The following is a 248,756-nucleotide window of genomic DNA, read 5'->3' as shown; positions in this document are numbered from 1 at the left end:
GGTATGTTTCCCTCTCTTCTCTTCCTCCCCCCCTTCCCATATGTTCATCTGTTTTGTTTCTTAAATTCCACATATGAGTGAAATCATATGGTATTTGTCTTTCTTTGACTTATTTAACGTAGCATAATAACTCCATCCATGTTATTTCAAATGGCAAGATTTCATTCTTTTTGATGTATACACACACACACACACACACACACACACACACACACACCACATCTTCTTTATTCATCAGCCAATGGACATTTGGGCTCTCTCCATAGTTTGGCCATTGTTGATAATGCGGTAAACATTGGTGTGCATGTACCCCTTCAAATCTGTATTTTTATATACATTGGGTAAATACCTAATAGTGCAATTGCTAGATCATAGGGTAGTTCTATTTCAGTTTTTTGAGGAATTTCCACACTGTTTTCCAGAGTGGCTGCACCAGTCTGCATTCCACCAATAGCATAAGAAGGTTCCATTTCTCTGCATCCTCACCAACACCTGTTATTTCTTGTGTTATTAATGTTAGCCATTCTGACAGGTGTGAGGTGGTGTCTCATCATGGTTTTGATTTGTATTTCCCTGATGATGAGTGATGTTGAGCATCTTTTCATGTGTCTGTTACCCATCTGGATGTCTTCTTCGGAAAAGTGTCTATTCATGTCTTCTGCCCATTTCTTAACTGGGTTATTTGTTTTTTGGGTGTTGAGTTTGATAAGCTCTTTATAGATTTTGGATATTAACTCTTTATCAGATATGTCATTTGCAAATATCTTCTCCTATTGTGTAGGCTGACTTTTAGTTTTGTTGATTACTTCCTTTGCCATGCAGAAACTTTTTATTTTGATAAAGTCCCAATAGTTTCTCATGTTTGCTTTTGTTTCCCTTGCCTTTGGCAACGCGTCTAGTAAGAAGTTGCTCTGGCTGAGATCAAAGAGGTTGCTGCCTGTGTTCTTCTCTAGGATTTTGATGGTTTCCTGTCTCACATTTAGGTCTTTCATCCATTTTGAATGTGTTTTTGGATACGGTGTAAGAAAGTGGTCCAGTTTCATTCTTCTGAATGTCACTGTCCAGTTTTCCCAGCACCATTTGTTGAAGAGACTGTCTTTTTTCCATTGGATATTCTTCCCTGCTTTGACCATATAGTTCTGGGCCTGAGGAAAAGCAAGTTTTAATGGAAGAATAAGAAAGTACATGGAACTAGTACAGACAATTCATAGAGACTCTGAAGATCTTTAAAGGACATTGATCCTGGCTCACTAAACATTAGGTCTATATTCACTGCCTTGGCTTTACCACCATCCACTTGTTTCCCAATTCTTTGCATTCTGGCATCCATTCCCATAACCTGGAGGAAACTGTTCCCTCAAAGGTCACTGGTGAATTTCCAGTTATCAAGGTCACAGCTTCCTGGTCCTCACCCTCCTGAATCTCTTGGATGCATTTTACAGTGTAGGGCACCTTGCCCTCTCTGCCACACTCTTTCTTCTTGACTTCCCTGTGATATGGTCTCATCCTTTTATTCCTCCTCCTCTCTCTCTGGCTGTTCTGAAGGTAGCCAGAGAAGTTGAGAGAGAGGGAAATAAGCAGGTAAAAAATGGAATGATTTTGTGTAGTGTAGTTGAGCTCCTAGTAGTGAAAGAAAGAAGAGAATTCAATCTTGTGCATAATGAAGTTGATGGAGAAAATGCTTGGCTTTAATGGTTCTCTCTGCTGACCACCAATAGATTGGTTTGCTATCTAGAAAAGCCTTGGAGTAAGGGGGAAAGGTGTGCAAGTAGTCATTGTATATTAATGATTAGTTGCTTCACATAGTGGCGGAGAGCATGAAGGCTAGAGGAATACATAACCACAGTCCCTTATCTGCAACTCCCAAATCCCAAGCCCCCTCAAAACCACTTGGCAGCAATACCTGACCTGAACAGATACAGTGCTCTTTATGACCTTTATTTATGGTATTTAATAATGTTGGATGTGGAAATATTCAAGTGTTTGGCGATTAGATGCTGCCTCAGATCCCAATGAGAGTAGTTTAGTGTTGGTGTATGCACAGTATTACCCGTACTGCCTGGGATCTAATCCTGACACCACCATTAACTAACTGCGTGGCCCTAGGTGTGCAGGGATTCGTAAGAGTGGAGAGAAGGCAATCCAGTGAAATAAGTTGTCTCCATTTAGTGTAAACAGACTAGTTTTAAAAAGGAACTAATACCTGCCCTATCTGTCCAAAAGGTTATTGGGAGAACAGAATGAGATAAATAATAAAACCCGGCAAAACGAATAAAGAAAATGTGCTCTGTGAATGAAGTTTTTATTTATTAAAATTGATATTGAGACTCCTCAGCTTGAGGCCAGAAAGAGGAATAAAAGGGTTTAAGGGAAATATTTTGCCCCATGAACATATATATTTACAATGGCTGAATATCAGAAATAGATAACCCACCCATCCAAAAAAACACACCACACGTACATCTGATAGGGAGACAGCTGGTTGGAATATAGATCAAGGATCTGTTTGAATTTTCAACACAAAAAAAATTAAAAAAAAACCTGCAGAAACTCTGCTAGTGTACAGTTGCCCCTGGAACAACACAGCTTTGAACTGCGTGGGTCCATTTATATGTGGATTTTTTACAGTACAATATTGTAAATGTATTTTCTCTTGGAAGAAAGAAAGAAAGAAAGAAAGAAAGAAAGAAAGAAAGAAAGAAAGAAAGAAAGAAAGAAAGAAAGAAAGAAAATTTGCACCCTTTCAAGAGAGGGTGCAAATGAACGAAGGGTAGAGGGAGAGAGAGGAAGAGAGAGAGAGAAAGAAGAGAGAGAGAAGCGGGGCTCACCCAGGGCTCATGTTTAACCCAAAGTGGGGCTTGAGCTCACCCGATGTGGGGCTTAAACTCACGAACTGTGAGATCACGACCTGAGCCGAAATCAGATGCTCAAGTACTGAGCCACCCACATGCCCTCTTATGATTTTCTTAATAACCTTTTCTTTTTTCTAGCTCGCTTTACTGTAAGAATATAGTATATAATACATATAACATGCAAAATATGTGTGAGTTGACTGTTTATCTTATTGGTAAGGCTTCCAATCAACAGCAGGCTATTAGTAAAGGTTTTGGAGAGTCAAAAGTTATACCTGGATTTTCTACTACACAGGAAGCTGGTGCCTTTAACTCCCAAATTGTTCAAAGGTCAACTGTAATTGCAAAGAAAATCCTTCCAAGTACACATTACTTCTAGCCCCAACCTATACCTTCATTTTCCCCCAGAGGATATAATTCCATACAATCCCTGAAGACAGAAAAAGACAGAAATGTAGGGAAACTTGTGTAACTCAGCTAATTGTCCCAATATTAAGTTCAACTCAGTTAGGTAATGATCCTGTTTTTAAATGATTACTCTATATTTTTATTCTTTTACTCTATGACTAGCATTGACCCAGTTGACACTTATTGAATCAACTGGATTTCCAATCAATTCAGTTAAAAAATTCCATCTCACTGGATGGATAGGCTGTTTTGTTGAAATAACTAGTCAGCCTGGTAGAACTTTGTGCACCTGGTCAAATTCTAATGATACTTAGACTCTTTTACATGGAGGATTGGTGCCTGTGATTTGTCTACCGGGTATGTAGATATGAGTCACTCATCCAATTTTTTCATTGCTCGGGGCTGTTATAAGCAAAGCAAAGGTCTTTGGGCCACAAGCCAGCCATGGAACAATTCATTCATATGATAAGCTTTTTGGGTCTTATTTAGCATAATTCCAGGTAATCTAATCTGCTCTTTGAAGAGCTAAAGAAAATTTAAATCAATGAACATAAGAACTAAAATCTGCTTGCTCAGAAGTGACACAGGTTTGCCAATGTTAGTATCTGCCGTCATTCCAAGAGTGACCGAGGCTCTTATTAGATTCCCATCACATATTATAGTATTCGCTTGCTAGATTATCATCTGCTTAGCTATAAAGGGTAAGACAAAGGTTCATTTCGGTAGTACAATGACTGCAGAGGCCTCAGGTCACAGTTTCAAATGTAGTGCTTTGACACAGCACATTCCAATAGAGCAGCAAATAAAATGCCATTTACAAAACCTCCCCAAGGATTATACTGGAGTCCTTTGAAGGAATGAGGGTGTTTTGGGGGCTAGAAACCAGTGTACTTGGAAGTTTTTCTCAGAGTTGCATAGTTCTTTCTTTGTGCAGAGAATCCAAATAGATGCCTTACATATCTCTATATTCCCTCTCACTACCTCCCTGCCAGATCTGTATTTCTCTCCAGAGACATAGGTTATCTTACTTCTAAGATTTGGTCATTGTGTATATGAATACTTATCCATATTGTAAAATATTTTCCCTAAGTAAATTTTTCTTTTCTTTTCTTTTCTTTTCTTTTCTTTTCTTTTCTTTTCTTTTCTTTTCTTTTCTTTGTGAATACAAGTTGAGTTTTTTCAATATCACTTCTTATAAGGAATGTAAAAGTTTTATTCACAGGATTCATTTTATTAACTAATTTTTACTACTTTTCATTACTCACTCAATAACAAGTGTTACTAATCCTACTTCACAAAGGAAGAAATGGAGGCTAAGTGAATTTAAATATATTGCCCCAAATCATACAGCAATTTAAAATGTTCTTATGTTATTAGAGGATTTCTAGCAACTGATTCTTTGAGTTTCCATATTTGTATTATTATTGTTCTACTTTTTGTTTATTTATAAGGCACTTTGTCATCAACTCCTCTTCCTGGAATAACTTGAATGGGTCATCTATGCCATGCTAGGTGTGTACTCGATGGAGGACAAGAACTGGGATTGGGGTGCCTGAAACCCCATGACTGAATAACATGCAGGGTGGTTGCCAGGATTATTTTTGGTCCAAACCGAATACTGTACCATGGGCAGTGGCATAGAGAGAAATCAAAATCTTAAATAGATTGGATGCATTTCATAACTAGAAAATTTTAAAGATGAGGTTAATTCTGCTTCAGCATTTATATAGTACTTTGGACAATGGTTGGCCATTCCTGTGTTATACTTGATTTAGGTCATTTGCTATTTATGCTTTGTTTGTGGGTAATGCAGGGCACATTTTAGAGGCTCTGGTAAAACTACAACCGGAATTTCAACTTTCTTTATTCTGTACGGAGTCGGATTTAAATGGAGGAAGGAAACCATGACATAGCCCATTAAAACAGAATCTCAGACCCCATCATTCCCTTACTCAAACCCCTCCGTGCCTACCCATCTCTTTCAGGGTAGAACCCCAAATCTCTAAGTGGTAATAGGGCCCAACATAATCTTCCCTCAACCTCTGCAAGCCCCCTACTACTTTTTTATTATAACAGTTGTCATACATAAAGAAAGTTGGAAGAATAGTACAATGAAAACCCATCTATCTACCACCTGGATCTAACCATTCAAAATGGAAATTATAAGGAGCCAGGAGAGATGGGGTCCTGAGAGGGTTGGAAATGAAAGGAGAGAACCAATCAAATCAGGTTGTTAGAGATGTAATGGGGGGAGGACTAGGCTGCCTATTAAACCCATTTCCTTATACAGTGAGTGGGAGTTGGGGTGGGGGCTGGGAAGAGGCCACAGTTGGGCTGTGGTTGGGATTCATTCCCAGAACAGCATTTGGTTTTGTTTGTTTTCCACATTTATGGAGATATGATTGACACATAACTTTGTGTAAGCGTAAGGTGTACAGTGTAATAATTTGGTTTATGCATACATTGCAAAGTGGTTACCATGCTAAGGTTAGTTAACACATCCATCACTTCACAGAGTTAGTTTTTCTTTTTGCAGTGAGAATTTATAAAGCCTACTCTCCTAGCCAATGTTCAAATATACAGTACAGTATGGGTAACTCTGGTCACCATACTGTACATTACATTCTCAGAACTAATACCACATCTTTTTTATCCATTCATCCAGTGACACTTAGGTTGTCTCCATATCCTGTCTATTGTGAATGATGCTGCAATGAACATGGGAGTGATGATATCTCTTTGAGATCCTATTCTCATTTTCTTTGGATATATACCCAGAAATGGAATTGCTGGATCATATGGTAGTTCTATTTTCTTTTTTTTTAATTTTAATTTTTTAATTTTAATTTTTAAATTTTAAGTTTAATTTATTTTGAGAGAGAGAGAGAACACAAGTGGGGGAGGGTCAGAGAGGAGAGACAAAATCCCAAGCAGGCTCTGCACCATCAGCACAGAGCCCGATGCAGGCCTCAGATCCACGAACCATGAGATCATGACCTGAGCCGAGATCAAGAGTCAGACACCTAACCAACTGTGCCACCCAGGTGCCCTGGTAGTTCTATTTTCAACTTTTTTGAGGGACCTCCATATTGATTTCCATGGTGGCTTTACCAGTTTTCATTCCCAGAAACAGTGAACAAGGGTTCTCTTTTCTCTACATCCTCACCAACATGTGTTATCTCTTGTCTTTTTTATCATAGCCATTCTGACAGGTATGAGGTGATATCTCATTGTGGTTTTGATTTGCATCTGATGATGAGTGATGTTGAGCAGTTTGCACGTATTGTACCTATTGGCCATTTGTATGTCTTCTTCTTTAGAAAATGTCTTTTAAAAGATATTGGTATGTTTTGTTTCCATTTTCATTTGTTTCAAGATATTTTTTGATTTCCCCATTTGATTTCTTCTTTGACTTATTGGTTCTTCAGTAGTATGTTGCTTAATTTCCACATCTTTGTCAATTTTCCAGCTTTTCTCCTGTTATTTATTTCTAGTTTCATACCATTGTGGTTGGAAAAGATATTCGGTATAATTTCAACCTTATAAAATTTGCAAAGGCTTATTTTTGGACCTGTCATATCATCTATTCCAGAGAATATTTAATGTGTGCTTGAGAAGAATGTGTATTCTGCTTCTGTTGGATGGGATGTTCTATATATGTCTATTATCCATTTGACCCAAAGTATGGTTCAATTCAATGTGTTTTTTGATTGATTTTCTGTCTAGAGGATCCATCTATTGTTGAAATTGGGGGGGGCATTAAACCCCCCTACTTTATTATATTGTTACCTATTTCTTCCTTCAGATCTGTATTTGCTTAAAATACTCAGGTGCTCCAATGTTGGATGCATATGTATTTATAATTGTCATGTCTTATTGATGAATTGATCTCTTTACCATTATATAATGACCTTCTTAGTCTCTCATTACCACTTTTTTGGCTTAAAGTCTATTTTGTTTCATATAAGTATAGCTACCCATGGTCTCTTGGTTTTCATTTGCAAGAATTATCTTGTCCATCCCTTTATTTTGAACCTATATGTGTCCTTAAAGCTGAAGTGAAGTGTGTGTAGCAGATAGTCGGATCTTGGTTTTTAGCCACTCTGTCTTTTGATTAGAGAATTTAATCTATTTACACTTAGAGTAATTATCGATAGGTTAAGGAATTTCTAATGCCATCTTATTTATTGTTTTCTGGCTGTTTTGTATTCCCTTTTTCCTTTCTTTCCCTTTTACTGCCTTCCTTTATGAATTGATGATTTTCCATAGTGGTATGCTTTGATTCCCTTCTTTTTACCTTTTGTGAATCTACTGTAGGTATTTGCTTTGTGGTTACCATGAGGATTACATAAAACATCTTACATGCTGATATCAACTTAACTTCAGATTTTTGAAAAAAATGTTTATTTATGAGGAACCTCCACACTGTTTTCCAGAGCGGCTGTACCAGTTTGCATTCCCACCAACAGTGCAAGAGGGTTCCCATTTCTCCACATCCTCGCCAGCATCTATAGTCTCCTGATTTGTTCATTTTAGCCCCTCTGACCAGCGTGAGGTGGTTTCTCAGTGTGGTTTTGATTTGTATTTCCCTGATGAGGAGTGACGTTGAGCATCTTTTCAAGTGTCTGTTGGCCATCTGGATGTCTTCTTTAGAAAAGTGTCCATTCATGTCTTCTGCCCATTTCTTCACTGGATTATTTGTTTTTTCGGGTGTGGAGTTTGGTGAGTTCTTTATAGATTTTGGATACTAGTCCTTTATCTGATATGTCATTTGCAAGTATCTTTTCCCATTCAGTCAGTTGCCTTTTAGTTTTGTTGATTGTTTCCTTTGCAGGGCAGAAGCTTTTTATCTTGATGAGGTCTCAATAGTTCATTTTTGCTTTTAATTCCCTTGCCTTTGAGGATGTGTCGAGTAAGAAATTGCTGCAGCTGAGGTCAGAGAGGTTTTTTCCTGCTTTGTCCTCTAGGGTTTTGATGGTTTCCTGTCTCACATTCAGGTCCTTCATCCATTTTGAGCTTATTTTTGTGAATGGTGTAAGAAAGTGGTCTAGTTTCATTCTTCTGCATGTTGCTGTCCAGTTCTTCCAGCACCATTTGTTAAAGAGACTGTCTTTTCTCCAGTGTGGAGGTTCCTCAAAAAATTAAAAACAGATTTACCCTATGACCCAGCAATAGCACTGCTAGGAATTTACCCAAGGGATACAGAAGTGCTGATGCATACAGGCACTTGTACCCCAATGTTTATGGCAGCACTTTCAACAACAGTCATATTATGGAAAGAGCCTAAATGTCCATCAACTGACGAATGGATAAAGAAGATGTGGTTTACATATACAATGGAATACTGCTTGGCAATGAGAAAGAATGAAATCTGGCCATTTGTAGCAACGTGGATGGAACTGGAGAGTATTATGCGAAGTGAAATAAGTCAGGCAGAGAAAGACAGATGCCATATGTTTTCACTCATATGTGGATCCTGAGAAACTTAACAGAAGACCATGGGGGCGGGGAAGGGGGTAAAAAGTTACAGAGAGGGAAGGAGGCAGACCATAAGAGACTCTTAAATACTGAGAACAAACTGAGGGTTGATGGGGGTGGGGGAGAGGGGAAAGTGGGTGATGAGCATTGAGGAGGGCACCTGTTGGGATGAGCACTGGGTGTTGTATGGAAACCAGTTTGACAATAAATTGTATTTAATATAAAAAATGTTATTTTTGAGAGAGAGAGAGAGAGAGAGAGAGAGAGCGAGCAGGGAAGAGTCAGAGAGAAATGGAGACAGACTCTGAAGCAGGCTCCAGGCTCTGAGCTGTCAGCACAGAGCCCAATGTGGGGCTTGAACTCACGAACCACAAGATCATGACCTGAGCCGAAGTCAGATGCTTAACTGACTGAGCCACCCAGGTGCCCCATTAGCTTCAACTGCATACAGAAACTCTACCCTTTTGCTCTCCCCATTCTATGTTTTTGATGTCTGAATTTGCATCTTGTTATATTATGTATCCATTAGTGAATTATTGTAACTGTAGCCATTTTTAATATTTTTGTCCTTTAACCTTTATACTAGCTAGGGTTAAGTGGTTAACACCCTACCATATTACAGTATTTGAGTATTCTACATCTGGCTATATACTTGCTTTTACCTGTATGCTGTATATTTTTGTATGTTTTTATGTGACTAATCAAATTCCTTACATTTTGGCTTGAAGAACTCTTCTCAACACTTTCTGTAAGGCAGGTCTAGAGCAGATGAGCTCCCTCAGCTTTGGTTTCTTAGGGAAGGTCTTTATCTCACCTTCATTACTTAAGGACAACCTTGTTGAGGAAACCATTTATGTTTCAGCACTTTGAATACATCATCTCATTCTCTCCTGACCTGCAAGGTTTCTGGTAAGAAATACGCTTATAGCCTTATGGGGATTCCCTTGTATGAGAGAATTGTTTTTTTTGTCTTGCTATTTTGAAAATTCCCCTTTGTCTTTGATTTTGGACAGTTTTATTATAATGTGTCTTGGAGAAGATCATTTTAGACTGAAATGTTGGGGTGACCTATTAGCTTCAGGAACTTGGATGTCTAATCTGTCTCCAGGTTTGGGAGTTTCTCAGCCATTATTTCTTTAAATAAGCTTTCTACCTCTTTCTCTCCCTCTTCTCCTTCTGGGACTCCAATGATGCATCATTTTTTCTCTCACTGGTATTCCATAAGTCCTGTAGGCTTTATTTATTCCTTTTCATTTTTTGTTCCCAGAACAGCATTTTACTGGAGCTCTGGCGAGCCATGTCCTCTCCCTCAGTCAAGGCCACGTTTAAACCTTCCTCAGCCTATGAAACCTTCCAGAGATGAAGATTACCCAACACTCTTCAGTAGTCTGTGTCAGTGTTTACAACTGTCAAATGATTCTCCCTTAGGACTAAACATGAGCTTTTGACATGTTCTTTCAGTCAATTTCTTCCCATTCTTTTAGGTAGAGAGGCAACTGTCTGGATAATATGTCCTACATGTTGACATCGACAAACTTCAAGGCAGAAGTATGACATCATTTTCATCTGTTTTTAAAAATCATAATTATTTTCTTCAACAGTCTTACTAGTTCTTTTGAGCTTTTACCACGTCCCATGGGAAGAGTCAGGGATCAAAATAAAAAACACACTGACAGGTTAAACCCCCCGTTCTCTTATGGGGTGACATGGAGCTAGTTACTAATCTTGCTGAGGATTTGAAAAGTAACAACTACCACAAGGGTGGTGGCAAACACTCAGCAATGTGATAGACATTGGTGCCCTGCACACACAGTAAATACCTTACGTGTTAGTTCTCGCCCCTGTGATGTTCAAATCAGAGCTAAGTATTTGGACTGATATTTTCTATCTTATTTATTCTTGCTTTCTCCTATTTACTATGGAGACCAGTGCATATATGCACGTATATATACATCTAAACAGGATCAGATACTTTGTGCTTTCATTGCTACTTACCATTCTGCTTGGCCCTGATTGAGATGTGGGGAGGTGCAACCATGTACACACGTTAGTTCTTGAGAGAATTACGTTCATGGCATTATCTAGATCAGGGTCCCTTGACCTTGGCGCTTGACATCTGGGGCCAAATAATTCTTGTTTGTGAGGAGATGTCTTGTGCACTGTGCAATGTTTAGCAGCATCCCTGACCTCTACCCACCCTCCCCAAGTGGTGACAATCAAAAATATCTCCAGACATTGCCAGTTGTCTCCTAGGAGGCAAAAATCACCCTGTTTGAGACCCACTGCTTTATATCACCGATAAAGATTCACTTTGAAAAGAACAAAATTACTGCCGCGCCATCTGAAGTTGTCATCTGTGAATCTATTGTCTCTAATTATTCTCTATCCCCGAATATACTCATCCTACTGAGAAAAACCCAGCTTTTTGCCAAGATAGCCTGAGCACCCATGGTCTCCTCTTAGTGAAAGTCATGAAGATCAATGCTGTATAAGAGTGCAGGGAGAAATGTTTGTAACTAATGCAAGTCTGATATCATCCTGGGGCCATTTTTTTGAGCAGTCCAGCCTGACCTTTTATGCTTCTTCATACCTTGACTGTCCCTCTTTTCCAAGCCTGTGATAAGAACTCTTTCAAAAGCCCTTTCTGACCACAGAGTTTGATCTTGAAACCAGACTGCTGAGGTTCGAATCCCAGTTCCCATTGCTTTTGAGCTTTGTGATCTTAATTCCATGCCTGTTTCCTCATCTAGGAAATGAGAATGCTGCAATTACTTACCTCATAGGGTTGTTGTGAGGATTAAATGAGGGAGCACATGTAAAGCAATTAAACTCTGAGTGGCACATAATAAGCACTCAGCAAAGTTTAGATATTAGTATTGTTACTATTATTAGTATCAATGATTACCTATGATTCAGAGTATCATCTCCTTCGGAAAGCATACCTGATGCCTCCTTGGGCCCACTCTGACCTCCTGTTTCTCTGAGATCATGAAAAGGTTTATAATCTTACAAATTAGAGTTTATTCACATCATCTTTTATCTGTGTCATCTGAGTAAAATTTCTCAACAATGCAGAGTGTACGAGACAGAAATTATATGCTCTACATGATTTTCATTCTCTCATTCATCTCTTTTATTGAAGAAATAGTTAACACTGTTGCGAGGGGGGGTGTCTATACCCCTGGAAAAGTTGGGGTAGTGGTTTGGATAGATATCTTTGCTCTCCCATCAGGACTTTCTCCTCTTATCCACTCTTATCTGGTTATATCATATATAGTCATATCACATATATATCATATCATATATAATTATCTCATGTATAGTCAATGGGTAGGGGAGAAATGTGATATTGATACTGAGGTGGAAACTCCTTCCAGACCAAGACATCATTCAGGAAGATTTTGCAAGCTCTGTCTTGTGTGCCTGAAATTCATAACAACCCAAATTCATGGTTGGAATGAAATATCTATGGAAAATGTCCCCAGAAATAGCCCCTTCTGCAGTGGATGGACAAAGCACTATGTATATTACCTATGTGAAAGACATTCCCTCCTACTTCCGTAAGGCAGAGCCAAGTTTAGTTGGATGTCTACCATTCTCCAACACAAAACAGATGCAAATGTTGACTAGCCTAAGCCAATTATCCTAGTCCCCTGGGGATGGAGTTGGTAAGGAGCCCTACTAATGGCCCAGATCAGACAAATCCCTTAGAAGATGAGGAGGGAAGGGAACATTGTCTCCAAGATGAGTCTGCTAGGCCTCAAGAAGACAACAACTATTGGACGTTTCTAGCTGGATTAGAAAACGTGACTTTTATACTCAATCTGGAGACTGAGGTAGAACCCAAAAGGGATGTGGGTCTATTCTAAGATATTTAGAGCCAATTAGGAAGTATTAGTCAAAGTGTAAAAGTCCTCAGTCACCCTCAGACTCTAGCTGAGAGGCAGGAGCTAACTCCAGAAGGAGTCTTCTATGGTTTGAATGCGCATCGCTCAGCCTTGACCTGGCCTGGGTCTAAACCACTTAATTTCGACCCTCTCTCGTGTCAGCTGCCTTCTCTGAACCTGTGCCTTGCTTCAACTCAACCACCCTGTGCTCCTGAGATGTGTCTCCTTTGCTAGGAACCAGTGAGAAAATGTGATGCCCTGGCCAAGTTCCTGAAATTGCCTTTTATCATTTCTTTGTTCAGTCCACAGATGGTTCCTTTGGGGTTGGGGGAGGTGTTGTTTCAAGTAACTTTTCCTCTTATTTATCCATCCTTTTTCCCTCCTGAGACCTGAAATAAGTAATGCTTTCCAGCACACTGGGTTTCTGAAGTAAAATCTTTTCTTTTGGTCTTAACTGAAAAGACACATTTGACTAACCATCTCTAGAGGATAACGTTCAAGTTTATATCTTCATCCCTGACCTCTCTGTCAAACTGAAGACTTGTATATCTAGTAGTCTTCTCAACATCTTCACTTGAATTTCTATTAGATATCACAAACTTGACTGGACTCCCAGGCTTCCTTCCAAACTGTTTTACCTGCAACCTTCCCCATGTCAGTTGATGTCACCCTTCTTCTCCCAGTTGTACAACCCCCAAACCCTGGAGTGATCCTTGACTATCTTTCTTTAACAGCCTTCACCCAATTCGTCAGCAAATCCTGTTCGCTTTACTTTCAAAATGTATTCAAATTCCAGCTGCCTTCTCATGAACTCTGTTACTGCCACCAACCCACCATCATATCTCACCTGGATCATTGCAATAACCTTCTCAGTGGTCTCTCTCTGTCTGTATCTCACCCCTGTGCATTCTCTTCTCCACACGGCAGCCAGGGCTGCTGCTTCTCAAATGAAGGTGAGATCATGTGACCTCTGTTCAAACTCTCCCGTGGATTCCCATCTCGCTGAGGATAAAGGCTCACGTTTGGAGCCTAAGGCCCTAGATGTAAGTTTACACCAGTAAACTCTAGCTCTAGTACTGCCTGCTGTTCTGTTCAGTCTGGGTGTAGAAATAAATTTGGGTGACAGGACAGGCACCATACAATTATAAATTCAGACCCGTAATAATTAGTACAACCCTCCTGGAATCCACAGCTTGTCCTCACAAATTTGAACTCTGTCTGTTGAAAATATTTGTCAATTTTGTTCATGGAGATTATCTTTGCTCTATCTGTAGGAAAAGGGACTGCTGTACAACCAGAAATGTAAACAGGAAAAAGCTTTAGCTTTTCCTTTGGGCTCAAAAGTCAACTTGTTATTTATTTTCTGTAAAGTACTTACAAATCCACTTCGATAAGTATGTGGTTGAAACCATTTGGGCTAAATGCAAGTCATTTTTGGCCATGTGGAGTTTTAAATGTCCCTATGCTTTATGTTCCTGATAGCCTTCCTTATTTCTGTTGGAAGCATTACTCTATCAATTTTAAGACAAGAAATTGCACAGAACATCTTTTTTTTCCCCCTCCGAAATTAACCAAATTTTCCTCTCAGCTTGGGGAACCGGAAGAAGCTTCTGCCATAGCTATTTGGCAACCCCACCATTTGTGACTCAGTTGGAAGTGTATAAAAGGTAGAGCAGTAAGGGAAATATGGATCTCAAAGTCTATGCACTTTGCTCCAGCAGGGTGAAGACACGCCCTCAGGTCTGAGCCTATGAAGAAGGGGCTTTCTGATTGAATTCCACGGTTATCTGGTTTCCATTTAGCTTTTAGCAGACAGCAGATCAGAAACAGGGAGGAGATTTGTAGTGGGCAGGGCTACTAGAAGTAGAGTCTTCAAGAAGTGACAGCTAATTCAGAACCTGCAGAGACAGCACAGTTAATAGCAATAAAGCTGTTCGGAGCCATTAATGTAAAGCCCTAAAGACAGTGTCACGTTATAGCCTAGTCAGTACACAATATTCAAGGTGATGACACTGAGTCATCTGGGAAAAAAAAAAGACACATAAAATAATGCTTAAGGCAACATCCTAACGAGGATGGAATATATGTTAGAAACAAATTCTATCTTCAGCGGTTTAAAAATGCACAACTGGTATAATCAACTCAGTACATTTTCATTTTGCTTATGTGGGCCTACTCATTCTTAGAATATGATGGGTTTCCTATAGATAAAACTTGGACTATGGACAATTCTCCCATTTCCCTTACTCCTCAAAGTGACCGAATTATCACACAACTCCTCTCATTTGGGGTGGCTTTTATTACTAGGTTCCCAGAATTCTTTTCTGTGTTCTCATGTATTAACTCATATAATACTTACGATTTCCTATGAGATGCATATAATATTGTCATTGGCTTTGAAATAAGGAAACGAGGTGTGGGGAGACTATGGCCTATTTAAAGTCACACAGCTAACAAGTGGCAAAGTGAATCCGTTATGCTACCTGTCTTCTCCTCTGTGTCTGAACTGTGCTTCAAATTATATTATTTTAGACCATCTACTCTTCTGTTTGTTTTTCTCCGGATCCTCTCCTGTGACTCTCTAGACTTGTGTTCCTCCGCAATGAGCTTGATTCTCTAAATTATTTTGCATCTAATACTTCTATTCACAAGGTCTTAAATAGTCTAAGATGAATTTCCCTTTTCTTGGGCAGTCAAATTGGATTTACAGCTCCTATTAGGTTTTTATTCAACCAGGTTGTCTGGGCTGCTGCGGTAGTCCCCTGGCTGGTCTCCCTGCTTCCAACCTTACCCCTTTGGTGTCTCTTCTCTACTCAGTAGTGAGAGTGAATCACTTCTCTGCCTGAAGCCCTCCAATGTCTTCCCACATTACTCAGAATAAAAGCCAAAGTTCTATAATCATGTGTCCAGCCCCCCTGGTGGGGCCCTGAGCTTCCTCTCCATCTTCACCTCCTGCCACTTTCCTGTATGCATTGGGCTCCAGACACAAAGGTCTCCGATGTTCTTGAGATCCGCCTACACCCTTTGCACCTGCTGCCCCTCCCCTTGGGACAGTCTTTCCCGAATATCCACATGGCTTTCATCCATTCCTTCAGGTCTTTGCTCAGAGATCACCCTCTCATCCCCACCCCAAGGGATTGGGCTCACCACCCTCCTTTCCTGCTTGTTGTAAAGTCATAGCATTTATCATCAGCTATTTGTTTCTTCGCTCTACCGCACATCATGTAAGATGATATTCACAGGAACTTTTCCTGTCGTATTCATTAGTATATATCCAGTAACTAATTGTTGAATCAAGATTCTTATCGTTTTGGACATGAACCGTCATTAATCAAGGACTGCTCAGCCGGAGTCACGTGGTTGTTTGGGGGACATTAAAATCTAGTTGTATAACCTTACATTTTGTTAAATCCCTTATCGCAGTAGAAGATACATTGTATGTTTGTATTTTCTTTTACTATTATATTGTTTTAGCAGAAAGGAAATGAGGCAGTTAGCATGTGGCTTGTTCCTCACGAATCCCTAGATATGTATTTAGGACCAGAGATCTATATATTTTCCAAGAGGAAACCGTAGCCTAAAAGTCACATTTTATAGTTTTGTCAGGTGCCAAGATCAAACTCTTCCCTCTACCACTTAGGAAATTCACACTCCAACCCTTTTGAAAAGTAGAACAGGTTTCCTACATGTCCAGTTTTCTTAATTTTTCTGGTTCTCTGTTCTGTCTCAAAGGCAATCCATTCCTTTGGGCCCATTGCCTTTCTGGGTCCTATCCCCTGGATCTTTAGTGGAGTCCTTCCATTCTCAGCGTGGGCTTGGGGAGAACACTGCTGGGTAGTCGGCAGAACAGCAGCAGCATCTCATTGGAGGGGAGCACAAATTCTCAGAACGCAGTCTCTGCCTGCAGCTGGCCGTGACGAGCTAGTTCTACAGAATTATTGTGGCAAGCCTTCTATTTCTGACTTTTCAAAGTTTCTTGGCTTCCAGGGTGTTCTTGCCTCGGTGTGATCTCAGTCTCCTTCTCCGTCTATTTTTAGCTCTCAGATTCCATATCCTGCTTTCTCCATTTCAGTTCGATCACGTTAATCTTATTTTCTGCCTCAGTGAATTGAAGTTGGACAGCTTCCATTTTTTTTTTTCTAAAGCTAACAGCTTCATTCAGGAAGTGACCTGAGTGGAGTTTTGTTTCAGCTTTTATTAAAGTAACATTCCAACTCTTTGTTCAAAGCCTCATGTGCTGCTCCCCTTTCTCGGAACTGGTTTTTCTCCTAATGCCTGTGTGAAGTGAGTGGATCTCAGCTTCCTCAAATGTGGGAAGTGCCGTGATGGAACTTCACTGATTTCTCCCCTACTTTCATTTAACATTTATCATAATTGCTTAAATTTGTCAACTAACTTATTTCTTAGAAGGATTACGTGTTTTGATTTACATTAAGGATAGGAAGAAGCTACCTCTTTTTTTTAATGTTTCTTTATTAATTTTGAAAGAGAGAGAGTGGGGAAGGACAGAGAGAGAGAGAGAGAGAGAGAGAGAGAGAATCTCAAGCAGGCTCTGCTTGGGGGCAAGCCCGCATGGGGCTTGATCTCATAAATTCTTCAGATCGTGACCTGAGCCAAAATCAAGATTCAGACACTTAACTGACTGAGCCACCCAGGCGCCTTGAATCCACCTCTTTTTGATGTGGCAAAACGAAATCTGTCATCTTCACGGAATGTGGAAAGGGGTCTGTACTCTAGAATCAAATGGCATTCCTGGCTGAATGAGGTGTGGTAATTTATTTAAGTTCTCTGAGCCTCAGTTTCATAATCTGTGCAACATCGATAAAAATTATTCACCTCTAGATTTGTTGTAATGCTTCAACGAACTATTATAATGCAAAGCACTTTGAGCAGTTACTTATCATTATTTTTCCCTGTCCTATAATAATACGTACAACTTTGGAATAAGGGAAAGTAGTCAAAACTTTTTTTAAAGGCTTGGTTACTGCCAGGTCACCTGGACCTGGAAGACTTGTTTTTCTGGGTGAAGAAATATTTTCCCTGCGTGAAGGTTTCATAATCACAGTCGAGCCAGCCCAGGAGCCCTGCCATTTACAGTGGCTCCTCTCTTTATCTCTGACATACCCGCTCTCTGGGAATGAGGACATTGATCCAGCTCTGGAGATTCTACAGGATAACCACTGGAGTCCCTCTGGATTCTCTGTTGCCATGATCCCATGGTTTTGGATGACCACGGACATGGACACTCTTTGAATTTCATACCATGCAGAGTCATTTTTATTTCCCTGGGTCCTTGACTGACTTTAGAACAGGTAAGTGAAAGGGGAGGAGGCATACAGTGAAGTCAGCCATACAATAGGTGGTTAACATGGTCATCTGAGAGATAGAAAGTGAGCCGGATCAGGCATGTTAACCTGCGGAGTGGAGGGTAGTCTTATACTTTTATTTTTATTTTTTAAAGGGTTATTTATCTTTGAGAGAGAGTGCGTGTGAGCGAGGAAGGGGCAGAGAGAGAGGGAGACAGCAGATCCAAAGCCGGCTCTGTGCTGACAGCAGCGAGCCCGATGCGGGGCTCGAACTCACGAGTTGGGAGATCATGACCTGAGCCAAAGTTGGGTGCTCAACCAACTGAGCCACCCAGATGCCCCTAGTCTCGTACTTTTAAAAATGGCCATGGACATTAAAATTAAAATCAGGAAAAAAAAAGAATTCCAAAAAGACAAGGGCAAAGTAGTTTATTTAGGAAGGGAAAATGTTACCCTAGTAGAGACTTTCTGTGAACAGAGCTTGACATGAAAAGAAAGGAGAGATAACTGACTTTTAATGGAATTGTCTGGAAAACATATAAGTACCAACATTACCCCCCGTGATCCCTAATTCTAGCCTTCTTTGGTCCCTGTAAAATTATAACACCTTCAGTGTATCTTTAACAGCTTTTTAGGAACATATTAACCAAATGTGCAAGTTCTGATCTGGCCATAAAATACGAGGAGGGATATGATTCTCTAGGATTAATGAATAACATTTGTTTATTTGATTTACTTTAAAAAATCATTCTAAAATCTGTTTACATATCTGTCCTCTCCAGGATGAACTTTATATTGGTTCAGCAGACTGTTTACTGTTTCTTCTTCTTCTTCTTCTTCTTCTTCTTCTTCTTCTTCTTCTTCTTTTCTTTTTTTTTTTTTTTTCATCTTCCCTGCTCAGTGCCCAACCCAAGTTCAAAGGCTGATGAGCAAGAAAAACTCATGAAGAGGTTTTACTCTAGGGAAAGTTGTTCAGTGGATGGGATCTTGGTGCATAGGGAAAGATGTCAGGCTCTTTCTGGCTCCTTCTCAGCTTTGCTGCTTTAACTGCTGCTCAATCCACCACTGAAGAACTGGCCAAGACATTTTTGGAGAAGTTTAACCATGAAGCCGAAGAGCTGTCTTATCAAAGTTCACTTGCTTCCTGGAATTATAACACCAATATCACAGACGAGAATGTCCAAAAAATGGTGAGTTCTCATGGTTACATAGGGGTGTTTGCTGCTTCTTAAAGATTAGATTACTGCCCATGCAACTGAAAAGGGAAATCAAAGAAATGCTCTGAGTTGTGAAGTTGGATGTTTGCCTCGATCTTTTGGATTCTGGAGTCCCAGATGCCTAAACTTAAATGACCTTGGGGCTCATTTGAAAATGATTACAAAATAATTCACTGGTCTCGGTCCAGATTCTTGGAAACCAGTGAACATGCTTTATGAAGCTGCTACCATAATTCTCATCATAATCAGGGTTTCAAAGCATTTCATGGAAATGCCATAAGTTATTGAGTTAATAATTTTCCCAAGCCTACAGTGTCAACAGGAGTATCTAAAGACTCTCTAAAATGATAGATTAACTGCAAAATGCAAGTGGAGGCTTAGTGAAAAAGCTAGCTAGTAATTAAACTAACCATGGGTCCAGAGGCTGGAATTGGGAATTCCTTCCTTCATTGTCGTGGAGCTCTGAGGGACTTCCAAAGGTCACAGAATCCATCCAGAGCCCTCCCAGAAAAACCATAACTAAACCAATTCTGACAAATCTCAGAATGCTCTGGGAAAGCAAGATGCTTTGACAAGTGCAAGGACTCAGGAATTTCTTCTCTCACAGGTCCCGAAGCAGTATCCTTACACGTCTTTCCTAGAAGTCGAGCGACATTATTTGAGAAAAGATTTTGTGACACTTAAAAAAGATTTTCTGACACTTGTATAGCAATACATTCCTTCAAAAATGTAGTTCAGAAGCTTTTTTTTTTTTTCAAATGGTTAGTAGGTCGCGTGTTTAAATTACTGCCATTCATGGGACAGATGAAAACCGAGACCTACTGCCTCATTTGAAATTCCCAAAGAGAAGCTTTTCCATTTTTCTAAAGCTCAAAGAAATCCTGGAGATTTTGACAGCCTGATGTGGTCATAGGAGATCATCTGTTTCTTGGCTCATATTTTGGTCTTACCTCTCTTCATCTCTTTATTGTTGCTCTGGCCTCACTTTTTATTTGATCTCTGTTGGAGGTGACTATTGTGTACTGTTCGTTTGTTTTCATGTTCCGCTGAATGGGCCCGTAGGTGCTGGTGAAGGTGTTACTTACCAGCATCGTGCCTAAGAGCTCCGGATCCGGACTGGCGAGGTTCAGATCCTGGCTCCACCACTTTCCAGCTGGGTGAGCTTAAGCTGCTGAATTAACCTCTCTGCGCCTTCATTATCTCACCTGTGAAAAAGAACGTCCCACTCATATCTGCCTTGTAGGGTCGTTGTGAAGCCTTAGTTCATACCCCAAACCACCAGAATAGGGCTCGATGCCCGTGAGCTTGGGAGAACGACACGATATCGTTGCTATGAGTGCGGGAGTTCTACTTGCCGAAGAGACATGTAACAGTCCTGCTGAGTGCCCTTTGCTGAGAAGCCATGTTCCAGAATGAGATGTAGCGATGTTTGTCGAAATCATGTCTGGATCACTGAGTGTTATTACTTTTGAATTGCAGCTGTTGATTAGAGCAAAGGCCAGAGAGGAGAGGGCATAAATCACCAAGTGTGGCCAACCGCAGAAAGCATGGACCTTTTAAAGGAAAGTGAAAATATTAAAATGCAGAGAGGAAGCAGGTGACCACCAGCTACATGCAGGGAGGGCAGTCTGGTGGTGAGGAATGGCTTCTGCTTCTGCGCGTGTGCCGGGTAACTGGCTAAAAGAGCAGTGAATAAATTTTGGCTAACTCCTTGGGTTTAGAGCAGTTTTGTGGGTGTTTCAGACTTAGTGATAGGACCTAGGGAATAAGGTACGGGTTTTGTCTTTTACTCTAGAGAGCTTTTAACGACAGCTTTATTGAAATACAATTTATGCACCATAAAATCCACCAATTGAAAGTATACGATTTGATGATTTTTAGTATATTTACAGAACTATACAACTTTCGCCAGCATCTAACTGCAGAACATTTTCGTCTCTCCAGCAAGAAACCACATGTCCGTTAGTCATCGCCCTTCCTCCCAGCCCCCAGCCCCAGGCAACCACTAATCTACTTTCTGTCTCTAAAAATTTGCCTCCTTTGAACATTTCATATCAATGGACTCATAGGAAATGTGGTCTCTCGTGTCTGGCTGCTTTCACTTCGCATGTTGTGGCACGTAGCGTTCCTTCCTTCCTTTCTGTTGCCAAATAGTATTCCATGGTATGGTTTTTCTTTACTTTTCATCATAAAAATGTTCAAACATGTATAAAAGAAGAGAGACTGGTCTATTGAATCTCCTCGTACCCATCACCTGATTTTACAAATTATTAACACTTTGGCCAATCTTGTTTTATTTTTCTACGCAACCCCTCATTTATTGGATTATTTTGAAAGAAATCCAAAACATGATCTGGTTGGATGCATAAATATTTCACCTTGTAGCTCTCAAAGTAAGAACTTTTAAAAGAACCTCAATAACACTACCAACCACTTGATGAGAACTCCTCAGTTTTGTCAAATATCTATCAGTATTCAAATGCACCCTACCGTCTCATTTTTTAAAAAATTTCAGCTCTTTTGTGTGAATCAAGATCTAACCGGGTCCTCTCCTTCCAATCATTTTGAAGGATGTTCTTTAGTTCTCTTTTAGTCTACAGAATTCCTCCCTCACTTTTTTAACAATTTATTTGCTGAAGAATTAAATTTCTGGTTCTATAGAAATTCCCACTATTCTGGATTTGCCGATCATGCCCCGTAAATGTTGCTTAACATGCTCTTTTGTCCCCTATATTTCCTGTAAATGTCTAGATCTAGGGCAGAGGTTAGAACACTTTTTCTGAAAAAGGCCAGATAGTAAATATTTCAGGCTTTGTGGGCCCCATGGCCTCTGTTCAACTCTGCCATTGTAGTGCAAAAGCAGCCATAGATGACACAAATGAGCGTGACTATGTTCCAATAAAACTTTATTTACAAAAACAGATGGTGGGCAGAGTCCTGATCTAGAGACTTGATCAGACTCAGGTTTCACCTGTGGGTTATTTAATAGGTGTGGAAATGGGATTTCCACTACTAGCATGGTACAGGAATATTGAGCCAAGAAATTAACAAAAAGCTAGTTTAGGTCCCTAGAGCTCTGGAAAAAAGACTAGCTTGGGAAGGAACAGTATGTCCTTAGTGGGCAAAATTCAAGACAACATCATGCATTTTTTTGTCTTGCGATTTAAAGTATGACACTTATAGTATGGTAGTGATAAATAGAACAGATATCTTCAAAGTTCCTATATCAGTATAATTTAAAAAATGTTCTGAGACTGAGCCCTTTTGGGGATCGTGAGTTGTTTCCAGAAGAAATTGAGAATAATATTATTCCTATAATTTGGTATCAAAGTTTTACCAGAAATTTTGCTTGACAGTAAATCATCCTGGATTGGGTGAAGAAGGGTAGAGGTTTCGAGGTAACTGGTGGGTTGCGTAGATGAGTCTGCAGCAGAGACCAAACTCTTCTTTCCATAGTCCACTCCTTCCCACTCATGCGTGTTACAGACAAGACTAGAATGTGTTGAATACAATCAATGGTCACTGGTTAAGAGCGTTAGCTTTGGAGGTAAACATCTGGGTTAACACTCTGGTTCTTTTAATTACTAGCTGCGTGTCCTAGGGAAAGCTACTTCCCAGCTCCGTGCCTCAGTTTCCTCATTTGTGAAGTAGAGATAATCACAACTACCTCAAAGGATTGTTTGTGAAGATTAATTGGGAAGTGGTTCCTGGGGGGTTGTGTGTACTCAATAAAGAGAGAAATCATTTCCCGTTTTTACTGCCACTATTCTACTCATCTCTTTCTTGTCTGAGCCGTTGTTGTCATGTCCACAGACCATTTCCATCACATCACAAGCCTGCTTGGTGCCCCTGAGTGATTCCCTAGTATTCAAAGAATAAAAGTAAAATTCCTTGCCTGGAAAACGCAATCATGCCTGAAGTCCCGCGTTGGGATTGTTACTAATTATCTATTGTGTTAAAAATTACCATAAGCTTAGCAATTTAAAACACTACGGATTTATTATCCCACAGCTTCTGTGGGTCAGGAATCCAGGCATTTTCTAGCTGCACCTTCCATTTCTGAGCCTTATGAAGTTGTAATCGAGGTCCTGGCTAGCACTATGGTCTCATCTGAGGCCTGACTGGGGATGAATCCACTTCGAAGCTAATGTGGTTAGTGGTAAGCATTCAGATCCTTGTGTGCTGCTGGACTGAGGACCTTAGTTTCTTGCATGATATCACCCAGAGGCCATCCTCCATTCCTCGACGTGTGGCCCTTTCCACAGGGTGGCTCACAACATGGCATCTCGCTGCATCAGAGTCAGCAAGGGAGACAGAGTTTTAGCAAGATAAAAATTATAATCTTATATAACATAAATATGTACATCCTGTCACCTTTGGTATATGCTGCTGGTTAGATGTGAATCATGGGTTCTGCTCACACTCAAGGTGGAGGCGATCACTCAAGTGGGTACCACCCAGACAGAGGGATCATGGGAGCTATCTTAGCATTTCTCTACCACAGGATCCAGGACCCATATGCTGTCAGTTGATTGCTATATCCACTATAAGGGGCTCTCTCTCAGCCCCTTTATGCACATATGGATAACGGAGACACAATGATTTTCTATCTCATGAGATTAAGAAGATCAAATGAGGTGAATTATTCTGCAAAGTACTCTACATCCATCCAACTCCTACCTACTTTAAGGTCTTCTCCATGAGAGCTTGGCCAAATCTAGTTGCCTGCATGAGTCTTTCTTTTCCTATAGCAGAAACTGCTTGGCCCACTCAAAGCTTATACTTTATCATACGCTCTTATATTTCATTAATGAAACATTCACGCTGCATACCTTATCTGTCTGATAACACTGTAAGCAACTTAAGGGCAAAGAATTTTTTTTCTACAAATTACAAAATAGCTAACTTTTTTGAATGTTTAGGATGTACCAGATACTGTGATAAACTTTTTGTTGTCAATTCTTCTCATCGTTACAACAACCCTTTGAGGTAAGTCCTATTATTACTCACGTTTTACAGATAAGGTGACTGGCTCAGAGAAGGTAAGTAATTTGCCTAAAGTTGCACAGCTAGTCACAGGTGTCTGACTCCAAGAATGGAGTTCTTACTTGTCTCATAGGCTACCTCTTTTATACAGTCTAGAGAAGTGCAATGTACAAAGTAATTGCTTATTTCAGTCTGTGATAGATGGAAATGAATTTGTACATTGAGAAAAGACTGTGCTAGAAGAGTCTGGAGAAGTCCACTTGCCTATACTGATGTTCAAGATGGGGGCCAAGTGAGTCCTGGCATCATCACCTGCTCATTGGTTTCTTTGACTGTTAGAAAATCGCCACGGCTACCAAAGGGCCATATTCTGGGCTACCTTCTTGGGGGAACATAATTTAAGATCAGAATCTCTGGTAAGTCATGGCACTGTGGGGCTTACTGCAAACTGATTCTCATTTCTTGCGGTTCCCAGTGTCATGAGGGGCTGTATTCCCATTAAGTTTGTTCTGAGCTTTACTGGACTCTCCCTTTAGAGCATTCATCCTCGAATCCTTGATCAGCTCACCCACGTCACAGTGCTAAGGCCATAAATTCCAGGGCCCCACGATGTGAATTATCTGTGAGAATGCACTTCCAGTTCTGGGGACAGGACCCTGGGGAAAACTAGGCACTGGGCCAGAAAGAGAGAGTGACCAAGAATGGCCTGGTAACTCATAACCTAAGCTTTGACCTTCAGCAAAGTAGAGAACTAAAACTACTCAGGAAATATTAGATGTTCCACCAGATGTTTTTTTGGACGGTATCTCCTGTTTTATCTGTTCAAGCGGTGCCATTCTGACTTCAACTTTATTTTCTTGTCATTTCAGAATGAGGCCGGGGCCAAATGGTCTGCCTTTTATGAAGAACAGTCCAAGCTTGCCAAAACTTACCCGCTAGCAGAAATTCACAATACCACCGTCAAACGTCAATTGCAGGCCCTTCAGCAGAGTGGGTCATCAGTGCTCTCAGCAGACAAGAGCCAACGAGTATGTGAACATTCTAGCGCTGACCTCAAGAGTTGAAATATTGGGGAAACATTAAACATTAATATCCCCATGGCTGCTTTCTTTATCTGCAGAGATAGTAATGCTGACATTAGAAAGAGCTCTGTGCCTAGGTAGGGTGACCACATAATTTGTCATCCAAACTGGAATCCTTTTGCAAGTGAAAGAAGACACTGGTAATAATTATGTTAGGACACAAAGTCAAACTGGTGTGTCTGGGCCCTGTGTTGTATATGGGCACCCTATACCAAAGTCACCTTCCTGAGGACCAGGTGGCCTGAAGAATATACTTAGTCTATGTCATTCCTTCTCAACTAGGGGTGCCCCCCAGTGACATTTGATGATGTCTGGAAACATTTTTGGTTGTCATAAGTGGGGAAGGGGCAGGGATGCCACTAAACATTCCACAATGCACGAGACAGGCCCCAATGACAAAGAATTATTTGGTCCACAACATTAATAGTGCCAAGCTTGAGAAGTCCTGTATGTGGTCCAATTATTTCCCCCTTTTCATTCTTGACTCTTCTCTATGTCTTTAACGAGTGGCTAAGAACCTCAGCTCAAACTGCTTTAGGGGTGGGTGAGCCATCTCTTTCCAAGACATCCATTCCATCTGTGGGCCCCTCTAATTGATAGAGATACTCCCTCCATTGAGCATTAAGTGCTTTACCACCATTTTGTTCTGCCTTCTGGATCCAAATTGCTCTTTCCTACAAAGGTTTTTAAATAAATGAAGGCAGCTATTTTTTTAAACTGGTTGACCCCTATTTTTAAAGTTTATTTATTTATTTTGAGAGAGAGTGAGAGAGAGCACGAGCATAGGAGGGGCAAAAAGAGAGAGGAGAGAGAGAATCCCAAGCAGGCTCTACGTTGTCAGGAGGGAGCCTGACATGGGGCCAGAACTTACTAACTGTGAGATGATGACCTGAGCTGAAACCAAGAGTTGGACACTTAGCTGACGGAGCTACCCAGGTGCCCCAAGTCCTTTTTGTTTTTTGAACCTAGGATATCATCTTTCACTCCGTCAGTTTTCCTCTCTACGATAGTTTCAAGTTTCCTAACCAGTCCTAATTGCTGTCTTCATTTTGTCGGTAACCTTGAACTAGACATGGCACTCTGCGTTGGTTCTGATGCATGAAGGTGATCAGGAATAGGACATTCTACACCCTTCGCCCTACATCTATGAAGACAGTCTAGGACTGTATTAGGTTTTTGTTTGTTTGGTTTGTTTGTTTTTTGACAACCAAATCCCATGTTGGCTCATATCAACATCACTGTCCAGGAAGTTTCCAAGTCTCTTCCACCAATGTTGCTCTAAAATGATAGCTTTCAAAATTCTATTCTTAAGTAGGTAGTTTGCTCAAAGTCAAGAAAGCCTGTATTCACCCTATTAAAATAACATCTCTCATCCCATCTCTCTAGCCTAGGAGTCAGTACACTTTATTCTGTAAAAGGAAAGATAGTAAATATTTTAGGTTTTGTGGGCCATCTAGTCTCTGTCACAATGAGTCAACTCTGCTGTTGTGTCAGAAAATCAGCCATAGCTAATAAATAAGCAAATGAGTGTGGCTGTGTTCTGCTAAAACTTTACAAAAACAGGCAGCAGACAGCATTTGGTCTGCAGATCATAGTTTACAGACCCCTGATCTAACCTACTGAAATATTTTTATCTAAAATATTTGGCTATTTAACATCAAAGTCTTCTTTCTCAGTTGCTTGTCCTCTGGAATTCTGTGTTGTAATCTACATCTATAAAAAGAAAAAATTCACGATAAGGACAAAGATAAAACCATGTGGCACATATCTTCCTACAAGTTGATATTTATTATTCCACATTCTTTGGATCCAATTATCCAACTAGCTATTAATCCACTTTATCTTATCCATTCCATGCTTCCCATCTTTTTCTCAAAGACACCATGTGAAACTTGGCCCATTGGTCTTTGAGAGTCTAGACAGCCTGATCTATCCTGGGTGGAACGTGGACACTGTATTTTTATAAGATTCTGAGTAGTTCTAATGTGCAGCCCAAACTGAAAAACACAGAAATGCATGTAAAAGATTGAACTGTTTGGGAAGAGAGGAGACTCAAGAATGCATGAATACAATGGAGAGGGAGGAGGGGAGATTGAAAAAGCAGGTACACAAAGAGACCATGAGGAGTTTTGTGCCATGGTAGGGAATTTGGATTGATGCCTTTGGACTATGGGATCTTATTGAAGTTTTAATCATGGGATCTATTTCATGTTTTAGGATAATGACTTTTGTGTCAGAGTGAAAGAATAATGGAAGGGGGAAATAGGAGAAGAGAAACAGAGCCTTTCATGTGGTGCTTCTTAAATCAAATGTAGGGGAGAACCAGTTCCTTCTTTCCTCTCCTATCTTTCCTTTCCTTTCCTTTCCTTTCCTTTCCTTTCCTTTCCTTTCCTTCCTGCTTTTCTTCCTCCCTCTCTCCCTCCTTTTCTCCCTCTCTTCTTCCCTTTCTTCTTTTATTACCAATCTATTACAGATCAATACTTGGCTAAATCCATTGACATGCTGAGATGTCATGGAAATATCAAATGGGTTTTTAAAGTTTATAAACATTCATTCTCTTTTTTAAAAAAAAAATATTCTCTTGATTCCTGTACTTGTCACAGAATAGAAACAAAGAATTTGCTGTTTTGTACTGGTCCATGGACCATACTTTGAGTAGCACTGCTTAACTCTATTACCTTTACTCTCCTTTACCTACAAGATAAAGTTAAAACTCTTTGGTGTGGCATAGATGGCTGACCCCTCGTGACAAAGCCCCTGCTTACCTCTCCAGTGTCACTGCTCCAGTTTCCTTCAACGTGTCATCACTTCTGGAAAATTGCTGCTCTTCCCCAACCTCCATCCATCTTTTAGGCTCTGCCTTCTATTCCCTTTTTCTACTTGACCAATTCCTACTTCTCTTCCAAGTCATGGCACTGATGTCCCTTCCTCTTTGAAGCCATTCCTGAATCTCCAAGTTCTTCATTTATCCACCTCCTGCCAGACTGCCACATCACTTTTTCATGACAGTTCTACCACTTGTCCCTCGATTATGTAATTATTGATTTCATGGCTGCCTCCTTGTCCCATGGCCGTGGGGGTCCTTGAGGATCCACGGCTTGTTCATGTCAGAGTTATCAGAGTGTCGGACAAAGTAGATGTTCAGTGAATGTGTTCTCGGTGAATGCTGAATGAACAGCAAATGCACTTCTCTGTGTACCTGGGAAACATCCTTGGGATTTTGGTGGATCCATTTATTTCAGTCATTCCACATATATTTATTATGTGTTTCTAAGGCTCTGTGCCAGTTGATAGTGGGGGAAATTTAACGGAGATATTCCTACCCTACATAAAGGAGGGTGCTTGGCAAAGATGGGAATTGCTGTATTTTGAGGCACAAAAAATCACATGGTTAAAAGGACATCCTTACCTTAGCGTTCTATATAGCACATCTCCCACATTGAACATTGTTTATTATGCTTAATTTGCAGTTGAACACAATCTTAAATGCAATGAGCACGATCTACAGTACTGGAAAAGCTTGTAACCCAAACAATCCACAGGAGTGCTTATTACTTGAACCAGGTAGGCTATTAATTTTGAGCAGTCATTATGAAATTTAAGTTTTTACTCTAAGTTTTAAAACTGAGATTGACACTGGATGATGAAACTGTGCCTTTCAAGTGGATAATCCAAAGATGATAAGATTCCAAATAGGTATTTCAGTACATAGGTGAACTGTTAACTTATCACAAAACTTCATTGTAAACTCTGTCACATTCTACGTAATTTAACTAAGTAGTTAAATGATTTCAACGGTTTATTTTTTCTGCAGAAATATTTTGGAACTATAACAAGGATGAAGAAATCGAGAAATCATGAGATTTCACTTAATAACTTTATGGCCTCGATGCCTGCCAGCCTTACTTTTAATTGTTTAAAGTTCATACAATTGTTTACAAATAAAAATTTTACAAATGCATGTTTTTTTTCCCTATTGGGTGCTTTGCAATGACAGGCTTGGATGACATAATGGAAAACAGCAAAGACTACAATGAGAGGCTCTGGGCTTGGGAAGGCTGGAGGGCTGAGGTCGGCAAGCAGCTGAGGCCATTATATGAAGAGTATGTGGCCCTGAAAAATGAGATGGCAAGAGCAAACAGTAAGTTCGCTGGTCTGTAGAGATCCTGATGCTCTCTGTGGGGGCTGTGGGCTATTTCTCATGAATTACCAAGCCTGCCCTTTGACAGAAGTGGTATCCATAAATTAGTGATCATCTCCTGAACAAATTCAGGTGATGTGTCTCAAAGAAGGAACTACTAGGGGATAAGGAAAGATGCGCTGACATTCTACCGTTTAAGGAGCTCAGCAATGAGGCTGAACAACAGGACGTCAAACAAATCAGTCATCTGGGAAGGTATCAGGAACCCAAGCCTTCCTGAGGTAGCCTGGGGATTGAGTAGGGATTCTATTGCTCTGACAGGATGGGAGACAGAGACACTGTCTCTCACCTAAACTCCTATCTGGCTACAGTTGATTTTTAAAGGTCATTTGTGTGTTTAACTCAGGGTGGTGTCCCAGAAAGAAAAAAAAAATCAGATTAATTTAGGCTGGAAACCCATTATGTTCTGCAGCTGTAATTATAACTCAAATCATGTGGTCATAAAAATCTTAATATGGGGCTTAAATTTCCATATATCCTAACTTATTCTCCTGCCTGAATAATGAGCTGAAGCTATGGCATTACGAGTAACTTTATGCTTTGGTGATTCACTGCCTCTTGGGGTTGAGTAAGGAAGAATTTTTTTCATCTGTTGTTTCTCAGTGCCTTTCACTGCCACTTAAACTTGTATTCTTAAGACACAGGCAAGCTGGGACAGCAGCTCATCACCATATCTTTCCATCCAAATATTTCTCTCTCTCCTCTTCCTGATCATCCATTGCCAATGTGCATGTGAAAATAAGAATTTTTGAAATACATTTGCAAACTGTATTGGCTAATATCCTAATGCAAGCCTGTGTTTCCAGATGACGAGATACTACACGATGCATGCAGAGATGTTCTGTGTATACAGATAATCTGCAAACAAACACAGGCCCGCTGTGGCGATGTCTAAGATGAGTTGGTTTACATTTGAAAATAGAAGGCCCTGAACAAGAAGAGAATTTAAAAACTCAAATCCAGTCACATGTTTTAAAGCCAAAGATAGAAACTGAAGTATGGAGACAGTAGAGACCAAGGGTTAGAAGACTCGGAGGGTGCTTTTGCCTCTTCCCAGTCGTGTGACGCTGGACAAACGATTCCACCGTCCAGGAACAGGGTGCTAATCTGCATGGTGGGGATTTTAATAATGTCAATCTTGCAGAGTTTCTGTGCTTCTTAGAGGAGATGATGCATTGAAGAGAGAGCAAAGAGAGAGCAGAGAGCACGCGCTTGACCGACACCAGCTAGTGTTAGTATTCATTTCATCCCTTTGAGTTGACATTTAGAAGGACAATAAAAATGTGACAGATCTTTGGATTTTTTAACCTCCCACCAAGGCTGATCTATGTATACCGTGCTTTATCTCCTTCTTTCCCTTATGTTCTCTTCCTTCTCCTTTTAAAAAACAGATTATGAGGACTATGGAGATTATTGGAGAGGAGATTATGAAGAGGAGTGGACAGATGGCTATAACTATAGCCGCAGCCAGTTGATTAAAGATGTGGAACATACCTTCACACAGGTAACCAAGGAAGCATACACAGAGACAGATGTAGGGCAGTGTGCGGGAAGAAGGGACAATGACCAAAGGCATTCTGGCTTGTTCCTAATGCAGTAGTTAGCCATTCCCAGGCCTCAGAGTTATGGAATATTAGAGCTTGAAAAGATTTGAAAGAATAATAGGACAGGCCCCATAGATGAGCAGAGTTACTCTGCTTTCCTCTCCTTTTCAGCCACTGAGTGGCCCAGCAATTACCAATAGCAAGGTTATAAGAAGGAGAGATTATCGGATGGAATGGTCTTTGTGAACTACCTGGGACCCACCCTGTCTTACTTTGTTAGCAGCTGTAGGCTTTGCTTCCTTCCTCAGGACAATTGATAGTATTGTTTCCTTGCCTTTGACTGAGGGAGCCTTTTTATGGAAGGCAGAGTATCTCATGGACACTTCTCAATGTCTCCCTCTTCCTTCCTTTTGCCCCCCACCCCTCCCCCTCACCCCTGTGCCTTCAAACTTCTTATGCAAACCTACTGTGTCATAGCCATCGTTCGGCAAAGCAATCAAAAGTGGAAGTTGGGGCAACAACTCCTCAGAAAAGAAATGGGCAAAAGATTTGAGCAAGGACATTATATAAATGACAGATAAGCAAGTAAAAAGTTATTAGGGAAATGCAAGTTAAAACCATGTTTAAAAACCACCACACACCCACCAGAATGGCTACGGTTAAAAAAGACAGGCATAGCAGGCACTGGTGTGGGTGTGGAGACACTGCTGATAGAAATGCAGAATGGTGCAGCGGCTGCAGAAAGTGGTTTGGCAGTTCTTAAGAAGTTGAACACACACTTATCATCCGACTAAGGTGTTCCACTCTTAGGTATCTATATGAGAGAAATGAAAATATAGATCCATACGAAGACTCATACATGAACGTTCATAGAAGCATCATTCACAGTAGCCCCAAACTGGAGACAACCTAGTTGTCCTTCAGCTGCCAAATTGTATCCAAGAGCTACTAAATGAAGCAAACTCTGACGTAATCATACAGTGACATGCTACTCAGTAATAAAAAGAATGAACTACTGATACATGCCGTAACATGGATGAACCTAAAAATCATGCTGAGTGAAAGAAGCCAGATGCAAAAGGTTACATATCACATGACTTCATCTATATGAAATTTCCAGAACAGACAAAACTATAGAGACAGAAATCAGTTCAGTGATTACCTGGGGCTGGGGATGGGAGTGGAATTGACTGCACACAGGCACAAGAAAATGTGTTGGGGTAATGGAAATATTCTAAAACTGGGTAACAGTGATGTTGTCCAACAGCATAAATGTACTAAAACTCATGAAACTGTACATTTAAAAGTAGGTGAACTTTGTGGGATGTAAATGATACTTCAACTTAAAAACAAAGGAAGTAGGTAACATATTAAAAATGAATATTTCTTTGCATCTGCTTTCATTTTGGGACCTGTATTCCTCCAGATGTGTTTGTTGCTTTATGCAGTGAAGTTAGTCATCATCCATATCTGGGAAGATATGTCTGAAGAGATTCCTGTTTTTAGTGGTAGGGATTGGAAATTGGAAAAGGCTACTCTTGGTCTTAAACTTTCTTCCTGGGCTTTTCAGATTAAGCCACTGTACCAACATCTTCATGCTTACGTGAGGGCAAAGTTGATGGATACCTACCCTTCCCGTATCAGCCCAACTGGATGCCTCCCTGCCCATTTGCTTGGTAAGAAACTCCAGGAACTCTTTGTGTACTTTGTTCTTTGTTATTTCCACCACTAAAGTTGTTTTTTGGAATGAGGCCCAACATAAAACTTTTGGGAAATGTTGCGAATGAAGTTAGTAACATTGTAGAAATCACATTTTGACGGCACTTTATTCAACATAATTATATAACATAAATTTTTCTTTATTGCATCACTTTATTTTACACATGAACGAATATTATGTTGGCCATGATTCAAAGGATAAAGGGATTATTTAACATAACTAGAGAGAGAATTCCAAGTTCAAATGAGAGTGGAAATGGGGAAAATAAGTTTTTCAATTTAAGTTGATTGGCTAAGCTCTTGAGGTGGAATTTGAGATTTTAGTATTATGTTGTCAGAGGAAAGAAGCTTGGTAGGCTGTGGTTGGCCAGGGGTGAAAGAAAGGCTTTTGGAAATTAAGGTATAGCTTGAGTGAAAGCTTCGTAAGTTTATTCTAAACTGCACCAATTACTTTTGCTGCAAAGTACGTGGTTTGGAATCATATGGGTTATGAATGAAGTCTTTGCCATGAAGAAAGATGCCTAACTTAGGAAGAGACTCAATCTTCCAAGAACTTTCTATCCTGCCACAGAGGTTTCATAGACCATGAAAGACCTTGGGCCTTTTATTGAACCTCCTAATTCCCTTCCATAGAGTAGCCATCCTTCCTTCCCCTCTACCACTCCCTAGAAGCCAAGGCCAAATAAAATATTTGTGCTTGAAAATATTTGAAAGTATTTGTATCATGTCATGGATACATAGCATTCCTACCAAGCTAAGTTTCTGCTAGCTAATTCTTCTCAACGGCCTTTAAAGCTCTCTCTTAGCAGGAGAGAATATGGACAAAGGACCCTTGGAGACTTTTTATTCTAAGGCAATATATAAATGCTCTCTACAATGTCTTTGGCAGGCATCCTTCAGTAATTCAGTTTCTGCCTAAACCTATCTAGTGTGATGTGACTCTTCTTTCCAAGGTAGACTAATCTAGTGATATGTGGCACCAATTATAAGCAAGTTCTGCCTTATGTGGGACTGAATCAACACCCCTCTAATGTTTTCCATTCATTACATCTAATTCCATGGTATGAGGTTATCCAGAATGTGTCCATTCTTCTTCTGCAAGATGGCCTTCTGGATATTTTAAACAACCATCATAAAAGGCACAGCATAGTACCTGGCACAAGAGTATGTAATCAATATATTTTAGTGATATTATTGTTACCATCATCTGCTTCTTTCCAGTTAAATATCCTATAGAGATTTTTAGCCATTCTTTAAAACTCAATTTTCTAATTGTTCTCTCTGGGATAAGCTGTCCTTTGTTGATATCTCTCTTTAAATATCATGCTCAGAACTGAACAATTACTCCAGATGAGGTTTGGCCAGTATTGAGTAAATATGGTATCATGACTTCCTTTGTTCTAGACACTATAATTCTGTTTATTTATCTTGAGATCACATTTGTGTTTTGGAAGCCATGTTATACTGTTTGTTGGGTCTCTTTTGGTCTTTTACATGTTGATTATGTCTCAGCCTGAAGTCACATATTACATATTTTTATAGTGGATACATTTTCCTTTAAGATTTAAGCATTGAACCTTGCATTTATTTCTACTGAATTTTATTGCTTAAAACTTGAGTTCATTGAAATATTCTTCATGTTGTTATATTGCCCCATTACTTTGTTGCCAGCATTCTGGTCTTGCTGTTAGATTGACTTTTTCTTTTTTTTTTTTTTAATGTTTATTTACTTTTGAGGGAGAGAGAGAGAGAGAGAGGCAAAGAGAGAGAGGGACAGAGGATCTGAAGCAGGCTTTGCACTACTACCCATGAACTGCAAGATTACGACCTGAGCCAAAGTCAGATGCTCAACTGACTGAGCCACCCAGGTGCCCTTAGATTGATTTTTTTCTAGATCCATCTTGCCTTTTAGGGTCTCTGGCCTTGGGATCCAATTTAACATTTGTTTGTGGTGTTTGAAAAATTACCCAATTAAATGTATTACTGTAGTATAGTGATAAAGGTTGTTATCTAACTTTGTTACTAGTTAGTTACTAGTTACTAGTTACTAGTTTGTTACTAGTTTGTTACTTGTTACTAGTTTGTAACTAGTTAGTAACTTTGTTACTAACTTTGTTACTAGTTAGTAGAGTTTCCTGAATGATGATCCTACATGACCTCTCTTGAGTCCAATATTAGGAATTACTAGTGGTTTAATTTGCAATATTTTGTCCCATAGATGGTGGATATTATCTTTTTCTAATCTATAGTAGCTTTGATGTTCCATACATTTAATACATTGTGCCCTTGAATTGTAATTTGAAATGGGAGAAATAGGGATAATTTCCTGTCATTTTATCCTTTTAGAGGAGATAGAAAAAAGAAGGGAGTGTTGAAAATTTTAAATGGGAGTACGGAAAAAGAGGTAAATGAAGAGAAACTAGATGAAATCTAGAATACTATATGGCCTGTTTGCCAATCCTAAGTTATGCACTGTGTAAAATCAGGTCTATATTTCTGCTGTCTTTGCTATGTATTAACGAAACTTTTTTTTAAAAAAATAGGCGATATGTGGGGTCGATTTTGGACAAATCTGTACCCTTTGACAGTCCCCTTTGGACAGAAACCAAACATAGATGTTACTGATGCAATGGTGAACCAGGTAGGAAGAAGAGGCCTTAAAAACCAAATCTAAATCCTCAACTTCATTTCTTTTTCTGCCATTTTTCTCTTCTTGTCTTTTGCATGTGAAATCATGTAAATAAAAAAATTTTAAGCTAACTTAAATGTATTTCTTATGTAGCTTCATGGAAAAGTAATTTACAGTGCCAGTGACGTCAAATACCTTGAATGATAAATACGGTATTGATCTTGCTGAGAGGTATTAAAAATGGAGATGACCTGGGTTTTCCATTAAGCAGTAAGATGTGGAATTATCAACTGGTTGGCATTACTCTTTCTAGAGTTAGTCACTGCTAAGTAATCAGTCCGTAATCTCCACGAATAGAAAAAAATGGTATCATGAGAAGATTTTTGCATATTTAAAAAATCATTATTGGGGCGCCTGGGTGGCGCAGTTGGTTAAGCGTCCGGCTTCAGCCAGGTCACGATCTCGCGGTCCGTGAGTTCGAGCCCCGCATCAGGCTCTGGGCTGATGGCTCGGAGCCTGGAGCCTGTTTCCGATTCTGTGTCTCCCTCTCTCTCTTCCCCTCCCCCGTTCATGCTCTGTCTCTCTCTGTCCCAAAAATAAATAAACGTTGAAAAAAAATTTAAAAAAAATCATTGTTAGAAATATTACAAGAGTCTTTAAAATAATTTTTAAATTACTTTTTTGTTACCATCTTGGCAGAATTGTTTAAGTTCTCTGTGTTTCCTGCCATTGGTGAAGTCATATTATAATGATATTTTTCTTTATTCAGCCAATAGTCTACCTTTTGGGGAAAGAATTTATGATCATACTCCCATTGGCTATCTAAAATTTCTTCAGAGAGTTGCACCATAATTTCCTTTACTATTTACACATTGCCGGATTTTCCTTTGTAAACAGTTTCAAATCTGTAAGCAACCGTGTGGCAAACATTTTCACATACACAACACGATCCTGCGAAAAAGCCACGACAAAGTAAGAATGCGAAGCGGCAAGGCCTCCAATCTCCTGCAGCTGTGCTAGGTCCGTTTTGCAGTTGAACAACAGCACAGGCTCATCTTTATGTAGCTCTTTAGCCCATCTACGGGGTTTGTACACCCACCATCTCTCCTAAGGTCATCTTTACAACAAACCTATGAGACTATCAGGACAGGTATTTTGATAGATCCATGTTGCAGGTGAGGAAACTGAGGCCTGGGGAAATGACTGGCTCAAAGTCACAAAGACAATCAGTGGCAACTAAGGCTTGAACTCAGAACTCCTAATATTTCCAGTTCCATTTTCCATTCTCTCATTGTTCATTTAACAGACGCTAACTGTGCTTACTAGTCTACACTGTTTTGGTATTCGTACATCCATTCTGCTTAAGAATGCCGTACCTGGTAATACCAATATTGCCTTTAAAGGTCAATAGTGAAAAACATCCGTAGTGTCACATCCTGTTTCAAATCCCCAAGGCTGATAGAAGAGAAAAACCAGACTTGACTGGTCTTTGAGATCAGAGGAAGTTTTCTGTGTCACCAAAAGCGATTCAGGAATTATCCGCCAGTTACACAAACTTTGTTTGCCTGATATGGGCCTTATCTCCAAAGAAGTCCTGGTCAGTTCCCAGAAGAGTTTACTGGATGGCAGACGCTTACTGTTGCCCCTCTCCATTTCCAGAACATTCTGAAAGTTCAGATTCCCATACAAGCTGTGCAGCAAGGCCCGGCTACTTATTGGCTACTTGGTCGCATGCAGGCCTTTTTGGTTCCAAAAGTCCATGACTCCGTGTGCACCTGTTTGTGTCCTCCACTGAGCCCAACACCAGGCCCTCACTCCTTGAAGGAGCTCAATGATTGTTGGCTTTAGTTGAATAGATTTCTTAGCAAAGAGAAGGTCATTGTTGTTTGTTTATGCTTGGAATATAAAGAATAAAGACAAAAAATATCACGCATAATATATAATATTTGTATTTAAATTTAATATTTGTATTTTCACATTAATATCACTTTAGATCAGTGGTTTATATATTCTACTTTTTCACCTAAGATTAACTTATAAAAAAATCAGTAAAAATTCTTTATAAATTGAATTTATTTAGGTTTTCCATCCCACGAAGACATCATTATTTATTCAACCATTCTGGTGGTGGTTTCCACCTTTTTCTTTATTAAAAATCATTTTCCATGTTGTATACCTTAAATTTATACAATGTTATGTGTCATACATATTTCAACCTTAAAAAACAATAAACAAAAAACCCATTTTAAATGTCATTCTTTGACCTAATTTCTGATAATTTCCTAGGTTAGTTTCCTAGAGACAGGATTACTGAGACAGGGTATAAACACTTTGAAAGCTTGACATGTCCATACATGTTGCCGAATTGCCTTCCAGAAAGGTTATGCCTGTGTACATAGCCAAAAGAAAGAATGCTGTTATTTTAATGCTAGAATTAAATGCTGTTCTTTTTTTCTTTTTTTTTCCTTTCCAGAGCTGGGATGCAAGGAGGATATTCAAGGAAGCTGAGAAATTCTTTGTGTCTGTTGGCCTTCCCAACATGACTCAAGGATTCTGGGAAAACTCCATGCTAACCGAGCCAGGCAACAGCCGGAAAGTGGTCTGCCACCCCACAGCTTGGGACCTAGGGAAGGGTGACTTCAGGTAGTGAGGACGATCTGTACACAGCTGATACTAAACTGGGAGACGGTGGAGGCAGGGATGACGACGATTCTGGATTTCTTCTCTGCTTGTCTGAGCACAGAAGAGATGTGTGAACTCTCCTTAAATGAGGGCTCAGAAGTCCATGAGAACACATCTGGACTTTTCCAAGGAAAAGGGGATTGTTAGCAGGCCCTAACTTGAGCTTTAGACAGTTTGCCTCACTTGAAATAATATGCACCTGTTAGAGTTGCATGGTCGTGAGTATGGTGGTGTCCCCGTTAGAAAGATTCAGTGCCAAGATTTACGGAAGATGGACGTGTGAATCAGGCATTATTCCTCCCCTCCACGTTTCCCTCTTGTGAGTGAGACAGGACAGATGAATCAATACGCCGGGATAAAAGAGAGAAAGTGGTACGTGTTATAGGAGAACCGCAGAGAACACTCTCTGGGGAATTGGATGAGCACTGACCACACCTGGAATGTGTGGTAGGCTCAGACAGGGCTTGGGGGGTGGGGGGACATGTGGATTAGGTTTGAAGATGAGAAGGCTTTGGACAGACAGAGCTGGGAGGACACTGGGCTGGGAGAAAAGCAGCATCAAAATGCAGAGACGCAGGGCCTGCCACTGTGTACTGGAGGCGGCAAGTTAGGCTAGAGTGAAGAAGGCCATGTGAAGAAGGCTCTGGGTGATGTGGCAGAATGTGCCATTGGAGCACGGGCACTCGAATCCGAGCTGTGTCACTTAGTGACGAGGCGGCCTTGGGCAAGGCATTCAACCTTCTTGGGTTTCAGTCTCCTTATCTATAAAGTGGAATGGTAACGCCCAGGTAGCAGGTTGGCGAGTGTCTTAGGCTGGGTTCCCCAGCTTGAGATGAAGGTTCTTGTCCGGGCACTTCACCAAAGGACAGCCATGAGGCAAAGGGGAGTGAGGGAAGCAGGGGGGAGGGGGAAAGAGTTAAGTAAGGATGTGGTCTCTGCTGGACCCTTGGCCTCAGCCTGATCCCACGGGGCTCTCCGCACCCTGATTTGTACCATGGTTGGTCACTCGTTGAGAAAAGAGGACTGGCCTTTTGTACCCCCACATTAGTCAGTCACTGGCTGAGGACTCCAGAGCGTGGGAAGACCTCGTCTCCTGGCTGAGGCACCTCTCGTTCAGCCAAAGGCAGCGCAGGAGGAAGCAGCTGCTGGCTTTTCACAGATATGACTCAGGCAAAATGGGAGATGGGTGGGTCTGCCTGGTTGAGCTGGTCCGGGAGGCCCCAGCAGCATCCCCCAGACTCAGGTTTGGCAAGGCTTTTCCATAAAGGGTCACACGGTAAATAGTGTAGGCTCTGCAGGTCTCTGTTGCGACTACTTGGTTCTGCCCTTGTGGCATCAAAGCAGCCACAGATAACACATAAACAAACGGCAGTGGCTGTGTTCCAGTAAAGCCTTATTTATCAAACCGGTTTACTGACTCCAGGACTAGAGTGAGGCTTAAAAATGCCCGAGTATATGCGCGTTTCCCAGCACACGCTCTTAGGTACTGAAGACGTTAGGTATATAGCAGCTATTCTCACCGTTGTTTCACAAGAGAATAGAGGAAAAACCGGGTTAGAAAAGCAGGTCACAGTGGGCTGTATTAAGGAGTTTGGGTTTATTCTTGACCAGTGGGGGGGACTTAAAGGGTATTTATCAGGAGGCTGACATGGTCAGAGTGGTAAGAAAATTAATTTGGGAACCTACGGAAGCATGCCCCCCTGCATCCCCCGAATGAGACTGCTCTTGCCGAGTTGGGCAGGACCACTACCTAATTGCCAGATGCAGTCCTGATTTCACTGGGCCGCTGCAGCCATAGGCAATGTCTACAGGTTGTGTTTGAAATGCTGTTCTACGTTGGCTTCTGCACTGTCATCCGGAAGGGGACTCCCCGCTCTGTCTTCTCTGAATCAGCTTCCTCTCTCTGCTCTGTACGCACAGGGACCTCCTAGGGCTTGATTTTTGGCCCTCTTTCCTTGCCGTTCTATACCTGCTTCATGGGCCATTCCATTATGCCCTGTCTTATGTGCTAATAACTCCCAGTTATCAGTTTCCAGCCCCTTCTCCTACTCTTTCTCTATCTTGGCTCTACCAAACTGCTTGCGGTGCCCTGAATGCTACGCTCTTTTCTCAAGGCTTTCTCACTGAGCACTTCCAGGAGTATCAACCTCTTGTCCCTCCCTGCCGTTTGTCTACCTGGCAAACTTCTGCATGTTAATCAAGGTCCAGGTTGCTCACTGCATCCTCAGTTATGACCTTCTTGGTGCTTCTAAGAGACCATTCTTGCATTCACTTATTGCTATGCCCAAGGCTATGCCTTGCTTAGAGTATTTGCCTGAGAGTTTTTGTACCAGAGGTCTCCGCTTATCTTTCTATTAGTCTGTGAGCAACAGGATTCAGGCCTGCTCATGACTTTATATTAAACACCTTGTTCAGTTTCTAGGACACCAGAGGTAGGTCCTCAAGACTCATTGGTGAACAAACCTTGGAAGGATGAACCATGCTACCCAAATCCTCTACTGCTCTACTGTGCTGATTAAATTAAATTAATTGAGATTCATTTTAATCTTGCCCATTTTTGTGCAGGATCAAGATGTGCACAAAGGTGACGATGGATGACTTCCTGACAGCCCATCACGAGATGGGACACATCCAGTATGACATGGCATATGCCGTGCAACCCTTCCTGCTAAGAAATGGAGCTAATGAGGGGTTCCATGAAGCTGTCGGGGAGATCATGTCACTTTCTGCGGCTACACCCAACCATCTGAAAACCATTGGTCTTCTGTCACCTGGTTTTTCTGAAGACAGTGGTATGGACAGTCTTTTCATGGCTTGTTTCGGGGATTCCTTTGTCTGATGTAGGCAAAGGTATTTATTATCGTATGTGACATATATTTAGTTTTTGCCACATGAAGTATATGACATATATGGGTAACTGGGAATTGCTACTGGTAAAAACATTTTTTAAAGTGTATGTCACAATAAGCCAACTTGTGGTTTTAGATCTTTGAGAATGGCATAAGGTAGGTAACTGAATAAATGGTCTTGGGACTCTGAGAAGCATCTAACAGGGGGAAAAAAGATGCTAAAACAGGCCCACAGAACTGAAATGGCTTAGCCAAGGTCACACAACTTATTAGTGTCAGAGTTCTGACTAGATCCCTCTGCTTCTAGGTAAATACTCAAAATGTGAGAGCTGGAACATTCTGAAAACCATTTCGCAGAGGCAGCAAACTGAAGACAAGAGAGGGAAAGTAACTAGCCCAAGGTCAAAAAGCAATATAGCAGAACCAGAACCAGAGCCCTAATCTAAAGCTTTTCCCATAATACTCTACAAAACAGAGTGTGACCTGAAATTTGAGAGCTCTTAGAGAACAGGTGGTGGCATATCGAGATTGGGGGGACTGAAAAGTTTTGTTTCTCTAGCTGAGCATGAATCTGTCCCTGTAACATCCTCTCAGATCCACGCTATCCTTTGACATCTTTGCCCAAGGCAGCCTGTTTCTCTATGGATGGGTGGGACTTGATGGCACATGACGAATGTTCGTGAGATCCAGATTCTCCAGTAAAGATGCCAGGGCTTTCGATCCTTCCTCGTAAAAGGAGGATACTTAGAGCCAAATACATTCTCTTCTGTAGATTTCTCTGCCCTCATGTTAGCTATTTGGTTCACAACATCAGCTCCACTGGCTGGAACGTTTGGTCAATGAGGTCAAGGTCCTGGGCTCCATCCTTGTGGGGGCAATTCGCTGTGCCTTGGTTTCTGGCTCCAGACTTTGGTGATCTCATGAGGGCTTGGGCGGTCAGTGTAAAGCCATCATCGTGTCTGAAAAAATTACTGTAAGCACCGACCCAGTGGGTAATAGACAAGTAGCAGCATCCTCCCATGAGGGGAGGAAGTTCACAGCAACCACACCTGTTGCCTAATTTTAAAATAGAATTAGTAAGTCAATTAACAGACAATTATTTGTTTTTATCATTTTTAAAATATTCTCTGACAGCAGGCGAAGACAACTGAATCACTAAGATTTGTACTAGATAGTTAAGCCACTGGCTTGAAAAACTCTTCCTTCCTTTGGCTCTGCCCCTGATCTGTGAATGATGTTAAATAAATTCCTTCATTACTTTTCTCCCTCCATCCTTCCCTTTTTCTCACCTCCTTTCTTCTTCCAAAAATATTTACTGAGTATACCATGTACAAGGCATTTTTCTCAACACTAGAGATACAGTGGTGTGCCAAGTAGATACTATCCCCCTGCTTGCATTTCACTGAGCTTCATTTGTACACTAGGGACGAGCTCTACTGCTTTTTTTATATCACTGAATAAAGGATAAATGAGATCACATAATTTGTTAAAGCATTTTGAACTGAGGTAAAGAAGATGTCAGTGCATTTAATGTGTACTGTACTTCTGATTATCGAGTGGATAGTTTCTTCTAGGGAGGTTCTTTTTTGTTTGCTTTTTTCTCCCCTGGTTTACTGGCTTTTGGCCACATCTGTTTAATATTTGTTTATTTAACAAAGACTCAGAGAGGGTATCATGTAGGAGACATTAGGCTAGGGATACAGTCTTGAATGAGACATTAACAGTCACTGCCTTCATGGAGCTTAGATGACAGTAGATGAAATAGCCCTACTTAGCTCTGATAAGAGGTATTTAAGGAAGGCAATTGACACTAATGGAAAAATGAGGATTACAGGTTGCTTGCGGATTCTTCTTACCTGTTCTGTCCAAGTCTTCACCCTCTTCCAAGTCCCTTAGCTGAGAAAATGAATGTAGGGGCCCCTGGGTGGCTCAGTCAGTTAAGCGTCTGACTTTGGCTCAGGTCATGATCTCACAGTTTATGGGTTTGAGCCTTGTATTGGGCTCTGTGCTGACAGCTCAGAGCCTACAGCCTGCTTCGTATTCTGTGTCTCCCTCTCTCTCTCTGCCTCTCCCCCACTTGCACTCTCTCTCTCTCTCTGTCAAAACTAAACATTAAAAAAAGAAAGTGAATATATACATATTATCATGTCCACTGTCAATATTTCTCACATCATCCTTACTGTAAGTATATCTTGAGGAATAATATCTTGAGACTGGGAAATTAACACAAAACACCACTGTCGTCCTCATGTTAATATTTATCCTTTTCCATTTTACTTTCAGAAACAGAAATAAACTTCCTACTCAAACAAGCACTTACAATTGTTGGAACGCTACCATTTACTTATATGTTAGAAAAGTGGAGGTGGATGGTCTTTAAGGGTGAAATTCCCAAGGAGCAGTGGATGCAAAAGTGGTGGGAGATGAAGTAAGTCAATGAATATGGAATCGTAAGATGGTTTCTCATGAGTTTGCCACTTATCTAAAAGCATTTGACTGGTCTGTATACACACACACACACACACACACACACACATACTGCCTCCTTTTTATTTTTTATTTTTAAATGTTTATTATTTTTGAGAGAGAGAGCGCAAGTGAGTGGGGAGGGGCAGAGAGAGGGGCAGGGGGACAGAGGATCCGAAGTGGGCTCTGCACTGACAGCAGCCAGCCCGAGGAGGGGCTCAAACTCACAAAATGTGAGATTAATACCTGAGCCAAAATTGGACGTTCAACCAACTGAGCCACCCAGGAGCCCCTCCTTTTTATTTTTTAAGTCCCCATTTGGGTGCTTTCTCCTCAGATAACATTTCCTTGGCTCTGCCCTCCCCCAAGCAGGATCAGGTGACACAACTTCTCATGCTGTATCTTCTTAAGTGCTGGGTCACCCATTAAATTGTGCTATTTTAGGCAAAGCACTGGAGATCCAATGCTGATCATTTCACATGTTCTCCTTGACTTCAAAGAAATTTTTTTTACTCTATAGAGGGATGTGGAAAATGAAACCATGGCAACATGGGTGTAGGGGGATCCATGAGCATCCAAGGCAAGATCCAGAGGCCAATCTGGTGGGTCAGATGGGGAGAGGCATCCAAGTTGAACTTTGAAAAGGAGGCAAGAGTTAACCAGGTGTATGTGGAAGGAACAGAGAGAATTCCAGGGCAGCAAGAGCCTGGCACTTTTGGGCAACAGATAGTGGTCCCTTTTCAATAGTTTTAGCACTACATTCTTCATCACTGTAGCCCAAGTCCCTTGCACAGTGCCTGGGACACACGGGTATGAGCTAATGGGTTTGGGATGAAAGAATTACAAAAGAGGACAGATGTCAAGGAGGGAAGGAAGGAAGGAAGCAAGCAAGGAAGAAGGAAGGAAGGGAAAGAGTCTTCTCCCCAGTCTCTATTAGTCAGACTCCTGTCCATCATTTTGCTTTGTTTTATTTGTCTTTAAAACAATATTTTAAAGCAATCTCTACTCCCAATGTGGGGCTCAAACTCATGACTCCAAGATCAAGAGTCAGATGCTCTACCAACTGAGCCATCCAGATGCCCGCTTATTTTTCCTTCTTGTGGTGAAGATCTACCTATATAACACTCAGTCCCATACCCGTAAGCTTCAGTCAGTGGCACTCTTCTGCCAAGATTCTCTGTGAACATAAATCCTACTTGGGAGGAAAGGAGGCAGCAGTGATAATAACTGTTTCTAGCATCTGGGTGTTACCGAAATTGTGTCTGTAATCATCCCACAATCAGAAAGGACAAATGTATTAAGATTAAATAATGCCAAACACATGGTTTCCCTACCTTTTTCCTGATTGAATTGCTTTTGATCCCTCTTAAAGGTTTATTTTGAAAGATAAATGGAACCAGAACCTTAAACTCCTTCATTATGCACTAATTACTCCACTAATTCAACAAATATACACGCACTTTTTCCTTAGCATTAGGCACCGTGTTTGACACTGGAGCCAGAATAGATAACTGAGACAGCCCCGCACTCTAGGAGCTCAAGTCTCTAGGGCAAGAAGGAGCTGTATGTGAATAATGATAAAACAGAGAGCGAAATGTCGAAGGAGCACAGCTAGAGAAGGCTAAGGGAGCTGGAGGGGGTTCACTGTGCTGGCAGGTGGGTGCGATCAGGAGCAGGCGTTCGAGCTAGAAGAAGAGGGGGCGTTCGAGCTAGCCTTGAAGAATAACTAAGATGTCAATTTTACAAAATTCTGTTTCCCAAGGACACATAAAATGTGGTGCCAAAGAGGGATTATTAAGACTTTCGCTGTACATTTTTGGCCATGCAATGCACTTTACTAAATTGGTGTTTTGAAGATGCAGATCTTTTCCAGTGGTATACCCTGGATGGATGGATTTAAAAAAAGGAAGAAATAACCACATAAGGGCTTTATTCTGTAATTTTTTAGACTGTTTCCGTTTCACCCGGCAACCAATTCCAGTATAAATACTACTGGCTGCTGAAATCACACTGACTGCATCCAACTGTACCTTCTCGTGATGAGTGACCCACAGCTAATCTATCTGTTTTTTACCCCAAAGGCGAGAGATAGTCGGGGTGGTGGAGCCTGTGCCTCATGATGAAACATACTGTGACCCTGCATCTCTGTTCCATGTTGCTAATGATTACTCATTCATCAGGTAAATGACAGTTTTCTTCTGACTGTTTAACTTCCAGGGTTTGTGGACAGCTGTGCTAATGGCAAAGAAACAGGGACCTCTGAAGTATGACTCTTTCTACCTACCTTCCCCCTAGAACCTCAAAACAGATCATCAATTTCAATTCAATTTAATGCAATATGATTTATTGGGTCCAATAAAACTTGTGTGAGATCTTTTCTCCACCATGAAGGAATTTATAGTATCCTTGGGGGAAATGAAATTATCTTTGTTTGTCTTCTTGTTGCTGGCAGTGTTCAGGGTGATTGCAATAGAGTATTTTTAATGTGAAGTCTAAAAACCTATGTTCTTCACCTATAAGCCCCAGATCTTGAATTTGCTGAACGTCAGTTTCTTCATTTGGAAGGTGAAATAATATTATTGACTTGCCATAAGGATTGCTTGGCATTATTTATATGAAAGGGCCATCAATATGTAAAACATGATACAAATGTGAGCTGACATTTAACAAAATAATACTGCCTTTTAAATCAGCTGATACCTAAATACAGGTAGGTTATGATGAGTCTGTAGGGTTCATATTTGAGTCTTTCTGGAGAAAGAGGTTGGACCAGTATCTCTTTGGTTAATAGAGCCTCAGAATTTCAATATATGCCCTGATCTATGAATCTAGCGAAGGGACTAAACACAGGACTGCTCTCTTGTGTCTTTGTCTACTTTACAGATACTACACAAGGACCATTTATCAATTCCAGTTTCAAGAAGCCCTTTGTCGAATAGCTAAACATGAAGGTCCCCTGCACAAATGTGATATCTCAAATTCCAGTGAAGCCGGGAAGAAGCTGCTGTAAGAAATACTGCAAAATGCTCCCCAATATTACTCACTTTCATGCCTATGTTTGAATTTGATTTCCTTGTTCTAAAAAGAAAATGTTTGGCCTCAAAATGTCATCATCCACAAATTAAATGTTTCTTTTATGGTCACACAGGAACCTAGGCCCTGTGATGGTTGGACAGTCTACCTCCTCTCTCCACATCATACCTCCAGAGCCCCCTTTGTATTAATTGGAAGGAAAGACATCGAAGGATGAATACATCCGTTAACCCACCTTATTTTCTTACCAGCCAGGAGCAAACTTGGCCAAGCCAAAGAGGAGAAATGATAGATCATAGTGTAAATATGTGTACATCTGAAATCTCTCTAAAATCCCTGAGCCCACCCTCTTCTTTTTTCATGTAGCCAAATGCTGACCCTTGGAAAATCAAAGCCCTGGACCTTAGCATTGGAACATGTTGTAGGAGAAAAGAATATGAATGTAACACCACTGCTCAAGTACTTTGAGCCCTTGTTTACCTGGCTGAAAGAGCAGAACAGGAATTCTTTTGTGGGATGGAACACTGACTGGCGTCCATGTGAGTACACCGAGTTGATGCATTGCAAATGACTCCCTTTCTGCTTCCCCTAGTCTCCTGTGGCCCATCTCATGGGGCTACAACACAGCTGAGTATGTCTTCCCTGTGTGTAGACCCTGCTTCTGACCGTGCTGTGGTGGCAGCTGCCATTTTATTGGGGAGGAAACACATTTGTTGAGCACCTACTATGTATGTGGCATGATGAAAACTACACACACACACACACACACATTTTCTCTCTTTGTCTTTTTTATACTATTCTTCCTTTCTGATCTTATATTCTAATAAATTTTGCCTCCTGCTCATTTTGTGTCCACTGTTCATTCTTCGAAGCGGCGAGACAATGATCCTGGGTATTGTAAAAAATCCTGCAGCAGCAAGATGGGCTAGGTCTTGGGAATAGTTTTTCCACTGGAAAGTTACTTCTCTCTCTTTCTCTTTCAAGTCTGCTTCATTAGCCCCATATTTAAAATAAAAGAGTATGACTGTCCCCAACCCACTGCAGTTGAATCCTGCTCTTAAAAGGCAAATATTTTTTAAATCAATTTTAATGTTATTATCTCTTCTTTCTGGCAGTTACTTTCATATTTCTGAACCTTTTGTTTATATTATTTCTTCACTGGTCAGTTTTAGATGTGCCCTTCTGCCTGCTCTTCACCCCCCCTTCCTCATTTTCCCAGTAAAAGTTTTAATAATGGTTTTACAAGAAACTCTCAGTATTTGTATCATAATGCCCGAAGAACCAAGTAATACTCTATTTTAAATCCTGTCTTAGGTGACTTTTTGTTTGTCCTGGAGGTTCTACCGCCTTATTTGCTTCATGTCTAATTTGCTATCAACGTTGCATTTCTCTTTTCCAGGGAGTCCAACATGCCTGTTCTGTTCAGTCCCATTGGTTCCCTCAAGACTCTCCTCTCAGAGTCCTACGTTCTTCTCTCTCAGTCGGGACCACGGTTTCACCCCAAGTCATCCGTCTTTTCGCTGCTTTCGTGGGTTGAATCCACTGCTTCCTGGATTCCATGTCTTCTTTCTTGGATCTCCTCTTGTTGGGCTGCAGCAAGAGCTTCCAAGTGACTTTCTAAGCAAGAGCACATGGGATGGGACGATCTGCTGTGCCCCAACGTGGCTTTAACCGTGCCTCCGCTTCCATTACCCTTGTTTTCAGTCTGATCTCTTGTTCCCACCCCTGAGCCTCTCCGGGATTCTCTGGGACTTTGTGGCTCTGTACTGCCTCTGCGTACACATTAGGCCCTGGCTTCCTGACCCTTGAGAAAGCACGTAACACTCCTCCATGACTTCTCATTTTCCAAAAGTGTATTTACACCTGTTAAAAAAATTCCCTTACTGTCACTTTAGTGGAATCTTAGGAGGGGAAGGAAATAAATGCACGTGGTCAGTCTGTCATCTGTAACCAACTGTCTATGATTTCGCTTTAATCAGATGCTGACCAAAGCATTAAAGTGAGGATAAGCCTAAAATCAGCTCTTGGAGACGAAGCAGTGAGTATTCTGGACAGTGTGTCCATTACTTCTTAACGCACTCCTTTAAATGGGGCCAATAAGCCCCTTCCCTGTGGTCTAAAAGAAGACAGGCCACATGTTTCTCTTAAAAACTATAAGCTCCAGTTTCTGGATTTCGGCTCTCGGTGTTGTTTTTTGTTTTTGTTGTTGTTTTAGTAACACAGTCCTTATTGGATTGATCATGTCTACTTTTTCCTGGTTATTTTCAAGGTGTTATGAAGATCAATGAGAAAACATCCAATCTTAAATATCAAATGTCCACCCTCTTAATTCACTCTTATCACCATTACTTGTATTTGAGGAAGAGGACAAGGTTATATTTTAAGAGATTGTTTTTAGAAGTAGTGTACATAGTTTTGCTTTGTTCTGTTTTAGTTAATCATCCATATTCTGGAAGCTTGTTAATAATGCAGAATCTGGGGCACCTGGGTGGCTCAGTTGGTTAAGCGTCCGACTCTTTTTTTTTTTTTTTTAATTTTTTTTTTTCAACTTTTATTTACTTTTGGGACAGAGAGAGAGAGAGCATGAATGGGGGAGGGGCAGAGAGAGAGGGAGACACAGAATCGGAAGCAGGCTCCAGGCTCTGAGCCATCAGCCCAGAGCCTGACGCGGGGCTCGAACTCCCGGACCGCGAGATCGTGACCTGGCTGAAGTCGGACGCTTAACCGACTGCGCCACCCAGGCGCCCCAAGCGTCTGACTCTTGATTTCAGTTCAGGTCATGATCTCACAGGTCAGGCCCTGTGCTGACAGTGTGGAGACTCCTTGGGGTTCTCTCTCTCTGCCCCTCCCTGCTCCCGCACTCTGTCTCTGTCTCCCTCTCCTCTCCCTCTGCCACTCCCCTGCTCATGCGTGCACTCTCTTTCTCTCTCAAAATAAGTAAATAAACATTTTTTAAAAATGCAGAATCTTAGGCTCAAACCTTGGACCTTCTTAATCCAAATCTGCATTTTCACAAGCCCCCACATGGTTTGTATACATAAGACTGGGACACTCTGATTTATAACACAGTTTCTCAAACCCGGCTGCACACTGGAGTCATACAGGATATTCAAAAAATATTAAAGCTCGAGTCCCACTCCCAGAGACTCTGACTTAATGGTTCTGGGGCGTAGCATCAAGGGGTGGACATCAAGCATCTTAAAAGCCCCCGACGTGATTCTAATTACAGCCAAAGTTGAGAACAAGTGATGTAGAGCTGCATTTGGGGACAAGCGAGATGTTTGACGGAAAGCCAAATTACTTATGCCTGCACGCAAATTCCTTTCAGCGGCTCTTGGTCGGCTGAGCACCTGTCTCAGAGCCAGTCTGAGGAAGCGGTGGCTTTGACTGGGAAAAAGGAGAGGAGAGGGTAGTCCCAGGCGGATGGGGAGCACGGGAGGCCGTGCAGGAGGAGGGGATGGCCGGGGACTGCTGGATGGAGCAGTCCAGGGCGCTGTAGAAAACTGTGACTTGCATTGGACATATCTCATAGAGATTGCATTTCTACCCCGCTTACTTTGCCTGACAAATTAAATACTGCGCAAGGCTCCCCAGTAGTTGCAGGGTAATTTTCATGGATAAATAAGACATCTAAATACAAATAACACAGGAGTAAAAAATCAATCTTTAAGAAAGAATCAAAATAGAGGTGCACCAGTTCCCAAACTTTAAATGTTCAAATTCCTATTCCTTAGCCATTGTTGACTATCAATGGGATTATTTCTCTGTCATCTTTTTAGTAGCTCTTCCTTGGCCTAATACATTTTAATTACTTATCTTTTTAATATGTTTGGTTTTTTAAAAAAATTTTTGAGAGAAAGAGGGTGTAATTGAGCAAGGGGCAGGGGGGGCAGAGGGAGAGAAGTGGGGCTCACCTGAAGCAGGGCTCCAGCTCACCCAAAGTGGGGCTCGAGCTCACAAACCACAAGATCATGACCTAAGCCGAAGTCAGATGCTTAACCGACTGAGACACCCAGGTGCCCTAATAACTTGAAAGGATCCAGGAAATCAGGATCCTTTTCAGTTACCGTATCTTCTTGGCGTTTGTCCCCATGTTCTCTTTCCATGCAGTGAGGGATTGGTAAATGGTCTTCAGAGGGGTTGATGGTGTGACGTTGTGAGGCCGGTTCACTGAGAACCAGGCTGCTTTGATGAACCCAGCCCCACACTTGAGCACACCTGCATATCAGAGCCGGAATATCAGCCCAGTTCAAGTGGTTGCAAGGACAAGTCCAACTGGATCCTTGGCATTGAGAACTCAGCCTTTGATTTTTTTTTTAATATGGCAATAGTAACCAGAATATTAATTATTCTGTACCGCTATAATAATGTTGATAACATCATCATTACTTTCTTTTAATGGCTATTTATGTTTGCGGGAGAGACACACACAGTGAGAGCAGGGGAGGAGCAGAGAGAGAGGGAGACACACAATCTGAGGCAGGCTCCAGGCCCTGAGCCGTCAGCACAGAGCCTGATGCGGGGCTCGAACTCACAGACCGTGAGATCATGACCTGAGCTGAAGTCAGACGTTTAACCGACCGAACCACCCAGGCGCCCCACATTATCATTACTATTAAAGCAGCTTTTCTACCTGAGTGGTATGAAGCTGAAGTTAATGTAACAGTTCTTTTGTGAAAGTTGTCATTGTTTTTTTCTAAAAGGGAAGGAAAAGAGGCAAAATTTGTGCCATTCATTGATCTCTACTGCCAGCTACTGGAGGAAAGAGTGAATGCTTTTTTTTTTTTTTTTCTTTTTCTCAGCAAATTTTCGCGGGCTATGTAAATACACCAGCTCTTTGTTTGGCAGTGAAAAACAAGAACAAATTACCTTGTGTGCAAGAGTAATTTTTTTCCTTTAAATTTCAAGTTTCTTTTTCTTTTATACTTGTGCATATCCGAGAACTTACTATAAAAATAGTAAAAGCTCTGCATATTTTTCGGCAATATGTGGGCATTTTTTCTTTTTCCTTTCTTAAAGTGTTTATTTATTTTGAGAGAGGGAGGGAAGAAGAGAGAGAGAGAGAGAGAGAGAGAGAGAGAGAGAGAGAGAGAGAGAGAGAATCCCAAGCAGACTCCATGCTTCACAGAGCCCAACACAGGGTTTGATCCCACGAACCCTGGGATCATGACCTGAGCCAAAATCAAGATTTGGACGCTTAACCGACTGAGCCACCCAGGTGCCCAATATTTTTTCTCTTTTAAATTTATTTTTTTATTTCTTTAAAAAAACTTTAAAAAAATTTTTAAGTTTATTTAGAGAGAGCACGAGGAGGGGAGGGGCAGAGAGAGAGGGAGGGAGAGAGAATCCCAAGCGGGCTCGGCAGCTGTTAGCGTAGAGCACGGGTTGGGGCTGGACCCACGAACCACGTGATCATGACCTGAGCTGAAGTTAAGAGTCAGACGCTTAACCGACTGTGTCATCCAGGCGCCCCAAATTTATTTTTTATTTCAGGTATAATTAACATACAGTGTTATATTAGTTTCAGGTGTACAATACATGGATATTTATCAAAGCCCACAACTCTCATGACTCCCATCTATAAACCTGCCCTCAGGATGTTTATTTCAGCTTCTATCAAACTGAAGTAAAAGGATCCATGAACGTAGTCCTTGAAGCACGCAGGCACCAGACCAGCAACATTAGCAGAACCTGGGAGCTTGTTAGAGATGCAAATTCGTGGGTCTCCTCCCGGACTTTCTGAAGTAGAAACCCAGAGGGCAGGGCCCACTATTCGGTGGTTTAAGTAGTTTTCAGTGGTTTCACAAGCCTTCCAGGTGGTGCCGGTGCACACACAAGTTCGAGGTCACTGGCTTAATGAATAGTAAGATTCTCTGGAGTGGTAGAAAATTTAAAAATAATGCTTTTGGGGGTGCCTGGGTGGCTTAGTCGGTTAAGCGTCCGACTTGGCTCGGTTCATGATCTCGCGGTTCGTGAGTTTGAGCCCCGCATCGGGCTCTGTGCTGACAGCTCAGAGCCTGGATGGAGCCTGCTTTGGATTCTGTGTCTCCCTCTCTCTCTTCTCCTCCCCCACTCACGTTCTGTCTCTCAAAAATAAATAAACATTAAAAAAATCTTAAAAATAATGCTTCTGGAATGTCAAGTTTTGAATGTATCCTATGATCCCTACTGAGCAGTGTTTTTCTTTTGAATTTGCAGTATGAATGGAATGACAATGAAATGTACTTGTTCCGGTCATCTGTTGCATACGCCATGAGAGAATATTTTTCCAAAGTCAAAAACCAGACGATTCCTTTTGTGTGAGTTGATTTGCTGTGCTCTCAAGTTACTCTAGTACTTGTCTTTCTCTTGGGTCTGAGATGATATTATGCTTAAACCTTCATTCAAGTAAAATTAATAACTAACAACTTTGCAACTTCTCCGATGTCCTGGAATTTGGGCCACTCTATTCAGGGATGATTGTGACTTACTTGACTTATAGATCGCAAGTGCACTGTTCTCTTTCCTCCTCCCCTCCCTTGCTCTCTCCACCTTTCCTTTCCCTTTCCGTTCACCAAACGGTCCTTCCACCCTCAGCACTGAAAGAAAGGTGGACATCTCTACTTTCATTGAACTTGGATTCTAACGCTTATGTTTTCTGTGTGTGTTAAACAATCAGCAAAACATGTAGGTGAAATATAGCACACTTAGACAGTGACAAGCTCCAGGGAGAAAACTACAACACACCAGGGGCTAGGGAGTGCTGGTGTGTGTGTGTCTAGAGTTCAGCTTTGCCTGCAATGGTCAGAAAAGGACTCATTAGTATTTGAGCGAACACCTACGGCAAAGAGAGCACCTGCGATGCAGACAATGGTGAAAATAGCGGGTGGAAAGATTCTGAGGAACGAATATCCTCATCTGTTGAAGGAATAGCAAGGAGGCCAGTGGTGCTGGGGCAGTGAGCTAATAGAAGACCAGTCGAAGGCGTGGCCAGGGCAGGAGCGGGCACAGGGAAAGGGAGAAGAAACTTAGCGTGGGCCTCATAGGCCATTCCAAGGACTTTGGCTTTTTTCTGAGTGAGAAGGGCTCAGAGCCACAAGATCTGCCTTAGGCTTTGCCGGGATCACCGTGGCAGCCGGTGGGGGGGGGGCACAGTCTTGTCATGCTGTACTATAAAGCCCAGTCGTTCCCCCCAGCGGTTCGTGTAGTGGGAGAGGTTTTGCTGCGTGGAGCAGGCCAGAGGACACGGACGCACCGCCTCCGTTCACGGTGCTGAGCCATCGCTGTTCACCACGGTGTCTATCACAGGCCCAGGTTGCCCGTCCGTCCGGACTGGCTCACCTGCCGCTTTTCAGCTTGAACGTTTTCTATCATTGAAAGAAAATTCAGCTCAGGGACAGTGTCAGAATAGTGCCTAGACTGTGTCGTCACAACTTATGTCATGGAGTTCATGTGCTTTGGGCAGTGTTCACCGGCAGGAGAAGCCCCCATTGTCTGTATTGTGTCCTCTGGGCCACAAGGGAAGATGTTTCTTTTGTTTCTCCGCAGGGAGGATAACGTGTGGGTGAGCAATTTGAAACCAAGGATCTCCTTCAACTTCTTTGTCACTGCATCGAAAAATGTGTCTGACGTCATTCCTAGAAGTGAAGTCGAAGAGGCCATCAGGTGACTTTACTTGCTGACAAACTACCTGAGGGCGAGGGGCTAACAAGTGTGAGCACAACGATGGCGAGTGGGTTAGTGTGCTCTTACTGTGTGCCAGGCGCTGCTCTGACTCATGTCGAGCTTCAAATCTTGGGGGTTAATTCCAGAAGGATCGCACAGCTAGGGACTTCTCTTGATGGGGGCCCTTCAGCAGCATTTGCGTGTAACTAGTTTATTTGGGAGGTGACCTCCAGAAGCTCTGAGAAAGAAGTGTGCACAGGTGACAGAGCATGGAAGGAAAAGAATAAATGACATGTTATTGAGCAAGTGGCCACTGTGGGCAGCTCGAGCTCCATTCTGCCGGGGAGTTCTGGGAGACCGAGCAGAGTGTACACCTGAATCGTCCCCCCAGCGCTGGGGTATTTATTTACCACCTTTCCCCGGTCATTGGTTGAGAGAACTGCTTACAGGTGACATGACTCCCCAGCATTTCTGGCCTGCAGGCCGGGCAGCACATTGTGGCCTGAGAATGCTCTCGGGCAAAGGCTGCAGGTAATGGCTGAAGAAAGTCCGGCCTGCATGCATGGAACATGGTGAAGTGCAGAAGGGACACGGACACATATTGCCATCACTTGCTATAGGGACTTGGATGAAGGAATCATTTAAGTAGGCCGAGTCTGAAAGAAGGTAGGCAAGAATAAGATTCCTTAGGCATCGGTTAGCCTCCACACTAGGAGATGGATTTGCTATGGGCGCTGAGCGTCTAGAAGGAACGATATGCCCCATGTGCCTCATCTGTGTCACTAAAAAAAAGGCTAAGGTACCTACTTCTGTGGGGGAGCTCGCTAGGTGGCCCCCTTGAGCTGCTGCTCATCTTTGGAAGCAACTCCAAGACCTGCTGGGCAGAGTGTGCCTGGAAAATCTGGCCTAGCTGGGGTGTACGGCCCAACCACACCCAGAGACTTCACGGCCTGCCTCCGAATGACTTGTTTCTGTCTTGGGGAAAAGTGCCAGCTGAGGTCATCCTGAGAGCCCAGACTTCCTTGTGAGCTGTAGGGGAGCTCAAATTTCCTATTTCCAGAATGACTTGAGACACTTTCAGGCTGAGGTTGCCTGGGGTTACATGGCTCATTCTGCTTTGACCGCTCTCCCTCTCACCTCCTGACCTGCACTGCACCCAAGGGTAGGAGGACGGGCTGCCAGACACTTTGGTTTTCAATCCAGAATATTCTCAAGTTCACTAGTTTTGGTTTTTAAAATAATTCTTCATCCTTTTTTGCTCTATAAAACTTAGCCATATCCCATCCCAGTGCTGGAGAAATTGGCGAAGGCCCCTTTCCTGTGTTCCTCCCCTGCCTCCAAAGGTCAACACCTTTAATTTGGAAAACACAACAGTCGAGACTTGGGTATAGGACCCGACTGATTTGTAGAAGAGATGCGCCCAATTGTCCTTTTCCATTATTTGATATAAAGTCGTCGTAGACATATTCTGACAGAAGGGAAATTCTCGCCAAATATGCTGACTTTGCTTTTACAACACAGCAGTCACAAATCAACAAATGCCAGCCAGTTGCACGTTTCCACACTCACAACCCAAGGAAGCTGTTGCCAGACCTAATCTAGGCTGCAAAATAGGAAAGGTGCATGATTGTCAGATCTCTTATCTGTCGTTGGAGCCGGTTATCTGCTTTGATTTCATCACTCTTCTAGGTGTACATTCTTAGGGTAAGCCTATCAAATCCTTTCAGGAAAAATGATATAAGAAGTAAACAATTACAATTTTGTTTTGCCTAAGTGTTTTGCTTTTGGGAATAGGATGTCCCGGAGCCGTATCAATGATGCTTTCCGCCTGGATGACAACAGCCTGGAGTTTCTGGGTATTCAGCCAACTCTGTCACCCCCTTACCAGCCACCTGTCACCATATGGCTGATTGTTTTTGGGGTCGTGATGGGTGTGGTAGTGGTTGGTATTGTCCTGCTCATCGTCTCCGGGATCAGAAATCGAAGGAAGTAAGTGACCTTTCCCAGACTTACCTATCTTAAAACAGAAAGGTTTAGGGAAAACTAATGGGAAAATGTGCAGTAAGTGGTAGGTTGTACAAGCCAATTGCTTATTTGGACCATTTTGTGCCTAAATATTCTGATGCATCCCCTAGAAATTTACCAGATTTCATCACCACTTGGCCTTCCTAGCAAGCACCGACACGCAGGTGATGTTCAGCCTGGGGTTTCCTAGCATGGCCTGGTAAACTCCATCCTGGTCACAGCCTCGTCTCCTTACTGACAAGAGGCCCTGCAGACCCAGCGGGGCTGGGCAGGCTCAGGGAATTATTCTCTCTCATAGTCTTCCTTGGTCTAGAAGTGACCTCAGAGACTGACTCAGTGATGGTTTCAATGGTGAAATCATTCAAGAATGAGCTGTGAGATGTGCTTCAAACTCCCACCCTTTAATCCCTTAGTCCATGGGCCATGCACCTTCTAATTTGTTCCTGAGTTGAAGATCCAAGTTCATTGAGGATTCAAACTGTTCAAGACCCAATTTATAGTCTTGTTCTGCCACTAGATGTTTTTTTTTCTGTTGTTGAGAAATCACTTCCGTTGGGCTTATGTAATTAAGGTTAATAATACTTTATAGTACCTAACAAAACTCTGTGCACACTTCAGGCTGCTGACACATGCTCATGACGGAATTTTTACATGCATTGGTCTGTTTTGCTCAATTCTTCTCTGTAGAGAATTTAGTTCCCTAAAATAGCTTCAGTTAAAAAAAATTAAGCATCAAATAGAATACATTCATATGGTTAGATTTTAAAAATACGGAAAGATACACAGAATCTCCCTGTTACCTTTTGCCTTCAAGTTCCCTTCCCAAAGCCAACGACAATTATCGGTTTCTAGGAGACCTGCTGTGGGAAGAATCTGCATTTTTAGTAAGACCTCCCCCCAGGTGATTTGTATGCACGTTATGGTTTGAGAAGCATTCTTTGCATGTGAGATGCTATTCCAAAGTTAATTCATTAAATCAATTATTTGGGGACCCTCCTTCATGCCATGTGCTGTGTTACTAGAAGGTATCCTGAAAAATAAGACTGGTTACCCTGCTCAGTACTCTTCATGCATTAATATTCTCAGCAAATGTAGGACGTAAATATGTAATTATCTAATTATCTTAATGTAATTATCTTCGTGTACATATCAAACTGGGATTCAGAGAGACCAGGTAGTTCAAATCTACACGGTTAGTCAGTAACACATTAGGATATACACCCAGTTTCCAAAGCTGTTTGTTGGGCCACAGAGCTGCCCTCCGATTTGGAAGTTGATAATTTAGTAGGGAAGCCATTTAAAATGGGGCAATTGGCTAAACAACCACTTTGTACAAATAATAATAATGGTTTCTATTTGTTGAGGACTGTATGCCTGGTACTGTGGGCGCTGTGCTAGCCCTACTTTGTTGACTTTGCCTGCTTGCCATCATTTTCTAAGTAGGCAAACTGAGATACGGAGGCTCATTCTCTGTGACTCCAGAGCACGAACCCTCAGTGGTCTCCCACACTCTGCCAGCCATCATGCCAACCGATCGTGGGGCAAAGAGAATGAATCTAATGCTCTCTAGGTGTTCACAGCCCGTCAGGAGGGGACTGATTCACCAACGAGCCATTCGATGTTGAAGTGTCAAAGATGCCTGGGCGCAGTGGGGTCCAAGGGAGGCGGTGTCATTCCAACATCACTATACTAAGGTGACTGACTACACTTTATTTAACAGGAACAATCAAGCAAGAAGTGAAGAAAATCCTTACGCCTCCGTGGACTTGAGTAAAGGAGAAAATAATCCAGGATTCCAACATGCTGATGATGTTCAGACTTCATTTTAGGAAAATCTATTTCCTCTTGAGGTGATTTCATTGTATGTAAATGTTGATTTTACGGCACTGACAATATGAGATTATAAAGATGTCATTAAATATCAAAACCATGGCTCTGTTCAGGAAAGGTTGTCCCAAGGAGACAGGCCTGAAGAGAGGGCATCTTCACTTGCTTTCAGTATTTATTTCTGCCTCAGGATTTGACTTCTGTTTATATTTGAGAGTAATAGAAAAAAGGGGTCTTTGGCCTCGGTGGCTGTTTGGGGGTAATGGATGTGGGAATGTCTGTTGCACGGCTGGAATTTCTGCACGGGAGGCTGTACGGGGGGGAGCAAGTGTTGGGGCCTTGTATGGAATCTGGATGGATCGCTTTTCAGGACAGTGTCCGAGAACTGGCGGAGCAGCAGGGATCCAGAACGGCACACACTGCTCACTTTATTTCAAGTATAAAGGCTGACACGCTCTTTTCACGTTAACTTAATCTAAGTACTGTAGTGATTTGCCCACAGTGATGATTGGACTGGACCACGTGTTCTTCGGGTTGCCATGTCTAAAGAAGAGAAGAATCCGGCTGTTTACACATGTTGCCTTCTCACTTCCAAGAGGCTTGCTCATCTCCCTGACAACAGAAAACTAGCCCCAGGGGCCACCAGGAGCCCCCCCCCCCCTGCCCAGAGCACACCTGATAGAAACTCACTTCTGTCATTCCCTGTGGAGTGACTAGACATCTCAGGTGAATGTCACCCTCTGAAGTAGGTACCCAACGTCTTCAATCTTACATTCACCCAGTGTCTGAGTGGTACTAAGCACAAAGCAGACAATCAATAAATACTAGATCCACACTCCTGTAGTCTGACGTGTCCATATGTGCTGGGGCTTCTGTGGATTTGGTCTGCTTTTCATTTCCATGGACAAAGTTGCTGTCTGACTCCCTGGGAAGCCTTGACCTCTCAAATGTCTTGGAATGTGTCCCAGTTTCTTAAATTGTTTTATTGTACAAACCAGCTATCAGATCTGTCTAGAAAGAGGCATGTTAAGATGGTTTATACCATCAGGTTAGGAACCAAGCCTACCACTCCTTTTCTTTATCTCAGAGCCCAGCCCCATTCTGAGCACACCATTCTCTACATACCTGAAGACTGATTCAAAAGAGATTAAAATATCCAAACTCTACCCATCACCTCACTGCCTGTGGTGGCTGGCATAATGTTAGAGTAACTTTTTATTTAACAAATTCTATGGAGATAACGGTTAGGGTGGGTCAGTGAGCCAAGTCAAGGGGGGATGACCTCTTCACTTCCAAGAGCATGTAGGCAGTCCCCTGGTTTAAAACACCAACAGCAAATGCTAGCTATCACCACTAAACACGGTTAAATAGCATTTTCAAGATGATGTATGTTTTCTGGGGTATGAGTATTCTTCCTCTACTTGGCCCCTTCTAGCATCACTGGGGTTATTTTCTTATAAACCTCTACTGATATCTCCATATCTTGCTTCCCTTGGTTTTTGGAGCCAGGCTTCTGAGCAAGGCTTTGGCTCTTTTCATGGTAGATGATTCTGTATTGTTTGAATTTTTGCAATAAGCATATATTACTTTTGTTATAAAAAGGATTGTTTTTAAAAACCCAAACACATAAACATAAGGAAAAGAAAGGAAAACAGCCTTCAAGAGGGCCCTTTGAGGAACATGGATGCTGTTACTTGTTCCTTCTTTTCCCTTGAGCAGGAAAGAATCTGTCACTCGGTACCTGCTAAAGAAATGTTCGCTGAATGTATAAATGCCCTAGTGGTTATTTTTAAAGTTCCATCTCATTATAAATTGAGATTTGTGCACCTCTGTGAAATAATAGAAAGCGGCTATCAAAAGTCGATTCTTCTGAAAATACAGGAAGCAGTATTTACATGCAAAGAGACAACCAAGAGGGATCATTGGAAGGAGCTGGGAGGTGATGGAGTCAGTGGGATGAGAAAGAATATGAGTGTCTCTTAAGGGAGATGGTTAATCTACATCTGGAGAATAGTAGCAGGGTTTAATTAGGATGTCTTTTCATCGTAATTGTGCCTCCACATAACCCTCCTTGACGTTACAGAAAAGACAGTGACATAGTTCAAGAGAGATGAAAACCTATGGGTTCAGCAGGAAGCCTTGAAGGAGGGGAGTCCCAGGAATAGTTTTATTTATTTATCTGTTTATTTATTTTGAGAGACAGAGAGAGAGCAAGTGGGAGAGGGGGCAGAGAAAGAGGTAGACAGAATCCCAAGCAGGCTCCATGCTGTCAGTGAAGAGCCCGATGCAGGGCTTGAACTCACGAACCATGAGATCATGACCTGAGCTGAAATCAAGAGTCGGACGCTTAACTGAGCCAACCAGGTGCCCCCCCCCTTCCCCCCATCCAGAATAGTTTTAAAGCAGAAGTACCTTTTGGCAATTGCCATGAGAAACTGAAATAGTGTTTCTGTTCCTTTGTGTCAAGATAGGAGACTGAAATAGACATTTCAGTTACCAAACTAGCCAGAAGCCCCAGAGCCCCAAATCCAAGGATTTAAAATTATTAGAAGGCAACATTTACTTCTAGAAATAAGACCATGGTTACAGGGAATCAAAATCGATAAGGATTAAGGTTAAGGAAAAAGGCATCATATTTACCTTAGCACCTTTTAAAATTTGCTCTTCGTGGAAATGCATTTAATGTATTCTTGAATATATTATTTTAGTTTTATATTTGCATGGCATATATACATGACACAAGGAATCAGTGATCTAATCTGGAAATCAGAGGAGGGTTGGGTCACTTGGGTTGAATTATGGACCACCTAATGATGCCCCACTGCACAGGAATGTTCGCAAGGTTGTTAACAATACAAATTCTTAGGCTGCCCTCAGAGTTGCTCTACCAGAATCCCTGCGGTAGTTCCTAAGGAATCTGTGTTTTAATAAACTGTTCATTTGATTCTCAGACATGCTAAAGTTTGACAGCATTGAAACATGAAGGCAAATGTCCACATTTTGGTACTCATTAGTAACATTTAATTATGACAGTGACAATATAAGGAAAAGAACAAATATCCAACAAAGAATTTGTCAATTCTGTTCCATCTTTACACATGGTCCGCACTGTCTATATCACGATCAGAAAATGTGCTTCGGCTATAGTCTGGGAAGTGTAATATTAAGATCAGCATACACAAAATTACTAATTTGACCTAAATTTCAAGGAAATCTTTTGTTTTTTTTTTTACCTTGTTCATTTCTACATAATATAACAAACAGCATGCAGAAGACTATTAAGAAGAACTAAATTACATTGTCTGTGCCTTGCTACTTTCCTTAAAAAGAATGAAGATGTTGGCCAGCGTTTACATTCATTCTCGTGAGATCTCCCAATTTCATCTTCAAGGCTTGTCTTTTTCCCGCAGTGGTTCAATGGAAGATAGGAGTTGCTGAAATGTGGGGCGCTTTTCTGGAAGCTAAATAAAAGAAAACCCCAATGGCTTAGTTTATAAAAGTTATGATTAAAAATAAAATATATAAGGGGTGCCTAAGTGGCTCAGTCAGTTAAGTGTCCGACTCTTGATATCAGCTCAGGTCATGATCTCACAGTTTGTGAGATCGAGCCCGGCATTGGCCCTGCACGGACAGCATGGGGTCTGCTGGGGATTCTGTCTGTCTCTCTGTCTCTCTCAAAATAAGTAAATAAACATTAATACATATAAGATATGAATATCTCAGTCCTAAAGCTAGTGACTTTTTTAAGTGTTTATTTTATTATTTTTGAGAGAGAGAAAGAGACAGAACGTGAGCGGGGGAGGGGCAGAGAGTGAGAGGGAGACACAGAATCTGAAACAGGCTCCAGACTGTGCTGACAGCTCAGAGCCCGATGCGGGGCTCCAACTCACAAATGTGAGATCATGACCTGAACCGAAGTCAGACACTTAATCGACTAAGCCACCCAGGCACCCTGTAAAGCTAGTGACTTTTTAATTGTGGAAACGCTATGGACATTTCTCCTAAAGACAAAATAACTAAAGCCCTAAGAATTGAAAAAGAAACAGTAAAAATATCTTCATTTGCATAAGATACAATTGTATGCCTGGAAAAGCCAAGAGAATCAATCATCGAACCAACTCAAATGAAAGGAATTCAGGAGAGCAGTATGTAAAATTAGCGTACAAAATCAATCGCCTTCATGTACAAAGACAGGAACCAGTCAGAAGACACAACGGAAGAAACACTCCACTTATAACAGCAACAACACCAAAATAAAATACAGACAAAAATGTACCCCCCCAAATGAGGAAAACTTTAAACACTGCTGAAAAACACAAATGTAGACCTGAACACATAGAAAAATGTTGCTTGCTCTTGAAGAGGACAAATCAGTATCACGGAGATGTCAAATTTCCCTAGTTAAAAATATAAACTGAATACCATCTCCTCCAAAATATGAACAAGCGTGTTTCAAGCTGGACAAATTCATTCTCTAGTTCATAGAGTTTCAAAGCGTGGAAAAAGAACACTTGAAACTAATGTAGCTAGTGTGCGGTAGCTAGACTGGAATTAAAGTTAAAAAAATTAAAAAATTAAACGAAATTTAAAAGCTATGCAAAAATAGCTAGGAAAGGTATTTAAAAAGATCAGCAACGACAGCGTGCTAGCCTACCTAGAAGTAAAACGTATTATAAAGTCTCTATAATTAAAACAATGCGGTGGTAGCACATGAATAGAGACCGGAGAACAGAAGAGAAAGTCCCCAAATAACCCCAAATACATACAGAGATTTCCTATGTTAGGGGATATTTGGACACGATTAGATGGTCTTATCCCTGGGATGACACGGTCCTGTAATAAATGGTGTGCAGCAAGCAGGTGGTCATTTTGAAAACAAGATCTTTGGAGCCATACTTTATACCATACACCGTAACAGACACCAACTAGATCAGGGATCCAAATGTAAAAAAATGAAACCACAAAATACTAGAGGAAAATCTGAGTGAATGCCATTATGACCAGGGTGTGGAGAAACCTATGTAACTTTAACTCAGTTTCCAGAAGCAAGAAAAGCAAATACTGACACAATTAACTGTGTTTAAAGAAAAAAAAGTTTGCATGACAAAACCACCATAAATTAAATCAAAAGGTAAGTGACAGAGTGGGAGAAAACATTTACAACTATCACAGATGAAGTACTCATCTCTTTCATTTATAAAGGGGTCTTTTTAAAATCAAGATGAGGGGCGCCTGGGTGGCTCAGTCGGTTGAGCGTCCGACTTCGGCTCAGGTCATGATCTCGCGGTCCGTGAGTTCGAGCCCCGCGTCGGGCTCTGTGCTGACAGCTCAGAGCCTGGAGCCTGCTTCGGATTCTGTGTCTCCCTCTCTCTCTGACCCTCCCCCATTCATGCTCTGTCTCTCTCTGTCTCAAAAATAAACATTAAAAATAATTAAAAAAAATAAATAAATAAAATCAAGATGAGGGAAACTAAAAGCTTAACAGAACAAAGGGAAAAGATAGGACATAATTCTCAGAAAGATATACCAATGCCCTTAAAAATGTACCTCCCTTGTAATGAAAGATGTAAATCTATAAGCTGCACTAAATGCCATTTCTCCTCTATCAGATTGGCAGATCCAGAATGGTCTGTGTTGGTGAGATGGTGGGGAAATAGACACATGGATAGAGGGGTAACACCTGCGGAGGGAATTTGCTCCTTTTTTTGTAAGAAAGAAAGGGAAACACACACACACACACACACACACGTACATGCTCATTTTTGTGCAAAGAAATATGGAGAAGATAAATTGGAATCTAATGAAAATTGTGAACCTTCTTCTAAAAATTGTGAAATAAAGCATATAAAAAGTTGGGGACCAAAATGCACAAAGCGGTCACCATATGTAGAACATTCAACTGGAAAGTGGGTGCAAACCCCTCTCCACGGACTCCGCCACAATTTATACTTTCACGGACCAACTGGAAGAAGAAGGCATTTCGGTCCTTCTCAGGGCTTCCTGTCCATCCGATGGTGTGGCCAATTCCCAGGAGCTAGAATGGGAAGGGCCAGACAGGTTCGGGGCTTCAATTCAAAAACCCCATCTGCTAACTCTATTCTGACCCCACCTGATCCTCTCGTGCTGCCCGAGGCTCTCAACACCAAAAACACCACCTTGGGGCTGAGGGGGTGGGAAAGCTTCATCCCAAGTGCCATAGGGTGGAAAATCAGGAAGCGCCCACATCCCAGGAGAGAATGTTAGGCTAAATGAGAAAATATTAGTACGTGATACTGACAGCAACTCTTCCCATGTGGGACTCTAGGCTCCAACACAAGAAATGAAGAAATCTGTGCAATTTATTCCTAGCACCAAGTATAGTGCTTGGTGCACAGGGGTTCTGTGAATACACAACAGAACAGACACTGTTCTAAGGACTTCACAATATTAACTCGTTCAATCCACACAATAATCCTAGGAGTGAAGTACTATTTTATAGTGAAGCACAGAGATGGTAGGAGGCTTATACAAGGTCACACAGCTATTCAACCAGACATTCCGACTCCAGAGTCCACATGCTTGACCATGACACCAATCTGCCTTTTACCAGTGAACAGATGAATAAATGAATGGATGAATACACGAATGCAGCATTTGCTCCCTCTGCCAATAGGCAGTTCCAGATAATGGCTACAAGCTATTTTTAGATTACCATTCTTAGAAGTCCCCTATTATTATGCACTCTCAAAAGTCTTCACTGGCTCTCCATTGCCTATAAAAAGCAAAACTCACACTCCTCTCCCTGTTGTTCAGTCTGCAGGATCTGACTCCGACCTATTCTTCCAACTAACTCCCAGCCCTTCCAACACGGTGTAGCCAAGCATGCCATGTCCTTCTGGCCGCCTCTCTCCGTGAGGAGAGACCCCATGGTGTTGTGGTTAAGAACAGGGACTCTGACGCTAACCGGCCTGCCTCTTACTAGCTATGTGACCTCGAGCAAGTCACTTAACCTCTCTGGGTCTCTGTTTCCACTTCCCTTAGTTTTGGACGTGGTAGTGCTTACTTCATAGCGTGTTGGCTGATGAATAAATGAGTTAATATATACGAACAGTGCTGGATAGAAGTTGTTGGCACCTGCATTGCTATGTTGCTCGTTTTAAATTACAAACACTTGTGGAAAGGGCCCCGGGGCCATTGCACCTGCTCTGCGGCAGGTGTTCTCCCTCAAAAATGCCTTGCCCGGTTGGCGTCCCAGGCCGCCGCTCCAGGTGCACCTGACGCACCTTCCTCCCCCCCCACGTGGTGCACTTGCCTCGTGCCAGCAGCTGTACATGATCTGGTAGATGGTGTCCGACGCCAGTTGGGGACGGTAGAGTCTGTGGCCCTGGGAGACCTTCACGACCACCTGGGAGTTGTCATACAAGTCGTAGGGCTGCTTCCCCAGGCTGAACACTTCCCACATCAGGATCCCTGCATCGCACGAAGGGCGACCAGCGGACAAAAAGGAAAGAGGGCCGATGTCAGAAGGTACAGTTTGCCAAACGGGCCTCACACACCGGGTCAGGAGGGCCACAGGTCAGAGCGAGGGATCCCTGGGAAACGGGACAGGGTATGGAGGGTGGGACTGTGCCATCACTTCTGGAGCCCAAGGTACCTTCTCCGGGTTCCCTGACACCCAGGCGCCTGTTCTTGCCGGTAAACGGGTCAATGGCAAGTGCAGCTGCAGGGGGAGTTACTCGGGCCAGGATTCTGGGACCGCTTCAGGGAGGCAGCTGGGGCCTCCTCGTCCCCTCCTCACCGTGACAACACCCCTCTCCCTGCCCGCTCCAACCCGAAGGAGCGATCGAAGTCCCCGCCCTCTCTCTCTGCCTTGGCAGTTGTGTGCGACGGTTTCATTGCGCAAATTACCTTCCCGTGGAAATTCGCAGGTAAACTCAGGGACAAAATTCCTCCTTTTTGCCTTGATGGTTCCTAAGATTTTGGGGGTCAGGTGTCCTTTTAAGAATCTGATAAAAACCATTGGTTCTCTCTTGGGAAGGTGAGTGCACAGCATTCTTGTGTTCAGTTTCTGGGTGTCCACATTGTACTGAAGCCCATCCAAGGGCATTGCAGACCCCAGATTAAAACACCGGGTTCTGGTCATGGTGGTTGAGGGTGGCGTTTGGGTCCGTTAGATGTGGCCTGTGGGGCTCAATTCTGCCGTTTATAGGCCAGGCAAGTTTCTTAACCATTCTCAGATCAGGTTCCCTGTCTATAATATGTGGGTATTTGTACATCACAGAGTTGCCGTAAGCATGACATAGGATAAAAAAATACAGAGCACGGGGGCGCCTGGGTGGCTCAGTCGGTTGGGCGTCCGACTTCGGCTCAGGTCATGATCTCATAGTCTGTGAGTTCGAGCCCCGCTTCAGGCTCTGTGCTGACAGCTCAGAGCCTGGAGCCTGCTTCATATTCTGTGTCTCCCTCTCTCTCTGCCCTTCCCCTGCTCAGGCTCTGTCTCTCTCGGTCTCAAAAATAAACAAAAACATTCAAAAAAAATTTTTTTTTAAAATAAGTAAATGCAGAGCACATAGAGTGCACCAGCATGCTTTAAATGCTCTCTGAATGGTGGCCAGGGTGCTGTCTCCCCGATCAAACCAGAGAATTTCAGCAGCCAGCCAGCTTCAAAACCTTGGCAAGCCCGAAATACAGAAGAAGGAAGAAAATTATTCTAGAACTGTAACCACAGTACCAACTTCAAAGTTTCTTTCACTTTTAGGGCTATGGATTTTATGTAGAATGTTTACAATAAGGCAATGTCACAAGTTGCCGTGGCTGTTATTTTTTTTAACGAACCTTCTAACACATCCATCCAAAAGTGTACTGCTCTTGACAGTTCTGTCTTTGGGAGGCTAGTCACTTATCCCAAAAATAATACCGTTGCTTCAAATATCTGTGGGACCCCTTCTTTGGGAATTGCTTTCAGAGGCCCTGGTTCATTTTGAATATCCTCACTGGGGGCAAATTACTTAAGAAGGGATTTAGTTTTGGGAAACAGCCAGAAAATATCTGGAGCCAACTTGTATTGCACAGGGTGAATCATCAGCTGTAATTACTGAGTAAGGATACTGATTTTTAAAAGCATCTTTCATAAGGCATATTGACACAAAGAGATTGAAACTAATTTTCACAAGGTAGTCAGCCCCAAAGGATATCAAGTATTCACCAAAACACTATCTTTGTGGTTTTTCTTTTTTCTGTGTACATTGGATTATTTTTTTAAGTGAACGATACTACTTTTACAAAAGTAATAGTTATTTTAAAAATTTGTGGCACATGGAAAAATAAACGGCTAACGAAATTTTCTGTTATTCATGCGGTCTTTTGGATGTCATATAAAAAATCAGATTATGCCTATGGACTGAGCCAGACATGAAACAAGGCTCAGATGCATTTAATACACCCATAAATAATTTTATGATCATTTGGATTATTTATCCTGGATCCATCTGACAATGATTGTAAATGGGCCTGACACTCCCAACAAGGCGGAAAGATACCAGAAAATCTACCAAATCACAACTTAAGAACTGTTTCAGTTTTCTAATTACCTTTACTAAATTTCAGTATAGATCTTTTACTAAAATAAGGGTCAGCAAATCTTTTCTGTCAAGGGTCACAGAGCAAGTACAAAACCAGAGACAATACGGGAACGGATGGGCGTGGCTTGCTCCGGTGAAAGTCCATCTACGGAAACAGGCCGCCAGATTTGGCCCTGGGCCGTGGTTTGCTGACCCTCGATCTAAGGATGAATTTTAATGAGGACCCTAGTTGAAATTAGCAAAGGCCAAAGAAAGCACCGAGTCGTGTTTGGTGTTTGCCCCGCGCATGCCCAAAGAGTAGGCGGATGCAGAAGGGAACGGCCGGCATGGCCGCTTTCACGCGGAAAGTCGATGGCTACATTTCAAGCCCTTCCACGTTTTGGACTCCATGCAAACCTGGTTTTAGTTTCCAATGGCTCCTCTTTAAGAACTGTTAGAAATCTTCAGTGGAAGAGCTTTTATCTCCTATGATTTGATACAAAGGTGCTAGCAGGATGGAGATTTTTCTACGATACGGGACAGACATCCTGACCCCGGCCCAAGGAGAAAGGTCTCGATCACCTTGGATCTCTTGCTTATCTCAGGCCGTACAGGTAATTTCGCAAGTGCTGGGGCTTTTTGCTAAAAATGGATGTTGCTGCGCTTGCGGTTTCCTGTTGTGGAAGCCAGTTTACGAAATGGGGCTGGGGCCTGTGTGGCCACATTCTTACCGAAGGCCCACACGTCTGACTTGCTGCTGTACTTGAAGTAGTGGAACACCTCTGGGGCTGACCACTTGACCGGAAATTTTGTTCCTACGGAACTGACGTACTGGTCGTCCAGAACATACCTGTTGGGGGGGGGGGGGGGAATCAACACAGACCTTAAGTGGCTGGGCTGTGCAAAATGAGCAGACCCCTGTTGGCTGCCATGGCCTCTGGAAGAGTACAGGCTGATTAAGGTCACAGAGCCCCCACAGTCTCAGCGGAATGCCTCGGTTCTCTAGTTCTTTTGCTTCCTTCCAATGTGTAGTGTAGCTAAAGGCTGCTTATGGCTTGGAAGCTTTAAAAAATTATATCTAACTTTGCAGATACCAACATCGGCATGCAAAACATTTGGTCAGTATAGAAAAACACAAAAACGTAAACGTTAAATTACTCAGAATCTCACCCCGAAGATATTGTAAATCTACCATTCAAGATACACTTTTGCTTATACTTTCCAATCTTTTGTTCTATATATAATTTGAACAAAATTGGCTTTCTGTTGTACCGAGGTTTGCTTTTTCCTTCAATGGCATATCAAGAATATTTTCCCCACGTGGTCTCATTTTCTTCTGGGGCATCGTGTTTGATGACTGAATAGTATTGCCTCTTATGGATTAACGTTGTATGGTTTAACCTTGTAAATTGCTTCTAATCTCCTGTGATAAACAATGATGGATGATAATATTCTATGGAGATATCGAGACCATAAAAATATATATTTAAGAGTATGCGCTATATAATAGTGATAAAAATAGAAGCATCCTCAATGTCCACACGTCGAAGAGCAATTAAATATCATATGGTCCAGGGTCGCCTGGGGGGCTCAGTCGGTTAAGCATCTGACTCTTGATTTCAGGTCAGGTCATGATCTCACAGATCGTGAGTTTGAGCCTTGTATCTGCACTGAAGCATGAAGCCTACTTGGGATTCTCTCTCTATCCCTCTCTCTCTACCCCTCCCCCGCTCATTCTCTCTCTCTCTCTCTCTCTCTCTCTCTCTCTCTCTCTCTCTCTCTCACACACACACACACACACACACAATAAATAAATAAACTTTAAAAATATGGTATGCTACATTAATTCAGTAAGATAGTATACAGCCATTTAAACAACAAGATATCAGGATGAGCACTGGGTGTTGTATGTAAGCCAATTTGACAATACATTATATTAAAAAAAAACAAAAAACACAAGATAGTTCTATATTTACCAAAAAATAAAAAAAGTGAAAAATGCCCATGGAAAATGGGGCCGTGCAAAAGCAGGTATATATAATGTAACTCCGTTAAAAAACTTTTAATTCCACTATAGTTAACATGCAGTGTTACATTAGTTTGAGGTGTACAATATAGTGATTTAACAATTCCATGTATTACTCAGGGCTCCTCCAGATAAGCATACTCTTAATCCCCTTCATCTATTCCAGCACTGTTGTGGGAACAAACAATAAATGCACATATTTATGCACGTGACTGGGTATACGTAGGATTAGTTATGAAAGGGCATCTATCAAACGTGTTGGCTGTAGTTACTCCTAGTGCTGAAAATGAGGTGAAGGGGTGGGGGACAGATTCTACTTCTCCCTTTCGCCACTGTTGCCCTATTTCTTACAATAAGCATATATTATTTATATAACTAATAGAGGGAAGCCCTCTATGTTTGCCTAGAAAAAAGCAAATGAATAATGACTCTTAACAAAAAAGGAAAAGAAAAGTTATGGAAGCTGAAATTTTGGATATACTTTACGGGAAAACTGTACACATCAAAGGTGTGTTAGAGATGTGTATTGTAATTTAAAATGTCAGGAAAAGCTGGTTTTGAAAATCATTCTTGGAAATATTAATGATGTTAATGTTTATATCACGTTAGTAATATATTTAACATATGAGTATATTAGTAGAATAGAATAGAGATATTAATAGTAGTAACAAATAACACTTTCATAGGATTACACAAAACACCTTCCATACTTCCTTCCTCAGGCCCCCTCAGCTTCTCTAGACAGCACAAGACATCCAGAAACTGCTGGCACTGGGTTTCACCTGCGGCTTAGACCTTCCTTTGGATCATCAGGACCAAGGTAAGGCACAGGCTTCTGAGCTAGAAGGAACTTGACAGTATGTTCCCTGGATGCTGCCATAATGGCCAATTCTCCCGCCTTGAGAACAAGGTAGGGATCAGTCCCCCTGTCCTGGGAGCTTCTCCCCGCCCGATGAAGCTGCGAGCTCAAGAGAGCTACACATTTGGGGTATCAGTGTAGGAGACTCAGCGTGTGGGTGGTTGGAGTGTTGGTAAGGGGTACACAGCCCAAGGGACACCTTGACAATGTTGAGGGTCCCAGAAAAGGAGCACTTCCTAATATTGAATTGTAGGGAAGACTTAAAAACAGATCCTCCTGGGGCGCCTGGCTGGCTCAGTTGGTAGAGCACATGACTCTTGATCTTGGGTTCGTGAGTTTGAGCCTCACATTATGGGTAGAGATGACTAAAAAAAAAAAAAAAACAACTTTAAAACAAAACTCAGATGGTCCTATGGTGTTTCAGGGCTATGTCTGCTAAATATAAAGCTAGCCTTGGTGAACTCTGCAGACCTCCTTGAAATTGTATTCCTCCTCAGAATTATGTGAGTTTATGTCGAATTGACACAACTTTATAGCTGTATTTTGTCTCAGTTTTGAAATCTACTTGCTCTCAGGACTAAGATGACCATTTTGAGGGCAGGTACTATCCCATTTATGTCAGTATCTCCTACAAGGCCTTGGCATTTAGCAGGCACTCAATAAACGCTCGCTGAGTGGAAAGGCCAACATGTACATATTCGTTTCCTATGTAAACCCATGAAACTGGCTCTGAGGCTCACATAGTCTGAAGATTCACAATAAAGAAAATGGAAGACTCTTTTAAACTGCTATCATAAGATAATTATTTCCAAAATGAACTCATGGCACTTCCTCAACATAAAAAGCTTCTGCACAGGGAAGGAAACAACAAAATGGAAAGGCAACCTATGGAATGGGAGAAGATATTTGCAAATGACATATCGGATAAAGGGTTAGAATCCAAAATCTATAAAGAACTTATCAAACTCAACATCAAAAACTAATAATAATCCAGTTTTAAAAAATGGGCAGAAGACACGAATAGACATTTTCCAAAGAAGACATCCAGATGGCTAAAACAGACACATGAAAAGATGCCCAACATCACTTATCGTCAGGGAAATACAAATCAAAATTACAACGAGATATCACCTCACACCAGTCAGAACAGGTAAAATTAACACAGGAAACAATGGGTATTGGCAAAGATGCAGAGAAAGGGAAACCCTCTTGCACCTTTGGTAGGAATGCAAACTGGTGTAGCCACGGTGGAAAACAGTATGGATGTTCCTCGAGAAGTTAAAAAAAAAAATAGAACTACCCTATGACCCAGTCAGTGATTGCACTGCTAGGTATTTACCCAAAGGATACAAAAATGATGATTCGAAGGGGCTCAGGCACCCTGATGTTTCTAGCAACACTGTCCACAATAGCCAAACTGTGGAAAGAGCCCAAATGGCCATCAATTGATGAATGGATACAGAGGATGTGGTATATATACACAATGGAATGTTACACAGCCATGAAAAAGAATGAAATCTTGCCACTTGCCACGACAGGGATGGAACTAGAGGGTATCATGTTAAGTGAAATAAGTCAGTCAGACAAAGACAAGCACCATATGATTCCACTCATATGTGGAATTTAAAAAACAAATAGATGAACATATGGGAAGGAAAAAAAAAGAGGGAAGCAAACCATAAGAGACTCCTAACTACAGAAAACAAACAGGGTTTTTGGAGGGGAGGTGGGTGGGGGCATGGGCTAAATGGGTGATGGGGATTAAGGGGGGCACTTGTGATGAGCACGGGTTTTGTATGTAAGTGATGAATCACCAAATTCTACACCTGAAACCAATTTTACCACATATATTAACTAGAATTTAAATAGAAACTTGAAGAAAAAAAAGTAATTTATCTAAATCATAAAGTGGTGATAGAATGCCAACCAAGAGAACCTCAGAGTCTACTTTCGTGCCTTACTTGGTAATACAGAAAATTTAATGACACGCCAACAAAAATTTTCCTGGTGTTAATGCTATGCCTGTTTCAGTTTTTAAAAAATTTTTAAATGTTTGTTTATTTTTTTTAACGTTTATTTTTGAGACAGAGACAGAGCATGAACGGGGGAGGGTCAGAGAGAGGGAGACACAGAATCCGAAACAGGCTCCAGGCTCTGAGCTGTCAGCACAGAGCCTGATGCGGGGCTCGAACTCACGGACCGCGAGATCATGACCTGAGCCGAAATCGGCCGCTTAACTGACTGAGCCACCCAGGCACCCCAAATGTTTGTTTATTTTTGAGAGGGAGATAGAGTGTGAGCAGAAGAGGGGCAGAGAGACAGGGAGACACAGAATCTGAAGCAGGCTCTAGGCTCCGAGCTGTCGGCACAGAGCCCGACGTGGGCCTTGAACTCATGAACCTCGAGATCATGACCTGAGCTGAAGGTGGATGCTTAACCGACTGAGCCACCCAGGCGCCCCTATGCTATGCCAATTTGAATGAATATTAAGAGAAAATCAGAAAGGCCTAAAGGAGCTTTGATTGAGTTAAAAAATATATACATAATATATACATGTATACGTGTATATACATCCCAATAATCTGGCTATACCATGTTATATTAGAATATTTAGGACCTTTCATGGAATTCTTTTAGAAGTTAAAAAATATTAGAGTTTTGAAAGAATGAAAAGGGACTTTGGGTAATTTCTGAAGAACAACTATATCTTCCTAGTGAAGAAATGAGGTGAGACATATTTCATAGGTGGTCAGAGGCAGTATGGGGAAGAGATCCAGGTTTCTAACCCCCCAATTCAGAGCACGTTCCATATCACCGCAATGCCTTCAATTCTGATGGCATTTAGGTGTGAATGGAGACCCCTCTTTCATTGCTTGCCCCTTTGGAACTGGCTTACCTCGTCATCCCAAAGTCAGACACTTTCACGGAGAGATCACTGTCTACCAAGCAGTTCCGAGCCGCCTTTGGAGAAAACACAAAATTACCAAACAGTTAAAGTGGCCAAGAATCTCCCGACATCAGGATCCAACACTTTCCTTCTCTTTAGCAGAGTTCTCACCCAATCTAAGATTGCCTATCAAAACCCCAAATGTTGAGACTCTGTCTTTGTGTCCTTGGCAATTTTTCAAAACGAAAATGTGCGCCCCTAAGTATTTTCACGCAAGCAGCCATCCTTGTCAAACGGCATGAAAGGTATCACACGTCAAACACAGAACCGCAGCTCGTCGGCGAGAAGGGAAAAATTATTTCTAGGGGTTCCTTCTCCACCACAGGGGTACCATGCATCAACAGGCGCTTTGAAGGCGTAGATGCTGTACCGGCCTAGTGTGCGTGGCGGGTTTGCTGTTCAGAGCAAGCGGAGCTCTAAAGATAAATACCAGTGCCTACCAAGCAAAACGTCCCCCAACCCACCCTGACCCAAAGACACACAGATTTCACTTCCTTCTGGTTTTGTATTTCTCAGTTATGGTCTTAATTGACTGCTTTGGCCCTGAGCCCTCCCTGGAGTAAAGGTCAACTTGGATTTAATTGGTTCGGAGAAACACGAAATTGACCAAACTCTTTCCTTTGTATCCATCTTCCTCCACACCACCACACAGCTACATAAATCCTGATGGCTTCTTTTAGTCTTTCTGTACTGCAAATATTTTATTTAGAAATCGTGGCTTTTATTACAAAAGCGTCATGTGCTTGAGCAAGTCACAGGAGAGCCAAGTGAAGGTGAGGATGCCCTCCTTGTCACCCTTCCCAATGGCCCCATCGCTGGAGGCGGGGACCGTGGATTGCTTTCTTTCTCTGAGCGTCCAGTGGCTCTGCTTACCAAGTCCCTGTGTATGAACTGGTGGCTCTCCAAGAAGGCCATGCCTTCACACACATCATAGCACATTTCTAAGAGCTGAGAGGTTTCAAGTCCTTTTCCGTGACTCTTCAGGTAATTAAGCAGGCAGCCATTAGTTATATATTCAGTCACTATGTATATAGGGTATCGCTTTGAACACACTCCGTAGAATTTCACCAGCTTGGGGTGGCTGAGTTTCCTGGAAACAACAGATTTTCAAAAGTTCAGTACTGAATTTCCACACTCCATGTTGCAGATGTCCTGAAAAAGAATCCCTCTCAGGTTTTTGCTTGTTTTCATGTCTCCCCTTCTACTTGAACAGAGAAAGAGAGGGAAACGTTTTGGATTTTGTTCTGGGAGCATTAGCCTTTGAAGGCAAGGAAAAAAGCCGCCTCCTGTTGGATCTTGACAACCCCAACAGCAATTTAGCGGTTGTGGGAGCTGTGCTCGCCTTTCTTACAGAGAACCAGGGAAGCAATGGCCTGCTGTGCCAGATATCCCATTTGGTCTCCTGGCATCCGGAGACTTCCATGGCTGATTTGGAGAAAGCTCCACACTGTAACGGCCATCGCTTCCAGTTCAAAGCATCTAACTTTCTACGTTTTGAAGTCCAAACCTTTCATTCTAAAAAAAAATTATAGCAGAACATGAAGGGTGTAGGAGAAAGGAAAATAGTTGCCATGTTAGGGAAGTGCGATTAGGCATGATTTTTTCTTTCTTTTTCAAAAAAATCCATTTTGTCATTACATTATCTTTCAATAATCAATTTAGAAAATAGTAACTACATGACATAGCCCTTCTGGCAGGTCATGACAGATGGATAACCTGCTGTTATGGTGTTCATCCCCTTGTCCATGTGATTGATCAGTTTGCAGGCTGATTCCTTAATGTTCACGTGCGTAAAGTAAATCTAATGGCGATTTTAGAATTTTTAAGTAAATAAGCATTTATTAAGTAGTTATTTTCTTCCTTCTTTTTTTATGTTTATTTATTTTTGAGAGACAGAGAGTGAGCAGGGGGAGGGACAGAGAGACAGGGAGACACAGAATCCGAAGCAGGCTCCAGGCTCTGAGCTGTCAGCACAGAGCCCGACGCGGGGCCCGAACCCACGAACCGTGAGGTCATGACCTGAGCCAAAGTCAGACGCCTAACCAACTGAGCCACCCAGGTGCCCCTATTTTCTTCCTTCTTAGCATAACTATAGGGACATGCCTTTGGAGGTTATTCAAGGTCATGAGCTTGGATATGCCTCTTTCAGCTATTTTAGACAATGGCATGGAACCCGGTATTGCTTCCTTCAAACAGAAGACTAGTGGCGGGACACAAGTCCATCGCCCAATAAAAGCTGTTCCTGGAGCAAATTCAGTCACTGACCATGGGGCACGTGGTGGGAACACCATGTCAACTGATACTGCCCACATGACAGGCCTCAATTTGACCATCACATCTGGGATATAACATTTTCCCTTTAGGATACAGTTTGATTTCCTTCTTTATGACCAGGTGATTTGTCGATGGCTTTTTATGATTCTGTGTGATGACCAGCAGTCTAATTGCAAAAAAAACATGTTTAAATGGATACCATGACACAGGGTTTACACCATGAGCCTAGGGGAGTTTCCGCTAGATTTTTCTTTGCTACAAAAGGAGGACACTGAGGGCCTCCTCCCCAGTTTTGAGGGTATAACTGCCAAAAGCAGGATAGGCTACATAATTTGTAGGGACCAGTACAAAACGAAAATGCGGGGACCCTTACTTAAGAATGATTAAGAATTTCAAGATGGTGACCTCACAGCAGGAAGCCAAGCGCAGAGCCCTTCTAAGTGGGCCCCCCCACCCCAGGCCGTGCAGGCTGCGTGCCCGTGAAGCCAGCCCTGGGCAGAGGCTTGTGTGCACATACTATTTCTGCTTCCAAACCATCCTGCATTTGTGGTCAAAGTGGTTGTTCTGACTCTCCTGGTGCCTTTGGTCTTCATGAAAGAATGACTAAGGAAATGGACTCTGGAATGTCTGCCTGGGTTTGCATCTCTGCTTTGCCACTTTGACCAGCTTGGTGACCTTGGGCCCATTATTTAACATTTCTGTGTGTCAGTTTCCTAGAAAACAAAGACAACAACGGTACATCCGTGGACAACAATGGTACATCCGTCCTAGGCTTCTTACGAGGATTGAATACATTAAGATTTATAAAGTGCTCAAGGAAATGCCTGTAAATACCATGCAAGTGTTGAAGTAAAAAAATTTAAAAGTGTCATTACTCTGCAGCAGGCCAGGATTTGTGATTTTGACTATCTTTGACCAAAATCCTGCTGTGACATTGTTTGTGTTGATCCGTTCCCTAAAGGCAGGATGACCAGCTGTCCCGCTTTGCCTGGGACTAAGGGGTTCCTGGATCACAGGGCTTTCAGGGCTAAAGCAGGAAAGTCTCGGGCAAACCCGGATGGTTGGTTCCTTTTCAAAGTCTGGTTCGCCATGTTTACAAGAAGCGGTAGAATCATTAAAATAATTCTTTGTATTTACATTGATAAGAGAGAGAGAGAAGGGAGGAAGGGAGGGAGAGAGAGAGAGAAAGCGAGCTTAGAAAGAAAAAAAACCCCCACATCTGCATTGTGGACTGTTTTGGGAGCCAAGGCCCATTAGGAAGGTATCTTCATTTACCAGATGAGGAAAGAAGTAGGGCGAGAAAGCAGTTTTGTCAAACTGTACTGAAGGTACCAGAAAGGAAAAGGATATTGCCCGTAGGGCGTTAGTTTTCAGTATTGCTTTAGCCCTGGCCACTAGAGGCTCCTACCCTTGGGCTTGTGCTTTACAGGGCCCCATTCTGTTCCTCATCCCACCATGCACCTCCCCAAAGGACAAGGAAGCTCAGAACCCATGCTTCCCTTTTTCTCGATCACCCTTGGGGTACTGAGACTCTGGAATCCCCCATCCACATAGTCCTGAGGCCTCTTCCAGGACCTGTGTAGACTCTTCCTGGGCCAGTCATGCTAAGAGTGAACCATGCTATTGGTGTGCCTTACCCCTAACCAAGATCATTCGCTGATGGATAGTTGTTTGTGGGAGACACAGAGGGAGCCCGGATGTACCAAATGCTATGTCTACATGTAAGTACTGAGTACAGTGCAGGACAGAGCTGGGGGTGGGAGGAGAAAGGAGAGGGGTAGAGTTGGGAGCAGTGGTATGGGCCAGAGGCTAGTTTCTCTAAAGAGTCTTGAGAATTCTAAACTTGAATATGGCCTCTCAGATTGTTATGAAGGTATACTTGTCAGAGGAGCGTAGAACCGATTTCATTTAAAGGTGCGTCAGCTTGATTTATAACTTCTAAATATACCTATGATGTGTGGAGTCTTGCTCGAGGCCTTGCAAATGTTAGGGACAGACCTGTTAGCATGAATGTCCTCCCATGGTAAGGGCCAAACTGTCATTCCTCAGAAGAAACTTACATCATGGTCTGGGCCTCCTGGAAGAATTCATCTTCTGACATGGAGCCCTCCTTGATCATCTTAATGGCAACGTCATACTGTCCCTTCCATTTGCCCAGGTGGACCACTCCAAACTGACCACTTCCTAGTTCCTTCAGGAGGGCAATCTCTTCTCTTTTCAGTTCCCATATTCCTAGTAAGGCAAGACAGACACTCTTTAGGATGAAAATAGAAGACCTTGGGGCTGACAGCTTCCCAAGTGGTTTCTTCTCCAACGAGTTTCACATTGGCGACATAGAACAGTAAGACTTTTTAAGTTGATCACTTAAAAAAAAAACCCTTAGAGGTGTGGTCTTATGACCTATGAGACCACACAATAATGCCACCAGGACAATACGTTCATGAAGCAGCTACAGTTATTGACAAAAAGGCTTAGAACACTTTGCCAACTGGAGGCATCTTGGAAACACCCAGTGTCAAAACGTGCTCGATGCTCTTAGCTTGGTAAAAAAATATCATTACATTCTCTTATAAGGCAAACTAAACTATGATGTGGGTGGATGTCCTTATCCTTAAATACACAAGGTTGAACACTGGCTCCCCTGAACGGGCCCAGAATCCCAGAAGAAGAAAGGACAGGCGATGGGGTTCTAGAGGCTGGTGATTGGGTTTAATAACAGGACAACTTTGACAGTCTTTTTGGTAAGGCTGAGGAGATTACAGAGTTAGTTTCAGAGTACGGAAAAGTTGTGGGGTTTTTGTTTTTGGTTTTTTTCTGGAAAATGGTCAAACATATTAGAACTGAAGCCCTCCCTGGCACAACCTGAACACAGACCTCCTTCTGGCCTTCCTTCTTTTCTTTTTTGGAAATACGTATATACTTTTTTAACCAGAAATGGTAGGAAATGGAGTTTAAGAGCTCAAGTGTGTGTCCATACCACTTCCCAAGGACACGGAGACGGGAACCTTGTTGGCCTTGGTCGACACAGGGTGGCGGAGTCGTGTGATCATGCCTGCAATGGAATCAGCACCGTATCATCACATCACATCACATCACATCACATCACATCACACCAGTTCACACCAGTTCACACCTCTGCTCGTGCTCTCTCCAGAGTAGCTGGAAAAGCACAGAGTTCAGGATGTCATGATGGAGAGGGAGGATCCATTCTGAACGTATTCATCCTGCATTGGATTGATTTGCTTGACTCGACTAAGTAGCTCAATGTAAAAGCAAAAATTAAAAGAGTAAAACAACTTTAGGTAATTTTTAAAAATCCCATAGAGTTGGTTCCTTGATGGGATCTTCCATTTAAAAAAATTTCCCATTTTTACTCTGCTTTTTATAGTCCTATATTTAAATACCTGTACACGTGGCACACGTATTTGGTTTACAAACTCCAAACAGTACAGAAGGGCACAAAATAAAAAGCAAACCACTTGATTTTTAAAAATGGAACCTATTACTAAGTTGCATAAAATGGTCAAGTCATTTTAATTGCTTACATCAAGCAATGATAAAGCTGGGTTAAAATAATCACGGTATTTATAGTGTCTTGAAAGAACTCATTCAAAAAAATGTTTCTTGCTTAAACGTGTGATATTTTCCAAGTCCTGGGAGCTGTCACAGATGTCCTTTTCCTCTTCTTCCTTTTTCTACATATTTATTTACTTTTTATATGTGTGTGTGGTCTCCGAATGTTTTAAGTCCCAAACCTGTAATCGGCAAAAAGATGAGCACACTCCTGCAAAATATGTACATACAATGGCTGCTGTGTTGACACATGATGTGATTCACAAAATACACTCACGATAGAAAACTTAAGAGAATGAGATTCTTAGAAATAGCTAAAGAAACATTTTAATGTTTTCTTTCTATACCCTGTGGAGTTTCTTGTGCATCTTCTGGAGTGAAATCGTTCTACTTGGAGATGTCTGTTCATACAATACCTTTTCCAAAGGGTACTTTCTAGGTGTTAGAGGTTAAATATACAGTCGAGGAAAGTGGGACAAAGGAAAAATACAAGAGCCAAAATCAAAGCCAGGAGTAAGGCTAGGTCACCTACACGCATGTAATCTAGTCAGACTTGCACACATTTGACGCTGAGCCCACAGCTTATTTTTACTCACTGTTGGAAGTACATCCAGTCACCGCCCGTAAGTGGCACTAGTCGAGAAAAGACAGTTAGAGGAGACTTCCTTTGTTTTTAGTTTCTTTTTTGCTAAGCTTATTGAGATGTTGTTGGCATACGTAACTTTAAGGTATGCAACATGATGATCTGACGTGTGTATATACTGTGAAACGATTACCCCTCAGGGTGAGTTAACACTGCCACTAGAAGGGATTTCTATACATATACTCGCTGGTCGATTAGCCAAAATCTAAAAAGTAATAGTACCCAGTGTTGGCGAGGATGAAGGAAATTACGGTTGGTGGAAGTGTACATCTCTGAAAAGCATTGGAAAGTGTCTAAATTTTGAATGTTCTTAACCATTATCTTAGACATCTCACTTCTAGGGAATTTGGCTACAGAAACACTAATACAGATACACAGAGCTATGTGTACAGGACTGTGCATTGAAACCACCAATTATAACGTGAAAATACTGTATGTATCAACATAGGTTTAGGTGAATAAATTATGGAGTGATTCTACAATAGAATCCTATGAGTGGTTAAATAGAACAAAGTGAGCTATATGTATGTGGATGGAAAGACCACTAAGACATGTAGAGTAAAGAAAGCAAACTGATTTGGGTGCCTGGGTGGCTCAGTCAGTTAAGCATCTGACTTCGGCTCAGGTCATGATCTCACAGTTTGTGAGTTCCAGACCCATGTCGGGCTCTGTGCTGACAGCTCGGAGCCTGGAGGCTGCTTTGGATTCTGTGTCTCCCTCTCTCTCTGCCCCTCCTCCACTCATGCTCGTGCACACTCTCTCTCAAAAATAAAATTGAAACATTAAAAATTTTTTTAAAAAAGAAAGCAAGCTGAAAAGTAGTTTGTGTGGAATGATCTCACCTTTGTAAAATATAATGTGTTTACATATACATATATAATTTATTTATATATGTAATAAATAATAGGGGCACCTGGGTGGCTCAGTTGGTTAAACATCTGACTTCGGCTCAGGTCATGGTCTCACGGTTTGTGAGTTTGAGCCCCTCATCAGGCTCTGTGCTGACAACTCAGAGTCTGGAGTCTGCTTCAGATTCTGTGTCTCCCTGTCTCTCTGCCTCTCCCCTGCTTGCACTCTGTCTCTCTCTCAAAAATAAACATTAAAAAAATTTTATAATAAATGATAAGTGTTAGTATCAGCATAGAAAAAAATTCTGTCAGAATAGACAACAACTTGTCCATGGAGGTTCTCGCTCCAATGTAAATATTTTTATAATGTTTGAAGTTTGTAATCAACTTATTCCTATAAGCAGAACAAGACTGCAAATATTTTTGTAAAGAGAATCTCTAACTACTTTTTTTTTTTTTGATGTTACTCATTTCTGAGAGAGAGAGAGAGAGAGAGCAAGCAGAGGAGGGGCAAAGAAAAAGGGAGACACAGAATCCCAAGCAGCCTCTACACTGTCAGCACAGAGCCCAATCTCATGAACCATGAGATTCTTACCTGAGCAGAGATCAAGCATCAGATACTTAACCAACCGAGCCACCCAGGCGCCCCAAGGATCTCTACTTCTCAGTCACTCAACTCACACAACTTCATTTTTCTGGCATCTTAGAGTGTATGATGTGATATTCCAGGAAACATAGGCTAAAAATCACAGCAGGTATATGGCTTGAGAGCATTTTTGTTCCTACTTTTCATGGTTCCCGATAGGATTAAGACTGTTAGGAGGATCCATAGTACCCAAGAAAATTGATATTTATCAACAAGGACCCGTAAAAGAACAACTGAAATAAATTACCTGCTGAATTGTGTTGATGATAGTGAATAAGCTTTGGAATGGAATCAAAACAGTAGTTTTCTGCCAGGTACAATTTGTTCTCAGCATTTGTGTGCACATGGTAATGCTTGACAGTTCCTTTTTTATCACTGGTAAGGAAGAAAGAACGTTAGAATGTTTTTCATTCTCAATTGAAGCTTGATTAAATCATGGTTAAATAATTACTTCAGATGGCATTCACAAATTTTGGAGAGGGAAGTCAGAGGGGAAGTCTCGGTCTTGACATCTCTTGGTTTTCTAGAGCCATCCATGACAATCGGTAATTATGCAAGAGAGCTCCTCTCTCAACTCAGTGTATCTTTTGTGCCATAGAGAATCCGTCTACTATAAAATTCCAACTTTCGGCACTGTTCCTCCCTTAGGAAGTCTAAGACTGGAAGCTTCCTTTGATGATTGAGAGCCCTGCAGGGTTTCAGGATCATTATTCTGAACACCAATTCTCTTTGAGGATAATAATGAAGATTAAAACTCGGGAGACAAGGGTGATTAGGCTGAGGGTGCTCTCATCCAGGCCTGGGTGGGAGGCTCTTTGGGAATGGAACATGCAAGATGAAATGGTGGGGGTGGCTTTACTTCCTCATATGAACTTGTACCTTTGCCACATAAAACATGTTTTTCCTTTTACTCTACCTTTGGAACACAGTGGTGAGTCGAGGCACGCTGATTTAGGCTAATCGGGAATAATATGTCTGTCTTAGGTTTTAGAGTATGGCCTAGCAGTCAAGAGTTGGGCTTTTCATCCAGTTCTCCTGTTCGCTAGATACCTCATCTGGTTGTTATAAAGATTGGTTGTTATAAAGATTTTATATAAGGCAATTTGCACTATGCTTGGTCATAAGAAACTGCTGATAAATTGTTGTTGCTGTAGTGCCAGCCTAGTCAAAATTGCACCCGTAAAAAGGAAAAACGGTGGTTTGTTGTTGCAAATGGCCACTTTGCTCTTGGTCTCAGCGTGAAATCCATTCAAGCCCATTTATGATGTTTCGTAAACGAAGGCTTCCATATTCACTAATTTGGATTATTTCCATTTGAGTCCTCATCTGTCTGCTGTATTTTCTACCTGGCCACCTTCAGAAATAGATCTGGGGTCAGGGATCTTGACTAGGAGGACTCCTGATGTGAGGTTCGGCTGAAACTGCAGGGCCGGCGGGTGAAGAGCTCTTAATACTCAGTGAACCAAATCTTTTCCCAGTTCCTACTGGGCTGGCTTTGGCCAGCCTCTAGGTGTGCAGCTTCCTCCATGAGATGGACCCGGGATGGCCTCCTGCATTGGAAAATGCTGTGTGACTGCTTAGGGTACATTCTGGCCTCTCAATTTGGAGATGCATACTCCATAAAAAAATGTATCAAAATAAAATTACCTCTTAATCACTTAGCTATTACCCACAAAACCCCATGTAGGTACCAAGGGTAGGTACGGTATGTGGAGACAGCCCCAAGGGAAAGGGTGATGCGATCCAACCATCAAAAAAAATGTTTTTATTAGGAATAGTTTTTCAAGCGATCCTAATCTAGATTCGGCCAGATTCTTATCTCCGAACGCTGGGGTTCTCAATGTAGACACAGGCGTATAGTCAAAAGAACACGAACTCTGCTGTCGAAGGCCTGACTTCAAGTGGGTCACGTATTAATTTTGTGGTGCGTCTTCATGAGTGCTCTTGGAACCTCAGACCTCTCATCTGTAAAATGGCACAAAACCAGCTTTCCCCGGTGCTTCACAGGATGATGAGAAGGAACAAAAGAGCTAGCAGCCGATGGGAAAGTGGCCTGTGAATCTCTGGCAGGGGATCCCGATGTGGGTGGCGGTGACTGTGGGTGCCTTATATGCTCCTTCACGAGAACAACAACTGTGATGGTAACTGCCACTCGTTTATTAAGTGCTTACTCTGTGCCAGGCACTGTTGTGCTCCAATACGTGAATTAACTCCCTTCATCCAGAGAACTTAATAGTCAGTGTTATTTTTCCCTTTTCAAACAGGGAAGCTGAGGCACGGAGGTTAAGAAACTTGCTCGGTGTCATACAGCCTTGACATGATAGAGTCAGGAGTTGGCTCCGGAGGTGCGGCTTCAAAGCAGAACTCGTAACCACGCAAAGAGGACAGCACCCCAGAAGGAAACTGTCCCGGGAACACAGATACACCGATTCAACTTTATGCCAGCTTTGCCCCCCACTGGGAAGACTTACTGAAGACCAGACGCTGGGGTCGGTGTCTCAGGTCAGCAGGTGGCTAGGGCCGAGAGTGTTCACAGGCTCCATTGCTGTTTTTCTCTCTTTAGGCTTAGGGCCAAGTCGAGGGGAGTAACCCAAGATTCCTTTACCAAGCGTTGACTGGCGTTGTTCTAGAGAACAACCTCTCAAAGTGGGGGTGGGGGGGGTGGGACAGGCAATGACAAATGGTCGCATTCAATAGAAATACTTTGATCCCAAACTCCAGGGTTTAAAGGCGGTGTCTCATCCCAAAACGTGACTAAATGGCCAGCGTATTCAAAGGACATACACAAAAGACAAAAGAAAGAAATCCCTGTCATACTTACTTCATAGCCTTGCTAAATAAGGACACTGTGTACATTCCCACCTGGCGGGAATTTCTAACCATAAATGCGCCTTCTTTTCCCTGCAAAGGAAGCAAAGTGTGGAAGGAACAGAGAACATTTTTGTTATTCTTGGAAACTATAGGTGGTAGGAAGATCGATCTTTTAGGTCCATGTTAAAGGTCACTGACGGTACAGGTCATCCAACAGCTGGCGCAAAGGGGCCCCACAGCTGACCTTTCGTCCTCTCGCTCAGCTCTGAGACCTACCCTGTGTGCTCTGACTCTCCCTCTCCTCTTAGTTTCTAACCCCCACTGGTAATTTTCTCTCTCTCTCTTTTTTTAAATTTAAAAAAAAAATTTTTTTTTTCAACGTTTATTTATTTTTGGGACAGAGAGAGACAGAGCATGAACGGGGGAGGGGCAGAGAGAGAGGGAGACACAGAATCGGAAACAGGCTCCAGGCTCTGAGCCATCAGCCCAGAGCCCGACGCGGGGCTCGAACTCACGGACCGCGAGATCGTGACCTGGCTGAAGTCGGACGCTTAACCGACTGCGCCACCCAGGCGCCCCTCTCTCTCTCTCTTTTTTTAATGTTTATTTATTTTTGAGAGAGAGAGAGAGAGAGAGAGAGAGGGAGAGAAAGACAGAGTGCGAGCAGGGGAGGGGCAGAGAGAGAAGGAGACAGAATCTGAAGCAGGCTCCAGGCTCCGAGCTGGCAGCACAGAGCCCGACGCGGGGCTTGAACTCGTGGACTGCGAGATCACGACCTGAGCCGAAGTCGGACGGTTAACTGCCTGAGCCACCCAGGTGCCCCAGTTTTCTCCATCACAGCCTGACGTTTCAATCTTTCAGAAATAAAATTTAAAACCACATATCACCGTATCATGCCCTTAGAAGGTATTAGAAAACCAGAGATGCAGAACAAATCGTTTGTTAAAGCCCCATGCTCCACTGGTCTTTCTTAATGACTTGTGCTAATTCTAAGCAGATCCGGATTCAGAAAGAGCAGATAATAGCCTGTGAATGTGATGGGATCCCGAGTTAGGCGGTGAGGCCACCATGTTCTCGCTAGTCCCCCTCAGAGACATCACTGGTGTGCTTTATTAGGTTGAACTGTATCAAGGCGTCATTTTTGCAGGGCAAGAGTTTGCTCCTGGTGATTTCATGCCTTGAGTAACAAAACCAGGGAGATTTATTCCCTATTACATCTGTTGTACTCTGGTTTAGGTGCTAATGAGCAGGGTCAGCGTTGGGCCAGACGGTTCCAGAGATGGCCCCCCAGTAAATCATGCCCCCGACTGTGGCCCTGTGTAGCCCCTCCCGCAGGGAGGCTGGGGCCGGGCCACGTGACCTGCTCTGGCTAGCAGGGCATTCGCAAGCGTGCCCAAAGCACAAACTCAGCAAGTGCTTGTGGTGAACTACGGGGCCCTCCTCTCCTGCCACCTCCTTGAGATCACCACCACCACGCTGTGAGGAAGCCCACGTTAGCCATGCAGAGCAGGACTGTGGCACCCCGTTGACCGCCCCTTCCCCGTCCATCCACTGGCTACATGCGGGTAGCTGAGCGGCCCCAAGCCAGACCTGCCTCAGGACTGCGGGCCTCACAGAAGGCTGAGAAATGGCCAATCTGGTTTCAAACCACCGATACTGGAAGCAGAGGAAGCGGCTAAATGGCAAGGGCCCGGTACCCCAGGGGGCGGACCCCGTGATGACGTGACTGTATGGTTAGCCCCCCGCTTTCTATGAGAAGCGCGTTCCCCACCCCCACCCCCCCCCCCCCCCGGGCCCAGCGGGAGAGAGTCTTAGAGGCTACTGTAAAAACTCGACTGTTTACCTTTTGTCTCAGTAACTGCTCAGACTGTGACCTGGAGATGTTACCTGCAAACCAGCTGCAACGAGAAAGAATTGCGTATTTGAGAGTCAGTGGTTTTTGACTGCATCGCTGATGACCCCACCTTCTGGCGGGTCAAAGGAGGTGTCGGCCTCCCTCGGGGACTTCCCAACGTGACTGCTCCAGAGAATCACCTGAGGAGCTTTTCAAAAATCCAGATTCCGGAGTCTCCACCACCTAACGATGCTTGTGGGGTGGGGCCCGCATGTCTGTATTTTCACACGGGCTGGCGCTGACGAACCGTTGGCCTCCTAGCTGGTCCCTAAGTTCTGTGTTTCGCTGTTTTGAGCGAGAGCCAGAGATTAGACCGATGAAGAATATCCCACTGGGAAAGCTGGGGTTGCCAAAGATGAAAGTTCCTGTCTTTGAACTGTATGTTTTTCTTTTACATTTTTAAAAATATTTATTTATTTTGAGAGAGAGAGCGAGAGAGAGAGAGAGCACGCAAGTGAGCGGAGGGGGGGCAGAGAGAGAGGAGACAGAGAATCCCAAGCAGGCTCTGTGCTGTCAGTGCAGAGCCCAACTTGGGGCTCGATCCCGGGAACCGTGAGGTCATGATCTGGGCCGAAACGAAGAGTCAGATGCTTAACCAACTGAGCCACGCAGGCAGCCCCTCAACCCTATATTTTTCTTGTAATAATCTGATAGAAGCACCCTTTATAGCATCCATTTTCAAAGCAAATGCTTTTCTCACAAATCTTTTTTATTTGAAGGATAGCAATACATAAGCCCCTGTGGTTATATTAAGACAGTAAGAGTTATAGCCACCCGAGAAAAAGATGATGTGGGATAGCCGGGTGTAATCTTTAAATACTGCCTGTTTCACTGAGTTAGCCAAGAGCATCACGTCTTACTTTGTGTGGAGAGCTCAACAGTCCACAGAGTTGTTTCTCACGTGGGATCAATGATGTCTGTAGTCTTTTGGCCTTGGCAAAAATGTCATACTAGGGAAGCGACCAGGGTGTGAGGTGGGAGGGGGCATGGGTTTGGGGCTCACAAGGACCCTCTGGCTAGAAGATAACACCCGAGGAGGGAGGAAATGCCTGAGGGTGAGGGTGTGCTGTGGGGGGCGGGGGATGGAAGTGTCAGCTGGTGGGCAGGCTAATGAAGTGGCAAGAGCCATCAGCCAGCTTGGAGTTCTGGGTTCTAGACATAACTTCCTAATAAGTAGTTGTACGGCTTTGGACAAGCCACTTAGCCTTTTTTGACCTTGGAATTACCCATTTGTAAGATTAGGACGAGGGTTGAATTTGAGAAGTTTAAAAGTCTCTTCTAAAAAACAAGGCTCTTCTAATTCTACCTTTATAGATACTATATAATTAAAACTTGAGGGGCGCCTGGGTGGCGCAGTCGGTTAAGCGTCCGACTTCAGCCAGGTCACGATCTTGCGGTCCGTGAGTTCGAGCCCCGCGTCAGGCTCTGGGCTGATGGCTCGGAGCCTGGAGCCTGTTTCCGATTCTGTGTCTCCCTCTCTCTCTGCCCCTCCCCCGTTCATGCTCTGTCTCTCTCTGTCCCAAAAATAAATAAACATTGAAAAAAAAAATTAAAAAAAAAAAATAAAACTTGAGATATTAACCGATCATTTTATTACTTAATATTTTAAGCTAATCACAGCTAACCAAGAGACTCCTCAGGGAACATGATTGAGGATACATTCCCATGGGAGATAGAAGACAGAGATGGTCAGGAATAAGGAGGGAAGCCTGGAGAAGCAAGGTAAGATTGTGAATAAGCCCCTCCCCCCCATACACGCATGTACACTCTGCCTGTGTCGTCATTTTGCTGGGGTCTGACTCTGTTTTTAAAAAAGATTTCAGTATGTCAGTGTCAGAGCAGCAGAGGCTTAGGCCTTGCCCTGAGGTGTGACATTCCATCTAAACCTCGGTGACTCAGCCTTCAGTAGAACAGATTAGAATTGCTCATGAAGTTCTGGCCACAAAACAAATGCTTCAGGGCCACTGATAGAGGGAGAAGCTGGGGGCACCAAGCACAGTGCAAGGGGCTGAGCCCCAGATCACACAGCCTTCTGGATCTGATTTCCCTGCGGCGTGTCTTTGACTTTGAAGAGGGCAGGTCTTTCCTGATGGATTCCCCAATGCACACCTCTCACGTACCATTTGAATTTAGAAATGATGCAGATAGAGACTATCTTTATGGTCAGATCAGGACTTTCCAAAGCAAAGGAAGACTTCCACTTCATCGAAATGCTAACGTCTAAAACCCACAGTTAGAAGGTCACTCCCTTTGGTTGTCATCTGTCAAAGTGCTATTATCTTTGGATATTTTTTGTTGTTGTTTGTTTGTTTTTCAACTGACTAAGAAAGCCAGGGGCCCCTGGGTCTCTTTTTTTTTTTATTTAATTTTTTTTAATTTACATCCAAATTAGTTAGCATATAGTGCAACAATGATTTCAGAAGTAGATTCCTTAATGCCCCTTACCCGTTTAGCCCATCCCCCCTCCCACACCCCCTCCAGTAACCCTCAGTTTGTTCTCCATGAGTCTCTTCTGTTTTGTCCCCCTTCCTGTTTTTATATTATTTTTGTTTTCCTTCCCTTATGTTCATCTGTTTTGTCTCTTAAAGTCCTCATATGAGTGAAGTCCTAGGATTTTTGTCTTTCTCTGACTAATTTCACTTAGCATAATAGCCTCCAGTTCCATCCACATAGTTGCAAATGGCAAGGTTTCATTCTTTTTGATCACCGAGTAATATTCCATTGTGTATATATACCCCATCTTCTTTATGCATTCATCCATCAATGGACATTTGGGCTCTTTCCCTACTTTGGCTATTGCTGATAGTGCTGCTAGAAACATGGGGGTGCATGTGTCTCTTCGAAACAGCACCCCTGTATCCCATGGATACATGCCTAGTAGTGCCATTGCTGGGTCATAGGGTAGTTCTATTTTTAATTTTTTGAGGAACCTCCCTACTGTTTTCCAGAGTGGCTGCACCAGCATGCATTCCCATCTTTGGATAATTTTTGTGCTGGTGTTTCTCACTTAGTTTGAATTGTTCCATCAGAGGCTTTCCTGAGGGTGGATGTTGGGGAAGAAGGTGGAGATAAAGGGGAGCCAGAAGGTGGTAAAAAGGCCACCAGCCAGAAGGTGGTAAAAAGGTTTAAGGCATACAGCCTGTCTTCCCTAACGTGGCATGGATGGCTAGGGCCAGGCTGGGTTGGAGGTAAGACAAAGAGTCGAAACAGTGACATGTACTTCATAAAACCTCTCACTGTACCTAGAGGCAATACATCAGTGACAGCACTCATACAAAGACAGAACTAAAAACAGTATAATCCTGGTGTTCGAGCAACTTAGCCGCCATTGGGTAGTAGGTGTCTAAGAGACGCAGTCTGTCCTATCACTCCTGCCTCTCCTTAATGCCAATTTTAAATAAAGTTCAGGGGACTTATTTGTCCCTAGTTGTAGAAGGATTCAGTCTTAGATGTTGGAAAGGATCCTAACGGCCCCTCAGGCCAACCTGTCTCAGTATAGTTGGGGTGATCACACATTTGTATTTGCCCAGAAGAGTCTGGTTTGTGCCTGATATCCAGGTGCAATATTTTTTTTAATGTTTATTTTTCAGAGAGAGAGAGAGAGAGAGAGAGAGAGAGAGAGAGAGCGAGCGAGCATGAGCAGGGGAGGGGCAGAAAGAGGGGGAGACACAGAATCTGAAACAGGCTCCAGGCTCTGAGCTGTCAGCACAGAGCCTGACACAGGGCTCAAACCCACGAACCGGAGATCATGACATGAGCTGAAGTCAGATGCTTATACAACTGAGCCACCCAGGCGCCCCAGGTACAATATTCAATAGTGCACTGTTTCTCTGTCTAAATGTCATATCTTGTATCTACGAAGACAAAGTGAAATGAAGGGAACTCCAGGTATACGATAAATCCAATGAATATGTATAGCTAGGTTAGATGATCCAGATTGAGGAAAAATATTTCCCTTAGTAACAATCTAGTTCATTATCACCTGTCATCCAGATAAATGGCCCAGAACCTCACATGAGTTTACCCTTGTAAATACAGCCTCCTGAGCAAGTCCCAGCCATCTGCTTTAATGCCTTTGGGGAAGAATAGAATAGAAACATCTATGTTAGTTTTAGAGGAATACAGAGGACTTTCAAAACTCACTCATAGTCATCCAGGTTTTCCTCTTCTTCAGATGAACTTGACTCGGGGAATCCCCTTAGGAAGAGAGGAAACAACATGAATGCAAAAAACCCACCAAGAAATAATGCAATCACCTAGCAGTGCAATATCAAATCCCTCCCTGATTTCACCCCATAAATAAAATTTAGACCCTTAGGGTTCCCTCTTTGTACCTGGGGAGGTATCTGCAAAGCGAAGAGAGAACCACTCAAAAGTTGAGCTCATGCACAGTTTAATGAGAAAATGGCTCTTTGATACGGGAGGCCCCCAGGAATGTGGGTTTGTTTGACTCTTTTGAAGAGCAGGCTCATGAAATAGATGAATGCCTTCAGTGACAGCTGTAGTATAACATTAAAAAAAGCATCTGGGTTGTGTGGAGAGCAATTCTTAGAGAAGAGTTACTCAACTCTAGGTGGTTTTTCCTCCTAGAGATGCCCGAGCCACGTATTCCACTGTTCATGCTAACACCAGTGGATATCACGACCAACGGACAGGACATATCAGTGCGAGGAGAAGTGTAACCCATGAGCCATCGGCTCAGACCAACTTAAGGTTTCAGAGGGGCAAAGTATGTGGATTTTTTTGGTTTGCATTTACCTTAAACATGAAGTCTAGCTGCAAAATGACTGCAAATGTGCTTAGTTTTCCTGCAAATGGAAGCAAATCCTAGGTGTAAAGGAATATCTGAATTTGATTTACCATGACATCTTTGAGGTGCTGTGATTTACGACAGTCCTTTCCCTCTGGTTGCCACATGCGAAATCTTCACTGCTACGACAAAAGATACGTTTCGTAAATTTATGTTTATTTATACATGTTAAATGACACAAATAGTTGTGTTAGATATCTTCTAGCTTCATTTAACATTTTGGCCTGTCCATTTCACTTGGTTTGGGAATTTAAGCTAATGAGTCATTTTCACATTTTTGTCATTGTGGGGAACCCAGTAACCAGCAGTAGTTTGACAGTGTTCCTAAACAAAAGGCAACTGTTAGTAGAAAAGTTGGATTCATAAATCATCTCGGGTGGGTTTGCCCTGGTTTTCTTACAGCTATGCAAGCATTCGGTCCCGTATATATTTTAAAATGTAATTTTCCTCTTGGCTGTTGCGATTGCAATTAAAAGCCTTGAAAATACTGAACTTCTAACTCCACGTGGACACACGTGCTCCCGCAGGATCTTCATCACCCTCTGCCGTGCATCATTTTCCCTCTTCGTCTTGGGCGTTAAGCAGAGCATGAGGAAGTGCCTACCTCTCCAAGTCTAGAGGCTGGTTTGTTTGGAATGTGGGACCTATTTCCTGCTTGCCTTCAGATCTCAGGCTCTTTTTCAAAACCACAACACTGGAATGCCTCCCTCTCTGTCTTCCAAAGAGCTTTGCTCACTAGCGTGGCTTTTTTATTTCCATCTCTTCATAAGACAACTCTTATTTTACTTTATTATTTTTTAAGTAGGCTCCGTGCCCAATGTGGGACTTAATTCACAACGCTGAGATCAAGAGTCGTGTGCTCTACTGACTCAGCCAAGCACGTGCCCCACAAAGCTTATTTTAAAGCGCTAAGCAATTTATTTAGCTTTGATTTTGTTTTTAAGAACACGCGGAGAATGTCCATTGATAGTGTATCTCTTAGGTTTATCTGTATAATAGAGCACTACACAGACATTCAAAATAATCGGGTAGGTTGCACAACAGTGAGAATGTACCTAGCACCTCTGAACTGCACACTTAAAAATGACCAAGATGGTAAAATGTAGGTTATGTTTTATCACCATTCAATATTTTTTTCAAATTAAGACTTGAGTGTATCCTCATGTATTTAAATAGGAAAAAATGTCCAAGATCTGAAGTAATTCTCTATACACAGTAACATGTTCCTACGGAACATTCTAGAGCAATGTATGCTGGATATTCTGCAATTCATGAAAGCATGCATTATGTTACTACTCAGAAAAAATTAAAAAGCACTTCGAGTGAGGATAATTGATAAAAAGTATTATCTACTTACATGAGCTGAGAATCATGGCTGCATTTAAAAATTCAGTCTCCATGAAGACCTTTTAGCAATTATCATCATTCACTCACCGATGTAATGCTACTCACACAAAGAAGTGATTAATCAATTCTTTGTTCAGATAACTAGCTTTCTCAAGTTCTAGGGAAAAATCCAAGGTCAGGACTACATCTTGGGGGGTGTCAGAAAAACTCAGCAGTCAAGATAAATTGTGTTTTCATGAAATATTTTTTAAATAAAAATTCATGCAAAAAAAATCCATGCTGAATGACATGTCGATATTTTCAATAAAGGTAGGATCTGGCCATCCAGGAGTTGGGGGCCCTGCCAAGCTCCTGTGACTCAGTGGTGCTGACTGCTCATTTGAATACTGATCGCTTTTGCCGCACGCCTTCCTCGGCAAATCCCCGGGGCTTCCGGCAGCGAGGGGACCTGGCACAAAGTTGACGTGACACCCAGTCTGCTAGGATCTGCGTCTATGGATGGTCTCCTTCCACAGGAACACTGGGTTGTGGGCAAATAAATGTAACACGTCCCCTCAGGCAGCCGGTGTAGATTAACACACCGGGATTCTAGCTCCACTTTGAAACGAGAGGTACCACAACTTGCTAAACCAAAAGCAACTACAGGAATTCCCTCACATTCTTCCAAGTTCTCTGTGGCCCAGGACTGTATCGTGGGTACAGTGAGGCATTTGCTTTAGATAAAAATGATGAGGATGGAAAGAATAAAAGAATCAGAGCCCGAGGGAGAAAACAAAGAAAGGAGAGGCCCCGGGGAGTCAGAGAGATGTTGTGCTCCTTGACCCGTTCTCTGTTGTCGTCTTGCGATTCAGTTCGGTCTTTACTGAGCAGCACGGATGGGGCTGCTTTGGTCCCTGGCAGGATGCAGTTTAGGTGCTGCCTTTCGAGGCAGTTTTAATTCTGCCTTTAGGTGGCATCTTTTGGCTTAGAAACGTGAGAAGACCCGGGGCACCTGGGTGGCTCAGTCAGCTAAGCGTCCGACTCTTGATTTCGGCTCAGGTCATGATCTCAGGGTCATGAGATTGAGCCCCTCATGGGGCTCTGCGCTGACAGCATGGAGCCTGCTTAGGATTCTCTCTCTTTCTCTGCACCTCCCCCGTTCCCACGCATGTACGCTCTCTCTCTCAAAATGTGAAAAATTAAAAAAAACAAAAACAAAAAAACCAAAAACACGAGAAGGCCAGTCCTGTCAGGAGAGGTGGTGGTGTACATCCTGAGAGGGCAGCCGAAGCCTCGCCGGGAGTGTTACTTGTCATTTGTAAGCACATTACAAAAGTTAGCCCACCCTACATGGTCTCACGTAAAGGATATATTTTAAAGATTCCGAGTTCTGGCACATAAGGTTATCAGGGGGAAAGGGGGAGAGAAAGAGGTGGGAATAAAATGCACAAGTGTTGCTTAGCTCACAGTTGAGATCATCTAAATGGAAAGTCTATGCTGTTCTGTCCCAGTGGGGCTGCCGCTGGCCCAGGCTCCCGGCTCAAGCACTGAGCGTTTCCTGAGAGGACAGCCCTAGCACAGCCAAGGCCTACATGGACAGTTTTGAGGCTGGGATCCAAGGCAGCGAGGTAACCTCTACCCTACATGCGGGCAGCTGCACGAAAAGCTTAAGTTTACCTTTTCAGTTTTCTTACTTGCCACCAGTCAGGGCAGTCTTCTCTTGGAATATGCTGCAAATTGACGTTTAGCTGGGAGCCATAGTTTTTCTTGGAGTCACTGTCATACTGGGCGACAGTGGTACTTGAAGATGGTTCATTCATTTTGAAAATAGGAACTGCTCGAGGAATCTTCAGCTTTGGAGGAGAAGAGATTTTAATATATCAGAGTGAGGCACAGATTTGTGCACTGGGAAGTAACAGGCCAAGTATATCAGCTCTTAAAAAGGAAAGAAGGAGGGCAAGAAAGAAAAGAAAGGAAACGATGAAAGGAAGGAAGGAAAGAATAAGAAAGAAAAGGAAAAGAAAAAAAAAGAGAAAAGAAAGAAAAGGCCGATACTAAGAATTGGCAAAGATACGGACAGAGCAACTGGAACGTTCACGCTTTACTGGTTGGGGTGCATAACCACACTGAAGAGCTGTCTGCAAGATCTAAAGCTGGGCGTGCACATACCCTATGATCCAGAAAGTCTATATGCACACCCAACATTGAAATCAAAAGACATGTAAAAGAATGTTCACAGCAGAATTATCCCAATTAGATAAAACCCGGAAAGAACCGAAATGCCCATTAAAAGGGTAAAAGAATAAACATATTTTATACTAAGCAGAAGATGCTACCCTTCTGGCCCTGAAGATGGAGGAGAGGGCCAGAAACCGAGAATGTAGGTCGCCTCTAGAAGCCGGAAAAGAAGCTGGAAAAGGCAAGGAGATAAATTTTTTCCCCCTAAAGCCTCTAGAAGGAATACAGCCGTGTGGGCCCATTTTATTTTAGATTTCTGACCTTCGGCACTTCAAGAGAATACATTCGTATTGCTTTAAGTCACAAAATTTGGGGTAATTTGTTACAGCAGCTATGAAACTACCACGGTGGTGTCCTCACACAGTAGAATTGTATACAGCAACGAGAATCGACTACAACCATACCCTAAAGTCATAAGACAGATAATAAATGGCTCTATGCTTTCAGATTCCATTTATATAAAGGTCAAAACCAAGCAAGTAATCTATGAAGTTATAAATCAAGCTAGTGATTACTCTCAGGGGGATGGAGTGACCAAAAAGGAACATGATGGCACCCCTGGGGTTCTGTGACGTGCTGTTCCTTAATTTGAGTGAGAGTTACGCAGATGGGTTCCGTTTGTGAAAAGGCATCAAGCTAAACACGTAGGACTTGTATACTTTTCTAAGTGCATGTTATATTTCAGTTAAAACTTCACAGAACAATGTATAAGCTCTCAATTTAATTTTTCATACTTGTATTTTTACTTTTTTTTTTTTCAGGGATCGACATCCTGGAAATTTTAGTTATGCAGGACACCGCTGTTTATGAGCTATGCCGTGGTTCTGCCCAGAGATAAATGCAGTGGAAAGTTCCCTAAACGGAAATCTGAACAGACCGGCTAGAAGGTGGATTTTTAATTTCCTCAGCTCCGCAAAGTAAGTTCTCTCCTGAATGTTCTGATAAAAACGAAACAAAGGAAAACATGCTTTTCACGATACTCGCTCTGATCCCTGATCCCTTAGGGCAACTTACAATCAAAACAGACTTAGAAACCCTTGACCACTGATGTGCCGGCCTGATAATCTTCAGCACATTTCCCAAACAATTCCTGGCCAGAGATTAGATGCAGTGGTTTCTGGCTCCTAAATTATCCCCAGCTCTTAGATTTGTTTCAAATAAATTGTATTGGATTAGAATTTGCATACCATAAAATTTACCTTTTATAAGGGTAGAATTCAGTGACTTTCAGTAAATTTGTCAAGTCGGGCAACCACCACCACAATCCGGTCCAAGCACCTTGCTGGCACTCCTGTGGGGCCCCTGTGCACATTAGCGGCCTCTCCCCATTTCTGTCCCGGCCCCACTCCTCTCAACCTCTTGTCCCTGTAGGTTTGCTTATTCTGGACATTGCTGGTAGGTGTTTTACAAGGCCATAAATTCCAAGCTTCAGGACTAGAGCATGGACCCAAACCAAAATAGCAATGTTGCCGGTAACAATAAAACCCTCAAGCGTTCATAACTGTATTAGTTTCCTTAGGCTGCCATAACAAATCGGTACGCATCTAGTGGATTAAAACAACGGAAATTTGTTCTCTCACAGTTCTGGATGCCGGGGGTCCACCATCAAGGCTTCAGCATGGCTGTGCTTCCTTTAGAAGCAATTGACAAGATTTAACCTACTCCAGTAGTGGATTTCTTTTTGTCCCGCATGTTGGTTCACAAAAATTATATGGTTTTGACTCGGAAAGGGAGAAGTGTGTGTGAATGTGTACCGCTGAAAATAAGTACCCAAGACACCAGAGAGCTGATGGATGGGTAGAGACCCTCCTTTACTTTGAGGACGGCTTCCAGAGGATCATCGGGAGGCCACTTTATGTGTCCTCTGGCATGTGAGGAGGCTGACACCTGCCTGGTGTCGAAGCCGAAAAGCAGGAGCGAAGGCTACAAACCCAGGAAGGCAGAGCAAAAGCAGAGCAGCAGCCTGTCGTGTGAGAGGGAGCCACAGACTGTGGTCCTAACCAGAAAAGTCCAGGTTTTGTTTGTTTCCCTGGAGGCCAAGTCCACCCTGGGGAGAGGGTTGGCTGGGAGCCATCTTGAAAGGAACTCTTCCTGAGATGGGTGAATTGGCTCAGCAAAATGTGAGGACCAGAAACCCAAGAGCTAAAGGTGAAGACATTCCCTCTGTCATAAAACTACATTTGGATCTGCGCTCTCGCGGCAAACCCACACAAGTTGCCCAGAGGCTAAAGAATCAGCACTGGAAAACTGTCTCACCCAGAAGCCACCCCTACCGAGTCATGATGGGATCAGCCACGTATGACTGTTTTTCATTAGACCCCCTCTTCCTGGGGCCCAACTGTGAAAGAGTCAGAAATGTCAGCTTCTTCATGACCCTCACCCGAAGCAGGCTTCCATCTGAGCCATGTGAAGGGGAGGAGTTGTCACTCAGAGTGATGTTTGGAGTGGTAGGATTATAACATCGGATGGGACAATTTAGAGGTTCTTCCCATGACTACGAGTCATTGGGAAACTTTATTTCAAAGGAGAGTGACCAGAAAACTGTGGCATCTCCTGGAGATTCTGTTCAGAGACAGAGAAAAAAAGCACACTGAGTGGCTTTGAAGGGATAATGGAGGGAAAGACTTAGGTTAGTTTCTGCTTGTGCCCATTCCTTCTCTAGAATATTCACGTGAGGCCGACTTGGCCATGCGGGTGCTGGGGGAGGCATGGCGGTAAGCAACAGCTGCCTGTTACATGTGATGCCATCTTAAGGACTTCTCCTGCTTGCACCCATTGTTTGGTGACTCTTATGTGCTTATAGGTTAGAAAAGGCATGAACTACAACAGTATCATTTGATACTGCCATTGCTCTTGGTGATAACTCACGGTTTCCCTCTCTTTGCTGAGCAGTCTGAATGAGGCCCACATTTTCCACTCTTGAATCTGGCAACTCATGGTTTATGTAATATATCCTGACTATGCAAACATTTTTTTTTTTTAATATTGACTTACCACTCTGTCTGGGAAGGTGGGAGCTCTGTGTTTCTCTTCATGGGTTGTGACGTGCAGATCAGCATCTGAAAAGCAAAGCCAAGTCGTATCAGAAGGAACTTTAAACAAAGCAAGCACCCAGTGTCATGAATGAAAAGAATGAACTAGCTTATGTGATCAGTGCTTCAGATGAAATGAATTCAGACGCACCCTTTGGAGTGATGTTGTTACTTTCCCGTGTAACACCCAACTCGAACACCACTCCTCCGCCTCTGGTGATCAGTATTCTCCCCAAACAGATAAAAAATTCAAATTCCTCTCAATCCTTTAAACTGTTAATTTATATCTCATTTCCACCCTGTATTTGAAGTACAGATGTCTAATCTCATTGGGTAATACCTATGAGGCTTGGGGTCAGAATCCATGTCTGATTCCTCTTGGAGTAACGCATACAAGATGCTTGTAAGTAGCTGATTTATGAGTGAACAAACCTATCCTATGCTTTTTTTTTCATTTCTTATGGTAGTTGTTGGTTTCTCTTTCCACTTGCACCTGTGGGTAGATGCCCAGCCATGAGGGTGAAGCCGTCAGGTGCCTTGTAAGTACAGTGGCCGTGTGGTGTACTAACCAAGCTGGAACATTCCTTGCGGGGATCGGTAGCTTTTAATAATTATGCCAGGTCCCCAGCTGCAGAAGGAGACTGATGCAAACAAACTGGGGCGCATGGTAAACTTACTTATAGGCCATGTGCCCCAGGAAAGGAGTGGTCTAGGGCATTTTGGAGACAGAAGGAAGCAAAGACTCTCAACTGTTTCCTTCCAAGTAACTGTACCCAGGGGCTGCCCTGTAACTCAGCAGCGAAGGCCAAGGCAGGAAGTTCTACTTGGGCAAATAGACAATATCATAGCTGCTCATGGGCCACAGCACCCGCAAATTCTGTAGTTTTCTTCAGAGGCTGGCAAAGAGCCTGTGGCACCCAGAATGCATGGCAGATGCCATCCAGGCAGAGCCTAGGAAGATAATCCCAAGGCAGTGCTCTCTCTGGCCTTTTTCCCCCGCTTCTTCCCAGGGAGTTAGGGTGGTAAGGTCAGAGCTAGAATCTGGCCTCCTGGGTAATGATGCCAGATCTTGAACAGAATAAGTGCAGGAGATAATTAATGCTGTAAGGAAACATTATTCCTTAGTCCCTTACAGTGGAGGGAGGATCCATAGACAACAATTTCTATATAGTTCATTAAATCACTATAATTGGTGAGTATAAAGGTCAACGTGGTAAACTTAAGATTAATAAATGTTCATTGTGTAGTCTAATTAAGATGGAAAACACAATGAACATTTATTCATTGATTTTGTTGCCAAATTACTAGTAACGCCATCAATGTGACTGTCACGGGTGAATACCGTGATGGAGTGAAGTTGAATAATAGCTCATGTCCCTGTGTGTCTTACAGTTCATGAAGTGGGATCACACCGCTGATCTCATTCAATTCGTTAAAGGTGGAATCCTCGCATATTTTGCCCAGGCTGGTAAAACCGCTCCCAGAATAAGTTCTCCTTTTTAATTTATTTGCAACTTAATATTGCTAAACAGTGATACACGTCTAAAATACGTGGGACTGCCTCATGTAAGTATCCTGGAGATGGAAGGGGACCCTATAGAGCACAAGCAGAAAACAACCTAATTCCTTCCCTCTGTTAACCCTTCAAAGCCACTGGGTGGGCTTTCATTTCTGTCCCCAGATAAAGTCTCAGGCAGATTTTCTTAGGAATATAACTCTGGACAGAATCTGATTGCACTTAAGGCAAACCCTTCACTACCTTCTGTGACGTTATTAAGAAACCAATAAACACGTACAGAAATGGCCAATCCTTTAAATATGCCTTTTAAAATTAGGTTGTCCATCACTTTGGTATCTATGGTGATTAAAAGTGTTAGTCACATTTTATCCTTTGACATATTTTTTTTACAGAATGGTGGTTTTTCTGATTTATTATTTTAGGGTTATGAACCATGGTGATATGTTCACCACATTCTACCCATTTGGTGTTTATGTTAAACCGGGAAGAATTATGGGAGGAAATAAACAGCTTGATGGATTCATGATTCCAATTAAAAAAAAAAACCTTTCTCATGAAAGAATGCCAGATGTTAATATTGTTATTATTTTAGTGAACATGACTCAATCGACTCTAGAACTGGGCTTCATCTGCCCGCTAGCATTTTTTGAGGCTGGATTTTCATGATGTCAACCAATGTGGCACATCTTGTTTTCCCGAACTTGGTGAGCTGTTATGGAATTTGGCAGGTTTGCCTAACGGGGCAGCGTCCGCCCCGGGTCCAGCCCAACAAAAGGGTCACATTACATGCTTCCCAGAGGGTACATCCTGGGGCCGCTTTGCAGCTCTGCTGGCAGCACAGGAACTTTCCATCCACGAAGAACCCACTGTGGTACTTGATCAGCAGGTGGGGGTTGCCCCTTATCTCTGGGGAACAGGCAGGAAGAAAACACACCATGAGCAAACGTTGGCCCAAGAGAAGAAACACGTTCAGTAAGTGCTGTTATCACAGAACAATGAAAACCTTATTTAATGGTTCCCGAAGGATATGTCTTTCACTCAGAAGTTAATAAGCCAAAAAAAACAAGAAACCAAAAAAAAACGTTGAACCTGGCATATAGTGAGAACGACACAATAACTTGTATCAGCCTTACCCAAAAAAACTAGAAAATGTATATGCGGATCAACTCGGTGATCTAGGGTGTTAGAAATACATCTGTAAAGATAGTAAGGGGGTTATGGTACATGGTGTTCTCTTGTAGGAGGCTGGAGGATAGGACTAAATCTTAGCAAGAGGGAAAGAAGGTTCTCAGGAACATGTACTTCCCTCCACTCTTCATTTTGAAACATTTCAAACATACCGATGAGTTTGAAGACTGGTATAACATACGCCCATATACCCTTCACCCAGATTCATCAATTTTTAACTGCCACATTTGCTTTATCTTTCTCTCTGTGCATACATACTATTATTATTAAAAAAATTTTTAAGTTGTTATGTTTTGTTAACCATTTGAGAGTACGTTGCAGATATCATGACCTAGAAAATATCACCCATAAATACTTCAGCACATAACTTCTGTTAGCAGCGACGGTCCCTTACACAACTGCAATACCATTATCAAATTCAGGAAACTTAACATGATACAGTAGTCTTCCTGAATATTTTATATTCAATATTGTTCCAACTGTTTCAATAATACCCTTTATAATTATTCACTGTTTCTGATCGGGGATCCAATCCAGAATCACATATGGCATTTAGTTTTCTAGTTTCCCTTGATCTGGAACCATCCCTCATCCCTGCTTTGTCTTTCATGGCTTTGACTTGTTTACACTAAAGAACGAATGGTTTGTGGGGCCCCTTTTCTAGGAATATGTGCATATTTAAAAATATATATATGGGAGTAGGGCAATGTTTAATCCAGAGAAATGAAATTCTAATACTGGAGTAGAATCCCATGTCTACACCAAATTAGCCTCTCTCAAAATACAGCAGAGAAACCCACGAGGTCTTAGTAGAGATTAGTTCAAGAAGGTTTTCTAGGTGGGGAGGGCTGGTTCTATATGTGACTTCAATTCTTTTCTTCTTGATTTTATATTCATCTTAAGGACTCCTTATATTAGTCCCAGGAGAGTTCTGCTCTGATTCAAGGAAGTGTTTGGAGATAACTGCTTGGCTGGGTCAGTGGATCATATCCAATCTTTATGTATGTAAAGCATCCAGCGTAGAGTTTGGCTCAGAGCAGGTGTTCAGTGAACAGGAGGCTTTAGTGTTATCATTCCCTTAGTTTAGCTCAGCTCAGCTTAGCTGAAAGTGCTGGCATTAAAAAAAACTTTACTAAATATTAATGGGAACTAAAGGGAAATTATTACAGAAGTAACAAAAAGCAAATGGGGTTAAGAATACAATACACTAGGGGCATCTGGGTGGCTCAGTTGGTTAAACATCAGGCTCTTGATTTCGGCTCAGTTCATGATCTCACGGTCGTGAGATCGAGCCCTGGGTCGGGCTCTGCACTGAGGATGGAGCCTGCTCAGGATTCCGTGTCTCCCTCTCTCCCTGCCCCTCCCCCGCTTGCTTGTGTGCGCACATGCTCTCTCTCTCTCAAAATAAATAAACATTAAAAAATAAGATTGCAACACACTAGTTTCTGACCTTGGTCCCCAAATGGCCATTGCAATTCCTTGAGCATATTACTTGCCTTCCTACTCTCCAGGCTCCTTCTGCCCCCCACCCCTACCCCACCAGGCCAGGATTCCTGTTACTTCCTACTGCACGAATGAATTTCAATTCCTGGGTGAGTAACTCTTTTCCAACCGAGTCCAAAAGTCCACGTTGTGACACTCACACCATTTAATAATGACAAGAAGAGGAACTCATGTCTGTTAACGTGTACATAGGAGTTTCCATATTTCCCCTCACATGTATCGTCTCATTGAATCTACTCAACAGCCTTGCAGGCATCCGTTCTTGTCATGTCACTTACAGAGCTAGGTCAGCCGAGGGGCAGGGAGGTGCTGTAGCTTGCTCAAGGTCATAGACCTAGCAAGTAGCACTTCTGAGACTCAGCCCCAACTTGTTTCTACTCGAGTCCAATGCACAGATGCCAGCTTCCCTGTCAACCCCCCTTCCGTTTTCATTTTTGGAAAGGACACGCTTTATCCACCTCTGGTCAGCTGAATTCAGAACCACGGTGGCTGACGCTCCCTGAGTCCCCACTCAGTCAGCCCAAACCTCCCGACTATAGGTTACTATCTGGAAAGTTCTATGTCTCCAGCGCCACCTCGGTTTATAATACCTGAGCTAAACAATGGACAAAAAGTCTTCATAGGGGAGAGGATTTAAGTGAGGAAACTTCTTTGTTTTCCTGTGGCAGGTTGGCCAGCCTGACAGCTGATACCATGCTCCTCTTTTGTTTCCTTCAACCTGACAGCCGATCTCACCCACCTTCTCTCTTCCTGTTTTCCAGCATGAAGGCTGGAAACCCCAGATACTGTCTTCCAGCCTCCCCTGCACGTAGAAATGGCCATGGGATACAGTTCTGGCCAGTATGACTCGTGCACAAGTTTGCAGGTTACGCCTTGTGGAGAAGCTCAGAGCCTTTCCCAGATGGCAGAGCAGAAGTTTAGGAGGAACCTGGGTCTTTACCCGACTTCACTGGGCTGCTGCATTGGCCCTGGGCCATCTCCCTCTGGACTTGCTAACTGTGTGAGGGGAACAAATGTGCATTTGTTTCAGCCAGCGTCCGGTGTCCTTTTTTTTTTTTAAGTTTGTTTATTTTGAGAGAAAGACAGAGGGAAGGAGGGAGGGAGGGGGAGACACACACACACACACACACACACACAGAAAATCTCAAAGGCTCCATGCTGTACAGAGCCAGATGCGGGGCTCGAACCCACGAACCGTGAGATCACCACCTGAGCCAAAGTCAAGAGTTGGAGGCTTGACCGGCTGAGCCACCCAGGTGCCTCTGTTTAGTGTTTTTTTACCTGCACCCCCAAGCGTTACTAACTGATACAGATGGCTTACTGTGCATGTGGTGGCCCTGGTGATAGGGCCTCTCTGAAGTTTTATGAGGGGCTAGGAGATTCACCTTTGCTTCTCTGTCCCTGCCTTGCTTTGTTTTCCATCTGCCTTTACCCGAGCTTCCCAGGGCCAAACCCAAAGCTGCCTGCCATATATAGTTCCAGAAGGACCCACGAAGGACTCTAGGGCATGACTGATAGCTGCACACAGGAGGTGTCTACATAGCAACTACTCCTACGAAGCCCCCCCCCCCCGCCAAAGGAGACTGAGTGGGGAGCATCTCAAACCCCTCCTGGAGGCCCCACTATAACCACAGGGGCTCACGTGGGTGTGGAGGATACTTTAGTGTATATGTGTGTCATTTGTGTGTGGCTCATGATCACTCGGGGAAAAAAGAAATGTGATCTCCCATTTCACAGGTTGGGAAACTGAGATCCAGAGACATGAGATGGTTTTATTAGGTGACACAGCAAAGCAGGACTTGGACGCGGATTTGTCTGTCTCTAAGAGGGATGCCCTTCTCATTTCACCCCGCTGGTAGCGGGTAGAGGGAGGCTACTCCCCTCACCAGACCACTCAACCTACAGAATAGGGGCTAAACTCTTTCGTGCAAAGGGAAGATGAAGTCCTGCGTGTGGAACAAGAAAAAAAGGATGTATTTGCACCAAAGTCGGTCGTCGTCTACAGTGGTATAATTTGAAGTATACGGAAAAAGAACCCGCATCTAAAACTTAAATGAATTAAAACAAAACCGTACCCTGCCTGGGGGCTTAGTACCTGAAATCACACCAATAGAGTCATTCATTTGAGTCATATACTGTCCTCACACTCTGACCTACCTTTAAAATAAAAACATCCCAGGGAAAAATATCATAGCACGAAATTACTAACCATTTTGTCTCTTCTGCCAAAGGTGGTCACCAGAGCAGCCTAAGAATCCCTGAGTAGAAGCTTCATTAAATCCCCAGTTTTGCCTAGCATTTCTACTGCCCTGGTTCAAAAGCTGGGTTTGGGCCACCAAGTTACGAGTTCTCCATTATTAGGTACGCGACACCGGCCACGTCTCTTTAATTCCACTCATCTGAGAAAAGGAGAATAATATTACCCCCTTCCATAGAGCTGTCGAGAGGATTACTTAAGAAAATATTTTACAGCGTACTTGCCACAGTAGTTGGCAGATATTGAGTACGTGGTAAGTATTAGATAGAACTTTCTGTAAACATCCAAAGTCCAGTAGCCACAGGCCCCACGAGAACCTAGACTTTGCCCTGGTAAAGGCACAGCGGGTGGAGAGCAGGTGGTCTGGCTTCCCCCGCGCTGCTGGGAGGGCACAATAGCCGCTCTGTGTGGGTGGGGAGAGGGGAGGAAGGGAATCGGATCCACAGGCTCGCCCCGTGTAACAATGAGAATGCAAAATGAGAATGAGCATGACCCATTCTCTGAGGTTCCTAGGAAAAGCCAAGGGAGAATCCACTGCCATATCTTTCCTCCACGGAGCCTCAACAGAACTCAATTGGTGGCCATCTTTTATGACTTTTCCAAATTACCTTTTTGTAATGCTTTCAACCACTGACTTCGGCTCTCTTCATTTGACGCGTAGACATAGAGAAGCCCGTCTTTATAGACAATCTGGAAAGGAAGAGATTGGGTTCATTGAGATATAATTGCATCCATGGTTCATTCCGGGGCAACTGCACATTTTCTGGGATCCAAAAGAAAAGTTGAGTTTGCTTATGAAATATGCAATACCTTTGGAATTAGATAAAAAAAAATCTAGTTCTTTTTATCCTCCACCCCCCCCCCCCCAGTTTGTTTTCTCCCAGACACTTCTACATTTGGGAAAATCATGGCAGTGAGGCATCTGACATTCGTGAACACTGAGGTCCCAGAGGTCCCAGCATACATGCCCTGGACCATGGAGAATTATGAAAGTACAAAATGTTAGCTATGACACGTGTCTTAGGAATGTTCTGGTCCATCCATCAACCCAGTGCATGACTCTCTTTATACCCCATTGGAAAATGTTTACCTGTTCTATCCTTAAAAATATCTTCAGGGATGAAATGTCCTTTACCTTTGCTATACCACCCTTGGCAATTTCCATATAATCTGATCATTATATAGTTCCTGCTTATATTGAGTAAAAATCTGTCTCCCTGTTACTTTGTTTCCTTGGGTCATGTCCCACCCTGGGAATCCCCAGCATAAATCATTTTCTTTTCTTTAAGATGCTTGTTTAAATGTTGGAACATTATAATGTCTTCCCCAGATCGTTCTCTAGTTTATTGCATTTTCGTGGGTAAATGTTACAGACCATTTATTAAATATCTACTACTGTCTGGAATCTTTCCTAGATACTTTAAGATTTTAATCCTATTTCAACTCTATGAAATATATACGATTATGCCCACTTTGTAAATGAAGAAACCAACTCAGATAGAGGGTTGAATGTGTTGTCTATGGTAATAGACAAATATAAGCCGTGGAGTTAGGAGCTCTGTGCACCTCCAGAGCCTGTGTTCTTTTGAGTGTTCCATGCTTCTGTGATAAGAATATGAAGCATCTTCCATGAGCACACACTCCCCTGGTTTCTTCCAATTGGGCAATGTTTGCTTTTAAAATAGGAAGTATGGGGGCGCCTGGGTGGCTCAGTCGGTTGAGCATCCGACTTCAGCTCAGGTCATGATCTCACGGTCTGTGAGTTCGAGCCCCGCATCGGGCTCTGTGCTGACAGCTCAGAGCCTGGAGCCTGCTTCAGATTCTGTGTCTCCCTCTCTCTCTGCCCCTCCCCCGCTCATGCTCTATCTCTCTCTGTCAAAAATAAATAAAACATTAAAAAAAATTTTTTTAAATAGGAAGTATGGCCTGTTCACCAACCAGATGATTTTATTTCATTTTTGGCCACAGTTCCCTCGAGTCACTACCCCTGGGTAGTCTGACCATCGGAAGGACAGTCGGTCCGTCTGCCTTTAGATTGGAAAGATAAGTATTAATGATGTAATAAAACTAGGGCATGATGCAGATCAAGCCGCTTCCAAAGGGTACTGTAAGCACACTTTCTGCACCGTACCATTGCATAAAATACTTCAGGGTAAAATGCAAACTCCTTAGTATGCTGTGCGAAGCCTTTCATGATATGGCGGTGCCCACCTTTCCAGGCTCATGTCCTTCACTTGCTCATAAGGCTGGTGTTATTCCTACTTCACCTACAGGGCCTTGACATCTGCTGTTTCTTTTGTTTCACTGCCCTTCCTGTTTTTGCTGGGCTAACCACTGGTCTTTCTTAACCCGAGGGTCACTTCCAATAGATAGATCATCTCCCTGACCTTTGGGAGTGAGGACTGAGCTTCCGCTTCCTGGGTCACCCCGGCTCCTCTGCAGACCTTCATCTTAACACTCACCCTCACTGCCTTATAATGATCTGGAAATGCCTTGGGACAAGGATGGCATTTGACTCCTTATAGTGTGTCTAGTACCTTGTAGCCCCTTGGAAGTGCTTAGCAGTGTTTGATGAAATATTGTGAGGCCCCAGGACAAGTCAGGCCACTGTGGCTACTTGCTCATCCTTTCTTTTCTCCCTCCAAGCGAAGCAGATCGGTAGGTAGAATTTCAGCAAAATGCCCAGCTCCCATCTGGGGACATGTCAAGCCTTGTCACTGTCTTTATCGTTTCGCAACACCTTTGGTTATCGACCATATATTGAGTTCACGATCGAAAATATTAAAACAAAAGCTATCCGCCCAATAGAACGTTGTCCCTGTCCCGCCCCTTACCTGAAACGGATACTGTCTTTCCACAGGGGTCTGCTCCTCAAGGTTTACTTTCTCCACGCATCTGATTTTCTTAATCTCAATTGATCCTTTTCTGCTGCCTCTTTTCTGAATTAAAAACCAAAATATTAGATGCCTCATGCAATGCACAATGGCACACAAGGAAAAGCATAAAGTGAAGGTTATCCTAGGAGGGAGATTGAGAGGTGGGACGGCTATGTGAGAATTCTTCCAATTATTCCATCGTGGTCAAAATCCAATGGCAACAGAATATGTTTTCGAGTGTGGACACAAGCTCATATATACGCCTCCAAAAGCAAGTCTTTAAGCAGTACTTAATTTTTGTTTGATAATCTTGAAACACATTTCCAATCACCTGTCACGTGCTTGCTTAATCCACTTGGGAAAATCAAAATTTAACTCCAGGAAGCATCTTAATTTTGTTCCAATTTTAAGACAGTCTTTCAGTATTTCTGCTCTGATAGAATTCTCAGCTTTATAGAAATAGTCTTATTTCCAGCAGAGTGTTAAGGCAGTGTTTCTTATCTTCAGCACTCTTTGGGGCCAGATCGTTCTCTGTTGTGGGAGCTGTTCTGCACGTTATAGGATGTTTGGCAGTAACTCTGGCCTGTACCCACTAGATGCCAGTAGCACCCCCCCCCATCATGATAACCAAAAATGTCCCCTGGGGGGGCCAAACCCCCCTCAGTTGAGGACCACTGTTCTAAAGGGTACAATTTGCCTTAGTAAAGTTAGCCAGTATTTTAAAGCCCTTTATCTTGAATTACTCATACCTTGGTTAAGAAAAGACCATGTGATAAGTGAGGGCAAGTTGATCTTTACTATGTAAGCTAAGAAGCGTGACATTGTTCCATTATAATTAAGCACTTTGTGGAGACTCAAGAAAAATAAACAGTACAAAAACAATGGAATAAGTAGGGTCTCACCATTTTGTCATATTCATAGTAGGAGAGATTTGTTTTGGTTAAAACAAAAAGCCTCTCTTTGTAATTACTTGGCGACATTTTCTTTTTTTGCTGTGACCTTTTGAGAAGAAGTTCTTCTAGAATGGATTTTGTGTCCATATCGTCGTCCTAAATAAAATAAAATAATGAAAATGAGTGTGTGTAGCACCCAGCGACGTTCTCTTTTAGCCTTCAGAATTTTTAGCCAACTCTTTGTCAGTCAGGGATAATATGAATAATATAATTTCTACAACTTATATTTAGGACTAGAGAAAAAAATTTAACTAAGCAGTCTCTTAAATACACATGCGCTTGCCCTTCATTCCTACTGCTTTGGCTCTGACTGGTATAAATATGTTGATTTGTTTACGATATTTTATGTATCGTACTCGTCCCATTCTGGCTCATAAACCCACCATCGTTGCACCTGCCCCCAGACCACCTTATCAAAGGTCTCCTTATTCCTTAAGCATTCTACGGGCATTTGTTGAATCGAATTGGATTTGCTCAAACTTTGAAATATTTGTGGACTCCAGACAGCTCACCGTGTCTGAAGTGATTGGCCAACAAATTTCTCTCTGTCAATGTGACTCCTCTTTGACCAAATCATCCAAACCACTGTGAGACTCTGATAGCATTGTAAGTGCTACCCACAGTTCCTGATCATAATCAGAGCTTTAACATAAAGGGCACGGATATGATTTTCAGGATTCCTGAGAACAAAACATTTAAAAAATGCTACCCAAATCAATTTTTAAGAAACTGAAAAAAAATTGGTACCTTACAAACTAAAAACCGTCTTGCTTTTCCTTCCTGAACCATGTTGCCGTGAAAGTTTAAGGTATTTCTAAAAAATAAATACATTAACTTTCTGGTGCTACTAAGACTGTTGCTTCACCCTCAAGTCTGATATCAGATCTGGTAACGAAAAGTAATGTTTTGTTTTGTTTTGTTTTGTTTTAAAGTAATGTTAAGTAGTGGGCCGCAAAAGGTAAACTTTCTTAAGTTCTTTGTTTTGTGAAATCTCAGGATTATTAGCAGTCAGAGGTTCAATAATTTCTATCGTTCTTTGTCTACTGATAATCTGCGTATCGTTAACTTTACTCACCTTACATTTGATCAGCTCGGGTGTGCTTGTGGGTCCTTAACGTCGAGTCAACTCTCGAGGTCTAAGCAAAAAGTTACTGTCCTGAGGCACAGGTGCTCATATTCCCTCTGGCTATGCCAAGATCATGGATTACAAAGAACATATTTGCATCCTATTTATCACTCTCTATCAGGAAGCACCCACAGAAGCACTGCTCTGTGTGGATGGGAGAGGATGCCAAGTGAACCTGTCCAATCGTTAAAGGCCACTTCTCACTGACCCAGAGCGTGATGGGCCCACTATGGCAGGGAAGCGGGAAGGAAGGGAGACACATTGAATAAACCACCATCAGGTCCAGCCAGCTTCCCTCCTGACATAGACCACACCACTGTAGAAACGGGAATCAAAAAGTCAGCGTATGTTCATTATTTATACAGATGAAGTGACTATTAATCCCTCAAATGTTCTCAAAGGGCATCGATTGCTTTAGAGGCAGAAGTAATGGAAATCTTATCCATTACAAATCTTATCCATCGGTCACTTTCTGTTTTGAATATCGTTTTATCTGGAAAGAAAAGCATAATTCCTTTGGGAAAGTAGAATGGGTTTCTTTTGACCACAGTGGGTGCTATTTGTCATGGTCACTGGTTTCGTGGGCCCTGGACTCAAAGATGGGGCAGAGGTCGGGGGTAGTAAACCCAGCAGGACCTGGGAAGACAGGTACACCTACTTTTCACCTTTGCTTCGTTAGAAACTCTACACATATGCCTGGTCAGATAAGATTTTTTTCTTTTCTTTTCTTTTCTTTTCTTTTCTTTTCTTTTCTTTTCTTTTCTTGGGGTGGGGGGGGGGAGAGGCACAAGCAGTGCAGAGGCAGAGAGAGGAGAGACAGAATCCCAACCAGGTTCCACACCCAGTGTGGAGGCCGACACAGGGCTCAAACCCACGACCCTGAGATCATGATCTGAGCCAAAATCAAGAGTTGGATGCTCAACTGACTGAGCCACCCAGGCGTTCCCAGATAAGATTATTTCCTAGACCCAGAGTCAATGGCCGGAAGAGATTTGCTTGAAGGGTTACTGAAACTGTGCAGGGTCTAGTGTTTTTGAGTTAATTCCCCTCTTGGGAAGCCATACCACACACTGGGTATAGTTTTAGGGCACTTTTGCCTTTTATATTCCTGCAATTAAAAGTTTTACTAAGAAAGCATAAAAAAAAAAACTGTGAAAACTTTTGTCAAACGTCTTTTGTCTCCACAGCCAGAACATGACTCCTCAAAGCAGAATGCAAGTTAAATAGATCTGATTAGTTGAATAGAAAGTTTACTCTTCAAAATAAGAGAGAAAGTTTACTTTTCAGAACTTTTTCAGATACTGAATGGACTTGTCACACTAAGAGCACTGTTTTAAAAATGCAAACTGCAATGTCAATGTATAAGCAGCCTTTCCTAGTACATATGCTTTTCTGTTTATAGAACTTTTACATTCATTACATTAAAATTTGGGGGAGGGAAATTTTATCTAAAAAATCAGTATGGTGAGTCGCAGAAATCACCAAGAAATGAAATTCTCAAAGTTGCTTTTGTATCTTGAGGGGAAGAAGAAAATGGGCTCAAAAGGACCGTTCCAAGTCCTTGGACACACTTTCTGATATATCTCCAAGGCTTTATGCATGTTGTTGCACCTGATGCCACATAATTTGTCAAATTGCAACAAATTTGTTCATTCCAAAGTCCTGCCTTTTGTGAATTTTTTGGCTTTCATTTCTAAAATCAGATGTGATGTATGTTTATTGTACAAAATGAAGAACTACAAATAAGCAAAGGAAAAAGAAACCTGTTAACATCTTGGTGAACACACGTCTAGATTCTTTTGAATACATACGTGCACGTATTTATTTTCACAAAAATGAGTTCGCACTCTGTGCAGATAGGTCTGCAATCTGTCGTTCTCGTGTAACACACGTCTGGAGCCACATGTCTTTGGAGACCTTCAGAGTTCAACTCCGTCAGCAGGCCCCGGAGCTTCCTAACACCCTTGAAGAGCCCCATTTTGATTACTCATGCTTTTTGTCTCATCCAGATCAGTTTCTTCTAAGACCATATCTGGCTCTTGCTCAGGTTTGGACCTGCCTTTCTACTTCTATTTGCTTCTATCTCTTCCTTGTACTTCTCTCTTCTCCTAGATTAGCCTAGATTCCAAATGGAAGGCATTTTTATGGTCTCCCTTGGTATAGGAAGAGATAACCAGTGGTGATGACTAATTTTTAGCAATGCAATGTTTCCTCCCTGTGTTAGGACAATAAGTCACCAGGCTCAGGTACCACTGTTGACTCAAATGCCTGTCCGACAACTGGCAAATCTGGCTCTGTGTACCCATATTTAAGGGAAATTCAATTGGGAAGTCTTAGAAGACTTTCAAAATGAAACAAGATCCTAAAGCTAGTTCGTATTAGCCAGAAATCGATTTCCATAGGGGAGCCGGTGGAATGCGGCGGGTGTCTCATATTACCACCTACATGGTATAGACACATCAATTTGCCTACCAAATAGCCCAGGCTGCCTATTTCCATAAGCGCGTGAAACTAGAAAGAGATTAGAGTGCAGGGGACGCAAAAACAAGAACCAGCACCCAAAACACTGGCAGAAATCGACATACTATTTTCTCTTAGGAAGCCAGCAACCATTATGTCACTTTCACACTGAAGGTGCCTGCTGAGTGACCATGACTTGGAAGTGCCATGCTTATTTAACATTTGTGAGGAACCATTAGCAGGAGAGTAAGGAGGTCACTCTGCAGGTCTCTCCAGCACACTCGATTTCAATTTCGAGCCTGCAGCGGGCCGGACATCAAGCGAGTGGTTCCCCAAATGAGGACCAGACCTCCACTGCCCGAGAGATCAGGAGCAGACTTGAGAGATAGGTTTCATAACTGATTAGCGTGCCGGGCGGCCGGAGGGTAGTGGACTGAGAAGGCACGGAGGAGCCTATAGGGCTGTCATTTGTGTGCTGTGTCATCCTGACCAAGGCCCTGCCCTGTCCTAAGCTTCGGCTTTCTGACCTGTAAGATGAGATGGGTCACGCCTCTGTCGTTTTCTGTGGCTTGAATGAGAAAGCTACGGGAAAGTTCTGGGCGCATTAGGGGCACTGAATCATGGTTAAGAAAGCAAAGGGTAGAGGGGTGCCTGGGTGGCTCAGTCGGTTGAGTGTCCGACTTCAGCTCGGGTCAGGATCTCACGTTTCTTGAGTTTGAGCCCCGCATCAGGCTCTCTGCTGTCAGCACAGCCCCTCTCTCTGCCCCTCTCCTGCTGGCGCGCTCTCTCTCTCAGAAATAAATAAATGTTAAAAAAAAAAAAAACAGAAAGGTGGAAAGAAATGACTCAAGGGCTAGAGCAGAGTCCAGGATCTCTTTGCCCTGAAAGGCCTGAGGAAGGAAAGTCATTTCTTAAGATAATCAAGAAAGACATTATGGAAGGGAGGCATTAGAACCAGACCTTGAAGGATATGAGCGATCGAATCCTAGCTCACATTTAAGGAGGGTGTGCCTTACGCCAGGCACTGTTAAAGCAGCTTAAAAATTTGCATTTGTTTACCCTGTAGAATAGGCCAGACTCCCCCCCCCCCCATCCTATGGGGTATGTCCTAATTCAGTTACCCTATGGGGTGGTTAGGAAAAAAGCAAAAAGTGATAAATCCTTGTCCTAATACCTTATGCTGAATTAGTAGCCCATAACACTGCTTAGGTGATACAGGTTGGTGTGGGCAAAAGCACCACACTGGCGGGTTCAAATCCCTGCTCTGTCTCTGTCTCTGTGCAACCTGGCCTGTTACTTAACCCTGCTAAACCCCAGCTTCCCCATCTGTAAAGGGACTAAAACAATAACCACGTCAAAGCTTTATGAGGATCAAGAGAAAATGGCAGTATGATGCCTAGCAGGCTAGTAGATATTCCTAAACTCCGTACCCCTTCCCCTCATCACTCCATATGTAAAATTAAAAAAAAAAAAAGACCACAGGAAAGGTTAGACACTGACGACAGTGAAATGACCCTCAGTGATAAAATTTCAGTTCTCATCTCCCTTCACCAGATCCTGGGAATAGGGGATCGTGAGAGGCAGGAATATACCTCAGGGATTCTCTGGTCAGCAAGCACCTGACCCATGCATCTGTTACAAGCTTTTGGCCCTGGGACTGGTCACCTTAGAATCAGGTTGAACCAGCCCCTTCCTGACTGTGTATTTGTGCCACTGGGTTTCTCACAAACCAATACGTGGATGTTATTCTAAGCGTGGTCCATGGGCCGGCAGTACCAGCGTCAGCCTGTGCTCGTGAGAGTTCGGAAAGCACTGAGCTAGACCACGTTACAGTTGCGCTACTCTTTAAATCCAGTTAAATTCTCATGGTCCACAAGAACTTGCAAAATTGTATGGCTGTGGTGCAACTGAAAGGTTCACCTCCCCCATCCTTCCATCTCCATCTAAGACACCCCCAAGCCCCAGATTTTGGAAGACTTCGGGAACCTGCGAGCAAATATTTGTAGTTAAAATAACATCATAAAAACACAGATAAGTGAAAGAAGGTATGACTAACATTGCTCTGTCTCTTCAGAAGCAGTTAGGAAGCTGATATGCAAAGGCACGGAAGGGCAATGCCTACAGAACTCTACGGAGAAAGCCACAGAGCTAGCTGGAGCCGACGGTGAAATACACACAACCCGACGGCTTCCCCGAACGAGATTCTGAACGCGGGGGGAATTTACAGCAAATCCACAGCAGGCCTCCAAATTGCACGGTCTCATCCAAAGTCCCTGGAGGAGCCCCGGCAATTTCACATTCATCGTCCTGAGCCTATTTGCCTGTAGGATATGACATCGTGCAGGCACCTGCACGAAACGCACCATTTTGGCTGGGTCCGCCGCCGGGGTCCGCCGCGGTGAGGTTGGTCTGCTCTTGCAGGAACACGGCCCCCGCTGCCCTCCTTCCAGCGGCAGCAAATTGTCTCACATTTTCCCGGCTGCTGGGTCAGAAATGGCTACATTACTCAGTGCCCCCAAAACGTTTATTGTCCTGCAAGGGCCTTGCACAATCCCACAGGAAACCACGCTCAGCACTTAGCCAACACTTGTTGATCTGATTGAACGCAACAAAAACGGAGACAAAAGCATTTTTCATAAAGGTTCCAATTTTGATAACTACAGCTCCCGCTTTTCCCAGGCAGCTGTCGGGTACATGTGATAACCCTGCCTTTGTTTATAGAGTTCTGTGCTGGAAAGGACAAGAAAATATCTCGGCAAAACCCCGCTTCTGACGCTGACTTCTCTCAAGAATCAGGAAACCGTGAGGTAATGCCAAAGTGCACAGAGAGAAAGCAATGAACACTCCAAGTGGACCCTGGGCGAGCGGAGGCTGGAGAATATGCAACAGATAAAGACAGTTAATATGACCCAAAAGGGGCACATTTCCCCACCTTAAGGTATTAAGAAATCCAGAAGCAGAAAAGAGATCAGTTTGGCCAATGCACCAAGATTGCAATGAAAAAGCGTGATTGTCACTGGACATCATTCTGACAACATCACCGCTTTCGGCTTTCCTCATTCCACCCTTTTCTCTGGTGCACGCTGACCGGTAACGTGAAATACATCTAATGAGTTCTTTTAGGCTCTACTATCAACGGCCGAAAACCACAGCCAGCCTTTTGGCATTGCGTTGACAACTGTATTAACTTATACACGCTTGGCTACTCAGACTTATTTGGAAACCTCCACGGTGTGATGAAATCTTGGGGTGGCAGACGAGAGTGAAGCTACTGACTTGCAAAGAGTATTCCTTTGGGTGGACGCGGGATTCGCATCATTGCTGTTCACTCATCATCCGGTCGGGTCTTAGTGAGAACCTGCCGTGGGCCCAGCAGAGACAGGAGTAAACAGAACAGAGGCAGCCCACAGCTTCAGGGGCCTTATGTCTAGCGGAGGCAGAACCCCCAAGTGAAGGTTTAAGTCCAGTACTGGAAACACCTGGGCACAATCTCTTAGGATCCCCATCCCTTCTTGGGCCTTGAAACTCTCCGGGGCAGTCGTGGGGAGTGGTTTCCTCTGAGTCAAATGTCGTAGATTTATTGACTTCTTCTATTCATTCGCTTCCTCTGCCACGTCTCCCGAACCTTTCTTTGGCTTTGTATTTGGCACGTCTTTAGTTTAATTCCAACTTGTTGTGGCAACCTGCTGTTGCGATTACGTGATTTAATCTGTTCAAATTATCCTCTGCGCTGGCACCCGTACCCAGTGACACCCTCGGGAACGTTCTCTAAGGCACGAGCGAGCTTCTTCTGGCTTCTGGCTGACCTCTATTGTTCTTTCCCCCCACTTTAAAAAATTCATTTGTGCCATGGCTTTAATTTTTTTTTTCAACGTTTATTTATTTTTGGGACAGAGAGAGACAGAGCATGAACGGGGGAGGGGCAGAGAGAGAGGGAGACACAGAATCGGAAACAGGCTCCAGGCTCTGAGCCATCAGCCCAGAGCCTGACGCGGGGCTCGAACTCACGGACCGTGAGATCGTGACCTGGCTGAAGTCGGACGCTTAACCGACTGCGCCACCCAGGCGCCCCTGTGCCATGGCTTTAAACACCATCTACCTGCTTCTGATTCCAAATTTCAGCATTCGGTGGTTTCCTCTGCTTGGCAAACTGCCACAGACATCTGCCTGGTTCATGTCCTCATCTCGGGGCTCTGCTTCAAGTGGCATCTTCCTAACAAGCCCTACCTGGACCACCTTGTTTAGTACTACAATCTCACTCCACCCAGCGCTGAGGATCTCCCTCTCTCTGCTCCGCTTTGTCTCTTTCCACAGCATTTGACACCTGCTGCATGATTTATTTATTACCTTTAATGTCTGTCTCTCTTTGCTAAAGAGTAAGCCTCCAAGGGCTCCAGTAGTGTCTCTGTACAGCCTGCGCTTTTGCCCTGGAATCTCTTCAGTGGGGGTATCGCCCCACCACCTCCTGCATTTACTCCTCTGGTGCTAAAATGATCTACATGGAGGTTGGGATCCGATGTGAATGGTTTACACCTACTGGGATGGAAGATTAAATGTATCCCCTCTCCTAGAGATGCTTGCCTATTAAATCTCGGCCTCGGTGGTGGAACGGATAACCTCGGTCCTGATGAGAGGAGATGGGCGAGTGGGGGGTGGAGGGTGGACGTGATTAACAGAGATTCCTCTTTACCTAGAGACTGACGTGCATAGCACGGCAACCTTTGTTTTCCAAACGTCTCCTCTCACCTTCCGCCAATGGTCTTCTTCCCTTTGTGTCCCCACACCCCCATCCCTGTCCTGAGCTCAGGATGCCAGAAAGCCTCATGTTGCCTCACTGTCTTTGGAATTTCACAGCTCTGCGAATTCCCCGTACTCACAGAATTAAATTCGATTTTCTCCTGTTAATCTGTCTCCCGTCGACTTGATTCTCAGTCCAGCTACAAGGACCTTGAAGGGCAGAGGAAATCCTCCCTCCCCAACAGGAGCCATAACTGAAGTTTTATTGAAACAGCCGCACCCGTTTACTTCCATGTTGTCTATGGCTGGTTTGTTGCTACAGAGGCCAACCTTGGAACGGTCTCCACAGAGAACATATGTGGCCTGCAGAGTTGAAAACATTTACCATCCGGCCCTTTACAAAGTTTTCTGGTCCCCGCTTTGGAAGTGCCACTTTCTTTCCTTTCTCTAAACCACACAACAAGCTCTTCTGGTGTTTGGAGGACAGAAGCTGGCGGCCGTGCCCGTCCTCCTGGTTAACAACCCCAGCAGGGAGCTGGACGCGCTCACCGGCGCTGCGACTGTGCACTGCCCTGGGAAAACTCTCCAATGCCTGTCCACAAGCACGCCCACGACAAGCGCGCTCTTACCCAACTGTCGCCTGGCGCGAGCCTGTCTCTTCTTCAGGCAAAAGAGTGTCGGCGCCTCCATTCCTGCCCTCACCTCCACCGCTCCCCCCACCCCCCCCACCCCCCATTCTAAGGGCCAAACAGCAGGCGACATATTTATGCAACAAACAATTGTGTCGTGCTTAGGACACACCAAGTTCGCTTAATTCTCATTACCAGGCTGGTTCCATTATCCCCACCCCCGTTTTGCAGTGGAGGAGCTGGAGGCACAGAGAGGCTGAGCCAGCTGGCCCAGGTCGCACAGCTAACAAGTGCCGGAGGCACGATTGGAACGTGCAGCCCCGCTCTGAGGGACGCGCGACCAGAGACTCCAGTGAACGACGGGCCTCCTAACGAGGTGGGGGCGGGTCCTTGACGGGCCGGGAGCTCCCGCCCGGACGCCCGCGGGGGCGCGCCTCTCCGGGGCGGGAGGGGCGCAGAGGTCGCTGGGTCGCCGAGCAGGCAGGGGAGGGGCGGAAGGGGGCGCGGGAGGAGCCCGGCGGCCTGGAGAGACGGGAGCGCACCCTCGCCCGCCCCCGCCCCCGCCCCCCGAGCCCCGCAGACTCCCGCCTCCCGCCCCGCTGCGGCCGCGGGCGGCGAAACGCTGAGTCACGGTGAGGCGCCCTCGCGCCCCGCGCCGCCGCCCGGGCTCCAGCTGCCGCCGCGTGGGGGCCGCGCGCCCGCGGGGGCGGCGGGGCCGGGAGCGCCGCGCGGGGCCCCGCCCTCCCCGGCCCGCAGTAGACTCCCGGCCCAGGCTCCCGGGAGCTGCCGGCGGACGCTTAAGTAGGACCCTGACGTTTGGCGAAGGTGGGAGGCGGCTTTCCTGGCGGCAAAGCACTGCGATCCGGTAAGCGCCGCGTCCGTGGTTCGGGTGGCTCGGATTTCCGGGCGGGGAGTCCGGAAGGACCTCGAAGTAGTGCAGATAGGTAGGGGCGAGACCCTTCCTGCTTGCTTGTACGTGTGTGATGACAGTTCTGGACGGCTTTGAGGATTAAGCTCATTTCGGAACCCCCCTGTCCAGCACCCAGGAAGTATTTACTGATTGCCTGCTCCCGGGAGGACGCGTGGTGACTGACTGGGGGGGCGTGGCCGAGTGGAGGGCTCTGAGTGACAGCAGCTAACATTCTTAGAGCGCCGACCACACCCGGTTGAGGTTGGCAGGCTTCTTACCCCTATTTCACAAATGGAAAAACTGAGGAACACAGAGGCTTAGCAGGTGGCCTCAGGTCGCACAGCTGGGGCCGGGTGAAGCCCAGATGCAAACCCAGGCTCTCCGGCTCTGGAGTCTCTGCTTCTTGCTAAAGCGACTCTCTAGGTCTGAGTTGGGATCTTTGAAGGAGTGGATTGTGTTTCGCTTGAAGAAGAGTTTTAGGGATTTGGTGGCACTGCCGTCTGCAAGCATTTGAAGTGAAAAAGGGATTGATCATTACTGGTTCTGTGATACTCCAGTCGGCAGAACTTAGGCCCGCCGAGAGAAAACGCTTTTGAATACTAAAGGCGGGGTGTAGATTGGTCCTGAAATACAGGATGCATTGGCAGGGACACCCGGGGGTTTCCCGTGCTCCTGAAGACTTCCTGACAAAGCTCAAAGATTTCTTGCCGCTGAAGTTGCCCGTGAACTGCGGGGAAAGATGGGTCTTTGAATTTGGTGACCCTCGAAGATCCTTTCAGTGCCAAGATCTTTGGCGCGTTCCGGTGAGAGTCACAGACCTCACGGATTTCCTTCGGGTTCCGTGTGTCACCACATAAATCTTTCTACCTCATGGTGGCACCTCCCTGGCGGGACTTGAGAGATTGCAATGAGACAAAGCGGATACAGCGCTCATTAGAGGTTAGTAAGTGCCCGGCCGAACTGTTATTGCTAAGCCTGGTAAGTGATGGCTGAAGGATTGCATGAGGTAACGATTGCAAATAATTAGTGGGGTGCTGGGAACCTAGTTAGTACCATACATGGTCCCCAACATTATTTTAGATGACCTAAGCCAGGTGTTGTACGGAGGAAGCAGTCCATATACTGTAGCTGTTAATATTTGGGGCAGGTCTGAATTTAGTACCCTTTATTTCGTAGTCCTTGGATGTGCCCTCCTTTATGATTTGTCTTTTATTTTGTTCCCCCTCTGGCCCTCTCTCCTCTACAGCTCAGCATCGGAACACTCTTTTTAGACTTGGACATGGCCTCCTCCAAGAAGGTTACCCTGTCTGTGCTCAGCCGGGAGCAGTCGGAAGGGGTCGGGGCGAGGGTCCGAAGAAGCATTGGCAGACCCGAGGTATGCTGGTTGGGTGGCTATTTGTGTTTTTGGCAGAAGGCACTGGTGGGACAGTGAGGGCTAACTTGGGAAGAGAGGGCCCGGGACAATCATGACCTGCCTTGTGGGGGTGCCAGAGCGTCCAGCTCTAAACTTAGCGATTAGGGTCCCCCCTGGACCAGCCCCGCCCCAAAGTGGGTCCCTCTAACATGGGTACAGAGGTCCTGCGCAGAAGGTGCAACGGAGGCGTCCGTGCCCCTACTCTGCGCTCCCTTGTGCTGTCCTGGGTTGATCTACCTGCCTCAGTGTGCACGCCGCCAAATGGGCCCACCTTATAGCCCCAAGTTCACAGCCCCAGGGAGTAGCTGTAGGGCTCACTTCCAAATTCCCAGGGGAGAGAATCTGATTGGCTCGCCAGGGTCATGTGTCCACCGTTGGCCAGTCAGCCAGTGCCAGGGATTTGGGTTCTTGGAAAAAACCACCAGGACCCAACTCTGTGGGCCTCTCGTGGTAGAGCGGGTGCGTGGAGGCTTCTCTCATATGAGGTGATTTTAGGTCAGGTAGACCTCTTTCAACACGAGAGAGCAGCTTTATTTGAAAATTACCAGGGGCATGGTGACTTGCGGAAAAGAAAATCTTATTGGCACAGAAAGGTAGCAAATGGTGGTTATAGCCCAAGGAACACAGCGCTGCGCAGCATACTGGGTTCCAGAAAGATTGTTTTTCACTGAGATGTAATTGACATACGACATCGTACTCGTTTCAGGTGGCCAACATAATGATTTGGTATTTGCTTGTCTTGCAAAATGATCACGACAATAAGTGTAGTTAATGTCGATCACCGTACATAGTTACAGAACTTATTTTTCTTGTGTGAGAACCGTTAAGATTTTCTCTCTTAGCAACTTGCCAATATGTAACACAGTAATACTAATTATAGTCACCATGTCACGCATCACATCCCCAGGACTTACTTATCTTCTAACTGGAAGTTTGTACTTTTTGAACACCTTGACCTATTTCACCCACCCCCACCTCTGGCAACAGCCACTAATCTGTTTTCGGTGTCTGTGAGCTCGGTTTATGTATTTGTTGTTTGATTTCACACATAAGTGAGATCATATGGTATTTGCCTTTCTCTGCCTGACTTCTTTCACTTAGCATAATGCCCTCAAGATCTACCCATGTTGTTGCACATGACAAGACCTCCTTTTTCATGGCTGAATAATATTTCATAGTGTATGTGTGTTTACACACACACACACACACACACACACACACATTTTCTTTATCCATTCAGTGGACGCTTCGGTTGTTTCCATGTCTTGACTATTGTGAATAATGCTTCAGTGAACACAGGGGTGCAGATCTCTTTTCACGTTAGTGTTTTCGTTTTCTTTGGGTGAACACCCAGGAGTGGGATCACTGGATCATGTGGTATTTCCAGTTTTAATGTTTTGAGGAACCTCCATACTGTTTTCCATAGTGGCTTCACCAATTTACATTCCCACCAACAGTCCACAAGGGCTCCCTTTTCTCCACACCCCCCCATACTTGTTATTTCTTGTCTTTTTGATAATAGTCATTCTGACGGGTGTGAGGTGATATCTTATTGTGGTTTTGGTTTGCGTTTCCCTGATGATTAGTGATGCTGGACATCTTCCCCCTCCCCAAATATTTTTGAATAAAGGAAGCAGTATATTAGGGAAATGGATTCTTTTTAAAAAATGAGGTTGGTTGGTTCCTCTTCTTAGATTCTGCTCTGATATTCCCATACTCTTTCTGCCATTAGCTTCCTCTTCACCTGTGAATGTGTTTGGGGGTCCATCAGACATTGTTTTCCAATGGGATACATGCAAACAGGATTATTGTAAGGGCTGAATGCGTGGTGGGTGTTGGGGAGATGCCAGATGGGTGTGGTATCCAATTCTACCAGACCTCATCACGGACAGAACAATTGTATGGAACTCGGACACCCATTGTGTTGGGGTAGCTAATACTTTAATTACCCCATCTGTCAGAACACATCTGCTGAGCGTTTCTTAATTTCTTTTTGTCTTGTCAACCCCTTGGGGCGGGGGGCTGGTGTAACCTACAAGTTCTTTCTCAGAATAATATTTTTTATACACATGAAACAAAATACATAGGATTACAAAGGAAAACATATTGAAATATGGTTAGCACAATATTACAAAGCAGATTTGCAATCTAGTAATTTTGCATTAAATAATAAGACCTGGTGGCAGTTCATAGAACTCCCTAATTGCAAAGCTGTGCGGCACATGAACAATAATAGTTCAGTACACCTGCAACCACTGTCATGTGCTATGATAAGAGCTTTGATTTCTGGAGTCACAGGTCCTGGTCATTTACTGTGATTCTTTGTCTTCATGATTAAAGCATTTCAGCCTGGAGATGGCTGCCGGTGACTCTTACCTACCAATGTGAATGTACTTAATGACACTGAGCCGTATACTTAAAAAGAGTTAAGATGGTAAATTTTATTATATATATTTTACTAGAAAAAAATTCAGAAGAGAAATTTTCAGTTAGAGGTTAGTGAAAATAAAGATGTAATTTTTTTCCCCAGCCAAGTGTATAGCCACCCTGAATTCTATCCATGGTACCCAGTTAAGAGTCCCTTGCTGAAGACTTATGCTTTAAAGATGCCCCCATTCTGGGGCACCTGGATGGCTCAGACGGTTAGGCGTCCGACTTCAGCTCAGGTCATGATCTCACGGTTTGTGAGTTCGAGCCCCGCGTTGGGCTCTGTGCTGACAGCTCGGAGCCTGGAGCCTGCTTCAGATTCTGTGTCTCCCTCTCTCTCTGCTCCTCCCCTATTTGTGTTCTGTCTCTCTCAAAAATAATTAAACACCAAAACAATGTTAAAGATACCCACATTCTACTAATTCAGAGGGTCTGCTGTGTATGCCTCTACCCTAAGAAAAAAGTAAGTGGATAGGAATCACTTCTAATGCCATCACCCTGGTTTAATCACTATTAAGACAGAGGGTGTTTCCTTTTGTGTCCATATAGTTGTATATTTTACATCATGGGGATTATACAAAATAAACAATTTTGTGTCCTTGGTTTTTCATTGAACACAGTAATGTAAACACTTGCCACGTTGTTATCAGTTCTTCATGACCATCAATGAAATAGCTATGACCTGCTCCAGTGTATGGCATACCACTGTTGTCTTCCTCCTGGACCTACTTCTGGCCATTTAGATTGTCACCATAGTTTTCAGTACCCTGCAACCCCTAATTCTCCAGGCAGCAGAGAAGGAAAGCACCAATCTAGCTTCAAGGTAGTTACTTTTCAAACTTTTTGCACCCGGACTTTGTCTCTGAAGAAACATCTCACACACTTTGGAGCACAAAGCTATTTTAGTGTAGAATATACAAGTGTTTCGTATTAGTGGCCCTAAGTGACATGTTCCCTATGGTGGTAAACGTGGAGGCAGAGGAATTTACAAAGCTCTCACTGAGCCTTTTGGTGATGAACAGTAAAGAAGGAGTGGGGTCAGCTCACGCCTTTCATCATGATTAAATGTGGGCCAAGCTGGAATTTGAATGATTGCACAGCATGATATTAGTGGCTTGTTTTCTGCTGGGAAACAGGAGGGAAGCCCGTCACTCATTTGCACTTGCCTCAATGCTCCACACTCCCTTCCACCAGACACTCCTTGGTGGAGTGCGATTTTCCTTGGACCACTCTTACACGTATTTTTTTATTATGAAGAATTTCTAAAATAGAAAAGAAGATAGTACAATGAATCTCCATGTACCCAACATCCACAGTGATCAACTCATGGGCATTCTTGTTTCCTCTGTGTCCCTCAACCATTTCTTCACTCAAAGTATTTTAAAAGTGAATCATTTTTATTGTACTTATAAATATTTCAGTTGGTGTCTGTAAAAGATAATAGCTTTAAGAAATGAAACTATAATCCCATTACACACTTAAAAATGCTAAGAGTTCCTTAATATCATTAAATAACCTTGACTAATCTTGGTCCTGATTGGTATAGCCTCTGTAGATGGCATTCTCCATTATCAGGATCTCTACGTGTAGAGTCAAGGTGGGGAGCATAGAGTCGTAGCTCAGGTCCATTCAAGGCCAAATCTAGATCTCAGTTTGAACTGCATGCTGGCAATTTCCCTCTACTTTTTCATCGTTACCCCCCAGCCCTGTCTAGAGGTTGAGTAGGCCCGGGAGGTAGTCTGAGCTATTGGAGTTTATCTTTGACAGGACCTCTCCCTTCTGCTGCCTCCATATTGCCTTGATATAGGCTGGCATTTCATTGAGTGTTGGGAAAGTGGGGTCTCAGCTGGTTCTGGGCTGCTGCCACAGGCATTACTACCCTTATATCAGGATTAGGTTCAACTGTGTAACAGAAGGCAGCCTCTAAAACTAATGGTTTGCATACGTACGGATTTGTGTTTCTCTTTTGAAAACCCAAGAGTAGGCAGTGTAGGGTGGGCCTGAAGGCTCCCCACTTATTAGAGACCCATGCTCATTCTATATTAGTTCATCATTTTAGTGCTCTTAGTGCATCACCTTATGGCCCGAGACAGCTGTTGAGGCAACAGTAACCATTCGCCCTTGGGTGCAGAGAGGAGGAAGAGGGGAAAGGGCAAAAGGATCAGTGCCAGCTGTCCATCCCTTTTTTTTAAATAAAGGATTTCCCTAAAAGGCCCACCCAACCTATTTTAAAAGTCTACCTCAAAGACAACAGGTCCAGATGATCTTACAGACAAATTTCACCCAATATTGAAACTATAGATAACTCCAGTAACACAAACTCTCCACCTCCAGATGAAGCTCCAGGGAGACCTCACATCGCTTTAGGAAACTACGTTGCCTTGCAGTCAAGACCAGACAAGGACAGCAACGTGAAAGGATAATTGCATGGCATTTATAAACATTTTTGCAAGAATCATAAGCAAAATATTAACTATGCAAATATAGCAACGTATAAAAAAGATAATATATCACAACAAGGTTTGGATTGTCTGAACACAGCAAATTTGGTTTAATGTTGGAAAATCTGTTTATGTAATTTACCAACATTAAGACATTAAAGGAGAGAAAAATTATCTCGATCAGTGCAGAAAAAGTGTTCGATAAAATTCAACACCTGTGTAGGTTTAAGAAATTAGTAAACTAGAAACGGAAGGGGAATTCTTTCACCTTGTGGAGGGAGTCTGCAGAAAACCTGTATTAAACAACCTGCATGCCGATGAATCTTGAAAAAGCAATCTATGTAAAATCAGGGAAAAGCAAGGACGTCTACTTACCAGCATTTCTACTCAGCATTGTTGTAGATGCGCTAGCTTGCAAAAAGGGAAAAGAAATAGAAAGTGTAAGGATTGAAAACGAAGGGAAAGGACCCCAGTTATTTGCTGATGGGTGTTGGTTGGAATACTACTCCCAAATATTCACTGCCCCCCATAATGGGATTACACACTCCAAACCCACTTTTAGGTGCATTCCCCGTGAGTCCCATAGGCAGGGTTTAAGTGCCTATGGCTTGGCCATGTCACGTGCCTGCCTTGGGCTTGGCCATGTCACGTGCTGTGACCTGGGACGTGTTAATGTGATTGTGCACTATTGACTTGGCTCCCATTTGCTCCTGCCCTTGGTGATGAGAACAGCATGTCCTAGATAGTGGCCACTGTTTCAGCTTGGGATGGAAAATAAGCCATGTAGAGAGACCAGCCAAGCCTAGCAGACCCCACAAAAACTGCAGCCTGCCACAGCTTTAATCTAATGCAACCAAAAAATTTGTGAACTGCCGGGCAAAAGCTTATTGGTAAATACACTGGCAATCTGAATGTCTGCAAAGAAAACCCAAAAGAAGCTACAGATAGATTATTATAATTACTATAGCTTAGTGTTCTCTGCTCTTTTACTTGCAATGTTCTTCCTTCTCCCCCCTTCTACTTCATTAACTCCTACATGTACTTCAGGACCTAGCTCAGGTGCCACCTCCCTGAAAGTACCTTCCCTGATCCTTCCCCTTCCCTCGTATGTGTTAAATTGCCTTCCTCCAGAGCATGTATGCTATCACGGATTTTGGAATCTGCTTAGGATACAGACTGTATCTTGTTTGTGCTTGACCGTTTAGATCTTCGGTGATCATGAAATGTTTATCTCCTCTTTGTACCTTTTATAAAATAGGCTCTTCGGGGCGCCTGGGTGGCGCAGTCGGTTAAGCGTCCGACTTCAGCCAGGTCACGTTCTCGCGGTCCGTGAGTTCGAGCCCCGCGTCGGGCTCTGGGCTGACAGCTCGGAGCCTGGAGCCTGTTTCCGATTCTGTGTCTCCCTCTCTCTCTGCCCCTCCCCCGTTCATGCTCTGTCTCTCTCTGTCCCAAAAATAAATAAACATTGAAAAAAAAATTTTTAAATAGGCTCTTTAACGTACTTACAGTCCATGTGTGTGTGCATGCACACGTGTGCACGCGGACGTGTATAAGGCATTCTTTCCTGAAAGTGATTTTCATTTCAAGATTCTCATCAGCTACGTTGTTTTCAGTGAGTTTCGCTAGATCTGTCCATGAAGATAGCCCCCAGTAGTGTGGTTTAAAAGGCATGTCTAATCTGTTGGATTTAATTTTTATTTCAGTTGAAAAATCTGGACCCATTTTTACTGTTTGACGAATTTAAAGGAGGTAGACCAGGTGGATTTCCTGATCACCCACATCGAGGTTTTGAGACAGTAAGTAAAATAATTTGACTGCAAAAGTGTGTATTTTTAAATTTGCTTTCGTAATTAAATTGAGCGATCACTTCTAATGGAAAATTCAGAGTTCGAAACAATGAATAATAGTTAAATTAATTCTGAAGGTCTTAGCTATGGACTGGCTACTCTGGGAAGCCATATACTTTACATGAAGTGTATTCAGATTTAAATATTTGCTGTTTTTAATGTTCTTTGAATTTGTGCCACTGGAGACATTTTTATTTGTGCAGTTAATAAAGAGCAAGGATTGGCTTCTTCAACGTTTATTTATTTTTGGGACAGAGAGAGACAGAGCATGAACGGGGGAGGGGCAGAGAGAGAGGGAGACACAGAATCGGAAACAGGCTCCAGGCTCTGAGCCATCAGCCCAGAGCCCGACGCGGGGCTCGAACTCACAGACCGCGAGATCGTGACCTGGCTGAAGTCGGACGCTTAACCGACTGCGCCACCCAGGCACCCCATGGATTGGCTTCTTCAAATATTTATGTAATTAAAATAATTTGTGAGAGAAGAAACAATTAAGGTGTGATTTAAATAATTTTATGTAGAAAACTTGTTTTTCTTCAAGAAAATTCAGAAATGTTTAATCTCATGTAATATTTAAAACTCCAAAGACAATCCAAGAACACTGTTAGTATTTCAATTCAGTTCTAAGGAATTCTAGAATCAAGGGGCTGAAATACAACATAGCCTAAAAATTAGAATTTTAAGGTCATACCTGTACATTTAAAAATTTAACTCTAAGATTTACAGAGATTCTGCTGAACACTTGTTTTCAGTTTTAGTTAGATAAAGAGACAAAAATGTATGATGCAATGTGGTGGCACTTTAAAAGATTCTCATTCTCTACACGTACGTATATGTATGTTCTGGGAAAATGCAGGGACAGTTACCGAGAAAATGTAGCCATCTGCTCCGTGAGAAGAACCTGTATTAGGAAGAAGACCAGGGCTCACTTGTGTTTGTCAAAGCCAATTACCGAATGAGTAAATACTTGCTAAAGACTGGTGACATGCCGACATTGGTGTTGGGCAATCCTTTGTAGGTTAGATGTGTGTGTGTTGTGTTGGGGAGTGGGTGGTGGGCAGAGGGACAGAGGCTAAGGAAGCAGGAGGCTTGGTCCCCTGCTTGCTTCCAGTTTGCATTCTGGTTAAGGAGGTGAAAGATGGACCGCTAAGGAGTTAACTACTGCCATGTAAAGGTTGAGTTAACCAAGAAGATTCTGGAAACAATATGAAGGCTCAAGGTGGTTGGACCGGTTTCCGTTCGCCACTTAGTCATTGGCCGTCCAGTTCTCTGTTAGCACTTTGGGGGCATTGTGTCTTGCCTTACAGCAGTAATGGAAGCCATTCCTTTCACTTATCCTACACCCATGCTGGATTCTGATGGTTTCCAGAACACATGTCCCCACTATTCTCCTCTGCTTCTGGTACCAGGATATTCTCATCACTCCCATCGCACAGCTCCAGTTACCATTGTACCAGTCCCTCAAGGTCTTTTTAGATGCCACTCTCTCCACCAGCTTTTATAAGACAGTCCCAAGAGGGTACACTCTCTCCTTCATTTGGTCCCCATAGTATTCTATTTTTACTAGTCTCATGCGCGTTAGACCTCTATGGTGACCTCGAACACATTCTGTCTGTTGTGTATTGGAGTTAGGAATTGGCCTCAACCTCCCCGCCCATGGCCAAGAGGACTGTAAATTGCTTCAGCTGACATAATCCCACACATCACCATGTTCTGCAGGTGGGGATGCTCAGTAACTACTGGCTGAATTTAATTGGATAATAGAGTTTTTGCTAACACAGTGAATGTATTAAATAAAATGAATCATGACACGCATTGCTTTCCTTTCTGTTATGGAAAGGAAACTTAATTTCCTTTATAAATTGCAATTTATAAATTTTAAGGTGCTCAACTTTCACCTGCAAAGGCGTTCAGCTGTTGAATATTGGGATTTGGCCCTTTACTTTTGAGTAAGAATTTTCCCTAAAAGCAGAGTTATAATTGCAGCCATTACTCATTATTTGTGGATCCTGTATTCACGAATTCACCCACTCGTGAGATGTCTTTAAACAGAAGCACACATAAAACAAGGTTCTATGTTGATCGGTTGATGAAAATGTGGTTAGAGGCTCAAAGGGACTAGGCCCTGTATTTCCCCAAGAGCAGCGGTTCAGCGTTTGTGAATCCGATGGTCATGGCAACTTTATAGAACATAACTACCTGGAATACCCAGAATCAACTGTATCGGTTTTTCCCAGGCGTGTAGGCAAGGCAAGCATTCTTCTGTCTCTTAATGTGGACGTTAAGAGTCTGCAGTTCAGAACCAGGCCCCCTGATAGGCTCTCATCATCTCCTCCCTGGTGCATTTTCTACAGGCTTGGTATAAATTTTGAAAAGGCTAATTAGTATAAAGAACAGAACTAGAAGGGTGCTTGGGTGACTCAGTCGGTTGAGTGTCTGACTCTTGATTTCAGTGTAGGTCATGGGATCGGGCCCCACACTGGGCTCCGAGCTGAGTGTGGAGCCTGCTTGGGATTCTCTCTCTCTCCCTCTGCCCTTCTCTATCTCTGTCTCCCTCTCTGTCACTCAAAAAACTAAACAACAACAACAACAACAACAACAACAAAACCAATCATTTGTTATGTTGTCTTACCATCCAGAAATACATATCGTTATTGTTTGGATAAATTTCCTTCTAGTATATTTTTTCTGGTATTGTGCTGTTTTCTTTCTTTCTTTTTTTTTCATTTACCATTATAAGGTTAGCATTTTCCCAGTATTCAAACAACGACTCTTGAATGGCTTCATCAGGCACCTGCCATGGAGGTTGTACCAATCAACGTTAGCACAGCAGTGTGTGGGGGTGCCAGGCTTCCCTCAGCAACACCAACATCACAGGCTGATCCTGCTGTTCCAGCTCTTTGCCGTTTTGATAAATGAAAGAGAATACTTCAGCGTGGTTTTAAGTTTCCCTTTTCCTAGCTGAGCGAGGTTATGTTTTTGTTTTCATTTTTAAGTATTTGTTTACCTTACATATTTATATCCTTGGCCTATTTTTTTCTGTTGGGTTGCTGGGATCCTTACTGTGTTAGAGAAGCTTCTTGTCTGTCAAGGAAATCCGGCCATTTTCAGGGATAGGAGTTGCAGTAGTGTTAAGAGGGATTAGGCTTATTTTGCATGCCCGCAAAGGTAAACCTTTGGATGCGAAGCATAGATACAAACCAATAGAAGGAAGACCTTGTAATAACATGTTATATATATACATATATATGTTTATTATATGTGTTATAATATACATATAAAACATAGAATAGGCTTCCTGAATCAGAGTGATTTTCTTATGCCTGGAGAAATACAAGCATTCGCTGAATGCTAACATAATGGGTGCGTTTTCAGGATCAGTGGTCCTCAAAATAGGCTGTGTGCCACATGAGTCAGTGCTGTGCCGGTTTCCATTAATCTGTTAAAATAAAAATGAAATTACGTTGTACTATCCCGGGAATACACAACCTAAATAGATATATGCATTATGAGTGCATGCTCACATTTTTTTTTTTGTAGCTAATAGTGATACGTGATCAAAGAAATGTGGAGAATATTATCCTAGAAAATTCCGATCACCTGAAGTGGGACCCACGCAACGGCGTATTTCAGCAACAGCCCCGAGGGGTTGGTGAGCACATTAAGATGATCTAGATGATCTTCCAAACCGGAAGTACTATAATTCTACCAGATGGGAAAGAGCGAGGACCCATTTATAGCGGTTGTTGTTGTTTTCTACTTAATGGTTTGGAGAACTGTATATTTTCCGTGGAAAATTTGCCGGAGAATTGAGGGAGCAGGAATGCCCTGGAGAAGGAGGTACAGCTGGAGGTCACAAGAAGAAGGGGAAAATGCAGTCAGTGTTTCCTGCCAGGAGTTAGGCCTCTGGGAAGCATTGTTTTCAAAAGGCCTGGGTGGTAAAGGGTGGAAACTTTTTGTATTTACCTATTTCTGGTCAGGCCTAATAGCTTGAGTTGCTTAGGGCAACTCTGGTTTCTGGGAAACAGAACCAACTGAAGAACCCATGCCCTGCCAAAGTTGAGTTGAGCTGGAAAAAGAAGCCCTTCAAGTTCAGCACGCTGTTGATGAACTCTTCTCTTCGCCTGTTCTGAGAAGAAGCGTGTTGTGTGCCTTTCAAAATCATCGTTTAAATTATAGCTTTGGGACTTTCCTGGTTTTAGCGCTGCAAGTCCCCGGTCACTCCTGCTTGGTTACATTTAAGAACAGTTAGGAGTAAATCATCATGTGTCAGGGACATTTAAGGGTGATGGTGTCTATTATGCTCTTAGTTGGGCTTAGAAGTGTTTTTTCCCCCCAGGTTTTTCACTACAAGCCTCAGCAGGTTCTCTGACTTTGTTCAGGAGAACAAACCCGTCCTGTTTCCAAGGGTGTGCCCATCAGAAAAGCCACACTCCTATTTCCTGGACGGTGGCCAGCAGCCTTTGCATGCACTGCCCGCACCATATCCTGGAGAGGGAGGGAAGGGTGCTGGTGATTCACACCGAAAACTCACAGCTGGAATCAAACCCCCGTCTCCCACACAGCCTGTTTTTCCTACCTTGCTGTGTACTCTCAAAACCACACTATCCCATTGTTGAATCAAAGCTGGGGGTAAAAAGGAAGCCTGATCGAAATCAAACGCATGGGGCACCTGGGTGGCTCAGTCCGTTAAGCCTCCGACTCTTGATCTTGGCTCAGGTCATCATCTCACAATTCATGAGTTCGAGCCCTGCGTCGGGCTTAGTCCGTGCTGACAGTGTGGAGCCTGCTTGCGATTCTCTCTCTGCCCCTCCCCTGCTTGCTTCCGCACATGTGCTCTCTCTCTCTCTTAAAACAAATAAAAAAATCAAAACTCATTTTGGAAAGAAAAAAATACTCTAGGAAAACTGGGAAAGAGGGATACTTTCTCAGTATCATGACGACTATTGTTCGGTGAACTTCCCATGTCACATCTAACACTGAGATATTAGACATAATCCTGTTAATTTGAGGGAACAAAAAGACAAGAATGTCTACCGGTGCCATTATGATTTAATATCGCCCCGGAAAGTTCTAAGCTACTAATATGAGTTACAGCTGTTGGAGAGGAGGAGGAAAAATTATTTCTTTGTGGGACTATGCTAACAAAAGCAAACCCTACGGTGACTGCATCCAGCTCTGGGCGGTGGCATGACTGGAGGAGGAGGGAGGGCACAGGACGTTTCCAGAAGCTGGGCTTATGGCGCAGGCTTGGAGGTTGTAGCTTGTATGTTTGGCATGGTTTGCAATTGAGGCGCAACAGATTATAGAAAGCCATCCTCACCCCCAAGACCCCTTTGGCACCACTGTGCTAAGAGTATCAACCAAAACTTCTTAGTAACTTGCTGAATTTAAAATAAATATGCAAAAATCACCCACTTCCCTGCAGGAAAGCAATAACCAGATACAATGGAGGAAATACCCCCTTCATTGTAGCAACGGGAGCCCCATGTACCTCAGAGGAAAAAGGCGTTCCCCTTTAACCCATTTAACCTACTTCTAGAAATCTCAATACTTTTCTGGGGGAAAGAAAAAGAAACCAAAGTAACAATAAAGGCTCACTATACAAATGTTTATTCCATTTTTTAATTTTTTTAAAAGAATTTTTAAAATATCTATTTTTGAGAGACAGGGAAAAAGAGCGCAAGTGGGGAAGGAGCCGAGAGAGAGGGAGGCACAGAATCCAAAGCAGGTTCCAGGCTCTGAGCTGTCAGCACAGAGCCCGATGCAGGGCTTGAAATCACGAACTGTGAGATATGACCTGAGCTGAAGTCGGACGCCCAACCGACTGAGCCACCCAGGTGCCCCTGTTTATTCCATTTTTTAAAAAGTTTAGCCAATTTCTCAACCTGGGCATTATTAACATTTTGGGAGGAGAATTCTTTCGGGTGGGGTGGTCCTGCGCACTGTAGGATGTTAAGCAGCTTTCCTGTCCTCTACTCACTAGATGCTAGTAGCGCCCCCCTACCGCCAGGGGTGACAACAAAAAGTGTCTCCAGATATTGCCAACTGTCTGCTTTGGAGGACAAGGGCTACCAAATGACCCCCAGTAGAGAACTAGTGGTTTAAACACACGCATCCATACAAGGATACTACACAGCTGTTAAGAAGAATGCCACAGCTTGATATGTTCTAATATAGAATAATCTCCACGACGGTTGGAAAGTGACAATTATTATGGCATAGTGTAGGATTTGTATACAAAGCAAAGGCTATACCTTTATTCTTTAAAAAAAAATAGTGTATTTTCAGTTGTACTGTGGGGAAAGATGGGCTATTTTACTGAGTGATTACTTCTACATACTACATTGATTCAGAGAAAATTCCAGAATTCACATTACACTGTCCAAAAGACGGTGCTTAGAAAACAAGCACATAATGGCAGATACAAATACATATTCACAAAGTTTTTAAAAAATATTTGGTGGTTTCTAGTATTTTCACAATATTGTGCAACTGTCACCTCTGATTCCAGAACAGTTTCATCAACCCCAAAAGAGAGCCCATACTTACTCAAAGTCACTCCCCATTTTCTTCTTCCCCCAGGCTCTGGCAACCATACTGTCTGTCTCTGGGGATTTGCCTATTCTGAACATTTCATATAAAAGGAATCCTGTGTTGGTCTTTTGTGTCTGGTTCCTTTCACTTAGCAAAAGTTCTCAGGGCTCATTCAAGTTGTAACATGTCAGAACTTCATTCCTTTTAATGGCTGAATAATTGTCCATCATATGGATATGACACATTTTGTTTATCCAGTTGTCTGTCGATGGGCATTTGGGGTGTTCTTACTTATGCCTTGATTCTAGGGTATGCCTAAATGATCTCAATGGGGAGCCTGGCTGGCTCAGTCAGTTGAGTGGCCGACTTCAGCCCAGGTCATGATCTCACAGTTTGAGAGTTCGAGCCCCGCGTCGGGCTCTGTGCTGACAGCTCGGGGCCTGGAGCCTGCTTCGGACTCTCTGTCTCCCTCTGTCTGTCCCTCCTCCTCTTGCACTCTGTCTCTCGCTCTGTCTCAAAAATAAATAAACGTTTTTTTAAAAAGTCTGGATTTTAGAGTGTCTATGCCAGTGATTCTCTTCTGGGGGTGCCTTTGCCTACAGGGGGTCAGTGTGGCAATTTCTGATCATACCATCTGGAGGGCGCTAGTGCCATCTAGTGAGTAGAGGCCAGGGTTGCAGCTGAGCGTCCTGCAGCATAGAATTCAACCCAGGTCCATGTCAGGAAGCATAGGTCACACGAAGGAAAGTAGCAGTTAACTGTTTTTCAAAAGTTTTCCAAATAAATTCCCAGCAGACTTCCCCCTCTGTCCCACTCCTACCCTATGACGATTATAGGCAGAGAACATTCCTAGAATTCTCCTCCTTGGAGGAGGGGGTGTGATAAAGAGTGTAAACCAGTCATTAAATGTCCTTTTATGTCGCCAAATAACGCTTTTTAAGCGAGACTAAAATTAAGTCCAGAGTAAACGAACATAGGCCATGACGTGATAAAAAGCTTCTCGCAAAAATCTTCAACACTATTAGCAAAGCTGCTTCAGAGTTCTGCCTCAGTAGACACTCTTAAAATGAAATGCCTGACCCTATAGGACTAAACCTAAAGGAAATTTGCCATGCCGCATCGGCTACCAGTTTTATGAGAAGTTTCACATGCCTTCTTAACCGACTGAGCCACCCAGGCGCCCCTAGTTTCACATGCCTTCTATACATTACTTGTAAGCTTCACAGCAGTCCTGAAAAGTAGGAATTGTCAGCTCCCCCATTTTACAGATGAGGAAACAGAGGCGCAGGGAAGCGGTGACCCATCAAGGTCACACAGCCCATGTAGGGCAGGATTGGGCAGGCCCATCTGATCCCGGGCCCACATGTGTCCAGTCTTCCACGCCACCACTCCTTCTGGAACAGAGTTCCCGTTCTATACATCTGATGTTGTTGCAAGACGTTGTCAAGTTAAAAACATTAGAAATGACACCCCCTGTGACACAGGTGTCCACGTGCTGTGGACACCGCACGGTCTTTCTGTTACTTACTGTGGGGCCCAATGCTTTCGTGGTTCAGGGATCCGAATCTCCCACCTGTAAGTGCGAAGTAATGCTCTTATCTCTCTGAACATCGGTGCAATGAGGAAATGGATTAGGTTGGTTAACTGCCTGCATGTTTAAGAACAATCATTTAACTTCTTGTAGCCACAAGACCACTCATGATCTAGTCATAATGTGATAATTAACAAAATCCTGCTTTCATTGCTCATGGCCTTTTAGTACAACCCACAAAATTCTTTTCCTCCTTCTCTACTTTTTTGCCCCACCCACCCCAGCTTTTCCCCAGTAACGAGACATTTTAAAATCATTGGGGGGCTGCCTCCTCCATGAGTGATGCCCCCATTCCTTCAGATTCTTGCTCATCAGAATGAATCTTCTGTGTTTCCTTGGGGACTAATTGTACTTCTTTTTAGTATTCACTTCTCTTACCTGCATGTTTTAGTAGTGTTTCCCCTGCTAGAGTGGTGGCTCCCTGAAGGTAGGGAAGTATGTTCCTTCTGGAGGCTTTCTAACTTCCTGTTTATGAGTTTCTGATGACATTTTCCCTTGTGCAAGCTGCAATGAAAGCAAAAAAAAAAAAAAAAAAAGAGAGAGAGAGAGATTTAAAATTACCCCCAAATGAAAAGTTTATTTAAAAAGACAAAAGATAGGGGCGCCTGGGTGGCTCAGTCGGTTGAGCGTCCGACTTCAGCTCAGGTCGTGATCTCACAGTTTGTGAGTTCCAGCACCGCATTGGGCTCTGTGCTGACAGCTCGGAGCTTGGAGCCTGCTTCGGATTCTGTGTCTCCCTCTCTCTCTGCCCCTCCCCTGCTGACACTCTGTGCCTCTCTCAAAAATAAATATAAATTTAAAAAAATTTAAAAAAGACAAAAGATAAAAAATGACATCCCTATATCAGACCCCCTTATTATAAAATGTTTTATTGCTTCTTGAAGTCCAGAACCTGTGGCCCAAAAACCTCAAGCACAATGAACACATTAGCCAAAAATTTGAGAAGTTAAATCCTTGCAGTGAACTGAATCAGAATAAGAGTAATGCACCCAACAAAAGATGTCAGCTGCTTAATTAAATTCAACGTAATGAAATCTTAACAAAATAGTAAACCAAGAGGTACATCCCTTAAGCCTAACTTGGCAAGAGTTCTGTGAGCGCCAAACCTTCATTGTTAGCTGTCTGTCTTGACAGCCTTCGACTAGAGACCGTGTGAGCAGAAAACTTCCCTCTACACCACAACACAGCTGGTCCCTTGACGTCTAGATGGCAGCCTGCCACAGGGACACACGGTCCTGAAGCAGAGACCCCATGCACGTGCTAGAAGACATGCGTGGTTCTCAGTGGCTCTGTTAGAGAGCCCCCTCCCTGTTCCGGTGAGGTCTGGTAGGACAAAAACAGTGTGCACACATCGTTAGGATCAGCAGAGGGCACTCTTAAGCAGCAATCCTTCCAACGACCCGCTTTCGCCCTGGCTGCAGACACTAGGCTTTTGCATGTGGGAAATTTGGGTGATCATAGAAGTCGGCAAACCATTCCCTGGAGGCCCCTTCAATATGACACAGGAAGTAAAACGGACGACGTGAACACCTTGACCACAGTTTTTCTTCTTAATTTTTTAAATGCTTATTTATTTTTGAGAGTGAGAGAGAGACAGAGTGTGAGTGGGGGAGGGGCAGAGAGAGAGGGAGACACAGAATCCGAAGCAGGCTCCAGGCTCTGAGCTGTCTGCACAGAGCCCGACGCAGGCTCGAACCCACGAACCATGAGATGGTAACCTGAGCGGAAGTCGGACACTTAACCAACTGAGCCACCCAGGCACCCTGCTTGACCACAGTTTTAAGAGATGTAGGTGGTGTTAGCCTGATGATTACACGAGGAGCCAGCGGTAGTTTGGCTGAAGAGACTCCACGAAAGGTTGAATCCTGAGTGGGGTTTGAAGGGAAAGGGCATTCCTGGCCCTGGGGTCCTAGAAGCAGCTGGAAGGTTCTGAGGAAGTCTGCGATTCAGCTCACCTGAGTAGTTAGATTCAGGAAATGATTGTTAAAGAACCTTGATGTGCGCGTCAGAAATTTTACTCCTAGGGAAAGGAAAATGAGTGCATTTTGGAGACTTTTGACAACGGGAGCAACAGAAAAATATAAAAGGAAAATTGCCTTTAAATCAGTTCTTTTCGCTGTAGTTAGCCATTGTTGGGTGGAACTCTCCCACGTCCACACCAGGGAAGGACCCTGGGAGCACGTCCTGTCAGGAACCTGTGGCTGCCTGTCCCCCGCCCCGCCCCCCCACCTCTTCTCCACCTCACCCAGGAACCACGAGGCCCGTTGTCATCTTTGAGTACAGCAGCACAAAGACCCTCTTCTTTGCCAGAGGTGGCCAGTTCGCCTGAAGTCCTCGCAGCTGGCAGTCCTGGCTGTTTTTGCAACTCCCGTCAGACCTCACAACACGTCTGTTGCCGCCAAGATGGCAGGGAGGTTGCCCTTTCTTAGGGAAGGCAATGAACAACTAAGTAATTCTATATTGTAGGGTCCCTCTGGGAAGAAGCTAGGGAGAAGGAACAAATCAGCAGAGGATAAAGAATAGACCGACCAATGTGATGGGCTGGTGGGGGGTGTCCCCTCTTAGGCAGTGATGTTTGAACAGAGGCCTGAACAAAGTGAGGAAACGAGCCACGAGACTATCGGGGGAAATACATTCCAGGAAGCAAGAGGGAAGACCCCCGAGTGGGATCTCTGCCCGTGGAAGTGTGGCAGGAGTGCCAGTTCTAGAACTTACCGAACACTTGATATGTGCCAGGAACTTTTGCACTCATTACCTCGTTGAGAACTCACCACGCTTGGTGAGCTCATCTCCTCTGTCCACATTGTACTTGAGGAAACCGGGCCTCCTGAAGTTAAAGGACTTGCCCCACATTTCACACCTAGTAAGTGACAAACCCGAGACTCCCTCGGGGGAGCCTGAGTGGTTCCCAGAGGCTGGGCCACGCCTTCAGGGCCAGAGTGCCCCCTTCCCCCCCCCCCCCCAGCATTGGCCCCCAGGCAGGGTTGTGGCAGGAAATGGCAAGGCAGGCCCCAGGAGAGCCTTTAAAATATTTGGCCAAATACCCAAAAACCATGTTGGTTATCTTTTCCTTTTTTGTTCAAGCTGCCTTCTGGCACTTACCAAGGTGTTTATGTGGGGTCGAGATTGGATGAGCTTATTTAGTGCGGTGATATTTGAGAATTCTCAGTGATTACGCAACTAATTAAAACATTTTTGTAAAATAACTTGGGTCCTTCACTGCATGGGTTCAAACATCACGTTTCTATCCTTGAAGAATCCTTGAAGACCCACTAGCCGCTTCTGTTATGCAATACGTTCCTTGCTGGCCTCTGGCAACAGCCGTGACCTCAATTCATGTTTGTGTTTTGTTTTTCTCTTTTTCCTACTCAGCTACCAATAGAAAAACAGCCACCATTTGGGGCACCTGGAAATTAAAAGAAAATATAGTTTTACCTATAACGTCAACTTTTTGCTTTAAAGAAAAAGTCTTGCATCTAGAAACATTGAATGAGGTCAGCACACTCTTCCTCCTTAAATACCAGAAAGAAACAACAAACTTTATGGTATCTTGTGCTGTGATTCTGCAGGATTAATTTATAGCTCCTGGAGGTACACCTTGCTTCAATTTCACATCGCAAGAGCCACTTTTCTTTCGTTCCTGCTTTGGCTTTTTGTTTCTCTCCTTCCAAATATACAAACACACGAAGAGGTAAGAACCGACGAGGAAGCAGAGGTGTTCGGTGAAGACCCCTGGAAAGTGGAGGACGAAGAAGGAGGAAAGGACGGAGCCGGATCAGGCAGCATGGACCCTCTTGCAGAAGACACCTGTTTCTGATTACAGATTTCTTAATTAGACACACGCAACTCTTGAGTTTAAACATAACGCCCCCAATTCCGTCAGCCACCCACGGCCGTTCTCCAGGTGTTTGCGATTATGTGACGTCCTAAAAAATCCTCTGGATCGTGTCGACTCTCAGAGCACTGCTTGCGTTTAGAAAAATGCTGCGCAGGAATTCGTTTAAGCTTGAGATCTCAGTGTGGCATTTACAGCACTTAGGACAAAGAAATAAATCAAAGATAATCATAAATAAAGGGTCCTTGGTTTCCGATTTTTCTTTCCTCCCAACGGCAAAAAGTATGGTTTTTTGCTTTAAGAAGTAAAAGGTAGGCATTATGGGCTCAGTAAAGCCTCATTAACCAGACTTCTCTAATTCAGATTTTATAGTACTTAGAATGGGAGAAATGATGTTTACTTTTGTATTACCAGAGAATGGGGTAAAGTGGGGGGTGGGAATAACCACCTTCTCAGTCTTTGAGAAACAGTGTTGGCATCGCTTTCTAAAATAAAACTTGCAACACACACACACACACACACACACACACACACACACACACACCCCTCTCTTGGTGTCCACATAAATTTTCATCTTTAAATGAGTCATGCTCACTACAATTTACTTTTTAAAGCTGCCTGACGTATTTTTTAGATGATTAACAACTTGAAAGTCCCTAGGCTTGGATAATTGAAAAATCTTTGGGGATGGAAAGAATACGATTTGAAAGAGACTCCTTTGAGAACCCAGAGCTTGAGGCCAAAGAGAATGAGAATTGCCTTTGTTATGCAGTTATTTTAATTAAAAATGTATGCATAACAAGAAAAGGAAAGCAATTCTAGACACTGTTTCTTCTAGTTTGGTTGTTTGAGATTTGGAAGATTTTTCTCTTCATCAATGCTTTTTTTTAAGTTTATTTTTCAGAGAGACAGAGCGAGCGCGAGCACAGGCAGGGGGGGGCAGAGAGAGGGACAGGACAGAGCATCTGAAGCAGGCTCTGTGGTGACAGCAGAGAGCCCCGTGTGGGGCTCTCAAACTCATGACCTGAGATCGTGGCCTGAGCTGAAGTCTGACGCTTAACTGAGTGAGCCACCCAGGCACCCCTCCCCTTGTTAATGTTTAAGCTTTGTATGAGGTCCTAAGTCCTTCATTCCTGTTTTGGCCTCTATAGGAGTCCCAGGTCTTTTCTGCGTGGTAACATATGAAAGTCAGAGCTAGCTACATCGTTCTCTTCCATAGGATGGCGCTATTCTTCCGATTCTCTGTGTTTTCCCTTCTGTCTCACTGCCTTCTTGGCCAGCCCCGGTTCGCCCAAAGAGGGAACAAATAGTCACCAGCTTCTCTGCAGAATAAAGCATATCACTTCTTTTTGTTCACTGATCAGTGGTAATATCTTTATATTTTCGTAAAATAAAAAAGTGTTTTCCATTATAAAAAAGTAAACGACTCATTGTGGAAAACCCAAACTGTCAGAAAAGTGGGAAGGGGATAATAAAATGTGTTTGCAATTCCACCATCTGGAGATGACCTCTGTCCACGTTTTGGTGTGTTCATCCGGGCATCTCCAGGTGCGTCCTAACATGATGGGGTACGATTTTATTTAAATGAACCCGTTTAAACTCATCATTGCATGTGACCCCTTTAAGTAAAATTCCTGTTCAGTAACCTACTTGCTTTGATTAAATAGTATCTGATTTTTCTGTGTCGGTGAATAGACATCTCCATCACTTTTTAACAGTTGCAGAATGTTCTCCTGTCTTTTTGCTATTATAATAAACTCCAAAGATAGGTTTGTGCTGACATTTTGTATTCTTGTTGCCTCCTTAGATTTAAATCTCAGAAGCCTATTTTTAACATTTAAATCTTTGTCCATTTGGAACATGTTTCCATATGTGGGGGCGGGGCTTACTCTCTTTTCTCATATGGTCAGTCCTTTGTTCCAATACTGTTTATTGAAAAATGCACCCCTGCTCCCCTGATTTGGAATTGCTGTCATCATATAAATTCTCCACGCAAATGGGCCTCTTCTCGTCCCGTGCCAATGTTGCACTGTTGCCATTTAGTATAGCAAGTTGCCCTGTGGGGGTTTGAGAGTAGGAATCTAGTCAGGGTTCTCCAGAGAAACAACCACTAGGATGTATAGAGATGTACAAGAGGGGGGTTATTATAGGAGCTGACTCACGCGGTTATGCAGGTGGAGAAGTCTCATAATCATCTGCCCTCTGCAACCTGGAGAGCTAGGAAAGCTGGTAGTATAATTTAGTCTGAGGCCCAAGTCTGAGAACTGGGGGCAGGGCCCGGGGCGGGGAACAGGGGAATGGGAGATAGGACAGGGGTTGCTGCTGGTGTGAAGTCTCAGCGTCCCAAGGCCAAGAAGCAGGAGCTCCGATGTCTGAGGACAGAAGACGGATGTTCCAGCTGAAGAAGAGAGAGGAAGAATTCACCCTTCTTTTGTTCTCTTTGGGCCCCCAGCAAATTGGATGACGCCCACCCGCACTGGGGACGGCAATGTTCCTCACTCGGGCTACCGATTCACATGCTAATCTCTTCCAGAAACACCTTCACAGATGCACCCAGAAGTGATATTTTTCTATGTATCTGGGCGTCTCTTAGCCCAGTCACATTGACCATCACAACCTAGAACCTCCAATTTCTGTAGCCATCTGCCTGTCACCTGCTGAGGCCATTCTGTACACAGTGTACCTCATTGTCATCGCTCGGCAGGATGACATGTGGAGAGTCCTCATGTCAACCAGCCCTGATTTCTATTGTCGTTAAGTGCCCGATAAGTCTTTAGTTTCAGGAAGTGGCATCCAACGAAGCTGGTTCAAGAAGAAGGGGGTTTATTGTAAGGCTACACTATAAGATTTCAGCAGCTTCACAGTATCGGGTCTTTAATTGCCCTTAGTTTGGGGTATGAGGAGGCATAATAAATGATGGCTGTTTTCCCAGCATGAATTCTGAGCCATTTGAGAAGATGAAAGAGAAAGATGGCAGACACACGAAAAACACTTTGTTTCTGAGATAGCTGATATTGGAGAGTGTGGCTTCTCTCTACATGCAGCTGGGCTTCCAAATACTGTATGCAAAACTTAGGCAGACTTTATTCAGATCTCACTGGCTGTGCTGGACCCCTGAAGGCCACTGCCATGGGGGCTGGCCCCTCCCAGAGGCACTTGCTTTCTGTGGGCAGGCTGATTACCAAAAAGGAAGGGGAGAGGCAGGGATTTGGCCTTGAAATGTGGCTAGTACAACTGAGGAGCTGAATTTTTTTTAAATTTTTGTTTAATCTGTATTTATTTTTGAGAGGGAAACAGTGTGTGAGCAGGGAAGGAGCGGAGCGAGAGGGAGACACAGAATCGGAAGCAGGCTCTAGGCCCCGAGCCGTCAGCACAGAGCCCGACACGGGGCTCGAACTCACGAACTGTGAGATCGTGACCTGAGCCGAGGTCTGACACTCAACCGACTGAGCCACCCAGGCGGCCCATGAATTTTTAATTTTCGTTCACTTTAATTGATTTAAATTTCAACGGCCACACGTGGCTAGTGGCTAATGGCTACCCTATTGAACAATACAGAATTTCTTTCCGTTCTTAGCATGGACATGCCCCTAGAAAAGTTGACTTTAACGTATATGAATTTGGGGCACCTGTGTGGCTCGGTCAGTTAAGTGTCCAACTCTTGATTTCGGCTCAGGCCGTGATCTCACAAACCGTGAGATCGAGCCTGGTGTCGGGCTCTGCACCGACAGTGTGGAGCCTGCTTGGGATTCTCTCTCCCTCCCTCCCTCCCTCCCCCCTCTCTCAAAGGCGTCGTATGGGCTAGCACGGCCCTTTCACTGAGATTCATTCCCTCAGCTCGCCCTACTGTCTTCGTTGCTCCTGACACTTTCCTCACCACATTTTCTGTGGAAAAAGTGAACAGTTCTTCACAGCTGGCCAAACACCTACTTTTTCTTCTGCTTGTTTTCTCAAAGGTATCTTACCTCCTGGAAGGGGGCAGCATGGCCCATGAAGACTTCTGTGGACATGTTGGTCAGATGAACCCAGGAGACCTGCAGGTATGGCCAAGGACATGGAACTGCTGGTGGTTTAATCATCTGTGGGTGTACATGCTTCGTCTCACCCACTTCTAGTACATTCATGCTTTCCTCCCCGTCTCTTGTGTATTTTTGACCTCTTCCTTTCTGTGGATCCTTCCACTTAGCCTAGAAACCTGCACAGGTGTCTTGTATTCTTGTCTCAAGCTTTCCTTGACCCCCCTCAATCACTTTTTAGCTCCCAACTAGTCCTTCTCTTAAGTTTCTCCAAAGCATAATCAAGAATGATTATCTTAACCTCCTCATCCATTTTATCCTTCACTCACTGAAATCAGTGCTGGCCTCACAACCTCCACCCAGACCCCTGCCGAAGCCGTTCAGACAGTGGTCACGCATGATGTCCCCATTGCCAAAGTCGGCATACCAGTTTCAGTTGTCATCTTTCTAGACCTTTCTGCTGCATTTGCAACATTGCACTGTTTATCTGCCAACTTGTTCGCAGGGGTCGGTGGTGTCACTTAAGACGATGACCCAAACCTTGCCGCCATCCTGGGCTTGTTTGAGACACGTTTCAATCTCCAGGGAATGGTTGGGTGTTCTTTGCTGGGTTTGTAAGTCTGAACTCTGTGTCAGGAACTTTCTGGGGTTATTTACATATCTCGTGGAGTGATAACTGCAGATATTTGCATCGTGGTGTTTCATGAACATGAAATTGAAAGCAGTTTCATACACATAATCTCTCTAAGGTAAGTATTCTTTTTACCTCATTTTTAAAATGAGAGAGTGGGGATTTACTGATGTTAAAAAAAAAGATGCCCGTGGCATCAGAGCTAGTAAATGGTGAGGTTGAAAAGAGGAATCTGGGGGTGCCTCGGTGGCTCAGTCAGTTAAGTGTCTGACTCTTGATTTCAGCTCAGGTCATGATCTCATGGTTTGTGAGATCGAGCCCACACTGGGCTCTGCGCTGACAGTGTGGAGCCTGCTTGGAATTCTCTCTCTGCCCCTCCTCTGCATGTGCCTGTGCTCGCTCTCTCGCGCTCTCTCAAAATAAATAAAAACGAAAAAGGGAAATCTGTTCTCCCCCCCTCCAAATCCGATAGGTGGGCCGTATTAAGAAAGTTGCTGCCAAACTAGGTTGTGCCTAAAAAAGGATGAAGAAGGTACAAAAAGTAGATCGAAAACATGGAGAGCTGAGCTATAAACGAAACAGGAAAGCAAACAGGAGGACACATCCCTGAGGACCAGCACCGGCTGCCGTCAGATGGAAGCCGTGCGGCACGAAGGGCACGGAGATCTCCCTCACTGCCTTAGAGCGGGGGGCAGCAGCTGCTTTAACTAATGACCAGGTGGCGATGTTTTAGGCTTTGTGGTCATAGTGCCCAACGTGTGGCAGCTCCTCAACTCTGCCTTTACGGCACAAAAGCAGACAGGCAGCGCGTCCGTGAGCAGGCACGTCTGTGCGCCAGGAAAACTGAACGTCCGGAACCAGGTGGCCCGCTGGATTTGGCCCCTGCGCTGTAGTCTGCAGACCCCTGGGCTAAGTTTAATCGGTCTTCTCAAATGGAAGATGGAAATCAATCTAGATGTGTCCCGGCCTGCTTGCATGTTGGGGCTGATCCTGCTCCTTCTTGCCTCAGAGCCTTTCCGCGTGCCGTTCCCCTTGTGTGGAATACCTCCCTCTCCCCCTAACCCTGGTCACTTCCCACTCCCTGTCCGGGTCTCGGCCTGAAGCTTGCACCCTCGGCCGAGCTGCCTGGAACAGGCAGGCCATTCCACGTGCTCTCACACACCTGCCGTGCCCCCCAGTGCCCCAGGTGCAAGCATATGCCGGCGATTATTTGATTGTTTATGGAGTTGTCTCCCCCACCGTGGCCGTCTGGAAGATGCTGTCGACGGCCTGCGTCCTCGCCGTCTGGCCCGCCTGAGGCCAGGTGGCAACAGCCCCCATGAGTGTGTGTGGCTGCCCGTCTCCCGTGCCGCTGCTCTGCCTGAGGGCTTTCTCGGCAGCCGGGCGTGCTGGGGATTAAACACCCCCCGAGGAACTGTTGTCCAAGAGGGTCGGGAGTTGGGGGGTAGACGGCTCGCCTCCCCCACCCCTGTGTGCACCCGTCTGCCCCGCTCGCGGTGGGGCTGAGGCCCAGGTGCCCACAGATGTCCCCTGCTCATTCACACCCTTCTCTCCTACCTAGCTCGCTGTTTCCCACGTCACCTGTGCTTCCTGCAGCACCCCCCCCCTCCCCCCCATAAATACTTGGCCCTAAGGCCTTTTGTCAGGATTTCTGTGGCCGGACGCAAGCTAAGACAGGCAGGAAACCTGTCGGCCACGTTCCATCCCTTCATCCCCAGATGCCCAGGTTGGCGTCTCGGGTTGGCCCCTGACGTGCTCTCAGTAAAGAAACGGACAAACGCTCGAAGACTCTGCACGACAGCGGAGGCGACGGGCGTCTCTCCACGCCGCGAGGGCTCCCTGACCGGAACGAGCGGGCAGCCGCGAGCCCCCTGCCGCGGCGCAGCGCATGCCCGGAGCCTCCGCGCGTTGCGGCAGGCCCCCTCGCTCCCCCACGCAGCCGGAGGCCCCCACGCACGCGGCGGCGGGCCCGCGCGAGTGGCCTCCCGCTGCCGCGAGTACTGGCGTGACGGCTCCCAGCTGCAGCCCGTGCCAGGCACTGCCCTCTGCCGCAGGAAGCGCCTCTCCCCGGGCGCTTCTCCCTACGGAGGGAGGGTGGCCCTCGGCTCACGGTCTGCCGGTGTGGGGACAGCAAAGCCCGCTTGCCTCTTCTGGGTTTGGGACGATTGTGCAGGCTCCCCCAGTGCCGGCGCTCCGTGTCGGACCGGCCGGGGCCTCCGCCGTAACCGCAGCGCCGCTTGGCTTCTCCCGCAGCCCGATGGGGTCTTGTTTTTCACTTAAGGTTTGTCTACCCAGAGTGCACCCTGGTGTGCCCTCTGCCTGCAGCTCCCCCCCCCCCATCCCAGAGCTCAGTCGAAGACTCGGGGATCCCAAAGAGAAGATTCTTCCATTTGTGTGAATTTCAGAGCTGACGCCTTGAATTTAAGTGAGGAAGGTTGGGAAGCTTTTGGAATCCCGGAAAAGGCTTCAGCAATGGTCACTGTTGCCTGGTTACTCCTCACGATGCCCAGGGACTCCGAAAGCGGCACCTGTAAGGTGCCTTGCGTCGTCCCCATGACCTAACTCCCCCCCCCCCCCCCCCCCCCCCCCCGCAGGCTCCTTAGAGGCCGGGTGACATTTCCTTCTCGTGGGTCTCCCCTTTGCAGTGGATGACCGCGGGCCGGGGCATTCTGCACGCGGAGATGCCTTGCTCGGAGGAGCCAGCCCACGGCCTGCAGCTGTGGGTTAATTTGAGAAGCTCGGAGAAGATGGTGGAGCCTCAGTACCAGGAACTGAAAAGTAAAGAAATCCCTAAACCCAGTAAGGATGGCGTGACAGTTGCTGTCATTTCTGGAGAAGCCCTGGGAATAAAGGTGAGCCGTGCTGTCACGTGTCTGTGGAAGCTCAGGTGTGCAGTGATGGGAGGCCGGCCCCATCCGGGTCACCGCATCCCCCTGGGTTGATCACGGTTCACATCCCACAGGGTGGGCTTGCTTCACAGGTCTCAGAATAAGTGGAACCCAAGGGAACCCACACATTTTTTGCCACGTGCAAACCCACAGAGTGAGGAGAATTACAAGAAAGTAAGCTCATGGAAAAAATCTGGTCAGAAAGCAACTTTGGGGGTGCCTGGTTGAGCATCTGACTTCGGTTCAGGTCATGATCTCGAGGTTGGTGAGTTTGAGCCCCGCATCACGCTTGCTGCTGTCAGTTCAGAGCCCGCTTCAGATCCTCTGTCCCCCACCCCCCCAGCCCCACCCCTTCTTGTGCTCTCTCAAAAAGTAACATTTTTTTCTTTATAAAAAGCTTTCAAGGTCTGTCTTAACACATGTGTGAGTTCTCACCTTTCGCCTCTAGTACGGTTTTATAGCTCCTCGGTACTGCAAGTCTGTGACCTTTGAAAGACAAACTCCACTCTCCACAGATTTATTTAAAGCACTTATGCCCAGCTTCTTGAGGGAAAGATACTGTGTTAATTAACTGCACGCCAGAGCCACCACTGGGGAGGCCACGTGATTCACGGTGACGGCCAGCTGGGTAGTGAGCTGGGTGGTGTGGTCTCTTAGGTGGCGTTTCCCAGAGGCAGACCCTGAGATGGGAATTCATGTGCAAGTGATTATAAACAAAGTGTCCCTAGGAGAACAGAAGAAGGAACCAGGACGGGGAAGGGAGCCAAGCAAGAGTCAGGCAAAGTCCCAAAGAGGACAGGGACTCTGGAAGCTTCAGTCTGCCTCAAAGTTGTCCTGACCCACCCTGGGCAAGGCAGCTGGGCTTTCATGTTCTCTTACTCAAAGGCATTACTTAATGGCCATTGAGTTTGGGCCCGGGAGCGGCTGGAAATGGTTCACAGGGTTCCTGGGGGATCTGAAGGTTCTGACATCTGGTTCCACAAATGCCACCATATTGGGAACCACTTTGCCATTCTCCCTGTGGGCGGTCAGTGCTTAAAACTACCTTAAATACTACCTTACCTACATTTCAGTTTTGTTTATATGCGCCCACAAGGATAATGGCTCGGCAGTGGTGACTAGCCAGCCACTCGGAGATCCGTGTTGTGGTGAACAGGTTGGTCAGGATTGTCGGTTGTGTCACTTTGATTTGTGTTTCCAGGGCAGACAGAAGTAACCGAAGAACAAAAATCAAAATTTGCTCTCCATTGAGCATATGTATATCTGACTGTTTATACCCCTAGCACGCCTGTGGCTTACTTTGTGGTTGGAAATGTGACCCTTCCTTGTGTTTCTGTGACCCATTTCTGTTTTGCCAGACGCTGGACAGTGCCCTGTTCAAATGTGCGTCAAGACTTTTCTTCCCTTCAGCTCCACAGCAGAATTCAGATGCTGTGCAGTCTTCCCGGTAGAAGGCGAACGACGTCGTCGTGTGTGGGGTCGGGGGGGAGGCCTAAGGAGAGCTGGAATAGGGCACATGCTAAGCGGCTCCTTCTGATGCCTGTGGCAGTTTTCATTCTGCGTGTCCGGGACTCTAGAGTTCTAGGGACACGCCTTCAGGGGACGCCGAGGTGGAGGGTGGAGGTCGAGATCATTTTCCCTCTTCACTCTCGCCAAAGCACAAGGTCTTGTGCAGTCACATATATTGGAATCGTCCTTAAGATTTCATTTAGAAAAAGAGCTGTCTGCAGCTAAAAAAGAGAAATTAGACCACAGATTTGATAGATAAGCAAAGCCGGCAATATCACGAATCCTTAGAGTTCACAACTGTTTCTCATTTATGGCAAACATGATGCAGTTTTAATGTTGGAGCCGGTTCCAATCACAGGCAGAAGGACGTTTTAAAGTACTTCCGTGCAGCAGACCGCCTGGTCTTGCAATCACCACCAAGAATGAGAGACCAGAGGTAATGTTTTAGCTTTGTAAAATCGCGTCTTCGTAGCGCTGCCGGCCTCCCTCTTTTCCGTTTTGTCGAGTAAGGTCTCGGAAGTGAACTACATTCTCCTAAATAAAAGATCAGTCTTTATCATGAGAGCGTCTTAATAAGGGACTCTTGGAACCTTGGGCAGCATTAATTTGAATCTTGAGAGGCAGCGTGGTGCTCTGGTCACCAGCGTGGCCTCGAGACAGCCTGAATTCGAATCTGTGCCATGAATTAGCTGTGTGGCTTTGGGCAAGCCGCTTAACCTCTCTGCGTCGCTTCATAACATAAGGTTGCTGTGAAGATTCACTGAGCTTTTGATCTATTTAATCTATCATGACAGCACCAGACACATCGTAAGCACCATGTAAGCGGTAGCTGTTACTATTTGATTACTTCATGTTAACTGGGGCAGGAGCTGGGCTGAGATTTATGTTTGCTGTCTGTGCTAAAGAGGCTTGCTGGGATTCGGGAAAGACCGTCAGCCCGCTCTGAGGAAAAGATACCAGCGTGAGTCATTGTAAAGATGGTGGGGCTATTGGCCATTTCTTTTTGGGTCTCCTAAGAAACATAATTTTGTACATCTGCAGCCTTAATATCGGCTCACCAAGGAAAGACTGAGCCTTAAAAAGCCTACATGTACCTTTTTTTTTAAATTTTTTTTCAAAGTTTATTTATTTTTGGGACAGAGAGAGACAGAGCATGAACGGGGGAGGGGCAGAGAGAGAGGGAGACACAGAATCGGAAGCAGGCTCCAGGCTCTGAGCCATCAGCCCAGAGCCCGACGCGGGGCTCGAACTCACGGACCGCGAGATCGTGACCTGGCTGAAGTCGGACGCTTAACCGACTGCGCCACCCAGGCGCCCCGAGCCTACATGTACCTTAAATCAAACTGCAGATTGTTTTGCATCGGGAAGATAATTTTAAGCTCAGTTACAAGGTGAGGCTGGGAAAATACCTTTCAAGAGATTGATGTGTTTCTACTCAACAACAGCTCCTCTCCTGTAACCAGGATATCTAGAAAACGGAATTAGTGACCGTCCCAGCCCCTTTCCAGCTTTATTCATATGGATCACCTGATTTCAGCAGGTGCGGGTGAGGCCCGAGTCTTCATTGTGAACCAGCTCCCAGATGATGCCAATGCTGTGGTCTAGGAACCACCGTTTGTAATACCTGTAATGACTGTGGGACCCAAGACGCAGGAGTTGACTCATCAGGAAGAACAGGTTGATTATGTGCCTAGAGAAGATACTAAGGTTCAGCTCTGTGGCTTTTGGCAAACCTTACTTAACCTTTCTGGACTTGGGTTGTGACACGCATGAAAAAGGTGAGGGAGTTTTGTGCAGGATGCTATAAGCTTTTGCAAGCAGTGCAACTGTCTTTTTTTTTTTTTTTTTTTTTTTTTTTTTTTTTTTAGTTTGAAAGGTAGACGTGTCCCTATTCCCAGGTTGTATGTGTCTCTGCACTTAGGGTTGGGAAGCCACTGCCAGTTTTGAGCCAAATTCTGCCAGGACATCACCATCTAAAGTGAAGGCTGAAGAAACGAGGAAAAGATTAAAATGGGATACTTTGAATAGCTTGTCACTTCTGGAAGGTCAAAATCACATGTTTATTTTCATGACCGTATGAAATTCTCCAAAGCCCATTCCATCCTTATCAGGATGAGCCATGAGCCGTGTTTATTGGAATATTTCTGCCACAAATGCCTCTACTTGCCTCCTGCTGTTGTAAATTCCATTGTGTGGAAAGCAGACCTTAAGGAGGCCTCAGCCCCACTGGGGTCAGAAAAATGGCAATCAGGAGCCAGACTGCCTGTGGTCAAGGCCAGCTCCACTACTGCGTAACTTTAGAAACGTCACTTAGGCTTGCTGGGCCCAAGTGTTCTCAACTGTAAAATGGCTCGAGAGGATTAAATCGGTTAATATATGTCAAGAACTTAGAACAATACCCGGTGCGGAATAGGCTCTAAGTGGTTACGGCTCTTACTTGCCAAAGCTTTGTACTGTGTTCATGTGGCCTACAGACATGACAGAAAGGATCTTCTTTTTTATTTAAAAAATATTTTTAAGTTTATTTATTTTAGAGACATTGCACAAGCAGGGGAGGGGCAGAGAGAGAGGGAGACATAGAATCAGAAGCAGGCTCTACGTTCTGAGCTGTCAGCACAGAGCCCTACCTACTCTGGGCTCGAACCCAGGAACTGTGAGATCGTGATCTGAACCAGTGTCGGATGCTTAATCGACTGAACCACCCAGGTGCCCCAAGGATCTTCCTTTTGACGGACAGATTGTATATGCATGTGTTGGACGATGAGCAAAATTTTCAAAATTCACTTTCCAAAAACAGTTGACCGAGCATGTCCTGTAATTCGCTGAGATCTTACCACTGTGCCCCAACACCTGACACACTGCCTGATACATACGAGACAATAAACATTTTCTGGGTGCGTAAGTGAAATCGTTAGAATGTAAATGAATGCTGGAATATGAGAAATGGGTGAAGTAGTAAGAAGGTGGAAAATTAGGGATTAAGAATGATTGCAATAAACTTAATATGAGCTAACTAAAAAGTTGAGACAAAAGTAAAAATAGCTAAATTGTATTTTTAAACTAAGGGATTAGGAAGTAGGGAAAGAAAAAAAGTATATATTTTTTCTTTAAACGTGAATACTAGGCTGTTTTGCAAGACCCACATTGTTCCCTGCAGGTCTCTTAAATTCGAGCAGTGACAACAATGATGAGCAGAGGTGTGGAGGCTTAGGGGTCCACAGGCACGTGTCTTCTTGCTTTAGCATCTTTCCTGTGGGGTTTCAAGGTGTGGCTTGATCTCTAGTAGGGAGACATACTTCCCAGATTTCACTGTAACCCTGTTGTGATATCTGCCCCCCTTTTTGGCTTTAGTTTTGCCCCGGCAGGCATTGGAAGATCCCGTGTCCCTTGGGCAAGTCTCTCCACAAAAGAGCAACCTGCCCACTAATCAGCCTGTGTTGGTTGTGGCTTGGCATATGACTTATAACCAAGTCTGATTCTTACCTCCAATGCAGAGAGCCGATGGGGGTTTTTAGGCTGTGTACCCGGCCACTGATGCACATGCACACTTTTTCCGACACCAGAGCTAGAAAGAGCCGCCCACCACATTTGCCAACTTTGGTTTTCATCTGGGAAACTTTAAGGGCCTAATGTCATTTGAAATACTTCATCACCAGTATACAATTTTGTTAGTATCCCTTCTACCTTAGTTTGATTAAAAAAGTGTGTGTGTGTATGTATGTATGTGTGTGTAGTTTACGTGGCTTTCAGGGAAGTACTGTGATAGCACATCCAAACAGGTGTGGGTTTTGGGCAATCATAATACTGGATAGTAGACTTAGAACATTTTTTCGTTGTACCTATTTCTCTATTTCAGGGATAATTTGAACTCTCTGATTACATCTGGCACATTTCAATGGATCTTGCTGACTTTATAGTTGACCCCCCTCCCCCAGGTCTCCACTCCCCCTGCCCCTCTTCTCTTCTGAGTTTGCTTCTGTTCACTTTGTGATGTTGGGAGAGCTGGCCTCTCCTTCCTTCCTCAGCTCAGAACGGCTTCTCAAAGTAGCATTTAAAACACTATTAAATCATGGAAACAGGTGGCACGGGCCCACTCTTTTCTTTTCTTTTCTTTTTGCCTTTGAAGTATTCCACCAGGTTCATGGGCGCAGATGGAAAAAGAATGACGAATATTCTCCTGATCGCAGAGGTGGTACGTGGCATGGTGTGTTTCTGACAAAGGGAACGTGAGAGAACAGGCTTTAGCTGCCACAGAGAGTGAGCAGACGGAAAAGACACTTGCCCAGAAAGGAATCGTCCCTTCCGAAGCCTTCTCTGTTCACTCATTTGATCTATAAGTCAGAGCGCTCTGTGATCGGCTTGAAAACTGGATACTTAAAAACCGTTCCTTTTGGGATGGGGCTGGGGGATAAGGACGGACCTGACCCTTCTCTCCATGTCTTTTTCTTTTCAGTTTTGAAAGCTGTATGTGATTACACATTTAAAATAACCAGTCAAACCAGAAAAGGAAAACAAAACCCACATCTTAAAATCAAAACCGAACAGAAATAGATGAAGACCTTAAAATTTGTGTAAAGATACCAGCAACATAACCACACAGAGAAAGTATTTACTTTAAGGGCTTTTAACCATAGGTCTCTGATACATTTTTAGTGGAATGTACTTTCTAAAGACAAAAAAAGGCACAAAGATTTTAAACTTGACTCCATAGTTTATTGTTAGTGTTGGCATTATAATTTAAAATTTTTTGCATATATTGAAATAAAACAAATGAGTTACCTTGATAATATTTTGAGGAATCAAGGTTCTCACTGTAAGAAAAAAATAGGGATAGATATAAAAGAAAGAGCTAAGAAAAATACTGTAATGTCCAACATTACATTGAACACTAAGTGGACATGTAAAAAAAAATGGATGGCCATTATGTCTATGAAGCAGTTTCTGGAAACCTAATATGATTTGACCATTTTAGGAATCTGAAGCTTTTTAATCATGTAATTTTATGTTCCTTTCTGATAAAGGTCTTTATTTTCCTCTAGTTTTTGTTTCCACTATTTTATTTTTTTTTATTATTGTCCATGTTTAATTAGATGCTATAAGGGAGGCTAAATTAAAGTCTCACCTAAGAAAACCACAATCACCCAAATGAATCATGGCTGAATTTCCCTTTTGAGACCTGAAATAAATAGTGGATGGGTATAGGGAGAGAGGAAACGAAATACCAGCATAAGGCAGCCTTCTGGTCTCCTTTGACATAGCATGAGGGAAACACCATTTGCGGGGAAATGATATGGTGAAGTACAGTCCTGTAGAAACGTGAACTTGAGGATTTCACCACCTCTGCCTCATTGCTGCTGTTCGCCAAGGTCCAGCCTATGTCCCCTCTCTTCAGTGAAGCCTTCTCCACTGCCCTAGATCTACACAACCATCTACCTTCAATCCCAGGGGATTTGGAGACTGACAGTTATTTAATCCATGTGTCCCATTTGTCTGTGAGCTCTGTTCATTTAGTCGTTAGGCACCAGCTGTGTGCCCATCGTGCAGTGCCCTGGAGATACGATGTGAATGAGGAATGTCCACCGTTCTCAAATAAGGTCACGGTCTAACTGGGGAGGGAAACTGACACACGTCGACAGTATAATGTGGTACGTGAGAGGCTAAACCAGCAGTATGCAAAACTTCCATGGCAGTCGGAGGAGGGACAATTGATTTTGCTTGTGTGCATAAAGCGAGGGAAAGAAAGAAAAGAGAGGGGGACAGAGGTCATGTCCTAGAATGGCCGGTATTAAAGGCATGGATGATAGGAGTGCAATAACTCTTTGGGGATCTTGATGTCAGGATGCATGGACGACCAGATCCTGGTGGGGTTGTGACGGGGCAGAAGGAATTGGTGCAGAGTACTGGGCTGGAGGGAAATCCAAGACCAAGTCTGTCTACTCCTGGATTTTGCCTATGGCTGATGTTGGCTGTATGTGTTCCGGTATCCCTCTCTCCCAGGGTTGTCAGTAGCGTGGTTTGAGGATAAGGTAGGGTGGAGCGCTGCGTGCAGTCTGCTGTCCTGTCGAATTTCACAAGGCAGTTCGTTCTGTAGGAGCGGCTGCCCCACAAGGACCATGTAGCCCGAGCAGATGATCTGCATCATTCCACACACAAGAACAAAACTTGGTTCTGATTCAGTGTTGAGAATAGGCACAATTCGGTCTGTTGGTCTTGTTTAGTAACGAGGAGGACACCAAAGAAATGCATCCAGCAACTTCAAAGACAGGCACTTCATTTGTAGTGAGGAATGTCCAAATAAACAGTGGTCAGGATTTGCTCAAATCAGCTGTACGAAAGGTTGCTCTTGCCCAGGGCGGTCCACTCACCCCAGAAATAGCATTCTTGGTGTGCACAAAGGGTGCCAGATGTTATTATTCCTTCACGATGTCCTTGCGGACCTAGGAAGTACATTCCAGTGGTGGTAACAAGCCCTTTTCTGGCAATACATGAAGAATGGATAGGTGTGCTTTTAAACCAGATGTTATATCCCGTGCCGTTCTTACATCGTTGGCCTTGGTAATCAGGAGTACAGATTAGCAAGGAAATTTAGAATCAGAGTATAATGAAAGCCATAAAAAACCAAGGCGTCGCCTTCAATAAAAGTGAGTGGACACTTTATAGCTCATTGTAATCACTCGGTCGACTGTCAAGGCTTGCACTTTCAGGATGTAAGAAGTCTTTCCCCAGGAACACATTACATATGTTTCTCTAACCGGAGTGAAAGGTACAGGACTGCTTCAGGTAGCTTCGGAGGCTCTTGGACGTTGCATTGGAAGATAAGCTCTTGTGGATATAAATGAGGTAAACGGCAGTATTTTAAAGACTGCTATTGGTGTCTATAAAGCCATGCTGCTGCGAGCTGTAAACACGGTTGTTTATTTCGACCGAAGCACAGACGCTTAGGATCACGTAGCTTATAAACAGCTTGACCAAACTCAGGCTAAAACGTGATGCGAAAATATGGTGTCAGATGTAATTTTGATTACTTGAAGCTTTAAGAATTCTGTTCCTGTGGCTAGGTGTAAGTCCTCTCAGACAAGAATTTTTAAATTTCAACTCACGTGGGCTCTAAATCATTGATAGGGTTTACTCTATTAAAGGAAGAGCATGTTGTGGTCTTAAAACCACAGGGGGATCCTTTTTATCTTCCCTTGCGTGCCCTTGGGCTGTTTGGTTTTCCCTTGGCTCAGTAAAATGAGATGAGGAAGCGTCCTGATCCTCCCTTTCCTGGAGGAACTTCCATACTGGCCATGGGGAATTGGAAGGATTTCCCAGAAAGGTATCTATGCCTTTATAGTTTGGTTGAGCTCAGCAAATAGGTATTGAGGCCAACCGCGTGCAAGACACTGTGAAGGTATGAGGGAAAAGATGAAAGGAATCAGGGAGCTGGAAGGGCCCGGTCAAAGGAAGGGACAGGCACGTCAACTGCTAACACTAGTATACTGTGTGGTGAGTCACCAGGCTTGTGAACATGGTGGCTTTAGCGGAAGGCAGAATAGAGAGGAGGCTCAACACAATCAGAAGGTTCAGGAGAAGCAGGCCCGTGTCTCAAGGAGCCAGCTGATAGGACAAAGATCTGTTTAACTTTTCAATTTCCTTTTCTTTTTTTAAAAATGTTTACATTGAAAGAGAGTGAGCGCTAGTGGGGAGGGGCAGAGAGAGAGGGGGAGAGAGAATCCTAAGCAGGCTCCATGCTGTCAGCACAGAGCCTGACGTGGGGCTTGATCTCATGAACTGTGAGATCAGGATTTGAACTGAAACCAAGAGCCGGACGCTCAACTGACTGAGACACCCGGGCGCCGCTCAATTTCATTTTCTTTTGTCTTGAGAACTATCTTGAATATGCCAATAGTGTTTCACCTGGAATAACTGCTCCTCTGTCTTCTCTGCCTTTTTTCTCCCTCTGAGTGAGCAAAATTAAAATAGTACAAAATTCCAAAGGTGCAATGCTTTTGTATCATTATGGGAGTCCTCCGTGTTGAGAATAGAGCTGTTCCATTTGGAACATGACATGAACTGGTTCAGATCCGGTTCGTCCAGGTTCATGGAAGAATAAAATAATGGTAATTTGCCTCTGTCTTATGAAATCTTAAAGCCCCCTGGTTCTCTTTGCTTCCATAGAGGTGGGTCGTTTTTAAAAAAAATTTTTTCTTTAATGTTTATTATTTGAGAAAGAGAGAGCAAGCAGGGGAGGGGCAGAGAGAGAGGGAGACACAGAATGGGAAGCAGGCTCCAGGCTCCGAGCTGCCAGCACAGAGCCCGACACGGGGCTCGAGCCCAGAGACTGTGAGATCATAACCTGAGCTGAAGTCGGCCGCCTAACCAACTGAGCCACCCGGGCGCCCCTCATTTTTAACATTATGGAAGGAAAGCACGATGACCAAAATTTTTCTTTATCAGTCCAACTGTAGGTAGCAATTGGAGAAGTTTAAATGCGTCCTTCTGGAGGAAATCATTTTGAAGTCCAGACCACAAGACTCTTCTTTCCCACCACCTTCAAACAACCACCTGTGGTCAGTTTCCCTCTCATCCCTAGTCTCTGAGAACAATGCTGGCTTCCCTTCCCTTCCCCACCTGCTCTTCTTTGATGACAAGAAGGAATCCACAAGAGAAGGAGAGCTGGGCTATGAAAAGGAGGAACATAAAGACCCTGACATCTTTTCCACTCCATCCCAGTTCCTTTAGCATTGATTTTTGTGCCTTTCCTTCCTCTCCACTAGAGTGCTTTCTCATAAACCCGCCTGCCTCGCACCACCCCATCACCACCACCTATTAGAGGTTCTGCCAGTTGAGTCCTCCCGGCCAGATTCCTTTTTCGGTAGTGTCCACGCTGGGCTGTGGCAGCTCTGCTTGTCAGGGGTCCGTACCCACTTACGTCTTTGTGTGCCTTGGGGACTTTGAGTGTCTCTGAGTAACTCTTGAAGCTTGGCCGGTCGATTTTCCCTGACATCAGATCCTGATTCAAAGCCATCTGTTACTGATCGGTGCAAGTTTCGAGTAAGAGTTCCTGGTGACTGTGACGAGATATTGTCATAGGTTTTAAGTGAGAGTCTGCCCACCAGACAAAAGCAGAAGAGGACTTCGAATTGGGTACAAGTCGAATGTAGGGAGTTGAGGTAGAGAGAAGACCAAGAGGTAATTATCATTTCTTCCCCTCCCAAGTTCAGGATGAACTGACATGTAGACTTTGAGGAGTTAGCCAGATGGGGATCCAAATATCATCTTTATTACAGTAAAATCTGGATAAGTACACATGACTGGTCTCTTGAGAATCCTGTGAGCTTTTTAATACTTTCTCTACTTCATTAAGCATGTCCAGGCAGAGCTTACAGTTATAGGCATCCTTCTCAGAGGCTGGCCTCTTACCTCATGGGAGACAGAGAGGGAGAGGGACTAGCCCAGCTGAGCAGGCTCAGTTCCTTGAATGGCCCTCACCAACTGGATCCCATCCTTCCCTCTCTCCTCCACCCCCAGGAATGGATGAGGAAGGCTGAGAGCAGCTGGATGTTGCCTTATGGGAACATTAAAGAGGGGTCTGGAGGCTCCCCCAATATTCCCCAGCATTTTGTTTTGTTAATCTATTGGATTGGACACTTAGCTATTTAGCAGTGACTGCCTCCCCCCCACCCCCCACCAGCCTCAGGGAAGGAGAGAAGTTTGTTGTGGACCTCCTTTCACCGAAACTAACGTCAACTCTCTGGGATAAATTTTACCTGCAGAAGGGTCTGAAATGAATATAGAGAGTTATTTTCATTAAATAATTACCAAGGCACATCCTATTCTATGCTGCACATTTACTCCCTATCCTAGTTCCCTGTTGAATTATTCCCAGCCCTGTCGAGAGGTGTGTGAGAAGCCCAAGTAGTAGCATCAAAATTACCTAAATATGAAAATGTCCTAGTCTTCACTCATATGAGGACTTTAAGAGACAAAACAGATGAACATAAGGGAAGGGAAATAAAAATAATATAAAAACAGGGAGGGGGAAAAAACAGAAGAGACACATAAATATGGAGAACAAACTGAGGGTTGCTGGAGGGGGTGTGGGAGGGGGGATGGGCTAAATGGGTCAGAGGCACTAAGGAATCTACTCCTGAAGTCACTGTTGCACTAGATGCTAACTAATTTGGATGTAGATTTTAAAAAATAAAAAATAAAATTAAAAAAAAGAAACACTAAAAAAAAAAATTAAAATGTCCTAGTCTTGAACACACATCTCCTTCATCATCAAATTTCTAAGAAGAAATCCAAGCTCCTGATCTAAACCCCCTTGCTTTATAAACCAAATCAACAGAAATTGTAATTTCTAAGTACATTCTAAATGAAGTCCCAAAGCATCCTTACCCAGCTTTAACTCTGCTTTGCTTGGGTGCGGTACAGACTCTCTTCTTCATAAGCACCGCAGCCTGGCTTTTCCCCAGGCTGGATGTGGCTCCATCAGGACTTCCCAACTTGAATTCATTGTACACCAGTTCTCCTTCATCTCACTTTGAAAGTAGACCCAGAAGGTAGTAAGAGACACATTTATTGGAATACCAGCCCTAGTTCCATGAGATTTCATTACACAACCAAATCTCCAAGCCCTAGAGCAGTTATAGCTGCAGAAAACTGATAGATGTGGTCAGTCCAGGGCATTAACATAGTTGGGAGAACAAAGCCATGTCTCTGTAGTGCCTCTACCCTTTGGAGTGAAACATTCCTGTCTTCTTGTGAGAAGATGCTTGTGTCGGTGGCAACTCCAGGCACTAGGTCTTAAGAAAATCCTCCACCCAACTATTGACGGCTGATAAGAATATGAAGAGATGTTCTTCTAGCCAACACGCAGAGAAATGTAAATTCAAATAATACGCTGCCACCAAACACCCGTCAGGTTGGCCAAAGTTAGAAAGTTGGGTATTGGCAAATGCCGGCAAGGATGGAAAGAAATAGAGGCTTCATGCGTGGCACGCAAGTATAGCTATTCATTGTGGAGAGTGAACTGGCATTGCTTACTGAAGGGAACACTGAATATGGAGTGTGCCCCAGTAATTCTACTCCTGGATATTTGCTCCAGCAAAACTTCACCAAGTAGACACAGCAATGATCATCTCAGCGTCCTGGGTGGTAGAAAGGAGTCAGAGATGATGTCGGTGTTCGCCACTTCGGGAATGGATAAGTCAAATATGGTGGTTACGTATAATGGAGTGTGATGTAGCTGCCAGAAGCAATAGACTGTATTTAATTCTATCCATATTATTAGATTTCAGGAAATAATGTGGCATAAGTCAGAACAGGAAAGCATTTATGCCACAATATCACTTATTTTTCAAGGACACCTATATATTTGAATAAACATATGAAGGGTATATTGAGAGGAATTTCATTACGGATGCCCAACCAAGAACCAGTGGGAGAATGGGATTGAAATTAGGGATAATGGGGAAAAATACAAAACAAGGCGGGGCCTCTCATGGATGTACGATGACCATGTGATGTGGACTGTGATGTATGATCAATTGAATTCCATTCTGTGCACCCAAGGCCAGAGAAAGGGGGTGGAGTAAATATTGATTGATTTGTGTTCAGCAGTAGCTTTTAACTTGGTTAGTGTAGTTGACCTCCTATTAAGTGATTTAAAGGAATTCTGGGAAGCCCTAACATATGTCAAAAAGCCTCCATTATCAAAACCATACTGTACCATTAGAGCCAATGCTTGGACAGTATGATAGATCAAAAAAAAAAAAAAAACATGAACTGTGGAGTTAAGCTGACCTGGGTTCAGTTTTCAGCTATGTTGTTTAATACCTCTGTTGCCTTGGGAAAACTATTTTTGAGCCCTTATTTCCTTATCCGCCAAGCGGGGATAATAACGAATAGTTTTCGAGTTATTTGTGTGATATATAACGTGTCTAGTGACACTAAGCGTACTTAATACATATTCGTCCCCTTTTCCCTATCTGTCTCCCTTTCTATTCCCACATTCCTTTTTATCATCAGGCTTTATTGACAGCAAATGTCTAGAACTTCTTGGGAATGGAAATGAAAATGGTAACACCTTTCGTGGACTTGTGAGGTACTAAATTCTAGGGGCTGTCCAGTAAAAACATAATGGAAGCAACATCTAATTCAAAATATTCAGTAGTCACATTTTTAAAAAAGTAAAAAGAAACAGATGAAGTTAATTTTAATCAGATATCTGAGTCCAATTATCCAAAATATTGTCATTTCAACATATAATCAATGTAAGTTCATAATGAGCTATTTTACATCATTTGGACCAAGTCTGGGAAATGTTGTGTGTCTCTTACACTCACGCCACGTCTCCGTTCACCTCATATGGTTGGTGGTAACCGTACTGGGCAGTGAAGTTCGAGTGCTTTACGCGTTTTCTTCCTCCCAATTTAACTTGGGTTCTCTGGAAGACAGAGCCTAAGGCAGGACTTCTGTACAATCCCGGGGCAGCGAGTGTGAGGGAGAAGGGAAATGAGGCAGATGCTTGGAGGCACAGGATGCCTGATGGAAAACTGTACCTCGGGACTTTGTAACAGAGAAAGAGAGATGAGTTTTCCTGTCATTCCACATCTTCCATCCCTCTTTTGCCAAAGTTGGCCCCACTGAGGCTAATGCCCTTCCTTTCTGGATTGTGTCACCCAGCCACTTCGGGCAGCCTCTCTGAGGAGGGCACATACCACATCCAGTGACTTGGATCCTCATTCCAGTCTGGGCTTGGATCCAGAGCTTCCATGGGTCTGTCAGGTCAAGCCCAGGAGCTCTGGAGCTGCTGCAGCTCCCGCCATTCAGAACTTGGCAGTCAGTGTGGCGGGGGCGGGGGGGGGGGGTGGGCAAGGGCTCAGGAGCTGGCGAGGCTGAGAGACTCTGAGGAGGCATATTACGTGGTTTAACTTGGGTTCTCACAAATGCTCACAGCAACATAATGAGAGAAGGAAGGGAGGCTAGTGAGACTAGCTGTGCATCTAGTGAGTGACAGAGCTGGCATTCCAACTAGGTAGGTGTCTGGCTCCAGTTTGGGCTCTTAGCCACACGCTCATAGGTCCTTACCAGTTTGGCACAAGCCAACATAAATCAGACTTTCTGACGAGAGCAGGTTTTTATCTGTGGAAACTTTTTTTTCTCTTTTTTAAATTTATTTATTTTGAGAGAGAGAGAGAGAGAGAGATGAGAGAGCATGAGTGAGGAGGGGTAGAGAAAGAGGGAGAGAGAGAGAATCACAAGCAGGTTCCACACTGTCGGCACAGGGCCTGATGCGGGGCTCGATCTCATGAACTGTGAGATCATGACCTGTGCCGAAATCAAGAGTCAGACGCTTAACTGACTGAGCCACCCAGGTGCCCCTATCTGTGGACACTTTAAAGACAGGGAGGTCTAAGAGGAGAGATGGATTATTGAAGGGTTCAGAGGAAGTTCTTGACCGATCAGTAATTTTCCTAAGGAGCCGACCACTGCTTACTCGCCTGCGTGGGAGGTAAGTACTGACCCCTTCCATAGGTCTCAGCCCTTTAGTTGATTTGGTCAACTCTTCAATTCTGTGGAGATGTTGCTGAATAGTAGGGAACCTCCTTTTTTGTTTGTGGGTAGAGGGGAGGCCAAATTTAATACTTTGGGAGCCTGCTTGTATACTTACTTCATTTAGAAGGGTTGGTGTAGTAAGTTTGGAAATTTGAAAGTTGATTAAGGAAGAGACAGGTGTGAGAGAGGCCGTGACACCCAAGCTTTATTTGGGTGGTGTGTCGACAAGCTTGCGTGAGAAAGTAAGTCCCTCACGGCTGGAGACCTTCTGGAAACAGTGACGTGATAAGGGGAATAGGGCAAGGGACCTCCCGGGGGAGCAGGGGAAATCAGGGAAGGCGCTTACCTGTCTAGGTGATGTCACTCAGCAACAAGGTAGAGGGTCTCTGGGTCAGAGGGCTCCAAACGCTAGCAGCAGGTGGAGGATTTTTCTAGCTGCAGGGTGTTGCTTACTCCTAGCAGATGGTGGGTACAATTTCGCAGGGCATGTGTGGGGTAGGCAGGCTCTAAATGGCTCAGAATGTGTTTATTTGGAATATATTTAACGCAACCGGATGTATGAGAATTCGAGTTGGCTTCATCAGGCTTTGGACTAAACAACATAGGGTCCGTCTGCGGCCTATTTATGTAGCAGGTGGACAGGAAGTTGCCCATTCATTTACCTCTTCCATTGTTGTACTGGGGTATTAGGCTATGAGTGAAGTTCTTCGGGCAGCAAGAGTTTAGAGTTCCTGATACGATGAGAAGCTTTGCAGAGCCAACCAAAACCTACTCTTCCTTTTTCTTCTGTTGGGGTCAGAATGTCAGGCAGCAACAGACATGAGAGATCAGCCCACCTAGGTGAAGGTCTTCTCCAAGGTCACACAGCTCATTGTGGAAGGAACCTAGGCCCAGACTCAGGTTTCCTGAATTTTGCCTCCTTTTATTTGTGCAGTACCTCTGCCATCGGGCCCTCGTGCAGACACTTACTAAGTGTGTCTCTTCCCACTTTGGGAATGCCTTGTTTCTTTTTCCTGGAAGGAAGCTTCTGAGTGAACCTCCCTCTCTCTCTTTAGACACCAAAAAGGTACCTTCAGGTATATGTCTGTACAAGCAGATACCCCTGACTGTATCAGATTGTCCTTCAAATGATCACGTAGGAGAAGCCCTGTGCCATAATAAATTCCCCCTTTATCGTATCTGCACAGAGGTATCCGTTCCAGCTCTCTGTGAAGTCTTATCTTTGCCAAACAGCTTCCCATCTTGATGCATTTTCTTTTCTTTTGAATTTTTTTAAATGTTTGTTTACTTTTGAGAGAGAGAGAAAGAACACGAACAGGGGAGGTGCAGAGAGAGAGGGAGACACAGATTCCAAAGCAGGCTCCAGGCTGAGCTGTCAGCACAGAGCCCAACGTGGGGCTCGAACTCATGAGCTGAGCCGTGAGATCATGACCTGAGCCAAAGTCAGATGCTTAACCGATTGAGTCACCCAGACACCCTATTCATGCAGTTTCTTGCAAGAACCCTTAAAAGCATCTTAGTAAATACCAAATGTAACTAATAGCGATGAAAAAATATTAAAAAGCCCTGTGAGGAATATTCTAGCATCTGTTAATAGATTTGCTGACTCAACCTTGGAACATATTACCCATGGGTAGGAGACAAGGGATAGAAAGGTTCCCTGTTGGCATATTTGGAGGTCATTGTGGTTTTATTGTACTGTTGCCTTTGTAAAATTATGGATGGGTTACTCATATAAAAGATGGGTATTTGTTCTTCGTCTGGTTTTAATTTTCCAAAAAGTTAGAACATCTGTAACCCAACTTCAGGCGAGAATGCTGACTCAAAGAGTGAAGGAGTCCGAGACCAGTTTCACAGTCAACATGCCTCCGGTTAAATGTCAGGTCTGCGAGCCCTGTCAGCACCTTTATTCCCTTCCCCGTTCGCTCTTCTCTCCTCACTACCCCTCTCCTAAATAGAAGGTGAGGAGAGGGCTGAGAATGTTACTATGGACAACAGGGCTGCTCGAGGAAAGTCGAGGAAAGGACTAGAGAATAATTTGACTATGTCCGGAATTCTTGGTCAGCTGGACAGCTTGATGCTTGAGACTTCCCACAATCCTTTATGTTTGATAGAAGTTAAAAATGTTGTCTGGTCCTCTCTCTCACCCCATAAGAGTTGTTGGCGGTTTGCCCAAGTGTTCCTTGTCGTTTCTTTGTGTAGCACTTCATGTATATGTCAAACTATGATTATAAGGTTTTAAGCCCCCCATGATAACCTTTGGCACTGAGGAAGGAAACTCATCTTTCCCACCCCTTATCAGAATATTTTAGAATAATCAAGAACTCAGAAATCCGAGTGCTTTGGATTAGGGACGGAAGCCTTACCATTTCAGCCTATTCTGAGCAACGAGAATTAGAAGTTTGCTTTAAATAATGTGGTAAATGTACTTTTCACTTCCTCAAAGATTTAGGATCTCCGGGGGACAGAGGAAGGTATGGTTCTCCACACAGGGGCCAAAGGTTCTGGCAGTGAGTTTCTTGAGTGTGTGTGTGTGAAGGTGTTCGTGGTAGAGAAAAGGGGTCTGTGCTGATGGGTTTTCTCCCCCATGCAGAGCCCAGCAGACCGTGAGAGTAGGGAAGTAGTGGAAGGACAAGGAGATTGGGAGGCCCAGTGGGAAGTGTACTAGATCATGACAAGAACTCGTTATGGAGTAGATCTTCATTGATTAGTTTGGACTCTTAGCTACTTGTGAAGTTGTCTGCATTAAGGCTCTTCCTTGTGATGGGCAGAAAGGGAACCTACCTGCAAAAGACTCCAGAAGACTATCATCAGTTGAGGAAAAGACAAGAATATGTCAGCTGGGACAAGTGATTCACCATTCAATATAAAAGGAAACCAGTTTAGCTCATGATCTCATACCTCATAGCAAAATAAATTCAACAGAGATCAAAGAATTAAATGTTAAAATGTAGAACTAGAAAAATGTAGGAAGACATTTACGTGATCTGTGGATGGGGAAAGACTTTCTAAGTTTAAAAGCATCAGAAGGAAAAGACTGATAGATCTGACCCATGTTAAAACTGCTGTAAATGAAATTAAAGTCAGAAACAAACTGGGAGATTTTTACAGCAACTGTTATTAAAGACTAGCAGACTTAATATATATTTAAAAAAAACCAGCACCTTTCAGGAGCACCTGGGTGTCTCAGTCAGTTAACCTTCTGACTCCTGATTTCAGCTCAGGTCATGATCTCACGGTTGGTGGGTTGGAGCCCTGAGTTGGGCTCTGTGTTGACAGCATGGAGACTGTTTGGGATTCTCTCTCTCCTTCTCTATGCCCCTCCACCGCTTGTGCACGCTCTTTACCTCTTTCTTAAAATAAACATTAAAAAAAAAAAAAGCCCACCTTTCGGGACGCCTGGGTGGCTCAGTCAGTTAAGCATCTGACTTCGGCTCAGGTCATGATCTCGTGGCTTGTGAGTTCGAGCCCTGCATTGGGTTCTGTGTTGACAGCTCAGAGCCTGGAGGCTGCTTCGGATTCTGTGTCTCCCTCTCTCTTTCTCTCTCCCTCCACTGCTCGTGCTCTGTCATCTCTCTCTCTCAAAAATGAATAAACATTAAAAAAAAAACCCTTTTGTGTAAATTGATAAGCGAAGCACCAAACTCTGTTGACACCCACCCCCATTCTCGGGTCCCTCTTCGTAGCCACAGAAGATTTGTCTGCACATGTTGTGTCCACTCCCCCACCTTCCTTATGCTCTCAGCCTGGCATCCACCCCCACCAGTGCCTAGAGTCACCACTGGCTTCCCTGTGGCCCAACTCAGAAGTCATTTTTTTCTTTTCACATTAACTCTTCCTTACATGGTTTGACTACTTCCTCCTTCTCGTCACCCTCTCTCTTTTCTTTGGTCTCCGAGATGGTGGGTTCTTGCATCTCTGGGTGCTCCTTGCTCCTTCAGTTTCCTTTCTCAGGTAAGTCCCTTGTCCTCTACCAGACCCCTACACCCACGAGTTCTCTGGATCTCAACCGAGTCTTCTCTCGTAGAATATCATCTTCCAGGGTGGTCTTGTCCATCCCATGAACATAGAGGCCATTTATAGTCCTACAAGTCCCACGCTGATATTCACGGCACACGCCTCACCTCTGAGTTCTGTGGATTCATTCAGGCACCTCTTTTCTCATGTTCCCAGGCCTGTCACGTTTAAAACATTGGGGGAGTCTGGGTGGCTCAGTCGGTAAAGCTTGCGACTTCGGCCCAGGTCATGATCTCACAGTTTGTGGGTTCGAGCCCCGTGTCAGGCTCTGTGCTGACAGCTTGGAGCCTGGAGCCTGCTTCGGATTCTGTGTCTCCTCTCTCTCTCTGCACCTCCCCAGCTCATGCTCGCACTCTGTCTCTGTCAAAAATAAATAAAAACTTAAAAAAAATTTTAAAAAATAAACAGCAGAAGTTGAAGTCTTGTTCCCCCTATTCCCACGTGTCTTGACAACAAACAAATGAGAACTCCTTTCTCTTCCAGTCTTTTCCATCTTAATGAATGGCATGCGCTGCTCAAAGAAGAAACATGGTGGTCACCATTATTCCTTTTCCTCCCCCACCCGCATCCAGTCCCTCAGCAAAACCTTTCTATTTCTGAAATCTATCTGAAATGTATCTACCTCACTCCTGTCCCCTGCCCAGTCCCAGCCAGCCCACTGCAGCAGCCTCTTCGGGGGGCTGTTCTCTACTCCCTTCCAGTTCTCCAAATAGTGGCTCAAGACATCTAAGATAAAAATTGGATCAGCATGTTCCTGTTGTACTTTATTATTTTTTATTTTTTACTTAATTTTTTAAATGTTTATGTTTGAGAGAGAGAAAGAGACAGAGGGTGAGCAGGGGAGGGGCAGAGAGAGAGGGAGATACAGAACCTGAAGTGGGCTCCAGGCTCTGAGCTGTCAGCACAGAGCTGGACGCGGGGCTCAAACCCACAAACCACGAGATCATGACCTGAGCTGAAGTTGGACGCTTTACCAACTGAGCCACCCAGACACGCCATTCCTGTTGTACTTTTAAGGAAATCTCAGATACTTTACAATGGCCTGCACTTGACCAGGTCTTTTCTGACTCTCTGAACTCATCTTGTGCCATTTTCTCCAGCCACCTCTGTGTCTGCATATCACTCTCTTCTTACTGCCTTAAGGCCTTTGCAATGCCATACTCCTGTCCTGCCCAGAAACCACTTACCCCCAACTCTGTTCATTTGGGGCCATCTATTACTCTCCTCATTTTCTCTCTCTGCACCCTATTTACTTCTTTTATAGCATGTGTAATTTTGTATTTACTTTGTTACATTGTCTTCCTCACTAGAAAGTAAACTCCATAAAGGCTTAGCAGATCTGTTATTCATTCACCAATATGCATATCCAGTGACTAACACACTACATGCTCTCAATCAGTATATCTTGAATGAGGGAACTAAGTAATGAGTGAAAACTTAAATGGGTAATGAGCAGTATTTCATAAAAAGTGATGTACAAGTGTGCTAATTAATACATAACCCCCCCAAATAGTTCCTAGTACATATGAAGCCCTTACATACTTAGCTATTGTTATTCTTATAGTAATCATACTTAATAGTATTTATTAAGTTAATAGTAATATCACCCAAACTAATAGCAAAATTAAAAGAGCAAGGAGATAACAATTTCGGCTTCTTAAATTAGCTAAGATTAAAAAAATATGATGGTGGGCACCTGGGTGGCTCAGTCGGTTAAGTGTCCAACTCTTAATTTCAGCTCAGGTCATGGTCTCACCATTCATGGGTTCTCGAGCCCCATGTTGGGCTCTGTACTGACAGCACAGAGCCTGCTTGGGATTCTCTCTCTTCCTCTCTTTCTGCCCTGCCCAAATTAAATAAATAAAAATATATAATATGGTCAACATTTTGATGAAATGGGCACTTTGTACAGGCAGTTATTAAGCGATTTGACAATTTGCATGAAAGCAATTCAGTTAGTATAAGAATTTGTAAAAATGATTTTTTGTTCAAAAACAAATGCTGCTAGACCCTGGCTGTCCAAATGTCAGTGTTTGTACTATGGAGGCCATGCCTTTAAACTTTTTTGTAGGTTAGGCTTTTTTTCTTACTTTTTCTTTTTGTCTATTTTTCCCAAGAGTTTCAGATTTTTTTTCTTTTCCTTTCCTTTCCCTCCCCTCCAGAAATTAATCCTTCCCTTCTGTGTTTGTGACAAGGACGCATTGGGGAAAAAATCTAAATGTGCAACAATAGGTGATTTGTTGGAATGAGTTAACTTTCTAACAATAGGGGGTTAAATGGGGGGGGGAACCAATATTTAGAGCACGTAGAGTTGAAAAACTGCCCTGTGGTATAGCAAAATTACGAAGACTAGAACAACCAATGACTAACAGTAGGCATGTTCGGCAAAATTGCTGTTTAATCACTTGATTGTGTTGACCAGTTTGCTTTTGGCCACATGACATTTAGCCATAAACCTACAGATACACCAAGAGCCCTTAACATGTCTAGACCTTCAGGCCCCAAATTTCACCTTGAAGGGAAAAAAAGAGAAATGTGGTCAGAGATTTGTGTGCGAAGATATTTATCAAAAGTTAGCAATGATGCAAAAAAGAAGGCCCAAACAAACCATAAAACATGATCTCTGACAGTAGGGAGATTATCCAACATGAGGGTGAGGGTCCAGGAATAGCTAGAAGGAAAATACTGTTTCTTTCTCTTCTCGGATATTGAGGATTTACACTCGTTGGTACAATTACTTAGAGGAGTCTGCTTAAGCAACGTATAGTAAGATTGAGGATTTGAGTGCATTTCCTGAGAAATCACCAAATCATAAAAGGATTTTGAAATCATGCCCAAAAAGAAATGGGCATTTATTTCTGACAGCTCTGCCATGTGACACATTGCTGTCACTTGCTTTTAGGGAAGGCCAGCACCGTGGCAAAATGAGCAGCATTCAGGGATAGATGGGTTCCGATTACCTGTGAAAGGAGCAGAGGCAAAATGAGAGAGATGCCCTTTGCCACGCTCACACAGCACAGCCAGAACAGTGTGCTCTTTTCTTTCTTGGGAAGACTTTTTGAGCCATATGGCTTCCATGTGGAAGTGATTTCATCTCCTTAATTAAGATCACATTTACGAATAAACGTACAGGCAGGAAGCCAGCTCGACAGGGGTATCGTGCTAAAAGCCAGGGCAAGCAGGAAGTCTTTGAAGGATAGAAGATGAAGGTAGCTGGGGTTCGAAAGGAAGTGATTTCGGAGATCTTGTTTGGTCTTGGGTGTTTTGTGGTCATTATTGGAGCGGTATGTTAGGTTCGTTAAAGGTTTGACTCTGACATATTTCTAGAGAAGAGAGACCAGGTTGTCTGGATTGGGGAGCCACCCCTGTTGGTCTAGGCTAGCCAGAATTTACCCTTAACCTTTTCTGAAGAGTTTTCTGTTCCCTTCCCTGCATATTTGAAATCTAAGATTTTTAAGACATTTGATTTTTCAAATGCAGACTAAAACCTTCAAAGATAAGTTTCCTAAATACTTTTAATCTATGAAATGAGAAGAAAGACTAAAGAGGAATAGCCTTGGATTTTAGTCCCTGTACAGGCACTATTGATCAGGACCAAAACAGAGAAAAGGAAAAAGAAAACAATTTCACTGATGGACTTGAAGTGCATTAGTTCTGTTCATGCTGAAACAGATTTGTGGAATAATGTTTTATTTTAGGTTGTCATGGACCGATTTATTTTAATAGATACACATTATAGCTAAGTTTTAACCAGAAAAAGAATGATTTGTTTAATTAAATTCTCATTCTGTTTTTGAGGACCATATTAATAGTTTAACACTATACATAACAATAAACAAAACAGAACACAGTTAAGAATGTGCTAGGTTTGCTCAAAGTGCATTCGAGGCTAGCATTATCCTTGTGTTAAATGAACATAATTTACATTTGCTATTTCAACAGTTAACACGGAGGGTCAAAATTAAAAACCTATCTGCTTTTCAAAAACTATGCGTATATATAACGCATGATATGTGTGTCTATATATATGTACATGTATATATACGTGTATACACCTATACCCCCACTCATGGGGACAGCTTCCAAATTGATTTTATCTCATTATGGATTAATTGAAATAGAACAGTGTACATTTATGTTTTGGGTATTGATTATTCAAGATGTGTTGTATTGAAACCTTTAACGTTCCCATTTTCAGTACAGAAAAGGATATTAGAATTAGAATTCTGTTTTAGGCTATAGATGTGGAAAACACTTAAAAATGAGTAAAAAAATCCCCTTTAGCCCTTTTCACACTTGTAAGATGGTAGGTTTTATCTGTGGCTTTATAGTGTCTCTCGTTGGTTTCTGTTTAAATTTTTGTAAATGAGTACATAAATACAGAAGTCTGTGTGTGTATGGACACATGTGTGTCTGTGTCGTTGCAGTCTTAGAGAGGTGACTGGTATTTGGACAGTATGGATCAGGTTGAGAAGCTAGAGGCAGGAAGGATGGCGAAAGAGATAGCTAGGGGAGCAAGACTGATGACTGAGTTTGAGGGCAAGAGTAGAGCCCATTAACCAGTGGCCCCCTTCTTACTTAACACAGTTCTAGTTGTCCTTCCTTGCCCCCAGCCACATTCTCCCTTCTCGACAGCTCTAGTCTGAGAAGTCAGAAGGGAATGTTCAAAATTAAAATGTGGGGGAAAACACTAATTTTCTGACTCAGGATTTTAGAACCAGCAATGAATTTAAATGTCAGTGAGTCCTATCATGGGATTTTCTGATGAGTGAACTAAGCCCAGAAGAAGATAAGTGCTTTGCTAGTCAGCAGGAAAAGCCATGCTAGCATCAAAGCCTCCAGGTTTCCAGCTCAAGAGTATTATGACTACATTCTGGGAGAATTCTAGTGAAAATTAAACCAAGAGACTCTCTGTGATTAATCTCTTGGCTGGAGGCAGGGATACTGCATCAGCCACTGAAGCAGAGGTTAGGAAAGACACTTAAACCAAACAGGGATTCTTTTTCTAGAAGAAAGCCAAATATTGCCTGGGCAGGGGAGTCATCGATATTAGATGAAGTTTACCCTTGATGTTTTTTTTTTTTTTTAAATTTTTTTTTTCAACGTTTTTATTATTTTATTTTTGGGACAGAGAGAGACAGAGCATGAACGGGGGAGGGGCAGAGAGAGAGGGAGACACAGAATCAGAAACAGGCTCCAGGCTCTGAGCCATCAGCCCAGAGCCCGATGCGGGGCTCGAACTCACGGACCGCGAGATCGTGACCTGGCTGAAGTCGGACGCTTAACTGACTGCGCCACCCAGGCGCCCCTACCCTTGATCTTTTTATTAAATTTTTTTTTTTAATTTTTTTTTTCAACCTTTATTTATTTTTGGGACAGAGAGAGACAGAGCATGAACGGGGGATGGGCAGAGAGAGAGGGAGACACAGAATCAGAAACAGGCTCCAGGCTCTGAGCCATCAGCCCAGAGCCTGATGCGGGGCTCGAACTCACGGAGCGCGAGATCGTGACCTGGCTGAAGTCGGACGCTTAACCAACTGCGCCACCCAGGCGCCCCTAAAAAAATTTTTTTAAGTAATCTCTACTCTTAACGTGGGGCTCAAACTCATGACCCTGAGATGAAGAGTCGCATGCTCCACTGATGGAGCCAGCCAGGCACCCCTACGCTTGATCTTTTTAGAGGTAATTTTAGAAGTCCTCATCAGACAAAACCAGATCCTTTCCAGATGGTGCCATATACATCTAAGGGTCGTAGAGAATTTGATCCTGTGTCCCATGGGCGCTGCCCTTGTTTTATGTGTTTCAAGGTCTTCAGATTGATTGTGAGTCTTTGGCCTGAGGTTGTACTTGATGCCATAGGTCTCTCTGGTTTCATTTGTGTGTGCACAGGGGAATTTGCTTTTGTAGTCTTTGAAGCTGTATTGATGCAGTGTGGCCTTCTAAGCCACATAAATCCACCTGCCAGAACTTTTAAAGCCCGAAGCTTTAATATATGAGACATTCATAGGAAAGGAAACAGTCTTCTGATAGCATTATTTACAGTTCTGTAATTCCAAAATTTAATGTACAGACATACAATTTAACCATACCAAATCACGTGTCCTGAAGAGAGGCATTTTGCTACAGGTAGGTAAAGATACTGATGAATACCTTATGTATACTGTAAATAAATTTATTATTCATGGGATTTTCCATTATGAAAGTCAGCCAATAACTATTTATTGAAGACCTACTATGTGATAGGCAGCATGGGTTGGCCCTGGGTGAAAAAGGCAGCCATGTTCCTGTCCTTATAGCATTTACATAATTATTCTCTGCAAAATGATGCATTTATCAAGGGTAGTGAATAATTGTGGGCTCTGGATTCTCTCTTTTGGTCTATTTACACAGTCTATTTACATCTCTTTATTAAAATATAATATAGACACAGAAAAGTATACAAATCAAGTGTATAACTCAGAAAATTTTCACCAAGTGAACACGCCCATGGAAGCAGAAGCTAGGTCAAGAGGCAGAAATTGTTCGTCCCCAGGAGTCCCCTTTTTAACACCTTCCAGTTACTAAGCTTCCCAAGGTAACCACTTTTCTGACTTCTGACATCATAGATTAGTTTTGCCTCGTTTGGAACTTTATAGAAATGGAATCATATGGTATATGATCATCTGCCTTCATTTGTTCAGTATTATGATCGTGAAATTCATCCAAGTCGTTGCATATAGTTGGGTTCATTCACTGTCCTTGCAGTATAGTATTTCATTGTGTAAGTAGATTACAATTCATTTATCCCTTCTATCGTTAAAGACATCTGGAATATTTCCAGGTTTGGGCTGTTACTGACAGTATCACTATGAAGATTCATATACTTGTCTTTAGGTGAACATTTCTTTTGAGGGTCCACATATGAATGGAATGCTGGGTCATAGGTCATGCATATACATTCACGTGTACCGTGTACTGCCAAGCAGCTTTCTACCGTGTTTATACAAAGTTCTAGTCCCACCGGGAGTGTATGAAAAGCTGCATTTTTTCCACATCCTTGCCACATTTGGTGTTACGTGCTTTTTCATTTTTGTGTGTGTTTTCAGTTTCTAAAAAGTCAAACAGAACCACCGGGGCTTTGTGATAAACAGTGAGACACATCATAAAGTTCATAGCAACAGCGATAATCCCTTGGATTTTGGTCTGTGCCAGTGATTCAAAACATGGTATCCTATTGGCTCACAAACTCTGCTTAACTGTTGATGGAATCGAAGCCACTGTTTACAGTGGAAAATCTTGCAGAAGTTGGCCTTTCTTGCATTTGAAGTCGTGGCTTTTTCAAGCCAGTGGTGGCGGATGACCTTTTTTTGCCTGAGGGCAGAGTTAGAACAAATACAAATATTTACTGGCCACTTAAAAAAAATTTTTTTTAATGGACATGGCTTCATCGAGACCTGGGGAAAAAGCACACACTGGGACATGAGCTACCCTGCTATTATCAAGTGGAAGGCTGGAGGCAAGCCTTGGCCAATGAACTATTAACCTGGGACCCTATTTGAGAAATGGTTAGAGGGAGATAGCTGTCATCCTGAAATTAGTTTGTCAACCATATTGTAAAGCTAGGAGGGCTAACTTTTAGATGAATACCCTTCAGAGGGGCCTGTATGGTAGCCCATTCCCTTGCTTTAACAGCACTTGCCAAAGAGGAGTTGTTAATACAGCCATCCAGGCCCCAGGCCCATCAGAGAAGCACCCAGCTGAAGTGAAGAAGAACTTTATTTTTGGAAAGATTCTGATGGTTTCCTTTTCCTTTTCAGTCTAAGATTTACACTCGCACACCGACCTTATATTTGGACTTCAAACTGGACCACGGAGCAAAGCATTCCCAGCCTATTCCTAAAGGTATGGTGGCTTCTGGGGTTTAGGGATCAGAAAAAAGGGACTGCTTTCTCTGAAATGTGCTCATTTTTGAATCTGTAATTACACTTAACAAATATTCCTGGGGCTTTTCAAGCAAAGAAGATCAGGAAGAATTCATAGAGTGTTAGGGCCGGACTGTGTGGGCCCTGTTTTTTTCCACCCCCGTTTTATGGGTGGAAACACTAAGATCCAACAGATGAGCTACTTGCTCACATCCTCGTAAAGACTTGCTGGACAAGCCAGGACTTTCACCTGCATCTTCTGATTTCCTAGCCACTGGTGACTCAGAGTGTTCCTGCAGGCACATTCCAACCTTGTGACTTATGAACAGGTGTATTCCTGAATGAGATACTGGTATCTGCTGATAAAGGTACTGTTATGGAGGGCTTACCCTTAAGTGGACTTCTAAGTTCAAAAGCATACTTAGAAAACTCCCAAGTGTATAAGGCCAGTTTCATTTTTAAAAATGGTTGCATGAGATCATTAGGCAGAAACCTTGGAGCCATTATTTTCTTCTTTGGGTTTTTCTGGCTATTTTTGAGTATAGAAAAACTCTGCAGATTAATTCTCTGAAACATATGCCTACCCTTATACATAATTTTTATAACAATAAGTGTGAAAGTGTTAAAGCCCATATGCTTTAACCTTGAGTACAGTGCTTTTTTCTTTTGCTTTTGAGTTTGCTTCCCTCCAGTTCCTTCCAGTACCTTCCCTATACATCGCAGCTCTAGGATATAGCCGACACAGATCCTCAAATTAGATCTTGCTGTGTTTTTCTCCACACTCACTTTTCTACACTGACATATATATGCATGGAAATGCACCCCTATACAGGATTGTTTTGTCATTGTTTTACTAAAATGGAACCATATTATAAATGCATTTTTGCATCTTTTTTGATCAAACAGCTCCTCATGGGAATCCTTCCCAATCTACTTATAGGGGCTCTCTTTGTTTATTTAAGTAATTAATTAAAAAAATTTTTGAAGTTTATTTTTTTGAGAGAGAGAGAGCATGCGTGTACACACGCAAGTGGGAGAGGGACAAAAGAGAGAGAGAGAGAGAGAGAGAGAGAGAGAGAGAAGAGAATATCCCAAGCAGGCTCTGTGCTGTCAGCGCAGAGCCCAACGTGTGGCTCAGTCTCACAAACTATGAGATCGTGACCTGAGCTGCGATCAAGAGTCGGACGCTCAACCAGCTGAGCCACCCAGGCACCCTGACTTTGAAAAATTTTTAATTGAAGTATAGTTGACATCTCAGTTTCAGCTGTACCACATAGTGGTTCGACAACGGCGTACATTGCGGTATACTCGCTGCGGTACATCTGCCTACCGTCTATGACCACACGGCGTCGTTGTAGTGTTAGCGACTGCATTCCCTATGCTGTACTTTTCATCCCCGTGCCTTATTTTATAACTGCAAGATGGTACGTCTGAATCCCCTTCGCCTATCTCCCCGTCCTCCTTCCCTTTGGCAACCACTGGTTTGTTCTCTGTATTTGAGTCTGTTTCTCTCGGTGGTGGTTGTGGTAATGGCGGTATGCCGTGCCGTGGGTGGACTGTGATGCATTTACCTACTGCCTGTCAGCAGGCACTCCCTTTGTTCCTAGAGCTCGGCCACTGCACACTGGTCTGCAGTGAACATCCTTATACACGTGTCCTTCCCTATGGCACTTATTTTGATGCAGTAGATTTCCAGTGATGGTCACAAGGTATACGCATGTTTGATTTTAAAACAAACACGTCAGGGTGATTGGGTGGCTCAGTCGGTTGAGTGACTTCAGCTCAGGTCGTGATGTTGCGCTTTGTGGGTTCGAGCTCCATGTGGGGCTCTGTGCCAACCGCCCAGAGCCTGCTTCAGATTCTGTGTCTCCTCTCTCTCCCCAGCTCACACTCTGTCTCTCTCTCTCTCTCTCTCAAAAATAAATAAACATTAAAAAAATAAGTAAAGCACATTTTCAGGCTGCGATCCCGAAACACAATTATACTTTTTCCATCAGCAGTATCTGAGAGTGCCAGTTTCTCCATGACCCCACTGACACTAAGTGTATGGTTCATGTTAGGTTCTGTTCTACCCTTGGCACCACTCTATGTTACCTAATGAGAGAATGCGTATATGTCACTTTGAAAGGCTGTACTTCTGGGGTGACTCGGTTGAGCGTCCGACTTCGGCTCAGGTCGTGAACTTGCAGTTCATGAGTTTGAGCCCTGCGTCGGGCTCTGCGCTGACAGCTTGGAGCCCGGAGCCTGCTCCGGATTCTGTGTCTCCCTCTCCCTCTGTTCCTCCCCTGCTCAAACTTTGTCTCTCTCTCGAAAATAAATAAAGATTTAAAACAATTTTTAAAAGGCTACACTTCTGTTCTACTTTGTCTTTATAAATTCTAAACTTGAGATTTGTTTTCAAAAACGTTTTTGGAGGGATAGAAAAGCCAGTAGTTTAGAAATGCATGTGCATCATCGAGTCAATATAAACCCATTTGGAAAAAGTCTCTTATAAACCCAGCAACGAAGCGTCCTCTCTCTTCTTCTCAGTGTCGCTGTCTCTCTGTCACACGTGCGTGCGCGCACACACGCACACACACACACCCATGTTCACATTGCATTAAGTGACAAATCCAAAGTTTGGGGCATCTCTGTCCAGTACCAGACAAACAGTTTAATTCAGGTATTATAAAGTACTTACTGCCTACAGACTTGATAGTTTTGGCTGTCTGTAATCAGCCATATTGGCTGGTGAAATTATGCTGCATAAATTTTATTATCAAGTCATTTAAGTCAAGGTGACCCTTTGTCTTTTTTTTTTAAACCACCTTTCCAGGTCAAATTCCATTATAAACCCGAAGGACTGTTTAAATTCATTTTATTTGGGTGCTTTGCTGCATCAGATATTTTTTGAAATGCTTTTGTCACTGGCAGGGTCCTAGACATGTTCCGTTTACAATATTTTGATGGTTTTGTTACTCACGGTAAGGGGATTTGACATGGACGTCTGGGTTATGTTTGGCTTTTGGCATAAGCTTTGCGATCTCACTAATTTAATGTCGACATGATTGTATCATTACCGGAGTAGAGGGAGAGAGGTAGGGGCATACACTGCTACCATCTCATCCCTGATACCAGGAAAATACATGTTTCTCAAGGGACATCCAGTTAAGGGAGATTGGAAAGCTTTCTCGTGAATCAGACTCGGTTTCATCTGAATTCTTTCCCCTAAATAGTTATTAGAATTGATTTTTAGCATCTCTCTCTTTCCTTTGGTTAAGGCCCATTTCTGTGGAGTTGGGCTAACCTTGCAGAAAACAGATGTTTCATGCCGTGGCGATTGGGAAGGCAGCTGATACCAGGAATTGAGCTGGACAGTGCATCACTTACAAAGAATCCAATCTGTCAGGTCTCTGACAGCACCACATTCCTTTCCCATTGGCCGCACATTTTTCATGTTAGCTCTTGGCTAAACCAGGAATAAGTAGTTGTGTTGGGTTTGGGTTTGTGGTTTTTTGTCTTTTTTTTTTTTTTGCAGTGACTTTTACCATCTCTTACAAAGCAATCTGATTTTCCTTGCTGCAAACTGACATACAGATAACACTGGCATCATTCATTCAGAAGGACATAAACCTGTATTTCTAGGAAAATATCAGTCTTGCCCAAGAAACTGGGGCCTCTGGTCCTCACGTCCCCTTTGTCTTCTGACTGCATCACAGTTTGGCCCTCAACAGCCACTCTGTTGCTCCCCATCTTCCTTCACAGTGTCTCTGCTAGTAGGTATTTTAAAGTATCATCTGGAATGTTAAAAACGGAGGATGGTTCTGGTATGGAAGAACTTCACCTAAAAAATTTTTTTTAAATGTTTATTTTTGAGAGAGAGAGAGAGAGAGTGAGTGAGATGGGAAGGGGCAGAGAGAAAAGGAGACAGAGAATCTGAAGCAGGATCCAGGCTCTGAGCTGTCAGCACAGAGCCTGTCGTGGAACTCAAACTCACAGACCACAAGATCATGACATGAGCTAAAGTCAGACACTTAACCAACTGAGCCACCCAGGTGCCCCTGGAAAAACTTAATTTTGTAAGTTTTTTCTTTTCAGTTCCCGCAACCTTTTAGTTTTCTTTACAGTATATATACGTCAATCCAAACAATTTCTTTGGAGAACATAGGGCCTACCCCACTGTGGTAAGCTGAAGAGTAGGCCCAGAAATGTCCACACTCAGGGTGCCTGAGTGGCTCAGTCTGTTGAGCATCCGACTCCTGATTTCAGCTCAGGTCATGATCTCAACAGTTTGTGGGATAGAGCCCCACGTTGGGCTCTGTGCTGACAGCGTGGCGCCTGCTTGGGATTCTGTCTCTCTCCCTCTCTCTGCCCCTCCTTGGCGTGTTGTCACTCTCTCTCTCTCTCTCAAAAAAAAAAAAAAACATTAAAAAAGTTATATAAAAAACCAAACATGTCCACACTGTAATCCTTGGAACCTGTGAATATGTTACTTTCCATGGTGAAGGGGATTTTGCAGGTATGATTAAGTTAAGGATCTTGAGATGGGGAGAGTAGCCCAGATAGTCCAGGTGGGCCCAATATAATTGCAAGGGTCTGGGTATGTGAAGGGGGCAAGAGTTGGAGTGAACGAAGTGACAGTGGAAGCACAGGTCCAGGTGATGCACCTGCTGGCTTTGAAAATGGAGGTGGGGGGTGCCTATGTGGCGAGTGGCTCAGTCTGTTGAGCATCCCACTCTTGATTCCGGTTCAGGTCATGATCCCAGGGTTGTGGGATTGAGCCCCGCTTTGGGCTCCGCACTAAGCATGGAGCCTGCTTGTGATTCTCTCTCTCTTTCTGCCTCTGCCTCTCTACCCTGCTTGTGTGGTCTCTTTCTCTCTAAAATTAAAAAGGGTGGGGGAGTGCCTGGGTGGCTCAGTCGGTTAAGCATCTGACTTTGGCTCGGGTCATGATCTCGTGGTCCATGAGTTCAAGCCCCATGTCAGGCGCTGTGCTGACAGCTCGGAGCCTAGAACCTGCTTCAGATTCTGTGCCTCCCGCTCTCTCTGCCCCTCCCCTGCTCACACTCTGTCTCTCTTTCTCTCTGAAAAATAAACATTTAAAAAAATTAAAATGAAAGGGGGCCTCGAGCCAAAGAATAGGGGCACCCTCTAAAAGGTAGAAAAGGCAAGGAAATGAATTTTCCTCTAGAGCCTCCAGAAAGAAGTCCACCCTGATACCTTGATTTTAAACTGTTGAGACCCATTTGGGGACTCCAGACCTCCAGAACTGTTAGATAACAAGTCTGTGGTGTTTAAAGCCACAAAGTGTGGTAATTTCTTATAGCAGCCATAGGAAAAATACATTCTCTTGTTGTCAATGTATTTTTGCTTTCATGGGAGGAAAAAACAGAAAGGAGCCCTGTCAATTACATCTCAATAAAATTGGGAGGGGGAATAGAAATCATTGCTTCAAAACACTTTTTTAAAAAGTAGATTCTAATGCTGTACATACGGTAGCTACTCAGTAAATCCTGGTAGGTATCAATCTCACTGTATTACTTATCTATATTGTGGCATAACAAATTACTCCCAAATGTAGTGGCTGAAGATAACATTTGTTATCTCACAGTGTCACTGTGGTCTTTGGCTCAGGGACTCTTATAAGGCTGCGGTGGACACATCAGCAGGGCTGTGGCAATCCCAGGGCTCAACGCGGAAGGATGCGCTTCGAAGCCCACACCCTTGTGGCTGGTGACAGGCGTTCAGTTTCTTGAAGGTTGTTGGCTGCAGTCTGCCGTCACCTCCTTGCCACGTGGGCCTCTCCAGAGGGCAGCTCGTGGACAGCATGGCATCTAGCTTCATCAGAGCCTACGAGGCAGAGAGTAAGAAGGAATGAGCAAGTGGAAGCCAGAGTCTTCATGTAACCTGGTCTCAGAAGTGACATCCCAGTACTTGTGCCGATTCTGCCAGTTAGAGCCACACCACTAGGTGCAGCGCACACTCAGAGAAGAGCTTACAGAGGGCGTGAATACCAGGAGGCAGAGGGCGTCTCGGGGTCAACTTGCCAAGCCTATGATCTTGGTTCACAGTGGCATACATTTCCCCCTATGGTCAGTGACTCGAAAAGTACTATTTCTCTTGTTGTTATTTTTTTTGAAAATGGAAGGCACGGGGAATTCTCAAGAGTTCCTGCCTAAATGTCTTTTCACTATCATTATCTACGTTTTAAGGGAGAATGCCCCAAACATGAATGATTCATGTGGAATTTTAGATTTTCAGGTGGTTTCATAGAACAAAGGCTGGCTGATTTTTGTCCACTATACAGACTCCATGATTTAATTCATGCTCTCTACTTACCAGCAGTACCTTAAAGTAGTCAGTCACCATGCCCCCCATACTTAGAATGTGCTCGTAATGGTTATGGATGTCAATCAATAAGTCCTCAGAGCAGTGATGAACATGAACCAGAGCCTGAACAAATTATCCAGTGGAAAGCTTCATATCATTTTCCTTTGGGTGGGTTGTCTGTCTTTTTTAATACTGATTTGTAGGGGCTCATTACACATTCTGAATGCTCCTCATTGTCAGTTACTTGTGATGCAAATATCTTCCCCCTTTTGCCTTGTTTTTCACTCATATTTTTCTATACGTTAATAAATACAAATTTCTTAAATGTATTGCTCTGTTCCTTAATGGTTAGTGTATGCTTTCTGTGGCTTCTTTAATAATCTCTCCCAGCTCCAGATCATGAAAATGTTCAATTATAGATGCTTTGTTGTTTGCCTTTTGTAGCAAAAACCCTTAATAGGGAATCTTATGAACATTTTTGGGAGCTCACAGTTCACTGAATCATCCTGTAGTAATAATAGTTACTATAGCTAACATTTAGTAAATGCCCTATTATGTATTTAGACACTGCTCTGAGAACTCCCTCTGTATCAACTCCTGCACTCCTCATGAGTCTATGAAGTAAGGTCTGTGATTACTCCATTTTTCAGGTGAGGAAACTGAGGTGCAAAGTGACTTACTTTAACTCAAGGTCGACTAGCCAGGGAGTGTTGGGGATGCGATTCTACCTTACACTATGACTCCTAACCACTAGGGTCCAGACATGTTAATGGGCCAAAACCCCATTGATAGTGCTTTGGGAATATTGGCAAATAAACCCAAGGCTTTGCAGATAGGTTTAAAAAAATAACAATTTTGAAACAATTTTTTAATATTTGTTTATTTTTGAGGGGATGGGAGGGGCAGAGAGAGAGAGGGGGACAGAGGATCTGAAGTGGGCTCTGTGCTGAAAGCAGAGAGCCCGATGTGGGGCTCGCACTCACAAACCATGAGATCATGACCTGAGCTGAAGTCAGACGTGTTATAAACTGAAACACCAAGGTGCCCCCAATTTGTGAAACTTTTTAAGTGAATCTCCCCAGTTTGAAAATTATATTGTTTTTGTAATCATTTTTAAGAGAGAACAGATTAAATTAATAATCAATGCAAAGTAAGAAACCATTCTAAGAATTCAGACACATTTCAGTTTCAGTAAGGGTTTATTTTCCCATAGTTTCAGGTCCTACTGAAGAATCTCGTTCTCTTGACGCGCCTGGGTGGCTCAGTCAGTTGAGCGTCTGACTTCGGCTCAGGTCATGATCACGCGGTTCATGAGATGGAGCCCCGCATCGGGCTCTGTGCTGGCAGCTCCGAGCCTGGAGCCTGCTTTGGATTCTGTGTCTCCCTCTCTCTCTGCCCCTCCCCCACTTGCACTCTATCTCTCAAAAATAAATAAACATTAGAAAAAAATCTTGTTCTCTTAAAAACAGTCAGGTGCCAAGGGGCACCTGGGTGGCTCATCAGTTAGGTCTGATTCTTGATTTTGGCTCAGGTCATGATCTCGCGGTTCGTGAGTTCGAGCCCCTCATTGGGCTCTGTGCTGACAGTACAGAGCCTGTTTGGGATTCTCTCTCTCCCTCTCTCTCTGCCCTTCCCCTCCTCACCCTCTCTCTCTGTCTCTAAAAATAAATAAAATAAAACTTAAAAAAAAGTCAGGTGCCAAAATGTGCACATTATGACATTCTCTGCTTATTTCAGGTTCTGTGGTTTTCCGAACTTTTGTTTAATCCTTAAAGTGGTGTGTATTTTGGTTCTTAATTGTCTTGGCCTTAGTCTAAGTTCCGATGCCTAAAGCCATTTCTACTTTATAGCCTTCAGTATAATTTTATGATTATAACTACATATTTGAATTATTTTCTGATTTTTTCTGAACAATTAAAACCCAATTGTGAGCACTGCATAATTGAAGATGAGAAAAAAGTCTGTTCAAATAAAGCTAAGTAATAATAGTAACATGTACTATTTTAGTGAAAAATTACCACATTAAATGTCTCACTGGTGGGAAAACTTCAGTGTAGATTTAGCCTGTAATGATCAGGAAGCTTCCAGGGGATTCTAATGCATTTTTCTTCTTGCTGTTTTATTAGCAAGAAAGTAATCAGCAGAACTTGTCCTCCAGAGGGCTAGGCTCCATTCTGGGCACACACAAGCCTGTCTTCTGAGAGTTTCCATTCCAGAGACTTTGTGTTGCTAATACATTTCTCATTCAAAATGTTAAATTTTGTTCATTTCGTAGTTTTTCTGTTAGTCACTGGTGCAGTGAACGAATGTTCAGTATTATCAATAGTGGACCAAACCATAGGGGAAGGTTTTCTTATAGGTTGCAATTGTTCTTGTTAAGATGTAGTATCTTTAAGGGTGCCTGGGTGGCTCAGTCAGTTAAACATCCAACTCTTGGTTTTAGCTCAGGTCATGATCTCATGGTTCATGGGTTCGAGCCCCGCGTCGGGCTCCATGCTGACAGCATGGAACCTGCCTGGCATTTTCTCTCTCCCTTTCTCTCTGACCCTCCTCTGCTCTGTCTCTCAAAATAAACTTAAAAACTTTTTAAAAAGATATAGTATCTTTAGAATGGCCCTTAATGTTACATGCCTATGGCTTATAAACATAGACTGTAGTATGATCATTCTGGAATATAGGAAACATGTTCTGAGTATATCTTGCTCTGGAAAGCCAGTCATCTCAAGTGTCTTTGTGTTGGTAACATTCTATGCAATATCAGTGGGCATTTTATTACTGATGTCACTCACCAAATTTGGTAAAATGGGCATTCTCTTTTACTGGAATTCCTACAAGGTCATGTGGTATCCTACCTCTTTTCCTACCCCTTTTGCAGGGCTGTGACATTGACACCTCATTTGCTGTTTGTGTTTAGTTGTGAGATGGGGGTTAAACGCCTGTGCTCGTAGGCCTGGCGAGCTGTCAGCTGCTGGCTGATCAGAAAGCCCACCTTATGCTGCTAGTTGTAGACTGCGGTGTTCAGCGGGACACAGACAGCATCCTAAGTGCCACAGCGTTCTTGATGAGGACAGCAAGGATCCATTGTCTCCGTTTTGGAGTTGAGGGCGGTGCTTTCAAGAGTGTGGGGCCATCTCTGTGACAGTGACCCTTCTGTGGGCTGGGCCACAGCTTACCGGAAGCATAGATAGCAGTCACTGCAACCCCCTGACCTGTATAAAGTAAGAGGAAAGTGGAAAGAGAAGGAAGGGGCAGGAAAGGGAACGGGCATCTGTGAAATGCCTACTGAGGGCATTGTGTAGATAAGGCGAAAAACATCGGGCGCGTGCATATATACGTAGATATGTAAATATGTACGTACCAGCTACACAGTGTCACTTGATCAGCACAACAGCCCTGTGTGGTACATATTATTTCCTTATTTTACAAACCAGGAAACTGCCTCAAAGAGGCTAGCAATCTGGTCCTAGTCCCCCCTGAGTGTCTCTTGCTGATTTTTAAACCTGTATTTTCTGCCTGTGATTATGTACCTTCGATTTTTTGTTGCTCTTTTATAGTTAAAGGTGCTTTGTTTTCCATGGCACCACAAGGCCCCTGTAAGGTTTGCCACTGCCCTCTGCTTCCTCCTCCCCCGGAGGGGTTTGCTGGGTTAGAACTAACTAGAGAAGTGGGACAAGCAGAGGGGCCACAATGCTGGAGAAGGGTATGCATGTCAGGGTCAGGAGTCTGGGCTTGTCCTGAGAGAACAGGGAGCCATTGAAGGGTTTTAAGTGGAAGGCCCCATTCATTGTGTGTAGGAAAAGGACTGAAGGCAATCGGGGGACATTTCTATCACCTATAAGATTTCATCTGTAGGGGCGCCTGGGTGGCTCAGTCTGTTGAACGTCTGACTTTGGCTCAGGTCATGATCTCATGGCCCACAGTCCATGGGTTTGGACCCCGCATCGGGCTCCATGCTGACAGCTCAGAGCCTGGAGCCTGCTTTGGATTCTGTGTCTCTCTTTCTCTCTCTGTCCCTCCCCCACTCGTGCTCTCTCTCTCTCTCTCTCTCTTGCTCTCTCTCGCTCTCTCAAAATAATAAATAAACATTAAAAAAAGTTTTTTAAAGATTTCATCTGTAAAAGAGAAGAAAGATAGGAGATACAGCAACATGGACGTTCATTATTTCCTCCTTTGCACCCTTCTGAATTAAAAAAAAATTAAAGCATGGAAAATAAGTAAACTCTTCTCTAAAGCTGAGGGATTAAACAAATTTGGTCTGATGATGAGGAAACATCAGACAAATCCCAATTTAGGAACATTCTACAAAATAACTGGTCTGTGCTTTTAATGGAAAAGACTGAGGAAGTGTTTCCCATGGAAGGACATTCCATGTAACAACTAAATGCAGCCTGTGAACAGGGTTAGAGCCCAGCCTCCGCTTTTGTTTTGGGGTTTGTTTGGGTTCTTTTCTTTTTCTTTTTCTTTTTCTTTTCCTTTTTCTTTTTCTTTTTCTTTTTCCTTTTTCTTTTTCTTTTCCTTTCTTCTTTCTTTCTCTCTTTCTTTCTTTCTTTCTTTCTTTCTTTCTTTCTTTCTTTCTGCCATAAGAAGCATTACTGAGGCAATTGGCACACTTTGGATATCCATACATAGGTGATAGTGTTGTATTTTCTCATTGGTATTATATCAATTTCAGAATTTTTATCAATACCCTATATTCATGTAGGAAACTATCATTGTTTTTAGGAAATATATACTGTCAAAGAACAAAAGTTGAAGCGAGTTAAGTCTGAAGATCTACTTGGCTCTATTCCACAATTCATGATTCAGGCAGCATCCCATGGAGTAAGTAGACAGGGGCTCCTAGGAGTTGTACCAAATGGAAGATTTTTATAGGCAGAAGGATGGGGTAAGATATTAGCAAAGGAAAAGAAAGGATTGTTTCAGCCCGTGACGTCTTCTTTTTGCGAGGAAGGGAGCCGGCAGGGTTTTCTTCAGGCAGATGACCTCACCAGTGGTGCTCAGGCCATTTCAGGTTGACTCTTAAAAGGTCACATTCCTGGGAGAAGTTAAAGCTTGTGATTACGTCTTGGCTTCTCATGGGGGAAAAATGATTCCATTTTGGACTTCTTTTTTAATGATACTGAATTATTTTGACATTAAGGGACATCCTATCTATAAATCTCAAATATTTCAGAAGAAAATAGAGACCTATTTCTAGAGAGAATGATAAAGCATATTGTGATAACGCATTAGCTCTTGGAGAATCTGGGTGAGTGGTATATGGTAATTATTATTTTTGTAACTTTTCTGCTTGTCTGAAATTATTTCAAAACAAAAATCAAAAACATAATTTTTGAATGAGGAGAGGGAGGAGAGGACCAGGCAGGTCTGCCTCCCGTCCCCGATCGCCAGGCATGAAGTCCCCGGTGAGGGAGCTACCTGCCCAAGATGAGCGTAGGGGCATAGAGGGGTCGGGGAGGTGTCACGAGCTCACTGTGAAGGCGCAGGCACGAGTTGGGTCTTTGCGCAGCACCAGCGATGCTCGGTCCTAAAGCAAGGTGAACGTAATGAGAAAGCGGGTTCGGGATTCCAGACCCAGTGACATTGGATCCCATGATTAACTTGGCCTCTTCCTCGCACACGGCGCAGGACCTAGGACGAGGCACACGACGATCGAGATAACACAGGCGGTAGGAAGTGAACGAGGCCGCCGCCAAGTCCGTGTGTGGGCGCGCAGCTGAGAGGAGGCCCCGGGCCGGGTCCGCGCTCGGCCCTCCCGCTCCTTCTGTTCAAGCGGTTGAGGCTCTCCGTTCTCTTCGGCCGGAGCCTTCGGCGGCAGCTGCCTTTTCAGGCGCTCAGACGCAGAGGGTCACGTCTGCGGGGCCCGACCGCTGCAAAAGCCCTCCCCCTTTTAAAGGGATTTGGTCAGTCCTGGGCACCTACACCCCTCCCCTGCTTCTGCTGCTGATCGGTTCTGGGATGTCGTCAGCCAGTGCCGGTCTCGGGGAGAGCTCATCGTTGTTAATACCCTCAGCCGCTGGTATCATTGCTCGACGCAGGCCCCTGCCGGACAGGAGTGACTCTGTCTTGCTCTCTACAGGAGCCTTTTAGAGCCAGTGTTGCTTTGGGATCTGGCAACCGGTGTGACCCAGAGTTTGGGGAGAGACTCATTCTTTCCTTAGCCCTATTCCCTCTCTCCTTCCCTCCCCGGCGTTGACTTTTGTCAAAGACTTGCTCTGTCAGCAGTTTCTCTTTTTCGACTTTCTCTACACATACATAGATAAGGAGTAGTTGTGAAGTTCATCGTTAGGGTGAACTCTATAGACATAGCAGGAGGAAAATGAGCTGGGTTAAGGCAAGGAATGGAGGCCAAGAAAAGCTCTCACTAGGGACATTTATAAGAATTGGGAGCCTCCCTGAAAATGAGAGCAGAAGCCACAGAAAGTGATTTACATATTTAAAAGTCTTACATTTTTGATGTTTGACTGAAGGAGGTCTGACTTAAATGTGTTGCTGATTAAACCATCCCGCAGGGCCAGAGGTAAAACGTGACTTCCATCCCAACTTATTTTGTCATTGCCTGAGGGACGGGAAGAGCTTCCCAGCTGCAAAGAGCCAGTAGCTTGGAGACCTCGGTTGTGGAAAAAGGGGAACCATAGGGCCTGTGACTTTGGAGCAGTAAGAATGGGGGGATGGTATCCATTACTGCAGGACACAAGAGCGGGAGGAGGGGTGAGAGAGGAGGGCAGGAGGAGGAAGGATCTGCAAATCTCCGTGAAGAGCTCTTTGCTGATGCAATCCTGCTCTTCGCAGAGAAGAAATCCTAATAAAATGTAGCAGTTCTTAAACATATAGAAAACGTTCATACCACTCGGCTCTTGTTTTACTATAGTTTTAAGAAGCAATGCTTAATGCTGTTAAAAACAATTCAACTGGCTAAATTTGAAGTTTGAATCGGCTTTATTAAATGATTTATGAATGGTACAAAATGGAAGCTTCTTGTAGGAAGGAGGAGGGGGCAAGAAAGTTACTGGCAAAAGAAAAAGATGGTTCCAGACAAGGTCACCTTCCCAGGGAAGGGGGGGTGGGAAGAGCAAGGGGTCTTATCATGCAGATCATCTCCTCTTCCTTTGGGGGATGGAGGGGACCCCTGTGGGGATGACCTCAGTGGTGCTGACTGGAAAAGTTCTGACTGATCCAGTTAAGACTGTGTTTCTGGAGGAGGTTGAAACTACAATTCAGTTGGGTATCAAGCCCCTGTTTGGGGACTTGGCCTAGCATTAGTGACTCCATCTTGGGTCTGTGGTTTTCTTGTTAATGGTGGAAATTAAACAAGGTGTGTAGCTGGTGTGCAAGGAGCACCGGGTTTGGCCACTCGTCGCTGACAAAATCCAAAGGTAGAAAAACAAGTAGTGGTGAAACAAGAATGCAGTTTGTTTCAGTGAGACCACCGCTGGGAGTGCAGCAGACCAGCATCTCAAAGACTTGTCTCCAAAGTACTGAAAATGCATCCGGGTTTTCAGAAGGAAAATGTAGGGCAAAGGCGGGTGGATCCGTGCAGGTGGGCTGTGAAGGCCAAATCAGTCAGGGTCTTGGGATCAATCACGGGTAGGGTCTTGCTGGCTCAGAGCGGACCTTACTGCTGGAGGCGCTGGTTTTAGGGCCCATCGGGGGGCGCTCCGCCCTCAGCATCTTCCACCTGAGCCAAGAGACTAGCTGAAAAGAAGAACTTAATCAATTACAAAGTCTGAGGTCAAAATGGAGGTAGCTGGAAGTCTCAGTTTTAACAGAGCAAGTGCATTTGGACGATGTGTTAAAAAGAAGGGGGGGAAAGGCAATTTTCCCATTTTTAGTCCATTCCCTACAATGCTTTGTGCTTTCCAACCAGAAACATGAATTTTATTATTACTGGTTGAGGATGGGCTCACTAATAGAACCTGCTAATAGAAGATTTTTACAAGGGGCACTTAATACGTTGGCTTGGCCATCTTTGAGCACAGGTTTGGTCGTTCTGGATCCTGTACAAAGATAAAACAGAAAAGAAGACAAGGCATGGCAAGTATGTGTGGACTAGTTTTCTGTTTGCAGGGTGAGCAGGAATGAACCAAAGAGGGTGGAGGAGAGATGAGATTAGAACAAGCAAAATTGTCCTGAATAAAAACCCGGTTGAGCAATCGAGAGCTTTGAGGTTTTGTCAAACTCACAAGGCGTTAATTTTTTAGTACCTTTCAAGAATGAAGAAGGGATTGGTTACGTAAATCGTGACGTGTCCTCACAATGGACCACTCTGCAGGCTTTCCCGAGGATGAGTTACTTCTTTGTTTTGACATGGAATAGAACATTGAGTCTGTTCTGGTTTTTTAGCCAATGATATATAGTGCACAAAACAAAAAAGAAACTGAAAGCATAAATAGCAAATTGCTGGCAATATTTATGTCAGGCCAAGAATGAAGACTGCAGAAAGATTTTTAGTGTAGGGGTTACACACTTCCACAGTCTCAAAATATGTCTTCAATTTATGCGTATTAGCTTTTTATAATCAGAAAAACACAGTGAAGACATTGGCACTTTGAAAAATCAATTTAGACAGCGTTCAATGGCGATGTTTTGTCTTAAAGCAGCGAAGAAAGGGGTTTTGTTACAGAGTCTCATTACAAGTCAGGCCAACTAGGACCAGGGAGGCTGAGCATCTGTGAGCAAGCAGAGCCGGTCCGCCCGGATAAGACACGTGGAATTGGGCTGTGGATTGCTGGCCTGTTTTCAGCATCCCAAACCTCCCTCCCCAAAATTGCACAACTTGTGCAGCCCGTCTGGGCCTTCTTCCTCCCAGTCTCCGCCCACAGGGCATGCAGGGGAGGGAGTGATGTTCACCAGCTGATGGCAGAGCGAGCCTGTGGGGCACCAAGGGAGGACGAATATGAGCGAGCTGTCAGCAAGCAGAATTACTTCCAGAGGCCTTAAACTTGGTCTGGTAAAACCTCCAAGAGGAGCAGTTGGGGTATGGGAGGGTGACGAAATATCCTCTGGCATCCACCCAAGTGTCTTGGTTTGTTCCTCCAGCCTTCGGATTTTCTTCCCCAGACCCCGTTGATGTTGATGGTTGTCAGTTACATCTTTTCTCTTGTGCCTTTTGTGTGTGTTTCAGCCCACCTGGAATCCCAGCTGCATCCCCAGAGTGCATTTTTGTCCCCCGTGATCCTCCACACCTGCCCTTGTTTGGTTCACTGTGTCACATTGACTCTCAAAGACGCCCCAGGGTGGACCCTGCCCTTCTACCTCGAACTCTACCATGTGTTCCCTTCCCACATCTTCTCCTTTTCCACCTAAGGCACACAAGTGATGTCCCTGTTCTGTTTTGAGCTGGCTGTTTCTGGATTCAGGTCTCCCAGTGGCCCCGCGGCGTCCCTTATGGGCTGTGGGTACAGACACCCATGGAAGTCACCGGGAGAGCAAGTGGCAGGTCGTCTGTGGTCCTGAGCTCTTGGGCCCATGCGTCACAGTAGGAACCTGGTGAACGCTGTGTACTCATATCTTCACAGAGAAGTGTACGCACTTGGAAAATTGTGTACGCAACTCCGGGGAGCGCACGGACCAGCTGAACCCCATTCATACCCCCAAAGATGATGCATGCTCCACGTCCCTGGAATTGGTGCTCTATTTTAGGAGAGATGAAAAGGAGTGAGCTCAGTGGCAACTAGAGCCAAATGGCTCTAGGGCATTTGGGACCAAGTCATTTAGGGTTAGGGGAATGTGTGTACATGTGTCCATACGTGTGTGCGTGCGGAAGTGACAGCGTGTGTTTTAAACGGCTCACGGAAGTTAAACGTTTAAATATGTATCTAAGAGAAAATAGAGGATTTTGTCTCATCTTTTGTATCTGTTATATAAATTTATGTACAGCATTTATATTTCAGAGATATTTGTTAAACATATTATTACATTTTTGTTCCTTTTGGCGTTATGGACACTAACCTTTTAACGTTGCTGGTCCTTTTTCAGGGTGGACAAGCTTCATTTATACCATATCTGGAAATGTGTATATTGGTAAGTGATGACTGTTTGCTTTGGGTTCAATTGCACTATCATTTAAATGACTGAGGGGGAGGAAAAGCAAGATGAAACCTTTCATGCAGTCACATACTCTGCCTTCTTCTGTCTGGCACCAGCCCTCTCTCCATCCTCGTACATCCTGGTACACCCAGGACAGGGCACCTCTCAGCTTCCAGCATGCTCAGTGAGGGAGGAGAATATGAACACCGGTCACGACAGCAGCCATTTTACTGCGGCCTCTGTGCAGATGTAAGATCTGGGCACGCTCCTGTGGGTTGACATCTTGGGGAGAGGTTGGCGACCTCCATGCTGATAAAGGGATGTAGCTCTAATGGGCGCAGGGGAACAGGGATCTGTCTCCTGGGAGCTGGAAGGAGGGGCATTTGCCGTCCCAGGCGCCTCTGAGAAATCTCAAAGTTGGTTTTCCCTTATTTTAAGGCTTGTCTAAGCGTCTCTTGTTGAGTGGGTTCCGGGAGGGATGTTCAAGACCCAACCGTCATTTTACTTATAAGGAAAGTAAAGTCTAAAGAGAGTTAGTTAACTTGCCAGGATTGTGCCTCGGTAGGCCTGGGACCAGAACCGAGGACTGCCCGCTCCCGTTGCCGTGACGTACTGCGTCACCTCTGTATGACGACAACACGGCAACCGCGCCGTCCGTCCCGTCTTTTCCGGCCTGCGCTCCATAGCCAGGCCCGCAGCAAGGAGCCGGCCGGGTGGCGGAGTGGAGCCCGCAGAGCGGGTGGGCTCCGGCCACGTCCACTGCCGCCCTGCCTGTCCTCCTGGAAGCGGCACGGGTGTCGGGCCGGTCTCTCTGTGGCACTGCCGGACGAGTGCTGGGGCGGATTCTGAGTGTGCCCTGCCCACGCCTCGGACGCCTTAGCTCCACAGGCCCGCCGACCGCCTTCCACCCTGCCAGTGGCGTCTGCGTGTCACGGCCCGAGGCTTTCTCTGAACCGGGGAACGCTGCTCTGCCCCGGTCAGGGCAGGGCGAGAATGCTGGCGACTGGACATTCCCAGAGGCCACGTCACCCCTCCGGTGGGCTAAGTGACGCCTGCGTGTGAGGCCTTTTCCTAGCGGTGCCCGGCGGGATTCCGTCCAAGCCGCCCACGGTGGGCACATGCCTGATGACACTCTGGTCTGTCCTGTCTCCCTTACCTGACTCGGTTCCTGGCCTGTTGTTTCCTGTGTCCACCTGCCAGATAAACTCGTACTTCAACATCTCGGGCTGTGCTTCTGGGACAATGTAAAGTAAGAGAACCAGCCTCCTCTCGGCTCTTCCCTGCCCCTCGTGACAGCGATGGGTGGTGGGGTGGGGGTGGGGCAGGCCAACACTGTCATTTCGGAGACCTTCTGGGCTTGGGTGCCCTCCACCCCGTCTCCCGCAGGCTAGCGGCCTCAGCCGTCAGTGGTCTTCCTGTGACCCTGACGTGGCCATCTCCGTGGGTGATACACTGCCAGCCCCAGACAGCTGCTTTATTGATGACATCTGCTCTAGACTTGAAGGTGATACCCAGAACCACTTAAACCATTCTTTATAATCTCCAAAAGGGGGCTTCAGTCGCCTCAAATTATTTTTCTGGAAGATAGTGGTAACACGAACCATGTATTTTGATTTTATAACAGTAAAAATGGCCTTAGTTCCTCTTTCACTGAATAGCATTTCAGTGATGGGCCAGAAGCAAAATTCATTTATTTTAGCATCTGAAAAAGGATGGAAAAAATGTAGTGGTATCACAAGGATCACACGTAAACTATGTTCACCATCTGGAAGAGATGAAGCATCATTTGTCTTATGATCTTTTGAAAATCTTGAGTGTCACAAAGAACTTTATACAAATGGAGAGTAAAAACCATTTTTATGGAGGTAGCGCCATTGACTTGTGGTTTCAAGAGCAACAAAATAATCTGCACAAATGGAAAGTAATAAAGCATGTGAATTCTGAGGTGATAAGGATACCAGAAATGCCTGTGTAGAAGGAGAAAGGGCAGGGGCAGCAAACTTGTTACAAAGGGCCAGATACTAAATATTATTGTCTTTCGTGGACCATACAGTTTTAGTTGCAACGACTCATTCTTGCCCTTGTAGCACAAAAGTGGCCACAGTGATACGTGAGCAGTTGGGATGGCTATTCTAATAAAACTCGATGGCCACGGAAATGTGAAGTTCATAGATTTTTCACGGGTCATGCAATGCCTTTGTTTTGATATTTTTCAACCATTTAAGAATGTAAAAACCTTTCTTAGCTTCTGGACTCTACAACAGGTCATATTTTATTTTGGTTTAAATGGTGGTGTGGAGGATGAAACGGAGAAAAATGAACAAATCATCTTTGAAACCTGTTTTCATTAAATTGAGGTATGGTTGACACACAATGTTACGTTAGTTTCAGGTGGATAGCAGTGATTCGCCTGGTCTGCAGGTGATACTGTGCTCGCCACACCTGTACCTGCTGTCTGTCACCATTGTGCCATCACTGACTGTATTCCCTGTGCCGTGCCTTCCATCCTTGTGACTGATTCATTCCATAACTGGAAGCCTGTACCTCCCCCTCCCCTTCACTCATTTTGCCCATCCCCCCCCCCCCACTGCCTCCTCCCCTCTGGCATTCAAAACCTGTTTTAGTCAGTAGTTTCAGCCTTGTTTCCTGACAGACCTTCAGTCCAAGAATTAAACAAGTGAAAAGCTCAGCAATTGGAGGGATAAGAATGACCGGTACATCCACTTGTTTTTCTTGAGGTGAGGCAGGAGTTTCCGGAGTCGTTTCTATTCACTGGCCTGGTCACCTCTCATGACCATGGGCCACAAGTGCAAAACATCTGGCAGGAAATGGGGTCACGGTCTGTAGCGTTGGAACGAACTTGCATCTGTCCAGGGTAAACTGGACCGTGGAGAGAATCCAGCTCGCATAACTGGCCTCTTGGGACTCGGCTGTAGCCAATGAGTGACTGGCCAAATGACCTCAATTGAATTTTATCTCCTTCTTTTCCTCCTACCCACCCCCCTAATAGAGATGTTCATGAGAAAAACAAAAGGGCAAGAACAAATCATCAAAGGAAAAAAGACAAAGCAGAGATGGTTATTAAGTATGTAGTGACGTATAAAATCTGTAAGAGAGAATCTAGAAAACACTTTCTGATTTAACTGCCTCAGTTTAATCTTGCGTTTAAAGCCAGGATGGCACCAGCCGGCCACAGATGGCAGGAACTGATAAGCAAGTAATTGTCTTTTCCAAAATGTCCTGTACCTCCGTTCTGTTGGAATCGATGTTATAAATGTGCATGGGGCTGGAATAAATAGACTGCAGTTTGGGTTGAGAAAGTAATCTGGAGAGATTCCATAATATGGAGATGTAGGAGGACTCAAAGAATATTAATTGATGCAGGAAGTTCTTAAAAGACGGACACTGGTGGATTGTGAAAAAGGACAGGTGGAGGCTTCAACGTTAGAGATGGCCGGAGATCTCCGACGACAATCTTTTACAGAGTTAACAGGTTCTTTGCCCAGCCCTCAGCTGAAATATGTGCAGTATATGATTTTTAAAACTCAGAAACTAAAAACCACATAGGCAGAAAGCCAATAAATCCCCAGGATACTAACACCGAGTCCCTTGCCTGCAGCCGAGATGAGGATGACGTTACACATTGACACAGATACCAAAGGGGAGAGCAACTCATATCCTATATCCCTACGGCTTGGATGTCAGCCTCCTAAAGGGGTATACTGTCAGCCTCCTATAGGGGTATACTATATCAGGTATACTGTTTGGGCCTAGAAAATAGATTTAGAGGAGTGCCTGAGTGGCTCAGTTGGTTAAGTGTCCGACTTGAGCTCAGGTCGGGATCTCATGGTTTGTGGGTTCGAGCCCCACATTGGGCTCTGTGCTGACAGCTTGGAGCATGGAGCCTGCTTTGGATTCTGTGTCTCCCTCTCTCTCTGTCCCTCCCCCACTCACACTCTGTCTCTCTCTCTCTCTCTCTTGCTCTCGCTCAAAAATAAACTTAATATATTTAGAAATCTAAAAATATTTGTGGTTATTGAAATGACACCTAACTGGCTTATGCAGGTAGTGAGATGTTTCAGACTTATTTAAATAAGTAATTATTCATGCTTAGTATGTGCTCAGCCCTTTGCTTCTGGTTCTGGGGAGTATTAAGTTTGACACAGCCCCCGGATCTCAATAGAGGTGCAGAAACACCAGAAGCCCTCCGAATTGACCTACACTTACCTAGAATGAACCGGACTAAGCAATGTGCTCATTTCACAGAAACATGTGGTGTGAGGTTCTTGGACACCCAGGTTGATCAGCAACCCTGGTCTGCCAGCCCATCGCTACTCCTTCAGGCCAAATTCAAGTGCACTTCAAGGCAGCTGTGCTTGTTCTCAGATCTGTTAGGCCAGTTGCAGTAATAATTGCAATTATGTGGTTCAGTGAAACCACATGTAAATTAATGAAGTAAGCATTAAAAAAGTTGGTATTTCTAGAACCACGAAGTCAAATGCTTTGTAAAAGTGAATTGCTAACGTATGGGGAAAATGACCGAAAAAGATTGGGGTAAACAAATCGTCTAGAAGGATTTCAGTGGTTATAGTCATTATGGTTCTGCTTTAGAAAGACAGTGCTTCAATCTAATCAGCGAACTAACTTTCACTGTATTTCTAAATATTGGCAAATGTATGCACGTTTACACTTTAATTTAAAATGTGGAGGAGCACCTGGGTGGCTCAGTCGGTTAAGCGTCTGACTCTAGATTTCGGCTCAGGTCGTGGTCTCATGGTTCATGGGATCGAGCCCTGCATCGTGGGATCAAGCCCCGTGTCAGGCTGTACACTGACAGTGTAGAACCTCCTTGGGCTTCTCTCTCTCCCTCTCTCCCTGCTCCTCCCCTGCACACACTTTCTCTCTCTCTCTCTCTCTCTCTCAAAATAAATAAACATTTTAAAAATTTAATTTAAAATGTTGGAGGCAGTTGATTGTCTTTTTCAGTTAATGACCCTGATTGCATCAGATAAGAGAGCTTTGTACCTGTAAAATCGATGATATCAGACTCTACTGGAAGTGCCAGAATGTCTGAAATGGCTAGCCCTGCGGCAGCAGTTCTTATAAAGAGAAGAGAAAGGCAATCTGGCATATGGGGGAGAGTTGCCCCGCGATCAGTCACACACTGAAGCTGCAGCACTAACTTGAAAATATGTTTTAAAGTATTTTGCCCTTTGAGGACTGTTTAGGCAAACAAAAATATTTGCAATTCAATTGTTTTCAGTTAAATCTTCCTTAACTGCGCTATTAGATTTAACATTCTTGGCGAAGCTTCTCAATGGAAACTATTTATTATCTGATTTGGCTCCGTTTATAATTGAAAGTAGGCAGAAACAATAAAGTTTCTTTTCTTTGAGACTTATTTTAGGTTCAGGAGATAACCAGGTGGGTGAAATGACATAGAAATGATATGAATATAGAAGCTGTCTTTGTTTTCGGGGATCCTGTTTTAAACATTTCGTAAAATAGGGGCACCTGGGTGGCTTAGTCGGTGAAACATCCAGCTCTTGATTTTGGCTCAGGTCATGATCTCGTGATTCAGTTCCTGAGATCAAGCTCTGAGTTGGCCTAGGATTCTCTCTTTCTGCCCCTCCCGTGCTCATGTGCGCATGCTTATGTTTCTCTCTCTCTCTCTCTCTCTCTCTCTCAAAAATAAACATTAAAAACACCATTTCATAAGATAATACAGAAGCAAGTTACACTTACAATGACAGACCTGGAAACCTGACCCTAGTGTCTATAAAAACTGTCTGCCTAGGCTGAGACATATCAATCATATGGCCTCTTCAGAATCAACCTTGTGGTTCCTCTCCTAGAACAGCAAAGAGTGTGGGCAGAAATCGGGCTCCACGTAAAGTTAGGATTGACGCTGTTAGAAAAACATGAACCCCTGATATCTAAATCCAGATTTGCTCCCAGACTGGTGAACACAACAGTCAAGCAAGCTCTCCTGCTTGGAGGTACAGAGGATCTCAATTCAGCCTTATTTGAGAACTGCCTTTTGCCAGCTCCCTCCGTAAAGGCAGCGAAGGGGCTTTATAAGTTGTTTTGGCTTATGTATGATGGAACATCTGCATGACAAAATGAGGGGCCAGGAGTAGACCGTGTGCATAACGTACATGGGTGTTGTGTATGAATGAGTCGAAGATAAAAGACACGATCCGTTGCTCCCAGGGAATCTCCATAAAGCACACTTAATAAAATGCTTCTCCATATCACAGTTAAAGATATTACTGAGATCTAAATGAGATTATTCTTAGACTGCCAGACCACTGTTTCATTGCCAGACCCGTGCATGAGTAGAAAGTCAGTGGAGTTCTATTGTTTACTTCTGTTGACCTGAATTTTCAGTACAGAAGGAACCTTTAGAGGTGCACTGGGGCCGGCTGTTGCCGGCTCGCAGGAATCGATTGCGCACCTCTTCCCTGGCCTCAAGTGGGTAGCTTGAAATTGGCCGCAGTGGGAGCATTTCCACCACGGAAATGAGCACACACCGAAAATCGGCCTCATTCTCCCACTTCTCTCCCAAAGCCACTTTTAAACGTTGACCGGCATGCCACCGCTTCGGGGACGGAGGGCCTTCATCTTTTTTGTGCCATGAACCCTTTGTCATATGCCAAGTCCCCACCTCTGAACAGTGTTGTTGTTTTTTAATTCAGTGAAGTCATTAAAATGTTAAAAGGAGAAGTTTATGGTGCAGTTATACGTGTGTTTCCCTAATGACATTTGAAACTATACCATCCCAAGATTCCTAAGTCTCCTATTTCTGAGGTTGAAACAAAAATTATGGCGCTATCTAGTTAACCAAATTTGTAACCATATGATAAACGTCCTATAAAGAACATTCAGTTTTGTGGCTCATCTCTTTTGTAGGGCCTGATGATGCACAACAAAAAATAGAACCTCATCACACGGCAGTGCTGGGGGAGGGTGACAGTGTCCAGGTGCAGAACAGGGTAAGTATTAAAAATCTTCTGTTTTCTTAAATTGCACTTTCTACCAGTTTACAGGTAAATGCCTACTACCTCTTCTGTGTGGCTGGAAAATGTTGTCTTACTTAGGCAAAGAAACTATGCCACAAATTTGTCAACACCTTTCATTAACATCTATTATTTCTATTGGTTTATTTTAAGGTTTTATCAATGCCGATCCCTCATCGTCAGGAATCGCCTGAAGTCTCTATTGTTTACCCCTAGAAATTTGAATCTGGAGGCAACATGTGCTTCTTTGTCTCTTAATTTTCTTTCTTTATACAATTGATTTATTTGTGCCGTCAGTGAAAATGGATCAACCATCTAGGAGTATAAATACAGATCTCCACGCTCACAACGAGCCCTTTGCAAGTCGAACTGAGAGGAGCATATGATGCGTTTCATAGTCCTTTGGTGTTGAACCCCTGCTTCTTAGGTAGAGTTTCCAATATTTCTATTTCATTCCCTTAAGTGATTATCTCTGTCTCTTGGGAGCCTGCTAAGCCAGTCTGATGGCTTTGTGTCATTCTAATCAAGAGGATTGAAGAGACGGTTGTGCAAAAGCTCCTGACAAGATGAATTTTGAAAAGTAGGGGTGGAAACGACTTCAGTGTGCAGGTGACTGGCAGAGAGGCGATCTGCCTGCCTCGGGCCGCTCTGATCCCGGTGTTGTGGAATGCAGTGGATTTGAAGAATTACGGCATCTTCGCCTGCTTTTGTGGCAGCTCACCTATGGAGTAAATGGAAGGGAAACCTCATGAGCACCAGAGAAAATGCGCATATCGGGGTCCATGCACCTCGATTATTAGGTTGAACTGTTTGAAACTGCCACTTTGGACCCACAGAAATGGTTTCGGGCCAGTGCAGGAAGGAGGCCCAGAAGCTGCACACAGACCAGAGCCAACTGGTCGTGGATTTGTTTGTCACATTATTGGGTTTAACTTGACACCTCGATTCTTCCTATAATCTAGCAGAGGGCACATTGCAGATGACAAGGATTTGGAAACTGGAATGAACCACCAGAAAGAGTTGCTGAGGGGAGCCAGAAAGGCGGCGGGCCGGGGGTGGGGGGGGTGGGGGCGGGGGAAGAGGGGGCAGCCTGGGATAACAAAGAGTTGGCTAAAGCGTCAGTTCAGTGGCTCCAGGGACACCACTCTGTTGTGTAGACTTCTGTAATTATTGCTGGGTATGAACATAGCCAGAGCCATCCAGGCATTAGAAAGATTTCTATGAGAAAATTATCGTTAAAAATTAGTATTTCAATGGGTGTGTGATGCTTCTATCCACGAAGAAATAGTCCCCCTTAGATTACAACGGGAAGGAGATCGTGAAGGTGTGAATCTTGGTCTTGCCATTTGTTAGCTGTGTGACTTTGGAGATGTTTTTCAACCTCTCTGAGATTCACTTTCGTTGTCTACAAAATCAAAATAATGATGCCCCCTGCATAGAGTTGCTAGAAAGAATATGTGAGATTACGTATGTCGAGAGTCCACTCCAGGTCTAGCACAGGGATTGGTAAATTATGTCCAGTAGGTCAAATTCAAACCTGGTTTTGTAAATAAAGTTTTGTCGGATCACAGCTACGCCCATTCCTTTCTGTTTGTGGATGCTATCACACCACAACGGTACAGTTGAGTGCTTGCAGCAGAGACTAGATGACCCACAAAGCCTAGAATACTTATTCTCTGGCTCTTTACAAGGAACAGTGTGCTAACCCCTGGTCTAGTATGTAATGGGTGCCCAATAATGGTAGCCAGAAGGTTCACTGATCTAAACACCTAATTTAACAGATAGTCATGTCAGATACATGTTACCTAATGAGGATTTATACTTCAGGCCGTAAGGTTCAGGGCACATAGCAGTTTCTACAGCTAGAAAAAGCCTCTTAAGTGTTCTGATTCACTCCAGGCCCCAGGCAAGGGTTATCTTCACGTGGAACTAAAGCCTGAGGATTAGAAAAGGAAGATATGACTTCCTAATGTTCCCCTTAATCCCATTTGCACTGAGTTGTGGTCAAGAATAAGGATTTGGGGGCCACTTGGATAGCTCAGTAGGTTGAGCGTCCGACTTCGGCTCAGATCATGATCTCACAGTTTGTGAGTTCGAGGCCTGCATCGGGCTCTCTGCTGTTAGTGCAGAGCCCACTTCAGATCCTCTGTCCCCCTCTCTCTGCCCCCCCTCCCCAAAATAATAAACATAAAGAATAAGAAGAAGGATTTGGTATACTCCCTGGCTCCTAGGACTTTCGCTACTCCTTACTTCTGAGTCTTCCGCAATCATTCCTGTCTCCCCGGTTAACCACATATGGGTGGTTTCCTCTAGAGTAACCAACCCTCTGGGGTGGGAGAGGAGGGCACGCAAGGGTTGATGTCATTCACGTCATTTCTGTCCCCAGGTTTCCTGCTCCATATTAGCATTTGACTTGTCTTACGTCAGCACATTTTAGGCTTCAGGGACCCCTGTCTTCTTTCCGAGGGTGGATTGTCTTCTGTGACCCTTACTCTGAAGTCTTCTGTGGCAGATGGCAACTACATGGGGCTTGGTTTATGCTAGATTTAAGAGTCTTTAGGCCAGACCCTCTGACTTCTTGGAGGAAGCCCAGACTCCCAACAATGGCTTCAAAATAGTCTTAGCTTTTTCAGAGTTCTTAGAGATTAGGATCAGCTCCATGCTTCTCTGGGTATTTAATCCTGGATGGTTCTGGTCACCCTAGAACAGACTCTGTTTCAGGGGCTAAGGGTCCCTGTGCTGCTCTGGCCCATAGTTGGTGCTCTTGTCACCAGCATGGCTCCCTGATCAGGAGCACATAGGTTTGATAGGAAAGGCTCGATGTCACCTTTAGATGTATGTTTATATTGATGTCCTGCTGAGGAAACCCTTAGCCTCATGGATTAGCAAATTCACTTGTAGTTTGTCAAGGTAGACAATTAGTTCTTCATTAGCTGCCCTCAAAACAGTACTTGAGAGTCATGGTACTCTTTAACTGGCACCATTCATGGGGACCTTGCTAAAATTAATACAGATCGACATTTGGTTAAACTAAAGATTGAAAGACAGAAATAAAACACCCTATGAAAACCAGAGACAACTTTTTTGCTTACTTATGTGTAACAATTCATGACCGTTAATTTGTAAAAACTGACAATAGTTCGTTGTTTTATCTTTCAATTGGCCTAAGAAGCGTAGACAGTGAAATCCAGTAAGAATGACTGCATGCAGTTAAGTCATGCGAAAACTCGGTTTCTCTCTGGTAGTTGTTTTCAGGTAATGTATCACTAGAATAAGTGTCCTTAAACCTAAAGCATGCTCTCAGATTCATCCTCAGAGTCCTCCTGCCATCTCCAGCTTCAGAATCAATCCAACTATGAGGACATCCTCAAGACTAGTAGAAGTTATCAGCACCTTAAATGAATCACAGGGTCTTCAGCTGGGTGTTGATCGTTTATTGTCAGCATCAGTGAAACTCAAGGCATGTCTTGGAGATAATATTTATGAGATAACGAGCCATTTGTAAACGTAAGTTATTCAGTAAACCCAGAAGGGTCTAACTCTGAACTAAGGAGTCTGAGAAGATTCACCAAAGTAAAAGACATGGTCTGGGCCCTAAAAGATCATGACCTTCCATTGGGCTAATTAGACATGAAGCCGTAAGTGGGCCTCTGTCATCTTTCTATGGGGCCTTTTCATCAAACCCCAAAAGGCATTTACTTAGGTCCTCACAGGGACTCATGTCTGAAGCAGCTGTTCATTCTCCTTCCTTGTGCATGATCTTCATCATTTGACCCTCTACACAAGGTCACTGTAGACGAGGACTTTTCAAGATAGGGGCTTGTAACCACATTGGCACTCTACTGAATATCCAGAAAGATTATAAGCTTTCACGAAAGAGGGCTAGGTAAGGACAGAAAAAAAGATACATTTAGGAAACAAGAAAAGGACATCAAACATCTGGTTTAGCATAGAGGAGAAGGGGCTACTGAGAGGTTAATTTTGTGGAAAAGGCATTAAAGAAAGCTTGGACCATCCTTAAGGTTTCTGAAATGGAAAAGCAAAGTGCTGAACTCCTCAACACCCTGCAGTGAAACCATTTTTCATTTCAGATCAAATGCCAGGGCCCTTTTATTTTACTGTCCAAATTATAAATGGAAAGTCATCATTTTATCTGAATAATATCAAAAGAAGCAACACTTTTATTTTTAAACTTTTATCACCATCCTAAATGTGTAAACTGTGGGATATTCTGCCATCCACAACAGAAGCATTGTCTGAATTAAGAAACTTACATTCTTAAGAAAGAAAAGAAAGAGAAAGAAAGAAAGAAAGAAAGAAAGAAAGAAAGAAAGAAAGAAAGAGAAAGAAAGAAAGAAAGAAGAGAAAGAAACATTCTGAGGAGTCGGTGCATGCATGGCACACTAGGTCGGCCTTTCCTCTCCCCCTTTCCCTAACCCCCAACCCTTTCCCCTCTGCCTCCTGACCCTAAAACTCAAGCGTGTCTCTGGAAAAGCACTTCAAAACACTATGCAGTGACGTCTTTCCGATTAAATTATACATGGTGTAGTCCGGAGGATCAGAACTATTTTTCTAACTTTTCCTTCAAATGTCCGTTGATGCACACTAAAGTTGCACCACTCCGGAGCTCTTCGGAAATAAATCTTTGTTGATAACTGCATCTTTTTAAGTTGAATTTTTAGTCATTTGAACAGGATATTGAAGAAAAAGAAATCACTTCAGATAGAAACCCTACCCTTTCCTTGGATCATCAGCGTGTGTATTATTGTCCTGAGCTGTAAAGTATGATGATGTCTTTAGAGCCTGTTGGCTTCTACAGTAAGTGGTCCTAGACTAAGTTCTAAGCTTCTGTGCCTGTTTTCCATAGTTGTTTTTTTTTTTTTTTTTTCCATTTCCATCATGGACGTTAAGCTATTTTCTTGTATTCCTCTATAGTAGCACTCTTCTGTCTTCCAGCTCTGACTTATAGACCTGATAACCGCAAAGCCTCCCCTGGGTAGATGTACTAAATGACACCAGCCCTGGGACTGTAGGGAGTAAGTTAAGACTTCTGCAGAAATCATTGTACCCAAATTGCCTTTTAATATTTTAAAGTTGGAGGCAGAAGGAGAAACCAATGTGAGTCCTGTATAATAGGAGTTTGTGTGTGTGTGTTTACTACATGGAAGTTTTAAAGAATTCATTATTTTTATTGAATCCAGGGATAAGTTTTCTGGTACTAGTAACATTACAATGATTTCCAATTAAAGAGCTTTGTATTAGGGGGGCACCTGGGTGGCTCAGTCGGTTAAGCGTCCGACTCTTGATTTTGGCTCAGGTCATGATCTCAAGGTTCATGGGTTCAAGCCCCACATTGGGTTCCACACTGACAGTGCAGAGTCTGCTTGAGATTCTCTCTCTCTCCCTCTCTCTTTCACTCTGTCCCTCTCCCACTTGCGCACACACACGCTCTCAAAAATAAAAAAATTAAAACTTAAAAAAATATTAAATTAATTTTCTAAAAAGAGCTTTGTATTAGAAGCATATAAACGTAATATGTAGTATACTATATCACACATTTAGAAATATGCTATATTATTAGGGTAAGGTGAAGTTTTAAACCATTTTTGAAGGCTTTATTTTAAAGTACCTGATCATTATTGCTTTATTTATGATTTTATTCTAAATGAGATTAACCTAAGAGGTGCCTGAAAAGAATTACATACTGTTCAGTTGTCTATTAGTGGTTAACAAATCACCCTAAACCCTGATGGCTTACAACAGTTACTATTTCTCACAAGTGTGGTGGGGGAGGGGTCTTCTGCTGGTTTCTCTGGCATTACTGGGTCAGAGGACATCAGTGATACTGGGGGCTCGGAGTCATATTTTCAGAGTGTTCTCTGGAAGGATTGATGTGTCAATTAAAAATCTGCCAAAGATATAAACGTGTATCTTCCCCTGCATCCACACTCACACTGGATATTATAATTACTACTTTTTTCAGTTTCAGGGAAAAAAAAACCTAATTTTAATTCTAAAGAAAAACTTTTTTTAAGTTTATTTATTTATATCTTGGGGGAGACAGAGACAGCGTGAGTTGAGGAAGGGCGGAGAGAGAGAGAGACAGAGAGAGAGAGAGAGAGAGAGAGAGAGAGAGAGAGAATCCCAAGCAGGCTCTGAGCCCGATGTAGGGCTCGAGCCCACGAAACTGTGAGATCATGACCTGAACCAAAACCAAGAGTCAGATGCTTAACCGACAGAGCCACCCAGGCTCCCCTCTAAAGAAAAACTTTTGGAGACTTTAATATAACAGGACTCTTTGGGAGAGAAATTTACCTGAGCACATGCCACTTGGATGTTTTTATAAGGTTCTGTTTAGTGCAACATTTCTGGGGCATGTTTTACATGAAGAAATGTCAAAAGTAATAAAATCTTACTTTTGGATTTGCATAATCCTCCCTTTTAAAAATTGTTAATGGGAGGTTATAAACCCTGTAATAAGATAAGTAAATTACATAGTTTGTCTTAAAGGTGTTCCCGGTTGAAGAAAATCTTAATTTTCATTCTCCTTTATCTGAGAAGGTTAACCTTTTGGTGGTTTGGGCTTAGTCTTGAGTGCTGATTGCTACCAATCATCTTAAGGAATAAGTGTTTCCAGGGCATCCGGCCAGCTCTGTCGGAGGAGCATGTGACTCTTGATCTCAGGGTTCTGAGTTCGAGCCCCACGAGGGCTGCAGAGCTTACTTAAGTAAATAAAACTTAAAAAAGAGGAAATAGGAACGTTGTCCATTTGGCCAGCATGTCGGCTTCAAATTGTTTCTAATTTGACATTCAAAAGTATGCATGTTTATTGTTTGATGTTTTCTTCCTTGACTTGAGGATCCTGAGAGAAACCACTTCATCCTAATTGCTGGGGAGCCATTAGGAGAACCAGTTGTCCAGCATGGTAAGCCCCAAATGATGGCAATTTTCCTGGGTGATTTTCTCCTTTGAAAGTAGTGTACCAATATAGTATTGTTACTGGGAAGAGTAGCTGTATTTTCCTCTTGTCTCTTTATCTGCAAAGATTTTGTAGGAGGAAAATACATACATGGCACTTATTTCTACATTCATTCTCTGTTTCTTGTAAAGAGACATTTCCTGAGTACCTATCATGTGGACGACATTGAACTTAGAACTATGGGGAAAACAAAAACGGTGTTTTGCGTTGCGTCATAGGGAACTTGAACTTAAAGAAATGTTTTGTGGCCTGCTGCTTGAATATCATTTTTATCTTTACTAAAAACAACAGTGATTTCAATACCATTTGTAGTCTGTTGCATTTTTTGTGAAAAATAGGGACCACTTAAAAATATTCCTTTGGAAGTATGTGAATTATTTGAATCAGTATTAAAAAAAAAAACAGAGGCAGAAAATCCTGGAATAAGTATCCAGTCACCTCACTTCTTTGCCTTAACTTCCTCATAATATTGTTGTTTTATTAAATGAGAAAGGATGTAGACGCCAACATATTATTAGTTCATTTTTATTAAAAAATGTTTTTGCCGGGGCTCCTGGGTGGCTCAGTCAGTTAAGCGTCTGACTTCGTCTCAGGTCATGGGTTCAAGCCCTGTGTCAGGCTCTGTGCTGACAGCTTGGAGCCTGGAGCCTGCTTCAGATTCTGTGTCTCCCTCTCTCTGTGCCCCTCCCCCACTCATGCTGGCTCTCTCTCTCCCTCTCTCATAAATAAACATTAAAAAATTTAAAAAACATTTTGCCAACTTATTTAGATAAATGCCTATAAAACATATATTATTAAATTTAGCATGCATTAAAATCCCATTATATTGCCTTGCATGAATTCCCACACATAAACCATGATTTCAGAAAAAAAACAACCCAGCTGGTCATACATTTAAAGAACACTATAGTTTACAAACTATTCTTCTGTGGAGTGCCTGGCTGGCTCAGGCAGCCAAATGTGCGACTCTTGATCTCAGGGTTGTGAATTCGAGCCCCACACTGGGTGTAGAGATTACTTAAAAATATAAAAAAAATTTTTTTAATATTCTTTCTTGTTCGATTAATGACTTACAGGAAAAACATTAAATTGTACTCCACTAAGCATGTAGCATCTGACCTCCATTTTGCATGCTTCAATTTCCACTCCAAAGGCTCGTGGTTCTTGCTTCCTTTTATCTTGCTGGAAGAGGGCCGAAATAGTTTGTTCTTCTGGAGAAAGCCTGAAGACAGATTGAGAGGAGTCACGATGTTTATTAACAGCAACTAGAATTTAGGTGCGCAAAGGATGTGTGGGATCTGAGGCTTTTGAGTTTAAAGATCTCCTCTGCACCAATGAGGAAAACCCAGAGTCTGACCAAACTCGGTGACAGACCAAAGTGCTGGGACTGCTCGGAGCCATCCCCCATTTGTGTTAGGTGACGCCTGTCTCAGAGGCTTGGATCTCAGGAACACTGCATGTGCTCGTACGTTCAAACTCCGAGTAACCAGACCAGATAGATACGGCCCTTGACATCTCCGTTAATGAGAGGCAAAGCATCTTGTTTGGCTGGCTAGTTCTTTTTTATAACTCTTTAAACCCCAGAAAGTTTTTCTTTTACCTGTGCACATTTAAAGACAGCCACAACCATCTTCCGGCTGTTTGGGAAGTGTACCGGTGTAATGAACTAGCTAAGGACCTTTAAGCATGGAGTGTCGTCGAATGTTGGAATAGGAAATGTCCTCAGCATCAATGTAGTCCTGGCCCTTTTTATAAGGGATGGAAACAAAATCAATATACTTAATTTATTTACCTAACAGATACTTGGGTAGCATGTCTCATTTACTAGGATTGGTCCAAGTGCTTGCCGCAAATTCACCTACTCTTCAGGACAACCTTAGGAGGTTGGGTTGCCCGTCGCTCTGCCCTGTGGCTTCCCTGATGGGAAATGATGGTTAGTAGTGGAGCTGGGATTCGAACCCTGGTCTTCTGACCCCATGTTTTGTGCTGTCCGTCACACCTAGGTTCTACATAACGAGAGATTGAACTCACGCCATTTTTATTACTCGGGAGGCAGTGTAAAGGTTTAACTAGAGAAAACATGAAAACTGTAGTTTGAAAGAGTATTTATGAGATTATTGATAACTATCAAATAATTTGCATGTCTATAACCCGTAGAGTTGATCAATTGAAAAGCATGCTTTCTGGGGGATGGAATGTACAGCCTGGCAGCTACAATTAATCATACTATAGTGCATGTTAGAAAGTTGCTAAGGGAACAGGCCTTAAACGTTCTCATCACAGGAAACGAAATCTGCAACTGTGTGTGCTGATGGATATTAACTAGATTTATTGTGATTGTTTCACAATATCTGCAAATATCGAATCATTACGTTGTCCGTCTTGAGACCAATACAAGGTATATCAATTATACCTCGACTTAAAAAAATAAGAAACTTAGTGATACAGTATGCAAAAAACAAAAGGAAAAGAAAAACAAAAACCTGCTCTCTGGTTATAGTTCTCTTCTCCTTCTTAAGGATTTGAGGAGACAAGCTCCCTCAGCTCGGTGCTGGAGGGCTCCAAGCTTGCTTCCCGCGTTTCTCCCAGTGTGGTCCATGAACCAACAGTATGTGCATCACTAGAAAGTTAGTGAGAAATGCAGTCTCAGACCCCACTCTAGACCTCCTGAATCAGAATATGCATTTTAATAAGATTCCCGGGTGTTTCATGTGCACATTCTGAATTGAGAAGCACGGCAGAATACCCCAGGGGAGTGTCAAAATGGAAGCCCAGAAGTGCACCATTTTTAGAGAAAAATAATTGGGAGACAGGAGTGGTGCTCCACGAGTCCAAACTGTCGTGATACTATGTTGTGCGAGAAATTGGTCCTTGGCCCAGGATCTGCTCTCATTTTCTGAGTTGCATCTCCCTTTCTTCTGTGTGTCTTTTAAAAGTTGGCTTTTCAGGGGCGCCTGGGTGGCGCAGTCGGTTAAGCGCCCGACTTCAGCCAGGTCACGATCTCGCGGTCTGTGAGTTCGAGCCCCGCGTCGGGCTCTGGGCTGATGGCTCAGAGCCTGGAGCCTGTTTCTGATTCTGTGTCTTCCTCTCTCTCTGCCCCTCCCCCGTTCATGCTCTGTCTCTCTCTGTCCCAAAAATAAATAAACGTTGAAAAAAAAAATTAAAAAAAAAAAAGTTGGCTTTTCCAGGGTGTCCTCTTGGACTGATTATTTATTTTGCACATCAGGGCTCCCTCATTCTTTCCTATCCGATATAGGCCAAGTGTCTGTTTCCAGATGAAATTTCTCTCCTGAGCCCCAGATCCATGTTTCTGACAATGTATCAAGTCCCTCTGCCAGGAAGCCATTCCGTTGTCTCCAGTACCTTCATGTCACAGTATCCAGAGCCGAACGCCTTGCTGTACCCACAGCCTCCTGTGTCCTGTATCCCAGCTGCCCTTAACAGTTCCACCACCAAAACTCAGCCTCTTAGGCCACACACCGTCTCTACCCTGATGCCAAAATCTTTAAAAACTGCAAATCAGATGACGTTACTATCTGCTTAACCCTCGGGTGACCCCTGATCACCTGCAGAATTACCCCCACAGTTCTGCCCGTAGAAGGCATCCAAAGCCTACTGGAGTCTGCCCTCTTCCTGCCTGTCAGGCGCCTCATTCTTTTCCCCCTTCGATCCCTCCTTCTAGCACTGTACCCCCATCCTCCAAACCTAGGAATTAGACAAAGGTGCCAACAAACCGCATGTTTTTGTAAATAAAGTTTTATTGGAACACATCCATCTCTATTCACTTTCCTATTGTCTGTGGCTACTTTTGCACTTCAACGGAAGAGCTGAGTAGTTGAGACAGGCACTGTTTGACCCACAAAATCTAAAATACGTACTGTCTGGCCCTTTACAGAAAAAGTTTGCCAGCCCCCCTGACTTGTAATTTTTATAACCTCCTATTTACTGTCAGTGAGTTGCTGCAAATGTCCAAAGATGACTTAAACTCCTCATGTAAGTATGCAGCCTTGTATACTGCATAGACCCCCAAAACCATGATGAAATTTGCCAGTTCCTTGCATCAGATCGGTTCAATTCTTGACATCAGCTAATGCTATAAAACTAACAACTCCAGTAAAGCTTCAAAGTTCCTACCACAAGAAAAATAATTCTATAACCGTGTGTGGTGATGGATGTTAACTAGACTTACTGTGGTGATCATTTCACAACATACACGAATATTGAATCATTACGTTGTCCACCTGAAACTAATGTTGTTTGTCAGTTACACCTCAATAAAAAAAAAAGAAGAAGAAGAAGAAAAACTAACAACTATAAAAATGATTTTGATAGGACCAAACCCAGGGGTGAGTGGATGATGCAATTGCATTTGTGTATCTGGAGTTTGGTCTTTATAGTCGTACACAGTCCTGGTCAAGAAAGTTGTATTCTAGTTCTCAGGGATTGGATGCTGCAAAATAACCTTTTACTGTTTAGATATGCCTGGGTCAGTTTCAGATTAAGAACTCTAGGAATACAGGGGCGCCTAGGTGGCTCAGTTGGATAAGTGTCCGACTTCGGCTCAGATCATGATCTCGAGGTTCGTGAGTTCGAGACCCACGTTGGGTTCCCTCTGTCTCCCTCTCCCTGCCCTTCCCTTGCTCGTGCTCACTCTCTCACTCTCTCTTTCTCAAAAATAAACATTAAAATTTTTTTTAAAAAAGAACTCTAGAAATATATACCATTTATAGTGATAGAAGAAAATATTATCGTCACCCAGAACTTACTGAATGTCTCTTTCTCCCCTAGGTCCATTTGTGATGAACACCAATGAAGAGATTTCTCAGGCCATCCTTGATTTCAGAAATGCAAAAAATGGGTTTGAACGAGCCAAAACCTGGAAATCAAAGATTGGAAACTAGTGAAGAGCACAAAAGCAGATCTCAGTACTTTCTAGAATTTTGCCACTTGTGGCATCCATCCATTCAGCATATTCTGTTTCCAAAGCTGACTTAGCCAGTGCTTCTAAAGAATTGCACACTAAAGTGCTAACACGGTTTTGATAGCAATGCACGTGAGGTATTTCCCGGTACATGCAAATAAACCTAATTGTTGCTTCTTTAAAAATCAGTGTTCTTCATTTGACCTAACTTATTAAGCTTCTGTTAAAAAAAAGTCATTTTGTGCATGTTTGGCTTTTCATGTGCTTTTTTTGTGCACAGGTAAGTTTTTTAAGCATATTTGATTGCTTTCTGCGTGTCCCTGGCAGTAGATGTGTGACCATCTGAGGTCCCTTCCTGAACAATGCATTGTGGTGCAACATTGACGCCTGTGTGCCGAGGTTTCACGTTACAGGTTATCTGCGTTAAAGGAACAGCAGTCCTGAGGGTTTGAGTCAGTTTTGAAAACTGCCCTGCTATTGGTAGGGACGCGACAGGATTACAGCCAAGACTTCCCTGCATTTTCTGCCAAAATCTGTCAGATTTAGGACACATACTTCTGCAACCTTCCATGAGGGTTGTGAAAAAAAAAAAGTTTGAATCCAGAATTGGGTTCCAGGCTTCTTGTAGCTGCTAACAGCGGTGGCCGCACCACCTCCTTACAAAGCAACTAGAACCCGGGGCATAGGGTGGAGAGGTTTGTTTGTTTAATTTGCTGGACGTGACATGAATTTGGAGTGCTTTTTCATGTCCAGTGGAAGTCATGTCCACCTTCTGATTATTTTTGGAGCATGAGAGCATTTAAAATTTTTTTCATCTCTCTCCCCCCATAAGATTGTGCAGAAACGTTCCTTGACTAATTGAAGTCATTTCATTGGATTTTGATCACAACTGATGATTTGTTTTTCCATGTGAACTCTTAGGGTTTCCTTTCCTTCCGGAGAATGCCTTTTGAAACAGTTTTCTCTAGCTGCCTGATGTCAACTGCTTGGTAATCAGTGGATATTAAAATCTTCAAAATGTACAGACAGTGGGCCGTGGTGAATATTTTCATGATGTCTTATCTGCACCTGGCACAGGGCTCCAGTTACGAACATGGAACGGTGAAGGTAGGTGGCATCATTTTAATGTGATGCAGCTTTTTTTTTTTATTGGCTTGTTCAGAGGACTTTCTTTGCCCCTCATTTTCTAGAAAATATAAAAGTGCAGAACGCTCCTCGTAGTGGACAGGATAGATCTTGCATTGCTAATGAGTATTCTGGATCTTAGGCTTACTAAGATTCTTGCCATGCATATTTGAAAATGCTGTTTTTTGTTTTTGTTTTTTTTTCTGGAGATGTAATAGAACATGAATGAGTTTTCGGGACTCTTTGGTTGGGTAAGTTTCTCCTCATATATGCAGATGGCAGAGTGAATTTCTAATGAAGCACTGATTTGTTTTTATGACCCAGATAACTGTGTGAGTCATTTATTCAGGTTGGTGGGAGCAGCAGACATTAGTCAGTTTAGTTAATTTCATTTGTAAATCGCAAAACTACAGTACTTTCTACAGATGACTTTTATCTGGTTTTCTAGAATTACCCATTGCCACCGTCTAGAAAAATATTTTCTTGGAAGTCGTTTGGTTATTTGCTTTTTGAAATGGGTAAGACTCAACAGTAATTGAATCCTTAGTTCTACAGGCAAGTCTCAGAGCCTGGGGAATTGAGAGTAACACAAAAGAATTAACTGGAATGTTACTGACTGAGCAGTATTTCGCCCAGTCTTATGTATTTTGTAGATTACATTGTTTTCTTCAGCTTTTTATTTTGAAAATGATTTGGATTTGTTTGGACTGAAATAGTGCTAAATTATTATGGATTTAGGAATTCCTGGCTGTGAACAGTCGAACATGAGCTTGAGTTTCTGTAGCTGTTGTTAGGACATGCATCTTCAGCAGGTGTGATATCGCCCCCAACCGGGGAAAATTGGTCCTTGGGTAAAAAAGTCTTAGTATCAGTCGTATCAAGCACAGATGTCCGTACAGTGACCAAACACACCTATGGTATGTCTGTAACAAAGATTGAACGCTGGGCTCAGGGGCGGCCACCTGGTGTAGCAGTCTACTAATGTCTTTCTAAAGCAAGAAAGTCTCTCTAGCTTTCCAAGAAAAAAAAAAATCTTTCTAGCTTTCTGAACTCCAAATGCACTCAGGAGAGTTCCCAGCCATTCAGCCCCACCTCACTGACCACAGCCCGCCCTCCGTATTTCCCTGCCAGATGGTAAGTAGAAACGAATCCGCTTCTGAGCCCAGGTGATGGCGAAAATTGGACTTGTTTCAAGCAAATAAGACTTTTCAAGGCTGATCACCTTTTTTAAGTCCATAAAACTCAGGAGTCCTTTAGATGTGTTGGGCCTCTGGAAGCTTCTCCCCCTGCCCCCAACGCCAGTGTTACTCCACGGATTTTAAAAATGTTTTCATTTTACTTTGAACCGTCACTATATTTGATAGTTACAAGAGGAGATTTGGGATTGTTGGAAAGAAGTCATATTCTTTAGGTTGTTCAGCTCTTTTAAAGAGCTTGCACACCAAGAATTCTTCAGGTGTCCCGGGGACGGTGGGGTTTTAAAATGTTCAAATTTACTGGTAACACATGAACCTAATTAGTGGGGCAGCGGAGGAAACTGTTTGAATTTGCAGGTGACAGAAGATATGTCCTTGCAAATGGAAGAGGCAGCACTATATGTAACACCATTAGCAATTTTTTCATATAGATCTGAGTTTCTTGTAAAAAGGGAAGGTATGGGGGCACCTGGGTGGCCCAGTTGGTTAAGCGTCCGACTTTAGCTCAGGTCATGATCTCACGGTCTGTGGGTTCGAGCCCTGCGTTGGGCTCTGTGCTGACATCTAGGAGCCTGGAGCCTGCTTCGGATTTTGTGTCTCCCTCTCTCTCTGCCCCTTCCCCACTCACGTTCTGTCTCTTTCTCTCTCAAAAATAAACATTAAAAATTTTTCTTAAAAAACTGAAGTTACATATATTGTGCTCAAACCCACCCAACCCCTCGCTAAATTAAATGTTTCTGATGTGAAGGAAAGCCACGCCTAGAGTAAACAAGTTTTGGCATAGATGTGACTGGGTAATGTGAGGGATAAGGAGGTGTATCATGTTGGTTATTAGACTTTTCATTTACCCCCTTTTTCTTCAGAGAAAATCTAAGAAGAATATATTTCTTAATGTTAATGCTCTTCTTATTTAAATTAAAATTCAGTACGGGGGGGTGCCTGGGTGGCTCAGTAAGTCAAGTGTCTGACTTCGGCTCAGGTCATGATCTCGCATTTCACGAGTTTGAGCCCTGTGTTGGGCTCTGTGCTGACGGCTCAGAGCCTGGGGCCCGCTTCGGATTCTGTGTCTCCCTCTCTCTCTGCCCCTAACCCACTCGCATTCTGTCTCTGTCTCTCTCAAAAACAAACATTAAAAACAATTTTTTAATCAAGTAATAAATAAATAAAAATCCCAATTTGGACTTGTGGATAAACCTTTACTATAGGACCCTAAGAAAAAAAATAACAGTAATGGTGAATGTTGAACAGGTTCCATTATGGAACCCCTTTTAGGAACCAGCTGATAAAGACATTTTGTGGGACGAAAATACAGTATTTGGACGCATGAATGCTTCCGTATAGAGCTTGACATAATAAGATCCCGAGCTGCCAGGCACGTTGGCTGGAGGTCCTAGAGAAGTAGGGACACAATTGTTTCTGAGGACATTAAAAAAAAATTTTTTTTTAATGTTTATTCATCTTTGAAAGACAGAGAGCACAAGCAGGGGGAGGGCAGAGAGAGAGGGGGACACAGAATCTGAAGCAGGCTCCAGGCACTGAGCTGTCAGCACAGAGCCCAACGAGGGGCTTGAACCCATGACCTGAGCCAAAGCCAGACACTCAACTGACTGAGCCACCCAGGTGCCCCTGTTTCTGAGGACATTTTTAAGCATAACTCTTCCTACCACTTGGATGTGACTGAGAGGAGATGAAACGAGACATTTCTTTTGTGGCTTCTATGGTTAGTCCAGTTTTTTCTCGCTCTTGCCACTAGTTCTTATAATCTCTACCAAGATACTAGGACATGATAAACAAGACACCTTGAGGCCTCCCCCGCATCAGGAAAGCTTTGAGCAGTTTGTAATGTCCCAGTTGGTAAAGGATCTCCCTTGCCTCCCGTTGCAATGTAACTGTGTTTGACAATTCATTTACTTCATTGTGGCGAGCCTACTACATCTGGGCACTGATCTCAGTGCTGGAAATGCAACAGGAAAGAAGACCGTGTTTTGACTCTTGTGAACTTCTGTTCCAAGCGTGGCGGGGAGAGGCAGGCAATAGCAAATCTCTAACATGTCAGGGGTAGTGCCGTGGAGAAAATCAAGCAGGAGGAGAGACAGAGTGATGGGCGGGGGAGACTTCTCTGATTCGATGTCACTTGTGCAGACCCCTGAAGGAAGTCAGGCAGGCAAAGGCAACCATTGGGCACTGACCATGGGGGAGGACAGGGAGGTGGCTTGGGTGTTTGGGTATCAGCCAGGGGACCAGTGTGGCTGCAGTAGGGGGAGTGGGGGCCACAGCCACAGGTGTTGTTGAGGTTGGAGAAGTAGCCGGGGCCGATCATAGAGGGTGTGGCTGTGTTCCAATAAAACTTTGTGGACACTGAAATTTGAATTGTAGATCATTTCCATGCATCATGAAATCATCTTTTCATTCGTTTCAACCATTTAAAATTGTAAAAAAGAATTCTTAGTTCACGGGCTATAGTAAAACAGGGTACAGGCTGTATTTGGCCCACAGGTCATAGTCTGTCAACCCTGATCTGTATCATTACATGATTTTATTGTCTGCATAGTCTGTGTTGGTACCTGACATTTTTTTCGGGCTGTTTATTTTGAGAGAGAGAGAGAGACAGTACAAGCAGGGAGGGGCAGAGAGAGAATCCTAAGCAGGCCCCTTGCCGTCAACACTGAGCCCGATGTCTGGCTCGATCTCATGAACCGTGAGATCACGACCTGAGCCGAAACCAAGCGTCGGACACTTAACCGACTGAGCCCCCCAGGCGGCCCGGTACCTGACATTTTTCGTTTGTTTGCATATACGTTTATTACTTTGTCATCTTCCACTAGAAGGAAAGCTTTTTGAGAACAAGAACTTTTCTTTTTTTCTTTCTCTCTTCCTTTTGTTTTGTTTTGTTTTGTCTTAAGGAGTTGCTTGCGCTCCCTGGTGTTGGCCCCGCACTGCTGCTCCAGCCCCAGCTAGAGTCCCTCTCCCACTATGGCAGCCACTTGGATGCAGAGCACAGGGCGGCCAGCAGGAGGCAGCAGCTCACCGGCCTCTCCAGTCCTGCCTGCGGGGTGCCCTGAGAACAGGAACTTTGCGTGGTCTACTTCAGTGTCCCAGTCACCTAGCACAAAGCCTGTAATAGAGTAGATACCAGAAAAAGTATGGACTGACTGATGGACAAGGCCTGTAGGATCTTGAGATACCCAGGTTATAAATTGTTGCATGAAGCAGTCTCCAACATCTGCTCTCACTGTGGCTTGTCTGATTTCAGTTTTTTACAATCTGAAGCGTTTTTGTTTGTTTGTTTGTTTGTTTGTTTTTGGTAGTCTCTATGCCCAACATGGGGCTTAAACTCACGGCCCTGAGATTAAGAGTTGCCAGGAGTGCCTGGGTGGCTCAGTTAGTTGAGCGTCCGAGTCTTGATCTTGGTTCAGGTCATGATCTTGCGGTTTGTGAGATTGAGCCCCATGTCGGGCTCTGCACTGATAGCTCAGAGCCTACTTGGGATTCTTTGTCTTCCTCTCTCTGTCCCTCTCCTGTTCACTCACTTGCTCCATCTCTCTCCCTCTCAAAATAAATAAATAAACTAAAAAAAGGTTGCATGCTGGGGAGCCGGGGTGGCTCGGTTGGTTAAGCGTCCAACTTCAGGTCATGATCTCACCGTTCGTGGGTTTGAGCCCAGTGTCAGTGTAGAGCCTGCTTGGGATTCTGTCTCTCTCCCTCTCTCTCTGCCCCTCCCCTGCTCGTGCTCTCTGTCTGCCCCTCCCCTGCTTGTGCTTGCTCGAGCTCTCTCAAATAAAAAGTAAACTTAAAAAAAAAGTCACGAGCTCTACTGATTGAGCCAGCCAGGCGTCCCCTGAAGCATTTTTGATAAGACAGCATATTCACCCTGTGCTGTTTTCCTCGGGGTGAGAGAGGGTTCACGTGTTGCTAGGAAAGAATCCTGCAGTGTCCTTTTAGCCACAAGCCCTTCTATAAGGTGCTCACTCTTAGGAGCCAGTTATAGAAGACGTCACCTCCACCCATATTCTAGCCTGCTGGTCACAGAAAGGGAGATGGGCAAAGCAGTGTGGGGCCACATGGGTAAAACATGGACGCCGTGATGATTTCTTTCATCTTTGAGATCCCTGAGAAGTGCTGTCTGTGTTTTCATCTGGTGATTTGTGGTTTGTGAACACGTGCTAGATTATGGCAAAGTACTCCGGTCAGATACTTTTCAGTCAGCCTAGGCCATGCTGTGCCGCAGTAACAAGCAACCCCCAGATTTTGGTGGCTCATAAACAACTGAGACTTACTTATGGCTCATACCACATGGCCGTCCCAGCTAGTTCAGGGTCAGCTCCACTTCGGGATGAAGCTGGCTGAGCATCCACATCTTGAATGTCATTAATCACTGAGACAGGGCCAGAGAGCCCCGGAGAGTCTTGTCCTGGCAATTAAATGCTCTGGCCAGGAAGTGACCTGTTACCGCTTCTGGTCACAGCCCCCTGACCCACTGTTCCATCCAACCACAGGGGAGCAGGAGATGCCATCCTTCCATGTGCTCGGCAGATAGAAAGCTGGAAATATTTGGCGAAGGGTATTAATGACTAACATACCTGTGATTGCTTCTCAATGTTTCTGAACTTATCTGTGAGGTGGGAGACAACCATGGTTGGATACTGGCATAGAATCGGGGAAGGAAGACCCTTAAGTTTATTTCTGCTGTTCAGGAGTAGGCTCCTTTTCCCTGGAAAAAGGAAGGCTATCCATGCAGCTCAGTAGATATTTGTGGAATGTCTGCCACATGCCAGGCACATGAGTGGAAATGACATTTTTATAAAATAAAGATGTCTTAGTTATTTTCATGTCTTACCAACAGCCAAGAGGTTCATTTTGGCCTGTGGGAAGGATCATTTTAACACCTGGAGCTTTAATAATGTAAATTTTCATGAGTCATTTTTTTTGGTCATTCGTTGTTACTTAAATAACTATAACAATCACGTGTTGGAGAAAAGTACTGCTTTCCTGAAATCTAGGTTTGGCCAAAGTTGATTCTGGAGAGAGATCATGACATTTGTGGAATAGTGCCAGGGCGAATATTTTGTTGTTGCTTATGGTTCCATTCTGGAGAGAGTTAAGAAGGGTGTAATTTTGACTGAATGAATGCCCTGAATTCTTTCTAAATTAAGATCTCCTCAAAAAGAACAGAGTGGGATGAAAAAGTAAAAGCAGCCTTTGCCATGGTGTGCTTGGTTCACAATTACAACATCACCGCAAGACTGGGGATCCTTGGGCATCTTAGTGCAGAGGATATTGGCGAGGAAGAGAAGGAGAGCCATGGAATGTTGATATGGGACCGCTGCATCTTTGGAAGAAAGGAAAAGGGGGCATACTGGGCTGACTGCCAGCAGTACGGTGGGGCCGCCTGGCCAAAAGGACACGAGGTTTTGCATAAAGATCTTGTGCCCGTCCGATGCATCGTGTCACACTTAGGCTGAAATAGGGCTCTAGCAGTTAACTGTCACTGCCATAATGCTGTGTAACAGACCAAATTTCGCTCTGTGTAACAGACCGAATTACTGGCTTCAAATGTCAGTAACCTCTTCTCACTCATGTTGCTGTGGGTCAGCTGGGAGTCACAATCAAGGCTCAAGCCATCAGTTGAATATGGGTCTGCCCCACATGCCTCTCATCCTCCTTGGATCAGCGGGTTAGCAGAAGCAGGTAGTTGTAATGGCAGAAATGTAGCAGTGTGCCCTCCTGAGTACATTTCAGTACTCTGTGTCATGTCTTGTAATATCCCATTGGCCAAACTAAGTCTCATGGCCCAATATCAATAGGACTTAGAAAGGTATTCCCCCCTTTTGGGGGGCAGCTGTGCAATTGTTTTTAGCCAATGACCTAATTACCATGAAGGCTTTGAGTTGTTTCCTCATGCACTGGGCCCTTGAGCTTTGAGATCAGTGATAAAGAAACTATAACAGGAATATATACTCTTGGGATTATTCAGAGCACCCTTTGAGCTTTGCCATCTAAGCCCATCCCACACGCATCTGCCTCACGTTTCCTCATCACAGATGTATCAGATGGGAGCAGAGGCATTTGATTAGAGCGTGGATTTAAAACATACGAAGGGGGCATAAACATCTCCCCAAATGCTAAACCATTTGGCTGGGGAGAAAACCACCAACAGTAGTCACCACATTGGAGGATGTGGAGGTCCCAGGCATCTTAGCCCTCCAGTATCCCCTTAAAATACCCAAATGGCTATGTACACACACAGAAATGCATGCGCGCATGTGCGTGCACGTGAGCGCACACGCACACGCGATTTCCTTGCATTTGCAATTCCTTTCCTTAGTCAAGTTTAATTAAACACCCTAGGTTTCTCATATGTATGCATTTCAATACAGAACTGTGTAAGCGAGAGAGCCACCGGGAGCATGAGGCCCCCAGATGGCCAGGTTCCTCGATTTCAGAGAAGCAGGACCAGGCCCTTGGCTGGCTCCCTCTGAGAAACCCCAGCAGTAATTACTAGCAAGCATGCATTCTCCTCCCTGCCCTCAGTTGATGTGCCCTATTCTAGTAGGTACCATCTGTTCCGGGTAAGGCCAGACCATCATAACAGAATGCAAAGGGTTAAGAAGTGGGTTGTTTCTCATCTGTCTATAAAGACATATGTAAAGCCTGAACAGATTACTTTGAAATTGGCCTTTCATCTGAAAATACCTTCAAGAAGTGTTAGGAAGAAGAAGGAGAAGGAGAAGAAGGAGAGGAAGGGGGAGGAGGAGGAGGAGGAGGAGGAGGAGGAGGAGGAGGAGGAGAAGTTTGTCCTTGATTTACCCTGGAAAGGTTTTCTCTTTTAAATTTTTATTTACTATGATTGAAGTTTCCCCGTCTTGTTCTTTTCAAACTCCCCTCTCTGGTTACTTAGGGAAATCAAAGCCATAAAACACAGACCCCTGCACTGCAGCACAGGACCTGATGCCCCACCCCTGAGAAAAGAAAGAAAAGAAGTTAACTTTACTGAGTGCTGACTCCATGCCTGACCCTTTCCCACATATGACCTCGTGTGATCTCCACATCAGCTCTCTGAGTTGAGCACGATTAGCCTTGCCATCTATAAACGAGGAAGCCAAGCCTTAGAGAAGGAATAATTGACCCTCAGTCAAATAGCTAAAAAGGAGCAGTGCCTTGATTCAAAGGCAGCCTACTTTATTTTTTGAAGTATTTTTCCCTTTTGGTGTGCTGTTCTATGAATTTTAACACATGTATAGATTTGTGTAACCACCACCATACTCGGGATAGGGAAACATTCATTTAGCCTATCCTTTTATAGTCATACCCTCCCCCCAACCTCTGATCTTTTCTCCATGACTATCATTTTGGTTTTTTGAGAACATCATAAATGGAGTCCTCCAGTAACTAACCTTCTGAGATTGGCTTCTTCCACTGCTGATGCCCTACAGATCCATCCAAGGTGCTGCAAGGACCAGATCATTGTGTTTTCTTGCTAAGTGGTATTTCACAGGATGGATGGAACCATTTGTTTAACCACTCACCCACTGAAAGACTTATGGGTTCTTTCCAGTTTGGGGATTCTTTTTTTTTTTTTTAACTTTTAAAAATATTTATTTTTGAGAGACAGAGACAGAGCACCAGTGGGGGAGGAACAGAGAGAGAGAGGGAGACACAGAATCTGAAACAGGCTCCAGGCTCTGAGCTGTCAGCACAGAGCCGACACGGGGCTCGAACTCACCAACCATGAGATCACAACCTGACCTGAAATCGGGACATTCAACCGACTGAGCCACCCAGGCGCCCCTCTAGCTTGGGGACTGCTATGAAGAAAGCTATTATAAACATTAGTGTAAAGAGTTGTATGTGAACCCTAAGTCCTCCTTTATCAAGAGCAAATTCCCAGGAGTGTGACTGCTCAATCATATGGTGAGTGTATGTTGAACTTTGTCAGAAATGGCCAACACGTTTTCCAGAGTGCTCTCCCATTCAAAACCGGTCTCGAACAATTCACATCCATGTGGTCCCCTCTCCAGTTAGCTGTGGTCTATGATGTCAGGCAAAGCTTCCTGTCAGGGGATGTTATTTTCACTTGGGAGCTACGGGAAGCAGAGTCGGAAAACTTCATTTGGACTCAGCAGTCTAACATGGCCTGGGTAGATTCCTTGACACATGAGAGAGCGAGAACAGGGATTGAGGGGGCAGGGGAAACAATATTTGTGGAGGACAGCTGGGAATATGACTGTGCAACACAGAACCCAAACCAGGAAAATTCTGGGGGTTTTGGCTAAGCCTTAAACATTTCGTTAGAGATGAAATGCAAAATGCTCTCGCAGCAAAACAGAAGTTCCTAAGAGGTGGAGGGAGCACAGAATTATTTGCATTGCAACCTGACCCACTTCCCCAAACCTACTGCAGAGGGAAGGTGCTGACTACTGTGATGCCTCTGAACTCCAGTTCTATTACTGTGGCCCCAGGCAACACTTGTAAATCCCTAAGCAAAGTCTTGTGAAATGTGGTCTCTGCATAGCTCACCCAGAAGCTTCTGGATTTTCCCAAGATATAAATCCTATTCACTCCACCTCCTTATTACCACACTTCCTGAACACATTGCCAACATGGTGGACAAAATAGCATCAACAGTTTTTAAAAGGCTGGGAATCGTAGACTCAACTCTGTCAAGAGGTCCAGAGAGGAATTTTGCAGAGCTGGTCTGTTTCCATATCTAGAACAGGATTCTTAATAGCATGGGACTGGATGGCCTAAGAAAAGCTTTTCATGGCTCTTTGAGGCAAGCAGTCAAGGGCTCCACTCCGAAATTCCTCACTGAACGTCTGAGAGCTCGGAGCCAGGATCTGAGCCTGGCTGTGGACCCCAAGCCGTATTCCTCCTACCTAGGCATCCATGTTTATACTCCTCATTGATATTTTCTTTCAAATACTTTTATGGACCACCTTGTGAAAAGATTGCAATGTACACCTCCCTGTTGAATTCCAGTAAGTTAAAGCACTACCTATTATTTTTTATTCTGTTTTGAGAAATGGGTTGTTTTGAGTCCTTGGGAATTTGACAAGCAATTTACTATGTCATTTAGGATGGTCTCAGGCAGGAAAGGCAGCTGACGGCACGCTCTTTTGTCTGGAAAGGGTTATCATTGGTCTTCAATCTTGAAAAAGTCATACAGGTTGGGGGCTGGTAGTCAGTCAGATGACTTAAGAAAGGCTTTGGAAATCCAGTTAATCAAGATACTTACGCAAATACTTTGAGTCCAAGGTGTAACCCAGAAGAGCTTAAAGAGTAGGATTATTTCTCAGCGTGCATCTACCATTTATTCCCTACTGCATGGACTTGTACTTACTTACCTCAGGCACTAACCAGAGTCCTTGGACTTAAACCAGCACGCACCATCCTCCAAATGAGTGGTTCTCGTTAAAATCACTTGGGAAGATTTTTAAAATAAATTTTATTTTGAACTACTCGGAGATTTACAGAAAAGTTTCAACGATAGTAAAGAGAGTTCCTAGGTACTCCCACCCAGCTTCCCCTAAGACTAGCAAACACTCAGGAAGTTTTCTTTAAAAAAATTCCTGATGGCAAAGCTGCGGCCCAGACCCATAAAATGAGAATCTCTGAGGATGGGATCCCAAAGCATCAGTATTTCTTTGAAGCTTCTTCCCAGGTAGGTTCAAGGTGAAGCCGAGGTTGAGAACCTCTGTTCCCAACCCTTACTTCTCCAAGTGTGGTCAGCCAACCAACAGTATCGCCATCACCCGGGAGCTTGTTACAAATGCAGCATCCTAGGGGCGCCTGGGTGGCTCAGTCAGTTTAGCGTCTGACTTCGGCTCAGGTCATGATCTCACGGGTTGTGAACTTGGGCCTCACATGAGGCTCTCCACATTCAGCGCAGAGCCTCCTTCCTGCTTTGGATCCTGTCTCCCTCTCTCTCTGCCCCTCCCCCGCTCATGTGTGTGCTCTCTCTCAAAAATAAACAAACATTAAAAAAGCCTCCTAAGGGGGCGCCTGGGTGGCGCAGTCGGTTAAGCGTCCGACTTCAGCCAGGTCACGATCTCGCGGTCCGTGAGTTCGAGCCCCGCGTCAGGCTCTGGGCTGATGGCTCAGAGCCTGGAGCCTGTTTCCGATTCTGTGTCTCCCTCTCTCTCTGCCCCTCCCCCGTTCATGCTCTGTCTCTCTCTGTCCCAAAAATAAATAAACGTTGAAAAAAAATTAAAAAAAAAAAAAGCCTCCTAGGGGGGCGCCTGGGTGGCGCAGTCGGTTAAGCGTCTGACTTCAGCCAGGTCACGATCTCGCGGTCCGTGAGTTCGAGCCCTGCGTCAGGCTCTGGGCTGATGGCTTGGAGCCTGGAGCCTATTTCCGATTCTGTGTCTCCCTCTCTCTCTGCCCCTCCCCCGTTCATGCTCTGTCTCTCTCTGTCCCAAAAATAAATAAACGTTGAAAAAAAAATTAAAAAATAAAAAAAATTTTAAAAAAAGCCTCCTAGGTTTCACCCCAAACCTCCTGCATCAGAATCTGCATTCTAACCAGAAGGCCCGGTGATTCATGCACACATTGTTTTGAGAAGCACTACTGTATACAAAACATTAAACAGACCACACAAGCCTAGGCCGAATCGCTATTTGTCAAAGGCATGTGTGTATTTATTACTCGTAAATCTCCTCATCAGATATGTGCTAAGTGCTTATTATGTAAAAAGGATGAAGCAGACATGTTCTACCCTCAAAGAGATCACATTCTCGTAAGGGAAATGCAATGTGTTCCTAAATGATATCGTCTAACTTAGGCACATCATAGCTTGATCGAACAAGCGGCACTGGCTTTGGACTTGCAGAGAGGACACCCGGAGGAAGACACTTATAGGTGAGGTAGTTTGAACAAGTGAACAATCTCTGGGTTAGATTTTCTATAGCGTGCAATGAATCATTTTTATCCACTTATTTAATACCTTTGTATGTAGCTCTTACCATTGCTATATAAATAAGACCCATTATCACTGCTGCCCTTACAGCCCGGTGAGGAAGACCAACACTAAGCAAGTAAGGACACAAATGATTCATTAGTGTCAGTGGTGGTAGGTGCTGGGAAGGAGAAAAATGGGGTGCTGTGAATCCATGCGACCTAGGGACGGGACCCAGGCAGGGGTGGGAGCTGTGGGGGAGCCTCTTTTCCCTGAGTAGGTAACATCTGGCCAAGAAGGGTTCCACTGGACAGGGAGGGAGGGCGCCAAGCAGAGGGGGCGGCATGGACCACGGCGAGAGCAAGAACAAAAGAGCAAACCCGCGGAATGGATGCTTACTAATACTCGGCTCTCTGGTGTTTCCCACTGCCTCCTGAACTGGTACAAGTAGCCTGGCCTTCGAGCTTCCAGTCCTTCCTCTTTTTGGTTTTAAATAATTATAGCGATACACAATCTACATACCATCAAAGTTACCCATGCACCTGTTTTAAGTCATTTGATGATTTTTAGCAACTTACTGAGTTGAGCAGCCATCATCTACGTAAGATCCCTTGTGCCCCCTTTTACAGTTAACCCTCGTTTCCATCCCAGCCCCAGGTGGCCAGTCATCTACTTTCTGTCTCTTGGGAACGACCTAGGAGTGCGATGGGTTGGTCATATGGTAAATTTATGTTTAACTTTTTAAAGAACTGCTGAATCCTATCAACAGTGTAAGAGGGTTCCCACTGCTCCGCCTCTCCAACAACACTTGGTGTATTGTCAGTCTTTTTGACTGTAGCCATCCACGTGGATGTGACGTGGTACCTCATTGTACCAACCTCTCCCTCATCTTATGTGCCAGTCTTCCCACTCTTAAACTTGGCTCTGTGCCCACGGTGGCCCTCCCACTGATCTTTGCACTGTGGCTCCTTGATATCCCCCAATCATGCCTTTGTTTACTCTTTGAGTATGTTCCTTGACTAGATATTTTTGAGGAGGAGAGGGGACAGAGATTTAGAATTTAACTTAGTAGGCGTCCACGAGGCCTTTGATTTCCCCTCAACGTGGACTCTTCCAAGTTCCTCCTACAAACCCAGCCGCCATACTTTTCCGAACATCTTGCCTGCCATTTCAGTCACCCTTGGCCCAGGTTACTGACCGAGCCCGAGCTGTGGAGATGCTCATGCTTCCTCATGGGAGAGTGCCATGTGAACTTGGGGGTTAACAAGAGGAGAAATGGCTACCCTTCCTATTGTAGTGCAGAAAACAGTGTACATTCAAATAAGAGTAAAATCTTGTTACAAAGACTTTAAGTCTCACATCTTCAAAACTGGCTTGTGGTGGCCAGGACATCAGAGAATGATTTGTTATCTAGGAGTGAAATTGCTAATAGTATTGGATTAATTATCACACACACAAAAAGGTGCTACTGTAACAAAAAGCAGAGATCTGGTAACCCTGCTTCACTTCCTTCCTCTTGCTGAGTACTTTCTAATTATTTTAGTTTTGATTAGGGGTTCCACTAGAAAAGAGGGAAAAATCATGATTAACGTACTTGACAAATGTTTGGTACTTAAAACCATTGAAACCAATGGCTTATATATACATTTGGGATTATATTCACACCTTGTGATTTTAATTTTTGTCTTACCCAAGCAGATAACAACGTTAATTACACAAAAATCAACTAGTGCAGAAAGTCTATTGGAAACCAACAGCCAGCCAGCCATTTTTGACCCTTTGTAGACATATCCCCCGATGAATTGTCAGGTGTCTGCTTACGTTGAGTTGTATTTATGTATAGTATTTCCGCTTGCAATAGCAAAATGACTGTCTGCAATATCTCAGCTATTTCAAACTAGATTTTAAATTATGAGGCTTGAAGTATGCTTAAATAACTCTGAGTACTTGAGTAAACACTGCATGTTTTATGATGAGGCAAGTCCTATGAGCCGTTTCAGTGCCTTTAATTCAATCCAGAGATTTGATATTTTCTCCTGAGTTCTCAGTTGGATAGTTTAAAAACATTTCTGAGATTGAATTGAAATCTGTAAGAACTGTGAAAACATACATCTTTCTATGTTCATGGATGGTATTGAATGAAACTTGCCTCAATAAATAAAAATTCTTTCAATATAGTACAATTTTTAAAACCTATAAAAAGCTATTGGATTGGTTTCATTTTCATGCGGAAGCAATGATGTAACAAAATGTATTTCAGAGATTAAACTGTGAAGAGGCGATGAATAATCAGGAAATGGGAGGCCATTGACAAATGGGCCCTGATGGAGAATCAATGAATTTCAGAGTTGCTTCAAGACATGAGCAATTATTCAGTTTCATCCCCAGATTTCCTAGATGAAGAGGCTGTGGCGTGCTGCTTAAATTTGATGCCGGTTCCACAAACCCTATCTTTGTTCTTCAAGCTTCCTCTTCCCCTCACTCCCAGAAAATTGCCCTGATTTAAATTTCACAGACAAGTGAGAAATCCTAGATCCCAGGCAGTCTCGCTGTGCATAACCCCATGTCATTCTCTATGAGCCTATTTCAGAAGGGGACCCTCTCATCCATTCATCCATTTATCTCTGCAACTTAGGTCAAACCAGCACCTCTGCTTTCTCTCTCCTGCATGTGTGTTCGGTGTCTTCCTCTCTGTTGCCTCTTTTCCTCAAGCTTATAAACATGTTCAAGATTCTCCCCTTTTGTTAAACACACACACGTTCATATCTAAACTTCTGAGCAAGATGACCTTCCCAATTCATGGTTTGAGGTCTTTTATACTCCATAGCAATTATAGGTAAAATATAAAATTGATCAAACGATCATAAACATCGACAGATGACAAACATGTGCAGAAATGGTACCAAAACGTGAAGCTGAAAAGATCAACACATCGTACACCTTAAACTTACACCATGCCGTGTGTCAGTTGTATCTCAGTCCAAATAAACTTTTAAAAAACATGAAGCCGAAGCTGCCAAACTGATGCACTCTGGGTCTGGAAGGTGGAGGCCACCAAGAATTCAACCTCAGTGGGTAATGGGTTCCGTGAGTGCACTCCATCAGTTCCATGGAAGCGGAAGGAAGTTACTGCTCTTTGCTGCCTGGAGCCATGTCTTCTATGAAACTGCTTAACTAGGGGCAACAGAAGCACATACTTCCTTGTGACCAGGACTTGAACCAGGCTGATCCCTGAGTCATAAATAGTCAATAAGATTCTGGATTCAGGGCCCTGGGAGTCAGGGGTTGCAACCACAGAACTTCTAAATGAAGAAAGGATAGGGAGAAAAAAAAATGAACTCCCAATGAAGATGAAACTACTAAACAAAATTCCAAATCACAGAGGTAATTATTGCTAAGAAAGCCAATAAAATTAATAATCAGGATATAAATCATATATATGAAGTTAAAATAAGACAATTTGAAGAAATAAGTGTATTTAGGAGTGAGATAAAGAGATTAAAGGAATGATATTCATAAAATGACAAATTCGAAGAAACATACAGAAATAAAAAGGAAGGAGAACGAAGTGGAAATATTTGAAATTAGGAATGTGGTGATTGAAATTAAAAACTTACTAGACTCACAATTGGAGAAGTGGTGATTGGGAAGATGAACCAATTAATTTCACACATTGAAGAGAGATGAAGGGAGGAAAAAAATAGATAAATATGAAAGTACACTTAAGAGACATGTACGATCATTAAAGCGCTCCACTATATGTCTGGTAGATATTTCAAAACTAGAATTGAAACAACACATGGAATAATGAAAAATATAATGCCTGAAAAGATAAAGAATTGAAATTTGAAAGGACGTTGGCCTCAAGATTGAATCTGCTGTGAAGGTCTCTTTTGCAACTTCTCAACCCTGCCATTATGGACAATATGTAAAAAGAATGGGCATGGTTGTGTGCCAATAAAACTTTATTCATAAAACAGGCAGGGAGCAGGCTGAATTAGGCCAGGGAACTGTAGTTTGACAGTCCCTGATGTAGAGTAGGAATCAGTGTTTATATTTTCATATATATCCCTCCAGGTAGTATATATATATGTGTGTGTGTGTGTGTGTGTGTGTGTATATATATATATATATATATATATATATATATATATAATTTTACATGTATGATTAATTAACAATGATTGTTTATGTATACATACATACACGAAGGACATTATACACAAATTATTTTATTTTTTTAATGTTTATTTTGAGAGCGCACACAAAGTGGGGGATGGGCAGGCAAAGAGAGAAGGAGACAGAATCCCAAGCAGAGCCCGACACAGGGCTCTATCCCACAAACCTCGAGATCATGACCTGAGCCAAAATCAAGAGTCGGTTGCTTAACTGACTGAGCCACCCAGGCGCCCTCACGCACAAACAATTTTAAAATATATAAAAACTGAATCATACATGACTTGACCACACTTGCTCTTCTGAGCACCCCGCTTTTGGACAACACTCTGTACCTACCATCATATCTAAAAACAAAAAGTCCTCCTAAAACTTTGATTATTGATGCAGATTTTAACTAAAGTTTTTCAGGCGCAGTGGAGGAGGGTGTACATCACATCACTCGACTCAAGGCTTCCTGAAGGTTCCATTTGCTCAGCTCTCCTTTCCCACCGTTCCTTCCCCTGTAGCAGGCAGCCGACACCCATCTCTCCGTCCTCCCTCCTCAGCACCACCCTGCAGCTGTCCTGGTCCCTTGGCTCCCCCCTCACCCAGCTCGAAAAATCCCCTCGGCCCGCATATCCCAGCTGCCCAGGAAAACAAAGATCCAGTAAGCGCAGGCTCAGCAGGTGAAAATCTGGGTCCCTGACAATAGACAGACTGCTGTATCGTTTCTCCAGCACATCCCAGGGAGGAGCTCAATTCATTCTGTCCCAATGTACGTCTACATCACTGGTTTTGATGACCACATGGTATTTCATTGTATGTATGTATCATATTTGTATAACCAAGCCCCTTATTTTGAACAATTTACCGTATTGGTGGAGTCTCACACATCCATGCGTTGTATCAGCCAATACGGTCCGTGTAGTTGGGCAGAAAGCAAATTTTCAACATAAACTTTGGAAGTGTATTTTATCAGAAAAAAAAAAGATGCCTTCGAAATAGTGAACGGGAATAGTGAAAGGCTCAGAGGGTTAGAAGTTAGAAAATTCAGGTTATCAAGGTCTTAAAACTTTTCTTTCCTGTGGGACTATAGGCAGGGTCCCCAGGACTTTGTGGGCCAGCTTCTCAGATAACAGAGATGAAAGCAATGGTCATCGGCTCCTGTCACAAAAACAGTGTGATTTTAAAATCCTTACTAGTTTCCGGTGGCTGTTGTACCAAACTACTGCAAAATTGGTGGCTTAAAACAATAGAACTCTATTCTCTCAGCGTTCTGGAATCCAGAAACGTGAAATGAAGGTGTAAGCGGGGCTGTGCTCCTTCCAAAGACTCTCGGAGAGAATCTTTCCTTGCCTCGTCCAGCTCTTGGCGGCCCCAGGCCATTCCTGGTTTGTGGCTGCATTACTTTAACTTTTGCCTCCGCCTTCACAAAACCTCATCTGTGTCCATGTCTTTCCCTCGCTCTTAAGAGAACGCTTGTCTTTGTATTTGGGTCCACCTGGATAATCCAGGATGATCTCATCTCATGATCAGTAATTAACCTCTGCAAAGATCCTTGGCCCCAGTAAAGTCACGCTCCCAGGTTCTGGGATATAGCATTTCGAAGTCCACCATTCCGGCCACTATGGTACTGTTTTTAAATGTCCCGAGAAACCAGGGGAATCATTTTTTTTGATTCAATCATCAATGAGCAGCATGTGAATCAAAAATACTCGCTAGTAGTTTTCCTAGGTACCGGTGTACATTTGAACGATCTCTCTAATTTCTTTTCAGCTCCATTTACATCTTTAAGGGTCGGCAATGTGGGCCGTCAGAACACACTAAAACTTTAGTAACTGGCTTTGAAACCAGTATTTTTGTCTGTTGACAGCGGGCGTCTCGGTCAACCTTAGAACGGTCTGAACAGCAGATCAGGGCAGCCTCCGGTTTGGAGGAGCTGCTGCGAATCACACACTTCGAGGACTGGAAGCTGTGGAGATGCCGACTGAAGCTCCCGAGTTTGACCGGCACAGACTCCCGCTCGGCTTCCCATCGGGCCACCAGGTTTGCGGCCACTTTCTACGACCTTGAAACCCTAAAAGGTAGGCGCGCGCGCGTACGCACGTGTGGCCAGAAGCCAGTTCTGCAGTGTGTCAGATACTAACACGTGCACCAGCTTCTTCCAAGGGTCTGAGGAGGGCCGGCGCGGGTCCGGGAGAAGAAACGGGGTGCCTGATTTCATAGCCTCGGCGTTAGCAGAGAACCCTTGTTTCCTACGTTGATTCTGCAGAGAAATATATGCAACATGATTTTGAGATCGAAAACCGATGCAAGAGAACACTTTAAAATTCGCAACTATATTTTAACTCAGAGATGCCAGGGCAAAACAAACCTAGAAAGACCATTCTTCATAGAGAAAAAATCACATCTGCATTGACTAAAGATGAGGAAATTAGGTTTCACTTCTTTTATGTCTTCAAAATTCTGGGAATTTTTTTTTTTTTTTTTTTTTTAGCAAACATGAAAAGTACAAGTTGGAAGCTGAGTTGTCATAATGCATATCAGTATTACTAGATGACAGAGGTGGAGAATCCTCTCAACAAAAGAATCCAAACTCCAGACTAGGAACTAACCTAATTTGAAATAAAGGGGGTGATTGTTCCCTAGTAAGATATGAAGGTTCTTTTTAAGAAAACCATTGTCTGTATAGGTACTGTGCCATAATGAATGAAGCTTGCCAAACACTGTCACCGGGCCTCTGGTTAGGCATTGGACTTTTTGGATAACGTAGCAAAACAACACAAGAAGCCACTGGGGCATTGTTGATCTAGCATTTTAGATTTGATGAACCTAGGATTACCTAGTGATGGGTTACATCTATCACAGAATTCAAATTAACCACCAGGCCAAAATTATTCTTTTCTCTTTTTCTAGAATTATCTTTCTTTGTTTCCATATGTAAAAAGACGATGAGGTGGCACAGGCCACTGTTGTCAGCTGTGGGGAAGGCCGTGTGTCGGGGGATAAATCTCTTGGCAGCACTGGGGGCACGGGTGCGAAGAGGGTTCTTTGTGCTCTTGTGTATGACCGTGTGTCTGAGTTGAGACAGTTGGAACCCTGGCCTAGAACCCACTTAAGCCAGAGGTTTGAAGCTCTACTTGTTTCTATGTGGCCAATTAGCATGGACTTCATGGAAACAGAGGGATCCGACCTCACCTGAAGATCCAAGGCCTTAGCCAGATTACCTGTCTGAAGGCCTGGGGTGAACCTGGAGATACTCCGTGAAAGTGGAGGGAGACAAGCATTTACCATACAACCAAGACTAGGTGATAAAAAAAAAAAAAGTCAGTTACATTGACAGTTTTTTTTTAATAATGTTTTTATTTATTTTTCAGAGAGTGCAAGCAAGGGAGGAACAGAGAGATGGGGGGGAGGGAACAGAGGATCTGAAGAGGGCTCTGTGCTGATAGCAGAGAGCCCAACGCGGGCGGGGCTTGAACTCACAAACCGTGAGATCACCATGACCGGAGCCGAAGTTGGACCCTTAACCGACTGAGCCACCCAGTCGTCTTGACGTTTTCTGAGGCGGAAACCATAAAACAAAACAAAACAAAACAAAAACAAAAACAAACACAAAACAACTGTATTTTAAAAAACATAAAAATATGGAATTTGCCAACTCTAAAATGTCTCTTATATGGGAATCATCAGAAGTTGTTTGCTCAGTTAGAAGCAGTAAATGATCAAATTGAGGTGTTACACCACTTCTCATTTGTTATCAACTCTTCCTCACAGATTTGGGGGTCATTCCCTGAGGCACAGCAGTCCTGCTTGGCAGGACTTTGCTAGGAAAGAATAGTAAACTTATGAAGCTTTTAAGCAGTGGCATTACTCATAGTTCCACACAATTTTGATTAAAATCTCGTACCACTCCAACTTTCAAAACTTAGTCTTACAAAAAGCAGATGGAAAGCAACATTTAAGTAGAATTTTAAACAAAGCATATTCTTGTAAGTCAACTACTTGCTTTTCCCAGGACTCATGATTAATAATAGTGACTTAAACAATACTCATATTAAGACCAAATTTGGTAATTTCTCTCTCATGGTTATAGCCTTTAGGCTCTTTATATAAACATTCATAATCAGAAATTAAAAGGGTCTTGGGTTGAAAGATTTTATTATGAAAAAACAAAGTTAAGGCAGATTGCATAGCATATGCAAGGTTTCTCAGGTGGCCAAACATCTTGTTTTTGTGACTGACTGAAGAAGCCACGTATGAGGAATATTAAGATTAAGGGGAGGGGGGAGGAATAAAGATATGGAAAAGGTGTTTTGAAGGAATAATTCAGAGACTAGGGTCAGATCTCCAACAATAATGTTATATCTGTACACTTCGAGCAGTTGTTTGTCCCTTCTGGCAGAAACATGTTCGCATCTATGGGAATCCAGAATGACGTGGAGAAAGACCCACATAAACTTTGGAAGATGGGGTAAAAAGGGAGGAGAGTTTATCTATTGCTGTGTAACACATTGCCCCCAAACTTAGCTGCTTAAACATATTTTATCTCACAGTTTCTGTGGATCAGAAATATAGACATGGCCTAGCTGGGTGTCTCTCCTTCAGGATCTCTCCAGAGGCTGCAGTCTAGGTGTCATCTTGGGCTGTGGGCAGCATCTCAAGGTTTAATTGGGGCAGGATGTGCTTCCAAGTTCACTCAGAGATTGTTGGTAGGACTCAGTTCCTCACAAACTGCTGAACTGAGGGTCCCTGCTCCTCACTGGCTGTTGGCCAGAGTCTGCCCTCAGTTCCTTGCCATGTGGACCTTTCCAACATGGTGGTTTGCTTCATCAGAGCCTACAAGTTGAAAAGGCAAAAGAGAGAGGGTGCCAGCAAGAGCCAGAGACTGCTTGCAAGACAGAAGTCACAGTCTTTTTAAACCTAATCATGGCAGTGAGATTCCCATCACTTTTGCTGTATTCTCTTCATAAGAATCAAGTCCCTGGGCCCAGCCCCCACAGAGGAGGGGATTGTAAAAGGGCGTGAACATCAGGAGGTGGGCCTCACCGGGGGTTGTTTTAGAAGCTTCCTACCACAGGAGGGTGTTCACCACCACCTCCAACACATACTAAACTCTACAGTTGTATGGCAAGCTCAAGGAAAGTCTTTAAAGTTGTCTTTATCCTAAAATTGAGTCATTTCCCCAAAACACCCATGGAAAGGCTGTACAAGTGTAAGTATCAAAGTGTCAGAGTCTATTTTTTTTTTTAATTTTGCCTTTTATTTTCTTTCAATGCATGAAGTTCATTGTCAAATTGGTTTCCATACAACACCCAGTGCTCATCCCAAAAGGTGCCCTCCTCAATACCCCTCACCCACCCTCCCCTCCCTCCCACCCCCCATCAACCCTCAGTTTGTTCTCAGTTTTTTAAAAGTCTCTTATGCTTTGGCTGTCTTCCACTCTAACCTCTTTTTTTTTTCCTTCCCCTCCGCCATGGGTTTCTGTTAAGTTTCTCAGGATCCACATAAGAGTGAAAACATATGGTATCTGTCTTTCTCTGTATGGCTTATTTCACTTAGCATCACACTCTCCAGTTCCATCCGTGTTGCTACAAAGGGCCATATTTCATTCTTTCTCATTGCCAAGTAGTATTCCATTGTGTATATACACCACAATTTCTTTATCCATTCATCAGTTGATGGACATTTCAGCTCTTTCCATAATTTGGCTATTGTTGAGAGTGCTGCTATAAACATTGGGGTACAAGTGGCCCTATGCATCAGTACTCCTGTATCCCTTGGGTAAATTCCTAGCAGTGCTATTGCTGGGTCATAGGGTAGGTCTATTTTTAATTTTCTGAGGAACCTCCACACTGTTTTCCAGAGTGGCTGCACCAGTTTGCATTCCCACCAACAGTGCAAGAGGGTTCCCGTTTCTCCACATCCTCTCCAGCATCTATAGTCTCCTGATTTGTTCATTTTGGCCACTCTGACTGGTGTGAGGTGATATCTGAGTGTGGTTTTGATTTGTATTTCCCTGATGAGGAGCAACGTTGAGCATCTTTTCATGTGCTTGTTGGCCATCCGGATGTCTTCTTTAGAGAAGTGTCTATTCACGTTTTCTGCCCATTTCTTCACTGGGTTATTTGTTTTTCGGGTGTGGAGTTTGGTGAGCTCTTTCTAGATTTTGGATACTAGCCCTTTGTCCGATATGTCATTTGCAAATATCTTTTCCCATTCCGTTGGTTGCCTTTTAGTTTTGTTGGTTATTTCCTTTGCTGTGCAGAAGAGTCTAATTTTTAAAAATAAACTAGGAGAGAAAAAGCAAGTACTGTTTTACAGGGAAGTATGTAATCTTTTTATTCCCAGAGGCTTATGTCTTTTTCTGGTTTCCTTCAAATTAGCTAGAATGGCCAGAAGATGACCTGGCTAATTTCAAAATGACCTGGCTCATTTCATTATTTTACATAAACACCGGCATGGGGCACTCGCAAATGAACGAAACCCTCGCTTGAGGAAAGATCAGTCCCACTTAAATTTCCATTCATGTGGTTTGTGGGGTTTGAATCCTCCTACAGCTACTTTAGCAGCCAACAGACACGCATCTCCTGATGGCGCTAGGACCCACCCGCACCTGACTTCAAGTGGAAGAAATGCTGTCCAGCTGTGTCCCGAAATTGCTTAACAAATAACACTTACAGGTTATTTCTTCACGTGCTTCCATTTGCTTCCTTATTAGCCAGGTCTCCCAGGGGTACCCGGGGAGTTCCAATACCAGACATGGTGCTCTTTGCCAAAGAAGGTATTCGATCAGTGGGAAGGGACCCAGATTGTGGTTTTAATTTTTCCGAAAACCGTCTTTGGTTAGAGGGCCGCCACCCCCCCCCCCCCAAAGCGCAGACTTGAAAATGACTGTGCTCGGTGGCACCCTGGCCCGCGCTGGCCTGCCGGCCCCAACGGCTTCCTCTCCGCAGTTATCGACGAGGAATGGCAGAGAACCCAGTGCAGCCCCAGAGAGACGTGCGTGGAGGTGGCCAGCGAGCTGGGGAGGAGCACCGACACGTTCTTCAAGCCCCCCTGTGTGAACGTGTTCCGGTGTGGGGGCTGCTGCAACGAGGAGAGCCGCGTCTGCATGAACACGAGCACCTCCTACATTTCCAAACAGGTAAGGGGACATCCGCCCGCGGCCCCCTCCGAAGCCCTGGGGGACAGGCGTGCCGCTGAGCCCAATGTCAATGGGCACCGTCTCATTTCATCCCTGAAACAAATCAAGAGGGTATCTTATTATAGATGAGGAGACTGAGGCTCAGAGAGCTGAGCCGTGGCCAAGCTGGGATTCAGATCCCGGTCTGTGGGACTCCAGAGCCTGAAGTCCCTCTGGCTTTAGAGCAGATTGCCTGGGTTCAAATCCCCACTCTTCCACTCAATAGTTGTGTGGCCTTAGGCAAGATACAGAACCTGTCTGTACATCTGCTTCCTCCCCTGTAGAGTGGGGGGTGGCTAAATACAAACCTCACCGTGTAGCGCGTGATGTCGTTCTAGCCTCTCTGATGCTCTGATGTCGAGAATCGGCACTGTCTTGTGGATTCGTTGGGTTCTGTGCTGTGCGAGTGGAGTGACTGAGAAGAATTGGACGGGTGGGGCTGTGGGAAGGAGGAAGAGCTGGAGAGATGCCCTGAGGTGGCAAAAATGGGGAGCTGTTCTCACCCTTGGACTGAAGAGGCTAGGGGCTCGAGCCGTTTCAGGAACCCAGAGAGAACGGGGAGAAGAGGGCTGCGGGTCCGGTTGGAGGGGTGGGGGCAAAAAGTCGGGGGCAGATGCAGCCGTGGAGGCCAGCGTCTCGAGACACCGAGCCCAGTGGGGAAGGAGAGAGGATGGCATCTCGGGAGGGGCAAATGGAGCGTATCTGGCACAAAAGATCTTTGAGAAGAATTCTCTCGTCCCCATGAAAGAAATAATTCTTCCCTCTCCATCTTGTAAAATCTCTTTCGCCCCGTAGATAAGTTTTTCTTTCTATCACTGCTACTATATTGTTGTGAAATGTAATAGATGTGGCATCGAAGAGCAGTAATACCAAACTTAGGAAAACATGTTAAAAGGCTGTCAGTCCGACTACATTCCTTTTGGTTCTCCGTTGCAGATTCCTCGCACGTGTTGATATATTTATTTGTCACATTTGCCTATGCAAAATGTGTACATTTTGCTCATGATTGTGTACAGAGGTAGTACAATAAAATTACGTATGTACATGAAAATATCCACGGTGGGTAATGTTCTTAATTGGATGGAAAGAATGGAATGCCGATTTGTTTGGTAATAAGTTAATTTATGCTTCATTTTGTTTCCCCTACCCCCTAAAATTGCCCACAAGCTGTAGAGTTTCTTTCTCTAAATTCTTTTAGAGAATCTTGGAACTTGTAAAAACTCTGACCTTTTACTATTTGACAATCGGCGGGAGGTAGTGGGAAATGACCACATTATTCCCTAAAAAATTCCTGAAAAATTTCGCAAGAAGTTGAAGTTTATGCAGAGTAAGCACTCTAAAAACTTTCTCTTAGTTAGACTCATAGAACTTCTATTACATATCAAAAGGTCAGAATAAACACAACTTTAATGGATTGTTTCCACTTAATAGAGAGTTGAGTACTTTATTTTGACTGCTGTACTCAACAAATGATTAGTTTTAAAGAATGTACTTAAGGGTAAGTGTACAGGAGTTTTTCTTGCCAAATATGCATTCTTGAACATTTGCACAGTGGTTTAAAAAAAACTACCTCTCACCCCAAAGTTATGGACTATTTGATGACCTACATCTTAGAAACAAAGTGAATAAATGAATGCTGTGTGTAGTAAAGACTACTTGGAATGGGGATTGAATAAACAGAACACTAAAGTCAAGTTCAATTTTGTCCATACACCATAGAGCCACTCTAGAAACAAAGTAATTGTCATGTCTCTGAATTCTACTTGTCAAGATCCCACCTTGCTTCTTCTGAAATTTTGCTTCACAGAAATTTTGTTCCAAAAAGTTAATAAGGCATATTCTTAAGAGTATCACCTCTGGCTCTAGAGCAGATTGCCTGGGTTCAAATCCTCACTCTTCCAATCAAGTTGTGTGGCCTTAGGCAAGTTATAGAACCTCTCTGTACATCTGTTTCTTCACCTGTAGAGTTGGTGGTGGATAAATAAAAACCTACCATGTAATGTCGTTATAAGGGATAAATGAATTAACACAAAACAGGGCATATAGAAGCAGAATGAGGAACTCCTGGGTGGCTCAGTCGGTTAGGCATCTGACTTCGGCTCAGGTCATGATCTCACGGTTCGTGGGTTCGAGCCCCGTATCGGGCTCTGTGCTGATGGCTCAGAGCCTGGAGCCTGCTTCAGATTCTGTCTCCCTCTCTCTGCCCCTTCCCTGCTCATGCTCTGTCTCTCTAAAAAATAAATAAACATTAAAAAAAAATTTTTTTTAATTTAGAAACGGAATGATATTCATGTTACCTATAATTATTTGGTTGGGTGCGATGATCTTGTATCAGTCAGTTACTACTGTGTAGTGCTGCATAATAAACACCCTAAATTCTTACCCATGTATGTAAGATTCAGTTGGTTTAGAGTGGGCTCAGTTGGGCTTGACTCCAAGCTACAGATTGAGTGGAGGTCTGTCCCCCGGGTCTCTCGTCCCTTGGCCCAGCACGCCTGCCAGATCATGCTCTTCTCATGGCTACGGTGTACGCAGGAGAAAACAAGCCCACAAAGCACACACAGTTCAAGTTTGCCGTTGTGTCATGTCTGCTAACATCCTGTTTGCCAAAGCAAGTCACATGGCCAAGTCCAAAGTCAAGGAACAGGAAACTATATTCCTTCAATGGAGATGGTATGAGAAGGGATAAGTAAATAGTCTCAAACAATAATCTGTTTGCCACGGTCTCAAAGAAACTTCATAGCTAGAATTTCACTTAGTCCTTATAATTTACACTCAAATGAAAACAGGAGGAAGGCCCAACAGTGCCATTTTCAGGGATACCAGTGACACTAAGTGTTAAGAGATTTGGTCTTAAATATTTGGTAAAGTTGCATAAGCCCCCAGTCTCCTGACTCCCAGGCCAGTATCTTTTCCATCATGCCAGCCTTTATCCTCATTAGTTCGATTCTTTTAAAACAATTTTTTTAAATGTTTATTTCTTTTTGAGAGAGAAAGACGGAGTGTGAATGGGGGAGGGGCAGAGAGGGAGGGAAACACAGAATCCAAAGCAGGCTCCAGGCTCTGAGCTGTCAGCAAAGGGCCCGACGCAGGGCTCGAACCCACGAACCGCAAGACCATAACCTGAGCCGAAGTCAGACACTCAACCGACTGGGCCAGTTAGGCACCCCTCATTAGTTCTTTTCTTAATGGACGGCTTTCCTAAAGTGAGTGCCATAAGGACAAAGGCAAAAGTGCAGACTGTAGAGATTATTATCATCTAAAAATATGTATGTGTTACGGTTCTCTTTCTCTCCTCTAGCTCTTTCAGATATCAGTGCCTTTGACTTCAGTACCTGAATTAGTGCCTGTTAAAGTTGCCAACCATACAGGTTGTAAATGTCTGCCAACGGCTCCCCGCCATCCATACTCCATTATCAGAAGATCCATCCAGGTCCCTGAAGAAGATCAGTAAGCATTTCTTGTATTCAGTTACGCTTGTTCTTGCCTTTGCTAAAGCTGTGTGTGGAGAATACTTCATTAATTATACAGTCATCGCTTTCAAGTTCATCATCCTTAAGCTTCTAATCCAGATCTACTGGTAATAACTGTTTGGCAAATAATGTTTTTTATTAGGTGTCAGATGTATATTGTAGAGGGACCAATAACTTGGTGGCTAGGAACTCACCACGTCTACTTGTAGACACCTTTGTTCTTAATGTGCATAGTCCGGTGCAGCCGTAACACTCTACACCAGTCTCCAATTTGGCACACGTTCCCTTCGTCCAGAACAAGCGTTACATGAAACTCATTTCTGGCTCTTTATACTTCCAAGCCCCCAAATTGGGGAGGGAAAACGGTTCCCCAAGTCCCCCGGGGAGCGGCAAAACTATCCGCATCTGAGTTTGGTGATTTTTCTGAACTTCCTCTTAAGATTACCAAATGGAAAATTCTTATTTTAAATTAAAATGGCTTAAAATTAATTTGACTTTGACATTTCTTCAGAGCATTCTGTGGTTCTTTGTGAGACAAATCATGACACCCTGAAGTGTCCTGAAATCAAAGGTACGAATCATTGATTTGGGAAAAAGATTTTCATATAGAGAAACACAAGGGCAAATTACAAACACTGAATGAAAACATTAACTGAGTGAGAGACTTAGATCTCGCAAAAGCAAGCAGTAAATGTATTGGGTGACTGGCAAGTGGAGTGAGCTGGTGCTTATGTTCGTCATTACCGAGCCAAGAAGACACCTGTACCTCTCTCACGGGGACAGAGGCTCCTATAAAAGGAACGTGTATCTTCAGCTTGTTCCTGCCGCCCGGCCAGTGTTCTCTCCATTTTAAAGGCTCTGTTAGGACAATGTTTACTTTTGCTAAATAGGCTCTGTTGACAGCTAATTTGCACAGTTTTAACAGCAATCTTCTTAAAAAGATGCTAACTGTCCAAAATTACAGTTTCATTTCCAAATAGAACATTTGTGATTACAGAATTACTACCTAATACCATGCAGTTCATAAATATGAATTAAGCTCCTTAAAAGTCGTAACGCTCCTCCACTCAGAAATTTATTCAGCATTAAAGAAGATGTTCCAAAGGTATGATTGCCCTTGAAAGCTTTTAAATCTGGTTTCTCGTTCTCTTCTCCTAGCTGTTCCCATTCCAAGAAACTCTGTCCTATTGACATGCTATGGGACAGCAACAAATGTAAATGTGTTTTACGGGAGGAGAATCCACTCGTTGGAATGGAAGGTAATGATAACAGTAAGGAAATACTAGTAGTAATCATAAAAATAACAACTGCAATTAACTCAATAGATACTGAGTGCTTACTATGACTAGGCAATGTTGTAAGCCTTTTATATGTACCTATTAACTCATTCAATCCCCAAAGCAAACCTCTAATGTACTATTATTATCCCTTTTTTTAACAATCACAATGGGAACACACCAAGAAGTCTAGTTATTTTCTCCAGATCGCACAGCTAAGAGCGAAAGAAGCAGAGCCCTGTGAGCTCTCCTTATATAGTAAGTCTACCAATGCATAGCTCTGCTTTTTAATCTTAAAGAAAAGCCCAGTGATTAGAGCATCCAACGACATTGGATTTGAAAGGCAGTGGTAGCCTTTCATGCAAACCACTTTAGAGCTAAACACTAGCTGACCACATTTTACTAACTTATTTGTATGGAAGTCTCACAGGAACAGAAAGTAAGTTTAGACTGGTTGGTTTCTTTCAACTGTGCCATATGAAGACATGCCAATTATTTGAGAAAAAAATGGGACATAGGAGAAAACTTTTTCTGGAACTAGGGCAAGGTAAAAGCAAACCATGGCTAGCTATTGGGCTAAGAGGAGTGGGGAGCCGAATGTTGTCGTCGCTGCTCAGAACTCATAATGCTGTGATTTTGGGTGATGATCATTTGGCTAAAAATGAATGCACTGTTAAAATTTATTTCCCAGAGAACATGACACTATTCCACTGAAAAAGATCACAAGGAGTCATGCACTTTGAACCTTGCTTGTTTTAAACTCTGATCTACAAGCAAGACTTTGTAAGGACTAAACTCTATGGAGTACTGTCCTAGAAAACAGGGCTGCCTCTGTGGGTGGCAGGTTTTCCCCATGATTGATGTCTATTCTAGCAGAGGATGTCTGAATACCCGGTGGTTAGGATGTAAATAGCATTCAAGACCTGGGCACACTCTTGTTGTTAGTAAATTATACTGAACCTTAAATCTCTCTCTCCAGAACAGGACTGTTCAATGGGATTATAGTGAGAGTCATATGTAACTTACATTTTGTAGTACTCACATTAAGAAGGTCAAAAGAGGGGCGCCTGGGTGGCTCAGTCGGTTGTGTCCGACTTCAGCTCAGGTCATGATCTCACAGTTTGTGGGTTCAAGCCCTGCATCGGGCTCTGTGCTAACAGCTCAGAGCCTGGAGCCTGCTTCGGATTCTGTGTCTCCCTCTCTCTCTGCCCCTCCTCTCTCTCTCTCTCTCTCTCTCTCTTTCTCTCTCTCTCTCTCTCTCTCTCTCTCTCTCTCTCAAAAAGTAATAAACATTTAAAAATTTTTTTAAAAAGTCAAAAGAAACAAGTACAATTAATTTTTATATATTTCATTTAATCCAACATATCACAATAGTACCATTTTAACATGCAATCCATATAAAATTTATTAATGGGATATCCTGGGGATACCACAGCTGGTGCACATGTGCACGGAGGGTGTGAAGAGTGGGAGGAAGGAGAGAAGTGCTCTGAGCAGGGTAAACCCGAGTGCTGAGGACTGAAAGTGAGATAAGGTAGCATGCCAGGGTACTAGAGAAAGTTCAGCATGGTGGGAACATAATGGGAAGGGGTCGGGTACATGTGAGAAAGGAAGCTGGAGAGGTTCACAGGGGACCTTGGGCAGCTGGTCCCAGACACTGGACATGATGCTAAGGGCAAAGGGAAACCACTCAGCTGGTTCAAGCAGGACAGTGACAGCACCAATTAGAATTTTAACACAATCCACCAGTGACAGGGTAGAGGAGGAGGTGTTGGTCCAGGGCAGGAAAGGAGGCAGGGGACCTCGGGGGACGTTGCAGCAGTGATGGAAGTGAGAGGCATGGGGTAGCTAGATCACGGTCACTTCTCCAGTGGCCCCATCAAACTGAGGACATATACTGAGCGTACTGTTCCCTACGCACCTTTTTCACACATGCCGCTGTTAAGCCAACTGCCTTTTCTACAATGACAGCTCTTCCTTGAGTGAGCACATTTGGGGTAGTGAATCCAAGACCAATCTAATTTCATCTCGTTGGATTCAGATCATTGCTTTAAACTGTGCAAACAAACAATACTGAAGAAGAAAAAAAAAAGAAAAATTGAGGATCCTGATTCTATATTTTAAATTCCTCAAGACAGCCACAACTTCAAGAATTGGGGGAAAAAACCCCATGAGCTTACTGCTGGATGAATGAAGCAAGGCTGAGAGCAGAGCTCATGGTATCCCACCGTCACCCTCCCTAAGACTGAAATCAGTATAGCATACGTCAGGGTATCACCCTTAGCTAGTTGCTGCTTTGCTCAGGTCTCCTACACCCGGTCTCTGTTACTTTTCTTTTTTTTTTTTTCTTTTTTTTTTAAACTAATCTCTACACCAAAGTGGGGCTCGAACTCATGACCCTGAGATCAAGAGTCGTATGCTCTACCTACCTGAGCCAGCAAGGCGCCCCAGTCTCTGTTACTTTTAATTAATGGCTATAAGGATTGAGGCCGGCCTCTGCCAACTACCTTGGTGAAGTTCAGCATCAAACACCCAGTGGACTGTGTTTCCTTAAACCACCTAAGAAGGGCATTGGTTCTACCTGAAGTGGCCTCATTGAATCTCTACCGCCACCTAGTGATTCATGCAAGTCTTTTAAGAGCTACTTGACTATTCTTCAGCAATGTATTCATTTTGTTTTGTTTTTAGTTTTTAGTTTAATTTCAATATGGTTAACATACACTGTTATAGAAGTTTCAGGTGCACCATATAGTGATTCAACAATTCCATACATCACCTGGTGCTCATTACAACACGTACACTCCTTCATCCCCATCACCTATTTAACCCACCACCCTCCTTCGCCTCCAGTAACGATCAGTTTGTTCTCTATAGGTAAGAGTCTATTTCTTGGTATGTCTCTCTCCCTCTTTGTTTCCCTTTGCTTGTTTTGTTTCTTAAATTCTACCTATGAGTGAAATCATATGGTATTTGTCTTTCTCTGACTGACTTATTTCACTTAGCATTATGCTCTCTAACTCCATCCCTGTCATGGCAAATGGCAAGGTTTCATTCTTCTTTATGGCTGAATAATATTCCACTATGTGTGTGTATGTATGTATACATATATATATATATATTTATATATATACACATATATACATATGTGTGTGTATGTATATGTATATACATATACATATACATACACACACACACATACACACACCACATCTTCTTTGTTCATCAATCAGTGGACAATTCTGGGCTTCAAGTTATATTACAAAGCTGTAGTCATCAAAACAGTACGGTACGGGCATAAAAATAGACACATAGATCAATGGAACAGAATAGAAAACCCACAAATAAATCCACAGTTATATGGTGAATTAGTCTTTGACAAATCAGGAAAGAATATCCAATGGGAATAATATATTCTCCTCTTGCCCGAAAGTGGCATATGCCTTATTGGCATATGGCTTACAAAGCTCACTTTTTTCCTCTTTATGCAATTCCAAGAATCTCCCCAGATTTAGCCTTCCAACACCCTTTCCACACAGGTGGAATATCATGAAATATCAATCACAGAGCCGTTAAAACTAGAAGATTAGACAACACGAGATTGCCATTTTGGTATATTGTCAGTAGTCAGATATTGACAAAAACATACGGTTTAACCCAATGTCTTGGAACGATGGATGGGATCCTTCAGAGTCTTCATACAGCAGCCTGTTTCGGACCCTTTTATTATACCAAATGCACTCAGCGTTTATCAAGTGCTCATTTCATGTCAGAATGATGAGATCTGGTTCCCATAACCTTCAGCATTTTTTAATTCGTGGAGGAAATAGACACATGTAAGCAATGCAAGAAAGGACAGGATGAAAATATGCACAGGGTAAGGGCACTTAGCTAAAATTGTAGAAGTTGGGAAAGATATCTGGGAGGAAAGATAACTGGCAGGGAGAAGGGCAAGGCCAAAAGCATGGGGCTTAGAGACCCTGGCATATCAGGGGAATAAAAGGTAGTATAATTTGGTATGGGTGGAACATAAGATATTTATGAGAGGGGGGAGTGGGAGAGGGAGAGAGAAGAGTCTGGAAGGTTCTAGTTCAGAAGGTCTAGTTCATGGAGGGTCTCATACGTCTTGGTGGGAAAATACTCTTTTACTGTAAGAGAGGGGAACCTCTTAAGGAACTTAAAGCTGTAGAATGACGTGATTAGATTTGCATTTGATAATATTGTGGAAAATGGATTGAAGGGATAAAACGTGTGACGGCAAGATCTGTGATGGCCATCTACACACAAAAGTATAAGGCACTGACTGAATTGAGGTGGTGGCAGTGATGATGGGAATGATAGAACAAACTTAGGGCGACAGAACTGGGTGGACAAAGTGATAAGACCCAAAATGGCAGGTGAGTCCGGAGTGATGGCCCCATTCCCTAAAGGAGGCAAATTGGGAGAGAAGCAGGTTTGGGGAAGAAACTAGACATGTACTTGCCTCCAAAACCTTCAAGAATGCTAAAGTGTCATAGTCAAGTTCTTCCAAAGTTTCTGTCTCATCCATTTTCTGCACTGAATTTCAACTTGATGATCAGAACTGCACACGGAGTAGTAGTTATCCAATTGTCGTGTACGCTTTCTAGAAGAAATAGCTGTCAACTAAGTGTGTCAAAAACTTCTGAGACCCTCCTCTCAGCTGAACGCGTTCTGTGGAATCAAAGTTTATCATCACTGTTGCATCTTTTATAACAGCGCTGTGATCTGTGGTGAGGAAATACATCACTGTTTCTATCCAGTCTGGAAGGCCTGAGGTATATTTCTGTATTTCTATACTGCTGATACTTCTGTTCCTCTCTCCTTTTACTCTTCATCTAAAAACTAGGAAGTCACCAACCTAAAGTTCTCTTTAAAAAAATCTGTTAAAAAAATAACATCTTTATCCCAAATTTAAGAGAACACATGAATTCAGTATTGGTATCATGAAATCAGAGGTGAATCTCCTTCACCCTGTGAAAAGGTTAGGGGCAAAAATCTACAGGAATGCAGACTAGGAGAATCCAAGTTATTTTAGAATAACGTGAAGTATACAACCAACGTTGACGCCACATTATCCGTGCTACAGCCGTTCAACCAACACTTTTCTGTTTCCACTTAGAGCACTCTCATCTCCAGGAACTCGCTGTCTGTGGGCCACACATGAAGTTTGACGAAGATCGTTGTGAGTGTGTGTGTAAAACCCCGTGTCCCAGAGATCTCATCCAGCACCCGGAAAACTGCAGTTGCATTGAGTGCAGAGAAAGCCTGGAGAGCTGCTGCCAGAAGCACAAGATATTTCACCCAGACACCTGCAGGTGAAAGGCGTTTCACTTTCACCTTAATTTCATTCGTTGACATTTACTGTAAATGCCATTTCCATTTGGTGAGATTCCTTCCAAAAGCATGTTTTGCCAATTCTCAGCTCCCCCCTTTTTTGATAGTAAAGCAGAGGTTTGGCAACTAAGGAATAAGTGAGAGTATATAGAGTGATGATTGATTTGTGAAAACAAGAAAATCCTGCCTGTTATTGTTGGCTTATGGATCTTAAGCAAAGACTTAATTGATGAGATTTGAACAATTATTTGGGGGGTAGATTTCAGATCCGCAGACTCTTGGGTTCATTCTCTCAATATATGTCCACATATGTCGCTTTGTTTTCTCATCGAGGAAGGGGATGGCGCTGGATTTATATAGCAAGAAATTCATCGATAAAGGACACTTACAGGCTGCCGCCTGGGCTTTCACAGATTTTGTATCTGTGCGGAATACCCGTTCAGGATTTTATATTGACATTTTACATACATATCTGGAAAATTTACTTTGAAAACTTAATCAAATCAGAACAGAGTTATTCCTTTGGATTTAGTCCTTGATTCTGAATTCTCATGTTTATTTTCTTTTGCAACAGCTGTGAGGACAGATGTCCCTTTCACACCAGAACATGTGCAAATGGAAAACCAGCATGTGCAAAGCATTGCCGCTTTCCAAAGGAGAAAAGGGCTGCCCATGGGCTCCACGGTCAAGAAAACCCTTGACTCCGCTTTTTCCCAAGGTCTCCATCCCTGACATTTTAAATGGCACGCTGCTTTGCCAAGTTGCTGTCACTGTGGTTTTTTTCCCCAGGTAGTAGGGGAAAAAAAACCCCTCTATTTTATCTGATACCACAGCGTATCCAGACCACCCTTCCATTGCACACCAGCTGGGATTTCCTGGTTCACTGACAGAGATCTTCCACCTGAAGATATCCCTGCACTGCAAGGAATGGAAAGGAGGGAACCTGTGTAACCTTTGTTTTGGTTTTGTTTTTTGGTTTTGGGGTTTTTTTGTTTTTGTTTTTTTTGTGAATGAGAAAGGTTTGATCATCATACAGTCACAGGTGCCGTATTGATTACTCCATGCTGATGAGGCAATTTTATAGTCTCCAAGTCCTCCACTAATGCAAACTCTCTTGTGAATTATTCTGACTCTTTATTATGCAGATTTTGATTTGTAGGATCAGCACTGATTTTCTGATTACTGTCCAGCTTGTAGTTTCGAGTTTACTGAACTACTGTCTGTTGTTTCATATTTAAGTGTATTTAAAGAAAATAAACACCATTATTCAAGCTATAGAATTTTGTGTTATTTAATATGGTCCCGCTCTAAATTTTATGCTGAAGGAAAAAATACGGGTTTTTTTAATGTATTTTTTTAGGTTTACTTGTTTATTTTGAGAGAAAGGGAGAGAGGGAGGGCGAGACTGAGAGAAAGCGTGCGCATGAGTGGGAGAGAGGAAGAAAGAGGGAGACAGAATCCCAAGCAGGCTCCACGCTGTCAGTGTGGAGCCGGACATGGGACTCGAGCTCACAAACCGTGAGATCATGACCTGAGCCAAAACCAAGAGTTGGATGCTTAACCAACTGAATCACCCAGGCACCCCAAAAATATGTTTCAAAGAGACAAAGGAATTTAGAAGGCGGTGTGGGGAGGGACATGGACACAACAAAACTTGGTGGCACTTTGGGGCGGCCCAGGGAGTAACTCTCAGAAAGTTTAAGATTCTAAAGGAGGTTAAGCAAATGTAACCCAAGAATCAGCTTGAAATCTGTCTTTCCTTTGAGATTCAATGTAAAAGTAACTTGACCTGTGTCTCATGATGGAGGAGAGCCCATCGATAGCCCTTGACATCTTTGAGAGCTTGTGTCTTCTGGCCACCTCCAGCTGTGCACTCCTTCTCTGGTCGTGCACATCCCACTTCTCTTGGCCAAGGGGTTCTTCTCTCGGTCCCACGGCCACCCAGGAAGGGGGCACAAGCCCTTTCCCTTGCTTTTTCTCTAAAACACTCCCACAAATACTCTTTTGATAGTGTAGACTTTACTGAAAGTTTGATAAAATGGAGGGAATTATATAGCATTAATAGAATTAAAGCAGCATGAGGAGTATTACGTTTTTAGCAAATTGCAAAGTTAATGAACAGAATTAAGTTATTTAGCAAATAACTTAGAAATGGATGCCCTCTCCAGCATCTTGCAGAAATAGATAGATACACGATCTATTACACTTACTAAAGACTTTTGTAAATAGTTGTGTTCGTGTGTACCTCTCCATTTCGGTGACCTCCTTACCATTAGAAATTGTCCTGACCAAATTTGTGTGACCCGAGTTTCTCAGGCCAGACCACATGGAGCTATACAATAACAAGGAGGAAGGTAGCGGTAAACACAGCAAAATGGTTTTGTTTCTCCTGATGCCACGTGTAGAATTGCTGGATCCTGACCCAAGCCCCTGTCCTTCCTCTCTTGGTTCCTAAGCAGTTCTTGAATTCTCCTCTCCTTCACCCAAGTCCTCTGTGGCCTGTGGCTCTGGGCCCCTGCTCCTTTCCTGGCTTTAGCTCTCAGTCCCTGACCTGGGGACACTGCTGATCTGGACCTGGCCTGGGACCAGTCCCCATCGTGCTGCCGTTATCACTGCTGTCATTTACTGGCATTGGCCCAGTCATTCCTCTCCTGTCACTGTTCCTCTTACCCCGCTTTATGACCTTGATGCCAAAGGGCCTTCTTTCTTCTGGTTTCGCTGTTTGATTCCCAGCCTTCTGAAAGGGCTTGCACATAGTGCATTAGCATTCAACTCTGAGCTTTGCTCCTTCATTCAGTTCCTGCCATGTTGTCCTCCTCTGTAGTTCTTGGTCAAATTCCCTTGAGAACAAGGGTAGCGGACAGCCCAAAGGACACCACACAAAGGAGTCACTTTGCTCATCTCATTATGAGGCTGAGCAGCCTCATGGAGCCTCAGTTTCCCCACCTGCCAAATGTGGGTGACCATCTCCTCTCCTTGCTCTCAGAGTTGCTAACTTCACTTGAATTACCGTAAGTGAAAACTATTTGAAAAATACAAAGTAATTTACAAATTAAAGGGATCATCCTGAAAGAAGTGAGACGGTGAGCAAAGTTTTTAGCTTATACTGGGTTCCTGGATCTTCCCTAAAGCCAAATCAAACCATGTTTTGCTTAGTGGCTCTGGCTTCCTAACTGCCATTGAGATGGAGATATCATAGACAGTTCTGGGCTAGGACAACGCATTTGCCGTCTGCCTTTGTACTTCTAACCCTCCGTAAGGACCAAGAGGTTTGCACTTGGATCCCTGAGGCTGTGTCTGACCTGGGCTGGAGCTGGCCCTCAGTGTGGAGGTGGGATAGCTGGCTTAAGGCCTTATTAGAATGTACTGTTCACTGCACAGAAGCATTTATCATAGTAATAGCTTTGGAATGTGGGCTGAAAATTCTCAACTTGTTGCAAAACAAAAATATGTGAGAAGTCCCAAGAGATTAAAGCAAATACAGCAAGTGCCAGTGATGCATGCTGTCCCTGATTATCTAAGCCACCAGGCTGGAGAATGTATTAATATGGCAGTACAGATCACAAAGCTGTGACTAAAGGAGGCAGTGGTGGGAGCCCCATTAGCACTGGAAACAGATTGGACAGCATAATGGTCAGAGTTGGATGAGATTAAAATACTGAGATGCTTGATAAAGGAGATGATGCAAAGCATCCATTGTAAGGCTTTTTTTTTTTTTAAGTGAACTCTACCCCCAATGTGGGGCTCAAATTCATGACTCCGAGATCAAGAGTCACACTCCCTACTGACTGAGCCAGCCAGAGACCCCTCTTTTAAGGTTTTTAAGGAAAGTAATTTGGTGAAAATTGTGACCTTCATGGATTTGGTCATTTGGTCAATGAAGAGCTGGACTTTGTCTAATCCACCCATAATCCTCAGTGTGAAACAATGGCTTGCATTTAGTAGGTACCTAACAAACAGTACTCTAATAAATAAATAAAGAAGCAGTATTGCATTGATTTTGTGACCAGTGAATGGGAACTCCTCTGCCGCTGGAAGCCCAAGACGAAATTTCACTCTCCAGGGCCTCTCTTCAGGTGGCCCTTCATCATTTAGTATCTTGCCTGAGCTTCTTTGCAGCATAGCCATTGGCGATCAAGAGGAAAGTTTCCAACAGGACTTCCCTCAGAGCATTTTAAGTTTATTTATTTATTTAGAGAGAGGCAGACAGTGTGAGTAGGGGAGGGGCAGAGAGAGAGGGAGAGAGAGAATCCCAAGAAGGCTCCGCACTGTCAGTGCACAGCTCGATGCGGGGCTCGAACTCATGAAACCGTGAGATCATGACCTGAGCCGAAACTTGCAAAGAGCTGGATTTCAAGGGAAGGCGATACCCACATTTATTTTATACCTTCTCCATTTATAGATCATTTTATACTACAGCTGGTACTGATTGCCCTCATATTTTACTAAGTGTAATCAGAATACACTGCATGTAAGTATTCTACTTTAACTTTAGTAATTTCTAAGAAAATTCTCTAAAGGTATATCTTGATTCCATACATTTAGGCAGAATACCATAATTAGAATTATTCTCAGATTTATAGCTTAGCCCTGATGCTACAACTTTCTTTTGACTTTTAGAAGATTGCCTTAAATTTACATTGGCTATAAACGGAGTCTCATACCCACATGAGATTGTGAGCCATGTGCAGAATTATGATTTATTTGCCTTTAATGCTCAGTGCCTAGGTCAGAGACTGGATGTGATGAATGAATTTCAATGTTTTCAGACTGCCAGAACCCATACACCTGCTCACTGGAACAGCCTGCAAGTTTTCTCAACCCTCTCCCCCTCCAACAGAGACTCAGCACCAGTGTGCCTTTATTAGCTATTTATAAAGGTCAGCCTATGCTACAGTATTTAAAACACAAAGAACCTTTCAAGAAAGGTGGATTGCTTGTCACTATTGGCAAAAAGTGTGTAAAAGCTACAAAGGATAAAAAATAACTTTTAAAACATAGGGACTATGTTTAATGTTCCTTGTATTCTCCACAAAGCCTTCTACAGCGTAGGAACTCGGTAAATGGTGATAATGGTAGAAAACACTGTTTTGAAAAGGATCACAAGTCATTTGAAGGAATAATGGCATCAGGATCTTAGAATTTCGAATGTGCATTGTGATTAGAACTATGGCATTGGCAAACCAGGGGCTCAACACATGGGCTTAACGCTCATTGATACTTTCCAGTTTCTCTACCCACTCCCTTTGTCTTAAAACCTATTGCAAAAATGAACAGGAGTCCAAAGCAATGTTGTACCATCCTTGAACTTTCATCATCGTCTTTATTCTCTGATGCTTCAATAGCAACCCAGTGCAGGGTATCTATTCCTACTTGAGTTAAACAGCATTAGCTCATTAAAGTTAACTCATTAGTAACACTTCAGATCCTACAACCAAAATGCTCTTTGAACGATATCATTGCACTGTAATATTTATATGGTACACTCCATAAAATATTTTCAATACATTTTATTGGGTATAAGTGTTCGTACTGGGACTGCACCGGTATTGGATAAAGAAATCCATTAATACAATTAAGACATAGTCACTGTCTATTACTAGGAACAAGCCTTGCCTCAGCTTACTATCTGGCCAAGAAGGCAGACATTTAACAAGCAAACGCAATCATTTTCAGAACGAGTCCGTGTGAGATCCAAACAACACCCGCCTTCCAGGATCAGGTGAAGGAGGAAGGGGGCTGTCAGTCAGGCAAACAACTTGAATATCACCTGATAACTACCAGACCAGCATAAGGCCAAAATACTATCAAACACAAAAGAGGGAGGACTGAGTGCCCTCTGTAGGCCTGGGGAGGGCATCAGAAAGGAGCTGAAATCTTCAGAGGATGAATAGGTTTTCTACAAGCTTAAAAGGGGCGCTAGAGATAGTGCTCAGGAAGGAAGGCAACTGTTCTGGAAAGTGTATGCATGGTGGAGCTGGGGGAACTCCAGGCACTAAATGGAAGGGGAAGATGGCCATCAGACCATTTCCACCGATTCATGAGCCTCCGGGCCAAGCACCACCATAGCCAGTAAAACCAGTTTGAGTGGGAGTTGATATTGTACCTCAGACCTCAATTTTTTTTTTCCTCCAGAGTGTAAGGTTGCCAGATAAAATACAAGATAGCCAGTTAAGTTTGAATTCCTGATAAACAACGAATAATTTTTTAGTCAAGTCCCCAGTATGTGGGACATACTTGTTTAAAATTTACCTGAGGGGCGCCTGGGTGACTCAGTCTGTTGGGCGTCGGACATCGGCTCAGGTCATGATCTCCCGGTTTGCGAGTTTGAGCCCCGCTTCCGGCTCTGTGCTGACAGCTCGGAGCCTGGGGCCTGCTTCGGATTCTGTGTCTCCCTCTCTCTCTGCCCCTGCCCTACTCATGCTCTGTGTCTCTCTGTCTCTCAATAATAAATAAATGTTAAAAAGAAAATAAAAAATAAAATAAAATTTACCTGAAATTCAAATTTTTATAAAGTTTGATTTTTTTTTTACTCTTTATCTGTGTATTTTTATTTGCTACATCAGGCAACCCTCGCAGGGTGGTTAAGAACAAACACGGTTCTGCTGCGGCACAGATAACCAGAAACCCAAGGCCAGCGTGACCCCAGCCTTTGGTAGCCTTCTCACCCAAAGTCTCTCCCATCCGAAGTCGCTGAGAACCGGCTTCCAGAAAAGAGACGCTGTAACCAGGCAACCAAGACGCGAACCCACCAGACCTTTTGCACAATTTGGGCTTAGA

At 43.7% G+C, this 248,756-nt stretch overlaps 4 protein-coding genes across 11 annotated transcripts; 3 read left to right on the top strand and 1 right to left on the bottom strand.

Moving 5' to 3' along the window:
* The first annotated feature begins 17,700 nt into the window (after positions 1 to 17,700).
* ACE2 (angiotensin converting enzyme 2) lies at positions 17,701 to 58,670 on the top strand. 4 transcript variants are annotated; one of them, XM_043569673.1, is made up of 20 exons: positions 17,701 to 17,937; positions 18,833 to 19,121; positions 25,004 to 25,162; positions 28,687 to 28,780; positions 29,214 to 29,357; positions 30,809 to 30,921; positions 32,532 to 32,637; positions 35,224 to 35,321; positions 37,783 to 37,952; positions 40,557 to 40,783; positions 43,124 to 43,268; positions 45,388 to 45,486; positions 46,190 to 46,312; positions 46,706 to 46,878; positions 48,319 to 48,377; positions 52,538 to 52,638; positions 53,867 to 53,983; positions 55,778 to 55,972; positions 57,729 to 57,858; positions 58,206 to 58,670. In XM_043569673.1, exons 2-19 carry the CDS (start codon positions 18,936 to 18,938, stop codon positions 57,835 to 57,837), a joined length of 2,418 nt encoding a protein of 805 aa, XP_043425608.1. In that variant the 5' UTR covers positions 17,701 to 17,937; positions 18,833 to 18,935; the 3' UTR covers positions 57,838 to 57,858; positions 58,206 to 58,670. The 4 variants fall into 4 exon arrangements, with proteins under 4 accessions (XP_043425608.1, XP_043425610.1, XP_043425609.1 ...); XM_043569674.1 differs by having other exon boundaries at positions 17,702 to 17,937; positions 18,965 to 19,121; positions 57,729 to 58,670; XM_043569675.1 differs by lacking the exon at positions 18,833 to 19,121 and having other exon boundaries at positions 57,729 to 58,670.
* A 2,163-nt stretch (positions 58,671 to 60,833) lies between these two features.
* BMX (BMX non-receptor tyrosine kinase) lies at positions 60,834 to 113,811 on the bottom strand. 2 transcript variants are annotated; one of them, XM_043569921.1, is made up of 19 exons: positions 113,547 to 113,811; positions 107,547 to 107,693; positions 106,603 to 106,707; positions 104,377 to 104,458; positions 99,607 to 99,726; positions 97,264 to 97,328; positions 93,709 to 93,884; positions 90,756 to 90,827; positions 90,039 to 90,092; positions 85,845 to 85,899; positions 84,012 to 84,091; positions 81,438 to 81,565; positions 78,458 to 78,532; positions 77,541 to 77,712; positions 74,080 to 74,296; positions 73,156 to 73,220; positions 68,106 to 68,224; positions 65,127 to 65,284; positions 60,834 to 61,296 (listed from the first exon to the last, which is right to left on the bottom strand). In XM_043569921.1, exons 1-19 carry the CDS (start codon positions 113,547 to 113,549, stop codon positions 61,222 to 61,224), a joined length of 1,968 nt encoding a protein of 655 aa, XP_043425856.1. In that variant the 5' UTR covers positions 113,550 to 113,811; the 3' UTR covers positions 60,834 to 61,221. The 2 variants fall into 2 exon arrangements, with proteins under 2 accessions (XP_043425856.1, XP_043425857.1); XM_043569922.1 differs by having other exon boundaries at positions 90,756 to 90,824.
* A 3,429-nt stretch (positions 113,812 to 117,240) lies between these two features.
* PIR (pirin) lies at positions 117,241 to 207,500 on the top strand. Of its 3 annotated transcripts, none has more exons than XM_043570675.1 (10): positions 117,241 to 117,414; positions 118,706 to 118,834; positions 125,445 to 125,537; positions 141,508 to 141,591; positions 144,844 to 145,050; positions 171,954 to 172,038; positions 188,346 to 188,390; positions 195,309 to 195,391; positions 202,274 to 202,340; positions 207,183 to 207,500. In XM_043570675.1, exons 2-10 carry the CDS (start codon positions 118,739 to 118,741, stop codon positions 207,293 to 207,295), a joined length of 873 nt encoding a protein of 290 aa, XP_043426610.1. In that variant the 5' UTR covers positions 117,241 to 117,414; positions 118,706 to 118,738; the 3' UTR covers positions 207,296 to 207,500. The 3 variants fall into 3 exon arrangements, with proteins under 3 accessions (XP_043426610.1, XP_043426609.1, XP_043426608.1); XM_043570673.1 differs by lacking the exon at positions 117,241 to 117,414 and adding an exon at positions 117,803 to 118,398; XM_043570674.1 differs by lacking the exons at positions 117,241 to 117,414; positions 188,346 to 188,390 and adding an exon at positions 117,801 to 118,398.
* Positions 207,501 to 207,613: 113 nt separating this feature from the next.
* Positions 207,614 to 243,251, top strand: VEGFD (vascular endothelial growth factor D). Of its 2 annotated transcripts, XM_043570672.1 has the most exons (8): positions 207,614 to 208,010; positions 208,237 to 208,422; positions 226,562 to 226,772; positions 231,645 to 231,835; positions 235,176 to 235,324; positions 236,506 to 236,606; positions 241,762 to 241,957; positions 242,551 to 243,251. In XM_043570672.1, exons 2-8 carry the CDS (start codon positions 208,333 to 208,335, stop codon positions 242,675 to 242,677), a joined length of 1,065 nt encoding a protein of 354 aa, XP_043426607.1. In that variant the 5' UTR covers positions 207,614 to 208,010; positions 208,237 to 208,332; the 3' UTR covers positions 242,678 to 243,251. The 2 variants fall into 2 exon arrangements, with proteins under 2 accessions (XP_043426607.1, XP_043426606.1); XM_043570671.1 differs by having other exon boundaries at positions 207,614 to 208,422.
* The last annotated feature ends 5,505 nt before the right edge of the window (positions 243,252 to 248,756 follow it).

The sequence above is a fragment of the Prionailurus bengalensis genome, chromosome X (assembly GCF_016509475.1).
Source record: "Prionailurus bengalensis isolate Pbe53 chromosome X, Fcat_Pben_1.1_paternal_pri, whole genome shotgun sequence".
Taxonomy (NCBI): domain Eukaryota; kingdom Metazoa; phylum Chordata; class Mammalia; order Carnivora; family Felidae; genus Prionailurus; species Prionailurus bengalensis.
This window is presented reverse-complemented; position numbering and strand designations above follow the sequence as displayed.

Excerpts from the sequence above, each read along its gene's own strand:
- ACE2 (XM_043569673.1), top strand. The coding sequence starts at position 18,936 with ATGTCAGGCTCTTTCTGGCTCCTTCTCAGCTTTGCTGCTTTAACTGCT. Across the intron at positions 28,781-29,213 it reads GTGCTTATTACTTGAACCAG|GCTTGGATGACATAATGGAA; the intron begins GTAGGCTATTAA and ends TTGCAATGACAG. Across the intron at positions 46,879-48,318 it reads GAACACTGACTGGCGTCCAT|ATGCTGACCAAAGCATTAAA; the intron begins GTGAGTACACCG and ends CGCTTTAATCAG.
- BMX (XM_043569921.1), bottom strand. Across the intron at positions 93,885-97,263 it reads CCACCTTCCCAGACAGAGTG|CTGAAGATTCCTCGAGCAGT; the intron begins GTAAGTCAATAT and ends TCTCCTCCAAAG. Across the intron at positions 85,900-90,038 it reads GAAAACCTGGATGACTATGA|CTGGTTTGCAGGTAACATCT; the intron begins GTGAGTTTTGAA and ends TTCTCGTTGCAG.
- PIR (XM_043570673.1), top strand. The coding sequence starts at position 118,330 with ATGGTGGCACCTCCCTGGCGGGACTTGAGAGATTGCAATGAGACAAAG. Across the intron at positions 118,835-125,444 it reads GAAGCATTGGCAGACCCGAG|TTGAAAAATCTGGACCCATT; the intron begins GTATGCTGGTTG and ends TTTTTATTTCAG. Across the intron at positions 172,039-188,345 it reads TTCCCAGCCTATTCCTAAAG|GGTGGACAAGCTTCATTTAT; the intron begins GTATGGTGGCTT and ends GTCCTTTTTCAG.
- VEGFD (XM_043570672.1), top strand. The coding sequence starts at position 208,333 with ATGTACAGACAGTGGGCCGTGGTGAATATTTTCATGATGTCTTATCTG. Across the intron at positions 208,423-226,561 it reads ACGAACATGGAACGGTGAAG|CGGGCGTCTCGGTCAACCTT; the intron begins GTAGGTGGCATC and ends GTCTGTTGACAG. Across the intron at positions 231,836-235,175 it reads CCTCCTACATTTCCAAACAG|CTCTTTCAGATATCAGTGCC; the intron begins GTAAGGGGACAT and ends TCTCTCCTCTAG.